The sequence below is a fragment of the Cryptomeria japonica genome, chromosome 10, assembly GCF_030272615.1.
Source record: "Cryptomeria japonica chromosome 10, Sugi_1.0, whole genome shotgun sequence".
Lineage (NCBI taxonomy): Eukaryota > Viridiplantae > Streptophyta > Pinopsida > Cupressales > Cupressaceae > Cryptomeria > Cryptomeria japonica.
This window is the reverse complement of record NC_081414.1, coordinates 393817002-394105359: the sequence shown is the minus strand read 5'-3', so window position 1 is coordinate 394105359 and position 288358 is coordinate 393817002. Positions and strand designations below refer to the sequence as shown.

The 288358-nt window shown below is 37.1% G+C and overlaps 1 protein-coding gene across 1 annotated transcript; it reads left to right on the top strand.

Annotated features, from left to right (window-relative positions):
- Nucleotides 1-95795: 95795 nt before the first annotated feature.
- On the top strand, nucleotides 95796-204207 carry LOC131038565 (uncharacterized). The gene is made up of 5 exons (XM_057971048.2): nucleotides 95796-95988; nucleotides 96065-96135; nucleotides 96335-96415; nucleotides 177604-177647; nucleotides 203849-204207. Exons 1-5 carry the CDS (start codon nucleotides 95913-95915, stop codon nucleotides 203946-203948), a joined length of 372 nt encoding a protein of 123 aa, XP_057827031.1. The 5' UTR covers nucleotides 95796-95912; the 3' UTR covers nucleotides 203949-204207.
- Nucleotides 204208-288358: the final 84151 nt, after the last annotated feature.

The following is a 288358-nucleotide window of genomic DNA, read 5'->3' as shown; positions in this document are numbered from 1 at the left end:
GAGTATCATAATGGTGTTGGATCTCATGGGAGGGCATCTCATCTTGTGTGAATACCATTTGAGCTTTAGGATTTCTTATAGGATCAATCAAAGAAGCTCTATTATTAGGTGTCACTGTGGGTGGGACATCTAAGTTCTTTAAAGAATCTTGTAATGTTCCATGATGATTTGATGAAGTTTGAATCAAATCCCAAAGAGATATGTTGGCAGGAGTAGCTTTAAGTAGATAAATAAGATCATACTCCTTACTAAGAGTTTGTGATATACAAGATGCTTGTGGAAGAATAGGTTGAGAGGGAGGAAGTGAAGAAGAAATAACTGGAGGTAGATAAGGTTGTCTATTGTTTCATGTATTATATGTGTGAGCAACCACATTGTAACTCTCTCGAGTGATTTGTTTAGCATACTCATAAGGGCTCTTAGTAGGATGACCTCCTTGCACAGTAATAACTGGTTTTTTAGGAGTGTGAAAGGAATCATCCCTATAACCATCTTGAACCACCAAGAGATGATTCTTTAGAGGTTGAGAATTTGGAGAAGGACTAGCACCTTGAACTATGGAGAGGGGTTTGTTAGGTGTTTCATAACCATTCACATGTAGCATATTAATCGAAGATGGTTCATAAATATCACCCTTGTGACCTAAGATCATTTTCTTGCTCCAAGGTGTCCTTATGAATTTGAGAAGAAGGATGAAGATCATTCGTATGATAAAGATTATTGAAGGAAGTTTTGATAGTCTCTTCTTGCACCAAAATGCTATCATGGATAAGATCAATTTTGGGAGATAGACTAGAAGTAAGCATTAATGTTTCATCCCTAAAGGTAAAGTTTTGGAAAGAGGGTATAGTGTTAGTAGGAAAGATCATATCATCCTCTATCACAAAAGGATAAATATATGGGAGAGGGACTCTCTAGGAGAAGGATCAACATTACTCTTCAAATTTTAATCCTTGAGAGGAAGATCCTTGAAAGAGATATTAACAATCTATTCTTGAGCTAGAGTATCCTCATGAGTAAAACCAATTTTTGGAGTGGGGAGAGCATTATGTTTTAATTATTCATCCTTGGAGGGAAGGTTATTGAAATGAAAAGAAGGTGAAGTGTTGTTGAGGGATTTTCCAACCATATCATTCCCTCCCACTCGGGTTATAAATGGGGCTGCGGGGTGAATGGATTGATTGATAAATCTCTATAATAATACCCCAAAGAGGGAGAGAGAGGTGTTAAAAATGTCTTTTTGCACTATGATGTCTCCATTTTTTAGTCCAATTTGGGACAGGTAATGACATTATTTAGTAATTCTCCATCCTTAGAAGGGAAATCATCAACACATGTGTTGTTAAATTCATCCTCTTTCCTCAAAATGTATTTAGTAGGATTTTAGGGGAGAGAGCATTAAGTAAATTGCTAATAATTTCATCTTCTTCTTCCAAGGTATCTTTATGGTTAAGACAAATTTTAGGAAAAGGAAAAGAATCACTCATTAATGCTTCATCTTTAGTGGTAATTTTATTGAAACCAAAAGAGGGTATGCTATCACGAGGAAAAGTAGAGCTAATACCATCTTTTTGCACCAAATTGTCCTCATGGGGAAAGTAATTCTTAGGATGAAAATGAACATCACTCTTCAGAGATTCATACTTAGGAAGGAGATCTTTAAAAGAAGTGTTCATCACATCTTATTGTACTAATGTGCCCCTATTGGTAAGACCAAATTTAGGAGAAGATAAGCCAATGTCCATCAATACTTTTTCTCTAAGAGAAGCATCATGTAAGGAAGGTAGGGTGACATAAAGAAAGGTGTTTATGATATCATCCTCTTCCTCTAAGATAGCCTCATGGGAGAGGCACATTTTAAGAGAATTATCAACATCATTCTTCAAATCTTCATCTTCAAAACATGGGAGAGTCTTGAAGAAATTGGTAAGAACTCTTTTTTGCACTAAAATGTCCTTATGGATCGGATGATCTTTAAGAGAGGGGTAAATTGAAACAAGGGAGGCCAACCCATTACCACATCTATGAAATGAATGCATTATGACAACAATTTTCCTTTTCCAACTGATAACATATGCAAAATAGAAAAACAATGTTCAATTTTTACCACTGCAAGCACTAGAAAGTGAGATCTATAAGTGCAAAGTGTTCCCAAATCAAATATGAAATTATTGATCCAAATTAAGTAATCCACAAGTCCAATTTGGAATCTAAAAATTAGGGTTTCGGTGAAATTAGCCTCTAAATTGTAAAATTTGCAAGGAAATCAAACTTGCAAATGAAAATTTGAATTTGAAATATCATAAGCACTTATATATGAGAGCATAAATCATAATTAAAGGTATTCATGTCGGGTTCACCAAAATGTGAAGCATAAAAATGGAATCGGGTGACTAAGACCTAATCTCGCTCTCATGTACACATAGTGGAATATGAAAGAGCCTAGGGAGATAGTTCACATTACTACTTCTTGTGAGAAAGAGAGAGCCAAATAATATCTCTTAGGGTTTCTATTCCTTTTTTGTAAATGAAGAGATGTGCAAAATATGATGATGCAATCAACTATGCTAGGAGATGAACAAGGAAGCAAGTATAAACTGAAAATGCAAAATCTGATTGAACTGAAATTGAGAGACTGAGTACAGAGCAAGGAGGGAAATCCAAATGTGCACCTGTGACTTAAATTTGAAGCTGACTGGGTAGGACCAGGGCACTGGGCACCCTGGTCCTTGATGTTGCAGCTTGTTGTGCTTCTAGGAATCAGGTCCTGAAGGTTTGATCTATTGAACTGCCCTCAGAAACTGAAAAATGAAGGGGACTAGGGTACCATGCCCTGATTCCTAGAAACTAGGATCTGCTTCTAAAGTTGGTTCTGTACTTGTTTCTTCCATCAGTCCCGAAATTCGTGCATTCGTCGAATTCCTATACCTACACCTGCAACTTGAAAAATGGTGTCTAGGTGGCTATATAGGGTTTTTCCTTATTTAATCCCCTTGTTTTGGTGGTTTCCACCTCCACAAATAGTCGATAATATATTGAAAATGTGTGCAATAATCTTGTGTGTATGCAAGATCCTAAATGAACAAGAAAGTAGGTCTAGAGTTCTACCCTACGCTTTGGAGAGTAAACCCTAAATGATTGTAAATGTAAATGTAAATTCTTCAAATCACAAATGCCATAATGGATCTAAAGCATGAATGTAAATCTAAAAATGAGGGTTATGAATCTCATGCAAAGACAAGAAAATAACATGAAACCATACCAAACCCTAAGGGAGAGGTACAAGCCAATCAACAGTGGGTGATCTCCTATTATTCTTCAATCTCTTCAAAGCTCCTAATTGTTGTTGAAAATGATTGATGTAGACTTGGTGAATGCTTTATTTTTTGTTGTAGATTTTGCGTAACCTACACTTTCACTTCACAAGAGGCTCCTTTAGATGCTAGATCTTAGATCCTTCAAATCAGGAAAGGAAGACTTTATGCAGGAGACCCTAACTTTGTTTTGAGTCATAGGCTGACTTAGAAATAATATTTTTCACCAATCTCTTGGATTTGAATATTAAAATGCTACCAAAACATGCTCCTAAAATTTGGGGAGAAAAGGTCGAGACCATGTTGGTACCAACATGGTCCGAACACACAGTCCAACCAACTTTTCACCAAATTTTCAGGGAAGCAAGATATTGTGATTTTAAAGGAAATTCCTGGAGTATGTGGGAATTTGAGATGTCTAGATATGTGAAATCGGGCCTTGAAGGTCAAAATAAGACATAATTAGGGTATTTAATGAAATGATTAATTGGAGAAATAAAATAAAAAGGAGCACACTTAGGGTAAAGGGCCCAATTTTATGATGTGTAGATTGATGAAAGAAGATATTAGATTTAATTTAATTAATTAATTAAATGCTTAAAGGAAATTGAGATGCAAGATGCAAACACACTAAGGCAGGTGCTAACCTAAGAGTGGAATTGTACCACCCAATTAAGGGTGTAAAATTTACGATGCTACAGAAATAAGCTGAAGAAAGCATATGTTCATGTACATCGCCTAGAAGATGTTTGGGCTGATTGTAGGTCTGAGCATGATGTAATAAATATTGACTATTGTCAGTTGACGGTTGAGCAAGTTGAAAACTTTGGTCTTGTTGATGTTCCTAATAATCTTGAGGAAGATGGAGACATCTTAAATCCTATGTACGAGAAGAACAAAGTTTCCTCTTCTCCTTTTCCTCTAATCCAATGGTCGCAAAATGAATGTATTTCCACGAGGGAGTGGTTTCAAAATATTCTTATGAATACCAATATGTGGTTAACCTTGCATGGTGTTCCAATGAAACTCTTCTCTTCTAGTTCTAATGATGACACTGTTGACCCAATGGGAAGAAGATCAAAAATTAGAACCAAAAATAGACAGGATCCCACTACTCCGACCAAAGCTCCCAAATTGAAGTTCATAATTGGAACTAAGAAAGGAAAAGCTCAAGGAGAGCCATCCACCTCTAATGTTCATGAGACATAAGACTCTAAAGTACCCAATGAACAAGTGGAGGGTGAGCATCCTGATGAAGAACCAATTGATGTTGATCAATTGGAGGAAGGGCAAGAAGAAGGTGATCAAGAAGATACAAAGTTTGATAAAGAAGAATTGCCACAAGCATATAATTCCTTACCCCAGCTTCGTCCTTCTTCATTCCCCTCTCTAATTTTGAGTCAAAACTTCTAGTGGTCACTTGTATTTCTCCTTCAAATATTATCCATGTATCTTCCACTATTTCTAGTGAGTCGGCTCTAGATACACCTCATGACAACATTGAGAATATCTTCTCAGCTTTTCCCACATTGTCTGAAGTATCTGCAACCATGCTAGATGATTTTGATAAATTCATGAATGAGTAGGCTCCTATATTCAATAAATCATCCCTTGAAAATCCTTCCCATGTTGTTATAATGACATCTCCTATAGTAACCACCACCATTCAGGATTCTATCAATCCCTCTAAGGATGTGTTAGCAAGTGAGAATGATGATTTGACTTTAACACCTTGGTTATTTTCTAATACGCCAAAGAGGAAGAAGCAATCAGTTCCTCCTAAAGATTTCGATTTCAGTCAACTTGTTCATGTCAAGCCCAAAACTACCAAAAAGGATAAAACTCTATCAAGGGTTAAGGTTGATAAGAATAAGAACATGTATGCAGAGGTTGTTGTTCCTCATTCAAATGCACTTATTGGTCAGGTCCAAGATTCAGATTATGTGATTCATAGAATCGAGTTGGAAAAGAAAACTCATGATTTTGTGGCACAGGATGCTCAGTCGGCTTTGGAAGCCCTAGTTTCTAGGTATGATGAAGATAAGGCTGAGAAAGATCAACTCAAGGCATGAATTGAATAACTCATCACAATTCTGGTCAAGGTAAATAAGTCCTCAGAGGCAGTTGAACCAATAACTTCATCTTTAGATGAACAGGTTTTCAAAAGAGTTGAACAAACATCATCTTGTAGCAGAGTTGTAGGAGAATGGATGGATCGAATGCTGAGTCAAGGCACATGACTCATAAGTTCAACTTCTACTATCATCAACAATCTCGATGCAATAAAGATAGAAGTAGATAGCACCATAAAGGTCTTCTCTTAGGAACATGAAACACAAGAAAAGGATTTTTTAGCTTGGTTGAAGTTTGAAGATTATGATCCTAATGATCTTATCCAAAATAGTGTTATTCCTTCACGACAAATGTATATTGAGTAGCGAGAGTTATTGGAGCATTAGATGAATATCCTAGAACGTCTAGTCAAGGATATGAGGAGGGCCCAAAAAGATTGTGCAGATAAGTTTTAGGAGATCATTGCTAAGATCTCAAAAATTACATGTGTATTCCTCGATGAGGATGAAAAGGTGCTTGATGTGGATGAAATCATCAAAGAATTTAGCTTGCTCATGACTGTTGAAGTTAATAGGGAGGACTTCTCTTTGTCCTCAATTAACAGGTTACTAGATCTTCAGTTCATCTTGGATTTTCTGGATTCACTTATGAAGAAACATAAGAAGTGATGTATCGACTTAGAACATTCCATCACTAGTGTTAAAGTCATCACTGACAATACCCATGGACTCGATGGAGTTCAGATGAAGAACGCTTTGCAGAAGTTTGAGGAATTCCAGAAGTGAGATTTAGCTTAAGAAAAATTACACTTAGTCATTTTCATGTTTTTCCCACTGGCATTTCATTTTATCCATTGACACCTCATGTGTCATTTTTTATTTGCTCATGTGAACTCGTTGAGTGCACAAGTCCTAAGTCAAATTGAACTCTTCTTTTCACTTGGTCTTAGAGTTAGTTATAGTTTCCTATTTTCATGCTACACCCCTCTTCTATATATATGAGGGTTATTATTGTAATAAGGATCTTTTTTCCATTTTTGTTTATACAACAAAACTCTACCAAAGTGAAGAGAAAATTGAGACTTGGTGTTCATTTTGTAAATTTGCAATTTAGTCAAGAAAGAGGAGAGCTTGGCATTCAAACTTTTTTTTGAGTACAATCTTTTATGTTGTATGAATGTCCTTATGTCATTAGTATCATATGTTCTTGAATGATTAATGTTGGATATAGTTATTGGTGTTGAATATTGAAGAGTTTTTGAGTCTTTACAAGTAATCTTTCAATTACTTAGGAAATTCAGAAATTGGAAATTAGTTGAGAGAAGGTTGCTTTAGGTCTTTGAGCTTTTACAATTTATCTCTAGAATTTGTATTGAAAAGGTAAGAAGTAAAGTCTTTGTGCTATACATATTATCTAGTTAGAGTAGAAGATCTTTAAATATATTGTAAGTCTTTGAGATGAAAATATATTTGGGTTACAGTGGTTGATAGGAGTTCAATATATAAAAGAATCTTTGAGTCCTTAAGTGTATGTACTTACTATCCGTAAGTCATTTTCATAAAATGGGAAGTAACGGAAGACTTGTTCTTTCACAGACACTTTACTTCATGGTTAGCTTAGTTTTAAATATTACTGCAAGTTTTGAGTTGTTTGAGTTAAGAGAAAATCTGGTCTTAAAAGATAATCGAATAGAACTTGTTCTGAAGAAAGAGAACTAAGTTGTTATTGTACCTTGGATTAGTGTAAAGTTAGTAGGTAGATATAATAGAAAGTAAAATGCAGTATAAAGGGGGAGCCTTCCCTTATAATTAGGAGGGAGCATATCCTGCCTTCTGAGAGATATTATCCCAAGTGTTGTCATGAAATACACATTTTGTGAACCTTCACCAGTTTACAAAATTTTCACCCAACATGGCACAAAATTCTCCTTCTGGGATATCATGGATCCATGCATGTTGAGTAAACTACTTCTTAGGTATCATGTTCAAAACTATAGTTTACGGAGAACTGGTTGTCATATTGCATTGTAATTGCTCTTCTTTACTTAAGATAATTGAAGATATGCATGTGACTCTTTTTTACTTACTCATTCTTCTTCTTGATGCTCTAGTAGCTTACTAGATAACATTCAATTAAAGTTTGAGGCGGATCTGGGAGATATCCAATCTGAAACTTGGGGACTAATACTTTCTCTTAACTCCTCCATCCTATCTACCAAGCCATCTAGCACTTGAGTTGCTTGGTAAGACTGCAAAATGAGATACACATATATGTCCATCAATATTGTATCAAAATTGACTTCTGAAGAGAGCTTTTCAGCTACGTACTGGTCCCATTTTCTAAGTACCGACTCTTGCATAATCAAGCCATCTTGATTTTTAGTGAGAACACTCTCCCCCAACACCTTGACAACATACTCTTCATACTTCTTCAAATATTCCAAGAAGGTAGGATTCTCTTTTACATTTTGGTCGTGTGTTGATCAATGACATCCCTTTTAAATTATAACATGTCAATGTAATCCTAAAGGGCAGCGGGATCTTCTCCTCCTAGTAAATCTTCTTGCTCGATAAAATTTTCTACAAGTCCTTAATTTTCTTTAATACCTTGATTTTTTTTTTTAAATTGTAGGACTGGGCTTCCCATTGAGTCGAGAGGAAGATCAAAACCTTTTCAAGAAGACAAGCATCCTCATATATCTCCATAGTTTCTTGTAAGAAGAGCTTTACCTTCCTCAACTATTTCTCAACCCAAGTATCTATAGTTGTTGCCTTCTCTTTCATAGTATATAAAGACTTTACTTCTTGTTGAGGGAGTGTTGAGGAGGAGGGTTGTGTATCTACAGGTTGGGAGTTGAGTGGATGTGACAAATCCATAAGCAATTGTTTGTACTATTCTAGTTGAGCCTTGACTTCTTGTTTAGACTTGTGTTCTTTCTCAATTATAGTCTTTATGGTAGCAATGGCTGCATCCAAGGTGGTTATCTCTCCCCATTTAGTTTGTCTACCCAAGTTTACCTAAGAGATTGTAATTAGTTGGAGTCTTCTCTTCACCTTTTTTTTCATGCATCGAGGTGGCTATGCTTGCCATGAGTTCTCTTGATTCACTCCTTGTCAGGTGTTGTATGGTTTTTGCCTTTTTGCTTTTTCTAGGAGTGTCAACCACAACGTCCTGAAGGCTCACCTTAGCCAAGACAATCTTCTTTTTCCTCTCAAAGTTAAAGCTCAACTAGTTTGGTACATTAGAGTCATGTTTTCCACCTTGAGGAGTAACCTGAATAGTCATTGCATAGCTTTGTGTTACTTGTTCTTGTTCCTGCTCTTCTTCCTTTTCTTATACTTCTTGATGTCCTAGTTGTGTTTTCTCCTTAAGTTCCTCATGCTGCAAAGAAGGTGGTTGCTGAGATTCTTCTTCTTCTTGTGCTCTTACATGTCCTTCAAGTTTTTCTCCTAACTCATTCTCAAGCGTTTCTTTCTTGATCTTCTCTTTCTACTTCCTTTCACTTTCCTCAACCTGCCTAAGGAGCTACTCTTGGCCTTGTGGAGTGAGTACTAGGTGACTATCTTAATCATCAATTTCCATAGGTTCATCTTGATTCTCAACCTCCTATTGTTGGGTAACATTATCAGTTTGGTCCTTTGATGTAGTTACCTATGATTGAGTAGGTTGCTCAACATGAGAGATGACATGAACCTAAGAAAGCACATATTCCCCCAATTTTTGACTCAAAGTAGCTTGTTTTTTACTTGATATCTATTTCTTCTTACGAGTTATTACTGATATAGGCTCATTGCTAGAATCTGAATCTATGTCAATATTATGAATTGTGACTTGCTCTTGCACTGGTGGTGGTTGTGTTGTAACAACAAGAGCTTGGAGAGGAGTGGCTTCATGTTCTTGCCTTGGATCCTAAGAGGTCCCTTCTACTGGAGTAAGACTAATATGAGGAATTAAAGGGGCAATCGAGGCTTGAGGAGTGGCAAGAAACCCAAAGGTTACTCCTTGTTCAAACCTTTCCTTCAAAGATTTTGATTCTTTCATTTTCTTGTCCAACTATTTTTGTAATTCTTCTTTTTCAGCTAGAGACATAGGAGTCTCTTCCTCAGATGGAGTTGGCATTCTCGAGTCACTCCTCCTTTTTCTGACATATTCTTGTGTTGCTTTGGACTGAGGATTTCTTGAGGCCTTTCCCTTAATTTTATTTTTAGAGACACTACCATGAAGCCTCAATCCTAGCCATTGCCTACTTCGTTGGACCACACCTTCGGAAACAACATCTATTGCTACTTTCTCAAGCTCTGACCATCTGATAGGAGAAAGAAGTCTCGGATCTACCTTTTGTTCATTATAAAGTGGGTCTAAAATTATCCCATCATCTTTGAAATCCTTAGGGATGTCATCTTCTATTTCAAAAGATTTCATATGAACAACAATGAGGTGACAAAACTTTTTCTTTCTTGCTTCAAATCTATCTTGCATACTTGCCCAAAAGTCTTCTAATGCAAGCTTATGTCCATCATATGAGTTTGGCATCATACCTTTCAGCTTTCCAAAGGGATCAAATTACTCTCGAGCATAGTCAAACTCCTTGATATTCAGGTCTTAAAGTTCATGAACTCTTATTTTAGCAGTTTGTAAATTATGGCACTTGTAATGTTTGAGAGAAAATGGGAAACTCGCCCCTATTTTATACTTTTGTGACATGAAGGTCTACACCCGTGCAATCTTCTTGGAGAACTCAAGAAGTACAATCTTGTTGCTACAATACTGAGGAAGGAGAAAAGGATTACCTATAAATCCACTTAATCTGATGTATGTTGACCTTGAGTTCTAGATGAACCATGTTCCCCAAGTCTCTATCAATTTCATAGCTTTTGAAGACAGACGGTACCCAACATCACCAGTTAATCTACATATAACTACATATATAAAGCATCATTTATGCTTTTGAAATGATCTTTGGTTACATTGAAGGATAATTGAGTATAGTATTTCCACACCCTCTTGTCATTAGCACCCTCTCCTAACTTGCCCTAAGTATTCAATCTTGGATAGACACCACTCCTTGCAACCATCCACACCACATACGAGGTCGTAAAGAACTTTTTAGTATCCATTACATTACAGATTTTTTCATGAATATTGTCAAAAATGAAATGAGCCCAATAAAAGTAATGTTTTGCCTTGAGGATGGTGAACATATAATAGTACATCCATAAGTGATAGTGCCTAGATTCCTCTTTCTTGTCACAACCATTTTAGTTTAATAGTTTTATAAATTATATATTATAATTATGACTCATTGTCATTTTTATATCATATTACACAATTATTTTTTATTAAAATAATAATAATAAGTCTATTTATGTTTCCATGCAATTAACCTCATTTCCGAAATATTATATATATTAATATCTCTATTACTTGTTTAGAAAAAAACAAGTTTTAGAATTTAAATAAATATTAGAAAAATTTAATGCTTCTTTTAAAAATAAAATATAAAAACTACTAAAGTGAAGTATATTATACTATTTAGATCTAAAAGTAAAAGTGATATCTTATAAATAATGTGTGAATGATTTTAGTGATTTTTTTTAAACCGCCCATTTTAAATTAAAACTAAAACTAGTTGTATACACCTAAAAATGGTCTGGAGATAGTTAATTAAATACGCAATTATTTGATTAATCCCCCCTCCCAATTAATTGAATTCACAAGCAATTTGATTAATTTCTCTATTCATCTACTAGTAAATAAATCTACATGATATATTTACATAGTTCATTTCATATCCCCCTTTGATTAATTAATTATAAATTAATTAATTTTCCCCCATATAATTCAATTATTCTAATCCCTAATTAAGATTAACAAACCCAAGTTTGTTGAGATTAATTATCATTTTCCAATTATTTAAATTTCTAAATTCAAATGAGCACATGGCTCCTAACTTTTAACCACCTAACCTAACCCTGGGTTTTCCTAACCCTGTCCTATCTTGCACATTCTAACCTCCTTATCCTAACCTCCTATGGTGTGGATATTCTCCCCTTTAGACACATGGCACTTTTTCCACATGTCTCCTCCCTTGGACACTTTCCCTCTCATGAGCAAGACTCCTTGACACTTGTCACCACAAACATGACAAGTATCCCTTCCTCCAACCTATTCTCCAACTTCCTCAATCTTGCCCTTGATATCTTCAGATCAGATCTGGACCATCAATTCCTGCCACCTTAGCTTTACCTTTGGAATTCCTATAAATATCCCCCATTTTGGACCAATAAGGATCCCTTGCATTCATATTCTTAGCATCATTACTATAGGCAATTTGCATTTCAATTATCTAGTAATTAGCATTTTGGATTAATCATAGCAAGTTAATCTAGTTTCTTAGATCATGCATTTCATATCATTTGCATAATCAATCATCATCAAGTAGCTACTCAACTCTTGAGTTTCCACTTTGGAGGTCATTGCTTCGCTGAGAGCCAATCAATCCAACACCTTCAAGGTCCTCAAGAATAGAAGAAAATGGGAAATTACAAGTAAGGCTTATGGTTTTCATCTTTAAGTTAGTTTTCAATTAAGCTTTCCATTATGTTTTTATTGTCTCATTATATGTATAGGCCTTTCTTATATACCACATTTTTAGCATCACATTAATTGGTGCCCACCGTGGGGCCTAGCCCCTTGAACTTTAGCAATTTTTCTTGTAGGAAATTTCATTGGTAGGTCGATTATCTCTTTCAGAGTGCAGATTAGCCCTCTTGGGCTCCTGAATCATGTTATTGGCCTCTTTTGTAGCGTTTTGACACCTCAAATGGCATTTTTGGGAGATTTCTCAACTCTGTTTTTATGTTTTTCTCTATTTTAGCATTTTCAATCTGTACGTTAGCGTTTTTGGTATGTATTGTGGCATTTTTGGTACATTTGTTAGCATTTTCAGTCTATTTGACAGCATTTTCAGTGTGCAGAACAACGTTTTTGGTGTGTAGAGTAGCGTTTCTGGTGTGCAGAATAGCATTTTGGGTCCATTTGGCAGCGTTCTTGGTCAATTTGATGGCGTTTTCAGTTTTTTATTGATATGGCAAATATTGTATGTTGCATTCCTTATTTCTGCTTCTAGATTGTCATTTTCCCGAACCTAATTTGTAGATTATTGATTTTGCAGGTACTTATTTCATTGTGAAAGACCAGAGTCATAAACTATTTCGTTGTCAAAGAATGCAATATAAACTACTAACTTTGTTTGCAGCCACGGGTTTTTGCACTTATTTTTGTTAAATTAGCCACATAGACTATTTACAATGTAAATGAACAAACATGTCTTATGTGTTTTGATGATAGGCGAGTATGCTCTCACCTTTCTTAGGTGATTAGAAAGCCAGACTCATCTTTTTCTTTCAATGGTGCATATCTTTAGCGAGCCTTCCCTCTTAAGGAGCCTATAAGGCCAAAGCCATTATGGTCGGTGAGAGGGGAACGACCCAAGTGGGAAAGACTAATGCCAAGTACTCCAACCCACTATAAAATAAACATGATTTGATGAAAATCAAGTCAACAATAGTGCTTAGGAATAGCTCTCCTTCGTACCTTCGGGTATATCAAACCTTGGTTTTCAAGGCTGGGAGACCTCTTAATTGAGTTTATACCTCGACGCGCCAAACAGATCGCTCACTAGTTCCAATTAAAATTAGAAGCTACCCGGTTTACCTCCTAACATTATTAAATTCTTAGTGCATGGAGGGGGAAGAATCTCTCCTTAAGATACTCACCATATGTCCCTCTTGAGCGTATGTACGAACTCCCCTTTTGAGACCTTATTGCTAGGCTCATAATGGGACTCCACTAACTCTCGCAAAGGTAAAAACATGGGTGCCCTTTAGGGGGTGACAAGGTTGTGTGAGCTAATAGGGTACCAAGTTGTGGGCTAAGAACTAATAATGAAGCCAATCTCCTTAGGATAGACTGAATGATGTGTTTTCAATTGTTCAAAACCCGTGAAAACTTGGGCTTTTTTTAAAGCTTCTTGAACATACACTTTATGTGTCCTTTGGGACAAAAATACAATCTGAATTCTGTGTTTGTAAGTCAATTCAAGATATCATCCATTGAAATACACCAAAAATTTCAAACTCAAACTTCAAATTGTCAAATTTACAAGTTTCATAGCAAATTAGCTCTTTCAGTCCAAACATTAGCTCTTTTGGTCCAAACATTAGCTCTTTTCGTCCAAACAATCACACCTACGGTCCAAACAGTCGCATTCATAGTCCAAACATTAGCTCTTTTGGTCCAAACGTTAGCTCTTTTGGTCCAAACATTAGCTCTTTTGGTCCAAACAGTCGCACCTACAGTCCAAACAATCGCACTTTCAGTGCAAACAGTAGCTTTATCGGTCCAAAAAATTGCATTCACAGTCCAAACATTAGCTCTTTTGGTCCAAACAATAGCACTTTCGGTCCAAATAGTCACACTTACAGTCCAAATGTCAGCTCTCTTGGTATGAATGTTAACTTTCTCATATTTCAACACTAACTCTCCAAGGTTGAGCACATCAGAGTTTCTGGTCTAAACAACAGAGTTCCTGGTCTAAATAGCAGAGTTCTTAGTCTAAAAGTAGCTCTCTCGGTCTAAAGGTCAGCTCCCTTGGTCTAATCAACAACTCTTTTGAGTTGAATGTCAAATTGCTCATGTTGCAACATTAGATCTCCTAGTTTGTACTTGATAGGTCTAAATATCAGTTCTCTGAGTCTGAAAATCACAAAGTTGGGTCAAAATTGCAATCTCCTAAGTTCAAACACTTAATTTGCTGAGTCTACACATCATCATTTTAACTTTGAAGTCACTGCATTGCAAAATAGCATTTCTGGTAAGTTTGTCAGCATTTTTGGTTAGTATAGCAAAGTTCCTAGTCATTTTGTCAGTGTTTCTGGTAAAATGCACCAAAATCAGAAAACAAAAATAATCCATTTCTCAAACAGTCAAACATAGAGACTAGGTCATCTTCTCGGCATTCAATCAGGTTATCTTCTATCAAAACAGATTCAAGACTAGACACACTAAAGGTTCTCAAGAATTCACCTCAAACAAGTTTAAAAATCTAACACCTTAAAGTTCAACATCACATTTTATTTGATAAATTGATCATTCAAACATAGTTTCTCATCAAGATCTACCATCCTGTATCATGAAAGTACAACGCTTGATCAGAATAACCTCGTTCTTTATCATAGGATATATCATTCCTATTGAACTTGGTTATATCAAAAATCACAAAATTTACACTCCAAAACTAAGATCAAAAAACTTGCAAACAAGCAAATACTTTAAAAGATCATTTCCTCAACAATTGATCACTTATTGCGACACATTATAGAAGATTTAAACCTTGCAAAACATTCAAGTCACGTGTATGGCCGTTTTAACCAGGGCTAAGAGACGAAAGATTACAGAAACAAAAATAGAAACATTTGAAATAACTGAAGATTATAGGAACATGGAACACAAAAATGAAATACAAGAAGAAGGGGAAATAACAGAACAACATCTCAGAGAAATCAAACAAGATCCTAAATTCGATAAATTTATGGAGAAAATATTGGAGGGAGAAAAAAAAAAATACTTCCTAATGTTAGCTAAATCTGGTACTACACTCCCCCAAGATTTTGATGTGAGAAAATTAGGACAAAAGAGAAGTGATTCTTTTCATGATAACGAACGACATGAAGACATTTTCAGTCACAAAAAGGATGACACATTGATTCCTGATAACACAAGAACTAATGAGAAAAATTCCATTCCCAAAAAGGATGACGCAGAAATTCTCAATCATGTCAAATCTAATGAGGACACAAGAAGGAGTCGAGATGATACAAGAAGAGATCAAGATCATACTAGAACGCACACTCATGGTTATACAAGAACAAATCATGTTGATAACCCTATCACAACTCTTACACAACAAATACAAATGCTGCAAACACAAATTCAAGATATGCAGAGAGGAACTATTAGAAGATATTCACTTCAAGAAATTTGTCCTTATCCATTCGACAGAAATATAAACATGATACCATTTCCTACAGGTTGTGAAACTCCTAGATATTAAAAATATAATGGACGCACTGATCCCCAAGATCATATACAAGAATTTTGCACAATGAGTATGGAGTTTTGCACATGGGGATACCTACTTGATGAGATTATTTCCAAAAAGCTTAAGTGCAATAGCTATGGAATGGTTCTCCAAACTTCCACCTGGAATTAGATCATTCGCAGAATTGGTGGATAAGTTCGTTTCACAATACTCTTACAACATTCAACATGAAGTCACAATGCTTGACCTATGTAATACTAAACAAAAGAGTGGAGAATGTTTCATGACCTTTCTATAGAGATGGAGATGGTTGGCTTCACGATATCCTTGTACAGTGCTTATATACGAGAAAATTGATATATTCATCAACAACCTAAATGATCAAATGAGTTATAATCTGAAAATTCAATGTCATCAAAATTTTGAAAAAATGATTGATAATGGAATTAGAATGGAAGAAGCTATGGTAAAGAAAGGTGAGTTGAAGCTATACAAAGAAGGCGTTCATCCTCCTAATAACAATAACAACAATAACAATGATAAGCCAAAATTTTGGAATAGAAATTGAAATGTTGTCAATGATGGGATAGTAGATAACAACAATGTAAAACCAAAGCAACCAGTTTTCAATTTATCCAATCACTCGGCAGTGGCTCAACAAAACAACAATCATCAAAAATCAACTATCAATAATTTATTTCGACGTAAATTTACAAACATTGGTGAGCCACTTGGGTCAACATTAAAAAACACTTCTCGCAAACAAGTTAATTACCTTTCCAAAAGCAAGAAACTTTGAACCCAAGGTAAAACCTGCTTGGTGGAATGATAACCATTATTGTGATTTTCATCGAAACAAAGGACACCAAACAAATGCTTGTCAATGATTAAAACATGTCATCCAAAATTTGATTGATAATGGAGTGATAATTGTGGATGGACATACAACAAACGAATCTCACACCACTTTCAAAACTCTGCTTCCTAACTATGAGAAGGGTGAATCATCAATAGAGCAAAATGGTAAAGGTAAAGCAAAGTTGAACTATGCTCATGCATATGACAATATGGTAAATTTGATCATGGTTAAAGAGAAACAACATCAAGAACCTGCTCATGCTATCACACGAAGCAAAGCCAAAGTTGTTTTGTTGGGTCCTACAACTAACACGTCATCCACTACAAAGCAATACAATCTAGTGGATCAACTACATAAGACCCCCGCACAAATATCCATCTTAGAACTTTTAAATCTTTCACCTACACACAAAGAAATTCTAGAAAGAGCATTGGTAGATACAACAGTGTTCAAAGATCTTGATATAAATCAATTCCAAACCATGGTGGGACACCTCACAACCCCTCACTGCTTGTCATTTACCGAAGAAGATGACATGTCCTTGAAACATCCCCATAATTCTCCCTTGCATATTGAAATCCTCATTCACAAGACGTGCGGTAAACGTGTCCTAATAGATGGTGGAGTTGGATTAAACATTTTCTCATTGAATCTTGTCTATGCTCTGGGTTATTCAGAAGATGCAGTTGATCCCTGAAAAAAGATCACCATTAAAGCATATGATGAAGAAGAGCGTTCCTCTAAAGGAATTGTAATATTACCCATCAGAGTGGGACCTTTTCAGAAAGACACAGCATGCTAAGTTCTAGACTTGGAATTATCATACAAAATACTCTTGGGAAGACCCTGGATACATGACATACAAGATATTCCATCAACATATCATCAGTGCCTAAAATTTCCCTACAATGGGCAAGAAATCTTGATCTCAACAGATTCAAATCCATTTCAATATTGTAGTAATCCCAAACTAGCTCAAGAAGTCATTATTCCTCATAATAGGGAGGCGTCATCTTCAAACACACAAACCAAAGAAAAATAATTTGCCTCAATTTTGTCAAGTATGGAAAGACAAATGCAACTAAGAGATCGAGGGAATGAAGAATATTCACTATCCCAATTACCACTTTCTCCTAAATCCTTTGGAAAACCATCAAACTCTAAACAACAACCAATTGTGAAACATCTTCCAATATTTGATGGAGCATTTTTTAGTGCTGGGACCTTATAAGAGGAAACAAAAGACAAAGATGTGCTACAGTGGCTATACAAGAATGAAGAAGTCCAACAATAGATCAACAATGTTAGAATACCCACTGAAAAGTATGGAAAAGGATTTAACATTCTTCAAAAAAATGGGATACACTAGAACAAGTCCTATAGGAAAAAGAAAAGAAGGTATCTCAGAACCTGTCCAACCTTATACTCAGCAGGCTACACACAAAGTAGGCTTAGGGTATGGACAAGTTACTCTACCAAAAGACACATCGTCTAGCCAACAACAAGAAGAATATGAAAACAGACAAGAACAACTTGCAATTAAAAGGGAAGAAGCATCTGCCAAGAAACAAGCACAAGAAAACATGAAATGGCAAAAGAAGCAAGCCTCAAATCAACAGGAAAAACAAACTAATGTTACCTCCCAAGGAACCTTAAATCTCAATCAAAACAAGCACGAACCTAGTACTAATCAAGGAGAGATCATAGCAAGTTTGACATAACTCAATCTCAGTCCAGAAGAAGTTGAATATGAAAGAAGAAAAGATATAGCAACAAAAATAGAAGAAACAAATCAAACGCTATATGAACAAATATGTAGATTGCAAGCTACAAGTGAGACAAATTCTAATGAATGGGAATGGGATTCATATCATTCTGAAGAAAATTGCTTTGAAGAAGATGTAGGAGTCGATGTAGTTCACATGTATCTAGGGAAAACGTTAAGAACTAGCCCAACTGAATTAGAATCACATTCGGCTGACTTGGACTTAATCGAGGACAATTCAGAACTCCTTGTGCAAGGTCATTTTGATGAGGGTGCCATTCTAGACATTGACATACATATCAAAAAATTTGACATATCTATCATGACCCTTGATACCCTCAAAACATCTCAACCTAAGGACCCCTTATCTCTAATCCACCCTGAACTTATTGATTGGGAAAATGAAGGACATATTGCCATTGATACCTTTCCAAATGACCATGCCATATCTGTATAGCTTAATGCAATCAAGCCCACAACAACTTTCACTAGGAATTTCAACAACACATCTTCCAGTCAAGTGGGTGCCAAATCTCCCAGTCGCAACAAGAAAAATAAAGAAAACAATATCAGGTCTAATGTTGAAAACCATTTCTTGACAACATTAGATCAGGAAAAAGTAAAAAGAAAGGACGCATCTAACGGTGAAAACCTCCTCGAGGCACTGAAAGATGGGAGATTTGACACTTTACCTGAGTACTATTAAGAAAGGTCATCAATTTTGATTGAACCAACAAAGGCAGTTAACATTGGGACAACAGAGCAACCAAAGATCCTACATCCAACAACTTCTTTATCAGAACAAGAAAAGCAACAATATATGAAATTCTTCAAACGACGACAAATCAATTTCACCTGGTCATATGCAGACATGCCAGGATTGGATCTAGAGATTATTATGCACCACTTAAATGTTATCCCAGGAGCCAAACCAGTTAAACAAAAATTAAGGAAGATGCATTCACATATCGCTCTCCTGGTCAAAGCAGAACTAAAGAAATTACTGGATGTAGGATTCATTAGACTTGTAGCATATCCTCAATGGGTATCAAACATTGTTCCTGTTTCAAAACCAAACAAAAGTATCAGAGTATGCACAGACTTCAGAGATCTTAATAATGCATGTCCAAAGGATGACTTTCCTTTTCCTAACATTGACATCATTATATATTTAACGGTTGGACACTCCATGTTTTCTCTAATGGATGGTTTCTTCGGATACAATCAAATTAAAATAGCACTTGAAGATCAAGAAACGACATCTTTCACATGTCTGTGGGGTACTTTTTGCTAGAACGTCATGCCTTTTGGACTAAAGAGCACAGGTGCCACATATCAGAGAGCTATGACAACAATATTCCATGACATGATGCATACATTCATGGAAGACTATGTGGATGACATCTTGGCCAAATCATACAACAAAGAAGAACATATAGAGATACTGGAAAATATCTTTGACCGATTAGAATAGTACACGCTACGGCTAAATCCTAAGAAATGTGCCTTTGGTGTCACTTCAGCCAAGCTATTGGGATACATTGTTTCAGCTAGAGGTATCGAAGTAGATCCAGCTAAGGTCAAGGAAATCATGGAAATGGCATCTTCCAAGAATATTGGTCAACTCAGATCACTCCAAGGAAGACTCCAATCAATCAGAAAATTTGTTGCTCAACTAGCAGATAAATGTCAACCATTTACTCATCTATTGCACAAAAATGTTCATTTCAAGTGGGACCATCAATGTGAGGACGCATTCAACAAGATCAAGGCATATCTCATGCAACCACCTGTCCTAATGTCACCAATTCTAGGAAAGTCGTTGTTACTCTATGTAGCGACCACTGAAGTATCATTAGGAGTTCTGCTCGCACAACAAGATAATGAAGGAAAAGAAAGGGCCATCTACTACATCAGCAGAACACTAGTGGGATACGAGCTCAACTATTCTCCAACAGAAAAAGCATGCTTGGCGGTAGTTTTTGCTTCTCAAAAATTGAGACACTATCTACTATCTCTCTCCATCAAGTTGATAGCTAAAATCGATCCATTGAAGTATTTGTTCAACAAGGCAACATTAATAGGATGAATAGCAAAATGGATCATGAACCTGAGTGAGTTTTATATTGAGTATGTAGACAGAAAAGCTATCAAGGGGCAAGTCATTGTAGACCAACTAGCCGAGGCATCGCTTCAAGATGATTGTCCTTTACACATTGAGTTTATCGATGTTGATATCCTAACAGTCACCACCAAAACATGGCAATTATACTTTGATGTTTCATATACACAACATGGATCAGGAGTAGGTATTATATTCATCACACCACAAGGTCATACAATTCCGAAAGCATACAAATTAAGCTTTCCATGCACCAAGAAGATAGCAAAATATGAAGCTTTGGTTATAGGTATCAAAATGGCTATAGAATGGAACATTACATAACTCCAAGTCTTTGGAGACTCTCAGCTCGTCATCAATCAAATTAATGATGATTACCAAACAAAGGATGACAAATTAATGCCTTGCAAAAAGGTGGTAGATGGTTTCAAGAAGTATCTTGTCGAAATAACTTTTGAACAAATTCCAAGGAATGATAACAAAGCAGGAAATGTCATGGCAACACTTGCTTCTCTACTTCAGACATAGGAAAATCAAGAGCATTATGAATTCCTGGTGGAAGAGTTGTTTTACCCTACTCATAATTGTCCTAATTCCCAAACTATCTATCACCTTATTGGACATGATTCCTCTCACTATGGCCAAACTTATACATACCTGAAAGATAAAATCCTACCTCTCGATTTGTCGAAAAATCAAAAGAGAAACTTTATTCGCCAATCCTCCCATTATACTCTTTTCACGGATACCCTATTTAAACGAGGTCTAGACGGTACTCTTTTAAGATGTCTCAAACAAAAGAATTTGGGAAGGCCTCATATTAAGTCCATAATGACATTTGTGGCACTCATTCAAGTGGTCTTACCCTTTCAAAAAAACTCATACGCTTGGGCTATTATTGGCCAACTATAGAACAAGATTCTTTTCAGATAGCTAAAACATGCAAACAATGTCAAATCCATGGGAATTTGATTCATGCACCAACACAAGAACTTCATGCTTTGGCAACATCTTGGCCTTTCTGCCAAGGGGGTTTTGATCTAGTAGGAAAGATAAATCCTTCTTCATCCAATGGTCACAAATTCATCCTTGTAGCTACAAAATATTTCACAAAATGGATTGAGGCAGTATCTCTCACAAATATCATAGGAAAACAAATTGTTGCATTTATTTTGAACTACATCATCTGTCGCTATAGAATACCCATGACCATTATCACTGATAATGGATGACCGTTCAAGAATCAGGATGTCCAAGAACTATGTGAGAAATTCAAGATCCAACACAGATTTTCTACACCCTACTATCCACAAGGGAATGGGCAAGTAGAGGCATCAAACAAAACCATTTTGAAAATCCTCAAAAAGACAGTGAATGATGCTGGCAAATATTGGCATATTCAATTGAACCCTTCTCTATGGGCCTACCGTACTAGTATCTGCACACCAATAGGTGTCACACCTTCCTCTCTTGTTTATGGATCAGAAGCAATACTGCCAATAGAAGTAGAGATGCCTTCTCTATGAGTATCATTAAAAGTTCTTATCCCAGATGAAGAACAATGAGTATCTAGATTGTAGGAGTTAGAATTGATTTATGAACAAAGACAAAATGCCTTTGATCATTTAAAGGTATATCAGCAAAGAATGTACCGAAGTTACAATCACAAGGTCAAACCATGAGTCTTTCAAATTGAGGAACTAGTACTAAAGGAAAATCCACGAAACCAGTCAGATCAAGAAAAGAAAAGAAAGTTTGAACCAAACTGGTTAGGTCTGTTTGTGGTCACAATAGTATTTGGGTCAGGAGCATATCAACTATCAACACAGGATGAGGATTAGCTCGAGGAACCCATCAATAGCATGCATCTGAAGAAGTTTTATGTATGAAAAAGCAAAAAAATCCAAAAACTGTGAAAAAGCAGATAAATCCAAAAATAGTGAAAAAGCAGAAAAATCCAAAAACAGTGAAAAAGCAGAAAAATCCAAAAACAGTGAAAAAGCAGAAAAATCCAAAAACAGTGAAAAAACAAAAAAAATACAAAAACAGTGAAAAAACAAAAAAATACAAAAAAAAAAAATCAAATCAAATATGAGAAAAAGTGCAATAAAAACAGATGGTGAAAACCTGGCAAACAGGCGCTATCTATCAGCTAGCTCTTCCATCTATTGGTTCATGCATCCTTCAGCTTGCATTCATTTATGTCGGCGTTGTTCATATCCATCATAAAGCCTTTGTACATATGCAGGCATCCTAGGTGATTTCTCGTCATGGTTTAGATCATTGTATATATCATAATAAGGTTTGTTTCTAAGTTGGGGGCAAAAATTTTCATCATTTTGAGCTTAATCAAACAGGTAGAACAACAGTTAGACAACGCTTGTCAAGCAAAAACCTAAGACACATCCAACATTGAACATAAGATCACATTTTCAACCATCAACAATCACATATCGGTCTAAACATGACAAAAACATATGAATGGACGATATATCTTGACTCGTGATTTTAACACTTTGACAATAATGGTTCAACTATTTTATTTTGATTTTTCGCTATCATGATTTCTGAGTGACTCCAGGATATCTTTGACTAGAGGAACAAGGAAGGAACATGAGATTTTTCTTGTCTACTATCTGTAAATTAATCGTTAATATGTGCAAAGTTGTCTCAGGACATGATCATCGGAGTATCATACAAGACATTTCGGACTTGCATATAGAAATGGTTAATACTACCTGTTTTACGCAAGCAACACTCGGGTCATCTTGGTTCAATTATACCTCAATGCTTGTGCTAACTTTCAATATCAAAACCTAGGAAAGTAGTGCTTAGGTCATCATGGTTCAATTATACCATTGATGTTTGCACTCACTTCCCACATTTTAAAGGCTCAATGATGAAACAAAGCAATGACTCCATGATCGGTCTGATTGTCGCATTGCATTTCATTTTGCATTTGCATTTTTAAAGTAGATTTATATTTCATTTTGCATGGGATCACAACACTCATCTTTTCCAAGGCTAAAGACTTCAACATGGAGTTATCTCTCTTATTACGTGATTGAGTACATTGGACAATAACAAAAATAATTAATTAATTCATCCTACATGATAAGTTAGTTCATCTCATATAACCATTGCATACTAAGACATCATTCATATAAAGCATCCAATCATTCATTCATTTAGTTAGATTATTGCATTAGATCCATTTTATCTTAGATCATATAAAGTAACATCATTGCATTGCATTGCATCCATCTCATATTAACATACATGAGAAAAACATAAAAATATCATAATCATAAAGCATTGCATTGCACATACATCACATAATGCTTATAAGCATCACCATACATATTCTCATTTGCATAACGTCATGTAAATTCCGCATCATCATATAAAAAGTACACATCCATCATCTAGAATCCATAAGCATATAGAAAATAAAGCATACATCATGAAGGTAATTGCACAACATAATCATATATCAAATAGTATGCATCCATCATCTCATAAGTCATGTAGAGAGAATAGGATCATCAAAAAGATCAATGTCCAAGGTACAATGATATCACAAAAATCTATGAGATACATCACACATATACATTACAGGAATCATCAATATCTCATCGCAAAAGGTGTGTACACGAATGGATCAATGTCCCATATCAATGTGACCACTAGGACGCGGAGCAGAACTCTATCCTTATGCGGCAGGTATAGTAGCACCAGCTGATACCCCTGTAGTTGGGTCCCCACCTGGGGTATCTCTCTGAAGTGGCCATGTCACTCCTCGACTCTCAGTATGGCTCTATCTCGATCTCCTGCTCAGCTGTGAAAATCTTGGATCCCTTCGATTAGCAAGAACAGTAGTAAAGTATAAGGTCCTATAATACTCAGCCTCTCGAATCCCCTGACGCATCATCTTCAGGGCAGTCTTCCCTGAACTAGACTCTCCTGACAAATGTACCTATGCCTCGACCTGTCGGCACCTATCCCTAGCTGCATCTCTCTCGACCATGAGAGAACCCATCTGAACCTCTAGTTGTGCCATCTGAGAGTCCCTCTTTGCTAGTAGACTCTCTAGTTGTTGAACCTGAGCCTGTAAGTTTGTAATTTGAGCCTACTGCTGGTGAGACAACATCCTAATAAGGATCCATCAAGGTGCCTCTTCATGTGGCTGCTCAACCTGTGATACTGTCATAGGTACCTACTCAACCTAGGGAACCTCCTGCTCTGGGACCTGATGCCTCTGATCTCCTCCGTCTGACCACCTGGGTCATCCAATCTGTATATACATCTCTAGCAAATCTAGAACTACTGGCTCCCGATGTGCCTGCTCCTGCCACTGCCACTGCTCGACCATCTCCCCCATCATCATCTCCTCCATCATCATATCCAACACCATGATCTCTTGCATCTCCTCCATATCCATCTCTATCGTCCCTTCCATCTCCGCCATCATCTCCATCCCCACCTCCTCTCTCCCCACCATCCCTTGATCGTCTAGGAGCTCTACGTCGTAGCCTCTCGTCATCCTCATCTAAAACTGGCTCTAGCTCATCCGAACATGTCAACCTTGAAAAACCTATGTATAGTACAATGCACAGCATACTCATTTGTCATCCTGCTATCCATCACACATGGAAGATAATCCCAATTCAGTGGCCCCAATGATCGATCCTTTGCACACACCTGGTCATATGAAATTGCGGGCCCCCAAGTAGCCACATCCAGTCTCTGGCGAGCATAATGCACTGTACCTTGTGGTATCCCCTGTATCCTGCCATAATGTCTCAATACCCTCATACAAAGGAATCACTCGATAACATAAGGTGTCGATCCAATCAAATATCGCATCACAAATACATACGACATCTCCAATGCATCCTCAAGCTAGCTCTCACAATCTTTGTATGGTCTCCATATCACAATATCCAGTGTCCATTGCCAATACTCTAATTTGCCCAGCTTTCACTGGACAATGATGCCTAGATACCCGTCAGCATAAGGCCTGCCTACAAGTGTATCTTTGCCAACCAATGGTTGTGTGATAGGCAGGTGCTCCCAAGCCCATATTTGAAGAACGGTCACCCCTGCTGATAATGCAGCCGATCTCTGGTACATAACTCGATGCAGGTCACGATACAAGTGCACCAGCATGCATGACCCCCATGCAAATCGGGTCCCTTGTGTCACCATCTGCTCAAGAAGATGACCCCATCCAACTGATAATCCCTTTAACCTGTGATCAAGACAAAGGAAACCTCCAATGAATCCGGCAAGAACAGTGGGTAATGTGGCATAACCTAGCTCTAGCATCTTCTGCCACACAAGGTCATATCCACCTATCTCATCATCCTCGAACACTCAGCAAAGTGCATCTGTCCCACCCCACTTGCTAAGATCATAGTACACTAGCTCGCCCATCATAGGGATGCGCAGTATTCGGTATACATCTTTAGGTGTCACCGTCATCTCACCCGTTGGTAAGTGAAAAGTGTTGTGCTTGTTATGCCAATGCTCTGCTAAGGCTGTCAATAATCCCCCATTTATCAAGGGTCAGGGCATGTCGAGAAGGGAAGATAAACCACACCTGTCAAATGTGGTCTCACTCTGCTTGGCTAAGGTGGGGTATCAATATCCATGTCTTTGAGAAGCACTCCCGAGACTGGAGAACACTAAAGTGCTCCTGCAATCAAATCATCCCGTCATATCAGTCTCTTGAATTATCTATCTATCAAATCAATCTATCTATCAGTTTATCTTGCTCAATTGAGATTTTTATCAAATCTCATTGGGCCCCTATAAATGACGCTCATCTATCATGAGGTCATTATCAATGCTATCTTATCTTGCGCGTACATCAAGATAATCAGAATTGATCATCAAATTTCATCAATCAGGAGTGTCTAATTTTATCAATTAGATAGCTAATCAAATCTTACCCTATCAAAATCAGAAATCAAATCAAATCGACAGCAATCCAACCTCTTTATCACACATCAATAAACGCAAAATTCAATAAATCGTCAAATAATCGAAAAATCATCAAATATCGAAAAAACGCGAAAAAATTAAAAAAAAAACGCAAAAAACATCAAAAAATCATCAAATACATAAAAAAATCGCGAAAAATCATCAAACAATCAAAAACTCAAAAAAAAAATCAAAAAAATCGAAAAGTAAAAAATAAATTAAAAAATGAAAAAAAATAAAAATAAAAAATTTAATGTCGAGCTCGGGCCCCCACACCCACGGCGCCTGCGGTGGCACCAGTGGTGGCACCAGCGACGCCGCCTGTGGCGTCCACAATGGCGCCGATGGTGCCACCCGTGGCACTTGCGGTGGTGGCCACCGCCCTTGTGGTGGCGCCACCGCTCCCTCAAAAAGACATTTAAAAAAAAAAAATGTTAAATTGTTTTTTTTCCAAAAACACACGATAAATGAATAAATAAATTTTTTTTTGGCATGCGACTTAATTTTTTTTTAAAATTCCAAACAAACCCATTTTGTAAATAAAAAAACCCATCTCGAATATGTAATTTTTTTACAAACCCACATGGCGAAAATCTTTAAAAATGATTTTTTATACAAATAGCTAATTTTTTTAAGATCAACTAAAAATTGACAAAGTTGGGTTTTCTCGAAGTACGTATCAATGGAGAGTAGGCCGGAGGACACTCATGTCGCCAAACTCGCTCAAACCTATGCTGGTGGTACGGGATCGCCATTGCCATTTCTTCCTCCAAATCAATTTTCCCAAACAACTGAAGTGCACAAATGAAGAGTGGTAAAAGGAATTCACCTTTTTAAACTCACAATGGGGCATTTAAGTGGGATTTTTATTCCACTCATTTTTAATCAACTAATCAATCTGGTAGGGCAACGTTTTCAAATTTCATATAGGGAAATGAATCAGATCGACTCTGAAAATTTCTATATATCAAACAATCATTAAAAATCGTAAAAATCGTAAAAATTTCAAAAATTTCAAAAAAATCAAAAAATCGCGAAAAATTCAAAAACATTGCAAAAAGTATCTGATTCATCTCTCAAGGGGGCATCCTCGCATCAATATCTATCAGTCAGCGTCTGGGGCATCATATCGAGATTTATCATCTCAAAAATTGAAAATGCATCGAAACCACATCATATCGAGATTTATCATCTCAAAATCGAATTAGTATCATATCGAAACCAAATCCGCATCAAAATCAAGATCAAATCTGTATCCTATCAAAATCAATATCAGCAACATCATCAATCGAGTTTTCTTTGAACCAACGCATCGTCACCCATCGCTTCAAAGAGGGGCAAAATGTATATTTGTGTGTGAAAAAGTGGTCTGTAAGCTGCACAACACTTCAATTAAGTCATTATATGCATGGTTAGTAATCAATAATCAATAAGTAATAAACCATAACAAAGCGACTAATTGCCTTCTAAAAGATGTGAGTATAAGATTGTTCTCAGATTGTTATAAGCAATATCAGTGACTAGACTACACCAAGACGAAGGATTTAATCTATATGATATTAACTATATGGATGCAAGATGGATGAATAATTCAAGCAAATAATCAATTCAAGCAATAATGGATGTAAAATGGAAATCTTCAATGACTCTAGAGTGAAATTAGCATGATAATAATCTCCAAGCGTGTTCTCAAAAATCTCTGAGGTAAATTGGAATGAGAGCTGAAGACTGAATTTATAGATAATTACCAAGAGAAAAGCTCAATTTAGAATTAATTGAAAATAATTGAGAAATCAAGTTAAGTTAACCTTGAGATAGATTCTGATTATAGTTTAATTGAAATGCATTCAAATTAGAAGTCCAAGTTGCATTGGAAATAATAATAAATTGATTCCATGCATTTGTGATAAAAATAGATAATTCTTTTATTTATTCAAGAAAAGAGTCTTTTTAATGCAACTGAACTTCTTTTTCTGAAAAGCTTTGAGTTCCAATTTTAGAGAATAATTCAATAATTCAATTTAATTGCTTTTCTGATTTCAAGTTCTAAATTTAGAAAAAGAAGTAATATCTCAAGTTTAATTTCTCTTTCAATTCAATTCTTTTTGTTTAATTTCAATCTAACTCTTGCTTTCTAATTAATTCCTCTTTTGTAATAAATTAATTCCTTTTGCATGATTAAATGGCAATTTTATTAATTAATTAAATATGCAAGGATATTTAATAAATTAAAATAGGATAATTGATCAAAATGATATTCTTGGAAATGATTCAATTAATTAAATAAATATTTAATTAATATTGAGTAATTGATTTGCCATGTGATATTTGATGATTAAAGAATTAATAATGTGCTCAAGATTGATTTAATTGCCTTTGGTTAGGACCTTGGTGATGTTTGTCGAGATTAGGGGCCCATGGTTTAGATGACCATTTTTAGGGTATTACATTTGCCCCTCTTTGAATTAATGTGCGAGCAACGCGTTGGTTCAAAGAATGTGTGATATCTAGGAGATGTCAGTTATGAACTTGAATGATCACGAACTAGATGAAGAGCAAGGTGTTTAGCTTGATTCGAAGTGACAAAGCTGAATGAAGTTTGATTAAAGTGATACAGTTCCCGAACTTGATTGAACTGAGGAACGATAGAAACAAAAGATACCAAACTTGAACTTGATTGATCAAGAAGCGGATCTTACTGATCTAGAACTTGATTGATCTAGACACAGTGAGTGATGATAAAAATTGATCTTGAACTTGATTGATCAAGATACGATGAAGATAAACTATCCAGCTTGATCAAGAAATGAATACTGAACACCTGCTTAGATTGAGTGTGATCAAAGATACTCTTTAAACTTTTGATTGAGTTTAAATGAATAATCAGCTTGATTTGAAGCACTGAAACTGATTAACGTTAAGAGATTGATTCAAATAAAAGACAAATATCAGCTTGATTTGAAGCGATGAAACTGATATGCCCCTAGCGATTGATTCGATTCAGATAATCTAGAGATCTCAACTTGATGTGAAGCAATGAAGCTGAGATGCCCCTTAGCAATGAGAATTGATTTTCTTTAGTTGAAAAAGATTTTGCTCGACTTTTGATGAAGATTTGAACAAATTTCTCAATATTGAAGATATGAGGTCATAAGGTCATGAGTATACCTCCTCGGGAGCGAAATCGAAAGATAGCAAGGGTACATGATAGGCAATTGTTGACAATAATAAGTTATTTGAGCACAAATTGATTCTGAGGAATATTTGAAAAATTTGGCATTGATTGATGAGATTGAGCGCAGAGTTGACTGTAAAGTTGATGTGTAGAATTGAAATTGATATTCAGTGTTGAAATTGAGTGGAATTGGAAGAAAGAATGAGCATTTGATGAAAAGAGCACTAAGCGGTCCAAATTGTGAAATTGACTAGAAAAATGATCTCGAATTTTGATTTTGATCCCGAAAATGGAATCAGAACGGTCAAATTAGCTAAGGGTACAATTTTCATGTCCATCAGAGCAAGTTGAAAAATTAGGTTTTTGGCTATATATGGGACAAAAGTGTCATTTTCAAAACATTTTAACCCTCCAAGTTTGAAAATTCAAAAAGCCTTCTACGAAGAAAATGGTGGTCCCTACTCATTAGCATCGATTTGAATGCCAAAGATGTCATAATCGACCCCGAAACTATGAGCCAGCAGTAAGTGATCGATCTTAAGCCTCTTTATGTTTTCAATTTTGAATTCTTTTGCTCATTTTTCAAGTTTTTCGCATGTGTGGGGTCAGGTTTCACGTTTTATCGTGCGAGACAGGATTCTGTCTCGTACGAGTAACTGGTAAAATTTCTTTTATCATTTGAAGTCATTTAAATTATCATTCAAGATACACCCTTGTATCGTACGATGGGTCTGTAAAAAGACCATTTTGTCGTGCGAAACCCAATAGTTTGTCATTTGGGGTTGTTTTGTCATGCGAGAGCTATTCCTGACTCGTACGAGATTTTGTCCCTCTGTGTTTTGTCATTTGGGAGACGGTGAGCATTTTTGAAGGTTTAAACGTGATAATTTGATTTTGCATTTGACTTAGTTGGATTTGCTTGATGTTTTACTTCTCTTGTAGGCTCATTGGGAATGTTTTCTGATGCTTCATTGTTGGGTTTTTGCATTTTAGATTACCTCCTGTGCTCTTTAGATGCATTTATCCTCCTACTATGGCATTAGTTCGACATTTATCTGAGGTTGAGCAGGCTCATATTGATGTATGTGGTTTGACTCATCTTCTTGGTTTGCTAGATATCCGTGTGAATCATGGAATGCTCATGGCATTGATAGAGCATTTCCATTCAAAGCATAACACTTTTCATCTGCCAGTGGGGGAGTTGACTATCACTCCCGAGAATGTATATAGGATCCTTTGTATCCCTTTTGCTGGGGATAAGGTGGATTATGATTCAGGGTAGCTTCCAGGATTACAGGCAGTGAGGCATGTCTTCAGAGATCCTGACATTTTGACTCATTCCAATAGTTGTGACATATTGATGAGCAAATAGAGCGAGGAGTTTCCTCTGGCATGTATTCTAGCAAGCTTCATAGGTTGTTTTCTAATGCCAGATAGAGGGCAGTAGGGTTTCCAGTGTGGTTGGTGCAGGATGTTGATGAGATTGATGGAGTCCCCTCAGAGGCTTGGCTGGGGTTCTTGCTTGTTGGCTCACATTTATCACGAGATGCATGAGATCGTGTATAGAGATGGTCGGAGCATGGCCGCAGGTGTATATATTTTACAGGTTTAGGCTTGGGAGCATCTTTCCGTTTGTCGGTCGGTGGTAGATGATAGTAGAGAGCTCAGGCAGCCAATTATATATAGGTATGTCGATTATATTACGCAGCCCCATCTAGGCAAGACAGATTTTCAGCGGTGACAGTTAGACGATTTGATAGCCGTAGTGTGGAGACCTTATAGCAGGGAAAACTTTAAGAAACCCCCCCCTTGGACAAGGTGTAAAAACCTGGCAAAAGTTGTATAATTCCCAAGGAAAATTTTAATTTTATGGGCGAATTTTTGCGGTTTACGGAGAAAAATAATAATCTCCATTGGCAAATTAGTCGTGATCGCTCAAAGTTTATGAAAAAATCCTGGCGAATTGTAATGTTTTTAAAACCCCAAAAATATTTGCATGGGCTAATTGTAATGTTTTTAAAACTAGAAAAATATTTGCATTGGCAATTTCAACCTATTTTCAAACCATTAAAAAAAAATATTGGCGATTTCAACCTATTTTCAAACCATAAAAATAAAAATATTGGCGATTTCAAGCTATTTTCAAACCATAAAAATAAACATATTGGCGATTTCAAGATATTAACATTAAGTCATTAAAACACATGGCACATAGTCGTCATCTCTCTTCCTGGAAGACTGTCCATTAGGGCATCTCGTGACCTAGTGACAAGCCCTTACGACTCTCTCTATCTCCAACTCGCAAGCTGAAAATGCTAAGCCTTCATAACCTCGAGATCTAGCGACTGAGGGAAACTGAACTGCCACTCGCCAATTCTCGACCACAAAATGTTAAGTCCTCGTCACCGCAACGACTTGGAGATAGTGGTAACTTTAACCCTTATCGCATACTCGCCAACATAAAACTGTTTATCTCTTAACCGCTAGCACTTCACTCGCAAGCTCGCGGCTTGATCAGGTCTTCAGACATTTAACTTCATGAGCTGGCGATAACCATTAAACCTAACCACAAACTGTCTAGTCACTATCTCGTGACCTAAAAATGCTAACATTAAACAAACATGAGAGCTAGCAACAACTGTATGAAATGAGTTACTCGCTAACTCTCACAGCTATAATGTATGACATCAGACCAACTCGAGACCTCATGACCAAAGAAATTTCACTAACAATCTCTAGCTCGGTAACATAAAACGCTAACACCCAAAAAGCCTGAGACCTCGCGATGTAAACCCAGACCAACTTGTCGCCAGCTCGTGGCTTGATCATGTCTTCAGACATTTTACCTCGTGAGCTAGCGATAACCATAAAACTTAACCACAAACTATCTGGTCGCTAGCTCGCAACCTAAAATTTTTAAGGCTTGGATGCTGACTCATTCCTGAGGGACTAGTTTGAAGGTTTCTCTTGAGTCAAGGTTGATTAGACAAGCGAGGATGATGGTTTCAGAGGCATAAAAGGATTTGATAGTTTCTGAGTTAGAGATGGGAGATCACAGATTTCTCTGAGAAATAAGAGCTCAAGTTGCTTGTTGTCAGGGATTTTGAAGCAGAATTTGTCCAATCAAGGAGGAATAAAATTAGAACAAAATCATTCACAATAGATGAGCCTTAGCAGGATACAGTGGATTTGATAGGCATGATGATGACTTCTAGAGTCTACAGTCATGTTGGAAACCACCAAAATGATAATTTTTCACGTGAATGCAGAATGAGCATCACCAAATGAAGTGTGAAAATATTATAAATACAATGGAGTGGTGACTTAATTGGTAGAAGAGAAAATAAACCTTTTTCATTTTCTGAGAGTGGTTTTTTTCCTCAAAAAGGAAGATGATGTTTGAGCAGGATCGTGCATGGAGTTGTACTTGTTGTGTGCTCTGTGATACCGGATGGGTGTTTTTTTGTTTTCTTCTGTGTGAGTTTGTTTATTGTCAGAGGGGTTGTGAAAGTGAGAAGGATTGTCAGAGGGGGTGTGAAAGCCTTTTCTTGTCAAGAAGGGCCAAGCATGGCACATCCTCTGCTTCTACTCTTCCATAAGATGGCAAGGGGTTTGAAGAAGGAGCCCGCAGAGGAATGAAGAAAGGATTTGTTTGGATGGGGAGTGGCAGCCAGTCATCTTTGTGATGACATGGAAGCTGCAACCCCTCCCCAATAGATTACATTTACCCTAAAGCTCTTGTTTCCACTTTCCCTGATCGTGGGCATGAAGGCTCAAGTTCCTCTTTCCATTGTCTCTATTCCTAGGCATGAAGGCTTCCTCCTCTATTTGTAAATGATTTGTTGGACAAAACATAACATCTCACATTCCATCCAAAGGCATCAGGGTGATAATGGCATGGCTCAAGCAATTTTGCAAGTTGTATAGTCATTGGGGTTCCTTTTCTGGTTCCAGTAGTGATTCTTCATTCTAGACTCTAGGTGAAGGGAGAAAGTTGTATACTGTATAGTCATTTATATAGCAAATGAAAAGCATTTAGTGTCAAGATTTGTGCAGGTTCTTGAAGGAGTTATATATAAATTATTAAATTTATTGTGTATAATTGTATCTCTTTCGAATGATCAGAATCATGAGATTTAACTTTTTTCAATTGTTGCATTGTTATGGTGTATGTAGTTTTTCATTTAAATTTTTTGTTAGTCTGGAATCATAATACATATTAAGGATTCACCTCATTGTAATTGGTGGGCGGATTATAGACAGTCATAGAACACCTCCATATATATTACATAAACATCCATAGCATATAAAATCATAAGACTCAAGAGTATTAAGAATGAAAGTATTACTATTAAACACCACAATAGATAGGAATACATTATACAACATAATTAGTAAAACATCAAGACAACAGACCGGTGCCTTATCCTAGGGCATAGACTCTAGAGTCACTTTAAACTTACAATTCAAGACAACCTGATAATAAACTTCAATAATGAATAATGCCATTACATACACAACCCAGATTCATATGTAAACTGAAAAACCCTTGACCATTCAATTCACAGTGAAAACATAAATTCAACACAAAGACAATTATGTGAAGATCTCAAACTGCAAATGACATTGATATTATATTCATAATGATATTAGAAAGTAAATTCACAATGCGATTCAAGTTTTCAACTATGCACTTATCAAATTCTTGAACAGTTGAGCTATTATAAATTTATAACTATATAAGAGTTTTCAAGTTCAACATCAATAAAAGTGGCCAACTGGCCATCCCTCTCTACCGATCAAAAAGAAAAAGATTACTGTGAGGAATCTTGGGTAGCAACCTCAACCTGAGATTTCTTCTTTGGCTTTAGCATGGCTTGCCACCTGTCCACCTCTTTGTCTGTTGGCCAACTGAATTCCTTTACCTCTTCCAACTTTGCAACTGAATCTATCCATCTAGCATCTGTAACTGCCCTGGACTCAACAATAAATTTTGCATGGTCAACCTCAACCTTGAACAGTGAATCAAGCATACCGTTAAGGAAATCAGCATCAACTTGTTCATTTACATGCTTGATTATTTCTTCTTGCTCCAGAATCAAATCAAATTTGCTGGTCCAATCAGAAACTGATTTCAACTGTCCATTACTACCATAAATTGAAGGCACCAATTTACTATAACCTTCCCCAAATGTCTGCAATTTTTCATTTATAAGCACATCCTTCCCTATGAAAAATGCATAGGCTGCATTCATTACCTCCACCATGTCTTTGGTGTCACTAATCTTGGGAGGGAACTCATCACTATACATCATTGCAGTATCTATCTTATCCATTAATCTACTTCTTCCTGACCAGACATTGAACAAAGGTCCAAGAAAAGCAACAGCCTCAGAGGATGTTTTACTTGCCTCTGTCAAAAGAAATGTGCAAATCATGCACTACCATCAATTTTCCTTTCAATACATTAATCCTGTGTTTCAGAATTCCTGACACAACAGAGATAGCCTTGACATTTTGTTCCTTTTCAAGCTTTTCAATTTTCCTTGTGTATTCCTCCATTTTTGTTGTCACATCAGCTGGTGTTTCTTGTACTTGTTCTATAATCTGTATTGGAGGGGGCTCATTTGTAATTTTTTCTTTCAAATCCACTAACTCTTCCTCTAGAGTGCCCTTCTTCATCAGTGTCTCTTCATATTTCTTATTCAATGTAATCAATTGGGTATATGTTTCTGTGTATCTTCTTGACAAATCCTCTATTTTTGATAAATTCATGAAAGAAACTTGAGTCAAAAAAGAGGCAATTTCCGTGTCAGTTGTGTTTTGCAAGTTCCAGATCATTATATCAGCTTTCTTTTCTACTTGGATATTTAGAAGGTGGGGCTTTTGAGTGGAAGGGGCCAAAGACTAAGCAGCAAGTATCTTTGACTTAGGATTAAATCCTGATCCTCTTATTACATCTCCAATTTCAAATTCAGTTTTTAACATTGGGTCCTCTTGCTTCCTAATCTGATCAATAATAAAAGTAGACTGGATATCCCAGTCAGGCATCATAATCATACCAGTACTCTTAATCAATTGTCTTGCCTGTTCCACAGATATTTGCTCCCTGTCAGGATCATATTGTTGCATTGCCTCAATGATCTCCTGTTTCTTTTCTTCATTTGCTTCCTCTATGATCAGATTTTGTGTAATGCCCCGCCAGGAAACCCCTAAGGGTTTAAGTTAAAAACACTCAATTAGAGTGTAAATATTTTTTTATTTTTTTAAATGATAATTAAGAGCGTTAATGAAAAGTTACAACATTAAGATAGTTTGAAGTTATCTCAAAGTTATCTCTAACTAGATAACACAGCGGAAGGCTAAAACGATCCTAAGGAGTTTCCCAATGCGATTACATAACCTTACACCTAACTCATCTTGCATCATTAGATTCATTAAACTGGATATCATAATTACGAGATAATGCATAGATCTTGATTATATATGAGTTCAATGGTTTGACATCTTATAATTTTAGGAAGCGTTCATTTACTTTGGGTGGTTAGGAGGCCATTGAGAGGTTATATTTTTCATTGCACTTTAATTCATAATTACATTAAGAGGCCTCCAAAAGGTTCATGCGTTTAAAATAATGAAGTTCGTTCATTTGGGTTTAAGGTAACCACCCGCAATTGATATCTTTCTTAAATATTAAAAGTATGGTTAATCAGACGAGATTCATTCATTAAGGATTAACTACAATTAATAGAGTGAGGTCCCTTCATTTGATTTCATGCATAGCCAACTGATGAGTTGTAGTTCTTTTATGAAAGGTGAAATGTGAGTAGCCATAGAATTCATTTGAAGTTTTGATAATGCAAATAAATGGACTAATTTCATTAAGGTGGATATGCGTTTGGACACACGAGAGCATCCTTTAAATTAAAATATCGTTAGCTAGATGGCATTCATCATTTCAAGATTAGAATAATTAAGATCATAATGACATTCTTCTATTAGGATTAAAATACAATTATCTTATTGCATATCGTTTTGTTTTGTTTTTTGGGTTAAATGAAGTTAAATATGAGAGAGATACTTTTACTAAGATTTAATGTATAACAACTAATCAATTATTTCCCATTTTAGTTCAATTTTAGCAATCATAAGGGATTCTTTTTATAAGGATTAAAATATGGATATCTAGTTGAGTTCACCCGATTATAAAATTAATCTGGTGAGGATTATTGATTATAATTACAACATAATTAACTAAAAATATTCATCCAATTTAGTGGAATATAATTAACATGGCGTAGCTCATTTAAGAAGATAAAATTAATTACCTATATGTTGGTCATTCTTTAGATTCCAACTTAGAAATTATAACATTAATTCTATCTTTGTTTTCCCCTACTCATTTGTTCAATTTACATGCTTAATAACAAGTTAATCCAATGATGTAATCTAGCAAGATTCTTTCCACTATTACAACTTTTAAACCACATTATCATAATATTCTTCCATAATCATAATTACAATGTTTTGTGAACCTAATAACTACATTTATCAAGATAAATAATGTTAAGCACTTAGATTTAAATTCATTAAATCTCCACCATATACTTATACAAGAATACAACCATCCATGATAATTTAAAGCATAAAACAAAGTAAGCTAACAACATCGCATAACACAGATATGATCTCGGAGTTCACCCCTAAAGGGCTACATCTCCGAGTCTGCTCAACTGCAAGACCCCTTTGGTATTATATCGTTAGGAATACAAAATTTATAAGTCTTTTACATCTTGCCACTTAGGCGAATACAATCAATATACAACAGACACCCCGGTCGGAATTCACATAATGATCCCTTTTGAAGCGGATCCTATCCAATACATCAAGCAAAAGCAACAAAGGATTTCTTAACTGGTGGTACCCTAAATGGAGACTTGACCGACGTTGGTCAGACAAAAGCAATCAGATGACGGGGACCCAACATACCTATCTAGGCCGTGCAATTATAATAGACGCATCAAATTTCCAAAATAATAAGCCATGCTCAAGCGTTAACGGGTAATTACAACATTTTCTCAAGTTGGCATAAACGTCTAAACAGATTTATTAACCCTTAGATAAGCACTAATGACAAATTTGTTTACAACAATAGTCTAGCCCCTTTTCTAACGACACAAAAAACAACCCTTTCTTCTACAAGAACAAGATACATTAAGAGTAAATGAAGAAATGAAAAAAAATCATTTCCGGGCTAAATTAAGTCTCTATTGCCTACATTTAAAAATTAAAGACCATTACCTCCAATCAATTTACTTATTATCATATAACCAAATATCTTTCGATTTAAAATCACAGTGAAAGTCATTGCTATATTAAAGCCCAAAAATACATATATGTAATTGATGATATTGGTTAAATAGATGCTATCTATTTTAGCGTGTATTACAATATAAGCATTTATTCTCTTTTTTTTTGTTTAAAGAAAACATTATATTTCTAAAATAAAATCCCAACTCCCTTTTTTTTTTAATAACACAATTATTACTTGAAATAAATCTATTTTAATAAGCATCTCTTTTTTTTTTCCGTAAATACCATGAAAACCCCAAACCCGAGTTTTAATCATTCTTAAAAAACACCAAGTGAAAATAATAATAAAAAAAACATTTTAAAAATTAAAAAAAAAGGGCGGCCAAACCCTAGGCGGCAAAACCCTAGGGCGGCCGTGTTCGAGCCGAAGGGAGCTGCGGCCACCATGACGGGCGCAGCCCCTCGGCCTCCACACAGTGGAGTCGAGGGATACTGCGTCCGCCATGGGGAACGCAGTCCCTTCGGCTCCCACTGTGTGTGGGCACCGATAGGTATACTGCGAGCGGCGCGCGGGGAGAGGCGGGTTGAGCTTCGGCTCCCCCCCCCGAAAACCCCCAAATTTTGTATTATATTTTTTTTTTGTTTAATTTTTTTTTTTATTTGATTCACAATCCGAAATAAACCATATATTTTTTTTTGCATAAAATTTTAACAAGAATGAAATCCTTCGTTTTTGCATCGTCATTTTTATTTCTATATTTTTGTTTTGTGTTTTCACAGACCTGTTCATTTTCCAGATTCACCCAAAACTCCATTATGGGACAAATATCTCCACATCAAGTTTAAAGCCACAAAATTTATTAAGAACAAACATTTGATTCAAGAACAACCAAATTTTTAAGGAAAAACTGAAACTAATCTTCAAGAACCTTCATGGTTAAAAAAAAACATTTCTTTCTTTTCTTTTCTTCACATTTCATGGAGAACATAACAATAAACAAACGGGTAGATTGGAATCCTACCTCCAAATGCATTCCGGGGAGAGATTTCTTTGACGAAGAGCTCCACCTGCGACTTCCAGCAAGAGAACTCCATTTTCTTTCCACCTTCTTTTTTTTTTTTTCCCACCTCCATTTCCCCCAAAAAAAACCCCAAAAGAGAGAACCCCCAAAATGTTTCCCAAGCTAGGTTAAAATGAGAAACCCTAATTTTGCCCTAATTTTCAATTTCGAATTTAGGCATTTTTTTTTTTTTTTAAATAAAATAAATGAAAATCAAAATGGAACCCACTATTCAATCCTTCTTATTCATTTTTCTTTTAAAATTAAAAAGCTTCCATTTCTTATTTAACTCTAATTTTAAATTTCTTCATATCACTTTAGCCAACACTTTACATTTTGATTAATTTAATTTTCTAAAAACCAAACTTTTATACTATATCCACTTTACAAGTAAAAAGGAAATAATTTCTTTTTAAATAATAATAATTTACCCCTTTTTCTTCCATAATGCGAAAATGAGTAATTTATTTCTATCTCCCAAATGACTTTAAATTTTTTTTTTCCTTTCCAGAACGCATAACTCATTAAATTCATTATTATCGAATTTAACTATTAAATTGACTTGTTATAACATAGTAAAGCGACCTTTTTAAATAAATGACTAATCAAATGCAAGAGTCTTATTTATTCTAATTTCTCAACTACAAATGCGTAAATGTTACAAATGCATAAATGAGCACACTAACCCAAGTTAAATACCTTAAGCTTGCTACAATAATAATTAAAGCAATCCCTTTAAATTAACGATTACTCGTATAGAAGAAACTACCTATTTACATTTCTATATCACTAATGTGTACGTTTACTCATTAAATTGAATTTAATACTTAGGATAACAAACTCCACTTACCTCGCGCAAGGCACGCAAAATGAGGAAGTCCTCCAAATCTCTCGACACGCATCCCAATGAAAAGCAAGCCCCACGAATCCACACACGATGCTCACCTAACCATGGCTAAGGCAAGACGAGAGTTATATGACCACCAAATCCGAATTCTAAAGATGAAGGAGGCATACTCAACCTTGCAAATCCCAAAGGGGATGAACCTTGCCCTAAGCTGTGTTGTACCTGCAATCTGCTGCACCCATGAATTCATACAAGCATGCATATACATATACATATTCAATGAAGGAATTAGCTCAAGATTTATCACAAGGGTTAGGAACAATTACATTTACACGAGAATCGATGCAAAAGCACAATAATAAGTATGCACAGTTATTTATATTATCTAAACTACACATTTCACCATGGTTAACCTACCATTCAAGAATGCCACATAGGAAGTCAATCAAGGTCAAACGGTTTTTACAAGTCCGACTAGGGTAGGGGCATTACATTCTCCCCCCCTAGGGTCTGACTTACTCCTGGAAGTCGCAAGGCTAAACGGAAGTCCTACAACACTTATTAGCCCTTAAACTCAATTAACAATTATCAATTTGTACAAATAAATATTTTGTCAACAATTTAAAACATTATTCATAACTCCTCTATGAGTGTCATTATCCATCAATAAAATGCATCTAACATCATTCACATCTTCAAATATTCTATAATTTACACACAATCATAGTAGAGAAACGAGACATTTTCCCTTTTTATTACACCAAATTTAAGCAAATTTAAAATATATAGACACAGTTATCATACTCATTTATCAAACATGACAAGAAAATGTGCTCTCAATGTCAATTTCTTTCACCAATTCATCTCTTTCACAAAACTTTAGCGCATAGAACTAGCTTCAAATATCAATTTTTTTATTTATTTTTTTACAACCAAGTTACTTTCAACAAATAAGAGCAATGTACGAACTCAATTGTTTACACTTTTCAGACATACAAGAACCTTTCCAAAGACTATGCCCCATAACATAGTGACAAGTTAATACCATTTAATCCATGATTACACATAATATCCATCCACAAGACTGGTTTGCACAACACAATAGGCCACATGTGAGCATGTCTAATGCTCGGTCAAAGGTAACATATATGATCCACATCTCTATGCCTGCTTTCAGAATAAATACATGATCAACAAATGTCCAACATCTCACTCGAGGGCTTGATGGTGCTAGGGTACACCATAGCGGTGCTACCTTCCATACAAGTCCCTCGTGAATATCCCTTGTTGTGTAAGGTGTTTAGCCTCCAAGAGATAGTCACCACTCATAGGTAGGTAGTGGATCCTAGCTGTTTTCACAGCCTCACATACCTCCATCCTCAAGGTTCCCTGTGTCTACTTCCTCGTATACACTCATCCAAGCCCATCTCCTACGTTCTTGGAGAGGAATTCACATTGCAACACAAAACCAGCATACGAAAACAACAAGGATAAACCGGTTTAGCCACCAAAGTACAAAAGATTAAAGATAATAATTGTCAATTCCAACAATAAGACAAGAAAATAATTTCCGGATTTGCAACATCAAATCAAGTAAGATCAAAATTGCAAGATCGTGGCTAAACTGTCAAGGTCAAAGTAAAATAAATTGCTGGCCCACAAAGAAATAAATAAATAATTAAAAGAAAATCATAATTGCACATTACATCACTATGTAACTAGTAGCTAGCCACCAACGAGGAAGGAAGGAACAATCGTCTAACTATCCTAGTAGCTCATCATGTGGTGTGGCCAAGTCACACATCCACATGGCATGGCAGTGTGCACCTCGACATCACCCCGCATCATGTCGTCACGTGGCATGGCTCTACCCTATACCTAGCGGTAGGTCGCATGGAAATGTCTACTACATCCTGCATCGTGTCTCAGCACGGCATGGCAATACTCCAAGCGGACAAAGCACGCAATGGACATATCCCGCATGGCAGTGTACCCCGCAGATAAGGCACGCACTGCTCACACTCCGCATAGCGATGTTCCTCTCAGGATACTCGCCGTAAGCCAGAGGTATACATGGCTGAGGTCTACCCACAAGTCTACCAACACTAGTCAGTTGGCAACTTATGCAAGAAAATAACATGCCTCTCATGAAGACAAGGCAACAGATGCTCCAATAGAATCCAACAATATGCTCAAAAACTGTCATCTATATGCTCAAAATAAAGGATAGGAATAAGGCTGGCACACATGAACCTCGTAAATCGGTTCATCACAAGGGGAAGTATTGAGTACACCTATGTTATAGCTTCATTACAAAACTATATTTTTCCTCAAAATAGGGAAGCTAAAGTCGCTTCGCGTCGACATTACTCGTACGCTGCTCATACTATTCAAGGAATGGTGACTTCTACTACTACCCCTTCACATACTGACTTATCAACAACCCGTGGGTTGGCACTCAGTAAGGAAACAAATAAGCAACATCACATAGATAGGTATGGTTTCCCATACTCATAAGCAAACATATCCCCCATGGTTGATTACTTCACCATCCCATGGGCACACAAAACAAGTATGGGTTTTCTCACAACACACACAGAGTAGCACCATTACTGGTTTAGTCACATTTATGGGGAGTACTTTACATTATGCTAACATATACTTAAGGGAAGTTTTAATTATGCTTTACACATGAATCACCAAACAAAGTTTACTCTAGATCCACGTTCTGAAATTTTCATCAATTCAAATTTACACAAAGAAATAACATCATTCTGATATCTTTCTCAATCTTCCCTAAGCATTTTCATTCACATTACTAACTATGCAATCTCCCTTTCCAAGATGAAAAATGTTCCCCTTTCAATTAGAAGCCCAAAGCAACATAAAATTTCATATGCGTTATAACAAAATTTCTTCTTAAATCACTGCATTCTAAATAGTGTTTCAAAAACAACAATTCCTATATTTTAGACAAGAGGAGGAAGAGAGTAGGAAAATCAACTATTTCCTACGAATACACAAGAATTTCAAAATCACACCATATGCTCGGGTATAAGTTTATCAATGAAGTTGCACGGTTTTCATTTGCTATCTTTTAGGAAGGTGTCGAAGCATCCTAACATGACATTTCTAATCATTATTGTTGCACTATAATGTTCTAGTTTTCCGAACAAGAATTCAAAACAACCAAATTTTCTTTTGTAATACAAGTCTTCTTGAGAACAATCGCTATTCGCAATACAATACAATACAATAATACATCAAATTTAACATTGAAAATTTATAATACCACAAGGAGGTAAATGAAGGGCTATCTACTAGATTTTACACATTTAATGCATACAAATCAACAAGTCTTTTACTTACTCCTTTCGAAACATAATAAGACAATTACCCATATCCAAAGCAAGTTAAAAAGTGCGTCACTTAATAGGTCCTAAATCACACTAGTTGAATAAGCACATAAAACAATCTTTTGAGGAGCACATTACTTCACTCTTGAAGCTACTACAACATGCCCTCTTTTGGTATTCTTTTTCACATCAAGCAATTTTCACAAAATCACTATGCGCATTTTAATGCGCCTTACTTAAAATGAAATTTAACTATACTGCTCCTACCAAGCACATGGAGAGTCCTTAATGCAAACATACCATTTTCTATCATTAACCAAAAATTAACTCCCAAGTCATTCCCTTTCACAATCTAAAACACAAAAACATTATGAGGCTCACACAAGGGCTCAAGATATATCATCCTTTCTCTTGCAATAAGAAAACTTAAATAAGCGATAACTACACATGTCAATTCCTTTTAATTTACTTAGAGAGAGAAAAGAAGATGAGTCATAATCACTCAATGTACTACATGATAAGCATTAACATTTGCCATTCTAGTCTTTCAAGTGGACAATCATTAAGATAGATCAAACCAAAAACAAGCACATACCGTACTTCTAGATCCAAGATATTAACAACCAACCCAGATGGATTAGTCAAAAGAGTAAAATAAATCGAAAATGAAGGTACATACGACTCCCTTTTAAAGTAAGAGAAATTGTAGACCAAGACCTCGTTAAGCAGACAAAACACCTATAATTATTTCCAAAACACCCACATCAAGAAGGTGAAAATAAAGTGTGAACACACACGTTACACACAAGTAGGGGTTGTCAAATCACACCCTCACATCAAGGTGGGCAAGCATACAACATAAGGTAGACACACACACACCAACTAAGGGCACAAGCGAAACCAGAGATCCCAGTGTTGCAACATGGGCTCTGATACCAAGTGTAATGCCCCGCCAGGAAACCCCTAAGGGTTTAAGTTAAAAACACTCAATTAGAGTGTAAATATTTTTTTGTCCATGTCATCGTCAAATTAGAAGTAGAACGGATACTTCTAATTGACAAATTCAAGGAATACAATATCAAAAATTGTCAATGACAACTATAGTATTGCAATTTTGCAAATTGAAATTGTAATATGACTCAAGAACAGTAGTATAATTATAAATACCTATAAACTGACTGCTAATTCACTTTAGTGACTCAATCCGACTGTTCGAGGTTTCTATATCCCAAATGGACTCAAGATCTGGAAACTGACTAGTACTAATAGGTTCATCTTCATTCTGAGTCGGGTATTCAAAAATGTCTTCATCTTCATGCTGACTCTGAGTTTGCGATCCATCATATTCATTTGTCTCAGCACTAGCACTAGCAGTAACACCACCAGCTTTCAAAGTGTTGCACACCCCTCATCTTTCACGCATGGAATTCCAGATTGCTAGTGCCCTATCATATGGAAAATCTCTAACATTATACTGGGTTACAAACAACCTCAAGCAAGTTTCCAAATTCTTGTCTAATTTGTTTCTGATCTTTGATTTCAAAATCCCTAATGCACTAAAAACTCTCTCATCTTCCACCGACCCCAATATCATTGTTTGACATAAATCAGCAAGTTTCAAATATTCTGGTATTGCAATACGCAATGCTTCACTTTGATCTATCCTTTTCCAAAGCCTTGTGATTGATCCAGGTTCAAATGGATTCTCCAAGTTAACCAACTATTGTTTCATAACCAATGCAAATTGTTTACATTATTTTCTAAGATGATCTAAATTTAAAATTCCTTCTATTGGTTGTCCATTGCAATATGCATCTTTTGAAAATGTCAATATCAATTCCTCTAGTTTTTTATGATACATCTTTGCATCATTTGGATTATCTCCAATTGAATGCCAAAATTGAGGATACACACAACCCATGGCTTCAATTATTTCTTCTCGAGGGAATCTTTCACAAATCTCAGTTGAAAGTTCATATGCAATAGACTTCAAATTATCACTAACAGATTTAACAATCCTGTCAAAATCTTCCTTTTTAACTGGTAGAGCTCTGCCTCGCTTGCCCATCTTAGATTGGTGAATTGGTATATGAAATCCTTTTACAAAGACACATAGCTCATTTTTGGTATTGAAATGAAAAAAATTTCAGCATGATTCAAATCTGTAATTATCTGCCACCTAAAAAAACTTGGGCTTCGCCCTGTTAGATCTGAATATAGACCATCTAGGCTCAAGCATGTCATTTTATGTAGAGTGCTATACTCATTGATATACATAGTTCTATCTTGGGCTTTCTTAACAAGTTTTTTCATTGAATCCAGCATGGGGAGAAGACTAGCTAAAGTTAACAGAGTCTCTATATCACTTAACTTATGTAAGAGATCAGGAGCTTTGTCTACTGTGAGGCATTTCTCATACATTAGACTGATCAAGGATTGATATTCTGTTAGAACTCGTTCCACTAGTCCATGCAAGGAGATCCATCTGGTCTCAACATCCTTGAGAAGCTTGTTTCCTCTTGTTACTCCCTCAGCAAAAATCTGAAATTCTACAAAATGTTTAGGACTTCAGCAAAAGTATGAGTGGATCTCGTGGACCAGATCTTCAACTTTTGACACTGTACAGAAATTGCTTACAATTCTATATGCTAAATTCATTTGATGGACCATGTAGTGAATGCCAACCATGTATGGTGCAATACTAGTTTGTAATATTGCGCAAATACCGGTCCTTTGACCTTGCATTACTGCAGCTCCATCAGCTCCAACACACACCAACTTCTTGGCAATTGTCAAGTCATCCATACCAGCAATTTCATTCAAAGCTTTCTTAACTTCCAAATATAAATTTTCTGTTGTTGAATTGCCCCTCATTTTACAAACACAGAGTAGATGAGCTCGGCGAACGTGTTCTTTTACAGTATACACATGCATACAAACCCAAGCAGTGTTATCTACCAAAGTAACTTCATCTATGGATAATGAAATGAAATTTGACTCTTTTACACTCTCTTGTAAATTTTGTTTTTCCACCTCAGTGAGACAGTTTGCCATTTCCCATCCAGCATTTATTGACCAATGTGACATAGGATAGTGAGGAACATTCAAAAAAGATAATAAATTACTAAATTATGGGAAATCTTTCATAGGACGCCCTCTCAACATAATATGAAAAACAACACTCATCTGAATAGTCTTTGCCAGGTTTGCATCTTTCGCAGTATGTTCAAGCCCAGCCTTGATTGTATTTCCAAATCCACTATTACCAATCACTGTCGTTTTGTGGTTATGCTCTTCATATTCTATGGCATACTTAACATGAAGACATTCTTCCTTTGATTTCCATCTTACTACTCGTGTTTCCTTTCCATCTATGATCTGTTTTTCATAAACCTTACCAATATGGTTTTCTATGGTGTCAAGCTTTAGCTGCATCTTCTTCTCTCTTTTTGTTTTCTAGCTACAAATCTTACACCTGCATTCTCTTGGTTGATCATCATTGTTTGGGACTGGTTCAATGAATGGGTACTTTGATACCCAATCAATCTTAAAACTCCTTGTCATGTCTCACTCTTGCCCCAGTTTTACTTTCCTTTTTCTTTTCTTCCTACCAACATCATCTTCAGTACTAGCATTTGCATCCGAGTGAATTATCTCATTGTGTGTATCCCTTACAACATATTCTATCATGTCAGTATTGCCATCCTCATTTGATGCATTTAACTCAATGACAATCCCACCTTGTGGTGGTGGTGAGCTACTATGAATGGCTTCTGCAACTACAGAAGTTGATGGACCAGAAACTTTGCCAATTCCAAAGAAAGACTTTATGGTAGTATCTTTAAGTTTAAGTTTTGGGCATTTTGATGGCCTCTCAATCCCTTCAGTTTCACCGCCCTAAGGATTCTTACCCTTTTCTGACATCTCAATCCCTTCACCACCCTGAGGAGTCTCACCCATGTCTAACTATGACATCTTGAGTCTTGACCTCTCACTACAAATTAAAAGGTAAAACTAATACTATTAAGTATGAAGAAATGATTACTCACCTTTATGCCTTCTCAATTTTCTGAATCGGGAATCAGGAATGCCTGGGCCTATGTTGCAGGATTGTAACTCTGGCCCTCCACCCTACAATGTGAATGAACTTCAACTTTCCAACTCAATTTGCGGAATGCGAATCAAGACTCGAGAGCTCCAAATTTACTAATCAGACACAAACAAATTGTAAGAAAGAGTGTAAGAAAGAGTGTATCTATAGCAATCCATGATTGCATTTTTGGTGAATTGCGTGGGGCCCAGGTGTCGCAATTGCCAATAAACATTTAATTTAATTGCATTTTTAGCAAATTGCGTGGGTGTGCAATGAAAATTTAATTTAAGTGGGGCAAAATGGGTCCTCAAATGCTTATAATGTTTTAATTGATATTGGCGAATTTGGCCGACGCGTGCAATGAACATTTAATTTACCATTGGCGAATTAGGTCCTAGGTACGTGGTCATTTTACTATTGCTAGCGAATAACGGAGGTGATCTAATACCCATGTCCGAGTGATTTCAGGCAAATATTATGGGCATGCATGTCGGTGATGTGTGGTCAATGGCGAAGCCAGATTCTACAGTGCACCATTAACCCCAAAATTTCAGGCGATTTGACCACGATTTTGCCCCAGACAATTCACATGAAATTTGCCAATTGGCGAAGAATCGCCACTAAAAAACTCTCTACATTATAGAGGTTTGGAGCCTTGGGATGACTAGCAGCTAGTCCGCAGAGACCCTTTTGTCACGCGTCCTCTTATTGAGAGATCGCAGACCATTGTGGAGCGGTTCGTTGTATCATGGGTGATGAGACAGTATGGCCAGCCTCAGGGGATCTTGCAGGAGTATACAGCGTATGCACGTTACATGGATGAGGAGAGATAGGGATGGTCTCCTCGATTATCTTATGCCTTGGCCATGCAGGAGCTGACTGGTCTACATCGCCTCGGATGGGATTATATGGATGATGTTGCGGATGCAGGGGTATTGCCCCAGTACAGAGAGTGGTTCCAACAGCATCTTTTTCCTAGGTTTACTTATCCGGGTAAGCAGGTACCGCGCATTGAGGATGTTGAGGAGGATGCCCCTGCATAGGTACAGGGACAAGGTCTGAGACAGGGCCAAAGACAGGGATAGCAACAGAGATTCGAGGCTCCGAGGTGGACAGGTGGTGATCCTGATGCTAGTAGCAGCAGGGTTCCAGCTGAGGGTGGACAGTAGAGGGGTGAGGGCGAATCTCTTGGGAGAGTAGGAGTGAGATTGGGTGGAGCTGAGGAGGAGCAAGCAGCTCCGAGACAGGTCTGACAGTGGAGGGAGGAGCAGGGTGGTACTAGAGGTGAAGATGGGGGTGGAGAGTCAGCGAGAGAGCAGGGGACCAACACAGGATAGTCGATGAGAGCACGTCTTGCAAAGTTACAGTCATAGTTGACAGTGGCTCAAACTTAGCTGGCAGAGTGAGACCCATAGCTTGTAGAGGTGAGGGCTGAGTGAGATCGGCAATTGGCTGAGCTGAGAGCAGAGCATGATCATCAACTTGCGGTGATGAGAGCAGAGCGAGACACCCTCCAGCAGGAGGTTTTGCATCAAAACAACAGGGCAGCCTACTATGTCGCAACATATAGCGTGGCAGTTCCAGTAGTGCAGTAGGTGATTCTTTATTCTCAGTATATGGCACATTCTGAGGGAGCTCGGGCACCTCGACAGGATCCTGATCATCAAGCTCCTCCTCCTCCAACAGGCAATGAGGGAGAGGCTCAAAGCTAGATATTCTTCTTGTAGCTCGGATATATTTTTTATGTAGACACACCCATTTTTTTGTAGCCTATACGATTCTTGCTCTGATGGGAGTTTGTATATGTCATTCGACATCATTTTGTACCTTTAGACTTGACATGATATATATATATATATATATATATATATGAGATCTAATTTGACTTCATCGTACTTGTGTTGATTCGTTTATGAGATGTCTTTTATATGCTTTATTCTATATGTATGCATTTCTTTTCACTATGAATGTATGTAATGCAAATGATTATGGATGTCTATTTTTGGTTCTTTTCATATGCAAATAAATGAATGAGCAATGAGTAATATGAGTAATGCAATGTGTTCATTTTTCTATGCAATAAGATGAATGCAGATAAGTGAATAATGAAATGTATGAAGCTATATTAAATGTTATGTATGCAGTTAACATCTCAAAACACAAGTACTTGATCGAAGAAATGATGATAAATAGACCACTTAGCGTAAGAAATGATGATGCTTTCAGCTCTCATTCAGAACATAAAGAGATTATTATCATACCAAAATCACTCTAAATTCACAAAAGTGCAGAATGATATGCAAACTGCATCCTAAACCTAGTCACTGGATTTAAAATACTTAAGATTCATCACTGAGCATTATGAACACCACAAGTAGGTTAGAGTTCCTTTCTTTTTCAATGTGCAATATTAATTATCTTGTCTGCAATGACCCTTTTTTCGTTCATATCCTTGGATAGATTTCGCAGGGACCCGAATTGCATCATAAAGAAATTCCCTCAAAATAGACAAAGAAATGATATGGACCTCCTTGTAGCATACAAATAAGCAGAGTCGAGGTATGTGAGGCAATTTCACCTTGTTGTGAAGGCTCTTATCATAGACACCCAACTAATTTATATGTTTCCAAATCATTGGGATCATTCTTACAAGCAGAAAACAAAGAAAATATTATGTCCCCAATCCTTGCTCCTTTTAGTCACAATAGACTTCCTCGAGTTACTTAGAGGGATAATAATTGAAAACCAATATAAAAGACAGCACACAAAGAAAATTTTCATTCATAGCTCAAACTATTTAGTGATTGTTTTCCATTATGTTGTTTTGCTTGTTTACTCAGTGATAAAAACTCTTTGATAGTTAGGAGACAGGTGACTGACTTAGAGTGGACGACCACGATTCACTGATGGAAAGATGACTTGGTTGACACTGCTTAGGATATGTAATGTGCTCTGTCAATTAACCTAAGATTAGGATGTTGATCAGTTTCAAGTCATGAGGGTTCCAACGAACCAGGATGTCACGAAAGTGACTGAAAAATATGTACAAGTGAAAGCAAAGATGCATGAAAGCGAGAAATGTCAACATTGCATTGATAGATGGAGCGCTTGAGTACAAGAGGCGCCTGTTTGCCAGATTTTCACCTGCTTGGCAAAGATTCAAATTTTCTTTTACCAAGGTGTCTGTTTACCAGGTTTTCACCTGGGCATTTTCTTCCTTTTTATTTCTTTTTCTTTTTTCTTTTGATGATTTTTCTTTTTTTTTTGTATTTTATGATTTTTCTATTTTTTTAATTTTTTTCAGGACTTTTTCTAGCTGTACAAGTTGGTGGCACAGAGAATGCTAAGCGAAGAATTTCTTCAAGTGGATGATGTTAATCGGTTCACGGAGTTGTTCCCCTTCTTATTTTGAGAGTTGATAGGCACCAGAGCCAAATACTATAGTAACAATGTAGGGACCCAGCCAGTTGGGTTCAAACTTCCCTTTATTGTCATGAAACTGTTGATTTTTTGGATTTTCTCTTAGAACTAGGTCACCAACCTGAAATTCTCTTTGTCTAACTTTCTTGTTATATCCTCTGGACATTCTCTTCTGATATACTCTGAGATGATCAAATGCCACTTGTTGACGCTCATCCAGCAATTCGAGTTCTTGCAATCTAGATATTCTATGATCTTCATCAGTAACAAGACCTTGCAAAGAAACTCTTAGAGATGGTATTTCTACTTCAATAGGTAGTACTACTTCGGACCCATACACCAAAGAGAAAGGTGTAGCCCTAGTAGGTGTTCTGATACTTGTTCTGTAAGCCCATAGTGCAAGATTGAGCTACAGATGCCAATCCTTCCCGGATTTGTTCATTGTTCTATGCAAAATAGTTAGTAGGTTTTTGTTAGATGCCTCAGCTTGTCCATTACCTTGAGGGTAATATACCGATGACTAGTTTTGCTTTATTTTTTATTTCTCACAAAGCTCGTCTAGATCTTTATTCTTAAACTGTCCTCCATTATCAGTCACAATGGATGAAGGTATCCCATACCTGTAGATGATATAGTTCAAGATGAACAAGGCGACTTGTTTACCGGTTGCTTTAATGAGCGGAACTGCTTCTACCCACTTGGTGAAATACTCAGTGGCAGTTATGATGAATTTATGTCCATTGGATGAAGCAGGATATATCTTACCAATGAGATCAAAGGCCCATTGCTAAAAAGGCCAGTGTATTATAAATGGTATGAGGTCCCTTGTCGAGGCATGTATGAGATTTCCATGAAGCTTACATTTCTCACAAGTCTTAGCAAATTGGATGGCATCTTTTTCCATGTCTTGCTAGTAGTAGCCAGCTCGTAGTAGTTTTTGAGCTAAAGTAAGGCCATTCAAATGAGATCCACAAATACCTTCATGGACTTCCGATAATGCACGTTTAGATTCTTCAGTTTCTAGACATCTAAGCAATGTACCATCCAAACCTCGTCTAAATAAATCATTAGCTATGATAACATACCACGAAGCATTTCGAGTTAGGTTTCTTTTCTCATTTCGTGTAAGATTTCTAGGGATAATTTGGTCGCATAGATAGGAATAGATGTGGCTGTATAGGGATGAGTCATGTACAATAATAGAATAGACTATTTGGGTCTCGAGAGAATCATAAGCAGGGTAATATAACTCTTCCACCAGGAAATCAAAGCGAAAATTGGACTCTTGTAACTCAAGTATAGATGTCAAGGTAGCCATAGCATTTGCTGCTCTATTTGCGGACCTAGGAATCTGTTGGAATGATACAAAAGAAAAATACTTCTTAAGATCATCAACCATTCTCTTGTAAGGCATCAATTTCTCATCTTGAGTCTGATATGTATCATTGATTTGATTAACCACCAGCTGAGAATCTCCATAGATATACAATTCTTCAACCTTCCATTCAATAGCTAGTTTTATCCCATTCACCAAAGCTTCATATTCTGCAATGTTGTTTGTGCAAGGGAATAAAATCTTATAAGACTTTGGGATTGAATACTTCTGAGGAGTAATGAGTAATATGCCAGCACCTGAACCATTTTGAGTAAAGGACCCATCAAAGAACATTTTCCAAGGTTGTTGAGTAAGGTGCATTAAAGATTCATCTAGAAACTCTATGTGTAGTGGTTGAGTGTCCTCAAGTGGAGCTTCAACAAGTTGATGAGCAATTAACTATCCATTTATGGCTTTGTGTTCCACATATTCAATGTCAAAGTCTGTAAGGATCATGACCCATTTCGCTAATCTTCCTGTAAGTGTTGCCTTATTGAGAAGATACTTGAGTGGATCAATTTTGGCCACTAGCTTGACTAAATATGCTAGCATGTAGTGTCTCAGTTTTTGTGATGCAAAGACTAACACCAAGCATGCTTTTTCTATTATAGTGTAGTTCATTTCATAAGACACCAATGTCCTATTGATGTAATAAATAGCTCGTTCCTTTTTATTGTCATCCTGTTGCGCCAGAAGTGCCCCGAGTGATGAATCAGTTGCTGATATATATAAGATTAGTGGTTTACCCTGAATCAGTGGCATAAATATCGATGGATTTGATAGGTACTCTTTGATTTGCTGAAGATGTTGTTCACACTGCTGATCCCAGTTGTATATTATTCCTTTTCCCAATACCTTTGTGAAAGGTTGAGCTTTGTCTGCTAGCTAAGAAATGAATCGTCTGATGGATTGGAGACGTCCCTATAGACTTCTCATTTGACTGATATTCTTCGGAGGTGGCATTTTCATTATAGCTTGAACCTTCTCAGGATCAACCTCGATTCCCTTCTTTGAAATGATGTAGCCAAGTAGTTTACCAGATGTCACTCTGAATGCACACTTCTTTGGATTTAACCGGAGTTTGAACTTTTCCATTCTATCGAGTATAGGACCTAACTCTTGAATATGCGTTTATCTTTTCATAGCCTTCACTAAGGTGTCATCAACATAATCTTCCATATTCTTATGCATCATGTCATGAAAAATAGTTGTAACTGCTCTTTGATAGGTTGCTCCTGCGTTCTTTAGCCCAAATGGCATGACGTTCCAGCAAAAGGTTCCCCATGCATAGGTGAAAGCTGTCTTTTCTTAATCTCCAGGAGCTATTTTGATTTGATTGTATTTAGAGAATCCATCCATTAGTGAGTACATCTCATATCTGGTAGTCATGTCAACTATCATATCAATATTTGGTAATGGAAAGTCATCATTCGAACAAGCTTTGTTAAGATCTCTGAAGTCAGTACAAACTCTGATAGACTTGTCTACCTTTGACATAGGTACTACGTTTGAAATCCATTCGGCATAATCTATAGCTCTAATGAATCCATCTTTGAGCAGTTTTTCTAGTTCAACCTTGACTAATAGTGCTACATGCGGGTGCATCTTACATAGTTTTTGCTTAACTGGTTTTACTCCTGGTGTAATTGAAAGATGGTGCATAATGAGATCAAGATCCAAGCCTGGCATATCAGAGTACGTCCATGCAAAGTTTATTTTCTTTTCTAAGAATAGCTGAGTGAACTCCTTCAATTCTTCTATTGATAGTGATTGAGCTACATGAATGATGTGTGGTGTCTCTTAACTCCCAATGTTCACTGGCTGAGTTGGCTCGATCAATATGGAGGACCTTTCTTGGAAATGACTTGGCAGTATATCAAGTATCTCACCTTCAGGCACCTTAGAGAGGTTTTCACCTTTAGGTATGTCCTTTATTTTCTCTTTTTTAGATTCTAACACCACTACAATGTGGTTTTCGCCATCAGATCTTTTATTTTTATTTTTCTTATTTTTACGACTAAGATACTTGATATCCGCTTTAGTCATGCTTTCACTCTGTTCACTGGTGGAAGAGTCTATAGGTTCGACTGCATTGAGATAATAGGCTAATGTATAGTCATTGGCAAAAGTAGGTATATTCATGGGCTGGTTTTATAAAGTACAGTCAATCAATTCGGGATGTACTAAGGATAAATCTTGGATAGGTTCAAGAGCGTTCACGGTATTGTTATCACAGCAACGGATCAAAAAGTCGAGTTCAAGAAGAATACCTTGCGTAAGTGTCTCGAGACCAGGAAGAGTCAAATCATGATTATTAAAGTTCACATTAATATTTAGTTGATCTAATCTGATAGACATACTTGAAACGTCATTCACTACACCAGACTAGACGTCATATCGTGGTTTAACAACAATAAGATCAGTAGACAGATTTTCATTATTTGTATTAGCTGATTCAAGATTTGAGGCTGAGTAGATATTGTCCTGAATAGGACTATCATCAGAGTCATCAGGTGAAGTTTCTGAGTCTTCTTCAAGTGATTTAATAAGTGTATGTATGGTATCAACACCAACATTTTTAATACTGCAAGTTCCTTCATGTTGTGGTTCATTTGTCACTGACACACCTGTTGACATGATCTTGATGTTTTTGTGATTTGTTATCATCTACTCCATTCAGCTTCTTTTGGACTGATAACTGGTTCTTGTTCTGTAGCTTCCAACTCTTCTTGTGTAGTGTTATACCTGATTTGTTTTGTTTTAGGATAGGGGTACATAGATGAGAAACTTTCTGGTATTCTTCCTTCTTTCAATCCTTGTTCATAATTTGCTTGTCTCTTTTGTCTAATTTCTTGTATTTCTTTTTCTAGTTTTATGCGCATCAGCTCTTGAGCATCATTTATGACATTGCTAGGCTCTTCTGGAGTTTTTGTAGTGGATGTGTCTGAGAGATGGTCAGGACCCCATTCATACTCATTTGAATCGGTCTTTGAATCATCTACTTGCTGCCTACCAATATATGTGACTAGAACTTTTAGTGGTGCGAACAATTCTCTGATTCTTACTACTTCATCTCTTATATCCTCAGGGACCTCAACTTCTTGTATTATTGTAGCTTATACCATCTGTAAAGCGGAAAATCGCGATCGAACCCTAGTTGCTCTCCCCTCTTCCAACTCCAAGGAGAGAGAAGGGAGATTCACTAGGGTTGATGGTTTTCACTTAGGGGAGAGACTTTACATTCAAAAGAGGGGTTGAAACCCACAAGATCCAATCCCACACAATGCAAGATTGGATGCTAAATGTGTTTCAAGGGTTAAGAAAGCAAGGCTACCCTCTTTTGTAAAGAATGTGAATAGGAGAATTAAGCTAGGAATGCATAGAAAGTGACAAAGATTCGCTTATAAACTGAGATATGGGTATAGGATGAAGCTGCGGACCTGGAATTAGCAGTGAAATGTCGATACGGCACTGTCCTGCAAATTTGAGCAAAAGTTGTCGGGACGATGGCGCCCGGCGCCACGGTCCTCCGAAAAATCCGCGAAACGAAGGGGGATCTGTTCGTCTCTGCACAAGGATTCCAGATCTTCAATTTCAGCCACGTACCTACAACCTACACACAGAAAAGGGAAGACAATTGGGGGGTTAGGGATTAGGGGTTTGCCTTTAGGTCAAACCCCGGTTTTGGAATTAACCAAGAAATGAGCAAGAGCTGTAAATGTAAATGACTGTAAAACAAGTACTAATACCTTGTTCTAAGGATGTTTGTATCCTTATGTGCGAAGGTTTAGATGTTGTATGTTGTATGTTGTAGTAGTATGTTGTATGTAGCATGTAGTATGTGATCTCCTCTTCAATGGTTGAATCCTTGTCTTGAATGCAACACTTAGCCTTGAATGGAGATTTGAAATGATCAATTGCTTGAAGGAATGCTTGAATGCTTGAGTATAGTTTCCACGCTTTGTACACATATCCTCCTCATGCCCAATGAGAGAGAAAAATGTAGTTTATATACTTGTCAATTAGGGTTGATAGACTGATTTTCCCGACCTTAGGCCGACCAGGAAAGTTTATTTCCAAATTGCAAACAAAAAGACCCGAGACCCCTTAGGAGACCGGGCCCAAAATAGGACCCAGGGACCAGGGCGCTGGGCGCCATGGTCCTGGGGACCAGGGCGCTGGGTGCCCTGGTCCTGAGGGACCAGGGTGCTGGGCGCTCTGGTCCCACCTCCCGGGACAGCAGGGTGCAAGGAGGTTCAGGCCAGGGTACTTGAAAAATGCAGTTTTTGGTGTCGTGAGCAAGTTTCGGGGTCTCCATTCAGGTTGCGTGTTGCGTCGCCATCGTGAAGACTGAAATGCAGTCGAAATTGCAAGTGTCGCAATTTTAGGACGCTTCATTTAGCCCCCACTTTAGCGGGAGTATGTATGCTCATACTTCCGGTAAAGTACAAGGAAACAACATTGAAAGACTTTCACCACGTCAAGGAGGCAAGATACACCAAGCCCCCAGTGGACAAAGTAAAAGGGAAGATCACGAGGGAGAACCATGACTGTCAGTAGTAAGGTTCCCTCACTATGAGTCATGCAAGAAAGATATCAAAAAATTTCAAGGCAAGGTTAAATTTGTCAAGAAATTTTCAAGTATCTTGAAAAGATATGAACGGGATGTATGCCCCCCTACGTTAAAGCGATCGCACACGCCTCACTGGGGGTGATTGCTTTAAGGTAGTGATACATATAAGAATGAGAAGGGAAAGGAGCACGTTATCGCAAGGATTTAGCCCCCAAGTGTGAGATAAACCCAAGGATAATAGACACAAAACACAAAGCACGAGGTGACTTCGCTTTCCTTGGGGTCAGTATGTTGTATGATTATTCATGTATATCATATGTATGTATGCATAATTGTTCTTCATTCCCCAATCAAGGAAGGTCACCTAGAAGAAGGGAACACATGTGTCTTTTGAGTCAACATGAGAGAGATCGAGAGATCTCAATGCTTTGCATCATCCTCAAGTAGACAACACTAAGGACAACAAATAGAAGAATGAGAATAACATATAGAAGAAGTAACACAAGAAAGGAGGAGAGAATCTGCTATGCTAATGTAACTAGTCTAGCACGTCATCTACCCCCCGATCTTGCTGATCAATGTTTCGGGAAGGCAGGGAACATGCTAGAGGAAGAACATCCAACACAGCAGATGGAGCTATCACTAGATCCAAACAAGGGCTATGTTCATATCCCAAGCCGCGGTGTTCTTGTCTAGGAGCTAGGATAAGTGCTTTAGAAAATTCATTAGATAAATGGTTATCAATATCAACAAGTTCATACTCACTATCAGAATGAACAAGAGAAGTAGCATTTTCATCATGAATAACATTTTCATCTATATCATCATCAAGATTTATAAAAATAGGATCTTTAACTCGCACAAGATCAAAACCATCATGCATCTTATGTTTAGGAGATTTAGGCTCAATTTCCAGCTGAGGAGAAAATGGAATAATGCTTGTTGAAGGTGTTTTTGGAGATTGTAAAGTTTGAGAAGCAGCTGCTTGAGCCCTAAGACGACGCTGTCGTCGGCGTTCACATGCAGAACGATTTTGTCTAGTCTTAGTAGGAATATTAGGAGATTGAGGAGGAGGGATGTTCTCATCCTTATCACTTGGGTGTTTAGGTTGTGGTCTCTTAGGCTGGATAATAGGAGAAGAGGAGGGTCTCTTCTCTCTATAAAAGGAAGGAGGAGGAACTGCTCCATATATGGGAGGAATATTTGGTTTAGGAAGGAGACCAAGCCCATCATGACGAGGAGGTATAGGTCTACTCCTAGGAGGTTTATTAGATATAGACATAGTCACATCCATAGGAATAGGTTGGGAATCTTCTTGAGGAAAGACATTAGTTTTATCTTTCAAAGGAAGAACTTCCTTCTCAAGAATGATAGGAATGTCAAGTTTGGGTGTTCTAGGTTCACTTAGAGATAGGATCATATCTGTTTTCCACTTTTGATAAGATTTGAAAAGATGATCACTTCGCGGAGGAAGAGATTGGAATTGTTTAGGCCAAAAGTAATCAATAGGAACGCTAGAGGTTCTTTCAGCTGGTTTAAAGAGACTATGATTGACAGTAACAACTTCACCATTATGGGGAAATTTCAAACACTTATGAATAGGAGAAGCAATAGCCTTCATGGAAGATAGCCAAGGATAGCCAAGCTTCACACGAAATTGTTCGGATGAAGGAATAATAGCAAAGTTCACATCAAGAGATTTGTTATGGACCTCAATAGGCAATGTAATAGAACCAATTGTAGGAGAAGAAAATGCATCAAATAGTTTCACAATCACATATGTTTTGTCATAGATCACTTGATTCAATTGCAAAGTAAAAAGAAATTCTTCAGTAATAACATTAACCGTGCACAAAGGATCAATAAGCACTCCACGGCAAGGTATATTCTTGACTTTTGCAACTATGTATAAAGGACCATCAGGTGCCCTAATGGTTTCACTGGAATCAAATGTGATGGAAGGTTCTTTAGGGATTTCTTGTTGCTCTACAAAGTTAATCACATTCGGAGTCATAGACACAAGACCATCAGATGAGAGAGAGGAATCATTAGCCTCGATCGCATTAGAGGTATGAGAAGGTAATGGATCAGTGAAAATTTGAAGGTTTTGATAAGGAGGAGCTACAGATGTATTGCCTTTATCATTCACTCCAGAAACAGAAATAGTATTATTATCAATCAAATCTTGAATTTTACCCTTTAAAGAAAAACATTTTTCAGTATCATGCCCAGGCTGACGATGAAATTAACAAAAAGATTTGTTATCAAAATAAGGTGAAGTAATCTTTGCAGGATCAATTTGCCTTATAGGAGGAAGAGTAAGCACATTTTGTTCCAATAATTTATTCATAATACTATGCAATGATTCATTCAAAGGAGTATACTTTCTTTCTTTCTTGAAAAATTTAGAAATAGGAGGCACACCTGATGCTGCATTCACATTGTTGTTGATGATGTTTTCATTGAATTTGATGGAATCTTTGTTCGGTTTAAACTTCCCAAATGGTTGTTGACTGCTATCACCCTTATCACTCGGAGCCATAGGATGTGATTGTTCCATTTGACTCACAGTCAGTTGATAATTGTGAAGAGTTGCACACAACTATTGGAAAGAAGTAAACTCAGAAAATAGAAGTTTGTCTCGAATATCTTTTTGTAAATTAGAAATAAAGATTCTTTGAATATCATGGTCAGGCACTGGAAAAGAAATTTGAGCATACAAATGCTTATATCTACCAATAAAATCAGTCACTTTTTCTTTAACACCTTGTTTACAATGCATTAAATCAATCAAAGTAACTTTAGGACTTATATTGTTTTGAAATTGTTGAATGAAAGCATTTGCAAGTTGTTCAAAAGAAGTAATAGAATAGGAAGGCAACGAGCAATACCATTGTAGGGCTTTGTCTCTTAATGTTCTAGTGAACAGTTTTGCAAGCAACCTTTGGTCATAAGCAAAATCAGTACATATTGTTTGAAAAGTCTTAACATGTGTTAGAGGATCTCCTTTACCATTATAAAGCTCCAAATGCGGGATTTCAACATGTTTAGGGGGAATAGCTCGAACAATGTCAAGAGAAAGTGGGCTCTCAACATCAAATGTGGGCACACTAAACTTAGATTGATTCATAGAGGCAATTTGTTGCTGTAAAGAAGAGACAGTTTGTGCAAGATTGTTAATGGTCGCTTCAGTCGAAGAGTTCATATTAGACGTGTTAGATTGTGATGGAGGTGTTATGTTATTGAAAGAAGGTAGAGAGTAAGGTGGTGGGACTCTATGATAATTAGTCATGGGAGATGATTGGACAGGAGGAACACTACAAGGAGGAATGGAATGGTTAAATGAATTGCCCCCTTGCATCATGTTCATTTGTGGAGATATAATAGGGACATTCATTGAAGGAATGAATGAAGAAATCGGATTAAATGAAGGAAGAGGGTTAAATGAAGAAGAAGGGTTGCTCCCATGACTGGTGATCACAGGAGGAATGTCTTGTGTAGAAGTAGCCATTATGTTTGATGTAAAGGTAGGTATGCTAGCAATAGAAGTCATCAAAGGAATAGAATGATTGACTTGAGTAGGAGGTTGTGTATAACCTAAGGTTTCGGCACAACTTTTCATAGGCATCACATTCGAATCCACAATGTGTGCAATACCACGCAAAATATCAATTACATTCTTATCACTTTGAAGCATACGTTTTAGACCCTCAATTAAAGGAAGAGCTTGACTATCAGGGTATTCTTGAGACATCCACTGTCGAAAATCGTCAAATTGGCTATCCAATTTCGAAAGTTGTTCTTCAGAAACCTCATGGAGAGCTTCTTCATCATTAGGAGGATTAGAGGAATTACCCATGTCCTCGTTAAAAAGGCTATTCAAATTAGGTTCCATCTCCTCAGTAATTAAACCTTGGAAGGATTTAATTCTACGGCTTCGTCTAACGGGAATAGTGTAGGTAGGGCTTATTGTTGTAAAACTCATGCACTAGAAAGAGAGAGAAAAATTTTGAATTTAGAGGTAGCGATTTTCAGTAAAATCAGCCAATCTTCCAGATTTAAGCTGTTAAATGCAATCACGACAGTCTCCCGAAATTTCGGAAAAAAATGTCCGGGACCGTGGCGCTCGGAGTGCAACACGGTCCTTGCAACTTTTTCCGAAATTTGCAGGGATGAAAGGTATGATGATTTTAGAGCTAATCTGAAAAAATTGAGTGATTTTACGATCTGTAGATAGGCCAAATTAAAGTTGCAATCTCGAAATTGAACCCTACCAAGATTGTCGAAAAATGCAAAAATTTGAATTTTGAAAAAAAGAGAGGGAAACTGAAATTTTGAATGTTATGATTTTAGAGGGAATGCCAAGAGCAATGCAAACTTTGAAATTTAAAAATTGACTCAATTTCACGCAAAATTTAATTTTGAAAGCGGAAATTAAAGTTGTTGTAATTAAGCACTTAATTTCAAAAGTCACAAATTGTAAGAATTTGAATAAAGCACTAAAATTTCGAATGAATGCAAACACACTTTTCAGATTTAGGACAGTAAGAACACAATTTTGACACAAAATTTCAATTTCGATGATTTTTGAATGTTTAGAAGCCTTAATCCAAGCAATCACAAGACCAACTTTGACTGTAATTTTGAAAGTGTTAGATTTGATAAAATCAGCCAAAATTCTGGATTTTAGCAGGAAAATACAGTAAGATCTAGCTCCCGAAATTTCGAAAAAAATGTCGGGGACGATGGTGCTCGGAGTGCACACGGTCCTCGCAACTTTTTTCCAAATTTTCAGGGATGAAAGATATTGTGATTTTATTGTGGAATCCAAAGTTACAGCTGATTTGGAGATGTTTTGATCAGTGAAATTGTCGGACAAAGGTTGAATCAAGAGGGTTTCAAAAATTAGGGTTTTGACTTTTAACCACTTAATTTTCAAAATTAAAGCACAAATATGAATTGATAATTTGTAATAGAAGGGCAGATCTGAAACAAGCATTAATAATTAAACACTTCACAAGTTTAATTACTTAAAAAGAAAATTTAGGGTTTTTATGCCATTAACCTCTAAAATTTTGCAAAAGATCCAACATGGAAATGTAATCAAGGAATCCAATTTTCAGATCTAATCATGAATAATCAGAAAGGATGTTCACGTCGGGTTCACCAAAATGTAAAGCGGAAAATCACGATCGAACCCTAGTTGCTCTCCCCTCTTCCAACTCCAAGGAGAGAGAAGGAAGATTCACTAGGGTTGATGGTTTTCACTTAGGGGAGAGACTTTACATTCAAAAGAGGGGTTGAAACCCACAAGATCCAATCCCACACAATGCAAGATTGGATGCTAAATGTGTTTCAAGGGTTAAGAAAGCAAGGCTACCCTCTTTTGTAAAGAATGTGCATAGGAGAATTAAGCTAGGAATGCATAGAAAGTGACAAAGATTTGCTTATAAACTGAGATATGGATATAGGATGAAGCTGCGGACCTGGAATTAGCAGTGAAATGTCGATACGGCGTTGTCCTGCAAATTTGAGCAAAAGTTGTCGGGACGATGGCGCCCGGCGCCACGGTCCTCCAAAAAATCCGCGAAACGAAGGGGGATCTGTTCGTCTCTGCACAAGGATTCCAGATCTTCAATTTCAGCCGCGTACCTGCAACCTACACACATAAAAGCGAAGACGATTGGGGGGTTAGGGATTAGGGGTTTGCCTTTAGGTCAAACCCCGGTTTTGGAATTAACCAAGAAATGAGCAAGAGCTGTAAATGTAAATGACTGTAAAACAAGTACTAATACCTTGTTCTAAGGATGTTTGTATCCTTATGTGCGAAGGTTTAGATGTTGTATGTTGTATGTTGTAGTAGTATGTTGTATGTAGCATGTAGTATGTGATCTCCTCTTCAATGGTTGAATCCTTGTCTTGAATGCAACACTTAGCCTTGAATGGAGACTTGAAATGATCAATTGCTTGAAGGAATGCTTGAATGCTTGAATGCTTGAGTATAGTTTCCACGCTTTGTACACATATCCTCCTCATGCCCAATGAGAGAGAAAAATGTAGTTTATATACTTGTCAATTAGGGCTGATAGACTTATTTTCTCGACCTTAGGCCGACCAGGAAAGTTTATTTCCAAATTGCAAACAAAAAGACCCGAGACCCCTTAGGAGACCGGGCCCAAAATAGGACCCAGGGACCAGGGCGCTGGGCGCTCTAGTCCCACCTCCCGGGACAGCAGGGTGCAAGGAGGTTCAGGCCAGGGTACTTGAAAAATGCAGTTTTTGGTGTCGTGAGCAAGTTTTGGGGTCTCCATTCAGGTTGCGTGTTGCGTCGCCATCGTGAAGACCGAAATGCAGTTGAAATTGCAAGTGTCGCAATTTTAGGACGCTACACCATCGAAGCTTGAACACTAACTGTTTCTTCTTTCTTGACTGCTAATTCCTCTTTCTCTTTTCTACACTCTACTTTTGTTTGTTGAGTGTCTACTTCCTATAATGTTAAAGGCAATATTGTTTTCTGCCACTTAGACTTAGAAACATGTTTTTGATCTGATGTCTTTTTTGGATTGTAACCTAGTCCAGCCTTATCATTTGTGGATTTGGTTTGTAGCTGAATTGGTTCAGTAATACCTTCCTTTTGTTTGCCCAGAGGACCAGTACCTAAGTACCCCATGCGTTGAATCATTTTGTAGCCAAGACCATATTGGTTTGAAGAAATCTCACAATGTCGTACCTCCCCATTTTGACTATCTTCCTTAAAGAGCCAGTTAAGAACAACATATTCCTCTATTTCATCCACCAAGGAAGTAGAAGATTGTACAAAGAGACCATCATATATGGTACTCAAAGCTGAAGTTTGTGTTCTCATAGCCTCTGATGGCTTGCCCAACTATTTTGGTGATGGAGGGAGAGAAACTAATGAAAGTACCGGTTCTATCTTGTAGCCATCCATGTCGGTATTTGTAATCTTCAATCTCTTTTCTAAGTCTTTCATTAGTGCTTCTAGATCTGCATTTGGAGAGGCTGTCCTATTATGAGGCACAAAAGTATCTGCACCTTTTGTCAATGCATTACAGATGACATTTGTATCAACAGGAATACTGACTTCATCTCTGTTATAAGGAAACTTTAAGCATTGATGGTATGTTGACGGTACTGCCTTCATTTCATGAATCCATGGCCTGCCCAGTAATATATTGTATGAAAATGGAATATCAAGAACCTAGAAAAGGACATCTCTCTCTACCAGTCGCACTCTAATAGGTAATGACACCAGACCTTTAGAAGTCCTTTCTTCTTCATCATAGGCTTTTATTGTTATTATCTTGCCAGGATCAATGACATGTTCAGAGAATCCTAGTCATGTAAGCAAACTGTAAGTACAAATATTCAACCCCGCGCCTCCATCTATCAAAACACGTTTGACTCTGTGTTTATGGATCATGGCTTCAATATGCAATGGCTGGTTATGTGGATGATTTAGTGAGTTGTCATCTTCTTCAGAGAAGGTTAGATAGTGAGGTGAGGTCAGATGACCCACCATAGACTGAAACCGATCAATGTCTAAATTTTTTGGAATGTTAGTGGTGAACAATGCTTTGTCTAGGATCTCTTTGTGGGTAGATGAGAGTTTTAGCAATTCAAAGATTGAGATTTGAGCATTTGTCCTTTTTAACTATTCAATGACACTATATCCAAAAGATGATGATGAAGTTAACCTTTTAAATTTGTCCAAGGTTGATTCTTTTTGTTTGTTTGGCAAGGTTGATGGGTTTGATGTTCCTTGAGCAGGGTCGAAAGAACTAGCTCCTTGGAGGGTGAATTTCTTTTGAGAATGGGTGAGAGCTCTTGCATAGCATGATTCATTTGGTTTATCTTGGACTATAATCACATTGCAATATTCTGAGTGGGAAGGCTCAATCATGTTGATAACATTGTCCTGACTGGCATAAGTATAATTTACTTTAGCACCTCCTTTGGTCTTTGAAGAATCACCTTGTTCGTAAGCAGGCAAAGGGTCTTTAAATGCTTTATGATCTACATTAGTCGGATGATTCCCAACAACAACTTTACCAGCGTCTATGAGATCTTGAATCTCATGTTTTAGCTTCATGCAATTGTTTATGTTATGACCTTTATTCTAATGGAAGTCACAGTATTCATTTTCTCTCCACCATCTTGGTTTAACTTGTGGATCATATGGTTTGGAGTTATCTGGTAGGGTTATCAAGTTGTTTGCCAACAGAGTTTTGAAAGCGGATTCATACGATTCTTTGAGAGGAGTAAAATCACGCTTAGGTTTGGAAAGCCAAGGCTTTTCTTTGAACCATTCCTTTGTTTTCTTTGGTGGATTTTCTGCTGCAGCCTCAGCGGCTTTAAGTGCTTTTGTACCACTAGCCAAGTTGAATATTGTGGATTTTGAGTTGGCTTTGATAGTGTCTACTACTCCATCATTAACAACATTCTTGTTATTGTCTTTGCCAAACTTTCAATACTTGTTCTTCTCTTTAGAGCTAGATCCTGGTTGTGTTTCTTTCCAAGGTGTGATATCCCCCTTGTTTATGAGCACATCTTCCATTCAAATGGCATTATCTACCATTTTGTTAAATGATGGGTGTACTTGCATTTGTATACTATATTTCAGTTCAGGGACCAAGTTATTGACAAATATATCCATTTTCTCAGAGTCTGGGATAGGTCGAGAATACCTAGAAAACATCTTTCTCCAGTGTTGGAGAAAAGTAAGAAGAAGCTCCCCTGTTTTTTGTTTAGTATTGCAAAGCTCGATCATTGTCATAGGATGTTGAATGTTGTATGAGTACTGTTATAAAAATAGTTGGATTAGTTCTTCAAACGTTTTTATTCCTTTGGGTAGACTTGAGAACCATTCCATTGGTTGACCCCCTAAACTCCTTGGAAAAAGGCGCATGGGGTATGTTTGATCATGCATGAACTCCATATAGGTGGCACAAAACTCTTTAACATCATCGAGGATCTGAGGTACCATCATATTTGTCAAATTTTGGGATCTCCACTCGTGAGGGAAATGGAGGCATGTATAGATTCTTGTCAAATGGAAAGGGACATATTGTTTCCAGAGAATATTGTTTTGGGGACTTGTCCTTATTCTTTAGTTTTGTGACCTCCATTTGTAAGGCTAGTAATTATTTGTGTACCATGAGTATAGGTGATTCTTTCTTTTTAGTAACAAGCGTTTGAACATCATATCCAGTAGGAAGTTTAGCACCTTATTTTGCTAGTTCTAAGAAATAGTCTTCCTTCTCTCGAGTCATGATAGCTTTCATCATTTTTCTAAAGTCTTTGTCCTTTTGACAATCAAGGATTTCTTTTTCTGGAGGTTCAGCGTCTTCGTCAACCTCACTTGATGATGAGGAATCATTATCATTTTCAGGAATGTTATTATCGTCCTTGTTTCCGTCATTGTGTTCCGTCTCATATATAGTGGGAGATTTAGGCTCATCAAAAATTGGTTTGCCTGATGACGACGGTATGTCAGTAAGTGGATCCTTTTCATAAAATGGATTGTCGATGTATGAAAAGGGTATTCCTTTGCCTTTGGCCTCTTTCTTATGAGAACTCCTAGTTTGAGTAGGTATTTTTATGGATTAGTGCAACCTAAAGTTATTTGTGATGCAGAGGTCAAGATCAATTTTAGAGCTAGTTGTTCAGTTAATGTATTGTTTGGGAGAAACAACTGAGATTTAGTCTGGTTTTAGGAACGATCTATCCTGTATAAGACATTTATCTAAGTTGATTCTAAGCATAGTGTAAGATTCAGTTTGGTTTTAGGAAAGATCTATCCTGTATAAGACGTTATCTAAGTGACTAAAATTTGATAGGTAGTTGATTGAACTAGCTGAAAGATGACCAACCAAATCGTGCAACGCAAATGGTAGAGGTACATTGTCTTGATCTGTTTATGCTCAGGAAAATTGATAACCAGTATTATGTTCGCTATAAGTTGTTTTTAGGCAAGTTTGACTATTCTATTCTGACAAAACCAGAGACTCGCATGACAAGATTTTCTGAACCGAACGACAATTTACTAGTTACAGGACGGCAAAAGTTATGTTTTGTATGAGTTGTTGCCTTGTACTGTATGACAGATGGGTATGTGCAGGATGACAAAAGACTCAGACCAGTTATGTTTCGTACGACACGGGATACAGAACCAGATGATAGATTAAAATGACTCATACGACACAGGATCAGGTCTAGGACGATAAATCAGAAGACTCATACGAGATAGGATCAGGTGCAACATGATAAATTATCAGACTCGTACGACTGTTCACAGGACAGAGCCTAGAAATTCTGAGTTTTTTTTATTGTTGAGTATGATAACTAAGTATGACCAATTCTAAGATGGACTGATTTTGGACTAGGATACAGAATTTTGACTTAAGATGGACAAGTTTCTAACATGGACAAAGTTTCAACTTAGGATGGACTAATTTCTGACACGGACAGAGTTACGACTTAAGATGGACTAGTTTCTGACACAGAGAAAGTTTCAACTTAGGATAGACTAGTTTCTGACACGGATAGAATTTCGACTTGGGATGGACTAGTTTCTGACACGGACAGAGTTTTGACTTAGGATGGACTAGTTTCTGACACGGACAGAGTTTCGACTTAAGATGGACAAGTTTCTGACATGGACAGAGTTTCCACTTAGGATGGACTAGTTTCTGACACAGACAGAGTTTCAAATCACTGAGTTGTTTCTTGTCTTCTCCAATTTTGGTATTTCAATTTTTGTTTCAGGGATGAAAACACAGAAAACAAGTAGTATGTATAGTGACTCAAATCACAACATGCAAACCCTAAGGAATTTGGTGAGGAAACAAAACCTTTTCTTGTAGACTCAGGTACACACCCAATAGCTAATCAGAATACGGCCGCTGAGTCTCACACAATGGATTCTCAACGCCATATTATTCGACTCCAAATGCTAATGGGGGCATGAAATGACAAGTATCTTGGGAGAGTTACTATCTCTCTTGCACAAAGATTATCCCCCTTTCGGAGATGAACCGGGTAGCTTCTAATTTTAATTGGAACTAGTCAGGGATCCATTCGACATGTTGAGGTATAAAATCAATTAAGAGGTCTCCCAGCCTTGAAAACCAAGTTTTAATATACCCGAAGGTACGAAGGAGAGCTATTCCCGAGCACTGTCGTTGACTTGATTTTCATCAAATCATGTTTATTTTATAGTGGGTTGGAGTACTTGGCATCTAGTCGTTCCCACTTAGGTCGTTCCCCTCACACCGATCGTAACAACTTTAAGAGTTTTTCAACCCCTCGGGAGGGTAGGCCTGCTAAAGATGTATAAATCTCAAACAAAGAAAAAGCCTCAAGGGTCTGGATTTCAGATTGTCTAGAAAAAGACAAGAGCATACTCTCCTACCTCTCAAAATCTTCTAAAAACACAAAAGACAGATTTGTTCTTTAACCAGATAGCAAGTTAGGTTCCTAAAAAATGAATTTAAAGAATACACGATGTTTAGTCGATTCTCCTTAGGCAACCTACAAAGATAATGAATCAATAGTCATATTGTCTTTGTGTGACAAGCATATTCTTTGACAAGCGTTCTGCAAAAACTGATTAGGCTGTGAAAAATTCTGAGATAGACAGATAAACAATCAGGGTTAGTCGTCGAAATAATCAAAAACTCATGAAAATTTGCCTCTTTTTTTAAAAAAATTTCACCAGAAAATACAGAGTCGTACGACAGTACGAAAACTCGTACGATATAGGATCCCAACTCGTACGAGACAGGATTTCAGTTCGTACGACACCTGCAGTTTGTCGTTTCAGCCTGTGGGAATTGGCATACGAGATGTATGGACGAAAAATCAAAAAATCTGAAATCTGGAAAATAACAAAAAAGACAAAGCAGTCAGCCTTAGAGGCTGAAAAATGTAGTCTTCGGCCCCACGGTGGGTGCCAGAGATGTGTGTGTGAAAAAGTGGTATGTAAGCTGCAAGCACAACACTTCAATTAAGTCATTATATGCATGGTTAGTAATCAATAATCAATAAGTAATAAACCATAACAAAGCGACTAATTGCCTTCTAAAAGATGCGAGTATAAGATTTCTCTCAGATTGTTATAAACAATACCAGTGACTAGACTACACCAAGACGAAGGATTTAATCTATATGATATTAACTATATGGATGCAAGATGGATGAATAATTCAAGCAATAATGGATGTAAAATGGATGCAAATAATCTAAAAAAGCACAATAATCTTCAATGACTCCAGAGCGAAATTAGCGTGATAATAATCTCCAAGTGTGTTCTCAAAAATCTCTGGGGTAAATTGGAATGAGAGCTGAAGACTGAATTTATAGAGAATTACCAAGAGAAAAGCTCAATTTAGAATTAATTGAAAATAATTGAGAAATCAGGTTAAGTTAACCTTGAGATAGATTCCAATTATAGTTTAATTGAAATGCATTCAAATTAGAAGTCCAAGTTGCATTGGAAATAATAATAAATTAATTCCATGCATTTGTGATAAAAATAGACAATTCTTTTATTTATTCAAGAAAAGAGTCTTTTCAATGCAACTAAACTTCTTTTTCTGAAAAGCTTTGAGTTCCAATTTTAGAGAATAATTCAATAATTCAATTTAATCGTTTTTCTAATTTCATGTTCTAAATTTAGAAAAAGAAATAATATCTCAAGTTTAATTTTTCTTTCAATTCAATTCTTTTTGTTTAATTTCAATCCAACTCTTGTTTTGTAATTAATTCCTCTTTTGTAATAAATTAATTCCTTTTGCATGATTAAATGGCAATTTTATTAATTAATTAAATATGCAAGGATATTTAATAAATTAAAATAAGATAATTGATCAAAATGATATTCTTGGAAATGATTCAATTAATTAAATTAATATTTAATTAATATTGAGTAATTGATTTGCCATGTGATATTTGATGATTAAAGAATTAATAATGTGCTCAAGATTGATTTAATTGCCTTTGGTTAGGATCTTAGTGATGTTTATCGAGATTAGGGGCTCATGGTTTAGATGACCATTTTTAGGGTATTACAGTATACACCTAAAAATGGTCTAAAGATAGTTAATTAAATACGCAGTTATTTGATTAATCCCCCCTCCCAATTAATTGAATTCTCAAGCAATTTAACTAATTTCTCTATTCATCTACTAGTAAATAAATTTACATGATATATTTACATAGTTCATTTCATATCCCCCTTTGATTAATTAATTCTAAATTAATTAATTTCCTCCCATATAATTCAATTCTTCTCATCCCTAATTAAGATTAACAAACCCAAGTTTGTTGAGATTAATTATCATTTTCCAATTATTTGAATTTCTAAATTCAAATGAGCACATGGCTCCTAACTTTTAGCCACCTAACCTAACCATGGGTTTGCCTAACCCTATCCTATTTTGCACATTCTAACCTCCTTATCCTAACCTCCTATGGTGTGGATATTCTCCCCTTGAGACACATGGCACTTTTGCCACATGTCTCCTCCCTTGGACACTTGCCCTCTCATGAGCAAGGCTCCTTGACACTTGTCACCACAGAGATGACAAGTGTCCCTTCCTCCAACCTCTTCTCCAACTTCCTCAATCTTGGCCCTTGATATCTTCAAATCAGATCTAGATCGTCGATTCCTGCCACCTTAGCTTTGGCCTTGGAATTCCTATAAATATCTCCCATTTTGGAGCAATAAGGATCCCTTGCATTCATATTCTTAGCATAATTACTATTGGAAATTTGCATTTCAATTATCTAGTAATTAGCATTTTGGATTAATCATAGCATGTTAATCTAGTTTCCTAGATCATGCATTTCATATCATTTGCATAATCAATCATGATCAAGTAGCTACTCAACTCTTGAGTTGCCACTTTGGAGGTCATTGCTCTACTGAGAGCCAATCAATCCAACACCTTCAAGGTCCTCAAGAATAGAGGAAAATGAGACATTTCAAGGAAGGCTTATGGTTTGCATCTTTAATTTAGTTTTCAATTAAGTTTTCCATTATGTTTTTATTGTCTCATTATATGTGTATGCCTTTCTTATATACCAAATTTTTAGCATCACACTAGCAATTTCACCTTGATGTGTAATTGGTACGCCGAAGAGATATGAAAGTTCAATTGGGAAAAAATTGGTCTATTTTATGTGTAGATTTATGCAGTACATGATGCCAATTGGTAGATCATTTGGCAAATGTTGTTGTTTGTGCAACAACTTCCTTAATGGAGTAGTGATAGCTTCAAATCTTCTATGCATACAATTACATGTATTTGAATATGACTAAAAGAAAACCTTTGAATCAAGAAGATAATCAGGGTCCATTACCAATAGGATAGAATTGTGTGTGTGTGTGTGTGTGTGTGTGTGTGTGTGTGTGTGTGTGTGTGTGTGTGTGTGTGTGTGTGAGAGAGAGAGAGAGAGAGAGAGAGAGAGAGAGAGAGAGAGAGAGAGAGAGAGAGTAGATATATAGTGAGGGAAGAATGAGAGAGAGGGGTAAGGAGATATAGATAGGATCAAGATGGAGGAATGTAGAGAGAGGGGAGATAGGATAGATAGAGATGGGAGAGAAATATATAGACAGGGAGACATGGGAAGTGATGTAGAGAGAGATAGAGAGAAGGAGGCATGTAGGAGTAGAGAGAGATGTAGAGGTAATGAGATAGAGACGGAGAGATATGGAAGAGGGAATATGGAGATATAGAGATAGATATACAAAGAGATGTAGATATAGAGGTATTGGAAGAGGGAGAGAGAGAAAGGCAGATCACATAAAGAATATGTTCATGGATCTATGCTTCTTCGTTATCCTTCCCATACCCATGAGATTTGCCTAGAATATCTCTTATATTTTATTATAAATATTTATAACTCAGTATATGACAATGTCTAATTGATCAAAAGGACAACAATTATTCAAATGGCAATATTATGGTTTAAGTGTTGGTGAAAAACTAGGTCATTAGTTTAAGAATGGTTTTCATTGACTTGTTATATAAAACTCCTATAAAACTTTAGACTTTGTATGGTTAACATTGTACCATTCAAATAATATATATATTTTTTAAAGTGACAGTTGGTGCTAATTTAGTTGAGGTTGTTTTCTTTAACATCTATAGTGCAATCAGTATGTTTTATCCTCTCACCTTTATTGAAACACTTCAAATTAAAAATTAAATCTGTCAGTATGGAAGACTTCATATAACTATAAACTTAGGGATTAAACAAATTGAATTACAAAAACTTAATTATATAGAGAATACTTTATTAAGTCACTTAATCTTTAGCAAAAGAATTAAACATGACAATCACAACACTAGCCAATAAATTTTAACCAATAGGTTAGTTCAAGGGTGGGCCATTTCTTTACTACTACAAATATTACTCAATATAGATGCTTTCTTTACACAACGATATCTTATTTTTAATATTCAAATTCATACGATGTTTGTCTTTGGTTGAATTCCTTATAAAATTATATATGAGACACAACACTAATATGTCATCTTTTGAGATATATTTATAGGAAATGGGATGAATAAATTCTAGCTCACACACATTATAGGGGATAAAAAAGATGGTAGCCGCAAGGCTTAAGCTTTCTAGAGGTGCTTTATACAATTTTGTAGATTAAATTTATTCAATTTTAGAGAGGAAGATAGAGGTAAACATGAAGATAGAGCAATAGAGAAAGAAGGAGACAAATAGATGGAGAGCTATAGAGAGATAAATAGGGGAATAGGGACAGAGAGAGAGAGAGGGAGGGGGGGGAGGGGGGGTAGATGGAGATATAATAAGATAGAGAAGGGTAATGTTTAGGGTTTAGGTTTCATATTATTACATGATGAAAATCGATGTATGCGCTTCTCACTAAAACATATTCTACAAATAGAATTATTATTTGATGAGTGGATAAATATGTTAGGTAGCATTCTTTGCATATAGTGCATGTTTGTAAATTCCAAAGCGCATTTATTCTATGTAGAAATTTATTAGATGTGTGTTGTTTGATTATGTTGGATTTTATGAGCCATGTTACATTGTTTTACATCTATGATTTGCATAATAGCTCCTAGTCGGTTGTAATTTTTTTATTCCATTTCAAAATATCTTTCTTGAGTAATTAATATTATGAAATCAAAATTTGAAAAAAAATAATAAAAATGGTATTAAATAATTAAGAAACTAAATAAAACAAAAATCTTTCTATTAATGATTAATAAATAACAACTAATTTTATATTATAATTTAAAACTAAAATTAATATTTAAAAAAAAAAGATTTTTTCATAAACTATAATAACATTTTGAAATACTTTTCTTGATTAATTAATGAAAAACAAAAAAATAAAATTTAAAACTTTATAAATAAAACAAAAATCTTACTCTTTATGATTAATAAATAAAAAGTTTATATTACAATTTAAAACTAATACTAAAATCTACAATTAAAACAAAATTGAAAAAATCTACAATTAAGACAAAAATTTAAAAAGTTGTGTTTTTTCTTAAAAAGTTGTTAAATAAAATGATATATAGCAGAGTCAACATAAATTTATTAAAATATCATAAATTATCTAGATTTAGGACAGTTAACTACTGCCATTCTATTACCACATTAGGTGATTTCCATGTGTAAAGATGCATGTCTCCCAAGTATGGTCTATTTCGTAAACAAAGAGGATCAGACCTGGATCATGAGCACTGCATGAGAAATTCATGTATCTTATTTTCTAGGACCTTCTATGCTTGTCAATCATGAAGCAACACAATAACACAGAATCTATAAGTCTATCTTGCTATGGTTTTCATAGTCTTGATTAAATTGCTTGGTTGAATTGTGTTTCAAAACTCGAATGTTGCAGTAGATGTCATGTTGGGGGAAGAGCGTTGCAATTTCAGTTGCATTTGTGGTGGAGGTCTTTCATTTTATGAGGAGTTATGGTGTTAGACTGGACAAAGGTATGCTTAATTTATGTTGTGTTTTGCTACTAGTTGTTAATCTAATATATCATTGCTTCAGTTACCATGTCAAGCGATTATATAAATGACTGGTAAAGTTGTGAGAACCTCTCAGAGAAATGGAGATTGTAGAAAAGAAGCTTGAAGTTCAAGATTTTATTGTTGTTCAAAAACTTTAAGTCAATGGACAAACTTGTGGTAAATAAGATGAATATGATGCTAACAACGTTTCTATTGTTGCAGATCATGACTATAGCAAAATGCGATAGGCATGATGGTTAACAAATCCTTGCATCATGGAATCCTACAAGTGCTATCGGGAACACACTCAGACTATAGAAAGTTAGGGGTTCGATACCCATGCACTTTGAATGGATTTTAGAAGAATGAAAATGGAGGAGGACCCATGGATGCAGTTTCCAAGGTAGAGTGAGTGGTTTTGCTGTCCCATCGCATACACGGGATAAATGACGCAGCAAGAAGTAAATCGACGATTGTAGGCAGTGCAATCATCTTGCATTGTCTATCTAGGTATAGCCCTGGATCGTTGATGGACAAAATGAGCTCGTTCATCTCATATAAGATACGCCTTCAGCGTAACAATTTTAAAGAAACTTATTTCATGTGAGTTAAAGAAAAGGATGAATGTTTTAAGTGCATATTAAAATTGAAAATTCTAATAAAGAGGGGAATGGACTCTTTCTTGAGTTTGACTAACCAAGGCTTATTTTAAAATTAGTATAAAACTAACACAAACTCCTCTTTCCACGTAAGGAAAGTCTGATAAGAAATTCATGCAAGGAAAGCATTAAAACATGGTAAATAGAAACTTAAGTTGGCAAAAAAAAGTCATACCATGCAAGGCCCAGGGCAAGAAGTAAATGCAGTGGATTTTAGAGAAGTCGGCTTCGTCTCACGTGGTTCTTTGCCAACACATCATGTACAGCTAAATCATTTACTAATTTCCACTTCAAGAAAATTTTGAACGGTGGGTGGCGATAAATTTAGAAGTGATGAAAATTAATAGTGGGGGGATTCATTCTTTTGATAATATTCTTCATGCTATCAGGATGGGTGTTGTAAAAAGAGAACAATCAAAATTTTGGGAGGAATGCATCATAGAAAACACAGTGAATTATGGTCATAAGGAGGATGATGGAGAAATAAAAACCTTCAAAAGAAAATCTCACAAGAGTAATCAGAATAGGAAGAGCAGATCACAACTAGAGGGAGGCGTGAGATTGGAACTGGTGAATCTAGGGGGTCTTCGAAGAGGCTATAAATATAGAAGAGAGAATTTAAAAGCCCAAGACAAGGGAGAAGTCAACCATGTAGATTTAGAGACTCTGAACAATTTTGCAGAATTAATCTTTGTATCAATCCACTACAATTTGAGAGATAAGTATTTGATCTTTAGTTCTATTTATATATGTGGAATATTTTTCTGTTGGGTATGGAAAATAAGCTTGAAATTTGAATATATGAAGATTAAAATCGGAGTAGCTCGAACTTTATTGTGGATTGAAAAATTATATTTATTTTTATTTTATTTTTCTATTATTCGAAGGATGTCATTGTAGTATTATTCTGTATAAAATAGATAGGAGCGATCTAGGAGTATATTATACTATTGAAAAATAGGGAGAATAGAAGTTACTACTATTTCAGAGATAGAGAATTGAGAATTATTCTCAATATCTAATAAATGTTTTAAAATGGTATTATTCTAGTTGAAACATTATACATTATTTATAGATTACTTGAATTGTAAGCCTTATAGAAGATTAGTAAGATTGGGAATATAGCACAGAGAATGCATAACCACCTTGATGTCTACTTTCATTACCCATCTCTTGTTTTTAGAAAGTTAGATATATCATATTAAATTTTTGTAGGTAAATGATTGGGATAGATTAATTCAACCCAATGGGATAACATGATATACGTATTAGTGGTATGATTTCATTAATATGTAAATGATAAGTATTAAGATACAAAGTATAATTATATAGTCTAATTTGAACCTATTATATAAACCAATTAATATGTTTCCCACTAGCAATGTTAAATCAATTATCCTTCATTCTTAAGTAAATGATTTAATCATTTTTTGTGTATGCAAGGACTGTTCTTGAATATTATATAGTTAGTTAAGGAGTTGATATTTATACCAAGTGTTGGTCTATAATAATCTTTGTATAACATAGACCCAAAAGTCAATTACCTTAGGGTTCAACATTTGAGTATATACAATCCTCTTTGAACATGAGCTTATAATAATATTGTAGATAGGTTAAAATGCTTATGCATAGAAGTGGATAGATTCTTTAGAATTAATTGTCAAAGGTATTTTTTGCCTTATCCTCTTATAGTGGAAGAAGAATTTTTCTAAATTCAAGTTGTTAGATGAGATGTTGAAAAATGTTTCATTTCTTAAAAACCCTTGAAATAGATATTGTGAAAAGCATTTTTATAACAATAGAAGATGATTTACATTTTAATTTCTAAATGACTCATGTCTTATCAGTATGAAGTAGTTTATGAACATTGTGTGTTGACTTGGACTTGTCTTTCAATGGATGTGTATGATATATGCGTGTGTGTGAGCTTATATGTGTGCAAAAGATGCACCCCATATAGAATTGGTTATCATATATGAATGTTATTGAAATATTGGTTGGTTTATATGGGTACCTCAAAATAATTATGATTGAAGTTACATTCAAAACTTGGATATGCCTAAACTATTGCACTTGTATGCACTTATATGCTCCTATATTGCATGTATGCTTTTACAAGAATATGTGCTTCTTTGTGCTCTTGTATGCATGTTTACAAAGGTTTATTCTTGTGTTTTTCTTGGCATCTAAGATAATTTTGTGTTATGTTCACCTCTTGAAATAAATTATATGAAATTGAGATCTTGGAATGATTTTAGATAGTCAAGCAAGGCTAGTTGCTTCTATCTTTACATGTATGTTATATGCTCCTTGTATGACCTTGATATCATGACATTAGTGTTGGAATGTTCATATTTTATGTCACACTTGAATTCCATTACTCTTTCCAGTATCACATTGCTAGTCTTCCTTGTGCTAGGCTGGGTATCTTTTGTGTCATGAAAGATTTCGTGGAAGTGTAACTGCTTCATGATAAGGTGGAAATGCACTCTAACAATGTTCTCACCCATGGTGTGTGTTCAACCCAATAATAAGAATAATAACTCTAATTTAAGTCTCAACCTAAAGTTTAGACATTCATTTGGTAAAGTCACTATTTCCATAGCTAGTGTTCATTTGATTGTCAACCCAAGGATGTAATACTTGAAATGGGTCTGCACTATATATGCACTAAGTTCCTACGACAACTATTATGCATTACTGCAGCAACTAACATTATGTGGAAAAGATAAGCAAGAATTGAAACTATAAAAAAGCTACAAGAAAAGTTCTGCATAAATTTATAAAAGCAATACTGGATAAATTCAATGTTGATAAACAAAAATTACTTTGTTCTAGTTTGGCTACAGGAATAGTCAGTGGATCTGTTTCCAGTGGCTGCAGGAACAGTCAATGCAAGAACGTCTACTGTGGCTAAGGAAAGAAAACTAATCTTAACAAATGCACAAGAACACTCACCAAGTGGGCCCCCTTGGATGAGTGATACCATGCTTCCCAAAAATAGCTCTAAAAGCTCAGAATAACATATTTTTATTCATCGTTCTTAGGAAGTCATTACATGATTCAATATGAAAAGAAAACTCAAAAATACTTAGGAAAAATCCTCTGCTCTATTTCTCTTCTCTTTCTATCTAACCTCCGAGAAGATAAAGAGCTTATTATTAAAAATAAATCATCTACAATAGACAACACAAATCACACCGAAAAGAAGAGGCGGATGATTGACCGAGAAAGGAGATAGTTGGAGTTATGCTGCAGGAAACGCGGATCTAAACCAAACCATAGTCATAACATACTATGGCGGTATTTACCACTTCAATGTCCACCTAAGTTGGAAATCGGTAGTATCGCTTGATTTCTCCTCTTATGTTGTTCCTTGCGCTTCTCAGCTTTTCTGTTGTTCGATCTTTAGTCATCTTCTTGAGTATTCTTTACTTCAACTGGTGTGATAGGCGAACATCCACCGCAACATCACTTATTCCCTACACTACAAAAGAAATAACATATAAGAACATACATACGCATTTTATTTAATCAAGACATCTATTAATTTCACATATGATATTGCCCTAAACAATCTGCATGGCAACACGAATAAATCACATGGTTGCAGGAATAAATGGCATGGCTGCAGGATTAAACTAGCAAAGATAAAATATGATTTAATAGGTTCAGGATAACATATGGAATACGTATAGTAAACTTCCAATACATCACTACTACTATGCAAACCAAAAGATGACAAAAACTCAAGAGTTCTGAGGATAGAAATATGACAATGTCTCAACTCATCATGTCCCCCAACTTAAGGAGCTTGTTGATCCTATAGTAAAAGGAAAATTTATGATTCTTGCACTAATTCTTAGATCACCAATGGTTCCTTGACCTGTTCCTTCTGAAGCTAAATTCCAGTAAAATCCTTTCATCTTTTCCAGCCTGGACCATCTGGCTGATTCTTTTGTAACTGCTTCATAGGGCTGATCCGTAGTCTTACATCCCAATAGTGGCCACATAAGAATAGGAGGTTGAAAGATCAGTGGTAACCAGTTATTGGTCTTCTCTCTGCCCAGTTGTATATATTTGGGGGCTCTTTGCATAACTGCCTAAAAATTTTGCAGTGAATGAGGTTCTCCCTACTTCAATTCTTCTGGTAAGTTATTCCAGCGTTGAGTTAACCCATCTATTATAGCTACATTGTTAGTCTGAACTAAATGCTCATATTCCTGGTATATTTCCTCCCTCATTGGAAGCACTAGTTTCCTAACATCATCTCTTACCAATAATTTATGTCATTCATAATAAAGAACTCTTGGCTCTTTTGCTTCCTTCCTTAATGGTAATGGACAATCAAATTCAAACTCTTTGTATGCTCTGGCTCGTGCCCCCATGTTGATCTCATTTTGAATCCATGACATTAAAGCTTTTATATGAATATCACCAATATATAACAAAGGATTCCACTCACTATCTGAGGGTACAACATAGTTATGTAAATAAAATTCACATAACAAATTTTTCACAGCTACTGGAGAAGTCTAGTAAGCATCATAAAATTCCTCAGGGGTTTCTAAAGAGGGGCTAAGGTCCCTAACAATGCGGTTTAATTTGAAATTTAAATACCGCTCCCTTAAATGCAGAGCATAAACCCTTGGAGGTGCCCTCCATTGCATCAATTCATGGACCATACTAGTGATTGTTTCAACCTTAGCCTCTAATTCTTCAATTTTGTTATCCCTCTTATCAATTTCTCTTTGATGTTTGTCAATAACCCCTTGCAATCTAGCCCTCTCTATTTCCCATTGTCTATAAAATATTAACGCAATAGATAAACTACTTAGGGATGATGGAGGTCTAATAGGTGTTACCTTAGGCTATGGAATCTCTTCAACAAGTTCCTCAAGCTTCTCTGCTACATAAGCAAGATTTGACAGTTTATCTACATCACCTTTTTCCTGGATTTCAACATCTGCAGGGCTCCCTTCTTCTGATGTTTCCACTGAAATAACCTCTACTGGATCACCTACTGGACGAGCCTCTGGTTCCTACTCTATGTTCTTCTCACATAAACCTTTGGAGTGGCTACAGGAATGGTTTCTACCTATGACTCTGTTGTAGGAGTTTTTCTTTTTGACCTACGCCTCTTGGCTGCAGGAGAAATTTGAGTTGCATGCGGCTGGACCATAGGTTCTTCATCTGTTTCATTTATTTCCAATTCCTTCCCTTTTCTCTTAGCAAATGGTGAATCTCTTTGAAGAGAAGTGGAGGGTTGCTCCACATTTTCCTCAACCATCTCTTCTTCCATAATAACTGCAACATCTTTGGCAACGAGCAAATCATTCTCTGCAGAAACTGTAGGAGAAGAAGGTTGTGCAATATTTTCTTCTTCAACTGGTGGATCATCTACAACAGGAGCATCTTCAACCCCAAATTGCAATATGTCCTCAAATACCCCCCATTCCATCTGTGAAACATCTCTAAGAGAACGTTCTACAAGCAATTTAATCAAACCATGATGGCTGACAGAATGACTTCCATTCTTCCATGTTTCTTTGGCACTAGTAGAAATGAGGTGGTATAGAAAATTAGGGACATTCACCCTCCGGCCATGTCATAAATGACTAAGTAATTTAAAATGTGGTGAATGTAGATTTGAATACCTCCCTTTGCAAGTAATGTATTTCATGACATATAAAGCTACATGAGGCCACTCTACTGGTAGGGAAACCCTCTTAGTTCCTTGCTTGTCCACCACTAGAGGTCCATCTATGGGAAGTGTAAACTCTGCCTTGGCGCTCCTTGCGTCTTTTAATTCTGGAAATAATTCTCCTTCCTGCGGCAACCCTGTAACTTTAGCTATCCACTGCTTCATAGCAATAACCCTTAAATCTTTAACCATAGCTTCTCCTTCGTTGAAGGAATGCATGAACTCTGTAGCAATTTCTTCATTAAAATCCCTAATTTTCAAAAAGTAATCAATCCAGCCATGGTGTCTAAAATAATGCTTACAAAGAGCATCCTGCAGCAACGCATCATGGACTATTGGTTCATGGCGGATCGGATCTCCACCCATTTCTTACTCTGTTAGTATATCACATTCTGAAGCTGAGAAACAGAGAACCAAAATATCCTACAAACTTGAAAATTGAAAATTCCATACATATCTCCAAATTTGGCGGCAGAATTTATTACTTCCCTGCGTGAAAGAATATCTTGTTAAAAACAATGATGGCAAGCAATCAATTCTAAGTACCGAAAAGGATGAATAGTTACTAACTTTGGAAATCGAACCATAAAACACCCCCCCCCCCAACTTAACTTAGCACGTGTCCAGACAAGATGACGAGATTTAGGGGAGTGTACGCGGATTTAGGAAGGCAGTAATCAGAATGAAATCATAAATGCGTAATTAAAATAAAATAAAATATGCACATACCTGCAATCGTACGAAAATGAAGGCAAAATGAAATGAAATGACAGATAAGAAAATGAGATGGGATGACGTGGATGGAATTTTATTTATGGAGAAGAATATTCCCATAAGATATGGAAATATCATTGTGAAATGATACGAGAATAATTATGAAGCAGCAAGCATGTTCACTGTAGTGGCTGCAGGAACCTTACCTTTATTACTTTGCTCAATTGCAGCAAGAACCTGCTCAGTTGCTGCTGAAACCTTATCAGTTGTTGTAGGAACCCGTGTTTCATCCTTTTGGGTAAATTGCTGCAAGAACTCCTCTTTAGTGGCGGCTTATGATAAAGACGCAATCTGTGACCATTTACCAAAAGCTTAAACTAAACAGGGTCAATTGTGGTCAAACGAACAACTCCATTATTGAAAACATCTTCTATCTCATATGGTCCTAACCATCTGGTTTGCAGCTTTCCCATAGTATCTTTATATCTGGAGTCATACAATATTGCCCAGTCACCAGCTTTGAACTTTTTCTCTTTGATATATTTATCATGCCACTTTGCTCTTTGATTTTGGATCAATTTTGTCTGTTGGACAACCATTTTCCTCCATTCGTCCAAAGCATTCAATTGTTGAATACATTCTTTTTGTGCTTCAAATAGTGTCATATTTAATTGCAAAGCTGTCCTCAGAGTTTTATGCTCAAATTCAATAGGCATCATTGTTGCTTTGCCATAAACTATTTCAAAAGGTGTGAAACCAATTGGTATTTTCCAAGTTGTTTTGTATGCCCAAATTGCTTATGAAATCCTATGAGACCAGTCTTTTTTATGAACAGATACTATTTTGGTAAGAATAGCCTCAAGCTCTCTATTTGTAACCTCTACCTGTCCATTAGCTTGTGGATGATATGGAGTAGATTTTCTGTGTCTTATATTGTATTCATTTACCAAAGCTGCAATAAATGTTGAAGTAAATTGTGGGCCCTAGTTTGATACAATTTCTCTTGGTACTCCATATCTTGTAAATATCTCCTCATAAATAATCTTAGTCACCTTATTATCTCTTACATGTGTCATGGCACGAGCTTCCACCCATTTTGTTACATAATCTGTACATACCAAAACATAGGATTTGCCATTAGAAGGTGGATCAATTGGGCCAACAAAATCTAATCCCCATTTATCAAATGGTGCAACTAATATTTGTGGATATAATGGTATCTCATCAGATTTAGTAGGTCTTCCCATACGCTGGCATTTTTCACATTTTCTTGTATATTGTGTTGCATCCTTGTGTAATGTGGGTCAATAGTATCATGTATTTAGTATTTTGAGTGTTGTTCTTTTAGTAGCAAAATGTCCTCCACATGGCTCATCATGACACGTATGTAGGATATCATATGTTTCATCTTCCCTTACATATATTCTCATGAATTGGTCAGGCTAGTATAAAACAAACAATCAACAATCCATGAGAAGTTAAAACTTTTTTCTACTAACAACCTTCTTTCCTTAGGAGAGAAATAAATTGGCATTTTAGCAGCAACTAAATAGTTGGCAATATCAGCATACTAGGGAGTGTGAGGTTGTATAAGGAATAAATGTTCATCTGGAAAAGCATCATCTATTACTGTAAAATCTTCTTGTAACTGAAGTCTTGAAATATAGTCTGCAACCACATTAGACTTCCCTAGTTTATCAACAACTGTGATATCAAATTCTTGCATCAACAATAACCAGCGAGCTAATCTACTAGTAATTGAAGGCTTATTCATGAGATATCTGATTGTAGTATGATATGTATGCACAAATATGGGATATCCTATGATTTAGTGCCTAAATTTGTTGAGTGTATATATAATAGCTAACATTTCCTTTTCAGTGACTGTGTAATTCAACTCAGGTCCCTGTAAGTTCTTGCTAATATAATATATTGCACTTTCCAAGTTATCAATCTTCTGTCCTAATACTACTCCTATTGCATAATCAGATGCATCTGTATGAATTTGAAATGGTAAAGACCAATTGGGACCTTTAAGAATTGGTGCTTGGGTCAAGGCATGCTTAAGCTTCAAGAAAGCTTCATTACATGCAGAGGTCCATTTAAATTTTATATCCTTGGTAAGCAGTGAATATAAGGGACTTGCAATTTTGCTGAAATCTTTGATAAATCTTCTATAGTATCCAGCATGACCAAGGAAACTTCTTACATCTTTTTGCTTCACAGAAGCATTGATATGCTGAATGACTTCAATTTTTGTTGCGTCCACCTATATTCCTTTTATAGAGATATGATGACCAAGGACTATTCCTTCCTGCATCATGATGAAACATTTCTCACTATTTAATGACAAACTATATTCCTCACATCGCTGCAAAATTTTTTTCAAGTTCCCCGATGCTTGTTCAAATTCAGAACCATAAGTTGTAAAGTCATCCATATAGATTTCCATGATGTCTTGAGAAATATCAAAGAAGATACTGATCACTGCTCTTTGAAAAGTGGCTGGAGCATTGCACAACACAAAAGGAAGAATAGAATATGCATATGTGCCCCAAGGACAAGTAAATGTTATATTTTATTGATCCTCTGGGGCTATCTAATCTGATTGTAACCACTGAATCCATCAAGAAATAAAAAAATATCTTTTACCAGCCAAAGAATCCAATGCTTGATCCACAAATGGTAATGGAAAATGATCTTTTCTTGTTGCTAAGTTCAAGGCTCTATAATCAACACATACCCTCCATTTTCCTCCTTTCTTAAGAACTATTACCAAAAGTGATACCCATTGGCTATTAGAGATAGGATAGATAAACCCAACCTTTAACAACTTCTGCAATTCTTCTTTAACTATTTCTTTTAATGCAGGATTGATTCTTCTTTGTGGTTGTCTGAGTGGGCAACATTCTTCTTTTATATAGATATAGTGGGTGCAAACTGTTGGATCTATTCCATACATATCCTTGTAATCCCATGCAAAAGCATTTTTATGACATTTCAGCAAGTCCACGAGGGATCCCTTTTGAGTATTTGAAAGATCTCTATTGATATTCAAACATTTATTCAAATCAACTTCTATCTTGGTAGTAAGATCAATCTGGGACATATCAGAAAAATGAGAAGTACGGACTTCCTTCGACAACAAAGTATGTAATACATCAGTGGCTACAGGAAAGTCTAAATCTGCAATATTCGGTACCAACTCCTGCAATTGTTGTTCTTGTATCAACTCATTTATCAGAATTTTATAAAGAATTGAGTCTTCATCATGTAATTGCATGAATGGCCCTCGATTAATCATCATAAGGTGATTAATAGAGTCGACTCCCTCAAATTATTCTCCTAAAATAGGCCAAATGACTTGTTGTTGATCCAACTTGGGTTGTGCAGGATAATACAATGCTAATGTTTTTCTAGAGTTCCCATCTAAAATAGTCATATCCCCTAATCTACATCCAATATATGCATCAGTCATGGCAAGCCAAGGTCTTCCCAAAATCATCAGATATCCTCCTAGTGTTGCCTTTGGAGATAGAATCATAAAGTTTGCTGGGTATTCCCAGGAATCCAAAATAACCACCACGTCTTCAATCACCATCGGGTCTCATTGTAGAGCTATCAGCAAGTTGTAGAAATGTGGGTGTAGGCCATAGACTATTGATTCCAAGCTGTTTCATTACTTCTCTTGTCACCACATTAATGGCTACCCCTAAATCAATTAAAACATTTCTTATCTGGCTGCCATTAATGACTATACTTACAACAGAACTACCTAGATCAGAATATTTTGGAATTGCAACCTTGCCTAACATAATATCTGCCAGTTGAACCATAACATGCACTATGTATGGATCCTTCTTCTTCCTACCAGGCTTTTTTAAACATGCTTCTCTCAGTGCCTTACAATATATAGGAACATTTTTTATTGCTTGCAACAATGGAATTTTAACACAAACATGTTTGAGTTGATCTATAATATCAAAACCTTGCTCTTGTTCTGTGAGAACTTCCTTTTCTTGCAATCTCTAAGGAAATGGCGGTAATATCTACTTCTGAGGTATTGTATCTGTTGGATTAGAGATTTGTTGTTCTTCTTGTACCTTAGTGATAACTGGAGGAGATAGATTAGGCAGAGTTATCTTAGATCGGAGGTGAATATCACTTAGGGATAGAGAATAGGCTAGGTATTGAATAAGATCAGTTGAATAAGCTTGTTGTTGTTGCTGAGATTTGATATTAGGATTTGGCATTGGTTGAGTGGGAAACTGCTTAGGTGGGACAACAATGGTTGCAAGAGGAGGCATTATTGCAAGCAATTGTGGCTGCTGAATAGGCTGTTGATAACCAGAAGATTGGGCAGTCCATGGCTGACTCCCCCTCCATTAAGGAGTAGGTTGCCAACTCCCTTGACACTGACTTCCTTGGCCCTAAGGTGGATACCAATTCCCTTGTGGCTGCTGCCACTATGGCATTTGATTAGCAAAATGTTGCCCTTGGCCTTGAGAACCATACCAGTTTTGATAATTACCAAAATTTTGAGCATATGGTGATTGCCATTGGTTATTTGGTACATAAGAATTTCCACTATAACTAGAAAAAGAAAGTGGATCCGGAGGCATACCTTGTCTTTGGAAATTTGGCCTTCTTTGAGCAACATAGAAAACTTGCTCATCCTCACCTTGTATTGGCTTGAAGTCAGGAACCTCAACATTTGCAACTATTTTACATCGGCAATCCTTCTTTTGCTGTCTACAATGAGGGCAAAATTCTGCAAGAAATGCATCAACTTCTTCATGCTTCTTCTTAGCTGAAAGTGTATCCAACTGAGTAGCCATATTATTTATGATGTCCTCCATAAAGTCCTTCAATAAATGGCTAAGTTCCATTATAGAAACTCCAGTACCAGATGCTGATGAAGGTGCTCCTGGCTTGAAACGCCTGTTCTTTTTAGAAGCAGATCTGGAATACTTCTTACAAATTTGTCCTATTTCAGCCCACGTGGACTGCGTAATGTCACCTCCTCCCATAAGATCCAAAGAATCAGTGCATTCATCACTGATTCCCCTCAAAAATATCAACTTGAGGGAATCTTCATTTAGAGTACCATGTTTGGACTTTTTGACACTAAACAGAAACCTCTCCAGATAATCTTCAAGACTCTCATCTTCTTTATGTGTCATTCTAAAGATATCATCCCCATGACGATCAATGCCTCTACAATAATCTTTATATTTTGCAAGAAACAATCGTTTCATCTCATCCCATGTATTGATTGTGCTACTACCCAATCTCATAAACCATCTTAAAGACGATTCCTTCAAGGTGGCAGGAAATATTTTGAGTCTATGAGCATCTGTAGTATAGTCAAAACTCCTACAGAGAACATCAAACTCAAACATAAATGTGTCTGGATCCTCTGTCACAAAAAAAAGAATTTAGGGAGGGAAGAAGCTGAAATGTTCTTGAGATTAGTATTATCATACTGATTAGATATGGGGAACTTAAACATTGGGTCAAAAGGTAGTGGTGGTGGATTATTTCCACTAGGAGGTGGATTTCCTTGCATTGGACTTGTGGGGGTAGTTACTATATGAAATCATTCTTCTTGAGGTCCAAAGAGGAACTGAAGACTACTTTCTGCAAATTCAGATTCAGGATGGTTCAAATTCTCCGGGGTTTGATAAAGTTCAGCAAAATGATTTATATCTAGGGAATTATTTTCTGCATGATTAGGATGATTGGGCAAAAATCTACCTAGAACATCTCTTCTTCACTTATGCATACAGATTCATGAATTTTTTTCGAACAATCAGGTATGCCAAAAAAAACAATTAACTGAAAACTGAAAAGACAATAACCATAACAGGTTCTTAGTTTGACACCATCCCCGACAATGGTGCCAAAAATGTTCAACCCAACAATAAGAATAATAACTCTAATTGAAGTCTCAACCCGAAGTTTGGACATTCATTTGGTAAAGTCACTATTTCCATAGCTAGTCTTCATTTGATTGTCAACCCAGGGATGTAATACTTGAAATGGGTCTGCACTATATATGCACTAAGTTCCTACGACAGCTATTCTGCATTACTGCAACAACTAACATTATGCAGAAAAGATAAGCAAGAATTGAAACTATAGAAAGGCTACAGGAAAACTTCTGCATAAATTCATAAAAGCAATACTGGATAAATTCAATGCTGATAAATAGAAATTACTCTGTTTTGGTTTGGCTGCAGGAACAGTCAATGGATCTGTTTCCAGTGGTTGCAGGAACAGTCAATGCAAGAATGTCTACTGCAGCTAAGGAAAGAAAACTAATCTTAAAAAATGCATAGGAACACTCACCAAGTGGGCCCCCTTGGATGAATGATACCATACTTCCCAAAAACAACTCTAAAATCTCAGAATAACATATTTTTATTCATCGTTCTTTGGAAGTCATTACATGATTCAATATGAAAAGAAAACTCAAAAATACTTAGGAAAAATCCTTTGCTCTATTTCTCCTCTTTCTATCTAACCTCCGAGAAGATAAAGAGCTTATTATTAAAAAGAAATCATCTACAACAGACAACACAAATCACGCCAAAAAGAAGAGGCGAATGATTGATTGAGAAAGGAGATAGTTGGAGTTATGCTACAGGAAATGCCGATCTAAACCAAACCACAGTCATAACATACTGTGGCGGTATTTACAACTTCAATGTCCACCTAAGTTGGACATCGGTAGTATCGCTTGATTTCTCCTCTTATGTCATTCCTTACGTTTCTCAACTTTTCTGTTGTTCAATCTTTAGTCATCTTCTTGAGTATCCTTTACTTCAACTGGTGTGATAGGCGAACATCCACCGCAACATCATTTATTCCCTGCACTACAAAAGAAATAACATACAAGAACATACATACACATTTTATTTAATCAAGACATCTATTAATTTCACATATGATATTGCCCTAAACAATCCACATGGCAACAAGAATAAATCACATGGCTGCAGGAATAAATGGCATGGCTACAGGAATAAATTGGCAAAGATAAAATATGATTTAATAGGTTCAGGCTAACATATGGAATACATATAGTAAACTTCCAATACATCACCACTACTATGCAAACCTAAAGATGACAAAAACTCAAGATTTCTGAGGATAGAAATATGACAATGTCTCAACTCATCAGTGTGTTCGAGGGAGACAGATTTCAAGAGTTCCCATCAGATTGGTCATCATGATTAGTTGCTTATGCATTTATTTTATTAATCTTATGGTCTAGTGTAAAGGTTTATATTTCCTTATGTTTATCTTGTTGTTAGCTTATGTAATTTGACTTCATATGTTGAAATGTAATTTCTTGTCTCTAACCTTGTATATTTAGACACATGGCAATGATTTATTCTTGATTTTGTGTATTTTGTTAATTAAGTTGTTTTAAAATTTTGGTGGTCCTTACTGTTGGTGTAAATAATTATTCATCATGATTATTATTAAACCTTTCTTAAGCTTACTTACGAAATGCATTACATAGTAGTTTGGGTATGAGACATTTGGGTGTTTGTGCCACACTGGGATAGTGTGTGTAGGAGAATTTCCACCTTTTATGGTGTGATCTTGTTACTACTCTATCATATCCACTTATTGTGGAGTGATAATTCCACCTTCAGTGGGTGATCCACATCATGTGAAATATTTTATTGTTTCTCTTACCTACCACACCTATTTCCTACCTACCCTTGTTTCTTATTGAGTCACATGTCATGTTGTGTGCTCACATATCCATATTGCCTTGCCTATATATCCAGACTCATTTCATTGTATGAACAACTATTGATCTTTTGATCATCTATCTATTGATGAGAATATAGTTTATTCTTGTCCTATATTTTGTCTCTCTATTTTGTACTTTTCATTGAGCTCCTGATCTTGGCAAAATCTCACACTTACATTTCCCAAGGCTTTGTTTAACATGATGATCAATGTTGGTATTTTGCATAGAGATTGCATTAATGATATGTTGTCATTGATGTCAATTGAACCGGTAATGGTATTTATGTTATTGCTGATATTGTTGTTTTTTGATATTGGCTAGTAACCGGTAAAGAGAGCTTTGTGGAAGATGTTGTAAACCGTATGTTAAGTTTGTGAGATAAACTGGTGAACTAGTGTAAAGGGTTAAACCTTTCTATGTAATGTAACCAGTAAAAACCTGTCAGTTGTTAAATCCTAACCGACCAAGTTTGATGGTTTATTATCTGATGAGCGGTAATGATGGAGACACGTGTGATCATTTGATTAAGGATATATTCAAATTGTTTTGGCACATTTGTTCTTGTCTAGGGAAGGAGCAAAGTGGATTGCATCTAATGCACAACATGTGATGAGTTACAAAGTCCAATAGAGTGCTGATCTTGGAGCGGTTGAAATTGTCTTGAACAATGTGAAGAGATTGTCATGATTTCTAATGATCAAGATTGTACCGACTTGTTTGTAATCTCGATGATGAGAATTAGGTTTTTGTTGTGTTATCGACCTAATTGATTTCTATTTAAGGTCGATGAAGTTGTTTGTTAAGGTTGTTGGCAAGGTTGGTAGAAAACCTATTGAGTGTGTAGTTGCCAAACTGGTGAATGGATCTGCACTTTGAGTGAAGGCAGATTGAAGGTTATAGAAGGATCTGATCAAGCAAAAGTAGTGCTATTCAGACAGATCAACAAAACTGTTGTTTTCTAACAATTACAGCAGAAGTTAAATCCCTTAATCGAGTAAGCTCTAACAAGCTTGGTTACTCATTAAATCCTCTAACAAGGTGGTCCATTAGCTTGGATTCTTAAATTCTCCAGCGAGGTTACTCCTAATAGGGTATTGTGCTTTTAATCAAGGCATATTTGTAAAATCCCTTAATCGGGTGATTCCTAACTGGAGTTAGTTCTTAACAGGACTTATTGTAAAGCTCTAATAGGCTTTGGCTCATAACGGGGCGAACTTCAAGAGAGTTCAGATAGCTATCCTTGTGAGTCTCATCTCACCGTGGTTTTTACCTATTTGGGTTTTTCACGTATAAACATTTGTGTCAAGTGGTGAATGCTTTTGTGGTTGTGACTTTATTTGTTGATATGGTTAATTTATGATAAGGCATGTTATGTAGAAGCATTGAGAGATGAATATGTTGAGTTATGATTAAGCATTGTTGATTTACATAAATGTTGAAGTTGTTTACTATTAAAGATGTCATAACAGTTAAACTTGTTGTTGTCAAGTATTCTTATGAATATTGATCTTGACTGAGATATGATTACTTTGTTTGACTGAGTTTGAGTTTGGGAACTTTGTATCAGTTTTTCAGTATACTGATTCACCCCCCCCTCACAGTATTCTATCAGATACTTATTCTTTCATCATACAATCAATCAAATCACAAGGGGCATCCTTGAATTCTATCTTATGGATGTTATCTATTGCCTTCAGACCTATTTTTCTAGGCTCCTTGAGCCAAGTGTTGTTCACAATCTCTATTTTTACCCACATCACTATTGAACTCCTTTACAGCTTCCTCTTCCATGGTTTGCAAAAATTCTTCGAACTATGGGATCCTGAAGGTTAGATCCAACATCTCTAGAGACAAATCAACAACCACATTGCCCTTGGTATCCATGCATTTCCTTGTGTCTCTGTTATAATGTTGTGCAATGGCTAGAATCAACTCAGGTGTTTGAATTTCTTGAGGGAAGACAATACTTTAAACCAATCTTGATCTCTAGATTATCCTTGAAACACTATTAGGATTCTCAATATATACTTCTCGTTTAATTGCCTTTAGCTCAATATGCCCAATCTCGGTGTTTGTAATCCATTGTACTTTGTTCTCAAATTTAGAGGCATTTGTTTGTCCTTGGTATTGGTACTTCATTGTAATTGGGACCTTTTCAAGCTTAATATTAGTCTTTGTCTTTCTCCTTGAGCTCCCTGGGGCATCTGGTGCTTCCATATGATTGTTCTAAATCTGCAAAAGAAAAATCAACTTATCAACATTTCTCAATAAAACAAAACTTACTCTTTATTAAATTTTCAATAAAACACTAGACTTCAGAAACCCAAGTTTCGGGCCCAGAAAGGGTTTCCACAAAGAACAAAAGGTTTGAATCCAGAAACTTGTGGTTTTGGGTTTAAGAACTCAAATTACTCAAGAACTCGGGATTTTGAGATCTCGAGGTCTTTGAGGTGCAATGAACAAAAGAAGTTTGGAACTCCGAGACTTTGGGGTTCCGAGTGATTCAAAAGTTAATGTTAGAAAATCTAGGGTTTTGGGATGAAAATCCAAGAATTAAAGATCATACCTCAGGATCCCGGGATCTCAAGATTTCAAAGTTATTCAAAGAATGCTTTTCAGAATTATGGGGTTCTGAGTTTCTAAAGTTCAATAACCAAACCAACTTCAAGACCTTGGGCGTCCAAGGTTCTGAAGACTAGGAAAGACTTCACTCTGGAACTCCGGGGATCCGGGGTTCCGAAGCCAAAAAAAGGTAATCTTTCTAACTCTTACGGGCTTGGGATTTCAGGACTCCAAAATTACACATATACCAGGGAAATGACAAAACCTAGGGTACATACACGAAATCAAACCACAAACCCTACAATCTGAAGGACATGAAAATTTATTTAGGGGCCACTGCTACGGATCAAAAAATGATTTTAGAGACCAAAAATGTTAAATCGACTTATTCACTAAACTAAGAAAAATAAAACCCTAACCTAACAGACACATAGAAACAAAAGAAAATAAAAGAAACCAAAACAAAACAAAACAAGAAAAACATGAAGGAAGCAAAGAGCCTACCTCAATAAAGAACAAGAAGGAAGACAAGACACCAACACTTCAGAAGCCATGACCTCAACCTCGCCAAGATCATCAAATGCACAAATCTCGGATGCAAAAGATTGAATGCACAATTGAGAAGAATAAACTGCACAAGAGTATTTATAATCCTATTGTGGTTACAAAAATCGAGGCATCACACAACCAAACTCAAGGTTTCAGGATCCCGAGATCTCGAGGTCTCGAGTTCACACAACCAAAGGTCACGATAAACTTCGGGAACCTGAGGTTCCGAAACTCCGAAGAAAACAAACAAAACAAGGAGAACTCGGGATCCCGAGATTCTGGGGTTCCGAGGCTCCAAAGAGAACAAACAAAACATGGAGAACTCGAGATTCTTGGGATTTCGAGGTTTTGAGGCTCTAAACAAACAAGTAACAATGAACTTGGGAACTAGAAATCCTTGGGTCCCGAGGACCAAAGAAAACAGAGAAATGAAGGCTTCAAGATTTCAGAGTTTTGGGGTCCCGAGGTCTCAAGAACTTAAATTCTAATGAAGACCCAAAAACTCGAAGGTCTGAAACTCTGAAGACCAAACCAAAACAAAACAAAACCAATAACCCAGGGTTCTGAGGTCGGGAAGAAAGAAAACTCTTGAACCCGAGAATTTGAAATCCTGAAGAAAAGACAAACAAAAGAAAATAAAGAGAAATAAAGGCAAGACTAAGGAAACAAAACACAAAAAAGGGGGACCCACATTTTACCAACTAAAATGAAGGGGTGAGTATGCAAGGCACAACAATATCCTTTAAATCTACTTACACTATGTTGATGCTAACCAAATAATCATGATAGAATGATAATGCCTTCCCAAGGTTGTACCTAGATTCACTAATGTCAACTCCTATGTAAAGAACATTCTTTGGAGATGTGACAATATAATAGGTAGGAGAATTTTTTTAGAGACCTCTAGGAAAAATTGTCAAATTATAATGAATGAATAAGTAATCCTAGGGTTTGCAAGCCTTTTGAATGAAAGGGTAGGATTATATTTGGCTCAAATTGTTTTGGATGATAAGGGATCATAGATGCCTAATAAAAATTTGTATCTTTAAACCCTCTCAAATCTCACCTTTAAAGCATGATCCAAATGAAATGAAACACAAAACTAGTAATAATAAATCATTTGGACATAATAGTATGCTCTATGAGATACCTTACCATTCACCATGTTTTCCTACAAAATGATGCCACAAATAAGAAGTCCACAATCTTAATCTCTCTCTGACTATTCTAATTATCTAGATCATGTAAAGATGCAAGATAATAGTATACTATGTCTATAAGGAAGATCCATTATTTCCAACCATTCTAATACCATATAATAACTCCTACCAAATGGTTTGATATCATCTAAGATTTGTAGATGGAACAAACCTCCCAAAAATTGATGACATAAACAAGACATGGTAATAAAACCACAATTATAGATTTTATTCCAATATAAGTGTGAATGCATTTATAATGGTATTCTTATAAAAGCAAGATGTATGTATGTATAAAATACACTGCCAAGAGATGCAAATATACAACCAATGTGAGACAGTAATAAATATAACACTCATGTGTAATACATCTCTACCAAATTACAAAAGTGCAAGTCTGATAGTTCTGATACTTAATATAAGTACAGATCCAATAGCCAACAAGATGAGAGGGGGGTGTGAATCATACAAACTTAATCATCCATAAAAACATCCGATTCAACCTTAGTAACATATATTTCAGTAATAAAACCAAAACTGTTAAACATGCAAACTCAAAAGCATATAAACATTATAAACCTCATAACACTAGATTTAACGTGGAAACCCAAATAGGGAAAAACTACTGTGGGATTTTGGACCCACTAAGAAATATACTCTTCTAGAGTATGCTCGGTTAAAAGCAAATCCTTTTAAAGATTACAAACACATTGCTAGATGTGACCTGGTTAAGGGATTTCCCTCAGATTTGTTAGGATCTTCACTTTGTTAGAAGTGACCTTGTCAAAGGATTTCAAACACTCAATCAGAATGTCACCTTACTAGAGGGTTTTACAAATAAGACTGTTAAGTCCACTCAGTTAAGAGATTTTCTATCACTTTCACAAAATAACAGTAATAAAAATCTATCTGCAACTTCACATCTAAAATGCTAAAGCAGATTCCTATTTGTTCAATACAATCTAGACATAGAACTAATCTTGTCTATCTGCTGGGCTTCTATACTCTGTTATTCAAACAGATCTTCAAGCTTCTGTGCTCGGTAATCACTATGTAGCATCCCTATGCATACACTTGCCCACATACATTGTTTATCAATAGTTTCCTATTTATAAACAATTAGGTAACCATTTAATCTCCTTGATCACATTTCCCATGATCAATCATAGCCATTAGATCTTCGATCTTGTCCAAGTTCAATGCATCTTTCAATCTGAAAATATTTTACCCCACCTTGGAACTTGTGCCAGGGTATTGCGGTTCAATCTGAGCTGTAGATCTTCATGCCAACTTTCCATTGCCTTAGATTCGTTAACAAACTTCATTCACGGCTCACCAATCATTTAATCAGTTCCAGCTCATCAGCTTCCTTCATTAAATACCGCATGTAAACATTTAATGCATTTTGTTATAGCTCGGTTACAACTCGGTAACAACTCGGTGAATACTAAACTTCACTCGGTAGAAATTCCGCCTTTATTATCTGATAGCGATAATCTTAGGGTTTACCGACTAGGTTCCTTAGGGTTTACTGACTAGATTCTTTGCTTGATAACATAGTATAGTATTAACCTTTATATTTTACAACATATGTATGATGTTAAAACAATCTAAAACATCATGATCTCATAATTGTCTGACTCGGTACTAGTTGCCCATTGAATACCTTATTCATCCCCTTATTCATCAGATTCTTTCCTGTGTCTTTTACTGACATCTTTATAATCTTCATATCATACTTCTCAAGATATGGCAACATCATACTGAATTAGAAAATCAATTTCTTGACATCAATGACAAAATAATAATATCAAGACAATAAACATATTTAATCAGTTTTATCCATAATCATCAACAACCTTCTCAATATCCTTATGAAATGCCAACAATCTTTCATTGTCTGTTATAATGCTATATTGCCAACACAAGTCACATGTACAACCTACCTAAGTAAGCTTATTTTATCCTTGGTGCATATAATGCAATAACATAATAAATTAAATGGATGAAAAATAAATATACACCAATACTTATTTTACTATGTATAAAAATAACACATTTGTTTTGGGCATTTTTTATATCCCTTTTTATTTCTACCTCTTTTGTACTCTTGACATTTTTATATCCATTTTCTATTATGTATCTAAAGCACTTATTTTGAAATTAATCTCAAAATATTATTAGCGGTTATTTAGATATGTGAAATGCTAATCTCATTGCTATGCAATAATTCCTTTTCACCCATTCCTATAAGATAAAAATTAGTAGTTCACTATTATATCAATGCGATTCACCCTTTACCATCCATGAGGAATATCCTAAACATTAAAACTTATGTCTTAAAATAAATAATTTCTTTTGTTTCTTGTTAGAAAATATTAAACACCTTAGATTTTAAGATTACTAAATCTCCTTTGTGAACGAGGATGGTATGGTACCCATTAGGGAGTGAATTTCTCTTGTAATCCCTAGGTCATTTTATAGAACACATCATCACAAAGCATTATTCAAAAACTAGGACAACACACTTACATATTTGTCTCTAACATTTTGTAAGTTCATAGTGACCTCTCTATCACATGTCAATATTCCCATCCACTTTCATTGGTACTCTTACTTTTTACTATTAACTCAAATTTGAAGCTTGACTAAGGTTCAAGGAAGCCCTAAACTTTAACCCTTGCATATCAAGACCCATGATACTCTTTAGCACCACTCCTATTTTCCTTGCTTACTGAACACATATTATAAGTAATGAAGACCTCCTTGTGCTTTAGATATGATCATAGAAATCATACCATTAGAAAGTCAATATTCTTATCTCAATTTTGTCCTAAATACATAGACTCTCTAGACTTAATTGCCTTTACTTAAGAATTTATGACCTACAATGATTTCTTACATATCCCTCTATTATCACATTATATAATAGGATAAAATTCACATCACAAATCACATAAATCCTCTCTCACATTTCAATTTACCACCTTTTTAATTACTATATTTATTAACATTGATAAATCATATTGTTGAACTCAATTCACATAAAAAAAACCTAATAATTTTTTAAAATATAATAATAATATTATTAAAAAAATTACTAATTTTTACGTAATGTATTCTAATTATTTCGATTAAAAAAAGTTCAGAGGCACTGTCCTAGTCTCATTCGAGAGAATCGAGTGGTGATGGGCCCAAGATCCGAAAATTGGCCTTACTCTCTTCCTACTCCTAAAATTGAACGTTTTCCCAGAGTCAGCGATTACGGAGTTGGAAGCATTTGGAATGGGCCTGAGACATTTGTTGAGACGAGTGAATGAAATGGATCCTGTAGTGTGGCACAGGGTCGCCGGTATTTCTGGTGTGCGAAATTTATCCTTTTCCTTCATTCACATTCATTTGCTTTGTCCGTGTCATCATTCTTCTTTGTTGCACAGGCATGGCGGCTCTAGCTTTGGGAACATACGGATCACATATTTATAAACCTAAAGATGTTGCTTATAAACAAGTAACTCTTTCTATTCCAGACACCCCTAATTCCTTTTCCTAATTGATTAATGTCTATTATTATTATTAAAAATGCAATTCGGATCGCCCAGTCTCTTGCAAGAGTAATTTTTCAAGATGGAATTCGGAAGAAAATTCTTTAAGAATCTACCAGTCTCGTCCTTAATTCTTTGAAAAAATTGTGAATTGAAATTGGTCAGGTTTGGCAAACTGCAAGTTTGTACCATCTGGTTCACACAGCAGCATTGCTGGCGTCCCCAGCCACCAAATATCCGCATATTGTAAGTTTCTGACTTTTTCACCTCATTTGTTTTATTTGCCAAGTAGTGGTCGTAATTTTGATCCCTATAGCGTAATTGACATATTCTAAACAGTGACCCCAAAACCTAACTCGAACTCTGTTTAATGGAATTAAATTTCTTTTACAAAATTTAATTTAATTTTGAGGCTGGTGAGGCTCAGGACACAAACACTAACTCAAAGTTTTATTTAATTTTGAAGCAATTGTATTGTTCAATAACGAATATACACTTAAAGAGCGAATATACATTTCAAGAGGGGATCTCTATAACTCCAATTCTACAACCCGTTAAGGCCTTGTAGTGGCACCTCTACCCAAAAAGAGGATTTTCCCTATCTGATTGGGTGTCAGCATTAAAGATCACCTAGGAACTGGGTTTAACATGATCACCTTGTACACCTTGCTTGCTTGGCTGGTTCCGATGACACTTAATGTAGATATTGTCTCTCAGGAGCATATTGACATGTCCATGCTAATCATGCATACCACCCGACTTTCTGGCAATATTTATCAAGGCGACTGAACTATCACAAATGCATTGGAATTTGACAAAATACTGCCTGTTGCATATACCTGATTTATATTGATAAAAGTGTTTACGCCACATTTCCATATCGGTAATCTAGTTAACATGAATGGAAGTGGCGAGGCCGCACATCGCATATAAGCACATTTAGATGGCCAGATTCCACTTATATGTTTCATATTAGCTTACTCGATGATCATTGTCTAGCTTCTTATCCGTAAACTTTTCTCTATATTATACATGCTCATTATATGATAATAGAATATCATACGCCCTTAACAATTTCCAATATAAGCACAATTTTCTGCTTACCAGACATTGATGCGCAGAAAAATTCAATGATAAAATGTGCTTCAAACCAACCAAGATGAAAGGATTAAACTTGTAACAGATATACAAATTTGAATTTGTGCTGCAATCTGTTGAGAGTTTTTTTTAATAAAAAACTATCTATATCAACCTTTGTTTTGGATAAACCTGAAGTAGGTCTCAACCTGCTTCAATTAGCAGATATTTTGAATATAGGGTCAATCTGGATCAAATATGCTGCAGAATATTTAAAGAGAAGTCAGATCAACCTTTTGCCAATCTGTGATTTCCGTTTAATTTATTTTCCTTTATGCTCAATGAAAATTAAATCTATTTCGACTCTATTCTAGCATATTAATCTGTGTAGGAAAAATCTTTATTTCAACTCTTTTCTTGTATATCAATCTGTATAACTATAGAAAAAGCTCTATTTTAACTCTTCTCTAGTATATTAACCTCTGGAAAAAAACTATATTTCAAGTCTATCGTAGATATCAACCTAACTCTATTTCAGCTCTCTTCTAGTATATCAACCTGTTTAAAGTGGCCTTTACCCAGGGAAGCCTGATTGTTCTATACTTCTATTCATAGGTTATTGAGGCAAAGGATCTATCCACCAAATTACAATGCAAGTAAGCTAGATGATTCTGTTCACAGGTCACTGAGGCAAAGGATCTATCCAACAAGTGACTAGAGAAAAAAATTAAGTTCTGATGTAGCACTTATGGATAAATTGTGTAAATGGCACATTTTTTCTGTCTTAGGGAGTGAACTTGTTTTCTTTCTTTTTTCGCAATGAGAATTTAGGATAATTATTTATAAGATGGAGGGATAAGTTTCGGGATTGAAGATAGCTTAGACAATTTTATGATTAAAGATGACTTCTCAATTTGGATATAATTGTTCTGTTGTGGTCCAGTAGACCCGACTATTAAAAAGAAAGATAAAAAACTGGTTGGATTGTGAGAGAAAGGCACAAGGAAATCCAAAAGATCGGTGATAATATTTGTTTTGGTCAGCAGAAGAGGTTAAATTTATTGATGGTTGAAGCCTTAATTTTTTAAATCTAGCAAAAGGTGCAAAAACAATTTGTTATTGTGAAAAACTGTGGCAAAATGAAAAATTCCACATATGCCATGTGTATTTTCTGAATAATTTATGCCTGAAAATATAAAGGCAGCACTATGTTGTACATTGCACAAAATTTGATTTTGTAGACATTACCACTGAAGTGGCAGTCAAGAACATATGATGGTTTATGTAATAATAATATATACTGGAAATAAACAAAATTTATCAGATTCAACTTGTCATTACTCTTTCATGAGCTTCAGCAGTGAGTCCAAAATTTCTGCATTGACATTCACCAGTTAAAGCAGGACCTTATACTTGTATTTGTCACTGACTCACCGTCCTTATTGAAAGCAGGACCTTATACTTGCATCTCTCTCCTATTCCAGCCAGAATCTCTTTTTCCGTGTGCAATAGTTTTTCCATCTCTTCCTATAATCCAACTTATGAGGATAGAAGGATTTGCCCTTTTTGGGTGTGCCTTGGTTTTGGTACAGCCTGGGTTGAAATATCCTTGTTATGGATTTTTACTAATGACAGATATAATGAACAGCCAAACCAAAAGATAATTCATTCCATGAAATTTTCACAAAATTACAGGCAGATTGATGATGTATTTGTTAACATGCAACAAGGTTTTTTAATAATAAGACTATCAAACAAGCTCTAACCAGAGCCAGCATTAAATATCCAGTGTTGAATACAAAGCGTACCAAACATAGCACCAGGATCAGGTTACAAACTTTGACAAAGGCTGATATGAACCAGACGCTGTAAATGGCTTTCACTGTTCGATCTTCTCCTGTTGATAATGGCTGGTCTGAAATAGAGCAATGAGAGCCTTTGTATTGAGAGTTGTAGGTCTTTCTACCAGGCTGAGGCAATGATACCAATCAGACTGTCAATGATGCTTCTAACTGCCCAAAATAACAGATTCAGCTCTATCAATAGAATCCTTGAATTGACTTATTGTTTCCAGATTAAATCAGATTGCTGTTGCAGACCTGGGGCTATGTCCAGAGCTGCTGATAACAAGGGTTTCGTCCTTCTTGAATACCAAATTGCAGAGAACTCAAATTGATAAAAGAAGACCATAAAGAATCATTTCTTTGGTGAATCGATCCCTTAAAGAATAACTCCAGCCACTCCAAAAAAGCCATCGATTGCCGCTAGAAGATTCCTCATTAGTGACTTAGGCAAATTTTATAATTTATATTAATTATTAAATGACCCTCAAGTGTGGTCGCCTAGGAAAGATAACATTATAACTTAAAAATGGCCACAACTTAAGTCATCATGAATAATTAAAATATTTATGAACAATACTTAAGCTTTTTGGCTTTATTTTAATTATTCACTCATTCCCTTAATATTCAATTAATTTCCTAGCCTCAGGGAATGGTAAACACATTACAGTCCTCCCTTCCTGGAATTGCTGGTCCTCCAACAATTGCAAATTGGGATGCTGCAGGATTTCCTCTCCTTCCCAAGGTACATCTTCAATTGGTAAATGTTAAGTTCTTTCAAAATTCTGTGATCAAAATAGAAGAGATGGAGATATGATCTGAAAGTTGCATTTTATCTGCTATAGTGCGTTGTAAAGATGCACCACACTTATCAATTTCGGTGTGTACATCCTCCTCAATGTAAGCATGCTATATAAGTGGATGAGGGGTTACGTAGTGAAGAGATATGTCTTCTCACGTGGGAAGACACATCTCTTCCCTGCGTACCTCTCACCACAGTATATAAACTAGTAACCGTTTACTTACCCGATCGGAAGGAGTGCGACTTGTTTTACCACCTGATACCATGAACAGTGTAACCGTTGGTCAAACGCGATAAGTTAATTTTGGTTTTATTTATCATTAGTTAACGTTAACATATTAGTATATGTAATCAAATTAATATATATATATATATCAGAAGCATGAAATAGTACGACCAACGTTACAAAATTAACACTCCCTCTTAACTAGGGAGGACACATTTCATGTTAGAGAAAACATCACAATTCATCCATTGATTGTGAAGAGAGGAGATATCACACCATAGTGATATTCAGAGATATGGTTCAACAATGAATATCAAGTCTCATGATACTCACCATAACTCATAGTTATCAAGTAAGGTATGTGCACTGGCATCAAGTCACATGATGCCTACCATACTGATAATGATTTCATGGCATGTCCACGAATGTTATGTTCATAAAATTCACCATGACGATCTCTATCATAATTATGGTTTATTTAATGATATCAACCAACAGATATCTACCATAATGTCTCAGAGATATATATACTATCATGACATGTCCACAGATATCAAGTCACATGATATCCATCAAGATAGTTAAACTGATAATTGTAAAATCGTCACCTTACAATATCAATTTGAAACAAGTGTTCATTATTGAAAAGTCGCCACCCTTCAATAATGTTCACAAAAGGCCCATGCAGTCATGGAGTCACACACATGACAAATAAAAGAGTTTACACACTAAACATCTTTAAATATATTAGTATATCAGAATAAATGGGACTCTATCTCAAAATTAAATAACGTTTTCAACCATACCAAGTTTATCTCTAAAATGTTCAATCTTGATCTTGGAGAGAGGCTTGGTAAGAATGTCTACAATCTGATCACCTGTACTAATATAATTCAGTCGGATCACATTCTTTTCCACCATATCTCGAACATAGTGATAAGGAATCTCAATGTGTTTAGACCTGTCATGAAATACTGGATTCATTGAAAGCTTGATGCAACTTTGATTGTCACAGTAGATGACAGTAGGATTCAAGGGCTGACAAAACAGTCCTACAAGCAATTTCCGGAGCCATACAACTTCTCTTGCTCCCATGGAGGCTGCAATGTATTCAGCTTCTGTAGAACTCTGAGCAATTGAAGATTGTTTTCTACATATCCAGGAGATCATTCCTGATCCTAAATTGAAGCAACATCTTGATGTGCTTTTCCTGTCAACTATGCTTCCAGCCCAATCAGAATCAGTGAATCCATGTAGGTCAAGTTCTACATGTTTATATTTCAAACCAAAACCAATCCAATAGTTCCTCGTTGAGCTGCATGTTGAACATTGCTGGGTGTTACAGTGCATGAACAATGACGTGAACAATGTTGCTACAGTGACACATCAGTTTGTTGTCCACAAGATTTTGATGATCTACTTGGCACTTCATTGACACATCTTGCATCTATCCACAAGATTTTGATGATCTACTTGGCACTTCATTGACACATCTTGCATCTAGGGTTTCAGTGCCCTATTCCTAGGCTTGGACACATATCTTTGGAGGAGTTTGGGATTATTTTTACCTTTCATAATCTTCAGACAAAGGGCAGAAAATATCAGACCTACATAAAGAGTTTCAGACATTATCTTCAGCCATTCATGTCATCAAATTGTGCTTAAAGGACACATTGAACTTCAGGTTTGTTGATGATCCATCTATGTAATGTATTTGCATGTTCTTGACACATTTCTATAGGTTTTATATGTCTGAAAATTACCGTAACAGACCTGATAAACATTGTACTCAGATTTGATATGATGATAATAAAGTGAAGTTGATAGTGATAAATTGTTGTTTTGGTTTATGCACTCTGTGTTATCAATTCTGTATGTTCTTTTATATTTGGCATTGTAAACATACATCAAATACAATCAAAACTCAAAAATCAATCCTAAGAAGAATACATGCCAAGTGTTTGACAAAATGTCAAACCACACAAACTGAAAAAATAAGTGCAAAAAGGACGGGTTCTTACAGTTGAATAGATGGTTTGAACAATTGAAACTCTTCCATCCATAATGTTTGTGAAAAACAATAGCTTATCAAAGGGAATGTTCCTTCAAGAGGCAATGTGCAACAAAAGATGGGAGGATTTTCAGATTTGATTCTCTGGTTACCAACTTACTCATCAATGATTAATAGCTGTCCTATGAAGTTGATTGTGAAATTTCCAGACTCTGCAGTGACATTAACAGCAGATTGTATGAATTTGTTTGCATGGGGTAGTCTCTATAGCAATCAAGACTTGGGTGTGGATGATAAATTATCAGTCCATGACAACAAAGGCACTCTTGAGGTAATTAACAATCAGATTTCCAGAATTAGTATTGCTACTATAATTTGTCCCAACAACCTTGAGGAAAAGGAGAATGCAGATTTTGGAGATGACAAAATGAGCTTTGCTTTGATAATTAAGTTGATGCAGCCACATAATCAACACGACCTTTTGGTGTTGAAAGCTTTAGTGGATGATACATCAGAGATGGCAATGGTTGTAGGTGGACATAATGAGGTTGCATAGGCAGCCCATCTTCATGAGTTTCTTCAATTTCCTTCCTTAGAGGTTATGTTAACTCAAGGAATTGATGTTGGTAAGTTGCTTACACCAGGTATGTCTTTGAGTAATGAAGTTGATATTCTTGATTTCATGAAGGCATATCTTTGTGACAACTTGGATTTGGTAAGATGTTTGGATTGGCAAAGGTGTATGAATGGATTACTTCATGAGGGTAAATTTTCAGTTTGGGAATATCATTTTCCAGCATTTGCATTGTTAAATGTAGTTGAGTATGTGGTTTGGTGTCAAGAGGATTATACTTTCAGTTTTTACCGTTGGAGCAATGACGAGACACCAAAAATTGGGGTTTGGAAGAGAGATACTCATTTCATCTTGCAGGTGTATAACAACCTTATGGTTTGGATTCCATGGAGAAGTTAGTTGCTTCACAGGATGTTGCAGTATATTGGTTGTATCAGAGTGGCGCAACGTCAGGATGGTGGTTCCCTTTTGAGATTGATTTGGAACCCTGGGATCACTTGGGTTTGTAGTTCAATAGTTGAGGATGAGGAAGCCAATATTGGCTTACTGGTGTTTACTCCCATGGTGTTCTAGTTTAGTTTTTTCGGAGAGCAGTTTCCTAAGGAGTTGACAGAGATGGTGCAGTATTTGATTGCTCTACTTACTAGTTGTTATCAGGAGGTCTCTTGTGGTGGCATCCAATAGGGCAGTGCTTTCGGCAGTTGGTGCTATAGATGTCCTAGGTTGACTTGGGACCCTAGGATCATGCTTAGTTTTAGTTTGGTTTAGCATAGTGATCTTGGGGTTGCATTAAAATTGCTTGAGGACAAGCAATTTTGGGAAGGGCGGACTGTAATGTCCCCTTTCTAGCACATGTTGTATAAGGTTGTCGTTATCCTATTTCTCCATGGTTCAGTAGACTAACCAGGAAATTTAAGGAATCTTGAGGATATTTGGCCTAGATAGTTTCACTTGCAGGCAATTTTGAGATGTTTTGATGTGTTTTTGGGATACTTACTATTCATAGTAGGTCAGTTAGGCTAGGTCAAGATCATCAATGGCTCATGAATAATATCCTCTCAATGGTTATTGATGATATTGAGTTGAGATTTTAATAATCATTTGCGATTATTAATTAATTTATCAATGAAGTTAAGTTATAAAGTTAAATTAAAATATCTAACTTTATTGATGCGGGAACTTAAGTTAAAAGGGGAAGTAATTTAAATATTAAAAGTTCCCCTTTTTAAGTATGTGGAGACATGAATGTTAAAGGGAAAAAGTATATCTTTTATCCCACATTGGCTGGAAAGTGTGTGAACTCTCCTGGGAAAGTTATAAAAGGTTCTTAAGAGCTCATTTATGGATATGCTTGGTTTATTATTTTCTCTTGGAGAATTTGGGAGCTTCAGCTTTCAGCAAGTTTGAGGACGGAAACCCTTGAGCTTGGAGGTAGTGGACGGAAACCCATTGTTAGTTGGAGATATCATTTAGGTATCTCACTTGTGTTTCACATTTCTGGAAATGAAGGTACTGCTGTTGTAAGGTACCTTTTCTGTTTCTATTATTCATGTTGCTAGGGTTTGAATATTGTGAAGGAGTTTGGATGCCAGACTTGTTGAGCTACATGTTGGACATTGCTGCGTGCTTCAGTGCATGAACAGTGATGTGAACAATGTTGCTACAGTGACACATCAGTCAGTTGTCCACAAGATTTTGATGATCTACTTGGCACTTCATTGACACATCTTGCATCTAGGGTTTCAAAGTCCTATTCCTAGGCTTGGACACATATCTTTGGAGGAGTTTGGGATTATTTTTAGCTTTCATAATCTTCAGACAAAGGGCAGAAAATATCAGACCTACATAAGGAGTTTCAGACATTATCTTCAGCCATTCATGTCATCAAATTGTGCTTAAAGGACACATTGAACTTCGGGTATGTTGATGATCCGTCCATGTAATGCATTTGCATGTTCTTGACACATTTCTATAGGTTTTATATGTCTGAAAATTACTGTAATAGACCTGATAAACATTGTACTCAGATTTGATATGATGATAATAAAGTGAAGTTGATAGTGATAAATTGTTGTTTTGGTTTATGCACTCGGTGTTATCAATTCTGTATGTTCTTTTATATTTGGCATTGTAAACATACATCAAATACAATCAAAACCGAGAAATCAGTCCTAAGAAGATACATGCCAAGTGTTTGATAAAATGTCAAACCACACAAACTGAAAAAGTAAGTGCAGAAAGAACAGGGGTTCTTACAGTTGAATAGATGGTTCGAACAATTGAAACTCTTCCATCCATAATGTTTGTGAAAAACAATAGATTTCATTTGCACGGTTTTAGATGAACAAACATGCTCTAACTTGAGGAGAGATCTCATTGCATGGCTTTTGGTTGAAGGAGTAGCTATCAATTATGAAATGAGAAACTTCAAAGGATTTGTCAATAAGGTATCATTATTGTATATTTGTAAATATTGTACATGGTGATAAGACATTATTATTGCATATTCTTAAATGTTATATACTTAATCATTTGGGCTGCTGTATATCTTGAAATATTGTACATGCTTTCCTCTTTAAAGCTTTCTCTTCAAGAAGCATCCTTCTATATCATTTGTAATCTTTATAATTACATAATACAAATGAGTGTATAGCATGTGCAATTGTAGAAATCTTGTGTTCTCTCTTTGTTACAAATGTTCATATCATTTCTTATTAGATACTAGCAGACACAACCTCTAGGTCTAGCTACCTCAAATGTTACCATCTTTCAGCTGTATTACCTTTAGATCTAACTATCTCAAAAGTTTCTATATTTTGTCCTTACTATCTCTAGATCTAGCCACCTAAAGGGTTTCCATCTTCTATCCTTACTACCTCTAGATCTACCTGCTTCAAGGATTTCCATCCTTTAGTTCTACTAGATACAATAACACTAGAATTGTTTCAATGAAAACACTACTTATAGTCTCCTTGAAGATGTACCTTCCATTAAATCTATTCCCTTCCACAACTTTTAGCCTTTGGGAATATTTCAGCATCAAACTTCTTCAAATTGGCACAACCTCTTAGCAGTAATAGCTATACAATGCATAATGGCCTCTTTGTTATCTTTGTCATTGTTGCAATATCATTGGACAACTCTTGAAGTACTAAAGCACATTCTTAGCAACCTTTATTTGCTAATGTGAGGGTTAAGGGTTGGCAAGTGTCATGTATCTGGGCATGTGATACAATGATGTAAATGGGGTTCTCGAGTAGTTGATCCATGGTAGTTATATTGGGTAAAATGAGTAACTTGTGGAAGTGTGATTATTAATTAGTTGGACTAACATGTATGTGTGGGTTAAGGGTTTATCAGGCCATAACCCTAGGATTATTTGATGAAGTTATATAGAGAGACCCATTCATTCTAACGAATTATGGTAAGATATTGTAATGTAATTTTCATACCAAGAAATTTTAAACACACTTGCAATTTTTGGAATTTTAGCTCACAAGCATTTCATCAAACAATTGGTGGAACATGAAAATCATTCAACATGTCTGAGTCTTATAATGTGGAACAGCTGCACTATGTTTTATCATCAAAGGCGTTTTGGCAAATAGTTGTCATGCATTAACAAATTAACAATTTCACAAATATTTGATTAACACAACCTTTGCTGGTATAGAATTTCTAATACAAGTTTCTTTTCAAGGAATACTGCTATATGCTAATATATAAAATAAAAAATACATACAATACTAAAAACTTATTTCCTGACCTCAAAATGAAGCTTTGTTTGACTGTAGATGATGCCGGTCTAAGTACAAAGTTTAATACTCTTGAGGGTGCAGGTACAGTTGTAGTAATTATTTATGCCTTGAAATTCTTAACAGCAGTAATGCATTTAGATTTATGCTTTCTATTATGCCTGCTACAGCAATAATAACTCCTTACATTTTCCACATTGCAACCCACAAACAAGTTGCTAATGTAGAGGACTTCACAATCTCTAAATATGGAATCGCTTTCTTCCGAATATCCCATCATCTCAACAAATTTCCTTACTCCTTTTTACATGGCATGACTAGCTTTGGAAACCTCCATAAATAACAACAAATATTTGTATGCAATGACCTCCTCAAATTCCAGTCTCGTATTTCAAATTGAGATCTTCAATTGCAGTTTACCTGAATATCAAATTTAAAAATTACCACAAAAATCAAACAAACACCAATGAATCTTGAATGAATCCACCAAGAATTGTCTAGGCTGGTTTTCGTCTACAAAACCAATTTCGTCATAGAGTTTTTGTCCTATGGAAAAATATGAATAGTTACCTCTCCATAGGTTTGTAAAATGAAAAATATAAAAAATGAATCCTTTTCTCAAAAATCCTTATATAGGCGATTTTAGGGCAGCTAAAATAATTTCTCTTTTATTTCATGTTTCCCCTGCATAATAAAAATAAAGAGTAATGTCCCCTTCTTCTCAGTAATTCCACTGGAGCTTGGTTAGCCTATTTCCTCATCCCGATAGGCTAAAAATTTATTAGAAGGGACGCTTTTTCCAGTCACTACTTTATTTGTGGAGAAATGGAGGAAATAACATATTATTTAATGGGTTTATAAGGTTAAAGTTACTTTATGTTATAAACTAACATATAAAATTAAAGCGACTTTATAATGTGGCTTTATAAAATGAAAGTGACTTTTTATCCCACATTGCTCAACGGAGGTGTATCTACCACCTAAAGAGGCTTAATAAACAGAGTTGTACTCTCATTTTTTGGGTTATGTTATGTGATTATATGATTGAAGCTATTTCTCCATTGTTGCTGAAATAACAGTGACTGGTTTTCCAAGAATGAAACCCCTTGGGAACTCGAAGGTAGGACGCAACCCCAACTTTCCAAGAGAGGTGAACTCATCTTCGGAGTTCTCTATTGAGCCTAATGGTGGAAGTTTTGGTTCGAATAAGAAGTCGTGTTGCAGATTGAGGGTGACATGAACAGTGGTCGTGAACAATGTCGCAGCTACATTGATCGTGAACAATGTTGCAGCTACAGTGGTCGTGAACAGTAATGCAGCTACAGTATTTGGTCTTAGTTTAGGGGTTATTGCCTTCATTTTGGTCATAATCAGCCTCCTAGAAGACAACTTTTGAGGATGTATGCCGGAAGAATTGTGATTGATGATTTCTCATGGTGCTGGTCGATCTAGGGCAGTGTTGTGACGTATTCACACATCGCCCCATTGCAAATGGGGACCCCCACTCTTTTTCGCTTTTTAGGTTAGGTCATCTCAGCTTGGTAAGTTTAGTAGCTATTAGCCCTTAACTATGAGGAGTGAATATGTCTTGTCAAGTCAGGATTGAGGTTGTGTTGTCAACCTTGTCAAGGTGGTTGATGTTGCGGAAGGTTGTCAAGTTGCAAATTAGAGGGCATTAGGGGTTTGAGATGGCATGAACTAGGGTTTTGATGTGAAACTTGACAAAGGAATGAGTTTACTCAAAAGATCGATCTTGATAAATGTTAAGCTTAACAATTTCAAGTTTGTAAAGCTATCTAATTTGGCCGATCAAGTCTCAAACTGTAAAGCAAGTCAGTTTCACCACTCAAGCTTTTCATTGCCAAGGCCTTCGACTGCAAAGGTGTCTCCAAAATCTGCCTTGAAGACAAGTTGCAAAGGTCACCTGATTGGTCGACTAAAGAAGTGAATTGCAAAGTTAGTTAAGATTGGTTGATCAAGTGATTGACTTGTAAAGGTTCCTCTGAAATCCAACTTGATGTTCAACTTGCAATGACCTAAAATGCTGCCTTGATATGAAGTTGCAAAGGTGTCTCAAAATGGTCACCTCAAACAAATATTGCAAGGGTGTTGTCAAATGCCTCCATGATGATCAACATGCAAAGGTCCCTCAAATTGCTGCCTAGGTGAAGAATTGCAATGCTCACTCAAGAGCAAATCTTGCAATGCTACTCCAATTTGCCATCCAAGAGATGTAATGCAAAGGTAAATCATAAACTTGACTAAGTATTGGAGTTGTGTTGTGACGTATTCACACATCGCCCCATTGCAAATGGGGACCCCTGCTTTTTTGGCTTTCTAGGTTTTAGAGTTTTGTCTATTAGCCTTTGCTTTTCGAGTGTCGCCAGGGGGATCACTAGGATGGCAGGCTCTGCTTGAGCCGAGGTGAGTCTTTGGGGCCCCAGAATTAGGGTTTGTTTGAGAGTCTTCCTTAGGGCCTGGTTTTGCTCTTGTTGCTAATTGTGTCTTGCTTTGTGAGTGGGTATCATTCTTGAAGGTCCGAGCTAGGTCGAGTTGGTGAGTGATGAAGTCTGGAATGTCGTCCTGATCTTCAAATGCCCTGAAATTTGGCTAAGTCTGGAATGTCCTGATCCTGAAATTTGGCTAAGTCTGGAATGTCCTGATCCTGAAATTTGACTAAGTATGGAAAATTGAAGAATCCTCCAAAAACTAGATTTTGCAATATAACTCCTGGAGGTCCGAAACCACTCTCAAACATCCTGAATGTATATATGGAATATAACTTAAAGTATAAGAATGTCACTTATACTTAAATGTTATATTCCATAAAATGATCCTGACGGAGAGTCCAAAATGTCAAATTTCACTCCTGACCCTTCCAAAGGGTCCAAAGCGAATTTCGCTCCAGACCCTTCCAAAGGGTCCAGAGCGAAATTCTCCATAAGACATTCTACTTTGACCAAAACCTAGAACTAACGCATTCCCAGGCTTGAATGAAGGCAAAAGCACTTGTTTGAATGAAGAAATGCAAAAAAATGAAGTCAGGATCATGGCCTAAGGTGAATTTCGCTCCTGACCCTTCCAAAGGGTCCAGAGCGAAATTCATATTTCCTCTATTTTTCCCCTTAGCTTGACCAAGTTTGTAGACTTTTGAGGCATAATTGAGAAGGTTTGATGCAACTTTGCCTTGGAGAGGAGATTTTAGACCTTGGGATGATGGATTCTAGCCTGGGAGAGAAATTTCGCTCCTGACCCTTCCAAAGGGTCTAGAGCGAAAATCCTTATAACCCTCATTTTCCTTCCTTGTTTTGGATGGGCGTTGGTTTATTAGGCATTGTGTGTGGGTCTTGATGTGTTCTTGCCTTGAGAAGTGTTTTGAAAAGTGAGGATCTTGTCCAAAATAGGAATTTCGCTCTTGACCCTTCCAAAGGGTCCAAAGCGAAATTCTTCATAAGCCTCATTTGCTCCCTTGTTTTGGATACCAACCTTGTTCCATGGGCGAATTTGGGAAGGAAATAACATGTCTCTGCCTTTTGAGATTATGGAACGTAGAAATGTGAAGGATTTTGGCCAAGATTAGGAATTTCCAGAGTTACCTGGGGACACGTCCCCGACCTGAAAACCCCCGTCCCCGTCCCGGGGACGTTTCAAGGACTTGGGGACGGCCAAGGGACGTTTCCCCCCGTCTCCAAATTGCCCTGTTTTTTGAGGGGACGTCCCCGAAACGGGGGGACGCCTGCCCTAGCTCTGGGGGACGTCCGTACGTCCCAGGGACGGCTGGGACGTCCCCAATCTGTCTCGGGGACGGCCAGACGTCCCCCATTCTAAGGCCCTTAAAAAAGATTTAAAAAATTTAAAAAGTTGTATTTTTAATTTTTTATTTAAATTTTCTAATAGAGGCCCCTTATTAATTCAAATTGTTATTAAAAGTAAAAAAAATTAAAAGATAACATTAATTAAATTTTAAATTTATTAATTTAATTCATAATTTTGACAATGAAACTATATGGCAGCAGTGTAGCCTTTGGGCATTTTGACACAGAGATTAGAAAATCTCCAAACTCGGCGAGTCAATAGAAAAATAACACCCAACGCCTTTATTAAAAAATAAGTTTTTTTGGCCTCGCGGGGCGCTGCCCCTCGATCCCACCCTGTATCGCGACAGGGAGCACAGAAGGGGCGCTGCCCCTTGACCCCGCAAGGGGCGATGCCCCTTGACCCCAGCTTGGGGGCGCTGCCCCCAAACCTCCGTTGAAAAATATGGGGGGAAACTGCATCGATAGAAGTAGGGAAAATTTAACCTCCGAGTCTATTGATATGCATATTGACAATGTGAATGAATTGAAATTCTGATTTATGAATGCATAATTGCATAGATATGCATATTGACAATGTGAATGAATTGAAATTCTGATTTATGAATGCATAATTGCATATTGTCTATTGAATGTTATCAATGTTGTATGTTCAGAATTTACATTCTAAAATGTTTTCAACTTTTCATAGTATCATACACATGCTATATCCATGTTTTATTGTTTTCATATGAATATAATGTATGTATGCATGCTTTATCCATGTTTTCATATGAACATTTAGAATTTTGAAATTTTCCTATATATTTTAAATTTTTCCTATATTTTATATAGCCGTCCCCTTTGCCATCCCCCGTCGTCCCCAAATTTGGCAAAAAATTTTGCCGTCCCGGAAACGCATCCTGCCGTCCCCTACTGTCCCAGTCCCAGAAACTCGAGGTAACTTTGGGAATTTTGCTCCTGACCCTTCCAAAGGGTCCAGAGCAAAAATCCTTATGCACCTCAATTTATCACTTGTCAAGACCAATTTCATAGTTCCTTAGGCATGTTTGAGGGATTTTTGACATGTTCTGACCTTAGGAGGTGAGTAAAGGTGGATGAGATGAAGATTTTAGCCAAGAATAGTAATTTCGCTCCTGACCCTTCCAAAGGGTCCAGAGCGAAATTCACTATAATCCTCAGTTGCTACCTTGAATGGGCTTAAAACCTGGTTCCTCAAGTGGAAAACAATCTATATGCCTCCAGGAGAAGATTGAAGTTTGAAAAATGAGCAATTAAAGCCTAAATCAAGATTTTCGCTCCTGACCCTTCGAAAGGGTCTAGAGCGAAAATCAACCTAAGACTCATTTCTTGCCTTATTTGACCAAATTTTGATTTGCAAGGCATTTTGAAGGGAAGAGTAGACATGTTTGGACGTTGGAAATGTTTGAAAGCTTTGAAAAAATGAAGGATTCTAGCCAAGAAGGTGAATTTCGCTCCTGACCCTTCCAAAGGGTCTAGAGCGAAATTCCTTTTAAGCCTATTCTTTTGACCTTGTTTTGGCTTAAGACCTTATCCCTTGGGTGAAGGATGATGTTTAGTTACCTCTTGAGGTGATTTTGAGTTGGAAAAAGGAAGAATCAAGCCCAAATCATGATTTTCACTCCTGACCCTTCCAAAGGGTCCAGAGCGAAAATCCTCCTAGACCTCATTTCCTTCCCTATTTGACCAAATTGTGATGTCCAAAGCATGTTGAAAGGGGAAATGGACATGATCTTGCCTTTGAGAGTGTTTGGAAGTAGTGAAAATGAAGGATTTTAGCCAGGAAAGGAAATTTCGCTCCTGACCCTTCCAAAGGGTCCAGAGCGAAATTCCTTATAAGCCTACTTTTTGACCTTTCTTGGACATGAAACCTTGTTCCTAGGGCAATGAAGGATGAGATTCTACCTTGCAAAGAAGTTTCCAGTTGAAAGAATGATGATTTTGGGTCAAGAATGAGATTTTCGCTCTTGACCCTTCCAAAGGGTCCAGAGCGAATTTTCTCAAAACCTCTCTTTGCTATCAATTTTTTGCTAGATCAAGTGTGGGCTAAGGTAAAATCAAGGAGAAGTTGCCCCTGAGAGTGACTTTAAGTTGCTAGAAACCATGAAAGATGAAGGAATTGAGCCTAAAAATGATTTTCGCTCCTGACCCTTCCAAAGGGTCTAGAGCGAAAATCCTAAAAACCATCTTTTCTTCCAAAATTTGAGCAAAGTCAAACCTGGACAAGGGTGAGAGAAGTCATTTGGTTTGCCTTAGAGTGAATTTTGGTCGCCAAGAATGCAAATTTTGAAGCCAAATGAGAATTTCGCTCCCGACCCTTCCAAAGGGTCTAGAGCGAAATTCTTAAGATCACCCTTTTTCCTTGCAAATCAAGACAAGATTTTAGTTTTTATACCCCGGAGAGGAGTGAGACAAGATGTTCTATGCCTTGGAGGTGATTTGAAGTTGAAAGGATGGCAAAATAGCCCTAAAACAAGATTTTCGCTCCTGACCCTTCCAAAGGGTCCAGAGCGAAAATCCTAAAACCTACTTTTCCTTTCAAATTTATGCTAAGACAAGACTAGACTAAGGTAAAAAATGCCCTTGAGCTTGCCTTTGAGTTGATGTTTGTTTCCAAAAGTGATGATTTTAGGCCAAAGGAGGAAATTCGCTCCTGACCCTTCCAAAGGGTCCAGAGTGAAAATCCTAAAATCTCCTATTTTGCCTTGCAAAAACAAATCAAACTTGGATTGGGTGAAAGAAGAGAACTATTTCCTAGCCTTGCGAGGTGGATTGAAGTTGGAATGATGAAAAATGAGCTACAAGCAAAGAAATTCGCTCCTGACCCTTCCAAAGGGTCCAGAGTGAAAAACACTAAAACCATCCTTTTCTCCAAATTTTGTGCTAAGTCAGGCCTGGACTAGGGTGAGAAAAGCTATTTGGAATGCCTTGGAAAGATGTTTGACCTTCAAAAATGTGAATTTTGAGCTAAAGTTGGAATTTCGCTCCTGACCCTTCCAAAGGGTCCAGGGCGAAATTCTTATAGGGTCTGTTCCTGGAGAAAATCTTGGGCAAGTTTCATATTAATATCTTTTTGTTGATGATTTAAGTTGAAAATGCTATGTTGAAATGAATTCATCATGTGTCCTTAATCATCTTTTGGTTTGTTTTGGCAGATGAAAGAAGACCAGGCCAGGACAAGGACGACCTTCTCCAGCCCAGCATCAACAAGGACGACCTTCTCCAGCCCAGCCTCATCAAGGATGACCTCTTCCAGTCCAACATTTGAAGGAAAGACAAGGTGGCATCCCAGTCATCACTCACTCCTCCAGTCGGGTTGGTCCACTTCAGCATGTCCAGATTCAATGTACCTGACTCATCAAAGATGGCACTAACTTCGATGTACCTACCCCGGCTATCCATTGGTCGAATATTCCAGAGAAGACATGTGTCCAAATAATGCAATTATTTCATTGGTCAGAATTAAGTTTGTTGTAACAAACCCTAATTAGGGTTTCATTGTAAAATCTTGGCCATTGATCTCAAATTGATCTAAGCCATTGAATTGTATTGTGGGCACTATATAAGCCCTGGCTCCTCATTTGTAAAGGCTAATAGTTAGTCAATAGTTGATAGTAGGTGAATAGTTAGCTAATAGTGAATAGTCAGTTGATAGAATAGCAATTAGAGTAGAATAGCAAGAGAAGGCAAAGATTGTTGCCAAGATGTTGTTGTAAAATACTTGTAAAACTTAATTGAAGAAATGGTGAAATCTATGGGTCGATTCAACAATTTCCATGGTCTTTATACTTCTCAGTTTTGATTTCATGTTATTAGATGAGTGGAAGAAATGTGTTTGATTGATGGTGAAGTTTGTATATCCATACTACTAGCAGTTTGTTGATTGCAGACTTGTCTTGTGTAGTCAACTGGAATCATTCAGCTTAAGCTTAACTTCAATTGTCGCTTCTTCATTGATATGCATTAGCCTGATGGTGTCTATGCCTGTAGCGATGATCTGAACATCATAAAGCTTTCCTCCGAAGATCGCACTAACCTTGTGGAGATGGTCCTGGGATGTCAAGACAAGACTTAGTTAGAATTTCATCAAAGATCATTCATTGCTCCTACATTCTTAGTGTCAGAATTAGATCCTTTCCTCGCCCTCATCCTTTCCTTTTTTTCAAAAAATCTAGGCTAGTGAGATCTTGTGATTCCAGCAAATCAGACATTCAGGTCATCGAGTGTAAGTCCCCTTGTGATTCTAGCAAAATCACATCATACCACAAAGAGCTTATCCACGAGTAGAGAACCTACATACAAGAACCTTGGAGTTGCCTCGACTGATCCTTCGGCGAGATCTTCAGCAGTCGGGAAACTTTGCTCAAGAGAGGATAAGGTACCTTTAGGTATTTTATTCTGTGTTTGGTCATGTACAAAATACACATCAACAAGTTGCAAAGGTGTTAGTAAAACATCGCTAAGGTCAACACTTGCAAACGGGAGTCAAAATTCCGACTTGATGGCAAACTTGCAATGACCCCCCTAAAATCCGATTTGATGTCTACTTGCAAAGGGAAGTAAAAAATCCGATCTAATGGCTAAATTGCAATGATCTCTCAATAAGTCGCCATGAGCGTTACATGCAATGGTGGTCTATAAGTCCGACTTGAAGATCAAGTGCAATGACCCTCTCAAAAGCTGCCAAGACCATTGCATGTAATGGTGCTTTGAAAAGCCGCCTTAGGTAGGGAGATGCAATGCCCTTTCAAATTTCTGCCAAGACCTTTGCATGCAATGCCATTTCAAATTTTTGCCAAGACCTTTGCATGCAATGCCTCTTCAAATTGCCGCTATGATCTTAACATGCAATGCTACTCAAAATTTCCGCCATGGTGAATAACTTGCAATGCCTCCTTTATTTTCTGCCTTGACCATTGCATGTAATGCCCCCTTAATTTTCCGCCTTGACCATTACATGTAATGCCTCCTTTATTTTCCGCCTTGACCATTGCATGCAATGATGCCTTGAAATGCCGCCTCAAGTATAAAGTTGCAATGACCATCCAGATTTCCACCTTGAGCAAAGCTTGCAATGACCCCTTGAATTTCCGAGTTGGTTGCAATGATTGATTAAAAATCCGATTTGTGAATATGTTGCAATGAAATCTTAGAAAGCTGCCAAAGTTGAAAGATCAAAAAAAAATTAAAAGTTTTTAGTAATGCAAAGTCGGCCTTCAAAGAGCAATAAATTTTTTCTTTTTGATAAGATGAAAAGTCGGCTTAGGAAGGTTTGAAATGAAGAGACACATAACCTTTAGCCTCTAGCACCTATATAAGAAGACATTCATCTACATTCTAAGGCATCAATTAAAGACAGCTCTGCAAATTGAGGGGATCAGTGAACTATTTAAGGCGAATTTTCTGATTTGTGTCATCTCCAAATAGCATCAAGAAAGGCAACCTATCTTTACAACAGCGATTGTGATAAGGAAAGAGACATCAATTTGAAAATCAACATTCAGATTTCCATTTTGAAGGCAAATTTATCCACAGTCAGCGATTTTGATAGCAGCTTTGATCATTACATTGATCAAAACAGATTTGTAAGAGTGGTGAATTCACCTATATTGGTGATTTTGGAGAGCAGATTTGATTACCCCGTTGATCAAACACACAAGGAGAATGGAATCAATTTGAAGATCATTATTCTGATTTTAAAAAGCATTTTCAGATCAAAATCTGTGTATAATCAACCCTACATCTGCATATAAAGGGTGGAATGAGATCTCCAAACATGTGAGTCAGACCTTGGAGCACTTCAAAATCAGATATGGAAATGAAAGATATAATCACCATCTCATCATCGTTTTGAGGGTATACCAAATTGTAGGTTTGTGAAACCTATCCATGTGTGTTTAATACTATCTTTGTTTATTTTGCGGGTAACAAAGGATGAAGATACAGACTGCAAACAATATCAAGATCAAGCTCGAGTCATGAAATCAAGGTCAAGGCATTAGTCAGAAGGGAAGATAACTTACATGATGGAAGAATGTTTTACAATCTTGAATTCCCTTCGGGAATCCAAGAATCAAAGCCAGTACATTGAGGAGTCTAATCCCACCAAGTGTATCATGAGCAAGGAAGATCAATCAAAGTCATCACACAGTCTACATCAAACATGATCAAGGAAGCAAATAGTTTTAGAAGAGTTAATCAAAGTTTGCTTCTCATCATCATCACATCAAGCTTTGAGTAAGTGACTAATGTTGAGCATCAAGAGATATTGCAATACTCATTCATGATGATGAATCAAGTCTACAAACAAGTCGAGTCATCATCCCAGCCATTACTCCAATCAGAGGACTTCCACCTCAACATGTCCGGATTCAATGAACCAAGCTCACCCATGGGGGCACAAACTCCAATGTACCTACCCCCACTATTTATTGGTCGAATAATCTAAAGAGGACATGTGTCAAAGCATTGTAATTATTTCATTGGCCGGAATAAGGTTTGTTGTAACAAACCCTAATTAGGGTTTCATTGTAAAATCTGGGCCAATGATCTCAAATCGATCTGAGCCTTTGAATTGTAACGAGCTCTCTATATAAGACTCAATTTTCTCATTTGTAAAGGTTAATAATAGCAGGTTAATAGTGAATAGTCAATAGATAATAGCTAGTTAGCAATTAGAATAGAAGTTAGATTAGGAGAAAGCAAAGATTGTTGCCAAAGCTTTGTTGTAAAGAGCATTTGATTCTATTGAAGCTGTGGTGAATTAATGTGTCTTCTCAACAAGTTGCATGGTCTCTACTTCTCAATTCATTTGCTTTCATGTTGATTAGATTGAATGGAGGAATTTGTTGAATGCATTTGCATGAAATCCGTTTAGTCCATACCACTAGCCTCTTGCTGATTGTAATAGTGCCTTGTGTGGTCAACTGGAATGATATGAGCTTAACTTCAAATTATTATATATCCATTGTTTATGCATTAACTTGGATGATAATCAATGTTTGATGATAATGATTTGAACATCTTTGAATTGCACCTTAGAAGATTGCACTGAGCTTGTGTCAAATTGTTTAGTTTGATGGTGAAACCTTGCTCGGTAGGATTCCATCGAATCAGTCACTCTTCTCTTGCATTCTTAAGAGTAGCGTAGACTTCCTAAACCCCATGCGTTTTGCTCTTTCTTTATTCTCCCAACGAATGGTTAGAATCTAAGTTCCAGCGATTCTAGCATTCGACAATTCAACGTAAGTCCCTTTGTGATTCCAGCATAATCACATCAAACCAACGAGGTTATCCACACATCATGATCTGACATACAAGAACCTTGAAGTTGTCTCAAGTGATCCTTAAGCCAATCTTCAGCATTTGAGTAACTTTGTTCAAGAGAGGATAAGATAATTTTGAGTATTTTATTCTGTGTTCGCATGTGCATGAAAAACACATCAACATGCAACAGACCCATGACAAAGTTCTGTAATCATCAGGTGCACACGAACAAGGACTTGAAGCATGCTACAAACAAGGCAAGATACAAGGCCTAAAACTCAAAGCAAGGACTTGAAGCATGCTACGAACAAGTTGTCACTTCCTACATATGATGGTACTGGTAAGACAGCTGCACGAGCTTGGATACATAAGTTGGATACCTTCTTGATACTCAAGCCTATGAAGGGAACAAAAGCAATTAAATTTGCTACTATGCACTTAGATGGAGCAGCCTATGATTGGTGGCATCATGGACTTGTGACTTAGGACCATGGATTGATTAATTCATATGAGGAGTTCAGTAATAAGTTAATTGCCCATTTTGATAGGAAGGATATAGAAGTATACTATAGGGAGTTTGCACAACTGAAATAGAGTGGTTCCTTGGATTCTTTTATCAATGAGTTTCAAAGAATTTCAGTGATGGTTCCAGATATGTCAGAGAAAAGGAAGGTCATGCTATTTAGTGAAGGATTGAGTGACAAGATCAAGGGTTTTGTGAAAGTCCTTAAACCTAACTCTCTACAGGATGCTATTAAGATGGCACTTGATTTAGACACCTCATCTACTACCATTCAGCCACCCAAAATGAACTTTAAGGGGTCAAAGTCTAATCTAAGATCCTATAATCAGACTAAAAATATGCCCCTCAGGATGGGTACTGAGACTAGAAGTGAATTGAGAAGAAAGAACTTTGTTTTACATGTAAGGAACCTTAGACCCCCGAACACAGGTGCCTTGGAAAAGGCAAAGTTCATTACATTGAGGTTGTTTCAGAGGGTGAAGAAGAGCAGATGGAGGACAGCAGGTTTGAGGGCAGCGATAATTTGGAGAGTAATGAGCAGCCCACAGTAGAAAAGAGTGAAGAACAGGCAGCTGATCAGCCCAACATTACAATTGCCACACTTTTAGGAGTGCCTACATGCCATCCTTTCCGCTTGAAAGGAGTTATTAAGGGGCAGCGAGCTATTTGCTTATTGGACGTAAGTGTTACGCATAACTTTATTGATGAGTGTTCATTGGAAAAGCGGGGATTACAAGTTGAGGAGTTTTCAGGATTTGATGTGAGAGTTGTAGGTGGTATTATTTTGAGTTGCGCTGGGAGGATACCTCAGCTTAGAATACAATTGGGTGATTACACTTTGGTGGATGACTTCTATGTCATCAAGTTAGAGGATCTGGATGTGATCTTGGGTATGCAATGGTTGCAGTTTGTTGGCAGGTACACCATTGACCATCATAAGAAATAGTTGGAATTTATTAGTTGTGAGTGAAAGGTAGAGTTGAAGGCTTTACCGGATGGTGGGCCTAGAGTTGTTTCAGCACATCGAATGGAGGCCATACTTAGACATGATGACATTGAGTGTGCAGCCTAGTGTTTTGTGTCCACCAAGTCCTCATCAAGAGGGAATCAACAACATCATGTAGACATAGAGTCAGTGCTTGATAAGTACAAGGGGTTTTTTGGAGATATTCCTCCAAGTAAACCACCTAATTGTGGGTTTGAGCATGTGATAGAATTGGAGGGCGCAAAACTCGTTATCACTACATACCACCATCCGAGACATTTCAAGAAGGAAATTGAGAAAACAATTAATGAATTACTTGCTATGGGACATATTAGACCCAACTCCACTCCATTTGCTTCTTGAGTAGTTCTGGCGAAGAAGGATGGTACCTTATGGATGTGCATTGACTACCATGCTTTGAATAAGAGGACCGTCAAGAACATGTATCCCATTCCTCGTATAGATGAGTTGCATGGGGTTGTTTACTTTTCGAAGATAGATCTGTGATCGGGATACCATCAGATATGTGTCTGTGAGGAGGATGTTCACAAGACAACATTTAGATGTCATTACGGACATTATGAGTTCCTAGTGATGCCATTTGGTCTCACTAATGCACATGCTACGTTCCAATCATGTATGAATCACATTTTTAATAAGCAGTTGCAGAAGTTTGTTTTGGTGTTCTTCGATGATATCTTGACATTTAGTAAATCTTGGGAGGAGCACCTTCAACATTTGGATGAGATACTGAGAATCATGGAGGAGCAGTCTTTGTTTGCTAAAGCATCCAAATGTGAGTTTGGATTGATAGAGATCTTATATCTGGGATGTGATAGGGGCTAATGGTGTCAAGGTGCATTAGGAAAAGATACGGTGATTTTGGATTGGCCACCACCAAGAAATGTTTCAGACTTGAGAGGATTCCTTGGCCTTTGTTCTTATTATAGGAGGTTTGTCAAGGGGTTTTCTTAGCTTGCAGCTCCACTCACATATCTTACATGGAAGGGAGCTTTTAGACTGTCAGATGATGCACAAGAGAGTTTTGACAGGCTTAAGAAGGTTATGAGCACCTGTCCGGTATTGGCTCTTCCAGATTTCTCTTAGCCATTTGTATACGAATGTGATGCTTCAGGTGAGGGCATTGGTGCAGTGCTTATGCAAAATATACATCCTATCACATACGAGAGTAGGAATTTGAGGGATAATGAGAAATTGTACTCCATGTATGATATGAAGATGCTTGCCATCATGTATGCGTTGGCAAAGTTCAAACAATACCTGGTGGGTGGGAAGTTCATGGTGAGAACTGATCATAACAGCTTGAGATATTTCTTGGAACATAAGGAGTTGAATGAGTGGCAACAGAAGTGGTTCAGCAAGGTACAGACATATGATTTTGACATTGAGTATGTCAAAGGTAAGAAAAACATTGTGGTTGATGCACATTCCAGGAGACCAGCTACTGCTACATTATGTTCCATATCTAAGATTTCAGCCGATTGGAAGTCACAACTCTTAGTTGAGTATTCCAAATTTTTTTTTGCTAGTGAGCTTATGGATGGCAAGATTCAGGATGATAGGTATAGAGTGGTTGATGATGTGATTTACTATAAGAGTAGGATTTATCCGGTACCTGAATCTAGACTTAAGGATAAGATTATGAGGGTTGTTCATTATATGCCCTTAGCAAGACATCCAGGATATTTTAAGACCTATGGGAGTGTTTGACTTGTCAGCAGAACAAGTCAGAACATGTGTTTCCTGTTGGACTATTGCAGCCCTTACCCATTCCTGAGCAAAAATGGGAGAGTGTGTCTATGGATTTCATCACAGGTCTACCAAGAGTATAGGGTAAGGACAGTATATTTGTTGTGGTGGATTAGTTGACTAAATTTCCTCACTTCTATTCCATTGCAGCTGATTGGACAACCTCTCAAGTGGTAGAGTTATTTTTCAGAGAGGTATTTAGATTGTATGGTCTACCCAAGACCATTATCAGTGATATGGACAGTAAGTTTCTCAACATTTTCTGGCGGGAGTTGTTCAGATTGGCAGGCACGGAGTTAACACCAGGCACTAGTTACCATCCTCAAACGGATGGTCAGACAGAGATCATGAACAAATGGGTGGAGGGTTATCTCTGCAATTATGTTGTAGGCCAGTAGAGGGCATGGGTCAAGTGGTTATATCTTGGAGAGCATTGTTATAATACTACATATCACATGACTATTGGCATGTCACCCTTTCAGGCATTTTATCATTATGATCCTCTGTCTTTTATTGATTTGGTTTTTGATGATAGCAGGGCACCCCGAGCCAAGGATTGGTTACAGGATCATCAGGATATTCTTAGGGCTCTTAGGGATTATATCCAGCATGCTCAGAATCAGCAAAAATTGTATGCAGATCGCCACATGACAAAGAGGACTTTTGAGATTGATGATTTGGTAGTCTTCAGCCATATAGACAGAGTTCATTGAAGAGGAGTGGCGCTGAAAAGATCAAGCCAAGGTTCTATGGCCCATACTGGATATTGAGGAGGATAGGAGAAGTGGCATATGAACTTGAGTTGCCACTGGATAGCTGGTTCATAATGTTTTTCATGTTTCATGCCTCAAGAAAGCAATTGGATAGCATGTTGTGCCTACTCCTGGTCTACCACCCTTGGATGAGGAAGGGAAATTGATTTTGGAACCTGCAGAGGCATTGGAGGTGAGAGAGAAGAGGCTGAGAAATAAGGTGATCAGAGAGTATTTGGTGCGATGGAAAGATTTGCCACTGGAGGATGTGATTGGGAAGGTGAAGATATCTTACAACATCCAACTTTGCGATTGCTTGAGGGCAAGCAATCCCAAGAAGGGAGGATTGTAATGTCCCCTTCTTCCCAGTAATTCCACAGGAGCTTGGTTAGCCTATTTCTTCATCCCGATAGGCTAAAAATTTATTAAAAGGAATGCTTTTTCTAGTCACTACTTTATTTGTGGAGAAACGGAGGAAATAACATATTATTTAATGGGTTTATAAGGTTAAAGTTACTTTATGTTATAAAATAACATTATAAAATTTAAGTGACTTTATAAAGTGGCTTTATAAAATGAAAGTGACTTTTTATCCCGCATTGCTTAACGAAGGTGTATCTACGTCCTAAAGAGGCTTAATAAACAGAGTTGTACTCTCATTTTTGGGGTTATGTTATCTGATTATATGATTGAAGCTATTTCTCCATTGTTGCTGAAATAACAGTGATTGGTTTTCCAAGGATGAAACCCCTTGGGAAGTCGAAGGTTGGACGCAACCCCAACTTTCCAAGAGAGGTGAACTCATCTTCAGAGTTTGCTATTGAGCCTAATGGTGGAATTTTTGGTTCAAATAAGAAGCTGTGTTGCAGATTGAGGGTGACATGAACAGTGGTCGTGAATAGTGTCGTAGCTACAGTGGTCATGAATAGTAATGCGGCTACAGTTTTTGGTCTTAGTTTAGGGGTTATTGCCTTCATTTTGGTCATAATCAGCCTCGTAGAAGACAACTTTTGAGGATGTATGCCGAAAGAATTGTGATTGATGATTTCTCATGGTGCTGGTCGATCTAGGGTAGTGTTGATGTGTTTTTTATGCACATAACAATACAAAATAAATTACTAAAGTAATTTACCCTCTCTTGAACAAAATCACCTCAGATGCTAAGAATGAGATCAACTAAAATGATTCCAAGGTTTCTACATGTCAGGTCTTGAAGAGTGGATAAGTTCAGTGGTTGATGTGAATTGCTGTGTTTCACTTGGGGACTTACGCAAATGTTTGGATTATCATGAATGATGCGGAATAGGTGTGCTAACAACTTAAGATTTATCAATATGGCTCTGGATTTACTTCTTACTAAAAAAGGGGGAAAAAGAATAGGGTTTAGGAAATCTATTCTAATCCTAGGAATGTAGGAAATGATGAATGGATCTAGTGGAATCAAACCAGGCAAGGTCTCACAATCAGGTATTGACACAAGCTTAGTGCAATCATCTAAGGTATACTTAATGATTTTCAGACTATTACCATCAAACGTAGACACCATCCAAGTTGATGCTTGTCAACGGACGAGTAATAGTTGAAGTTATGCTTACTCAAACTCCAGTTGACCACACAAGGCGCACTTACCAGCGGCAAGAGGCTAGTGGTATGGATTAAGGATTCCACACAAATGAATTCAACAAATCTTCCACTCAATCTAACATACATGAAAATAAATTCTAATCTAACTTGGAGGAATTGAGAACCATGAATGCAAATACAACACTTGAAGAGCAAAATCACCAACAATTGAACAATGATTAGGATTCAAATAGCTGTAGCATATACCAACAATTCTACAAAAACTCTCACTTACAAATGAGAGACAAGGAGGCATATATAGAGTCTCTTACAAAAATGGATGGCCTAGATTGATCTAAGATCAACGACCGAGATCATGCCAACAAAACCCTAGAATTGCCCTAATTAGGGTTACATCAAAAATGGCGCCACCAACATATGGCCCAATGAAAAGATACCTAGTCATCATATAGGGAATCTTCTAGAAGATTCCTCCCCGCATCTCTCTCTCTCCTAGCATACTCCAAGAATCTAGCCAATACTGAATCTAACTCCTCCATGGAAATGCTAGGCAAGGTATCCTGCTGTAAATCAATCACATCCAATGAATCCGAGCAAGCATTCAAAGTGTTCTCCCATTCTGGCATGAGCTTCTGCGAATTATGAACATGAATCAACAAAGAGACCAAGTCATCTATCTGACTCTTCTTCAAAGAGTCCAACTGGCAAAAATACATAAATTTTATCTTGTCTCTTAATTCGGCTAAGTGTAAACCACTAGCATCACTAACATCAACACCCAATAATTCCTCAATCGAGGCAAGGATCTTCATCTAAATGTCCTGAATTAATCCTTCCATCTCCATACAACTCGATTGGGCGTTCTCATAAGTTGATTTCTTCAAGGCTAATGCACAATACCAGCCATGGAAATCATATATGTCTCCACTGTGCACAATGTTCTCGCTGACCAAGGTGGAATTAGGAAACTTCTTCAATGCCAGGAGGCGTGGAATAGTCTTGTCTTGAATAAGCCAGAATTCTTCCCAAACTCCCTCCAAATATTGGATTCTGAATACAAGCGTTGTTGTCTTATCAAATGCATGGACAAACTGAGTAAGGAAATCATTTGCCTGCTTTCTTGTGCTCTCAATCCACTTTTCTACCTCTGAGTGTGTACCTCTTGCTACCTCGCAGTGTGAATGTATTCCATGGTCAACCACAATAGGGGAAATAAGGGTGGGATCTCCACGCCTTGTCCTTGCAATATACTTTCCGAGTCTAATATTTTCTTCTCTGTACCTTTAATTTTCTACAATCGCTCCGTCTAACCTTGCATTGATTGCCTGGAGGTTGTCACCAATCTCCTGGAATTCCTGCCCTGGGGTTGTACGACCAAGGACAACTGAAGTGATTTGGAAATCCATAGGAGTAGCAATGTCCGCTGTCACGCCTGCAATAGGAACAACAATCTGTGCAATCTGCATTCTTGTCTCATCTCTAGCTATGTGCGACAAAATCTTCGCTCTCTTGGGCTCCTTCTTAGCACTCCTAGCTAGGTAGTCATCAATATCATCAATAGGCTGTACCTCTATCATTTGTTTACTTTTCTCCATACTTCTCCTCAGCCATTCAGGAATAGCGGCCATTTCCATACCATCATCAAGACATACTTCTCGATCAAGTCCTTTCAATGCTGAAATAACATCATCATTATCATCAGGATTACTCCTGGTCTAATCATATACTTCATTTCCCAAGCTAACTTCCAAAAGGACAATAGGGGATTCCGGCTGATCATTATTCTCATCAGGAGGTGCAGATGTCGCTGTGGCATGGAATTCCTGAATATTCTCTGGTAGTATCACTGTGCTGGAACACTGCTAAGTCTCCTTATTCTGTTCTGTTACTTAAATCACTTCGATTGATGAGACGCTGGGAGGGGGTGAAGGAATGATAAGTGGAGTGATAGTCTTTTGTTTCTTCTTCACCTCTTCAATCTTCTTCCCTCTGGCCTTGACTTCTCCAGGCATGTTCTTCCTTCTCTTGGGAGCTTGACTCTCTTCGTCTGCATGAATCCTGACATCACTGACAGTCCTCTGATCATCCTCGGAAGTAGACTCTTTCGGCTTCATCCTTTCATAAGTGAAGGGAACACCCATGTCAACCAACTTATTCATCTGCATATCTACCCATGTGCGGGAGAAATTCAAGACCTCTCTCATCAATACATTCAGGTCAATCTCTTCTGACTCTGACCAATTTGGCAATAGGATTGCCTTCTTCATTTCATTCTCATAATGTGGGTGTGTATGATCTCTATCATCTAATACTTGATCAGGGATGAGGAAAAGTCCACACTTCCTCATGAAATCCACTGACATTCTGGACCACATTCTTCTCTTCACTGCTTGTTCGTCCATCAAGTTAGCCCAATAATCCTCTATGTCAACCTTATGAGTGAACTTCTCTCCCCTGATCCTTCCGACCTTCTTCTCTGGATCGAATCTTTCTCTCTTCTTATAGGTAGCAAATCTGTAGAATGCAAGCTCCTCACCTGCAGTGTTGGCAGCTATGGTGGATTGGCAAACCTCTGATATCTTCCTAACTGAAATAGGGAATGTCATTCCTGTCCTGTGCTTCTCTCTTTGGATAACATCGAACTCTAGAAGCTGTCTCACCACTTCCAACAATATCATTCTGTCGGTAGGATACCTAGGAAGTCTGTAGGGTTCAGATTGAAACCCATGAATCCTGAGGTATGTGAAAGTGGGAAACTGTATATACCATGATCCATACTTTTCTATTAACTCGGTTGCCTCCTTGGACAATCTTCTGTGGATTCCGCCTTGCAGCATCCGTGTGATGTACATAGTGAATGCATCATTCACTCTCTTGTAGTCTTCAATTCTGTGCATGCTCAGCTGGGGGTAGCATTCATAACTCTTGAATTGTCCTTGCCCATTCCCGACTTCACCTTTGCATATTAATCCTCTGTATGAAACAAATCGTGCAAGCAGGTACACCAGGTAGGAAGTCATGGCAAATGACTTGGACCGCTCTACATTTCTCAGCTGGAAATCTAGATTGTCACTTATAATCTTGGACCAATTCACTAGTGTTCCTCTAAGACAATCCTGGATGAGGTAGAACATCCATCCATGAAATATTGCTCCCTGCAGCATCCCCAACACTATGTTGAGTAGGAATATCAAATCACTATATTCCTCCTTAAAATCTATGCACATAAGTGTCTTGGGAGCCTTGGAATGATGAGACCTAGGCTCAATCATCCACTCTTTATTAATCAAATTCTTACATACACCCATCTTCTTCGTGTATCTGTCTGCATAATCCTCCTTGGTCACATCCTTCATCTCTGTTTCACGTGGAATTCCGAACACCTCGGCAATGGCATCCTCAGCAAGGTAGGCGATGACAACGCCCTTAGGACTCTTAATCATTCTTGTGAGCGGATCGTAACATCGTGCGCACTCCAGGATCAACTCACTGCACTGTATGGATTGTGGAAACCCAGCGGCATGGAAAATGCCACTTTTCATAATATTCGCATATGCTGGGGAACGAACCTGATCTCTGACTTCGAACATTCGATGCTGCATCTGGTCGAAGTCCAGGAAATGCACGTTTGTATCAGCGATCTCCTTCCATCTGGATGAAATCTTAAACTCTGGATAAAATCCAATCTCCAACGTCTTCAGCAGCTCTTTCCTTTCCTTGTATCTTGACTTTGACATTGTACCTGTACGAAGCTCGAAGTTAGACTTAGGAAAATATTCGTAATAAAATTCCTGACTTTCTAAAGATTTAGCTAATTTAGAGCATGGAGTCAGGAAAATAATCCATACACTTGGTAAATTTTAGCAATTAAGTTCAATGTGTGACAACACTAAGGCATGGAAGCCTTCCATAAAATTCATTTATACCTCCTTACGCTTAGAAAATATGCAAGCAAAGAATGCAAAGGAGTATATCGGATTGATGATGACTAAGGAAAAGTGTGAAAGGTTGTGTTTTCACACAATGAATGTCTGAAGACACCTTCCGCAGTCAACAATGGAGGTCAAAATCTGAAGACAACCTAAAAATCAGACTTTTAAAACATGTTGTAATCTTTAGAAATGTGCATAAAATCAATAAAAATCAGTTTTATTGATGAAAACAATCATTTTCTGTAATGTAAGTATGGCTGGTAAAAATTAGTTTTCTGAGGACAAGTCTAAAAATCGAATACTTCAGACTTACCAGCACCTTGCAAAGTGGTTTAAATCCCTGAAAATGATGAAAAATTGCTAAGGAAAACAGCTCCAAGCAAATTCGCCAAATTTGGTTAGGTGGCTAGAAATGAAAATTTCTGAGGACAAGCGCCTAACAATGGAGTTTCAGACCTGCAACAGCGATAAAATGGTCTGAAAAGTGCATAGAAAACTCCATAAAACACCTCCAAATGCTAAATGTTTAAGTTGGAATTGGCTGGGCAATAAAAACTTAAGTTTGAAAATTAATGGCAGCCATTAATGGAGGTCAAAATCTGAAGCAAACCTCAGATCTAAAGCGAATCAGCAAGCTGGAAATGGTGGCAGCCACCAAACTTGCATGAAAATCATCAAAAAATGGCACCAAAACACCTCCCAAGCAAAATCGAAATTTTCCCAAGTCTAGTGCCAAAATGGAATTCTGAAATTTTTTGTCAATGGCAGCTTTGATCTGCAGCAATGAAGGATGGCAACAATTTGGAAAAATCGCCCAAGTTGGGGTTGGATATCCCAAACACAAAAATTTGCCTTCCTTAGCAAAAAATCGAAATTTTCAGAATTCTGAAAAATGTTGTTAATGGCGGCAATCTGCAGCAATGAAGGTTTGAACAGCAAGCACAAATGGTGGAGGAAAAAATCGCCCAAGTCTCCAATCATGAAATCGCCAACTTTCACCAAAAAATGCTAAATTTGGAAAAAATCGCCAAACTTAGCAAAATCGAAATTCTGAAACTGGTCTTTAATGGCAGCCAAGAGGAATAGATCAACAAGCTGGAAAAAATGGAGGAAAATAAATTCTCATCCCACACTTCACAAAAATGCCTTGCTAAAATATTTGCCCAACTTGGAGAAAAAATTGCTTTCATGGAGACACTTGGCAGAAATAATAATAAAATAATGCTGAAATTCCTCTCATATACTTGCTTTCATCTTTCACTTTCACCACACAAGCAATGTGGGATAAAACACTTGTATAAATATTTGCTTGGTGAAACCCTAACTTGCTTCTAGAAGGTTCAAACATTTAATAATTATTGCAAGTTATTAAATTTGCTTTTAAATTTTAAATAATCATTTAATAATTATTTAAAAGCAATTAAATGGGGCTTATTTATTAAAATATTGCAATTTAAATCCAAAATAAAGCCTCCAGGGGAAAATTTCTATAGGTTGGGATTGAAAAATCCCTTTAAAAATCACTTAAGTGTCAAAATTTACCCCATAAGGGAAATTCGACCCATGCTTGGATAAAAATCCATGCTCAATTTTGTCAAAATGCACATAAAAACCCTCCCAAGGGAAATTCGATGTGAGTTTGGACAAAAATCTAGACAAAAATGCACTCAATTTGCAAAAAATCACCCCTAGGGGAAATTCGATATGTGTCTGGATAGAAATCCACACTCAAATCTCACTTAGCTTGGAAAAATATCTCCTTGGTGGAATTTCGACTTTAGTCTGGATGAAAATCCGGACTTAAAACTCTTCATAATGCTCAGGGGAAAATCGACCTCTGTCTGGATGAAAATCTGGACAAAAATCCTCACTTAGTTGTCACAAAAATCCTGGTGGAAAATCGACCCAGGCATGGAATTATCCTTGCACTCCAGTCCGCACTCCCAGAGGAAATTCGATGGCAGTCTGGATAAATCCTGACACTTAGCCAAATTTTAGCATTTCCAGGGGAAATTCGACCCAGGTGTGGATAAACAGTGGGGGAAATTAGTAGCCAGTATGGATTCCAGGGGAAACCCATGTGTAGTATGGATTTTGAGTGGGGGAATGGGTTGGGTAGTCTAGAATGTGAGGGGAAAATCACCTCTAGCATGGATTTTGACCCTTTAACCCTTGGAATATGAATTTCCCTTAGGATTTTGTCCTTTTAACCACTCAAAATCACTCAGCGACTTTAAATTTGATTGGACTTATACTAATTTTCCAAAAATATGAGCGAAACGCTTAGGAAAATATTGGAATAAAGTGCGAAACCAACTTAAATAATACCTTAGGAGCGAGAAAACAACTCCAAAGGGTCTGTGAATATCTTGGCACTTTAAAATCATTGATGCGCGTGTTTAAAAACACGTTAACGTTCAAATGGTCAAACACTTAGCAAACTTAGGATCATTAAAAATATCATTTTTTGCAACTTGATCCTAACACTTCAAAAACCCTAGACGGCACTAGGCATGATCAAAACTCCGAGACTTGGGCACGGGAAACGCAAAATTGCCCACTAAACAGCCAAAACCCTAACCTAACAACGTAGAAAGCTGGCAAAGAGGGGGTCCCCGTTAGCAATGGGGCGATGTGTGAAAAGGTCACAACAGGTAGCAAACCCAAGACAAAGTTCTGTAATCATCAGGTGCACACACCATTACAAATCGTTTACTATTCTGTACATATTGATTATGTGGAAAGAATTATGTATTTGGTGAAGCTCTAACTGAAGAATTCCATTTGAAGTTGATAGCTATTATAACTCTGCTTATCATTTGTTTTGTTCGCTGAAGTTTATTTGCTCAAACCCATACATGAACTCTGAAACCATTCAAATTAGCCTTATGAATGCATAGTTGGAAATCTGGAAGTCTCTATTTGTATGCGCTCTTGTGTTTCACTTCAAATTGTAGCAGCAAAGCATACATTTATGTTGGACAGCGAATTATTTGTTGTCTTATGACAGCATGCAAAGTATTTGATGAAATGTCTCTGTTACAATAAGACATAGTTGCTGTATGTTATGTAAGCCAAGTGTTTGAAGAAATGAACGTCCAGCATAATCTTGTGTTTGCATCAGAAGTTTGAGGTCAGAATCTGCAATTTAGTCAATACTCCAGATTTGACAGCCATTCAAGTGTTTGTTTAAATGCTGGTATTTGAAGTATTGATTGTTATCTCTGGCTTTTGGGACTGTGCAAAGTATTTCTTATAATGAGAGGATTATTTACAGAAAATTCTAATTGATTGGTTAAGTAGATACAACTGCAAAGTGTTTGTCTTAATGTGCATTGGTGAACCTGAAGGTTTACATGAAGTTTTGAACCAAAACGCAATTTCAAATCAGACTCGGCATACCAACTGTTTGACGAAATGTTTATGATTCAAACTGAAGTTTTAAGGACAGAATAGGAAGGGGTTCTTACATAAAGTGACTTTTCAAACTCTTAATTTAATATTTGTTTTAATCTTTATTTTCTAAGTCACTTTTAATATTCTTTTTAAAACAACCTTTTAAATCACCACTTTGTACCCTATGCCTAGTATTATCATTTTTGGCCCTCTTTTAAAAACACTTTATGATGTTGGCCACCCTTTGAAGCAAGGTCACCAGGAGACAGGGGTACTTAGAGACTCCAGAGACTAGTACCGGTACCGATAAAGCTAATTTTGAAAAATAGGGGATGGAGGTACTTGGAGACGTCAATTTTTTTTATATAATTTAATAATTTTCAAAAAATATCATTACATAGAACTTTGAAAACAAGAACAGGGGTAAATTTTAACATTAACTTTAAAGTTTAAATACACAAATCAAAATGTCAAATGTCATTGTGTCAAAGAGTTCAAAACTCACACTGCATATTTCATATTAGATTATCATTACATATTGAAAGTCAAAAATATTGATAGTTTGATTTTGATACGCAAACAAAAAACAAAAATCAGAAATCTATCGTCTACTCTTCAACATTTTGATCATCCTTATCAAGGTCGTCAACTATGATGCTTTCTAGATAATCATCACTCTCAAACTTAGGTTCCTCTGATGATAGTAGAATCGAGGGTAATTCATTAAGGTCATCTAGTTCAACTGCTTCATTTACCATGGCTGCAGCTTCTCCATCAGGTGCAATTTGGTCCCATTTTGCTGAAGGACCTGTTGATGGGTGTTTTGTCACCACACCAACACAGAATAAAATACCAAGGCATCTTATCCTCTCTTGAGCAAAATCCCGTGTATGCTAAGATTGCGAAAGATCATGCAGTTGATTCCAAGGTTCTTCTTTGTCAGGTCCTGATGTGTGGATAAGATCAATGGTCGTTGTGATATCATGGTAACACAAAGGGACTTACATTTGGATTGTTCTTCACTTCTTTTGCAATGCTGGTTGGAACTTCTTCATCGGATATTGCAATCTAGTGATGCTTCTTCGAACGGACACAACTAAAATGAGCTTAAATTAAAGGTGAAAGGGTTAGAAGGATCTAAATCTACTCCTAAGGACAATGATACCAATGGATAGTGCTCTAATGGACGAGTTCCAAATAAATCAAGTTTTGCTTCGCCAAGCTCAGTTACAACTTTGTTTAAATAATCGATGATGTATTAAACAAAGGAGACGAAGGCTCCTTAAATAGGTGTACAAAGATGATGCTTCTAAATCAAACAATCGCGAACTGAAGACAGAAAAGGAAACTTCCTAAAGCAACTAAGATGACCATTAAGAAATATTACAATATTTTAATACCCTCCCTTAATGGTCATCATTCTAACTACCCTACAAAAGACATTGTAGGTCTTTTGACTACAAATGCAAAGAAGGCTGCCCCTTCTCTTCAAAACACTCTGTTGCTGCTGAGACCCTCCTTGGATCTGCAAAATGTTAATGATCAAGATAACCAAAATCCTTCCAACTTAATGTTGGGAAACAAAAAAAAATTGTCCCTCTTTGTAGCTAGAGACACCAAGAACGGCTTCTCAAATTAAAACCACGATTTTGAGGAAAAATCGACAAACCCTTGTGCAGATCGAGGTGTGATCCAAAACAGCTGCAAGAAACTAGACGATTTTTTAGGAGAAAAATAGATCAAAACCAGACATGATTTTTGAGGAAAAACTCGATCAAAACCCACAGACAATTTTTTAGGTAAAAATTCAAACACTGAAACATCAGTGAGCAGTTGGCACAAAAACCGAGACATAGATCAGCATACAAAACTTTGTTTTTGAGGAAAAATGGTAAAAATCCTTCCATAATTTTTCAAGAAAACCCAAAAAATAAAAACCACCAGCAATTTTTTTTGTGGGAAAAAAATTAAAAAAACCAACACTAATTTTTTATGGACAAAAATTAGAAAACCCAGACAAAATTTTGTTTTTTTTAAGGAAACAAATATAAAACCCAAAATAATTTTTGAAGGAGAAATTTTTTATAAAAATCCATCACTAATATTTTATGGACAAAAATTAGAAAATCCATCAGTAATCCATGAAACCCTAACTCACGCGGGTCTGAGATCACCAAAAAAGAGCAGAAACCCATGACCAAAAACGTGGTGCCAACACAAAATGCAGCATCTCCAACTTGTGTAGGCTAGAAACACTACAAAAACACACAAATCGCCAAAAACAACGACGCCCAAAACAAAGAAAAACCAGTGGCTAGAGACAAATTGCAGGTAGAACACAGGCTTGAAGAGGCCAGAGGCAAATCACGGGCAGAACATAGAGCTTTCGAGCCTCGTGAGACAAAATGGCACGATTTTGAGTTACGACCTGCATAAAACCTCGAATGAGCAGATCCTCAAGAATGACGCTCAAAGGTGTACAAAAAACCCAAACATGTGCACATAAAAAACTAGAGGTTGCACAAAAAAACAATTGCACCCCTCCCGCAAAAATAAAATCAAACTATCGCATAGAGAAAAAAGAGGTTGTGAGCAAAAACGTGACCTTAGAAGTAGCGAAAACAATGAAGGAGGCGTGGGATTTTAGAGCAAACCCTCGCATCAGAAATCTCTGCCCAGTTAAAAGAAAAATGACCAAAAGACTTTCGTGTGGGCAGAAAGCAATGAAAACCCTAGTTGCGGCTGCAAACATAAATCTACCAATCGAAAGGAAAGACCAAGAAGATGCAATTTTGAAAACAAAAACAAACCACGAACACACAATTTTCAAAAACCCTCAAATCTGAAAAAAAACTCCCAAAATCTTGAGCCCTCCTGTGAAGGAGTCAGACCCAAACCAACTCCCGCTCTGATACCATGTTCAAATAATCGATGATGTATTAAACAAAGGAGACGAAGGCTCCTTAACTAGATTTACAAAGACGATGTTTCTAAATGAAACAATCGTGAACTAAAGACAAAAAAGGAAACTTCCTAAAGCAACTAAGATGACCATTAAATAAATATTGCAATATTTTAATAAACTCCACAAGACCGGTGCAATCTTCCAAGGGTTATGCAAAGAATTTTCATATCATAATGAACACCATCATAACAAACAATGTTCATTCAATGATCGAAGTTAAGTATCCATATAAAAGAGGCTCGGGCTAACTTTACACTGCAAATAGAAATCATCTAAGTGCAAAAAGTATGAACCATTGAAATTCATCAAACATTGTCACATTCTCCATTAACACCAATGCACTTCTAACAATTTGAGAAATCGAAGGAACACCATGCAACAAGTTGAAATAGACAAGAATCCACCATTACTTCTATGTAATCAAGTTTTTATTTTGCCAAGTCATATGCAACAATGTCTTCTCCTCCTCCTACTCTACTTCTACTCTAAGGAGCAAGAGTTCTCTGCTTCTAATGAGCTAATTATGAATTACAAATGAGAAGGCATAGGCCTTTTATAGAGATCCTCCCACAAATGAACGACCAAGATTGATTTGAAATCAAGGGCCAATATTACAAGATAGAACCCTAATTAGGGGTTTACTAACAATAGCTTATGTGGCACAAAAAAGTGGGGCCAAGTTGACCAATGAGAAAATTACATTTGGGGACAATTGTCCTTTCGAATATAACCAATAATAAAATAGAAGGTTGTTTCATTGTGAAATGTGCCTTCTAGAAGCTTTCTTGGATAGGTCAGGTTCATTGAATTCGAACATGTCGACTGGGAGACATTTGATTGGCCGGAGAAGGTAATGGGGCGCCACCTCAGCATGTTGGACACCATGTGGACCCAGTAACTCATCACGAAGAATATTCCATTTTGACTAATTGTGATGGAGTATATTCCCAAATTGCATCATCTGGACGAAGGTTCTAACTTTGATTAACTCTTCTGAAATTATCCTTGATCATTTTCTTCTTTCCACGTTCTTGGGTTTGGGAATTCACCTTCTTGGAATATCTTTCCTTGTTGACGACTGTCATTCCTTGAGTCTTTTCCTTTTGACTTTTGATCTTGGATTTTAGGAGGAAATTCAAGATGTTGTAAATTCTTCTTCTCTCTTGCAATTGAACTTTGGATCCTTGAAGTCTAGAACTAGATTGCCTTGAAGCCTGAATTTTTGGAGTTTGAATGTCCTCCTCGACATTTGGAATTGGAATTCTTCCTCCATGAACTTCCCGAGACTAGATTTCTCCTTGAACTTGGATGTCATAAACTGGATCTGCTCATCTTGGACTTCCATGGCTCCTGACGTTATGATGTTGTCTTTGGATTGCATAGATGAATCATTTTCTAACTTGTCAAGAATGCCATGTTTTATCAAATTATCTCCTTAGGAACTTCAATTTTATGTTTCCAGGCACCTCTCTTTCATGGGCGCATCCTAGACATGGGGAGGGATTCTTGTTTTTTGACATTTATCCTTGGCAAAGGAGAGAATTTATGCCAGAGAGCGTGTTGGTGTTTCCAACTGATTGCTCAAACTCACCTAAAAATTAGCCATGTTCTATCAACGGAAATTTGGATCAGTGGCCAACAAACAGAAATTGATCAGGGATGATCAAATTCCTCTGCACTTTAGGCTCTGTAAAACCTAGGTGGGTAAACCTTTACAATGTCCACAAATTTACAACAAGACTACACTGACATTGTACGTAACAGATGGTTCTCAATGACAATATACCAAGGAAAGCATTTAGACCATGAATTTGGCTCTAATCCTGGTTCAATATGTATTCACACTCGATTGAGAATAAAATCCTAAACTAAAACTAACTCTAAGAACAGAAAAGGAAACGGATCATAAGATTGGTTAAATGGTTTCTGAAAATAGAACACACTTAAAGGCCGGTGCTTGAATCCTTGGGCAACGATATCGAATTACGAAGTTAACTTATCCAACGAATCTATAAAGATCACATCATTAGATCTAAACATTTATGCCTTACACAAATGTATATCTGTATCAAGCTTCAAATCATTCTTAACATATCACTACTACATCTCTATGTCACTGCAATTCATGTACATAATTTAATTTCTTCCTTGAAGAAAACCTGCAAATGTATTACACATTCATAACAATTTTACAAAGACAAATCAGACTATCCTTTATAGACCAATTCATATGACAAAAGAGACACAAAGTAGGAGACAATCTGGACAGATATTTCATTAATTCTTTCAAAATATGATAGATACAATTCATTACTTGAACTATGTGAATTCTTTTATTACTCGCAGACTCAAAAAACTATTACTGCCCCAACAACAAAATTTTCGGAACCCTTACAATGAATAGAAGAAGAGAAAATAAAGAGAAGAAGCCGCCTCCAGATTGAATCTGGTGCTGACACCTGTCTATTTTCCCAAATCTGATTCTGGAATCTTTATTCTATTTCCCTCTCTTTTCTTTCCCACTCATAATCCTTGTGTTTTGACCACCTTGTGAAAACAAATTTCACATAATATTCACTTGCAACAAACTTTTTCCTCAAATGCATCTACTTCACTTTTCACATGCCTATGTGGAACCATTTTAATTTGGGTGAAAACAATTTATTTACATTCATTTGCAATCCCCACTTACCCTACACCTTTTGCTGAAGCACTTCACTTTTAAGTAAAAAAATTTACTTAATTCTTGCACCTCATCCTCTGAGAAACGAATTCACTTGTGTGTATTTGTCTTTTTTGTAAAGTGCAACTAATTTTCATTTTAATTCCTTGGTTTTTTTCTTCCGTAAAGTCATTTGCCTTCACATGAAAATATCCTTATTTTGCAACAAATACTTAATTGTATTTTACACTCCAATGCTGGTAAAGATAATTAACATAAAAAATCTCTTCTATGCTTTGGTGTCTTGAGTAAAAACCATGTAAAAACATTTTCACCCCTTTCACATTTAAATGAAAACATTTCGTTTAAATCACAAACTGGATTGCAAATGCATTTCACGTCTTAGTTATCCCTTTTCATTCACTTAGCTTTATCCCTTTGTTTAAACAATCACGTGCTCTCCATATGTATGCTTTTATACTTTTATCTTATTGTATATTTTGAACCAATTTTCACCTTAAATATTTCACACGTGTTGACAAATCTACATTATTTTTAATTGATCACCCATTCCATTTGTTTCACCTCCTGCCTGCCAATAAAACCTTTCTACTCGAGGTCACATGGCAGGAGGTGAAACAAATGGAATGGGTGATCAATTAAAAATAATGTAGATTTGTCAACACTAGTGAAATATTTAAGGTGAAAACTGGTTCAAAATAGAGTCTTTTATCATTCTGCTGAAGCACTTGAATGAAACACTGAGAGAGCATGTGCAAACTCCTCAAATCCCAACAAGCCACTGTGCTTTGTTCAAGCTCGTTAATAGACTGAACTTGTTACCAGTACCATATCTCCCACCAAGCGATCATGCCTTTGCATTCCAAAATTTGGATGCCATCTTCAATCAGAGGTTGCCCAGCTTAGAGACCATGCCGAATGCAATACCAAATGAACCAGTTTTGTTTTTTGCTTCAAATCTCTCCCACTTTTGTGTGACATTATTCTGAAACACTTTGTAGCTCTATTGTTCAAGTAGAAAAGGCTGTGGAATTTGGCTTTACTTCTGCCATTCACTATTTCAAGTTTCAACAGATCCATTTTGAGTATATTCTACAATCCTTGAAGGCATCTGTTGTCCTGCGCATCACAAATGCCTTAGGATCTACCCGCAGGAAGGTAAGAGGGGCATGTATTCAAGAAAGCCACTTTAAATCAAGACGAGGATTTGCAATTATATTGAGAGACCCAAAGCCTCTCGTCCATGTCTGTTGCACTGTATAAGGTTTTTATTTTGAAAGCACCCCTGCTCTGAATGCGTGAAAGAAGATACACAAAGTAGGGATTGGCAATAATCGCTGATCTTCCCGTCACTGTTTAGATCTGCTCCACATCAAAGCCTGAAGCTTGAAAGTGCTCTTGCATGGGAGGGAAGAAAGAGAGGGCAACACTTGACAAATCTCTATATGGATTTCGCTCCAACCTGCAGATATATCACCCTTTAGATTACTACTAAAAATGCCATTTGCCCAAATCGTGGCTGGAAGCAATACCTTATGTCTTTGCTATCCTTTTCAAACCCTTATAAAATCCAAGAACAAGCTACAGCTCAAGTTTGCAAGGATATTATTTCTCCTTTATTGCAGCGCACAAATTCTTTTTGCTCGAGATGCATACAGGAATCATAGTTTCTTCTATTTAAGATTCTGCATCCAGGATGAATTGTGCCCTTGGGCCTTCTGATGAACCTGCAACCTTCCAATGATTCAAACCACTGCTTACTTCCCATAATGCAAGAAAAGCCTCTATGCCTCCATATTTTCAGAGGATTTTGGATATAATTTTTGTATCAATACTACACAAGTGAGAGAGGAAAACACAAAATAAAACCAAACACCCCCAAACCTTAACATGCCGCCCACAAAGTAATTTAGGGCATAACTTTTTCTTCGTAATTGGAAATATCGAAGTCGCTAGAGCCATTTCTTATTATCACTGATCCAACAATGTGAGGCCTTGACACGTTACCTTTTCCTTGGTCAATTATCTTTGGCCTGTTCTTAAATGGCCATCGCTGAGAACATAACTATTGGTGGAGGCTTAAAATGCTTCCACTAATCCACCGATGACTATGTCTCTAATTGCCACATGAAATTAAAACAAGGGCCCATGCAACCATTAATTACAATAAGATTTAAATCATTAAAGTAATTTCAATTATTTCAACTTTGGCCTTTCAACTAACAAATAGTGTTATATATTTAAATCAAAATGATTTAAATAATTTCTTTTCGCTAATCTTAGGGAAGCCAAATAAGATACCAATGAACCTTTGCTTCTGAAATGCTCAAAAAAATTATCAATTAAATCATGAAACGACTTAATCAATAAAACCCTTTGATATCAATCCTGCACCAACCCCACATTGCCATTGTCTATGCCGGGTCCCCTAGTGGGCCCGGCTTTAAAAAAATTCATTCTTAAACATTTGGACTCTGGAGATGCTCAAAACCACAGTTTTACACTTTTTGGACCCAAGAAGCGGAGTGGGATGTCATTCAAAATTGACACCTGACATCTTTGCTCAATGTTCAAAATAGCCTTGGTAGCCTCCGGAAATGACTTCAAAAACTGATCAAACACTCTTCCCGAGTCCTGAAACCTGGCACACATGTTGAATGTTATCATGCGAATCAAACTACCAAGTGGATCCGCATGACGGTGCTTGAGGTGAACAATATTAATGCTCGAAGTTGCCTACTTGAGCATTTTCTGAAACTGCACAGTTAGAACTTGTCGGAACCTCACCAAATCACTGCCTTGAAAAAATTACCAAACCTTGCTCTAGAAACCACCACTGAGGGAATTGATTCATTTAGGTACAAAGAAGATGTGTGCCAAGGGGTTTGTCCTAATTCCATCAGATACGCAAAATATTAATGGTCAAAGTTGACCTCTCTAAAGTTATCTGGAAGATGCTGATATCAAACCTCTGCAAAGTCAGTTTGCTTTTGGCCTCGAAAAAATATCAAACAAAATGCTGGGGTGTTGCAACCAAGCGAAGGAGTACATGAATATACAAAGAATCACAAGAACCAATCCATTTGACATGAAGGTCATTTGGTTATGAAATATTAATCAAGATGCAGGGTCACTTTGGCAGATTTAACACTGTTCTAACAACAAATCTCAGTAATCTGCATTTGCTTGTAGTTTGGAAAAAATACCAAATGAAGGCGGGGCTCTAAAATCTGACACAAGGGTACATTAAGATGTGGACAGTTGCTAACACCAATCCTTTTTCCATTACAATCAATTGGTAGCAAAATATCACCCTCTAAAAATGCTGCTTTGGCAAACTTAGCAGTGTGCAATGTGCATACAACAAACTTTCTCAGAACTCTCAAACTAGGTACTTCAAAAACCCATCAAATCTAATTTTGGAAAGCTACAAACAAACATGGACACTCTCTAATAAGAGGTAAACAATATCCCAAAGTGAGTACTTATTATTAGCAAAGGGCATCAAGTTATTCATCCTCAAAGTGGGCTACTTGAGAAGAATTTGTAGGTGTACTTTTTTAAGTGTCGCAATCAATTTTCTCATCATGGGCCCTTCAACTTTTTTGAAATTTTGAAGGTCCCAACAAAGCGCACTTGGGCACTAGAGGAGGATTTGTCCTTGTGAGCGCATGGTGGATTTGTGCTCATGAGCGCACCTGAGCTTGGGAGAAGGGGTTTCCCCACACTTATCAAAATTTTGATCATTTCATGCTATTTGAGAGGTGGGCACATTTTGGAGGGGGTCAAGGAACTTTCTTTGCCTTAGCCAAATTTTGGTGTCTTGAGTCACTTTGTGAAGTTGAGCTCATTTTAGCAGTGGAGGAGGAATGTTCCTTGAGCATGAAATCCTTCTCTCCTAGTGATTTGCTCTCCAAGAGACTTCCTTGGCGCACATTTGGGGGGGGGGAGGATTTTTGAATTGAGGAAGAATCCTTCCCTCGTAATTTGCGCTCCAGGAGGCTTCTTGGGGTGCACTTTGAGGGTGGAGGATTTTTCCATGCCTTAATCAAAATTTCGTTGCCTTGGACCCTTTATTCATTCCACAAGACTTGGATCTGGATGTTCTTGTTTTACTTGCAGTTAACGTTCATCTATTGCCAAAAATAGACTTACTAAAACTAGAAATTGCTAAAAATAGTAAGTTTGTCCAAACTCAAAATTAGGCCAAACATAGACACAGTGAAATTTACTAAAAATAGTGTCCAAACTCCAAACTGGCCAAAACTAAGACATGCTGAAAATTACAAAAAATAGAAAGTGCTCAAATAGACACTGCTAAAAAAAGAAACTTCTTCCATAAGCATCAAAAAACACCACCACCAAGCCGCATGAAGGATTTTTCCTTGCTTTGGAAGAAATTCTTGCTTCCTACCTTGCACTGTCTCTTAGAGCGCAATTAAGACCCCGAGGAGGATTTTGTCCTGGACAAAATCCTTTTGATATACTGAACTGCTTCCTTGGGCGCAATTTAGGGGTGGAGGAGGAATTTCTATCATGAGCACAATTCCACCTCTGTGAAGGATTTTTTCCTATACTCAGCCAAATTTTGGCTTTCCTTGGGTGCAATTTAGGGATGGAGGAGGAATTTGTGGTGAGGGATTCCCACTCTTGGGTGCAAATTCATGGGTAAGGAGGAATTTTCCTTGCCTTAGCCCAAATTTGTCTCTTCATTTTGATTTATCCTCTGCCCTAACGATTTCTATCTTGGAAATATTTTGCGTTGCAACACTGAATTCTTCCATATTGACTCCATTTGGATAGACTTTGTCCAAGCTCTCCTTTTATCATTTTTCATCATTCCAAGTCATTATATCATCAAACACTGAATTCCTTGATTTGGAGTGCATTTTCACCCCTGGGGAGGAATTTTTCCAGACTTAGCGAAAATTTGGCTATTTCTCTTTCATTTCTTCATAATAGTTCTCAGGATTATCTTGACACTTAGCCAAATACCCATCATTCCATTCCTCTACCTATGCATTCTTTGTTCTATCATTGCAATCTCTTCCTTGGATGATGATATCATCCACTCAATGATGTCCTCTTCTTAGCTTCCAAAGTCTTGCTCCCCACAATGTACCTAAAAAAGACAAGGAAACATTGTGAAGTACAAGTATCAATCAAGTTTATAGTTAGCAAAATGCAAAGATCTGAAGGATAAATCAATAAGCACAATGCATTTCTCAATACATCAAAACCCTAATTCTCGACTTGATGACAATATTAAGACTATATCCTGTCTAGGTTGTATATTCCTTAAGAATCCATTCCCTACTTAGTTATTTCATCATTTCCAAAGGCCAGAATCTAGACCATCAAGACCTTATAATTCATTCCTTAGGGTTAGGAGATGACATTGACCACAAAAGACTTGGTTTATTTGGCAAAAAGAGGGGGTCCTGTTGTGACTGTTTCACATATCGCCCCATTGCTAACGGGGACCCCCTCTTTTCCTGCTTTCTGTGTTGTTAGGTTAGGGTTTTGGCTGCTTAGTGGGGAATTTTGTGTTTCTTGTGCCCAAGTCTCAGAGTTTTGATCATGCCTAGTGCCGTTTAGGGTTTTGAAGTTATAGGATCAAGCACGTAAAATTGAGATTTTAATGCTCTTAGTTTTGTCTAAGTGTTGACCCTTTTGGAGCGTTAACGTGTTTTTTAAATGTCCTCATCGGTGATTTTAAGTGCTAAGGTGTTTTCAGACCTTTTGGAGTTGTTTTCTTGCTCCTAGAGAAATATTCAAGTTGATTTTGCACTTTATCCTGATAATTTTTCTTGTGTTACACTCCAATTTTTGATAAATTTGCCTAAGTCCAGATGAGTTTTATTGAAATTTGAAGTTTCCTAGTGATTCTGAGTGGAATAATTATCATTTTCCGAATGAAAATCCATATTCTAAGGGTTAAAAGGTCAAAATTCCATACTAGAGGTGCTTTTCCCCTCATATTCCTGACTACCCATGGTTTTCCCCTCTAAGAATCCAGACTGGACATGGATTTCCCCTGAAATCCATACTTGCTCCATTTTTCCACCATTGTGAATCCATACTAGGGTCGTTTTTCCCCTGGAAGCAATAAAATTTGACTGTGTCAGGATTTATCCTGACTACCCATGTTTTTCCACCAGGGAGGTATGGATAGGATTGCAGATGACATTCACCTGGGTCGATTTTCCACCAAGTCTTTTGTGACAAGTTTTTGAGGATTTTTGTGTGGATGTCCATTCGAACTCAAGGCGATTTTCCACTGAGAGCATATTTAATGATTTTGAGTCCGGATTTTCATCCAAACTAAGATCAATTTTCCACTAGAGGGGTATTTTTGTGTGATGACTTAATTTTAAGTGGAATTTTTCATTCCACACTTAAATTGATTTTCCCCTAGCCCCATTTTTATGCACGTTTGATGATTCTAAGTCCGGATTTTCATCCAGACTGGGATCGATTTTCCCCTAAGGGGATATTTGATGATTTTTCAAGTGATTTTTTGTAAGGATTTTTAATCCTTACTAGGATCGATTTTCCCCAATTGGCCCATTTTGGATTTAAATTGAAATATTTTAATAAATGAGCCCCATTTAATTGTTTTTTAATAAAAGGCAATGATTATTTAAAAAATAAAAAACAATTAATAAATGATTTGCAATAAGCATTTAATGTTTTCAACCTTCTAGAAGCAAATCAGTTTTGCCTAAGCAAGTATAAGAACAAGTGTTTTATCCCACATTGCTTGTGTGGTAAAGTTGGTGATGAAAGCAAGTCTAAAGGAAGGAGTCCAACATTATTTTATTATTGAGTTTTACCAAGTGTGTCTATGCAAGGGCGATTTTATCCATAGTTGGTGATTTCGGAGCAAGTGTTCAAGTAAAGTGATAGATTGAAGACTCTTCTTGCTGCCATTTTTTCCCATTGCCATTCCATTTTCTAGCTAGGCGACATGATTGGTAGCTGCCATTGTTGATTGAGTGCCACGATTTTGGTGAAGAGAGCGATTTTGTGCAAGGGCGATTTTTGTGTTTGGAGCTTCTACCTCCAACTTGGACGATTTTCATTGATGCCGCCATCCTTTGCTTGCTGTTCTTAGACCTAAGTTGGCAGGTTTGAATGCCATTGATGACATTTTCAGACTTGTGTGAGGTGACGCCATAGCTGGAAAATTTCGATTTTAGTTTGGTGCCATATTTTGGCGGATCCCTTCATGCTGGGTGGCTGGCATTGTTCCTACTTGCTGTGGTTACTGCAGATCTAAATTTTGACGCCATTGCTTCAGCTACTTCGACCTCCATTGTTGGCTGATCATCAATTTTCAGACCTAACTTTTATTGCCCAGCCAACCACAACTATAGCAATTTGCATTTGGAGACATTTTGGGGGCATTTTGGGATCATTTTCAGACCATTGGAGGGCTGTCTCAGGTCTGCAACTTTGTTATTGGCTGCTTGTCCTCATAAAACTTATCTTTTACCAGCCATACCTATGCTCCCAAGTTTAATTGTTTCCGTCATCAAGACTCATTTTTATCAAGTTTGTGCATATTTTTGAATGATTGCAACTTGTTTTGAGAGGTTAATTTATTAGTTACAGGTTGTCTTCAGATTTGTGACCTCCATTGTTGACTGCGGAAGGTGTCTTCGGACATAAATTTTTGTGAAAACACAACCTTTCACACCTCTCCCTAGTCACTCTCGATCCGGTATGCTCCTTTGCACTATAATTTACACGAAATTTCTAAGTATAAGGAGGTGTTGATTCCATGAGGGTTTCATACCCTAATCTTGTCACATTTTGTATTTATAACTGTTAAGATCTACCTAGAGTGTGGACTATTTTCCTGATTTCATACCCTAATTAGCCTAAATCATCAAGAAGTCAGGAATTCTATTAAGAATATTATATTTTTCCTAAGTTCTAACTTCAAGCTTTGTATAGGTGCGATGTCGAAGTCCAAATTTAAGGAAGGAAGAGAACAACAGAAGATACTGGAAATTGGATTCTCTCCAAAATCCAAGATGTCATCCAGATGGAAGGAGATTACGGATACAAGCATGTATTTCCTGAGCATGAATCTGATGCGACAGCGGATGTTCGGAGTCGGAAATCAGATTGCTTCCCTAGTGTATGCAAACATTATGAAGAGTGGTATTTTTCAAGCCGCTGGATTCCCACAGTCCATACAATGCAGTGAGCTTATCCTGGAGTGTGCACGATGTTATGATCCTCGCTTGCGAATGATCAAGACTCCTAAGGGCGTTGTCATTGCCTACCTTGCTGAGGTGTTTGGAATTCCACGTGGAGCAGATATGAAGAATGCAACTAAGGATGAATATGAAGATTGGTACACGAAGAAGATGGATGCATGTAAGAATATAATAAACAAAGAGTGGATGATCGAGCCTAGGCTTCATCATTCCAAGGCTCCCAAGACACTCATGTGCATAGACTTCAAAGAGGAATATAGTGACTTAGTATTCCTGCTTAACAAAGTGATGAGGATGTCGTAGGGTGCAATATACGATGGATGGATGTTCTACTTCATCCAGGATTGTCTTAGAAGGACATTGATAAATTTGTCTAGAATCACAAGTGACAATCTGGACTTTCAGCTGAGGAATGTAGAGCGGTCCAAGTCATTCGCCATGGCTTCCTACTTGGTATACCTGCTTGCACGGTTTGTTACATACAAAGGATTGATATGTAGAGGTGAAGTCGAGAATGGGCAAGGACAATTCAGGAGTCATGAGTGCTATCCCTAGCTGAACATGTATAGAATTGAAGACTATCGTATTCACAATGTACATCACGCGGATGCTGCAAGGCGAAATCCACAGGAGGTTGTCCAAGGAGGCAACAGAGTTAATAGAGATATATGGATTGTGGTATATTTAGTTTCCAACTTTCACGTACCTTAGGATTCATGGGTATCAATCTGAACCCTACAGGCTTCCTAGCTATCCTTCCGACAGAATGATCTTGTTGGAAGTGCTGAGACAACTTCTAGAGTTTGATTCCATTCAGAGAGAGAAGCATAGGACAGGCATGACATTCCCTATTTCAGTTGGGAAGACGTTGGAGGTTTGCCAGTCTGCCTTAGCTGCCAGCACTGCGAGTGAGGAGCTTGCATTCTATCTATTTGCAACCTTTAAGAAAAGAGAAAGATTTGATCCAGATAAGAAAGTTGGAAGGATCAGGGGAGAGAAGTTCATCCACAAGACAAACATAGAAGATTATTAGGCCAACCTGATGGACGAGCAGGCAGTGAAGAGACGAATGTGGTCCAGAATGTCAGTGGATTTCATGAGGAAGTGTGGACTTTTCCTCATTCCTGACTAGGTGTTAGATGATAGGGATCATACGCATCCACAGTATGAAAATGAAATGAAGAAGGCAATCTTATCGCCTAATTGGTCAGAATCAGAAGAGATTGATTTGAATGTATTGATGAGAGAGGTCTTGAGTTTCTCCCGTACATGGGTGGATATTCAGATGAATAAGTTAGTTGATATGGGTGTTTCCTTCACTTATGAAAAGATGAAGCCGAAAGAATCTATTTCCGAAGATGATCAGAGGACTATTAGTGATGTCACGATTCATGCAGATGAAGAGAGTCAAGCTCCCAAGAGAAGGAAAAACACGCCGGGAGGAGTCAAGGCCAGAGGGAAGAAGATTGAGGAGGTCAAGAAGAAGAAACAAAAGACTATCATTCCTTCACCTATCATTCCTTCACCACCTCTTAGTGTCTCATCAATTAAGGAAATTGAAATAACATAACAGAAAAAGGAGACCCAACAATGTTCTAACACAGTGATACTACCAGAGAATATTCAGGAGTTACATGCCACAGCGACATCTGCTCCACCAAATGAGAATGATGATCAGCCGAGATCCCCTACTGTCCTCTTGGAGGTTAGTTTGGGAAATGAGAAATATGATTTGACCTGGAGTAATCCTGATGATGATGACGAAGTTATCTCGGCATTGAGAGGGCTTGATTGAGATATGTGTCTCGATGATGGTATGGAGATATCCGCTATTCCTGATTGGCTGATGAAAAGTATGGAAAAAAGTAAGAAAATAATAGAGGTACAGCCTATTGATAACATTGATAACTACCTAGCTAGGAGCAATAAGGAAAAAGAATCCAAGAGAGATGAGATTTTGTCACACATAGCTAGAGATGAGATAGGAATGCGGATTGCGCAGGTGGCTGTTCCTATTGGAGGTGTGACGGCGGACATTGCTACTCTTATGGATTTCCAGATTACTTCAGTTGCTCTTGGCCGTACTACAAGAGATCAAGAGTTTCAGGAGGTTGGTGATAACCTTTAGGCGATCAACGCAAGGTTAGATAGAGAAATTGAAGAGAAGGAGAAGTACAAAGAAGAGAATATCAAACTTAGAGAGTATATTGCGGGGATAAGGCATGAGAATCCCACCCTTATTTCCCCTATTGCGGTTGATCATGGACTACATTCACACTATGAGGTAGCAAGAGATACGCTCTCAGAGGTAGAGAAGTGGATTGAGAGTGCAAGAAAACAGGCGGATGATTTCCTTACTCATTGTTTAGTCCTAAATGTATAGTTGGTGAATAATCAGATAACATAGTGTTTCCTGCACGTACCAAGTCTTCATGGAACAGAACAATTGTACATCATAACATAAATGACAAATGATAATAATTAGACCAGAAAGTTATATCTTTATTCCAATGTCCAAAATTGTCCATACATAATCTCCCTGCCGAGGTTCCAACCAAACAATATATTGATCGGACAAGTGGTCAAGATGCCAACCGTCACCAACTCCCAACTACCCGACAGGAACCTCTCGGCAACAACATAAACATAACATAGCACACTTATAACTATTATTCTTACTAACATACGCTTTTACTCCTAACATTAGCCCCCCCCAAAACGTAGTCGTCTTCTAGACGACTCAGACAAGAAAAACTGAATTATATAAAAAACATAGCTAAGACCGAGAAGAGGGAGGAGGCGTCCCTATAGTGGCCGCGGTAGGAGGCTGCTGTCTGGCCTGAAGTTTTAGGTTCTTTTCTGCCATCGATTGCCGTTCTCGTGCGTTCTTTACCATGTGAGCAACTTCCAATAGCTTTTTATCTTTCTGTTCCAGTTGTAAGGTGAGCTCTGCCACTTGGGCTGCCAATGCCTGTGCCCCCTTCTCCTGCAAGCTACAACGGGCCTCATAGGTAGTCATCTTCATTTCCATCTGCTTCCTTCCACCTGGTGCTGCCACATCTGTAAGTACACCTCCTGAAAGGCCCTCTCCATGCTGCGGAAGGTGGTGCCCAGGGTGCCTTTGCCTCCTATCACGTGCTTGTGGGTCCAGTTTTGAATCATCTCAGGCGTACTACGGTTCGGCCACCCTTGCTGCTCAAAGTGGTGAGTGAACTCCTCCCTACACCCCTCGGCCATGAAGTGACACAGCTGTGTAGCGTCGGCTGAATTGCCTGCCTCCATTTGTCCCGTAAGCTGGGCCATGCTGCGTGCAACATCAGAGAGCCCCTGTAGCTCCTCTAGGAATCGTCCGAGTGAACCTGCTGGGTCATTTGGATCGGGTGGTGTGATGTGGAGCCCTGCGAGATCTCCCTCCGGTCCATTGCTCTGCTTGTCCTTTCCCTGTTGTTCTTGATCCGCGGATCTCTCTCTGTCCAGGTCTGGGATAGTGATATCTCTATCTGTGGTCATACCTGGCCCATTGGCCATGTTATGTGGTGCAGGGGAGGGGGGAAGGTGTGGCGTGACTGCGAACTGCCCTAGCCATCCATCCAGCGAGGCGTCTATATCTTCATCTGTTAGAGTATCCAAGGCTGCCGCTGTCTCCAAGTCAACCGTACTAGTTTCTGCTACTGGAATCGTACCGGTACATGCTGGTACCGTACTAGTTCTTGTTGGCACCGTACCAGTTCCTACTGGCACCGTACTAGTTCCTGCTGGCACCGTACCAGTTCTTGCAGGCACCGTACCGGTTTCTGTTGGTACTGTACTAGTTTCTGCTGCAAATACGACCAAGCTGATCTGCGGCAGGGATACCTGTCGTTGTGTCGGCGGTTCCCCTTCTCCAATTTTTTGGAATAGTACCCCAACTGGTCGTACATCTCCCACTGGGCTGGCTACTGCAAGCGCCTCCTGAGGTACCGGGTGTGCCGAGGATAGTTTCGAGGGTGTGAATTTTACCTTCGTACTTTTCCATTGAGCCCACAATCCTCCCCGTTGCTCCTCGTCTTCCTCTTCTTCCTGCTGCCATGACTCTGTTTCCTCTTCCTCCTCTACAGCTGTGTGTCTTGACAGATGGAACCCCTCATCACCGCTTTCCTGTTCTTCCGTTTCTTCCACCTCCTCTGACTCCTCTGCACTGCTAACCTCTTCAATCTCCACGGATGTATCCAGTTTCCTCCTTTTCCTTGTTGGCTGCACTATGTCACCTAGGTGGATATAGTAGTACATGGTGGGTTTATTTGGTTCTACCCTTTCGCGTGGCTCAAATGTCCCCCATACTTTTGGCGGTACCTGGAGGCGTACGACATCCAGGAACAAGCTGATAGCATAGTGGCACATGTAGAACGTTTTGTGTTCCAATCTCAGAAAATTGTGGATTCGTTCCGCCAGGAGTTGTCCCCAATTGTACACTTTCCCGCATCTGATCCCGTTCATTAATCCTATCATCCATATAGCTATGTCAGAGGCGCGATAGGCACCCGTGAGGCGGCTTTTGACCAGGTCCATTAACATCCTCCATTCACTAGGTGCGATAAACGCATGCTTCATTCCTCTGTCGGCCCAGGCACTTTTCCACTGCTCCTCCGTGAGGTCGTCTCTGCACACCAAATCCATCAACCACTTCTTTTCTCTGGTGAGTTTTTTGGTTGGTTTGGCTGCAGATGCTCCTCTCTCTGGTATGCCAAATACCCGCCTAAAATCCTTGGGTTTGAACGAGACTCGCACTGTGCACCCTTGGAACTGAATGACTGAAGCTCGTTCTTGTGGATTATAGCCTGATACCATGATTCGCAGGACTGGATCGAACTCTTTAATGTTGAATGTGGGCATTTGGACGACGTGGTCGACCTGTGCCCTCCTGAGAGATTCCTTTGTCACATGGTCTGGAGGGTTTTCCTCCCACCAGGTATGAAATTCACTGCCAGTCACACTCTCAAATGCTACATTTGTCGCCGTGAGTCCCTCTGAGTCCTTCGGTGTCTTCAGTCTTATCTTGGTTTTCTTGCTGCTGGCGGGCTCTGTGGCAGTCATGGCTGCACTGCAACTGCCTTTCTCTGTTCTTCTTCCCATACCCCTTCCTGAGTCATTATTATAACTGTCCGACAGATTGTCTCGCCAGTTTGTATGGCCCATTGTATCACTCTTAGTTTCCCTACCGTATGGCTTTTTCCTCGTGTTCTACCAAACAGGCCCTTTGCCTCTTATACCTGCGTGCTGCCTCCTTAATTGGCCTATCAAATACCTGCCGTACGGATATCTCTACCTGCCTTCCTGATACCGTATGCCGTACGGATGTCTCTGCCTGCCTTCCTAATACCGTACGCCTTATGGATGTCTTTGCCTGCCTTCCTGATACCGTACAGATTTTGCCTTGTGCAAATTCAACTGCATGTGCCCGTACGTGTTCGTACAGTAATACCCGTCTGTACGACAATGCCTCAGTTGGTGTGCGAGCCCGTACGGTAATGCTGTACGCCGTACGACTACGGCGATCTCCTTCCTCTGTAATCCGTACGTGCTCTGTACGGAACTTGCTTTTCCTAATCCGTACGCTGTATGGTGATTTTTGTCGACAATCCGTACTCAGTACGATGTGGCTTCCAGGCAAATCGTATAGTCCCCCTTGATGACGCCTCTCTGCAATCTGTACGTCGTACGACAAGATTTCTTGGCCCTCGTGTTCTCTCATCTGCACAATCCGTACACCGTACGAAATTTTCAACACATCGCCCGTACAATCGTTCCGTACGGTGTATTGTGTCCGTACAGTCGGCACATGCAACTGGTTCGTATGGTATGTGACTTCCTTCCCTTCGCTCAGTTCTGATTGGCTGCCATCGCTCAGTTCTGATTGGCTGCCAGGTTCGTCTTCCTACGCTGTGTCTAATGGGGTCTCGTGGGGGTTTTATAATTACTTTCTTTTGCCAGGGTTAGGGTTAGGTAAAAATGTTTTATTAACTTAACATAAAATAATTGTCTCTTCAGCAGTCTTACTTTTTCTCTACTGTTTTTACTTGTACTTGCCTGATTTTTCAGTTTTTTCATACCTGTCGACTTGGACTTATTTGCTTTTTTCCAATATTTCTCCTCCTCGCCCTTTAAGACCCCTTGTTTTTTCAGTTGTCTTACTTCTTTTATCTGACACTGTTTTTTCAATATTAGCTTCCTTGCCTTTAATCTACCCAGGTACCCCTTGGCCTGATTGTGTCTTCTAGTTGGCCTTTTGTAAGCCACTGGCCAGTTTGTTGTGTTCGTTTTTGCGGCCGAGGCGTTTCCCTATCTCCTTTGTTTCCTTCCTGCTGGTCCCCTGCCTTGCTTTTTTTTCCATTTCTTCCCTGGTTCTTTGTTCCTCGCCTTGTCTTCCTTCCCTTTCTTGTTTGGTTCCTGTTCGGAGTCTCCATCCCCATTGTTCCTCCTTTTTACCCTTGAGGCATTGTTGGGTGTTCTCATTCTTATTTCTGAGTCATGTAACAATGTACACACATGTGGTAGTCTTCTGTAGCATTCTTGTACACAACACGTCCCTACATATTCTAGGTCCCATATCTTGTCCACCAGTGGGGCGGGTCCCACACCCTTGTAGCGACCGTCAATGTACTGATCCCCGTACTAGTGGTACCATTTTACTCTCTCTCCGTCAATCTCCGGTGGCCCAGCCGGGTTAGGGATCACCCGGTACAACGAGTTAGGTCCGACCTCTACCTCGCCTGCTTCGGAAGCGATGACGAATAGGTTCTCTGTTTTCAGTACCATTTTTAAACATGGGCCTAGGGTTGCCCCATATTCTTCCAGGTTGAGCTCTTCCTCCAGGTCCACCGACTCCACCTCTTTAATTATGTTTTCAGCTTTCCTCCGGGCTTTTGCTTCTTCATCAATGTCATATGCTACGTATCCCTCCCGAGCTCCTTCGTATGGGGCCCGTTTTCTCCAATATCTTGAAACTCACACCCACACAGCTGGGTCTCCGAAATACGCATTCGTGAGATGTTTGTGGATCTTGGGAACCGCCACACCTTCCACCCTTTTTGGTACAAGTCGTTCTTCCATGGCCGCCAAGGGCTTCGCCTAGTTGTCATCCCTCCGATAGGGTTCTCCCTTTACCATCGGGTCCTCTTCAACCTCCTTGCTTCGACCAATGGTCCAATGCCCTCTTGTGGCATATCCTAGCATGTTGATCCCAATCACAGGTTTATTTCTTTCCCTGTAAATTTTTAATTTGGAACCGTTCACCGGGTCTCTGATCGGATTGTTATCCAGAGTCGCGAGCTTTACTGCTTCATTCCTACCGACCTCTGATTTTATAGGGTCCGAGCCAATGGACCTTGAACTTCCCTGGTCGAAGTTCGTTCCGAACGTTATACTTCAAAACTAATTGCCCCGCCCGGAAGTTGGCCTTCCACAGATGCTAGTCGTGCCAATGCTTCCGCCGGCGTTGTGCCACCTCAGTTGCCCATTGTGCCATCAGTCTTTGTTCATCCAGCTTTATCAAACCATCAAGCCTTGCATTCAAGCTTTCTGTGTCCCCAAGTCGATTTTCCACCGCCACCCAAAGGCTCGGCACGTTGTACTCGGCTGGTACCACTGCCTCTTGCCCGTACATGAGCTGAAACGGGGTATGCCCAGTAGTGACTTTGTATGTTGTACGATAGGCCCATAGTACGGCTGGTAGTCTTTCCTCCCAGTCTTCTTGTTCCACTCCACACGATTTGTAGATTATTGATACTAACACCTTGTTGGTTGCTTCTGCCTGACCATTAGCGCGGGGATAGTACGAGCTGGATAGGTTATGGAATATTTTAAATTCCACGGTCATGGTACGGATTACTTGATTGACAAAGTGCACTCCTCTGTCACTGGTGGTTTGAAGTGGTATCCAGTACCTGGTGACAATCTGCTCGTACAAGAACCGTGCCGTACTCAGAGCCGTGTTATCCGGCAAAGCCCTAGCTTCTCCCCACTTGGTGAGATTTTCAGTGGCAACTACAATATATTTACACCGGTGTAGGTTACTTGGCTTCAGAGGTCCCACAAAGTCCAAACCCCATCGTTCGAATAGTTCTTGCGGCTGCGAAGGGAAGGGAGGCATGAAGTCCCTCTCGATCTTGAGAGGTTTTCTCGCTCGTTGACAAGTGTCGCATCCGATTACCCACTCTCGGTCGTGGGTGTGTAGAGTTGGCCACCATAGATCTGCGAGAAGCACTTTCTTGGCGGTTGCATCTGGTCCCATATGTCCACCTACCAATCCGTTGTGTGCCTCCTTTAATACACCACGAATTTCCTCCTCCATGACACACCTCCTCAAGATTTGGTTGGGACCCATCTTATATAGAAGCCCATTAATTAGTTGGAAGGTTTTTCTCTTCAGTGCCAATTTCCTTCGTTCCCCTGAAGGCATCTCACTTGGAAATGTGGAGGTAGATAGGTACTGGCCTATCTTTTCATACCAGGTGGTAGTATTGCAATTTGGAACAAGTGTGCATCTGGAAAGTCTTCGTTTACCCCCTTGGTCGGTTCCCCTGATCTGATCCTTGATAGTTGGTCGGCTATTACATAGGACTTTCTTGGCCGTACAACAATGGTGAAGGTGAATTCCTGTAAGAGTAGTAGCCACCGACTTACCCTCCCTTGGATGATTGGTTTATTCACTAGGTACATTTGTGCCTGGTGGTCCACATAAAATGTGAACGGTGTAGCCAACAAGTAGTGTCGGAACTTCTGTACTGCGTACACCATCCCTAGTGCCTCTCGCTTCGTTGTGCTATAGTTCCGTTCGGCCTTTGACAGAAGTCGACTTGCAAAGAAGACGGAATGGTCTAGTCCTTGCGCCCCTACCTGGGTGAGGTTAGCACCAATTGCAAAGTTGGAGGCGTCGACGTGCACGTGAAATTCTTTGTTCCAGTCTGGGTATACCAATATCAGTGCACTCACCAGCCGGTCTTTCAATTCTTTGAAGGCTTCTTCTTGCTCCGTACCCCACACAAACGGCCCTCCCTTCCTTGTCAACTTATCTAATGGCCAAGACACCTGTGCAAAGCTTTTGATGAATCTCCGGTAGTAGCTGACATGGCCGAGGAATGATTTCACCCCTGTTACGTTCGTTGGGCTTTCCATGTTGACAATTACTCCTATCTTGTCTGGGTTTGTCTTCAATCCTTCCTTACAGACGAATGTGGCCCAGGAGTTTCCCTTGTGGTACCATAAACCTGGACTTCTTTGGATTCAGGGCTAACCTAGCCTTCCGACATCTTTCCATGCATTCCCCCAAAGCCTTCAAATGGGTGTCCTGATCACTAAAAATTGACCAGTCATCCAGAAATGCTTTGAAATTCCCTACTGACATCTTGTCAAAAACGTGCAAAATTATTCGCTGGAAGGTCGCAGGCGCATTGCATAGCCCGAAGGGCATGCAATTACAGACATACACTCCTTCCTCCACCATGAATGTGGTCTTCAGCTTATCTTCTTCCGCAATACTTATCTGATTGTACCCAGAGAATCCATCCAAAAATGTGTATATTTCGTGCTCGGCGACTTCTTCCAGGATATTGTCAGTGAATGGGATCGGAAATGGATCCTTGATGGTTACTGCATTTAGGTACCTGAAATCCACACATATCCTTATCTGATTAGCCTCTTTTTTAAGGGAGATGACTATTGGAGAAACCCAGTCACTTGCTTCCACTTTGAATATAATCCCCGCTTCTAACATTTTATTGATCACCTCATTTACTTTGGCTGCGTAGTTTTTGTTCATCCTGTACGGCCTCTTTCGTACCGGTTGGGCTCCTGGTACGAGGGTTATGCGATGCATGCATAGCTCCGGCGGTACCCGTTTCAAGTCTTTGTAGGTCCAGGCAAAGACGTCTTTATATTCCAGAAATATCTTGAAGGCTGCTGCCTTTAGCACGGGGTTCCAGTCATCTCCTACTAGTATCACCTGTGGTTCTGCCTCATTGCCCAAATTAACCTTCTCCACACCCCATTCCTCGTACTTGATGGGTTTATCTCGTTCAAACTGGTGGGCTGGCGTGTCGTCCATTCTTGCCATTCCCTCTTGGTATCTATCGTACTTCGGGGGAAAGGACTGTTCTTCCGTCTCGCCGCTTGATTCTCCTATCTCACATAATTGCAGCATGTGATATTCTGGGTGGAAGACCTCATAGTTCTCCATTTGCCAATGAAAAAGTCCCGCCAGTGAACTGGTTCCATCCTCGGAACACCCGTCTAATTCCAACACTCCTTCCTCGTCGGGCTCTTTCCCTCCTCTGTCTCCGTCAGAACCCCACTCCTATCGATTTGAATCTTCTGAGTCGGAGTCCGATGACGCGAGCTCTTCGCTAACGAACTGGTTCCTTAGATCAATTACATACTTATGGCCGTCATTCTCGATTTTGAGTGTATTCCTTTTCCAGTTGTGGTTAGCTTTGGCCATGATCAGCCACCCCCTTCCTAGAAGAGCGTCGTACGCTTTCCTTTCCAGTGGAATGACTACAAAATCCAGAAGGAATTGTTGCTTCCCAATTACCACCTTTTGTGCCATGAGGGTACCAAGGGGTTTGATGCCGTGTTGATCCGCACCGACCAGGTGGAAGGTTGGTGGCCAGAGTGTCGGCTTGCTGAGGCTTCGCCAAGTTCCCTCCGGCAGTACGTTGACTTCGGACCCACCGTCAACAATGGTGTTTGTAAGCTTTTGTCCCAATATATCCATCTCTACCACTGCTGGTTTCCGTCCGACGCCCACCGTGAGTAGCATAGGGTTCATGGCATCCGTACCAGATTCCTTCACCGGGTTCGTACCAGGTTTTGCCATCATTTGGTGTTCCTGACCAAGGGTAGTGTCCCCGGTTACATTTGTCAGAGCCATCCTTAACTGTGGCATGGTCTGTAGAAGGTCAGACACCCGTATGGGTATTGTGGTTTGTAACATCTGCTTGATGATAGTTTTCTCTGGTTCCGACCGGACTGGTGTATCGACAGCCAGGGGCGAGGCCCTCCGTTCTCCAGCCATCGCCCGCTCGATATCCGCCCTTGCCTCCTGGAGCCTTTCTTTTTCTGTGCGAGGGTCCGGGTACATGGCTTTCTTGTTCTGCAACCTTGTGATTGCTAGTACGTCTTCTCTCGATCCCTCCACATCAAGCATGTTCAGACCTTTTTGTTTTGGACAATCTATGTCCTCATGATTTCCTAGACTGCACCATCTGCACAACAAACTTCCTTTATCACCTCCGTTTTGGCATTCTCGGGCAAAGTGACCCCATTCGTTGCACTTCCTGCATTGAATCATGAGTCGCCCCTTCCCATCGTATTGAATTCTGCTCCTTGGTGTTATTATTGGATCTGTTGTTACCTCGCCAATTATTTCTGTACCCTCCAGGTGAGGCGTTAGAGTTTGCTGTTGGCTTTGGCGGTGTTGTCGACGGTGTGGTTTGGTCGGGTTGGGCGTAGAGCACTTGTGTGCTCTGTGCTTTCAAGTTGTACGGGCATTCCTTAGTGGAATGTCCCATTACTTGGCAAATGTCACAGAAAACTTTACGGGGACAACTTCCTTTAGTGTGTCCTTTAGTCTTGTAGTCAGTACACCATAGTTCTTTTCCTTCCCTACCACTTTCTTTGTCACCTTTTAACTCCTTGATCATCCTCGTCATATCCTTCCGGAGTGCTTGCACGGTTTTAGATCCCCCGTCGCTGTCGTCATCCGTGCTGTCACCATCGCTGGTCCGTCGCTTCCCCCGGGATGTCTTGTTTTCACTTTCAATATCCATGGCGCTGTTGTATGCTTCATTGTACGATGGCGGAGGGACCACTTTCATCGTCCTTCTCAGGGATGGTACCAATCCTTCCATGAACCACCGCTTCTTGAGGCCATCTGCCGGCGGGTTCTCCATTTTGTTAAGTAGTTCCCTCAGCCTTCTGTTATATGCGTGCACACTTTCGTTTTTTCCTTGTTTGGTGTTATAAATTTCTGCCACAATTTCGTTGTCATCCCGTAGGAGTTTGAATTCTTCCTCGAAGGCCTTCCTCAGATTGCTCCAGGATGTTTTATGCTGAGCATCGAGGTCTGTGTACCAGTCAATAGCTATTCCTCGCAGAGTGGCCGAAATTGCCTTCACCTAGTAGTCCCGGTTGTCCTGGCCATTTGCTTCCCAAATGGTGACGCATGTCTTGCAATGCCGTACTGGGTCCTCTGACCTGTCACACATGAATTTTGGAAGTTTCTGCTTCTCCGGGGTGTGTGCCATCGTTCTATTCTGTACGGTTTTATGCAGTGCTTGGAAATGGCTATATGCCGGAAAGGTACTGTGTGTCCAGGAGGTACCGTACGCTTCTGGTTTGGTTGGGCCCCTGCCAACCGGGCTTTGGTCACCTTCGCTTCTATAGTCCTTCCTTCTCGGGGTTTCCGGATCTGATCTTCCTATTTTGATGCCCTCTGACAAGGACATTTTTAATGCCATACAACGTTGCTTCAAAAATAGTGGCGATTTCCTCGTGCAGGTCTCGTACCGCCTCCTCTCCTTGTTCAGAAAATTCCGATTGGGTGCTTTGTGATTCGGCTCTGGAGTCTTCTTCACTTGATGTCGAGTGTGGGGCTTGGTCGGCGAGATCTTCCTCCGCTACGTCTGGAAGTGGCAGGTTTGTGGCGACCTCGGCCAACTCCTTCCACGTACACAGTTTTTGTCTCTCCTGACTACGACTCCGACTTCTGCTGTGTTCCTCCGGACTCCTCGAGTCGGCGACCTCCCTTAGTCGCCGTCTCCTGTCGGCCTGTTCTTTTATGTGAAGAGATCTCCGTACAGTTCCCTCGTTTACTCCTTTGGTAGCAGTGGTATGTCTGTCTTTGTTCGGCCGTAGGGGCATCAAGTGCCAGAGGTACAGCGTTGACTAGCCTTCCTCTCCTCTTCCTCCCTACGACTCCGTTCCTCGTACTGCGGACAACTTGTTGCCACCAAAGTTCCTTTGCCATTTCCTCCCTTTGGTTTTGGAGTGCAATCAAATTTCTGGCGAGTAACCTTGGAATACTCTCGAGTAGGTCAAAGACGGGGGTGTTGACGATGAGTTCACCACGTACCGTGCCTTTCGAGACGGCTCTCTCCTGAGCCTCTTGCTGCAAGTACTGCGTGACCTACACGTATCACAACTCTACCAAGTCTGCCGTCAACTGATCCTCTCGTTCCTCTTCTGCGGTACTCTCTTCGTGCGTGTCGCTGTCCACGACAATTAATTGCTGGTTAAACGGTCGGCCCATTAATTGCTTTCACCTGCCACCATAGTTATCTCCAGGTTCGTTTAGGCAACAACGCCAAAATGTTTAGTCCTAAATGTATAGTTGGTGAATAATCAGATAACACAGTGTTTCCTACACGTACCAAGTATTCATGGAACAGAACAATTGTACATCATAACATAAATGACAAATGATAATAATTAGACCAGAAAGTTATTCCAATGTCCAGAATTGTCCATACATAATCTCCCTGTCGAGGTTCCAATCAAACAATATATAGACCCGACGGTTGGTCAAGATGCCAACCGTCACCAACTCCCAACTACCCGACGAGAACCTCTCGGCAACAACATAAACATAACATAACACACTTATAACTATTATTCTTACTAACATATGCTTTTACCCCTAACACTTATTTTGTCCAGGCATATGATATTTGGAGGGAGATTGGGAAGAATTCCGGCCTATTCAGGAGAAGACTATTCCACGCCTCAGAGCTTTGAAGAAGATTCCTAAGTCTACGTTGATCAGCGTGAGCATTGTGCACAGTGGAGATAGGTACAATTTCCATGGCTAGTATTGTTCATTATCTGTGAAGAAATCAACTTATGAGAATGCCCAGTTGAGTTGTACAGAGATGGAAGGATTGATTCAGGACATTCAGTTGAAGATCCTTGCCTCAATTGAGGAATTATTGGGTGTTGATGTTAGTGATGCTAGTGGTTTACACTTAGCCGAATTAAGAGACAAGATGAAACTTATGTATTTTTGTCAGTTGGACTCTTTGAAGAAGAGTCAGATAGATGATTTGGTCTCTTTGTTGATTCATGTTCATAGTTTGCAAAAGCTCATGCTAGATTGGGAGAACACTTTGGACGCTTGCTCGGATTCATTGGATGTGATTGACTTGCAACAAGATACCTTGCCTAGCATTTCCATGGAGGAGTTAGATTCTGTATTGGCTAGATTCTTGGAGTATGCTAAGAGAGAGAGAGATGTAGGGAGAAATCTTCTCCCTATTTGATGACTAGGTATCTTTTTATTGGGCCATATGTTGGTGGCGCCATTTTTGATGTAAACCCTAATTAGGGCAATTCTAGGGTTTTGTTGGCATGATCTTGGCCCTTGATTTAGTTTTAATCTTGGCCATCCATTTTGTAAGAGACTCTATATATACCTCCTTGTCTCTCATTTGTAAGAGAGAGTTTTTGTAGAATTGCTGGTATATGCTGCAGCTATTTGAATGTAAATCATTGTTCAATTGTTGGTGATTTTGCTCTTCAAATGTTGTCTTTGCATTCATGGTTCTCAATTCCTCCAAGTTAGATTAGAAAGTTAAATTAGAAAGTTAGATTAGAATTTATTTTTATGTTTATTAGATTGAGTGAAAGATTTGTTGAATATATTTGTGTGGAATCCTTAATCCATACCACTAGCCTCTTGCCGCTGGTAAGTGCGCCTTGTGTGATCGACTGGAAATTTGAGTAAGCTTAACTTCAACTATTACTCGTCCCTTGACAAGCATCAACTTGGATGGTGTCAACGGTTGATAGTGATAGTCTGAAAATCCTTGAGTATACCTTAGACGATTGCACTAAGCTTGTGTCAATACTTGTTTGTGAGACCTTGCCTAGTTTGATTTCACTAAACTTGTTCATCATTTCCTACATTCTTAGGCCTAGAATAGATTTCTTGAACCCTATTCCTTTTGCCCATTTTTTAGTAAGAATTAAGTCCAGAACTACATTGCTAAATCCTAAGTTGTCAGCACACTTATTCTGCATATTTCATGATCGAAAAAGACAATCCTAACATTTGTGTAAGTCCCCAAGTGAACATAGCAATTCACATCGACTATTGAGTTACCCACTCGTCAATACCTGACATGTAGAAACCTTGGAATCATTTTAGTTGATCTTACCCTTAGCATCTGAGGTGATTTTGGTCAAGAGAGGGTAAATTACTTTGGTATTTTATTTTGAAATGTTATGTGCATAAAACACACATCAACAGATCCCCATTTGCAATGGGGCGATGCGTGAAAACGTCATAACATGACCATGTATGCAGGATTAACACAAGAGAGAAGACAAAGTAAGCTATGAATGTACACCAGGTTCTCTACTTTCTTTTACCCTAATTGGTTCCTCTTTAGTGAATGAATAAAACCATAAGTACTTCAATTTATCTCACAAGATGAAGAGCTAGCTACTTGTAAGAGCAATCTTATTGCAAAGGATTGCAATTTAGGGTTTCACCTCTATGGTTCCGTTACCACTCTATAGGGTCTTTCTTTGCTTGAATATCATATAAAGCTTCCACTGAAGAAAAATCACCATGCGCATGTGAAAACTTATTCAATTGACTCCTCATAATTGAAGCATCCTCACCTCAACCATAAATCTTTTTTATTGCAGCCCAAAATCCTTTCATTACCTCTCTATCCTCATATGGAGCTCTCATATTGGTCTCTTGTGTATTATGCCATTTAGGATATAAGGCATAGACAACATAATGAAGGGATGTGTTAAGTTTGTTCATTATTCCATGTAACTTTTCTTATATCAAAGGATATAAAGAAAGATCTTTTGCATCTATTATTTTCCTGGCTATTTCACACATGAAATCTATTTCTTCATAAACTTCTCCCAAACATGGCTTGTCTGAGTCTGCAAATTTAATCACCTCACAAATGGGCCTGATAAAGTCCACAACAAATCTAATATCAGCCCAAAAACGATCATCAAGGACCAAACCTCTCACCTCAATTGCAAAATCTGATGTAGATTGTCTCCAAGTTACCCATGCATCATTAAATACTGTGGAACACAAAGCTCCTTTGACTTCAAAAAGGCGGTCAAGAAGAATGAAATAAGATGCAAACCATGTATCAACAAGTTTTAGAAGTTCCACCTTGGCAAATTTTCGATGAATGGCTTGTGTGGTGATAATTACATGTGAACATCTATATTTTTTTGCCCTTTTCTATGAAATTTGAAATCCACTAGAACTTCCCAATATCTTTGAGTGCATTATTCAATGAATGCACACAACATGGTATCCAAAATATATGCATGTACTTTTTTTGCACCATCATACATGCTGCTTTACAAATAGGGGTAACATCGGTAACAACTTGGACTACATGTGATCCCCCACCTCCTCAATGTTGTCACATGGTTATGAAGAAATATTGCATTTTTTTCTGGCCCTATATAGTCTATTGCCTTCAAAAAATAAGGCCCTTTGTTGCATGTTACCATGACATTAAATAGTGGACGATTTCTAGTATCTGTCCACCCATCCATCACAATATTGCATCCTTCTATAGCCCAGACTCTTTTCATTGGTTTAGTTTGTTGCTTTAATCGAATTTTTTCTTTTTCAATTAGAGTAGTGTGAAATTTTTCAGACCTAGGTGGCTTATACCCAGCTGATCCATTATTGATAGCTTGGACCATCTCTTCAAAGAAAGGTGAGCGAGCAACATTAAACAATATTCCATTTGCATAGAAGAAGCGTGCAATCGTTGCATCAATTGCTTCTTGACCTTACACAACAAAATGTCTTTCAATGGAGTTTGAGTTGCCAATGTGTGGTCTCTTGTGAGAATGTTGTCTTGCTACATCTCTAGAAGACAAATCTGCCTTTGTTATTCTACTTTGATTATAAGTTGCAACAGTTGCCCCTGTTGTTGAAGCATGAAAAGAGCTTATATTATAAAGTTTCCCATCAACCCTTTCTTGATCCCTCATAGCATCATGATGTTCTACCTCATTTGGACAAAGATCAACACTTTTAACAGGTTGGTGAAGGAAATGAGCCCTCATCCTCATGTAAGTACCTTGCCTTACTATTGTGCAAAGCTTACATTTGATCATGGTTGTTCTACTTGTACCTTTTTTCCTTGGAACACACTCACAATACTTCCAAAAGGAATACAATACTTGTTTTTATCCACGTGACATTCCACACGAAAAAAATAAATATCAGAACTGTTTGATAGATCAAAATCATAGTTTCAGGCTCAGCCATTTTATTTTTATCGTTTTTTAATTTTTGCAGTCTTACTCTAAGCCAGGGGAAAAAAATAGAAATATCCCTGCCCTGGTAGACACATATGCAAATTTGCAAAAAGGATAGAGGAAATTTGTTAGACTTAGTTTCAACTGCCCTAGGAGACATGTATGCAAATTTGCAAAATGTGAAAGCATAAACAAGGCACGTGAACTATTTCAGTTTGACAAGGCACACAAACTATTTCAGTTTACAGTTTGCACAAAATGGATTTGTTGAAAAAAATAGCAATCATGGCATTTGATGTGACCACATTTTTTTGACGTATTTGGTTAAAGTTTAAACAGTTCACATGCCTTGTGAATGCTTCCACATTTTGCATACATGTCTACCAATGTAGTTGCCTTGAACTATTTCAATTTGCACTTGCAGTTTGCACAAAATGGATTTGTTGAAACAACCTGCAATCATGGCATTCGATGAAACCAACAACTCATGCAAAATGTGGAAGCATTCACAAGGCATGTGAACTGTTTAACGGTTAACCAGATGCCTCAAAAATACGTGGTCTCATCAAATGCCATGATTGCAGAGTTTAAAATTTTGAAAAAAAATGTAACAAAATGATTGCCATGATTTGCAAACCTAGCGTTGGGCAACTTTTGCAGTCTTCTATGTGCCTTTCAGTCTTTTAAGGTGGCTTTGATGCTTCCAGTGGGGGATCAATGATTGAAATAGCATTTTTGTTTTGTTTTTAACCTTTTTACTTGCCTTTTCTCAAAGGAGATGTGTGAGAGAATTAGAAACCTGGTGGGCGATGGGGGACTACGGGAGACTCAAAAGTGAAGATTCCGGCTTAAAACAAAATTTCTAGATGCGCGAAAAGAACTTTAGATGCATCTCCATCTCTGAGATGCATCTTAGAGGGGGGAGATGTGTCTTCCGGTTACATTGCTTTAACATAAATAAATATACATAAGTTGCCTTTTAATTTCCCATCTAAAGTGGCCTTTTGATTCAACTTTATTTTTGGGTTTAGTAATAAGTCACTTTTTCTCTTTCATACCAATTCCCTTTTAAAATAATTAAATATACGTTGTCTTCTAATTTTCTCTTTACAACAACTTAATTATTTAATTATTTTTCGTGCAAACACCAAAGTTACGAAAAACAATAAAATGGACCAAATATGGATTCAACCACACCAAAATGTTCTTAAACTCTTAGGATATCAAACATTATGAAAATTGGTGCTTTCCAAAAATAGAAAAACTCTTCAAAAAGTGTGGAGGCTCCCAAAATGTTGAAATTGTATCCCGAAAGTACTATTGGAATCATCTTGATTTCTTGAACTCGTTGCCATTGCCAGAATTCCTTTTCGATAAAGTTGGAGTTCTCCAAGAATTTTGGAACTCTCCAAGAATGTTGGAATGGATTGAAAAGGGACATTAATTGGTTTAGATTCTCATAGAAGGGATACTTTAAAGTGATTTCTCAAGAAGCATTATTTGGTGCAACCTACAACCCTACCTTAAGGGTATTCTATAAGGGACAACTTACCCACCATATTTTTGTGTTATATTTACTTGTTATATTTATGCATGTTCTCTATTATCAGATGTTTGGATTTATATGTGTTCTCACACAACAATTTGGGTGAACTGAGAGAAGGTTTTCTTGCTAATTTGGAAAACCTTCTTGAACCTTTTTGAGGAAAGTCACCTCAAGTTGCAGAGCTTCGTTCTCCTAGAGAAAGCCTTTGATCAAAATGTTTCTTGCACCATTAGAAAGGAAAATGCAAGAGAGGGAATGGTATACTAAAAAAATGTGAACAAGATTGAGGTTTTAATGACCTTTGAAAGTTTTCCTTTGAGAATTGCCAGAGTGCTGTTTTTCACTCACAACCCTAGTAGGAATAAAGGGAAGTTGAAAGTTGGAACACTTCGAACTTACAATCCAAGTAAGCAAATCAAGCTTCATTTTTTGTATCAAAAAGGATATTCTCAATCTTTTTTAATATTGGCAAAAAATGTTTTTCGTCCTTTTGCATGAGGGAGACATAAACCATTGATATACATAATTTTTCCTCTTTGGTTGCTAGCTTGTGTTGTATTCAAGTGCTTCCTCCATTTTTCCTACAATGGGGGCATGAGCATGTAACCATGAGGTTCAAGCTAGGGACTTCTCCAATATTTGTATAGTGTGTGACCAGTACATATCAATTGCAAATCCTTGTTACAAAGGATATTTTTAGGCCTACTTATGTATTTTTTTTTTATCATAGCTTTTTTTAATTCAAGCACAATTCATGTATTTACCTATGGCTTTTGAAAATAAATATATTGATCTTAGAGAATAATGGTATAAATTTAAATCTATTTATATTTGATCAAATTGCAACTCCAATGATGCACCTCTATTGTTGGGATTAACATGTCTCAACCATTGCAAATCCTACCATTGATTATTGCATTTATTTGATTTATTTATTGTTTAATTTAATTATTTGGCTACTAATGTCAAGTCACCTAGTGGAACCCATTGGCTTGGTGGCATCCTACTTGGCAGTGACTGTATGACACATGTGTTGTGCATGTGGAAGTAGGTGTCCCACTTTGAGGATCTTGTAATATTGACATGTGATTGCCAAGTGTCAAGTTATTGCAGATTTATGACAAAATCCTATGACATGTATTATGACACACTTACATATGATAGCTTATGTCAGATTCTATGATAGAATGGACAAGTGTCAAGAGACACCTTTGCATGGAGAAGTTGGGTGCTCAAGTTGGGTTATGACAGGCTGTAAGAGAATCAGCTGTTAATAGTCAGTTATGATAGATTCTCTTACAGCTGTAAGTGCTGTCAGTTATGACAAATCTTATGACAGCTATAAGATGTGTAAGAGCATCTACCATACCTAACTATAGAAAATCTTGGGCACCCAACTTTGGAGATATGAATGAGAAACACATGCTTATAGGTGGTTGGAAGATGTGCCAAGTGTTTTTGGATGCCCATCTCTTCTAACTTCCTCTAGAAGTTACCTGTATGCTTGTATTCTCTATATAAGGATGTCTTGAAGAGCGTTATATGTGTGAAGTTTTTTGTAGGTAATGTTATGTTGCTGGAATCAATTCAGAATGTTGGATTGCTTGCTGAAGAAGCAGTGTACTGTTCTTGTATTGTAACAATTGTTTCAGTTAATACAAAGTATTGGATGTTCGGAGTGTGGGGTTTTTCTCCCGAAGGGTTTTCCCCTCGTATATTGTGTGCTCAGTGTAATATTCTTTTGCACATTTTATATCTCTCTTTGTATTTATTTCACTTTCAGTAACAGTTAAGATTTGTATGAAAATTGCACTATCTCCCCCACTATATTGGTGTTTGGAAGTGTTTTCTGCACCTGAGCTTCCTTTCATCTATTATGTCCTTTTGAAGGAAGCACTCAATAGGTGACATTGTATTGAGAGATTGAGTATGAAAGCTCCTTCTTGTAGAGCAATTGAACTATCTTTCTGGGATAATAGGGAAATGGAGGAAAAAGTTTACAAAAGAGAACCCATCAAGGAAGTATGAGTAAACAATGTGAAGAATAGAATCCATTTCCTTGTTAGAACAAATTAAAGAGGAATAAAATGAATATAATAATGAAGAAGAAGAGGAAGCAGAGGAAATCTTACCCTTTGATAACAAGGAAAGGGAAGTAGGCCCAAATGTTTAATTTCCAATCAAAGAAGCTTCAACATTGTAGGTTGATGGATGGCGTATATGTGTAACACATCAACATAGTCTTAAGTGGTTGCATGTTCAAGCAAGGAATATTAAGAGACAAAAGTAAATGGGTAGAAGGTTGAAGTATATGAGGATTTGTAGGTCACCATGTGTAAATATGATTACATTAAGATTTCTATGCTATACTTATGGATGGGTTTGCTGTTATTCTTCCATTCTTGTTAGAAATTGTGAAGCTTTGGTGTAGGAGGAAAAGGATGACACTGTAGAGTATTATAGAGTGTGATATTAGTGACATATTTTCATGATTGAACAAATTTGAAATAATAAACTCTGCAAGCATAAGAAAGAACATTGATATGTGGAAGTGTCAAGAGGCACCAAAAAGCAGAATTTATAATATGAGAATAGAATTGGAATCGATTGGTTGAAATGGTGAGAGGCATAGCATCTATTTGTGCATCAATCAAGTATATGAGATAGGATTAATCTGACCTAGTAAAGCACCAACCCCAATATAATAATAAAATTGAGTTACACAGGCCCATAAACACGTAGTATTACTAACACAGCCCAATGGTTTACTGAATGTATTGGTAATTCATGGGTACCTATAAAGGTAGGTTTTTCAATGTAACACTTCTCTAAAATGCAATGTGGGGCCTAAAGAAGGTGCTTATTCTTCATGTGCAGAGAGAGGCCCTAAACAACTCCCTAATGACAACATCTAGTGGAATGAGCATCTCTCGCATATTTGAAAATTGATCATTTGTCCAGACAAAGCTGAAGTCTGCCATTTTCTGTGTCTTTGGTGTACTCATTCTGATTCTTTATCAAAGAACACAAAGGGACCTTGTAATAGTCTTATTGAATGAAGCAATAGTCTGCAAAAAATCGCGATTATCTTCGATTAATCCTGAATTTTGGAGCTAGCTGATTTATTCCCCGAAAAAATCCCGATTCATGAAAAAATCGTTGACCAAGACCAAGCATTGACCCAATTTTCAAAGATTTTTTGCATTTAAATCACGTTAAAAACCCCAAATATCATTGTAAAAATTTGCAAAACCCTAGAAAAACGCGTGAAATTATTGAATTGCCTAGAAATAGGGTTGGTCTGAGATAAAATCAGAGTCAATGTGGAATCAATGTTGAAAAAGTTTGTTATTTTGTCCATTTTCGGGGGGTTCATCATTCCCCACACTTCACTTGTTCAAACCCACAAGCTCAACGACCCAACAAAGGTAGAAAGCCCACGAGCTCAATGCCCTAGTAGGGGTTTGAACCTTGGTGGCTACCTCACCAATAGAGTTTTTCTACCACAACACTCGAAGACATATTTTATATATGTAGATATAGATATATGATTTTTAATTTATATTTGATATAGTTATTTTTTGCTCAAACAAAGACATACAATTCATTATGTGAGCAATATATCTAAAGTGCTCCACGAAATAAATCTGAATGACAACAAACAAGCTTACATAGTTGTAATAAAAGAGCCTCCAACACACAATCATTAAAATTTCTCTCTACCTAAAATAGTAGTTGCAAGCTAGGTATTGCCAAAAGCAGTGGCTTGCTAATCTTTTACTTGAGCTAAACAAATGCCTTTTGTTGAATTCTACCCCATATAAAAGACTTACCAATTGCCATCAAGGAATATAAAGCTTTGCAACTATGGAATATGATTTGATAAGCTTTCTCAAATATTTAACTACCCCTAGAAAACTCCTTGCTTCAATCACAATGAAAGTCTTGGATCACTTCAAAATGGCTTCCACTTTTACTAAATTCCTAATGATTGTTGGATCTCTGTCTGATAAATTTTGATCTCAACTACTTCATAGACTTAGCTAATCTTTGATCTCAGACTTAGACAACAATTTGGTGTATTTGGTGACTGCCCTTTTAAAAATTTAAAATGAATATTTGCCTATGTAATCAGCAATATGAATATAAACAACAAAAATCTATTTTCTACAATTCATGGGTTAAACTCCTTGTCTCAGTCACAACGAAAGTCTTGGATCACTTCAAAATGGCTTCCACTTTTACTAAATTCCTAACAATTGTTGGATCTCTGTCTGATAAATTTTGATCTCAGCTACTTCATAGACTTAGCTAATACCCCTAGAAAACTCCTTGCCTCAATCACAATGAAAGTCTTGGATCACTTCAAAATGGCTTCCACTTTTACTAAATTCCTAACAATAGCTGGATCTCAGTCTGATAAATTTTGATCTTAGCTACTTCATAGACTTAGCTAATCTTTGATCTCAGACTCAGACAACTATTTGGTGTATTTGGTGACTGCCCTTTTAAAAAGCTAAATGAATATTTGCCTATGTAATTAGCAATATGAATATAAACAACAAAATCTATTTTCTACAATTCATGGGTTAAACTCTATTTTATTTACTCTCTATATCTCTATGCTATGGAAATGCCCTTACTTTAAAAAAAAAAGTAGTTTGTGTCTATTTTTCTAAAAATTTTTACGATTTTTTAAAATCCAATTTCTTACCTATTTTTTCAAAAATCTTATACTTTTGGTTTGCCGATTTTTTCCCCAAATGATTTTTGTTACTATGATATAAAGCATTGCAATTGTGGAATATGATTTGATAAGCTTTCTAAAATATTGAATTAGCCCTACAAAACTCCTTGCCTCAATCACAATGAAATTCTTGGATCACGTCTAAATGGCTTTCACTTTTACTATTTATCTGTTAACTTTTGGTCTCAGTTACTTCATAGACTTAGTTAATATTTGATCTGACTTAGACAACTATTTGGTGTATTTGGTGACTGCCCTCTTAAAATGTTAACTGATTATTTGCCTATGTAATCAGTAATATGATTATAAACAACAAAATATTATTTTCGACAATTCACGGGTTAAACTCTATTTTATTTGCTCTTTATATCTCTATGCTATGGAAATGCCCTGAAGTTATTTAAAAAAATAGTTTCTCTCTTTTTCTACAATTTTTTATGTTTTTTTAAAATCCGATTTTTCCCCCATTTTTTGCTGATTTAAAAAAAAATCTTATACTTTTGGTTTGCCAGTTTTTTCCCTAAACGATTTTTGCTACTATGGTCTTATTCATGGATTGCATACTCACTAAGCACTCACTGGCTCAGCGACTACTTCTGGGAAAAAGACAAACAATTTACTCGAGTGGGAATTCATGACACTGTTTTTTTGAGTTTTCTTTGCTGAATAAATTAACCACTGGACATTGCAATGTGAGATGACTGTACATTGATGTGGTATGACTGTAAATCAACATAGTATGATTATAATGCAGTAACAAATCATGGAAGAAAGCACACAAAAATGATGAAAATACATGGGTTTTTGGTCTTTTAATGGTGTTTTTGAAGGTATATGTTGTTTATATTATTCTATATTTGGGTGCCTAGGGTTTCTACATGCTGAGTGGAGATATTTTTTGTGCTTTTTTCTAAGGAATTTAAGTATTTTATAAGTTGCAGGATTTTTCCCAAGTTTTTTCCTGAGTCTGAGTCAAATTTGGGTCTGCCAAGTCCAAGTTTGCAAACTATGGCCTTATCCTTCCAAAATAGAGATCTACCAACTAGTGCATTGTTAAAGCCTTCTGTGAATCTGAACAATAATTTGATCATTCCAAGCTGCCAACTGGTAGTGACCTAATTTTGAATTGTGCAACAAATGGATTCCTAAGTATCCCATACACGGAGGTGTTATACTTGATTATGGATTGCATGAATTGGTCATTAGATACTCCATACTGAGGTGGTCTTGGACTAGGCTATTGATTGCACAAATCAATCACTGAAGAATCTGGACTGAGGAAGATGGCCAAGGCACTGGGCTCGATTGTGGATCACTCGTCTGATCAATAACTTCTCCTTACCATCATTCATCCATACTAGACTTGTCGCACTATGATCCTCGTTATGTTTCAGAAAGTTGACAAGTCTCAAAACATGAGAGCTATCACAGACCATCGGGGTGAAGTCAGCCTTCTATTTAATCTCCAAAGTCCTCTGGAATCAACACTCACAAGTGAAAATGAAATCTTAGAAGACCTACCACTTGGGAGCAGCCCAGTGCAACCACCCATCCATCGAATGTAGTGGAAAACCCATTGATGATGAGAGCCAAATGTCCCCACATACAACAAGCTTCCAACCAAAATGAGTTCCACATTTGCTTGAATCAATACAACTGAAGACTTTGCAAATGCTGATAAAATGCATGTCATTGTGAAGAGCTCAAAGAGAGCTCTCCAACATTATGGTCTTGTGACCTTTGAATTTAATCTCACAAAATATATTTAGAATTTTAAAACTGGAAAAATAAAATTGATGAGAATGAATGTGATTTCTCTAAGTGTCACTCTCAAATTTGGTGATTGTGTGCTGAATGTGCTACCCTTATTGATTATGCATTAATTTTTTACTGCTAATTGTGCACTGACTAGACTGCCCCTAATGTGTACAGTGGAATTTTGTCAGTTGAGACATATGGATAAATTAGACAGTCACATGATGCCATCATTCTGATCACTGATGTCATCCCATCAATTAGTGGCTCCATTGATAAAATTCTGAAAGACGTGGACAGCTGGCATAATTGACAAAAAATACTCCAAGGGAGTCAATTTCATGATCTCATCCAAGAGCTACAGCCTCAATCGAAGCCAAGCCACCAGATAAGCCGTGTGCGTGCTTAAGTATCAATATGTTGTGTTGTGGCTTCAAACACATTGCACTCAGAATCTGTGCTTAACTCTTGCTGCGCCCCTGGACATGCGTGATCCATAACTTCTTGCTTCACTAAAGTGATTAATCACCAATGTGACTGCCTGCTTAGACCTGGGGAGTTGGAATTTTTGAAAGCCATTTTGAGGGCTCAAGCGGTGATTTATTCTACTAACTATTAATGGACACCTAATGATATTTCATAAGGAATCCAAAAATGTCCCACTTTAAAATAGAATCTAATAATAAATAATAATAGTAAAATTAATATACCAAAGAATAAAAATAAAATCAAAATTAAAATATAAAACAATATAATTAAAATTTAATTAAGTTAATGAATGGTCAAAAGACATGGAATGAAAAGTTGTGACTCCCTTAAACATGAGATATAAAAGGGAGAAGAGAACCTCATTTGAGAGGGGGAGACATGGAGAAAGGAAAGAAATGAATGAACCATGTGAATCAAGGAACAATTAATGGAAGTAGAGAGGAATGGATAGAAATAATAAACGGTTGTAACTCTTTCCAAAGGTCATAATTATTAAAGGTTGTGACCCTCGCAAAGGGCAGATAAGATGAAAAGGTGCGACTCTCCTTCACATGGGAAGATATAAAGGGGAGAAGATTTCATTTGAGAAATACGTCCAAAGGAGATCAACTTGGGGATAGAAAATAAGCATTGTAATGAATAATCAGAAGTGCAGATCTGATTTGAATAATAAGACACCAATGAGGAGACATGACCCGTTTGAATGGATATCTCTTTCCAAAGAGATGTGTCTACTCAATGAGATATGAAGGTATAAAAGAGTAAGCATATAATGGAAGAGGATCATCATCGAATCTCTCAAGAAGAATCAAATTCCAAGCACAGTCAGTAAATAAGTACATTTGTCAAGGAAGATTGAAGCATTCGGCATAACAGCACTTCAGTCCAGGATCAACTCATAGAGGTTGAACAGCATATAAACGAAATTGAATTCATTTTCAGATCAGGCATAATACGACAGACTGATACTATATCAGATCTGCCTTCCTTAGCTCTATCTTTCTTACTATCACTTGTTGCTTATGCATGATGGATAATGCTTAAGTGTATGTTCTTATAGAATATAAGATATGCTTGATTGTCTGAAATCCTTCCTGTGGGTGAAGGCTTGAGGAATAAGATGTGGGTGGCGAGCAGGCTCATAAGGAGACCGTCCTAGTAGGACCATTGTGCCTTATGATTAAGAGGACACTTACAAAGTCAAGTAACCCCCTTACAACCTCCCCTCGATCGTGCAAGAGGGCATGTGTCTTCAGGAAGATGAGACATGAATGGGGAAAGCAGGTACAAGCCGCCAAGCAAGCAAGAGCGCTGTGGTAGACATCCCCTTGGGTTTGGTGTACAAACGGCTTCGAGTGGACTCATCATGTCTCTTCCTCCAAACTCTAATGCGTTTAGTAGTATTATTAGTAATCAGTGATTATGATTGATTTGCCTAATCCTAACAATTAAGTGTATATATATGTATATTTGCATATGTTGTCATGTTATGATTCTAGGATTCAAATTCCGGATTGCATTATTGAAGAAATATTTATTTGATAAGATGTAACCCTACCCCTAATTTGTGGCAATGGTGATTCTAAGGCAAACTCTAGGCCAATTAGGAAGGGGACATTACATTTGTGGAGTTCTATATAATTTCCCTAAGGCTTGCTCTAAGCTCCCATATGCTGGAAGGATATTGGCAAAGGTTGTGTTTGGTTTTATATCTATTATATCCTAGAATATCTCCAAAGGTTTTCATGTGCCTAATGTAGATATCCACATTTTGCATACACGCCAACAAGGGCAATTGCAACAGAAATTATTTATGATTTGATGAATGTCCATGCCCTTCCAAGAGCTCAAAATCAGATGGAGAGATGCCAACAAACGCCAAGACAAACCCAAAGCAAAATTGAGAAAACAAAAACTGAAAAATCTTTTTGGTGGTGCCGATTGCTTCTTTCCCCGGGTGCTCCTGCACTAGAGAGAGATGCATAGTACCTTCTCATGGCTTTTGTTTAGGAGGAAGGTTTGGTTAGAACGTAATGTGCTTTGAATGCCTTTCCTCTGTAGGCTACTTGGTGAGTGATAGTGACATCCACTTTTATAATATTTTTATTCCCTCTGGAGTTTTCATTTCTTTCTTCACTATGTGCAGGTGCGTGAGAATTTGACAAATAACATATTCTTGTTGTGTTGTTTCCTTTGTGCTATGTTCCTTGGGGCAACTTCCTTCCTATTTGAGTAAGCAAGGAAGTGACGCATGTTGCAGTCTTGCTAAATTTTCTTGCTACCATTTTATTTTTGGTCTATTACTGAAGTTAATGATTTCTCTGATTTTTTATTCAAGGGCCTTCTATGTTAAATTATTTTTCTCTGGATATTCAATGTTTTTTCATAATTATTTCGTTTAATCCATAAGCATGTTTGGAAGAAGATTTGATCATAGAAAGAAATAATAATATGACAGGCTAAGAAAGATTTGTTGAATTGCTGCTTGTGAGTTTGAGAGCTCAAAGATGAAGATAGAATCCAGAGAAAACTCCAACAACAAATTAACCTTTAATTAATTTATTGTGCTTTCATAATATAAAAGGATGAAATGACTGAAAAATCAAGATGAAGTTGAATAGACATGGTCACAACCTAAGTCACCAGGTTGAGCCGAATTTCAACCTTGAAGTTCGAAATTCGCCGAACTTGAAATATTCTACAAAAACCTTAAAAAATTCGATTAAATTCGATTAAATTCGAATAAAAATTTAGGGTAACCGAAAACCGTTTTTTTGTCTTGCGTTTTAGGGTTTCGTCGAACGGGTTTCCATTGCTATTGCAGTCACGGGAGTTGCCAATCGTGGGAATTGCCAGTTGCAGGAGTTGGCAGTCGCGGCCCACGGGAGTCACCATTGCTACCCGACGTTGCCGACCGCCATGGAAGTTGCAGTCACGGCCCATGGGAGTCGCCCGACCTGCACGGGTAGGCTTCCGCTTATCCTCTTTTTTAAAAATAATAATTTAGGTTTAATAATTAAATACTATTAAACAATAGTATAATTAATATTTTTTAGGTTTATTGTTATATTATATAATATTATTAAATACACTTAATTGATGATACACATTTATATATTTATAATATTTATTTATAATGTTTGTATTGTTATTGAATATTATTATTATATAATTTATAATTTTATATTAATAGTTTTTAATTTTATATTATATATTTTTTAATTTTTTAAATTTTTTTTAGGTTTAATAATATATTAATATTATTATTATTTTATACAATATGATTTTACAAAATACACATAATACACATTTATTTATTTATAATATTTATTTATAATGTTTATTTATAAATTTATTACATATGGCGAATTTAATTCGAATTTTATACATTTCGAATTTTTTCCACATCGAACTTCATTCGAATTTCAAAGCTGTCGAACTTCAAATTCGAATTCGAACCTGGTGACTTAGGTCACAACCATTTGAGTGAGTTGAAGAGACATAGTTGCAACCATTTGGTTTACATTCCTTATTCCATTTTGTACTTTGGGTTATAAATACACAACGGAGCTTAGGGAGGGGGGAAGAGAGAAAAGAGGCAATGTAGGTGGGATGCAGAATTTGTAAGAAGAAACAGTTTTGGGAAAGGAGATCAAAATAGTTTCAAATTTTAATATCAAAGGAGCTTCATTACTCTGCAAGATTTGGTGATTACTACTTTATGCTTCTTTTTGTTTATTAGCATAGTCTTGAACCTTTGCTGTGGATGTATAAGTACGAGATATTGCATTCCTTTGAGCATTTTGTGTGCTATTCTTGATTATTAGCATAGACAACAATGTTTCCATAATTGGGAATTACATTTAAAATGTTCACCTTATAGCTCTGTCATTGCTGTTTGTAAGGAATTAGTGTGAGCCAATCTCTTTGGTTAGTAAAGTGCTAATCTAGTCAATTTTATATTTGACACAAGATCATAATAAATTTTAACCTATTGTGACGGTTTTTGCCCTTGTTAAAACCTTGAAAAATCTTTGGTTTTGGTTGTTTTTGTCTTGTAATGAGTTTGATCATGTTGCCATTCTTCCCTCTTTCTGGCTTTCTTTTGATTCCAGAGCAAACCTTTGATGACGAATAAGGAAACCCTAGTTAGTTGACCGATCACACACACCTCCAACTACTACTCTCTGTTTGCATCCTACTATAGTTAAAGGCCCCCCACCTAACTAGAGAAACTATAGGAATCAATCTTTAGTATAGGTCATATGGCTGCCCTATAATTCTTTTGGTTGACCCTATGGAATTTAACAACAATAAAGTCAAGGAGTGGAATTTTGATTCTGGCCTCAACTTTGAAGAACTTATCATATTCTGGAATGTTTTCTTGCTTAACATCCACTTTCTCGATGTCACCTTCTTCTTAGTGCACCTTAGCAATGCCTACCTCTTTCCTTTTGCACCCCAAAATGCTAGCCACATTTTCTTCCGACTTTGGAAATCCCACTAGTCCATCATCTTCTTTTGTCATTCTCACTGTTCTTACCCACTTCCTTGTTTCAATTTTGAGCTCAAAAGGCACTAAGATTTCTTTTGCACTTGATCTAGCCTTGGACATCAACCGATAAGGTCACAAAATCTCAAATTTAGGTTTCATGAACATGCTTTGATACCATTTTATTCATAAATAAGGTTGGCTATACCATACTTCGCCTTTAGCAAATGTATATACCTATGACAAGGAACTCAACACAACCACTAACTTGCACTCAATCACTTAACAAGATTTATCTTAACAATATAGACATGCAAATCATTTGAACAAGTTCTAAACAATCATAAATGCAGAAATAAACAACATATGGATACACAAATTGGACACATTCAGATTTTGATTTGGGTAAACTGACTTTTGGGTAAAAAACTCCAGCTTATGGAGCAACAACCCACTGTTCCACTATGTAAAAGCCAATTACAAATGTACTAGAGTGCCTTCATGACTACAACATGCTTCCAAATGAATTTTGGAGCCTTCTACACAACTGCAACTCGCTCCCAAAGTAACTTAACTGAGCTTTCTACGCAACTACAACTCACTCCCAAAGTCACTTAATGTTAACAACAAGCTTACAATAGTAAAAAGAATACTAAACGCTATCATCCAATGAGAGCCAATCCTCAACCAAACATGGTCAAGTAAGATATGGACTCCCTACAACCTCCCAAGCACGAGAAGTTGAAAGATCAAAGTCCAAACTGAATTTGAAAGGCCAAACGTTCCAAATTATAACTCATTACTTGCATAGAGACACTTTATTGCTTTACCAGCATATGGTTTGCTTCTTTCTGATGTGTTTGCTAGGGTGAATGCCAAGGTCGTGAGTGGCAAATGTGTCTTTGCCACTTGTACAATTAGCAAACTTGTCATTTTTGCCTTTTGGGTACTTTTTGGGTTCGCAACATTGAATGGATGCATTGCAAAGATGTCCAATTCCATCACTGTCCTGCACCAATAATTTCCACATCCCAAGATACTAGTTTGATGGCAAATTCATGTGTTGGGCATTTTGACAATGCTCCAATGAACTAGAAACACCAAGACACCATTGCTCTTGCACGCAACGGAACTGACTTATGGATTAGGAATTTCATCATTTATACATCGGTAGTTAGGATCTGTTAATCAAGTTGTTTTATTTTCTTTTGAGATCCTATTTTACAATTTTACGAAGCTAATGTGATGGGTGATTAGTGACAAATTTTGAGTTGTTGTCATGTGTAGGATGTAGCTTATGTCTGCAGTTTGAATTCTTCATTTCTCTTTAACTATCTTGTATAATCTTAGGGAAACCGTCCTTGGTCTTGCAGAACCAAAAGCATAAAAGATTAACTTGCTGTTGTCAATTGGCCCAAATTTGCTTGCAATTTAATCACAATCCTTTCTCTAAAGTCCAACTTGGCATTCCCTAGAGGTTGGTTGTAGGTAAAATCTCTAGAATTTGTAACATGTTATTTGAAGCATCGACAAAAAAATTGTTTTGTTTTTTGGACTACTTCAACAAATTTCTTTCATTAGCTCCTGGATGTTAATGAATCCATTGTTGGTAGTTTGTCCAGCTGAGGCCCCAAATCTAGTTTGAATTTGATTTTGGTTTGCAGTTTGTCCTAGATGAACACAGGTGAACCTATAATGAATTTGACCAATTCCAATTGAATTAGACAAAATCGTAGGTTTTGGATGTTTTATTAAAATTTAAAAACAACTTTGCTTTTTTAAAAACATTTTTTACATTTTGTGCAATTGTAGAAGGTGACAATGGCATTTGCTACATTTGTGCTCTCATGAAACTCCAATTTAGCTTTTAAATTGTGAGGTATCCAACTACATGGTATAAAAACACCACTGCAATTAATTGATCGATTTATTTTCTTTTCAATTTGACTGCATTCAATTTGTTTCCATCTATTATCAAAGTGATTGGAGAAATATGATTAGAAGAACAATGGAAGACAAATATTTGTCCATGTAAAAATTAGGTCAATGCATTGTGTAATTCCAATTTTTGCCATGAAATAAATGCTCAGTGCTGCCTTTTTTTTTCTTTCTTTGATCTATCTTAGTTTGGGAGTCTATCATTTAATAAATGATGGTCTTGGATTTAATATTTAGTAAAATTATTTTTAGTAAATATTTGAAGTCTTTTTAATAAATATTTGATAATGGGGAATATAAATATTTAAAGGAATATTACGGAATAAGTGCTTGTATTTATTTATCAAGAAAGGGATTTTATAATTGATGCTTCAAGATATGATGGGAATTAGGAGAATAATAATATATATAAATTTTAGATGATCTTTGTACAAACCCAAAATGAACGCAACCCCAAATTTTTTTTCTTCTTAATCCAAGAACCCAAACCAGAACTAGCAATATTTAATAAAACTATATATGTTTCGTCTTGAAGAGAAAACTTGTTTCTAATACATTATTGTTTTTGCTCAATGTCATATTATTTAATTTTCAAACACCCCTATTTAGAATAGAATTTCATTTTTAGTTTGTTTAAAAGTTCATGGTGGAAATTGGTAACTGTAACCAATGGATAAGGCATTAAAATGGTAGGTATTTTAACCTTGTATTATGTCCTTGTGAAAACATTGGACAACGAGGTATAGCCTCTATTTTTCAATTATCAATGAAAGGATGGACCCTACTATACGTAAAACTGATTGTGAATACCTTATTGAAGTAATCTGGCATAAGTGGATCTTGTAGTGTGTTGATTTTGCAGTGTAGAGTCCAAATATCCTTTATTAGCTATGTTTGTTTGTTTTTCTAGTTTTCAAGTTTTTGCATTGTAGATTTAATCTTAGCCATTTTTTACATTTTATGCAGTTTGGGGCCTTGCTAACAAGTGGAATAATTGCATTCTCAGGATCGTAAGTATTTTCTCATAAATTCATATCTTCTTGAAGTATCTATTATTTCTGAAGATTCATTTTAGACTTTCCTCATAAAACTAGATTTGGATATGCACCTACATTAAAATGCATCGGTTTGAGAATGATGAGCCAGATGCATTTTAGTTTTTGTTAAATAGCCTTGATGGACTTGAAGATAAAAATGTTCATGACTTCTTACAAAATGAAATGTTTCAGAGTAACAGAAGGAATATACATCATTATACACTTTTGTGTAACCAATTAAAACATTAGCTGTCTATTTGCTTCCTTCGTCGAATTAAAAACTTTTCTTGTTTTCAGATGTACACAGTATAGTGGAGGCAATAATGTTCCTTGCCTTGCCAATTAAATATTACTGTGGGCTTTGCCTGTTCATTTTACTCATTAAGATTTGAATTAAGCTTTTGTTTTCAACCCAGATAGGTGAAGCAAGATAATGTGCTTGTTTTACTAACTAAATATACCTTTGGGCTTTGCTTGTTCATTCTACTTAAGTGCCATTTTATGCAAGCTCTTAAGAAGAGTACTTATTTTAAATTATCTGAATAGACAAAATCTATTTTGTAGTAGCTTTTTAGGTATTATACCACCTGCATGGTGTAATTAAAGTCTGTGAAATTGTACTTTAGAGAAAATTGAAGAGACAACTATACAAAGCTATGGGACAAATTGAAGTAATATGTTAATCAATCGACCTGTGCAAACAAAACTTTAGTATGGGACAAATTAAAATTTAATTGGCTACAAGGACAATTCAAGCAACAAGATAAGCTTATGAAAGCATTTGAGATTCAAGGATGGTTGAGGTTTTTCTAGAGAAAAAAAATTGACACACTAGTGGTGATGGTGTTTTTAATGCTCAAGATTCTGTGTTTGACCCTAGTTTAGTTTTTTTCTATTGAATTTCAAGATTTTGAAACAGGCAATAGTCAGCAAACTCCAGTATTTCAATTGGTAAGTTCCATTTATCTACTACAACCTCAATTGGATCAATCTATTCATGAACCTTTGTCATATGAAGAGATCGAACACAATATGCCACCTTCTACTCTTAGAGCTGTTAATCCAACTACTCATTCCCAATGGTAGTACCCTAATTTTTGTGTTGGTACCACGCTAATTAGGGGTGATCAATAGAAGGTTTTAAGGATTGTAAGATAAATGCTACTATCATACATGAAACATACAATGAATCTCAAAGACAACAAGTAATGGAATTAGAACATAATCAATCCTTTAACTAATTGCTCACTTAGAATCCTTTTTTGGATCACTTTCAAACAATAATTCTTGACAAGGGAAAACGATTGCAAAACCTACTGGTTAAGAAGTTGCTTCAATCAAAATTGTTTAACCTATGCAAATCACCTAAACCTTTCATTACAAAACAATCAACATCTAAGGAGCCAAATGTGGTAGGAATCTTTGAAGCAAGAAACAGAAAAGTTAAAAAAGACTTCACTAGTGTCAACTCATGTTAATTCTACAAAGTTTTATTGCAAAAAGAAAAAACCAAAACATGCAACTGAGCCTTCACCAACAAATTTAAAATCAAGGCCAGCTAATGGGGCTAAAAGGGTTAATCCTTTAGATGATGCAGCAAAACAGATTGTTTGGTCACCTCCAGAGCGGGATTGGATCAAGGTAAACTTTGACGGGGCTGTGCGAGGGAATCCAGGCCCCTCAGGTTTTGGGTGTGTGGCGAGGAATCATAATGGTCTTGTTTTGGCTAGGTGCAATCAAGGTTTAGGAGTGAGTACTAACAATGAAGCTGAAGCTAATGCTGCTCTACTGGCAATCCAATTGGCAAAAAAGATAGGGGTGGTAAACCTGCACTTGGAAGGAGATTCACAAACAATAGTACAAACTATATTGAAAGGGGAAGCCTACTACTAGAAGATTGACAAAACTATTCAGAGTATCAAATGCCAGCTAATAGGTTTTCAAAAATTCAAGATATCCCATGTGCTAAGAGATGGTAACCAAGAAGCAAATGTTCTAGCTAAAGAGGTAGTTGAACTACAAAATGGTGAAATCAAATGGCATATAAATCACCATTTGTTCAAGTAGTGAGGTAAAAATGGAAAGTCGATTTGGCACTAGTGTTTTTAGAAGGTCGAATATGCCTTATCAAGAATGAGGTGGCATTCGCATTAATGAGGATGAGGCGGATTGCAATTCGATGAGATTTGTTTTAAGGCTCGAGACCAATGGGGACAAGTAAAAATCGATATCGCTCGTGTGAACTCTAGATGTGGGATTGGATGTTGTACTGCAAACTATTGTTTGGGGTAGGCATTAATGGTGATGGCAGCGGTGGTGGATGTTTGATGCAAACCTCTTGTGTTTAAAATTCTAATTTTGTCAGGGAAAATAACCAAGTTTCTTATGAGCTTGAATTTGTAGATTCCACCCAAGTTGGCAAGGACAAGGAGGAGAGCCGTTTACGGTTCATAAATGTTTCGTTGTTGGGTAGTTGATAGTGTGGCTTTCGAGAGAAGCTTTAGCAATTGAGGGGGTGTGTGGGTTGGGTGCTTTCCTTCTGCGTCTTGGTGAAGTTTGGCGAACTGAGTGTGCAAAATCCAAAGAGTGAACGGGTATGGAGGCAAACTTTTCTCTGCAATCCTCTTCTGGGGGCATATCTCGAAAGAAAGATTGACACATTTTCTTATTCGAAGATCGGGACTTCCTCAATCGTGTCAAGATTGTCCTAGGCAATGAGTACATCAATGCCTAATTTTGCTACCGCACAAATGTGGACATTGCCTTTGTGGTTTTAGCTTGGTGCCTTGAATTGGATTCGAGGGATACTATGAATTGGATCATGAACAATTGTGTTAGAATGGAGTGGTGTCGGTGGCTGGAAAGAATCATAGGAATGGCAAGAGACGGTGAGGGTTTTGTTTGCCCTGGTGGTGATTGGCTTCACGTGAGCGAGTTTGCTCCTCTGAGGCCTTTCCTCCTTTGGAGTGCCAATAGCAACAAGGAGGTATGTAGGGCTTCAGCCCAGATAGGCATGAATGGTGTCAAGGCTTATCTCCGGTCTCGAGAAGCACAAAGCATTAGAGAGGAGCTTGCCAAATGAGGGCCACGCAGTGAAAATCTAGTGCAGATAGTGGCAAAATCTCCTATGCGGCGTAAGCGAGGTAGACTAATGGGTTCGACGAAAGTAAATAGGGCACGCCGCATGCTGATTGGGGAGTCTTCAAGCTGTAAGGAGGATGCAGAGAAATGGCCATTTTTCTAGCATAGGTCGAGGTGTAGTGCCCCGCTAAGAACCCCAAAGGAAAACCCATAACAAGGGTGAAACAATTTTTTTTAAAAGTATAAACATAATAAGTGCAATTAAACACAACATGCACGATAACACAATCGGAAGACTTACACCAAAATTCCTTAAGGGTTACCAACGAAGAATTAAAACCAAAAGATAAATTCCACAATTAAGGTTAATCCAATAATCCATCATTAACTCAATGATCACAAGAAGCCATATGCAATAACAAATTACACCATTGAAAGATTGAAAGGATACAATATAATTTTTCAATAAGCATGTACACATAACATAAAGGAAACTAATAAATAACATCCCAATCTAGGATTACATTGTTCTTCCAATACGTGGCTTCTCAATATACATATAAAGATACACTTAACCAATTACAAGGTTACAAAAGATCATGATACAATGACCACATAGGTCTCCAAATAACAATAATCTCCAAAACATGAGCCACGATCCACAGAAACACCTGTGAAGCCAATCCTCGCATGAAGGTACGAACAAGGACATCCGATGGGAAGTGGCACTACCACCCGACCATGTAATTCCCAAAATGGAATCACCCCACCGTGCTAGGAGATAGCTGAGGACCCTCAAGCAAGCAAAAGCCTGACATGGTCGACAAAACAATACGACTCCATGACAGCACCATATGACTCCACAATAATCCAGGTGACTCAATATCACAAATACACAAGTGAAACAACTTCACACACACAAGTGAATCGACATCACAAAAATACAAGTGAAACGACTTCACACACAAGTGAATCGATATCACAAAAATACAAGTGACCCTAAAGAGAGAGTGTCATCACATAGCTTATGATGGTTACCATGGTCGGCCTCCATAGGTCCCGGCTCACTGTCCTGGTAACCTTTCCCGAACCTCTAGCTCCAACTAAGTCCCATGTGGACCCTACCAGCCTTTCGTGAAGACAAGGTGGTCGGTTTGCCATTCCAGGCCTTCTCACTACATTATGAGCCTCAGTACAAGCACTCACCTATGCGCGAGGTACAATATCTTTATTAATGTTATGAACTACCCACCTAATCAATTAATTAGATTATCACTTATTATCTTACTTTCGAAGGGTCATCCTCCCAACCTCTTTGGGCGTAGCCCCCATTCGAAAGCCACTCTCTCAAAGGACACTAAACAAACATGGTCACTCCATGAGGACCCTATGGCGAAGCAGACAGCCATAACACCACTATCCAAAACAAGGGGTCAAAACAAGGACACACTGACTCTTGGTTAACCAAAAGGCAAAGACACTACATGGTTAAGACAATGAAGTCATCATATATCACTTGGTCAAAGGTACCAAATACGCCACCATAGGACGACTGAAACACAAACCAAAAATAACACAATATAACTCTTGCAAGGAAAGCTAATTTCGCTAAGTCCGCACTCAGACAATCTTTGAGAAAATCAGCATCATAGCACTTGCAACATTATTGATTGAAAATTAAATAAAACACTCCTTTACGACATTCACATCTATTCAATTTCCAAATCAATATTCCATCAAGAATGAAATTCACATCAAATATTCAACCGAATAAAACATGAATTCCTAACAAGCATTTAATTCATTTCCAGAATATATCCAAATTTACCAATTTGAATCACTAATTCATGCCTTGATTTCCATTGATAAGTTTATTAAATCACATAATAAAAATCATTTGGAAATTACCATTTATATTTAACAATAAAAACCACTTTAAAAATATTTCATTTAATAAAAATTAAATTCATAGCACATAGGAATTTGTACCGCTAAGGGTACAAGGTCACGCGGGGGTCGAGGCCAACCTGCAGTAGTGCTGCTGTTGAGGCCGCAGACACTACCTGCCGGTAGTACTGCTGCCGACCGGTAGCAGGCCTACCGACTGGTAGCGCTACTGCTGACCAAGAGTGCTGCTACCGACCGGTAGTAGCCGCTACCGATCGGTAGCAGTCCTACTGACTGGTAGTACTGCTACCCATCGGTAACAGTCCTACCGACTGGCAGTACTGCTACCTGCGGGCAGCAGACACTAGCGACCTGCATGGTGGGACTAGCTCGCCACGAGGTAAGGTAAAGTCCACGTTAATAAAAATTCATACTTCCCAAACATTTAAAAACCAAAATGAAACTAAATCGTTTAAACATGAAAACGATTCATTTCCAGATCATTTCACGGGCACACACACACAGTGCCAAGATCCAAAATTCAAAGGGATATTTTCCAATAAGGTAATCGGTGAAATAAACACATAGGAACCCAATAGATAACCAAATCTTGGGCAATTAGATAATAGGAAGCACACAACAAACTAAATCCAATTCATTCTATTCCAAATAGAAGAGGTAAACCAAGAAGTTAATTTCCAGAACAAATAACAAACAACAAATAGAGAAATGATCCATTTCTTTCCTATATGCAAACATATGATATGAGCTTCACAAAATTAACAATAACAGGCATTTCTTCTTCCATTCCAATCATTCCACAAGAATTTACAAGGAGATTTGCATCTTTTCAACACAGGAAGCAACTAAAAATTTCAAAATTAAATTTAAAACAAGAAGAGATCATCCAACCTTGAAGCAAACTAGCAAGCAAAATGATGGAGAATCCTAATCCTTGCAAACCAAATTGAATTCCAGCTCCTCGTTCAGAATGGTTTTCCAAATTTCTCTCCAAAAATTCTGACTCTCATTCCTGTGAATTTCCATAATTATATGGGGAAAATAATTTCAACCTAAACTTTCTAGGTTGAAAGTTTTCTCCACCAATCAGATTAATTTATTTAAAAAGTAAAAAGCAATCAGATTTACTCTTTTCCAAAAACAATAAAATACAAAAGTCAAATGGAAAGGTAAAAAAGAAAGCTTTTAATTTTATTTTCTATTTTCCAAAATACTTTCTTTCAACATAAGCATTTAACATTTAAATGGCTAGGCAATAATTTGTTTCCTTCCACAAAATATATTAATGCAACTTTACACAATGAAATAAGCCATTTAACCATTTAATCTAGCAAATCATTAATTTAATTAAATCAATAATCTCAGAGCATAATAATAACTAATTACGCCAACATAAGATAGCATCATCCATTCAATTAAATAACCATTCAGATGAACGAAAGCAAGCAAAACGAAGAATGATCAAATGACTGACTCACAAATGACCAAATCAAAGTACTATGACTCGCATACCGACCAGACGAGAAAGACAACCGACTGACAACACTCACACGAGTGTAACTGTGGGTCAAGTTAGGGTCCAACAACTATCTCCTCCACTCCCATCGGACATATAAGGCACGCTCAGATCTGTGAAACCAGGTGGAGTCGATACCCCGTACCTACTCGGTACTTGTACATGCAATGTCTTGCACCAAAGAACCACACGTGCATATAGACAAATATTTACATACTTACAGACATGGCACGCACACCGATGAAGGAGAACCGTGACGTTCCCTATCTCACTAGAGTGAGTGAAGGAAAATCATCTCCTCGCATCCCATACACATGCAAACACGCAACACATAAATAACACATCGCACATATAAGGTAAGAGTGTCAGTCCATGATAATGATCCATAAAATAACATTAATCATAAGCACTGAGATACTGCATAAAATCATACAACACAAATCCAGATGAATCCTGAAATAACATCGCATAAAATCTGAATCAATATACAATAATGTTCCACTGAAGTCTATCAAAATCATACAAAAAGAGTCTGATCAAGGAGGGGTACTACATGAGGTGGTGAATGTGAAAGGAAAGGTAGTCAAGGTGGCAAGTTAGGATTAAAGCTTTAGTATAAGTTTTGTTATTGATAATTGTAAATATTCAAACATATTTTGTAAGGGGTTACTTGATAGTTCTTAGTAGGTATGCACTATGCACATACATGGGAAGATTTTGGTTGTTATGTTTCACGATATATCTGCAAACTTCGATTGTAAACTTATTTTGAATCTTAATATAAAGGCCTATTAACCGATAAAAAACAAACAAATATAAAATCAAAAGCATCAAGGGCCTCTCGAGAGGGATGAACCCTTGACAATGGGATTAATAGCATATGCAAAGCTAAGAATACTCTTATGCAATGCATAGCATCCAAAAATCCTACAAATTCAAATCAAAATATCAACCTAGATATCTCTATGGAACATTTTAGCAAAAACTGTTGGATATTTTGCCATCGATGTCAAATGTTGACGATCAAGGTTGTGTAAGTGCTTGTCAAGTTGTTGATTATTCATTAGATTTTCATCAATTGTTCAGTTGAGTTACCTGGCTGAGTGCTTGAGCTACTTGCCTACTTGGTTGAGCTACTTGCCTACTTGCTTGAGCCACTTGCTTGCTTGGTTGAAATGCTTGCTTGCTTGGTCAAGCTACCTGTTTTTTGGTTGAGCTACTTGGTTGTGTGTTTGAGCTTCTTAGGTGTCAGCTTGGGCTAGCTGCTTGTCCACTTCACCTGCCAGCTTGTCTACTTCTGTTTGACACATCATTAGTTGAATATTCTAATATGATGGTCTGATTATTAATACTCATTTTGTGGTTTTTGGGAATTTGAAGTAGTTGTGTTGAACAAATCATGAGGGGCAAGGCATATAGCAAATCGTGGAATTATTTATTGGTAGTGGTATGCGAAGGGTGCCAAAGATAGAGGTACCGTTTTTAATTCTGAACTAATTACAGTCCAGGTAGTCTATGTGGCATTACTATTTCAGCATGGCTTTTTGGTTGATATTACTTTTCAATGGTCCAGGCATCTTTTTGTTTGTTTATTTAGTTTATTTAAGGCATGCGTTACTAGGAGTTGGCATGTATGCAGTTACAAGGCACTTGCTTTTTATTTTTTTGTATGATTCGTTTTTAAAAAAAGAAACCATGTGATAAGTGGTGAGTGGCGGTGTGCAGTTTTAGTGGGCTGCAGAAGCAATATCTTAAAAAGGAAGATACGTGTGCTGCATGGTAGGATATAGTTTGTGCATCTTGGTGGTTTTTTTTTTTGGAATTTGATGAATGTCAAGCTCCATTGTAAGAAGCTCAGATGAAGTGTGATGACAATCATATAAACATACATTGAAGTAATATGCAAAAGGAGTGTGCTAGGAAGCTGGAGACATATAAAATTAATTGGGTAGATAGGTTCTGTGTGCATTAGAGTCCAGCCTTTTGAAGCATTTTTCAGTTTGATTTGCAACTGAGTCAAATCTTATTTATAACAGTTTTTTAGCATTTTTGAGTAATATAGGAGCAATTTTCTTCAAATCAGTGAATAGGTTTTGATGGCAAACCTGTGATCAGACTGTGGAGGTTGAGAAAAGAAAGCATTATGCATTTAAAGAAGAGAAATTCAAAAATCCTAGTTTTTGAGGTTGATGCCTCATTTTTGGTGGAGTAGGTTGCTTCATCATTAGAGTTGGTAGTCTCAATGAGTTGGTGCTCACTTGTGTAATTTGGGTTGGTGCCCATTTTTGTTAATGAAAGCTATTGTATGCTGTGGTTTTTTACTCGAAAGGGTTTTCCACTAGAAATCTGGTGGTTGCATCTTGATGGTTGCTCTCTTTAAGTTTTATGTGGCTTCATGCATTTAAAAGTTAAAAAATCTAATTCTAATTCATTATCCAAAAGGGAGACAACTTTCAAAGCCTCAAAGAAAGGAAAAGATAAGGAACATGTGTTGGAAATAAGCCACACTCGGACCGACGATGGACTGGTCCAAGAGGGGCCAATAGCTTAGTGGTAGAGCACTCCAACAGCGTATGGAAGGTCCTAGGTTCAAGTCCTAGCTGGTCCATGTCTCAACATGGTATCAGAGCCAGGTCTAGGCTAGGAGCCCCGAGCACACGAGAAGTGTGGCTTAAGGGGGGGTGTTGGTGTTGGAAATAAGCCACACCCGGATTGACGATGGACTGGTCTAAGAGGGGCCAGTAGCTCAGTGGTAGAGCACTCCAACTAACATATTGCTGATGCAAGTAAAGCAGCTAACAATCTGTACATTCTTGATGATATCAAGAGTGAAAAATGTTGTTTGAGTCAGCTGGATGAAACTTGACTATGGCACAAGAGGTTGGGACACATGAACTTTGATAGTCTTATTTAGATCAGTGGAAAGAAAGCTGTCAAAGATATGCCACAACTTACTAAACCTTTTGACATGGTGTGTAAAAAGTGTCAACTTGGCAAACAAACAAGGAAGAGCTTCAAGTCAAAGGAGTATTCAAGCACAAAACCTCTTGAGCTGATTCATACTGATTTGTGTGGACTTACAAGAACCACAAGCTTGCAAGGTGAAAAGTATTTTATGCTCTTAATTGATGATTTCTCACGTATGACTTGGATTACATTTTGTAAGGAGAAATTAGAGGCACTTGAGAAGTTTAAGGCTTTTAAAGCCTTGTTGAAAATGAGAAAGTTCTAAAAATTAAATGTTTATGTTTAGACAATGGAGGAGAGTTCACATCTAATGAGTTCATAAACTTTTGTGAGAAACATGGTATAAAGAGACAATACTCAGCTGCTAGAACACCTCAACAAAATGGCGTTGTTGAGAATAGATCAATCCAAGAAATGGCTCGTAGCATGATGAATGAATGTAAGGTGAAAGATGCTTTTTGGAGAGAGACAATCCACACTGTTGTTTATATTTAGAATAGAGCATTGATTAGGGCAAAGCATAACAAAACACCATACGAACTGTGGAAAGGTGTTGATGTGTATTTTGTACACGACCAAACACAGAATAAAATACCTAAAGGTACCTTATCCTCTCTTGATTAAAGTCTCCGAATGCTGAAGATGTCGCGAAAAGGATCAATCGGGATGACTTCAAGGTTCTTTGTTGTAGGATCTCTACGTGTGGATAAGCACCAGTGGTCGTTGTATATGCTGTTTCTTCAAGGGGCCTTACGTACTTTCAGAGAAAGCTTGTCCACATTACTTTCTTTCCAAATGCAGGAACAGGATTCTCCTAACACTAACGGATTTTCAAAAAATGTCAAAAGATAAGGGTTTCTAAGAAGGAATACTTGAACTAATCCTAAGAATGACTCAATGAAGACTGGACTTGATAAGATTCTACCAATTTCAGTATCGCTAAGAAATTACAACTCTATTGGAATTGATGCGATCTTCTAAGGGGATTCAATAGTTTTTCAAATCATCTAGGATATAGATACTATTATAGAGATACATATCAATACTTCCAAGAATGATTGAACTCTTAATCAATCTCAATGTTTCCAGTTGACCACACAAGGCGTCCTTACAATCAGTAAGAAGCTAGTGGTTTGGAATATGAATCTTATCAAAGATCAAGCACGACACTTCGTCCTTCAAACTTAGAACTTAAATGCTATTTCAACTGAGAGTGATTCAAGAAGATAAACAATCATGAAGATAGCCACAAGTATTGCAATAAAACACCATAACTTCAATATTTTATTGATCTCATAACCAAATGGACAGCAATTGTTCAAAATTCTTTCTTCACTACTCAATCTTGCTACAACAATAACTTTCTAACTTTCTTCTCTCTAAGCTCTCTCCTTTTTTTTAACTTCTCTCTCTAACTCTTTAAAAATGAAATGAGTGAGGGTATATATAGCATCCTCAAATACAATGAATGGCCTGGATCAAAAGAAGATCAATGGCTGAGATTTTGACACCTAAACCCTAATTAGGGTTTGTTACAAAAAAAAATCCCCATTTAGATAAACATCACTAATCCATAGCCAATAAAGAATTGGCACAAATATCGAGGAGACATAGACCAATAGGAATTAAGTTGCCACATCATCCTATAACAACTTTTCATCTAGAATTTTGTTACCTTTCCTATGCTCTTTCTTAGCATATTCAATGAATCTGGACACAATTCCTTCAATCTCAGCAATGGGAATCTCAGGAAGATTCTTCATTCGTTCTTCCAAGTGAAGGACTTGATCAAAAGCAGTGAGAAGAGTTGTCTCCCATCCAGGTTTGAGTTCTTTGGTCTTCTCAATTAGGAAAATAGTAGTGTACATTTGATCTCGTTGCTTATCTGCGATGATGTTCTCCTCTTTGCAAAAGATGACCTTGATTCTATCCTCCAACTCTTGGATGTCAACATCTGTCTCGATCTCGATCCGCCTGTCAAGAATGGTACACAATACCTCAAACACTTTGTCTTGAATTGGATGAATGATACCTTCAACTCGGCTGCATCTGGTGTTGACGTCTTCAAAAAGGACCTCCTTCATCTGGAGCAGAGCTGACCACTGTAGGAGGTTATGGGTTCCTCCATCCATTATCTTTTCTTGTGCCAGAATCCGTCTTGGTGTTTCTCTTATCACTTGTAAGACTGGAATGATAACATCTCTAGTGTGAGTGAATGTAGCTACAGTTATCATTAGATTATGGATAATCTCAAGGACCTGGATAGCTCGATGAACTGTCTTCATCATTCTTGTTGCAAATTCAACGACTACCTTGTGGGATTTATCAATCCAAGAACTCATAAGTTGAACCAAGCTCTTCACCCTTTCTGCCTCACCTACTGATTCAAGAGGGAGTGCTTGTAAAGGAGATACTGCTAGATCCTGACGTCTCAAGGGCTGATTAAGATGACTAAAATAGTTCCTCCAAGCACTGACCTCCCTCTCAAGCTTCTTATTCTTTTCCATTTCTTCTTTAAGTTTGTCTTTAAGTGCTTCAAATGAATCAGTTGCCTCTTCCATCGCTTGCTCAGAGGTAAGTGGACCAAGCGCAAATGTTTCTAAGTCATATTCTTCTGCAAGAATCTCATCCTCATATTTGTCCACCACTGGTGTAGCTACCTGCACTTTCTTGGATCCTGTCTCATCTCTAATTACCTTAGACATCTTTGTGGCCTTCTTCTTCTCCATTACCTCATGAGAATTTCCTATAAGGCTTTCCAAGTCAAACACATCTTCTTCCTCTTCAACCACAACTACCCTTGTCAGTCTCTCTTTCAGCCAATCGGGAATGGCAGATCTTGTTTCCCTCACTTGTATTTCTTTAGGTAGTGGTCTATCTTCCCAGAAAGGAGATGTTGCTTCATCATCATTCTTTTCTTCGTATTGCTCATTAGCACAAACTTGGGGAGATTGACTTGATGAATGCTGAGGTGTTTGTCCTTTCTCTTGTTTATCATTTTGTACCATGGATTCCATAGACTCATCAGCTTCATATACTATCTGCCTCTGATCTTCCCCTTGACTCGCCTCCTTTTCATGCCTAGAAGATGTGCTTGGTGGGTGATCAGGATTTGTTTTCTGCTTCTTCTTAGAAGGTTCTCTCTTCTCAGGTCCTTCTTTCCTCTTTGAGCCTTTGGAATGAGAAGTATTCTCATTCACACTTGCTTCTCCTTCTTCTGGTCTTGCCTCCAAAGTGAATGTCATTGGTACATTTTGTTCCTTCAACTTTTGATGCTGTATCCACCCATCTGCGAGTGCAGGATAAAACGGGAGCCATCAAAGCTCTCAAGTCTAAAACCTCGGGCTCATTCCAATCTATCTTCACTTCTTTGTCTTCTTTCTTATAGGATGACTGGAGGTATCTACCATTATCCTGGGCTTGATCGGCTACTCTATAAACTTTGCATCTCCTGATGAGATCTAAGGGTAGCCTGGAATGCATCTTTCTTTTGACCTCTAAATCACCTGAGAGATTCATCCAAAAGTCCTCCACCTGAAACTCATGCTTGTACTTCCTACCGACTGTCTGCTCCATATAACCATGAGGATCAAAATTCTCTCGCGAGGCAAAGGATGTGAATGAGTATAAAGATAATTCCTTCTCTGCATCTTCTGCGGCTTGAGTATTAGGACACACCTCAACTGAGTTCCCTAGTATGATGGGCACGAGAATCCCATTTCCATGCTTGTGTCTGGATGCCTTCGCATAAGCTGCCAACTGTCTAGTCACCTCAAGTAGTACTATCCTGTCTGTTGGATATCTTGGCAACATGTAGGGAGGTGAAGGACACCCATGAACTCTGATGTATGTGAACTTTTGAAACTGGATGAACCATGCGCCATACTTCTTCACAAGCTCTTGTGCATCCAGAGACAGTCGATTGTGAATTCCACCTTGCAATATCCTAGTAATGTTCATCGTGAAGGTGTCATTGACTAACTTGTAGTCACTTCTAGGCGGATGATGCAGATGAACATAAGAATCACAAACTCTTATTTCTCCGGGTCCTCTTCCAATCACTCCTCTGTGAGGTAGCCCTGCATGCTCGAAACTCCTGATCAAGGCATATATAACATATGAGCTCATGTGGAATGATTTGGTGGGTCTTAGCCTTGTCAACTGTACGCCCAGACAATTGCTAATGATTTTGGCCCAATGGAGCATTCCTTTTCCTTGGACTATCACTTGTATGAAGAAGAACATCCACTTGTCGAAGAAGAAGGCTTGAGAAGCACCTGTAACTCGATTGAGCAAAGTTATCAAGTCTCTGTATTCCTCCTGGAAGTCAATCCTATGCGATGTATTGGGAATCTTGTTCAGGCAAGGCCCACTTTTGAGCAACCAATTCTTATTGATGAAGTTCAAACAAGACTCAGGATCATCTTCATAGGTCGACCTTGCTCCTTCCAAGCTCTTGTAGATCATGTCTTTATGGTCCGGAAGATGAAGAGCTTCGCCTATAGCTTCCTCTGAAAGGTAGGCTAAGATGTTCCCGTCTTTGGTTACGATCGTCCTTGACTGTGAGTCATAGTGGCGGGCACACTCGATCATCAGCTCATGACACTTGACTGCGGGAGGGAAACCTGCAGCCTTGATGATGCCACTCTCAATTATCCTCCTTGCAACAGGTGATGGCTTGCCAATGTAGGGGACCTCTCGAAACTTCTTCACATTGAAGTTTCCTAAGTTGGTGTCTCCGATATTACTCCACTTGGACACGATCCTGGTCTCCAATTCGTCGCTCCTTTGATCTTCCTTGATGAGAGCCTGCCGACTAGTAGATCCTCAGGCTTTGGGGGTCGTCATTTGATGCCTACACAAAAATTTAAAATTAGTCTTTAAGCATCATACCTTAAAGCATAGAATTTAAGACCCTCCAAGGGAATAATTCAAAACATTAATTTGAAAAGGACATGATTCCTCAAATTAATTATGGAAATTGGATTTTCAAGACTTAGACTTTAAAAAAATGCTATGAAAATCAAAACAAGTCTTGAATAAGAGCTTCAAAAAGGATTCTTCATACCTTCCTCTTGAATGCTTAACTATGAACCTTGGAAAATGGAAGAAAGAAGATCAGATTTTGCTGGACAAAAAATGAATTTCTGGCCCTCCTTGGATGAATTATGTCTTAATTAGCCTTCAAAAGAACTTAACCTTCGCTAGCCTCCAACACTTAGCAAAAATTCGCCTCCAATCTGCTAGAATTTGCTCCTCTAATCTGCTCCTCAAATTCGCATAAGAAGGAATGAATGAATGATTTGAATTCACCACAAAGCATCTCCCTTAAATAAGGCGCTCACCCTAATCCTCATGAGGCTGACCTAGGTTTTTTAGCAATAAAACAAATAAAATTCCCTTTAAAAAAAAGGCCGACTTGCTTGTAAAAACAAATAAATGCATTTTGAGCGCTCACCTATATTTTTTAAATTTTAAAATTGATTTTAAGGCCTCCAAGGTGGATTTTATATTTATATTTAGGCTTAAAGATTAATTAATTGAATGGTAAGGCCTTAATTCATGCGAATTTGATCTAACCTCCCAAATGTCTTGAATTTGGCAAATTTGGTGAAAATTTAAGAAATATGGAGGTTTGATTGAGGCTTAATGAAATTTCCTTTCTCTTTAGGCTTTGAAATATTTAAAGTGATGAAGGTCTAGATTCACTTCAAGACTTGTTTGAACCCTTTATCCATGCTTGTTCCCTTGATGAAATTGAAATTCTCAACCTATATTTGCCAATTTCCATGTCTTTGCCTTTACAATCTCTAAACTTAATCAATCAAGGTTGAATGATAGGTTTTTTAATGATTTCGCCCTAGACCCTTTGGAAGGGTCAGGAGCGATTTTTCCAATTAGGTCCTGAATATCTCATTTCTTGATTCCAAAAATCTCCTGGAAGGTGAGCTCATGTTTGCTTTGACCTAATCAAAGTCTTGCATTTCGAATTTTTATCATTTTTCATGAGGAAATTAGGTGAGAATGTGAATTTCACCCTGGACCCTCTGGAAGGTTCAGGAGCGATTTTTACATTTTAGGCCAAAATTCACTTTAGTTTGATCATTAAACTCCTCCAAGGCAATCTCTAGGGTTCATTTCTCTCCATCACTGGGTTAGCTCATCAAAACTTTGAAGGAAATATTGCATTTTTGGGAATTTCGCTCTGGACCCTCTGGAAGGGTCAGGAGCGAAATTCTCTCCTGAACTCATAATTCTGATTTTTGAAGGTCCAAAACCTCTTCAAGGCATTCCAAATAGGTTCTTTCATTGTAGTCCAGGCTTAGTCTCACTCAAATCTGGAAGAAAAAGGTGAATTTAGGGTTTTTCGCCCTGGACCCTCTGGAAGGGTCAGGAGCGATTTTTCTTGCTTAGGCTTACTCCATCATTTTGTCTTGAATCCTTCACTCAAAGCTAGGCAATGGTCTTCCTCATTCACTCCACCCAAGCTTGGTTTGTTCTTGCAAGGCAAAATAGGGGATTTTGAGATTTTCGCCTTGGACCCTCTGGAAGGGTCAGGAGCGATTTTCCGTCTCTGACCTAGACTCATCAAATTTTGAAACAAACACCTACTCACAAGTGGTCTCAAAGGCCTTTTCTACCTTGGTCTAGTCTTGCCTTAGCACAAACTTGAAAGGAACATGTTGGTTTTAGGATTTTCGCCCTGGACCCTCTGGAAGGGTTAGGAGCGATTTTTAGGTTTTAGGGCAATTCCTTCATCCTTTCAACTTCAAATCATTTCCAAGGGATAGAACATCATGCCTTACTTCTCTTTGAGTCCTGAAAACCAAAATCTAATCTTGAACTGCAAGGAAAATAGGGGAATTTGGAAATTTCGCCCTGGACCCTTTGGAAGGGTCAGGAGCGAATTTCCCTCTTGGCTTCAAAATTTGCATTCTTAGCATTCCAATTCCACTTCAAGGCAATTCAAATGTCTTCTCACACCCATGTCTAAGCTTAACTTCGCCCAAACTTTGGAAGAAAGGATAGTTTTGGAGATTTTCGCTCTGGACCCTCTCGAAGGGTCAAGAGTGAAAATCATGTTCTAAGCTTGATTGCTTCCTCTTGACAATTTCAATCATCTTCAAAAGGCAAAAACACTCTTCCTCACACCCATTCAAGCCATAAAAACTAAAACCTTGCTTTGACCTTGCAAGGAAATAGGTGTTTTTAGGAATTTTGCTCTAGACCCTCTGGAAGGGTCAGGAGCGAAATTCCTAAAAACACCTATTTCCTTGCAAGGTCAAAGCAACTTTTTAGTTTTTATGGCTTGAATCACTATTTGGCTCAATTCCTTCACTTTTTGATGATTTCTTGCAATCTCAATTTACTCCCAGGGACAATTCTTTCTATGTTTGACCTTATCCCATACTTGGCTTAGCAAAATTTGATATCAAAAGGTGATTTTGAGGAAATTCGCTCTGGACCCTCTGGAAAGGTCAGGAGCGAAAATTGCAATCTTGACCAAAAATCTTCATTTTTTCACCTTAAAACTTCTTTGCCAAGTGGGATTTCATGTTTCATCATGCTAGGATTAAGGTTTCATATTCAAGAAATGCTAAAAATGTGTTTATAAGGAATTTCGCTCTGGACCCTTTGGAAGGGTTAGGAGCGAAATTGCCTTTCCTGGCCAGAATCCTTCATTTTCTTCATTTCTAAACATGCCCAAGGTTTTCATCATGTTCATTCTTCCTTTCACCATGCCTTTGACACTTCAATTTGACCAAACTGAGCAAGGAATGTCTCCTATAGAGATTTTTGCCCTGGACCCTTTGGAAGGGTCAGGAGCGATTTTTAGGTTTTAGGCCTATTCCATCATCAGTTCAAGTTGAATTCATCTCTCAAAGGAAGAAAACACTACTCTCCTCTCATCCAAGCCATAAAAACCAAAGAGTGACTTGATTTTGCAAGAAAAATAGGTGATTGAAGAATTTTCACCCTGGACCCTCTGGAAGGGTCAGGAGCGAAAATCATCCTTTTGGGCAAAATCCTTCACTTTCCAAGTTAAAACATCTTTAGGAGGCAAAAGCAAGTTATTCTCATTTCATTCATGCCCAAAACTTGACCTTCTTCACTGCATAATAAGAGCTTTTGGAAATTTCGCTTTGGACCCTCTGGAAGGGTCAGGAGCGAAATTTCCCTTCTTGTCCAAAATCTTTCATTTTGCAAGCTTTCAAATCTTCAAAGGTATCAAATGATGTCCAATCTTCATTCCAAGAGACCCTGCACATCACAATTTAGCCAAAGTTAGTGAAAAATAAGCTCTAATAAGATTTTCGCCCTGGACCCTCTAGAAGGGTCAGGAGCGAAATTTCCATTCCAGGCCAAATTGCTCAGTCTTCAAGTTTCAAACCATCTCACAAAGCAAAGTTAGATCATTTTCTAGGCTAGGAACAGGATTGCAAGTCTATCCAAGGCAAAAAATAGTGTTTAGGATAAAATTCGCTCTGGACCCTTTGGAAGGGTCAGGAGCGAAATTCCTCTTTTAGGCATCATCTTGCTCTTCAAAAATCAATCAAATCCCTCTCCAGGCAAGAACACATCAATTCACCTCCAGACATGCCCTAGAAAGCATCATTCAGTCAAAAATGAGAAGAAAAGGAGGTCTACAAGGATTTTCGCCCTGGACCCTCTGGAAGGGTCAGGAGCGATTTTGGCATTTCCAGGCTATATGTTACCTTGATTCGCTTCATCTTCCATCAAACTTAGTCAAACCACCTCCTTTTCTTCACTGGCTCTACTCAACTGACTTAGATAGGGAAACAAACAGGACCCTGACAAGAAAAACTCTCTTTCATTCTAGACCTGACCTGAGACCTATTCTCCATGTTCCTTGATCTAACCAACTTGACTCTCTTGAAAGGCATGTTTCATTCTAGCAATCTTGAGGCTTCAGGCAGACGACTAACAACTTCCCTAAACAATACTAGACTTAGCTTGAAAAAAACCCTAAAACGAGCTTCCAAGGTTTAGCCCTAATCTAGCCAGCCCAGGCAGACCACTCACTCACTCAAAACCCTAAAAGCAGAGAGAAAAACAAGCAAAGAGAGAGCAAAACCTAAGGCAAAAAGAGGGGGTCCCCATTCTAATGGGGCGATGTGTGAAATGGTCACAATAAAAGGTAAGGCTGCTTTAGTTAAATATTTTAGAGTTTTTGGCAATCCTTGTTACATTAATAGGGATGAAGACAATCTTGGGAAATTTGATCACAAGGCTGATGAAGGTATCTTCTTAGGATACTCTTCCAAAAGTAAAACTTATAGACGTTTTAACAAAAGATTACACAAGATTGTTGAAAGTGCTAATGTAAAAGTACATGAAAACACTAACACGTGGTAAATTGCAAAATGACGATGATAGCTCTCAAGAAGATGAAGAAGAAAGTGTTGTTTAACAATCTTCATCAAATCTACAAGCTGGGACAGCAAATGGAAATTCTTCAAATATATCTGAAAGTGTTCAACATGAGGCAACAAATGTACATCCTAATAATGCTCCTTCAAATATTCAGTTTGGGAAAGCAGGTGTATCAACTGAAAATGCACCTACAATTGATCAAAATAAGACCACATTCAGACATCTTTGAAGAGTTCATCCAAATTTGTTCAAAAGAATCATCTTATCAATCAGATTTTGCAAGAGGACAGACCTAGAGTTACAAGAAGAAATGTGAATTATCTTGAAGATGAAGACATCTCTTTGTTGTCCATGATTGAGTTTAAGAGTTTTGAGGAGGCAGCAAAAGACAAATATTGGGTGGCAGCCATGAAAGAGGAGCTTGATTAGATTCAAAAGAGTGAAACTTGCGAACCTGTCCCAAGGCCCAAAGACAAGAATGTAATAGGTATAAAGTGTGTCTACAGAAACAAGTTGAATGAAGATGGCCAAGTGGTGAGAAACAAGGCAAGACTTGTGTGCAAAGGTTATGCACAGGTAGAAGGTATTGACTTTGATGAAACCTTTGCTCCGGTTGCACGTTTAGAAGCAATTATAATGTTCTTAGCTTTTGCTTCTTTCAAAAGTTTTAAGATTTTTCAAATGGATGTTAAATCTACCTTTCTCAATGGTAATTTGAATGAAGAAGTGTACATAGAGAAGCCTGATGGGTTTATTCTATCAAAAAATCAGAACTATGTTTGTAAGCTGAAAAAGTCTCTTTATAGTCTTAAACAAGCCCCGCGTGCTTGGTATGACACACTTGATAGTTACCTACAACAAGAAGGATTCAAAAGAGGGATAGCGGACAAAAATCTATATATCAAGGAAGAAGGTAATCTTATGCTAATTGTTGTAGTTTATGTTGATGATCTGATTTTTTGTAGTGATTGTGAAGAGATGTGTCAAGTTTTTGCTACCAATATGGAGTTTGAAATGTCTATGTTGGGTGGATCCTTTTTCTTCCTTGGTTTACAAATTCATCAATCAAATAAAGGCATTTTTATTTCTCAAACAAAGTATATTAGAGAATTGTTAAAAAGGTTCAAAATGGAGGATTGCAATCCAGTAAGCACTCCTATGGTGACAAGCTATAAACTTAGTAAAGATGATGAGTTTCCATATGCTAATCAAACATTTTATAGACCTATGATAGGAGGTTTTTTATTATATGTTACAACTACTAGACATGACATTATGCAAGTTGTTGGTTATGTTGCTAGATTTTGGGCAACTCCTAAGGATACTCTTGTTCATGTAGTTAAAAAGATCTTTAAGTATCTTAAGGGTACTATGGATTATGGATTATGGTAACCTAAAGGTAATGATTTTACACTTACAACTTATACGGTGCAGATTGGGGTGGCTCAGTTGATGATAGAGAGAGCACAAGTGGAGGTGCATTCTTTCTAGGTGGGCTGTCTTGTATATTGGTTGCGTAAAAAGCAGGTTTCTACTTCATTATCTATAGTTGAAGCGGAGAATATTGCAGCAGTGTCTCGTTGTACACAAGTTCTTTGGATGAAGCAAATACTGAAGGATAGTAAAGTACAGTATGATCGTCCTATATCTATCCTTTGTGACAACATGAATGCTATTAACATTTTTAAAAATCTAGTTATGCACTCTAGGACTAAGCATATTCCTATTAAGTATCATTTTCTGAGAGAACAAGTTAGCAATCAGCAGGTTAAACTGGAATATGTTTCCACTAAAGAGAAGATTGCAGATTTGTTCACTAAGCCTTTTTTGCCAAGGGATACTATTGAATGTTTGAGGAAGAAGTTGGGAGTTATTTCACTCCATTTTTGAAGTGTTGTTCTAACTCAAGGGGAGTTTTCATTGTCACATTCATTCAGCTCCATTTCAGTTTTTCAAGTTGGTTTCTTTGTTCAAGAGAGGATAGAATACTCAATATTTTATTCTGTGTTTGAGGTGTCATATAAAACACATCAACACATTGCTAATTAGTTGTTACAACTCACTTTGCACATAGAAATCTAATGTCCATGTTGCAACTATGTTGCCCATATGCATAGTATCATTAGCTGGGCCTGGGAAAGACCCATGGTTAATCACTTCCTAGGGCTAGGGCCATGCTCGTTTGAACCCGTTGACTGTTTTTTTCACCAACCTGAAGTTTTTGGAAGTCACCAGTAAAAACCCAACATGTTATTGAAAAACCCACAAATTTTTCAAAATATCTGCCCCTTTTGCCTTTAAACAACAGGTTTTTGAATTGCACCTCATTTTTTCATTTAAATAATGGGTTTTTGAACTTGATTGAGAATTTGAAAGTAATTGGCAACATTGAACAAATTCTTTAATTTATGTCTTATGCTTGTTTCTCTTTCTACACATTATATGTGGCATGAAATAGAAATTACAATTTGTTTCTGTAATTTTACGAATAATACATTATTTTTAATTTGTCAGAATTTTTCATGTGTTTTTCTATTTTAAATCCATTTAATTGAATTCTATTTACACTTCGAGTTCATATCAGTGCCATGTAAGTGGAATGCTACTATGATATCACCATTTTTAACCTCGTCAAATCTCATTGTCTCAAGTTTTGCAGTTTTTTTGAAAAACAAACCACTGAATTGAATTGAATGCTATTGCTGTTTGGTCTCAGTTGAACTTTATTTCCTCCTATCCTACTTATTGGTTACATGGTTTGAGCCTACTTCCGTTGAAGTGCTTTTCCAATTCCTCTTTGTCAATGATGTATGCACACCTTTCATCTTAGTACTCCATTGGGAATTTGGATCAACTTATTTTTTCACATCTCTCCCATGTTTGCCATCATTTCATAACCCCAGTAATGGGAAATTATGTTGATCTTGGGTTCCTAGTCATTGCCAATATTCACCTATTTTGTGCTCAGTTTTGGTGTAGTATCTTTTACCATAGTTTCTCCTTTCATTGGCTATCTACATTCCTGCTAAACTCATGATTTCCAAGTAGTTGGTCTCTCTTGTTTGTAAGTCACCCTCATTTGCCTTATCCTTACAAACAAACTTCCTTCCTTTTGCCATTAGATACATTTTCACTTACCTTTTCCTACCTTTTTTGTATGCAACTTTTCCTTCTTTCTTCTCTCATTGTCAATTCATGATGGTCATCTTCATTTCCTTGTTGTTTTCGGATTTGGTTGACAAATCTTCTAGTTTATTCACCAAAATCAGTCTTCAGCAAATGCGTTGTCAAAATTTGGCTTTTTTTGTTTGTTCACTACTATCTTTGAAGGTCAACCCTTGGCAAAAATCCTCGTCCACTTTTTTCCATTATGTTGTTTCATGCCATCTCCTAATGGATGTACCATACACCAAGCATTAAATAGGACTTATTTATTCACATTTCTTTTGCAATAGTGGTATTGCTATCCTTTCATTGCTCCTCACACTTATATATGTGAGCTCTCTAGTACGTTTACCAATCATACTCTTGCTTCTTGTCCTAGCCTCATTTGAAGAGAATTCTCACTCTGTTCCCAGCTTTGCATATTCTCCCCAAGTGTCACCCACCATCACGATAACATTGCTTTTGACACAAAGATAATCACTTTGCAGCTCTTCTTTAGGCATCACCTCCTTGAACTTATCAACAAACTTTTAGCACTTTACAATGCTGTCATACCTCAACTTGTTATTACCGCCTTTTGTTATTCTCATGATTCTTGTAGCTCACATCATTGTTTCTTGACCCATATCATTATGCCCTGCTATGCTTAGACCATCTATTCCAGCATTGCCTTCCTGGGGTTGTAACTAGCATTCTTTACATTACTAGAGTTAATCTTCCCAAACTATTTTTGATTGTATTACAACTTCTCCAGGTTCTGTTTGTTCATCTTCACTTGTGCTCACATTGCCTTGAATGCCATACTTTATACCTTATTTAGGATTTAGTGGAATGAGAACTTTCTGCTCAGCTTATCAATGATTATGTGTTTATTTTTGAATCATAGATCTATATTATTTGCATAACGCTGCAACCTTTCTATAAGAACAAGTTAATTCTCAATTTCCACAAGCTCAGTGGCTTCAAAATCTGTGACAAGCATTAATGAATAGTTTTTACTTCAGTATTCTCCTGAATTTCCTTTTGCAATACCTTATTCTTATTTGCCATAAATGATGGTGTGGAGAGGGACATACTGGTGGACTTCCATTTTCTCCTACGTATGTATCATTAACACATTTATTTCCACATTGGTATCAATGAGTATATCACAGACCCTAGCACTGTTGATTGACACATTTGCGATCAATTATTTATCCACATTTCTAGTCCAATCTTGATTTGTCTCTTCAATATGCCTTCATAGGTCGCTGTTAGTACTACTTTTCAACTATTACCTCAAGTTAGCCATCAAATCCGCTTTCTTCAGCAAATCTCCTCTAGCATCATCGTTTCTTCTTCAATGACATTCTGTTCATGATTGGCATTGTTTGTCTTCTTTTCTGGTCAGTTTGTAAGATCTCCCCTGAGCTCCTGTAGTACTTAGGTAGTATCCTTAAACATTTCTTTTGACACTCTTCCTTGTTACTACTCTCTCTCTCTCTCTCTCTCTCTCTCTCTTATGCCATTAATTGGTGCTCTCCATACACTTTCCTTGATTGTGTTGCCAATTGAAATCTCAGTACCACATCTTTACTTTTATCTGGTCAACATGCCTACTTCTGCCATGTCAAGGCACATTTCCATTTGATGTGCATTTCTTATAGTGGCCACAGTAGGGAAACTTATCCACACCTTATTTCTGCAACTATAGCATCTTGTTTCTTTCTTTCTTTCTTGGCTCTAACTGGTACCACTCTTGCTGGTCTTTGATTTTGATGTTGGTGTGCAACCTCCTTACTTTCTCCTAGCTTAGGTTTAGCATCCAAGACTCTTTCTGGCCCTAATTTCCTCAAGCATCCTACAGTCCTTAGTGTCACGGGTATTACTTTCATAGATGGTACATCATTCATTCATTGACACTTTCTTTATCTTCTTCAACAATGAACAACTTGCTTTTTGATGTGCATCATTCTGGCAAATGACAATATTTATTTCCTTATACTGACAGTTCTTCAACTTGCATTTGTTTTCCAACAATGTGGTCAGAATTAATGCTGCATTTTGCACAGCTGCCATTATCCCTTTTGCTTGTCAAATAATTTTGCACCTCTGGACCTGCCTCTTTGCATCCTTGGTTTCATAATGTTTTGGCATCTAGAACACATGATCTCCCATTATCCTGCTACTAATGTAGTTGTTTGAACTTAAACTTCTATTTCACCAATCTGCATTACACAAGGTCAGGTGACACTCACTAGTCATAAACCTGATAATTTTTTCAATTGCCTCAGCCTCAATTATCCTTTAGTACTCCTTACTGCTTTCATTTTTACCATGCATCACGGATTCTCAACTTCAATGAGTAGTGATCAATCTTTAAAAATGGGTCTCGACAATGGAACCAAAATACTGGGATTAATTTTTGTGAGTGTCACACTTTGAATCAATAACTCAACAGCAGATATTCATTGCATTGCCCTATCATCCACAAAAGGATGTGGTCCTTTGGTGAAAGTTTTATCTGTATTAGCACATAAAATCCCATCCAAGAAAAGAAAGAATGAATGTTGATGCAGAAGATACTTAGAAAGTCAATTTGAAAGGAGTCAAATTGTGTTAATAGGGTTAGAATATGTATGTTGCTGATGACCAATATTAAATTGGCCCCTTGGGCTCAGAATATTGGCATCATGCAATGTAACATCATTATGCCAATTGGCCATGACCCGTATTTAGTTTATTCTACCCATCCCTTGGTCTTGCAACCAACTATTCCCCCTTGGATCCGTAACTTGTCTGGTTACTCTCCACTGCTCTCTCTTTCTCTCTCTCTCTCTGCCCCTCCTGATTCTCCCCCCAGTTTTCTTTGCTTTGTGTTTTCATCTTTTCATCCTCGTAAATCCCTCCATTAAGGCCATACATTTATTTTTAGGCATCCACTTAGGCAGGATATTTCCACTGCGATGGTAGGATCCTCTCCTGCATAGATACTTGTCTCTCTCAGTCTTCCATGTGGTTGCAGACCTGTGTTCCTTGGCACATTGGTGTCTTGGTCTGCTGAGCAGGGTTCAATTGTACCTCACTATTTTATTGCCCAAGGCAAATCACTGTTCTCTTGCCCCTTGTGGATCACAGCTTGGCTTCTGTTTTGGTCTCCCTTTGGTGATCAGGAAATTGGCAATGATTATGCCCTAAGCATATTGTGGTGCAAAAACATTCCTCTATGGAATCAGCCAGTCATGGTTGCAACTATAGCCACTATGTATAACTAGCTAACCTTCTTTCTACACTTTTTCTATCAATGTTTTTAACATCTAAAAACAGACATAATGAAGGCATCTTGGATGAGATATATAAGGCTTACTTAAGTCACTTGAAGCAAACGATTTATGGTCTCTCCCAAAATTGTAAATAAATTCAGCAAATATCTTACTGTGGAAAGAGTTTCATCTTTATTCTAAACTCCACTAATCTACCTTTTTGCAAGGATTTCATCCAGTTTAGCTCCAAATTTTCTATGATCAACCCTAGGTGGAGATATATGATTACATCTTAAGAAACAGAGATAACATAACTCATTAAAAAGTTTGCATTAAAAGCCACTGCAGATTTTCAAGAACCTTCTCTATGTTCCTTTAGATAGAAAGCGTTTGTTGTCTCCCTTAATCCTTTCATATGGGGCATGATCAATAAATGCAATGGAATGAGTTCCCAAGTTTATCCTATATTCACATTTTTCTTCATTAGTTTTCACAAGTATACGTAATCATAGGAATTCTAATAGAGAGTTCATGAATGGATAAACCTATTTCAAAGTAAATTATGCAAACCTTAAAAATCAGAGAGCCTAAGCTAATACTGATTTCTATTAGATTTTTTAGGTTGTATTATTACTCAAGTGCCCAAAATTCTCAAAGAATGGAACTTTTATTGAATCGGATTACTCATGTTAACTTATTATGAATGGATAATGAAAGTTCAATTTTTATAACATAAAATAACTGACTTCTATATTTCAATGTTTTTGTATCAGATAATTTTATAAAAGATATTGGATCTTTGTGTGAAATTACAAAGGTTTTATCTTGAAATCTTTGTATAATAAGAACAGATGAATACATAGGTTACATTATAAGGCATATTTGATTGGATAACGCAGGTGTTATGTAGCGGCATTACTGGAAGATAAAAAGTATTCTCTACCGGCACCATTTGGTGGCTTTGCTTTCATAAGTGCATGGGCATCTCTATTATTTTGAAATTTGAACTTCTGTTTTAGTATACATATCGAGTATATCCATGTAATTGTGCTCGTTTCACTTTAACCAGTTTGAAATATGAAATAAATTAAAACTTGTGTATAAGAATTAGGACCATTAGTTCCTGATTTTCTTTTTTATTTTTGGTATTTTATATATGTAAGAATAATAAATTCATTAATTTGGGCTGCAAATTAATTTGCATATGGACTTGTAACCACGAAGCCTTCAATAAAAAGAGACATACACTTTAACATCATTTGTTGTTTGCATGCCCTTATTATTTTATTTGTCTCACCTACATTAACCTAGCCTTACATCCATCCCCTTCTAGGCAATAATTAGGGTCAATTAATGCTATTGAATTGAAGTAAATTATGTCCCTTTATAAGCACTTCATATATTATAGAATTCGAGGAACATGATTTAATGTTATAAGAAATGAAAATTTTTGAACTTAGTTTACTCATGTCTTAAACATATGGGGCTGCAATGACGTGTTTTAAATAGAGGTTCATCTAGATTCTGTAATAATCTACTACCTGCATGGTAAATGATCAAACATCCATTTGTATTGAGGTTGCTGGCATTTAAGGATTTGAATACAAAGTTTATTACTAGTAGTCAATTTCTAGTCATCAATTTGTTAGCTATCCAACATCAAGCCATAGTCACGGTATAAATCACTTATAAATATGTTTTTCTCTATGCTTGTTTCTCTTTCTAAATTTGTTGTCTTAATATTCAGTTTTCTGTTGCTGTATTTTTGCTCACATAAAAAGAGGGTGGTTGTTTTACTTTTCTTTTGTTCTTTTCTTTGAGTTCTTTGCGCACCGTGTAACTAACGATTAGATTTGAGAGAAGTGTCTTAGATTGAAGCAATTTGAATCGAACAATAAGGGGAATGATTATCATGAAAGGATTAAAAGTAGACGAGTTCCCTTCCGAAATGCTTACCATGATTGACATAAACTTGACTCCATAATATTTATTTATTTCATTATAACATGGGTTGTAGAAACATTTGATTTACTTAGTATTTTCCTTCAAAATCTCACATGTTATGTTTCAGTGAGATGAATCACATAGTTCAAATCATATTTTTTAATCGATTAAATGTGGGTTATATTGGGGCTCGTCCTTAAGGGAAAATCCAATATAGAAACCCAAAGGGTATACAAAATTAGGATGCTACAACATTTGCAACAACAAATCAAGAAAAAAAAAGAAAAAAGTTAATCATCTATACCATCCAAAAGTAGGAACTAACAAAAAGACCATCCCACACAAACTATAGACAAAAACTAGATCAAGACCTTGGTTTAGACACAAAATTGGGGTTGATTTTATCCCTAGGCTCCAAAAAGGATTGATGTTTAACCCTTTGTTTGCAACAATTGGACAAACAAGGATTAGGGAAGACATTAGATATTTCCAATTCCCATCTTGTAAATGACCCCAAGATTATCAACGTATACTACTAGGTACTAACAAAAAAGGCCATATTTGAAAGCTTCTTTTGTGAATCACTTGGAAACTAAGTTTTACAATCTCTTAGTGTGTTGCGAGAGTAACGAAGTTGAATCCCCATTTGGAGAGCCTAAAGCACAATGAGGCTCAAACATAACTTCCTTCTTGTTGGGGACAATCCCACAAAATCCAATGCAATAATGCAACATTTAGAAGACAAGTGCTCAATTTATGATCAAATTCTTCAACAATTGAACTGTGTGTAGAGTACTAGTGTTAGCTAGACCCTATTCGACTAAAAGAGAATGAAACTCAAGGCCATTAATTTAGGATGCAAAATGCATTGCAAAAATAAAGATTGGAAATAACCCCATCATAAAGGGAACCCCTCCTAGAGGTGTGGTGTTGATTTGAAAACCTTTTGAATTCCATTACCATTTACAACTTGGAAGAAAAGAAAGAGAACATCCAAATTGAGAAGCCAAGAATGCATTGTTGTATAGGAATTGATGAACCAAAAAGGAAGGTGTCTCACACAATTGTCAAATGAGTGCAATAATGTTGGCTATACGATCATATGTGCCAATCCTTGAATGTTAGTGGTGGTTAACAACCATACCACCTAGTGATTACAAAGGATTCCCTTTCTAATTATGCATAGCCCAAAAAAGTTTGGTTTTGCAAAGGGAAGGGAAGTGTAGGGTGAAATTCAGTGGCAATAAGTTAAAATCTCCCATTAATAGGGGGGATTGTTGAATTTCATGCAAGTGGAATTTGCTCAATGACTTAGCGAGGAATTCTATAATACCTCCTTGAAACAATGATTAAAATGCTCATGAAGTGAAGAGTATCAAGAAGTCTACCTTGGGAGTGTTATGTAACTATTAGTAAAGTACCAAAATGTTAATATTTTGAATTGTACACATTGGGTCTCCTTTAAGCTCCAAATTATTGCATGATAGAGAAACCAAAAAGTTAAAGCCTTCTAATATGGCCAATGTCTCCACTCCATTTTTTTGTTTTATTACCTAGGACGAAAGAACCACTTTTGACAAATTGACTTAAGGGGGGATTGAACCACCACTCTAGCCCTTGTTGGGCTAGGGTTGTGTTGTGACGTAATCACTAGTGGTATAAGTTTTCCTCAATCCATGTTGAATTAATAAAGTTTCTTCTAGACTTGTGTATGTTTTTGTTATCGATGTTTTGGATCACACTCAGTGATACATCATCAAGAAGAGGAAAGTTCAATCAAAATTAAATTCTAGGAAACTATATGAAGTGGATTTTTTTAAGAAATTAGGATCTTAGGATACTAATCATTATAAACAAAATATAAAATAAATAAACTGATAATCATAGATGTATAGATTTTACACATTACATAAGATATACTTGGAGAAACCCTTTTCAGACAAAAAAACATAGAAGCATAATTTTATTAAAACACTTACAAAACAAAGTGTATTATAAATAGATAGAACTTGGGGACCTTATTACTTCAACATGGCCAATGATACTTTCTATGCATAATGATATATCTCACTATAAAACTCCAAATTCAATCCTCTCAAATGAGAGATAACCTTCTTAAATATATGAGAAAGGGTGGCAAAGTACTTGAAGGAGTATTAGTCACACCTATTCACTAACCCCCATTCATAAACAATTAGTAGTCTAATTGTTATTAGACTATAATTAACCCAAATGGGGTGAGCTTAATAAAACAAATAATATATAAGGTTTTATAACCTTATATTCAAAACAATATATAAATTTTATAAGGGTATATGAACCCTAATACCATTATGTTGAAATGAATCTACAAACAACATTTTGCTCAGTTAATTTTTCTTACCCTATTAATGGTAGGACAACTAAAATAGTGAATTTGGAAAATTAATATTATGTAACTAAGACAAGAAAATGGATACATGAATTAGCTTTTTTTTTTAATTTACCATGATGAATGAATATCATTATAAGGTATTTGAGTTCAATCTATTAATCATTAGCTCAATCAATTGTTGTTGAAACAAACTTTATTCATGAATTTCATATAATGCTTAGGTTATAAGAATTGTAAGATTGACAATAAGTGAAATAAATCTAGTCTACAAACAATTCAAATTTAAAACAGTTGTACCTAGTTCAAGTAATAAAGATTTAATAGACAAGAAAAGATGAATGAATAGAGTACAATCTTATTCACCAATAATATCTTTGTTTTAATAAATTGCAATGAAGTGTTTTATAGAGGACACCAAGACTTCAAATGAACAACTCAACCTCATGAGTGACAGTTCTCATAAAGCAATTATTAGTGAAATATACATTATTCATGAATTTCATCTCTTTATATGTTTCATCTACACTTAAGACATAAGTATTGTACGATTTATAAGTGAAATAAAACTAGCCTAGAAACAATTCAGGACAAACAAAAAAATAAATGAACAAAGTATGATCTTATTCATCAATAATGTCTTTATAAAATGCAATGAAGTAGTATTTTGTAGAGAACACGAGGGATGAGATGGACAACTCTAACATCCTAAAATAATAAGATTTTTTATTTTAAAAGCAATCTAGATAGAATTCAAAAACATAGTCTAGAATGTTTAAAATATTTTGTGTTAATTTATATAATATTCATCGAAGTAAGACTAATATAACCTAAGGTGTAGTTATTTACACCAACTAGGATATTGAAGACTATTTACATGTACATTTGGATGAATTATTTAGCAACATTATGGTTTAGGCCAGAGAAGAGGTTTTGGGGTTGATATCTAAAATTATTTGTAGTAGAAAGAAAACTTATTAATTTATATAAACAACTAAAAAGTCTAATGGACTTAGAGTAGAACCAATAGGCTAAAATGATGTCCACTAAAGAAAGCAGGTTTACAAAGGAAGGAACAAACCCTAAAAAGTGGAGGATGATTGTGATGCCTAAGCCATTTTGCACTTTGTTGTATATTGTTTATAACATAGACACAACAATAAGAATTTCAACAAATTATTATATACAAGTTTTGCTAGGGTAAGGTTGCCAAAAGATTTCCTCAAGTTGCCTAGAAAATTCATTGTGTTGTTAGAGTAAGAGATTGCTATTATTAGCATTAACATTTATTAGCTAGCCACAATTATTTATTCCAAAAGGATTGCTAGGGATTTTTTTCATGAAAATAAAAAATATATCTAGACATTTTGCAAAGTAGAGAAGCCCCGATGTCAAACTTTTTTGGTCTATATCAAATTTGCAAATCTTGTATATTATTCATGTCTAGGATAAAACCAAATTTAATTTTGTTATTCAAAGCATTTAGAAAGCTTGGTAGTTTTTCAAACATTAATTATAGACATTTGTATATTTGTTTAGGTTTATCCTTTTGACCTTACATATTACGTGCTACTAGATATTATGACGCCCAATGACACTTTCAACCCTAATATTGAAGAACAACAGATGCTCCTTTATTTTGTTCTCTTGATTAATATGAAAATTGGGTCTCTAAGTGAAGTGAACCATTCAAAACATGCGATTCCAACTTGTTAGTGTTTTTAGCGAGGAGGAATTCATCATCGTATTAGTGTAATGGGCTATGATTGCGATTGGGATAGTGTGGAACATATCTCCAAAGATTAAAAAATGACTTGAAAACAAAGTTTGGTGACTGCCGCTTTGTACAAGTGGCAAACGAATGTTCACCTCATCGAATCTACAAACCATGATGATGAATTTGCAAATTGCCACAACAAATAATTTTTTTTCCTCGAAAAACTTCTTAGAAGTAGTGAACTATTCATTAGTGAAACAAGCAAAGTTATCTTGTCATAGACAACCAATGTAATTTGAAAAGTTTGATCATTTATCTATTTTTTCTGCTCTCATGTTTACATAGTTGTAGGAAGGTCTTAAGTTCTCTCTCCATTTTTGGAAAGGGGTTGCCTCTTGATTGAAACTCTCATATTGTATGTGTTTATGATTCATTGAGTTAATTAGGGATTCTGTAGTTGTAAGGACATAATAGAGATGAAGGAGTTAGAAACTTGTTGTAATGGCTATTAGCCATGCTCTCAATGCAACCTTTATGTGTTGATGGTTGAGATAGTGGTCATAGGGATTTTTGAAAGCATACCTTTTTTTAGATTTTATATCCATTTAAGATTTTGGGATTCTTGAAAGCATACCTTTTTTAGATTTTACATTCATTTAAGATTTTTGTAATTATATATGGTGTCTCATATGTTGTGATATGTTTGTCCTCTATTTTATGAGTTCACATGATGCTTAATGCTTTAGAGCATGCAATATTGTTTTTTCCATGTGATTGAAGTGCTAAACAATATTGCTAGGAAAAATGTCTCAATCTTGCTCCTAATGTTAAGTATATATAGAATGTGGTTTTTGGACTATAGAAACTCAAATTTTAATATAGAATCTTTAAGAAAAATAATTTTTTTGAGTTGTTCAACATCGTTGTATCTAATATATAGATATTTTTGAACTCTAGAATTTTAAAAAAGGGACACCAACAAATTCTTTGATCTAAAGTTAATGCCTCTAGAAGTTGGACCTACAAATGTAAATACATATAAGACAAGAAAGAGCTATCAGAGGGAGTTACATTTGCTGACCAACTTACAATGCATGTTATGACATATCATAGGGCATCTTTGCATGAAGATAATAAAGCCAAAATTGAGTGGATTGTGAGAAGTTTATGCCAAGATGAAGGAATATGTCATTTTTAGCTTGTGGATTCATTTTGAGATTTGGGTGCCACTTTAGATGGTTTTATCTCATGGTTTACTTATTTTTTTTGATTAAGGAAAAACAAGTTTTTAAGGGACCAGAAACCCTTTCCAAGACAGGTTTTAGAAGGACCTGCAACCGAACCGAAAGATAAACTTGAAAGACCACTCAAAGAAACATAACACAAAAGAGATTTGGCCCAGCCAATCAAAAGAAAGGGAACAACATTAACCCCCACCAAAAACCTATAGGTTGCAAAAAACCAGCAGCCCTAACCCAACCAGGAAGGATCAAGGATTTGACCTACCCTTATGGGATCGAAGGGTCATATCAAAAGAGGACTGGGACAATTTAGATTTTTTACTTTTAACAGTAATCCATCCCTCCTCAACCCTAGCAGTAGCCTTTTGCCAAGAGGATGGGTCCAGAATAGAGGACCTCCCCTCACCAGGAGGAACAGAGCCAACATCTAGAGAGGCAGAGACAACAGCCACAATCTGAGATGCGGGAGGGTCATCCATCGAAGAGGAAGATCCATCATTTTTCAAACAATCATTCGGGATGCCACCGCAGGCATCCACACATTCCTGAGGCAAGGCAACAGGTTTACTTATTACTATTTGATGGTTTCTCTTATTTGTTGGGTGCTTGAGATGGAGGCATTGATAGAATATTTTGTAGGTATTGCGATGTTGCTAAAATTACTCTAGATCTCTAATTGGTGCTACGTTTGTAAAGAATTTATTTGCAATATATTGTAATCGTTTTTTGGATTATTGAATGATACATTGGGTTGCTTTGAAGTGTGGGTTTTCCCCCAAGTACACTTATGTCATGGTATGATTTTATTTACATTTTATATTCGTTTATTCTGTTGTCACAACCCTCCCTTATCACCTTTGGGTTTAAAATACAAACTCTATTATATTTTTTTTGATAAACTATTTAAATGAATGAATGAATATTATAAAGGGATAAAATAATAAAACACACACACACACATATGGAAAATATACATTTTTCTTAATTATTTATTTAGTTTTCCTCATCCAATTATGGCACATGTTGTAGGAAGAATAAGAAGCTTCTAGAGGATTCTCCACCACCTTGCATGTAACTCCTCCCACTAAGTCTAATCAATTTGCATGAAATCCAAAATTGGGAAAGAATCTCGTTTTTTAATTAAAATTATAGATAGTGGAATATAGGGATTTTTCTTATAAATGATATGCAAGTTTACAAAGATAGGAGTTGGTTAGTCCATAGAGAAATTCTTCTCTCAAGAAATTCTTTTTGTAGTCATATTTCATTCTTTTGAAAATAGTCAAAATTGCTTTGGAGGATTTCTTTCAAGTTTGAAGGATCGAGGAAGGCTAATTGAAGGATTCATAGGGGATTCTACATCAATTGCAAGTATCCAGGTTCTTCTTATTTAGTTTATTTTATTTTGAATCATGCATCTTATTCTTGCTGCGAATTAGATTAGATCAATTTATTCAGTTTTTTTTGTTGTTGAAGAATTAGATTTGATCGATTTATTTCAGTTTCTTGTTGAAGAATTAGATTTGATCAATCTATTTCAGTTCTTGTTGAAGAATTAGATTAGATCAATTTATTTCAATTTCTTGTTGAAAAAAAAATTAGATTAGATCGATTTATTTCAGTTTCTTGTTGAAGAATTAGATTTGATCAATCTATTTCATTTCTTGTTGAAGAATTAGTTTAGATCAATTTATTTCAGTTTCTTGTTGAAAAAAAAATTAGATTAGATCATTTTATTTTAGTTTCTTGTTGAAGAACTAGATTTTCTCCCTCTAATTCATCTCTTTGATTTTCGAATAAAAAAATCTGAATCTCATAGATCTCGCCGTGAATATTTCTCTGTGTTTCTCATTTGATTCTATACATATTTTCCATTATCTTGTATATATATATATATATATTCTCTGTAAAAATTAGTTGAAATGAAAGGATAAGATTTTCGCTGTGATTATTTCCTCTGTGATAATCTCATTTGATTTCATTATCTGGTTATATAAATTCTCTGTGAATAAATTAATATTTCTTTCTCTGTGAATAAATCTCTCTGTGTGTATGAATAAATTAATCTCCCTTCTCTGTGAATAAATCTCCCTGTGTAAAGAACAAATCTCTCTGTGAAAGAATGAATAATCCTTCTTTGGTTATCTTATTTCTCTATTATATTTCGTCCCTGGGTTTAATATGATAATCTCTCTTACATTAATATTAAATTTACATACCTGTTTATGTATTCTCTTTTATACAAATTAATATTTGAAATGAACTATAATATATATATATATATATATATATATATATATATATATATATATATATATATATGCATATGATATTATTGGTATGCGAAGTGTTTAAATGTTCCATCGCACGACATGGTACTGTGCGTACCGGCTTGCAGGTGGAGGACGAAGATAGTACTCCGTAGGGGGAGTGGTACCGTTACGATACCCTCCACTAGCCTGCGGTCACTGCTATGGTAGTGGCCGCAGGGTAGTGGAGGGGACCGTGGGGTCCCACTCCCACCAACCATTATGAATGCCAATCAAACTTAGTTCGATGGCAATGTTACTTTTTTTTGAAATTCTTTTTTTATATATGTTTAAAATTTTAGTTTATTTAAAATTTCTTCTTTTATATATGTAAATAAATTTTAGTTAATAAAATTTTTAAACTTAAGTAATTTTAAAAATTTATAACTAGTTTTAACAAATTTATATTAAATGATATTTAGGTCCTCTCAAGATCCACTTAGCAATTAAATGACTTAAGCTAAACTCTATGTTGGGGTTAGTGATTTTATAAGCGACATTCTCGCATACAACTTACCTTACCTTCGCTTCATGCAAATGTCTTTACGTTGATTCAATTATTGGTGTTCCCATCTTCATGCAAATTATACGTTTAATTGTTAGTATACAAGTTACCTAACTGTCATTATTATGCAAATTATATTCAAGTTTTGAATAAATAAGTCTAGTTATGGTTTTTTTTATTCCATAGTTATTTCAATTAATTTGGCTTTGCAATGTCTAAATTCATAATTATTTTTCAAACATGATGTTATCATAAGTTAGAAAATTAAACAAAGGAAGTTGGAAAACCAAAACCAAGTAGCGTTCGGTATATACAGTGCCTCTGGGTCACGCTTACAGGTAATGCCATCGTGTTGAACTACTGCACTTAACGCCTAATAAAGCTACATCAACGACGTCTGTGGCATCGTCCCTATAAATCGTTGGGGAGTAATAAGGGTCACTTGGAAGATAAAATCCAAGGGGTGGGTAATCCCCCTTGGATCGATAATTTAATAAGATAACTTTAAAACGAACTTTCATCCACTGAGTTAAACTATAGTAAACCCCTATAGGGATGATGAGTGAAATGTTTTTATGGGATTAATTTTCGAAGAGATATTGTTGTCGATTGGCAATTTGGCCAAGGGTGACGCTCATGATAGGTGTTAGGATGTAGTTGTTAGGCCACAAGCAATAGGCCATCTTGAGCCTTTGTTTAAGTGCTACCATCGTGGGTAGCAACCGCAGAGAAACTATCTGGGACATTGACCCTAGAAAGGGTTGCGTACCCACAAATCAGTTTACATCAAACCATAGAATAGAAAATAGAACTACATACTTTACGCCTTGATCCCGTGCCGAAGCGGGTATGTAGGCAGTCTTGGGACGGAGTTGTCCCTCGTACTCAGGCATTCGTGGGTGGGGTCTAGGCTTGGTATAGAAAGGTTGAGTAAGAATCCTATTTTGAAAGATAAGATAATTAAATTGGAAAAAAGTAATTCAATGCATACTCGGAAGGAATCCCGTATGGATTCGCTTGACTTCCCGAGGCTTTAAGCCAAATTCCGAGGTGGAATTCAAGCTTGTATTATGTTATTAATTACTCCTAAGGACGACGACCTCGGTGCACTTCTGTTAAAAGAGTGTAGTACTTAGTGAGTGGCTCAGGACCTGAATGGTCCTGATGAGTCTAAGTCTTTGGCCAGAGCATCTCCTATCCCGTTTGGATAGATGCCTACCCCGTATGGGTAGATGCCTATCCCGTATTGGATAGATGAAATCTTATGTCCCATATGGACAATTGCCTAACCCGTGTGGTTAGATGCTCATCCCGGATGGATGAATGCCTAATCCTAATGGATGGTTGCCCAGAGTATGCAATTGAATAAAACATAATGATTAAATTAAACTCAAAAAAAAAAAAAAGAATACTCAATTTTGTTGAATTAATTATGGTGGGTCGTTTCATCTGTAATCATAAAGATCTCAAATTTCACAATACTATCCTTTAAGATTACTTTAGGAAGTATTGCCATGCACCTTGCTTTCTTTCATTTGGCATTTATCACCTCGAATTATAGGTGTTGGATAGAGGTTTTTTTGTACTAATCTTTTTTCGAGTCAAAGTTTGCATTGAAGGGGCTGATCTTATTGTAACAAGACATAGCAAGCACATTTAGGATAGAAATGGAGTTCTTAAGCTAAACTTTGAGATTTGGAAGCTCAAGATGGAGGATATGCTTATGGATAAAGATATATGGGTTACAATAATTGGATCCAAATCTATGTCTATGTAATTAGAAGATTGAAACAAAATGGACAAGAAAATGAAGGGCCTCATTATAATGATTGGGCGATTTAGTATTACTAAATGTGCACGAAGATACTTTCACATCATATCTTTAGAACAAATTGAGAAATTTGCATCAAATTAAATATATGCTTAATAAACTATTTTTGACCCCAAGATTATCAACATATACTACTAGGAACTAATAAAAAAGACCATATTAGAAAGCTTATTTTGTGAATCACTTGGAAACTAAGTTTTACAACCTCTTAGTGTGTTGCGAGAGTAATGAAGTTGAATCCCCATTTGGAGAGCCTAAAGCACAATGAGACTCAAACATAACTTCCTTCTTGTTGGAGACAACCCCACAAAATCCAATGAAATAATGCAAAATTAAGAAGACAAGTGCTCAATTTAGGATCAAATTCTTCAACAATTGAATTGTGTGTCGAGTACTAGTGTTAGCTAGACCCTATTCGACCAAAAAAGAATGAAACTCAAGGCCATTAATTTAGGATGCAAAATGCATTGCATTAGAAATACCCCATCATAAAGGGAACCCCTCCTAGAGGTGTTGTGTTGATTTGAAAACCTTTTGAATTCCATTACCATTTATAACTTGGAAGAAAAGAAAGAGAACGTCCAAATTGAGAAGCCAATAATGCATAGTTGGATATGAATCGATGAACCAAAAAGGAAGGTGTCTCACACAATTGTCAAATGAGTGCAATAATGTTGGCTATAAGATCATATGTGCTAATCCTTGAATGTTAGTGGTGGTTAACAACCATACCACCTATTGATTACAAAGGATTCCCTTTCTAATTATGCATAGCCCAAAAAAGTTTGGTTTTGCAAAGGGAAGGGGAGTGTAGGGTGAAATCCAGTGGCAATAAGTAATATCCCATTAATAGGGGGGATTGTTAAATTTCATGCAAGTGGAATTTGCTTAATGACTTAGTGAGGAATTCTATAATACCTCCTTGAAACAATGATTAAAATGCTCATGAAGTGAAGAGTGATCAAGGAGACTACCTTGGGAGTGTTATGTAACTATTAGTAAAGTACCAAAATGTTAATACTTTGAATTGTACACATTGGGCCTCCTTTAAGCTCCAAATTATTGCACGATAGAGAAATGAAAAAGCTAAAGCCTTCTAATATGGCCAATGTAGCCACTCCATTTTTTTGTTTTATTACCTAGGACGAAAGGACCACTTTTGACAAATTGACTTAAGGGGGATTGAACCACCACTCTAGCCCTTGTGAGGCTAGGGTTGTGTTGTGACGTAATCACTGGTGGTATAAGTTTTCCTCAGTCCCCGTTAAATTAATAAATTTGCTTCTAGATTTGTTGTGTATGTTTTAATTATCGACGTTTTGGATCAGACTCAGTGATACATCATCAAGAAGAGGAAAGTTCAATCAAAATTAAATTCTAGAAAACTATATGAGGTGGATTTTTTTAAGAGATTAGGATCTTAGGATACTAATCATTATAAACAAAATATAAAATAAATAATTTGATAATCATAAATGTATAGATTTTACACATCACATAATATATACACGGGGAAACCTTTTTCAGATAAAAAGTCACAAAAGCATAATTTTATTAAAACACTTACAAAAAAAGTCTATTATAAATAGATATAACTTTGGGACCTTATTACTTCAACATGGCCAATGATACTTTTTATGCATAGTGATATAACTCACTATAAAACTCCAAATTCAATCCTCTCAAATGAGAGATAACCTTCTTAAATATACGAGAAAGGGTGGCAAGGTACTTGAAGGAGTATTAGTCACACCTATATAATAATCCCCATTCATAAACAATTAATAAGTTAATTGTTATTAGACTATAATTAATCCAAATGGGGTGACCTTAATAAAGCATATAATATATAAGGTTTTATAACCCTATATTTAGAACAATATATAAATGTTATAAAGGTATATGAACCCTAATACCATTATGTTCAAAGAAATATATAAACAACATTTTTCTCAGTTAATTTTACTTACCCTATTAATGGTAGGACAACTAAAATAGTGTAATTGAAAAATTAATATTATGTAACTAAGACAAGAAAATGGATATATGAAATAGCTTTTTTTATATTTACCATGATGAATGAATATCATTATAAGGTTTTTGAGTTCAATATATTAATCATTAGCTTAACAAATTGTTGTTGAAACAAACTTTATTCATGAATTTCATATAATGCTTAGGTCATAAGAATTGTAAGATTGATGACATGTGAAATAAATCTAGTCTACAAACAATTCAAATTTAAAACAGTAAGTACCTAGTTCAAGTAATCAAGACTTAATAGACGAGAAAAGATGAATGAATAGAGTACAATCTTATTCACCAATAATATCTTTTTTTAATAAATTTCAATGAAGTTTTATTTTATAGAGGACACAAAGACTTCAAATGAACAACTCAACCTCACGAGTAGCGGTTCTCATAAAGCAATTATTAGTGAAATATACAACATTCATGAATTTCATCTCTTTATATGTTTCACCTACACTTAGGCATAAGAATTGTATGATTTATAAGTGAAATAAAATTAACCTAGAAACAATTCATATAAAGTAAATGACTATAAAGCGAAAAAAACTTGAAAAAATCACAAACAAAAAAATAAATGAACAAAGTATGATCTTATTCATCAATAACGTCTTTATAAAATGCAATGAAGTATTATTTTGTAGAGAACATGAGGGGATGACATGGACAACTCTAACATCCTAAAATAATAAGATTTTCTATTTTAAAAGCAATCTAGATAGAATTCAAAAATATAGTCTAGAATATCTAAAATATTTAGTGTTAATCTATATAATATTCATTGAAGTAAGACTAATATAATCTAAGGTGTAGTTATTTACACCAACCAAGATATTGAAGACTATAAACATGTACATTTGAATGAATTATTTAGCAACATTATGGTTTGATAGGACCTTAAATTTTGTCTTGCAAAATTTTGGTTGCCTGATAAATCTTTTATGGCTTAAGGTTTAGGGTTTTCCTTCATTTGTCAAACTTTTATTTGTAAGCCCTAAGCATGTTCTTTTCAGTCATTACCTTTTTGGGTTTTAAAATGACTTTGGGTCATCGACTCGTTGGCGGGGCCATGTTATGTCCCTAGGTTTTTGCCTTTGTACCCCGATTCGCTTTTAAGTTTTAATTTTCTTAAGTCTTGGTTCGTGACTTAGGTTTTCATGCGGTCCTTTTTCTTCATGTGTGCCTTGTTTTCTTTGCTAAGTGTCCCCGCAATGTCGTGAAGACTTTTGTTGACCATCTTGTTTATTGCGACATCTCGGTAAGGTACCATCTATCCTAGAGTTGCCACGTGTCACAAAATGGGTGGTTGAAACAAGTTTTTAAAAAGGATTTTCATATTTTATTTTTTCAAACATTGGCTGAAATGAGTTAAAGTTCAGCCAACTAAAGGGTCTATCTTCTTGCACGTGCTAAAAATGGATTGAGATGTTTTAAAGGCTGATTAAATGGCGCTCGAGCATTAGTGGTGTAAGTTGAATGGTTGCCAAGTGGACAAGTTAACGATTGCCTTGATTGGACGGTCCTTGCGATCCCATGATTAGAAGGTGCAGGGGCGTTAACCACCACAACATCGTGGGATGATGCCACTTGTCCATGCAGAGAGGGCAAAACAGAAGGTAGGGCCATAGGGATGAGCTGTAAGGCCGATTGATGCAAAGTTTTCTTATTCGACGAAGGTGGGGTCATATGCCAGTAATGTCAGATTGACTAATGAAGACTGTTTGATTCGCTAGCATGGAGGAAGCTCTACAGTGAATATTCAAACTCATTTCAAAAAATATTTAGAGAGGTTTCATCGCTCGCACGAGCAATAATGGCGGACATGACGTAGGTTTGCCAACACAGGGACATTAAAAGATAAAATTTAGCCAATTTTCAATTACCAGAGGCATTCAAACAAGAGCGAAGAGTGTTTCAAGAGCCAAAGGAAATTATTACAAGATTTCAAAGCGTAGAATTAGGGTTCGTAGTGTGAAAAAACTGTAAGTTAAAGCTATAGCCTTCTCTGGTAAATTTCAAGTTTTCGTGCATAGGGATTGCTTTCAATTTGTAGGGAAAGTGTTCTGATATGAACTAGGGTGAAAAAATTGAAGTAGAATTTGAAAGTCCTAGTTATTCTGTAGTAGCACCCCAAAGACCACACTCTGGTAATGTTGAATATCAAAAGAGGAATCTCTATGATGACTTCTAGGACCAATTGAAGCCATCAACAAATGATAAATACCAAGGGAAAAGGTTTGCACATGGACAAACCTTGGGTGAGGGTTTAGTCAACAACGCAAATAAGATATCAGAGTTGAGGGTGCCTATCTCAAGGCTAAGCATGTTCAAGTTGTGATTTAGTAAGAGGAATTTACCAACTCCATTTTCACAGGCATGACAATATGATTTGGGAAAATTAGCTGTACCTACTATTTTCATGGATGCGGATTTATTGAGAGCAGTGACAGATAAGTATGAACCAATCTCAAGGGTTGTGAGGGGAAGGAAAGGAGAAGTTTTGTTGAGCATCCGGAGGGAGGAGTTTCAAGAAGTTTTTGACTTATATGAAACCTTTGCATCCCTGGAATCTATCGATTTGGAGGAACTGAAGAAAGAATATGAGAAGACAAAGTATTTAGTCAGAGCAAGATTGCTCCCATCTTATTTGGCTAAGGCGGAATATACTCAGTATTATATTGGCCCAAGTGTTGAAGAGCCTTTTCCAATTGATGCCTTTACACATTATTTCAGGGCTACCTTTTTCACATTGTGTCAAATTTTTGGTTTCCACGCAAGCATAGTAATCCCAAAAGCATACGGGCACATGTGGATTTAGATTAAGTACACCAATTTTGTAATGATTTATGACTTTTCTCCATACCTTCCAGATAAGATTCATGAGGGGTTGGTATAGATTAAAAAGGGTGACCTTGATACCTCTTTCTACTGGTATTCTATGCTTATGTACACGATCTTGTACAAAAATGCAGATTTCTTTGCAGAAGAGATGGAATTGAGAAGGGTGGTGGATAGAGAAAACATGCTAGTACAAGTTTGGAGTATGGATATGTCATGGGACAGAAAGGATGCAAGATATGTAAGTTTTGATAATTTCTTCACATCCAGGCTTAGGGCTCGATTGATAGTAAATCCACCAAGGATTCCAGTAGAGTTGCATGATTTTTTGAGGCCAATGGAAAGAAGGTTAGATTTGAAGCTTAGGCATAATTGGGGGGATATCATTCCTTATTCTATTAGCACAGTCATAAGAGTGTATGGTTTTCATCGATAACCAGATGTGTTGCATGTCAATGTTCCAGTCAAACTAGGATTTGCAAAAGTTATCTGGCAATTGGGCTGCATACATGAAGATGAGTTGACAAAGAGAGGTAAACACACCTTTTTCCCTGATTATACTATAGTCCCAAATTTTGTAATTCTTAAAGGAGGATGGGTCCATTTTGGAAAGGTTCTTTCTCCTTATTGCTTGACAGTCAGCATAAAGAGACATAGTGACCTAGAGGGTTTTTATGCAATGTTTAGAAAAAGGATCAAAGGAACCCAAATGCCTCATTATTTTGATTTTCCAGAAGACTTGATCATGAATGAATTTGATTTGGATTAACAAGAGGCCGGAAAAGATATATGGATGGCTTATAAGAAGTTGCTTGATAAAGTCCATAGATTGGATCCAAAGTATTATCCGTTGAGAGAATTCAGACCATTTTATAAGAAAATAGATTATTTGATAGAAAATTTTGATGAAGTCATGTATGACCTAATGGATGAGGTGGAGAAATTGGAGATAACAAGCGACCAAGAAATAAGGGAAAAATATCCAAAATTAGCAGCCCAACAAAGGCCACTATCAAAGCCTCCTCAGCAAAGGCCCAGAATACAAAAATCAACATCACCACTAGAAGGGGAATTGGAGGAGGAGAGACTTGTTCACTTGCCTCCAAGAGGGAGGGTTATTTATGATGAATAATGATGAACAACGGATACCCTAACTGGTATTGAGAGGGAAGGGGGGTGAATCAACACATACAAAAACTTTCTCACAATCTTATCAAGTTAAAGCAATACTAATCGGTTGTCTTGACCATTGAACTTAACCATGGCACTACCGGTTAAATGCAGTAAGAATTCAGACAACATAAAGTGATAAGTCTGAACACTTCAAATACATTCAATACTTGATAATAACTTCACCCATAAACATATGCATGTGGTGTATCACCAATACCATAACCATTAGCTTTGCATGCATAATCACTTAAACAAAGAATCACATGAAAAATGCACAACACATGACACAAATTTTTCACGTGGAAACCCAAATGGGAAAAACCACGGTGGGGATGAATACCCACAAGCTTGTTTTGAATTCTTTTGAAGCTCACTCTATTAGGAGACTAGTCCGGTTAAAGACTTTACAATAAGGTTCTGCTAGGAACTGATCCCGTTAAAGATCACCCGGTTAAGGGATGGCTATATACCTGTTAAAGGTTGAAACCCTGTTAAAGGTTACCCCGCTAGAGGATTTGAAGAACTCAATGATCTTGAGTCACCCGGTTAAAGGATTTACAATAAGCCTGTTAAAGCTACCCGGTAAAGGGATTTTCCAACTGTTAAAATGGTTAGAAGACAACAGGTAAAAACTCTGATATGATAAAACACTACATGCCAAGGCAGATCCTTTTCAGTTCCTCTACTTCTGCAATCACACTCTGTAGTTTTCTCTTACTGGTCTGACAACCATCTCATCACTCGGATACACACACACAACATTTGCCAATAACTTACAATAACAAACATCATCGACCTTATAGACAACAATTAGGTCGGTAGCATAAACCCTAAACCCTAAGCATCTTAGGTTTACAATACAAGTGGTCCAATCCTGACTGTCCAAACACTTTGCATAGAGAAATACAATTTCAAACAGATCACAAGACAAATTGCATCGTCCATTCTTCACCGCACATGGGAATCAATAACCCATCACATTCTCTTCTCATACCGCCAAGAAGAATGTTCATTCCTGAGGTAGACATTTAATGCAGTCGATCTTCTCATGCAAGATCCTAAAGGAAATCCTTCACGTGCACAAAGCTAACGTGGCACCTCGATCTCATCCTCATCTCTTAGCTAACTCATCATTGGTTGCATCGCACAAGCGAGATTGCCAAACCGGAAAGCCTAGAGGTGAGACTACCAACTAGTAGTCACACTCAGTGAAACCCCGACACCGGTTCACTGCATTTCTTCATACCGGTTCACCAACTTTTTTTAATCTGCATACCGGTTCACTTACACTTATTGACATCAATGGCAACATACATTATCATCATATCAACATGCTAGTTCATCATATGCCAACAATCTCCCCTTTTGGCATTGATGGCAATACTCAATGTAACATTGTAACTGTAGACATCATAGACCAATGTATCTTCATCATCAAATATCTTCTCCTTATACATCAGATATCTTATCCCCCTTTGACAACAATGCCAAAGTGGAGGCACAAGCTTCCATTCTCTACTATGCTGCTCCCCTTATGGAGTAGCATCCTTCAACACATCAATCCTGAAAGATTTGACACTATAGTTCCTGACTAATGCGGAGCACAAAACTTTAGTTGACTTCATGAAGGGGTAGAACCCCTAATTCACCTCTTAAATAGGTAAATGTAGTCTTCGGTAAGGGCTTAGTGAATATGTCTGCTAGCTACTCCTTACTAGAAACATGTTGTAGTACAACCTCCTTATTCTGAACTTTCTCTCTCAAGAAGTGATATTTAAGCTCAGTGTGCTTAGTTCTAGCATGCAATACCGGATTCTTGGAAATATTTATTCCACTTGTGTTGTCACAAAATATATTCACCGATTCAGATACAAGTAATTTGAAACCTTCTAATACATGTTTCATCTAGATTGCTTGAGTGCAGTTCATAAATGCTGCCACATATTTTTCTTTAGCTGTAGACTGAGAAATACAACTCTGCTTCTTACTTGTCCACGAGACTAGTCTTCCACCAAGAAAGAACGCTCCATCGGTTGTGCTCTTCCGGTCATCCACATTACTTGCCCAATCGACATTGGTATATACTTTGAGGTTATAGTCACCATTATATGGATACCACAATCCATAGTCAACTGTTCTTTTCAAATATCTAAGAATTTGCTTGACAGCTACCAAGTGGGATTCTCTTGGACTTGTCTGAAAATGGGCTACTATGCCCACTGCATGAGCAATATCTAGTCTATTCTACACCACATAGTGCAACTTATCGATCATTGACCGATACTCCTTTTCATTCACCAATGCTGAATCATCTTCCTTAGTCAGTTTACAGCTGGTCACCATCGGTGTACCAACCAGTTTGCTCTCCTCCATGCCAAAGGTCTTCAATACCTCTTTGACATACTTGGACTGGGTAATAAAGATACCCTCTTTCATTTGCTGAATTTGTAAACCAATGAAGAACTTTATCTCTCCAATCAGAGACATCTCAAACTCTTTCTTCATTTCATCTGCAAAAGCATGACTCATTTTATCATCTCCTCCAAAGATTATGTCATCTACAAATACTTCACAGATCAGAATTTGGTCACCTTCAGATTTTAGATAGATGTCCTCACTTGTTCTCTGAAATCCAATCTTCACAAGATGAGAATGTAACCTTTCATACCATGCCCTAGGTGCTTGTTTCAATCCATACAAGGCTTTGTGTAATCTACACACCATGCTACTATCTTCTGATAAAGAAAACCCTTCCAATTGCTCAATATACACTTCCTCTTCTAAGATTCCATTCAAAAATGCAGAATTCACATCCATCTGATAAAACTTAAATCCCTCAAATGCTGCAAATGCAAGTAGCATTCGGACACCTTCCAGTCTAGCCACATGAGCAAAGGTTTCTCCATAGTCTTCTCCCTCCTCCTGAGCATATCCTTTGAATACAAGTCTTGCCTTGTTCCTTACAACTATGCCTTCTTCATTTAGCTTATTCCTGAAGACCCATTTGGTACCTATGACATTTTTGTGTTCTGTTCTGGGTACCCGAGACCATGTTGCATTCTTTTCTATCTAGTCTAGCTCCTCTTCTATTTCTTTAATCTAGTCTTCATTTGTAAGTGCTTCTCTGGAAGTCTTGGGCTCCAATTTAGAAATCATGCAAGAGTTCTCCTTCACTTTTCTTCTAGTGAGTATCCCTACATCTTTATCTCCTATGATCTACTTCAGATCATGATGTAGTTTCACATATCTAGGAATGAATCTAGCTTGATCTGCTAGTTTTTCTTCTTCTTCTTCACTTACCTCTTCTTCTTCTCCTACTGCAGCTTCTACTGGTATAGGAACACTGAGATCTTTACTTGTTTCTTTCTTAACCGGTTCCTAGAAGGCTATACCTGGTTCATCTTCCACTTCTTCGCTGCAGGTTTTCTCAGGTTCCCTAGGGGATTCATCAACCCTGACATTGATACTCTCAACAATTTTTTGTGTTCTATTGTTGTAGCACTTGAGAGCTTTGCTCTTAGTGGAATATCCCAGAAATATTCCTTCATCACTTTTAGCATCAAAATTGCTCAAATGCTCACCTCTCTTGATGCAACACTTACTACCAAACACTTTAAAATAACTCATAGTGGGAGTTTTCCCGGTCCAATAATCATAAGGGGTTTTAACTCTACCTTTCTTGATGAGTACCCGGTTCATAGTATAGATTGCAGTGCTCATCGCTTCTCTCCAAAAAGTGTGAGCAACCTTTCCTTGGATCAACATTGTTCTAGCCGCTTCAGCTACAGTCTTGTTATTCCTTTCTGCTATCCCATTCTGTTGTGGTGTCCTTAGGGTAGACAACTGCCTCTTGATACTGCTATCTTCATAGTACTTGTTGAATTCATTAGAGGTGAATTCACCTCCTTGATCAATTCTTAGGCATTTTATATTTTGACTACTTTCCTTCTGTAGTAATGCTCTAAAGGCTTTGAACTTTCTAAATGCCTCAGACTTGTCTTTCAAGAATGTGACCCGCATCATTCTTGAGCAGTCATCAGTAAGAATCATGAAATACCTATCTCCCTGAATACTTCTAGTTTTCATAAGACCACACAAACCAGTATGCACAAGGTCAAGTAAGCTTTCTGTTGAAAAAGACTTACCTTTGAAAGTTGAGGAAGACATCTTCCCAAGTTGACATTCTCTGCACAAGGAATTCTCTGGTTTGTTTAGCAAAGACAATCCTCTTACTACCTTGATCTTAGTAGCCTTTACAATATTATCAAAGTTGATATGACAAAGTATCCTATGCCATATCCAACTGTCATCAAAATTCGCCATTAGACATTGACTTATCTTGGCATTCAACTGAAATAAGTTACCTCTGGTCTGCTTACCAGTGGGAATAAGTTCACCACTCTCTCCAATTATACTGCAGACTCCACCTTTGAACTCCAGAACGAGTCCTTTATCATTTAGCTGAGCAACACTCAACAGGTTATGCTTAAGACCTTCTACCCAGTAGACATCATCTACACTTCTCTTTCATCCTTTACCTTTCACCAGGCATGGTGCATCGTTGCCAAATCTGACAACACCTCCATCATATTCTTCTAGAGACAACAACTTTCTCCTATCACCGGTCATGTGGTGATAAAAACCACTATCAATTATCCACGCATTAGAGTTGTCAATGCGAGAGACAAGTGCTTTCTTGTCAGACACTTCTTCCTTTACAACTACATATACTATGTCTTCATTTTCTTCATCCTCAGATTCTTCATCAGTAACACCTTCATCCACTGCAACAAGACAATTTCTTCTATTTCCTCCTTTATACTTTCTAAACCTCTCTGGTTTATCGTTATTCTCATTGTTAGGACAGTTAACAGCTATATGTCCTATCTTATTGCAGGAAAAACATTTCAAAGGAAGCTTACCTCTGTATTTTCCAGTACCTTTTGGAAGTCTCTTGGCAAGAAGAGCTTCAAACTCCATCAGAATTTCTTCATCATCCATACCTATGTTTTGCATGGATTCATAATTGGTACTTTCTTCTTTTCCTTTTCTGGTTGGTGCAACACATGCTCTAAAAGCTGACTCAGTCTTCTGAACACTGCCATCATAGCTATTCAACTCATATACAACTAACTTTGCAATGATAGAGTCTAAGGATACTTGGTTTTGTCAATAGACCTTAGTTCCTGAATAGCAACAACTCTGATTGCATAGATTGGTAACAATGATCCCAAGACTTTACTGAAAACGGTGGCATCATCAATCCTTCCACCAGTGCTCTTGATATCTCCAACAACAGTTTTGATTCTTATGCCATATTGTTGAATGGTCTCACCTTCAACCACCCTCATGTCTTAAAATTTTTCTCTAAGGCTCTCTTTCTTAGCTTTCTTTACATGTTCATCACCACCATAAATAGTTTCCAATGTGTCATACATATTTAGGAGTGTCCTTATCTTGTACATCAATGAACTCAATATCAGACAAATTGCTAATAAGAGCTTCCACGACTTGCCCATTTTCTTGAATCTCTCTTTTCTGATCATTAGTTAAAGTGCCAGTGGGAATTATATAGACATTCTCAACATAGCTCCAATGTTGAGCACCCCAACTCTTGATATAGATCTTCATTTTGTCCTTCCATATTTTAAAGTTATCTCTATTGAACTTAGGACCTTCCCTCTTCATCATTAAGGCAAGATCTTTTATCTCAAGCAGTTAAGCTTATATCACCAAGGAGCTTGAGTCACTCTGATACCAATTAATGAATAATGATGAACAACAGATAACCTAACTAGTACTGAGAGGGAGGGGGGTGAATCAGTACATACAAAAACTTTCTCACAATCTTACCAATTCAAAGCAATACTAACCGGTTGTCTTCATCACTAAACTTAACCATGGCACTACTAGTTAAACACAGTATGACTTTAGAGAACATAAACTGATAAGTCTGAACACTTCAAATACATTCAATACTTGATAACAACTTCACCCATAAACATATGCATGTGGTGTATCACCAATACCATAACCATTAGCTCTGCATGCATAATCACTTAAACAAAAGAATCACATAAAAAATGCACAACACATGACACACAGATTTTTCATGTGGAAACCTAAATGAGAAAAACCACGGTGGGGATGAATACCCACAAGCTTGTTTTGAACTCTTTTGAAGCTCGCTCTGTTAGGAGCCTAGTCTGGTTAAAGACTTTACAATAAGGTTCTGCTAGGAACCGATCCTGTTAAAGGTCACTCGATTAAGGGATGGCTATATACCCTGTTAAAGGTTGAAACCCTGTTAAAGGTTACCCCACTAGAGGATTTGAAGAACTCAATGATCTTGAGTCACCTGGTTAAAGGATTTACAATAAGCCTATTAAAGCTACCCGGTAAAGGGATTTTCCAACTATTGAAATGGTTAGAAGACAACAGGTAAAAACTTTGATATGATAGAAACACTACATGCCAAGGCAGATCCTTTTCAGTTCCTCTACTTCTGCAATCACACTCTGTAGTTTTCTCTTATTAGTCTGGCAAGTATCTCATCACTCGGATACACACACACAACATTTTCCAACAACTTACAATAACAAACATCATCGACCTTATAGACAACAATTAGGTCGGTAACATACACCCTAAACCCTATGCATCTTAGGTTTACAATACAAGCGGTCCAATCCTGACCGTCCAAACACTTTGCATAGAGAAATACAATTTCAAATAGATCACAAGACAATCTGCATCTTCAATTCTTCACCGCACATGGGAATCAATAACCCATCACGGTCTCTTCTCATATCGCCAAGAAGAATGTTCATTCTCGAGGTAGACATTTAATGCAATCGATCTTCTCATGCAAGATCCTCAAGGAAATCCTTCACGTGTACAAAGCTGACGTGGCACCTCGATCTCATCCTCATCTCTTAGCTAACTAATGACAAAATGTCATTGGTTGCATCGCACAAGTGAGATTGCCAAACTGGAAACCCCAGAGCTGAGACTACCAACCGGTAGTCACACTCAGTGAAACCCCGACACTGGTGATAACTCAATGCTAAATAGATAGTACTAACCCGATACTGAGAGGGCGGGGTGAATCAGTACTGACAAAAATACAGTCCTAAATCGGTCTGACAGCTAACACTTCAAATGACTGGAAAATAGTGACACCGGTTTGAAACAGAGTGCAACCGGTAAAGCTAAGAATGACTGAGACAAGCATTAACCAGTTACTCACTTAGTTTTTCACTCAACTCAAGACTACCCTACCATTTCTCCCTTATGCATAAACAGGTAATCTATTATCAGATTATAATAACAACTAGTTCAACATGTTTTATTGACAGGCATAAAACATAGAACCATCATATGCTTGACAGACAATAGCAAAGCATCACAAGATAAAAGCATCACACATGACACACATATTTTTCACGTGGAAACCCAACTGGGAAAAACCACGGTGGGGATGAATACCCACAAGCTGTTTTTGAACTCTTTAGAAGTCCCCTCTGTTAGGAGCCTTGTCCGGTTAGAGACATTACAATAGGTTTTGCTAGGAACCGATCCTGTTAGAGATCACCCGGTTATTAGATGGCTACAATACCCGGTTAAGGGTTAAACCCTATTAAAGGTTACCTTGTTAGAGGATTTCAAGAACTCAATAGCTAAAGGATTTCAAGCTCAATAGCTTTGAATTACTCTGTTAAAGGATTTACAGCAAGCCGGTTAAGGCTACCCTGTTAAGGGATTTTCCAATTGTTGAGGTGGTTAGAGATCAACAGGTATTACAATGATCTGGTAACATCACTCAATGCCAATGCAGATCCTCTTAAGCTCCTCTTCACCTTCTGCACTTACACTCTGTAGGTATCACTTCTCTCCTTTTGGTCTGGTAAGAATCACGTATCCCTTCTCTTGGATACTCACACACAACTTTTGCCAACAACCTCAGAAAGAGACACAACATCGACCTTATAGGAAAACAGATAGGTCGGTAGCATAAACCCTAAACCCTGAACCTGTTAGGTTAAGGAATTCAAACGGTTCAATCCTGACCATTGAGAATGCTGCATTAATTGCAACAGTCTTGATCCAATCTCAAGACATTCTCCATCGTCTATTTTCACCGATTTCATGGCGGTTGATAACCCATCACACGTTATCACCATTTTACAAACTTTGCACATTCCCGAGGTCGATAGGAACAATCTCCTTCATGCAAGATCCTTCACACGCGCAAGGCTGACTTGGCAACATGATCTGTTCTTCATTACAATGCTAACTCATCACACAATGTCACTAGTTGAGCCACACAGGCTTGAAGCACATCAACCGGAAACCCTGAAGTTGAGACTACCAACCGGTAGTCACACAATGCTTCCATGTGTTGGTTCCCATAACCATATGTCGGTTCAACTTGAACAAGCACACCGCTTCACTTTGGCACAAATGCCGGTTCATAGTGTTATACCGGTTCTCTCATATGCTGGTTCTCACCTCTTCAACATATTGACATCAATGACAACATACAATGTCATTATGTCCTCATACTGGTTCACATAATGCCAACAATCTCCCCCTTTGGTATTGATGACAATATACAAAGATATCTCTCCGCTTCACATCTTCTCCCCCAATTTCTGCAGATATCTTGTCCGCTTCACATCTTCTCCCCCTTTGACAACAATGCCAAAGTGGAGGCACAAGCTGCCCTGTTCCATTATGCTGCTCCCCCTGTGGAGTAGCATCTTTCAACACATCAATCCTAAAGAAAAATTTGACTATGTTGTACCTGACTGATGTGGAGCATATACCTTTAGTTCACCTCCTGAAGGGGCAATACCCCTAATTCACCTCTTAAGTACATAAATGTAGTCTTTGGGAGAGGCTTGGTGAATATGTTTGCTAACTGCTCCCTATTGGAAACATGCTCCAATGCAATCTCTTTGTTCTGAACCTTTTCCCTTAAGAAATGATACTTAAGCTCAAAGTGCTTGGTTCTAGAATGTAAAACCAGTTTCTTGGAGATATTAATTGCACTAGGATTGTCACAAAATATACTTACCGGTTCAGATACAAGAACTTTGAATCCATTCAATACATGCTTCATCCAAATTGTCTGAGTGCAGTTCATGAAAGCTGCAACATACTCTGCTTCCGCTGTAGAGTGAGAGATACAACTCTGCTTCTTACTCATCCATGAGACCAGTCTACCACCAAGGAAGAATGTACCACCGGTTGTGCTCTTCCAGTCATCTACATTACCAGCCCAATTAGCATCTATGAATACTTTCAAGTTGAAATCCTTTCTATATGGACACCACAATCCATAGTCAACAGTTCCCTTCAGATACCTAAGAATCCGATTGACTGCAACCAAGTGGGATTCTCTTGGACTTTTCTGGAACCTTGCAGTAATGCCAACTGCATGTGCAATATCTGGTCTGCTATGTACTACATAATACAATTTACCAATCATTGATCGGTATTCCTTCTCATCAACCAATGCTAAGTCATCCTCTTTGGATAGTTTACAACCGGTCACCATCGGTGTTCCAACCGGTTTGCTATTTTCCATGCCAAAGGTCTTCAACACCTCTTTGACATACTTGGACTGAGTGATAAAGATTCCATCCTTCATCTGCTGGATCTGTAGTCCAATGAAGAATTTAATCTCCCCTATGAGTGACATTTCAAATTCTTTCTTCATCTCATCTACAAACTCATGACTCATCTTGTCATCTCCACCAAAGATAATGTCATCAACAAATACCTCATAGATCAGGACCTGATCTCCTTTAGACTTGAAGTAGATATTACTATCTTCACTTGTTCTCTCAAATCCAATCTTCACAAGATGGGAATGCAGATGTTCATACCATGCCCTAGGTGCCTGCTTTTGTCCATATAAGGCTTTGTGTAGCCTACATACCATGTCACTGTCTTCAGATAGGGCAAACCCATCTGGTTGCTCAATATACACCTCCTCTTCAAGTACACCATTTAGGAATGCAGATTTTACATCCATTTGATATGCTTTGAAACCTTTAAAAGCTGCATATGCAAGAAGCATACAGACTCCTTCCAATCTGGCTACAGGAGCAAAGGTTTCTCCATAGTCTTCTCCTTCTTCTTAAGCATATCCTTTGCACACTAATCTGGCTTTGTTCCTAATCACTATGCCATCCTCATTCAGCTTATTTTTGAAAACCCATTTAGTACCAATGACATTTTTGTGCTCTGGTCTGGGTACCAAAGACCATGTACCATTTTTCTCTATCTGGTCAAGTTCCTCTTGCATTGCCTTGATCCAGTCTTCATCTTTATGTGCCTCTTTGAATGATTTAGGCTCAAATTCAGAGATCATACATGAGTTTTCTCTGACCTTTCTTCTTGTAAGGATTCCTGCATCCTTATCTCCTATGATCTACCTAGGATCATGATTCAACTTGACATACTGAGGAATGGTCTTGATAGATTCCTCTTGCTTTTCTTCTTCATCCCCATCTCCATCAGTATCAGCATCTACATCTGCTGGTGTAGGAACACTATTACTGGTACTTGGTTGACTGACAACCGGTTCCCAGAAAGTTGCAACCGGTTCGTTTATCGCTTGCTCACTGTCGGTCTCCTCAGTTTTCTCAGAGGTTTCATCAACTCTTCCATTGATGCTTTCCATAATTCTCTGAGTCCTATTGTTGAAACATTTGAGAGCTTTTCTCTTGGTGGAATATCCTATGAATATTCCCTCATCACATTTCGCATCAAATTTGCTCTATTCACTCCTCTTGATGTAACATTTGCTACCAAACACTCTAAAGTAGCTGACCACAGGTGTCTTACCGGTCCAATACTCATAAGGAGTTCTATCCTTACCTTTCTTGATGAGTACTCGGTTCATTGTGTAGATTGCAGTGCTCACCACTTCTCTCCAAAAGGTGTGAGCTAACTTTCCTTGAATCAACATGGTTCTAGCTGCGTCAACCACAGTCCGGTTATTCCTCTTTGCTAGGCCATTCTGCTGTGGAGTCCGGGGGGCAGACAATTGCCTCTTGATGCCATGTTCTTCATAGTACTTGTTGAATTCACCGGAAGTGAATTCCCCTCCTTGATTAGTTCTCAGGCACTTGATCCTTTTACCGCTTTCCTTTTCCACTAATGCTCTGAAAGCTTTGAACTCTACAAAGGCTTCAGACTTGTCTTTCAAGAATGTGACCCACATCATTCTTGAGCAGTCATCAGTGAGAATCATGAAGTACCTATCACCCTGCACACTTCTAGTTTTCATAGGACCACACAAATTAGTATGCACAAGATCAAACAAGTTGCTAGCAGTGAAAGATTTACCTTTAAAGGTTGAGGAAGACATTTTCCCCAATTGACACTCTCTGCACAAGGTATTGTCTGCTTTGCTTAGCATCGGCAACCCTCTAACTGCCTTGATCTTACTAGCCTTCACAATGTTATCAAAGTTTACATGGAAGAGTCTCCTGTGCCATATCCAGCTATCATCAAATTTAGCCATAAGACATGTACTTATATTTGCATTCAGCTGAAATAGGTTACCTTTGGTCTGCATACCGGTGGCCACCAATTCACCATTCTTTCCTTTGATTTTGCAAACTCTGTTCTTGAATTCCAGAGTGAAGCCACTGTCATTCAGCTAGGCAACACTCAGAAAGTTGTGTCTAAGACCATCAACCCAATACACATTGTCAGCACTACTCTTTCCATTTAGAGAGATGGACCCTCTGCCTTTGACCATGCATGGTGCATCATTGCCAAAGTGAACCACACCACCATCATACTCCTCCAAGGATAGAAACTTGCTCCGGTCACCAGTCATATGGTGAGAACAGCCACTGTCAATGATCCACTCATTGGAATTATCAAACCAGGAGATAAGAGCCTTCTTGTCCAACACATCTTCTTTGACAACAACAAACACAATATCTTCATTTTCTTCATCCTCTGATTCTTCATCTATGACACCTTCATCTACTGCCACAAAACAGTTTCTCCAGTTTCCTCCTTTGAGTTTCTTGAACCCTTCCGGTTTGTCCTTGTTGTCACCATTAGGACAGTTTATAGCAATATGTCCTATCTGATTGCAAGAAAAACATTTCAAAGGTAGCTTACCTTTGTATTTGTTAGTTCCTTTAGGAAGTTTCCTGGCAAGGAGAGCTTCAAATACCATCAAAATCTCCTCATCATCCATTTCTCTGCTCTGTCTTGGTTCACCACTAGTGCTAGCTTCTTTTCCTTTTCTGGATGGTACAACATAAGCTTTAAAAGCTAATTCAGTCTTTTGAACACTGCCATCGAAACTATTTAGCTCATAGGATGTGAACTTTGCTATGATGGAGTCTAGGGATACCTTAGTCTTGTCTATTGATCTCAAGTCCTGAATAGTAGCAACCCTTACTGCATAGACCGGCAATAGGGATCTCAGGACTTTGCTTACCATAGTGGCATCTTCTATTTTATCACCTGCACTCTTGATATCTCCAACAACGATTTTGATTCTTATTCCATACTGTTGAATGGTCTCACCTTCAACCATCCGCATATCTTCAAACTTCCATCTAAGGCTTTCTTCTTTAGCCTGTTTTACATGCTCATCACCGCCATAGATATTTTTAAGAGTATCCCATACCTCTTTGGGATTTATCTTATCCTGAACATCAATAAACTCAATGTCAGATAAACTACTAATTAGGGCTTCCATGACTTGCCCATTCTCCTGCATCTCTCTCTTTTGGTCATCGGTAAGGGTACCGATAGGAGCAACATAGGCAGTCTCAACATAGCTCCAGTGTTGAGCACCCATGCTTTTGATGTATATCTTCATTCTGTCTTTCCATATACTGAAATTTTCTCTGTTAAACTTTGGACCTTCCCTCTTCATCATTAGACTGGAATCTTTACCTCAAGTGGTTAAGCTTATAACACAGAGGACCTGGAGGACGCTCTGATACCAATTGATAACTCAATGATGAACAGATAGTACTAACCCGGTACTGAGAGGTGGGGGATGAATCAGTACAGACAAAAATATAGTCCTAAACCAGTCTGACAGCAGACACTTCAAATGACTAGAAAACAGTGACACCGGTTTGAAACAGAGTGCAACCGATAAAGCTAAGAATGACTGAGACAAGCATTAACCAGTTACTTACTTATTTTTTCACTCAACTCAAGACTACCCTACCATTTCTCCCTTATGCATAAATAGGTAATCTATCATCATATTATAATAACAGCTAGTTCAACATGTTTTATTGACAGGCATAAAACACATAACCATCATATGCTTGACAGACAATAGCAAAGCATCACAAGATAAAAGCATCACACATGACACACATATTTTTCACGTGGAAACCCAACTGGGAAAAACCACGGTGGGGATGAATATCCAAAAGCTGTTTTTGAACTCTTTAGAAGTCCGCTCTGTTAGGAGCCTTGTCCGGTTAGAGACATTACAATAGGTTCTACTAGGAACTAATCCTGTTAGAGATCACCCGGTGAAGGGATGGCTACAATACCCGGTTAAGGGTTAAACCCTGTTAAAGGTTACCTTGTTAGAGGATTTCAAGAACTCAATAGCTAAAGGATTTCAGACTCAATAGCTTTGAATTACCTTGTTAAAGGATTTACAACAAGCTGGTTAAGGCTACCTTGTTAAGGGATTTTCCAACTGTTGAGGTGGTTAGAGATCAAGAGGTATTACAATGATCTGGTAATAGCACTCAATGCCAATGCAGATCCGCTTAAGCTCCTCTTCACCTTCTGCACTTACACTCTGCAGGTATCACTTCTCTCCTTTTGGTCTGGCAAGAATCACGTATCCCTTCTCTTGGATACTCACACACAACTTTTGCCAACAACCTCAGAAAGAGACACAACATCGACCTTATAGGAAAACAGATAGGTCGGTAGCATAAACCCTAAACCCTGAACCTATTAGGTTAAGGAATTCAAACGGTTCAATCCTAACCGTTGAGAATATTGCATTAATTGCAATAGTCTTGATCCAATCTCAAGACATTCTCCATCATCCATTTTCACTGATTTCATGGCGGCTGATAACCCATCACATGTTATCACTGTTTTATAGACTTCACACATTCCTGAGGTAGATAGGAACAATCTCCTTCATGCCAGATCCTTCACGCGCACAAGGCTGACGTGGCAACATGATTTGTCCTTCGTTACAATGCTAACTCATCACACAATGTCACTAGTTGAGCCACACAGGCTTGAAGCACATCAACCGGAAACCCTGAAGTTGAGACTACCAACCGGTAGTCACACAATGCTTCCATGTGTCGGTCCCCATAACCATATGCCGGTTCACCTTGAACAAGCACACCGCTTCACTTTGGCACAAATGCCGGTTCACAGTGTTATACCGGTTCTCTCATATGCCTGTTCTCACCTCTTCAATATATTGACATCAATGACAACATACAATGTCATTATGTCCTCATACTGGTTCACATAATGCCAACAGTTCACTACATTTCTTCATATCGGTTCACCAACTTCTTTCAATCTGCATATTGGTTTCACTTACACTTATTGACATCAATGACAACATACATTATCATCATATCAACATGTCAGTTCATCATATGCCAACAATTTACAAAAGAGTAAGAGATGAAAGTGATTTGAAAAGGAACAAGAGATGAAGAGGAAGGGGATAATGAAACAAGAAAAACCCCTTGAACCTCCAAATGGGCCTCCTAAAGGGGTAATTATTACAGATGTTGAATCGTCACTTGAAAGAAGCCTTACAACTCCTCCTTCACCTCCTCCATCTAAGAGGCAGAAAACTAACAAGCCTGAAGAGCAACTTGCACAAGAACCAGAGGAGAAAAATGTGATCATTCTTACTAATGAAGAGTTGCAGGTTGTAATCCCATCTCCACCAAGGTCATTAGATTGGGACCTTGCTCCACTGGACATACAAGGAAAATCCATCCAAGATATAAGAAAAGAGGCATGTGACAAATTCCTGGAAGATGAAACATTTGTTCATAGCTAGACACTTTTACAGTTGGTCTGGACAACTAAAGTTGAAGAATATAAAAATAGATGTGCTGAGAAGAAGGAAAAAATTCCTGATAGAAGTGATAAGGAAGTTGAAGAGGATGTTGAAACTGAAACGATGAAAGAATTTAAAGCCATCACTTTTGCAGAGGGAAGAAGAATGGTTGACCAAGTAGGGATATTGATTCTTCCAAAATGGGATATTGCAGATGTTGTAGCTTTTGATGCAATAAGGAAATCTCAGTAACTCTTGTACAATTTAAAGGAGGAAGTCAGATTGGCATTGCAAGGGTCAACTTACAACAAAAAATGTGTCGCATTGGCAATATGGTTGTTAACTAAAGGGGATAAAAAGCCTGGCCTAGTAGACATAAACCCCGATTTGAGGAGAAGTCTGATTATAAAAAGAGCTTCAGAGACTTTGGTGGTGGAAGCAACTGACCTAACAGTGAATGTGGCAAGATTGACATAGGAAACATCTAAGAGGGAAAAGGCAGATAGAGAGGAATACTAAAGAAAATATGAGCAAGTATTTGCAGAGTATAGCAAAGTTCAACAAAAGAATATTGAATTGGAAACTATAGTTCAACTGCTGCAAGAAAAGAAATTAGAAGCCCCTCGTGATTTGCCCTCAACATCTAAAACATCTCCAGCCACCCCCACTAATTCAGCTTCTAAGTCTCCAAGTGAAATTGGAACCTTTGCTTCTATATTGGAACCAATTATTGAGTAGCCTACATATTCAATTGACCTGACCAAAGCTCAGATGCTTGAGAAAATAAAGGAATTGGAGCACCAAATAAAAGACATAGAGGAGAGAGATGTCTTGGAAAAGAGGGAGACAGTGAAAACATTTTTGAGCCATTGAAATGAGAATATTGACAATAGGTTATACAATATTCATTCATTATATTCTTTGTTGTTTGAAGCCATAAAGAATATTGACAAGGATCAAGAGGTAGCCGCACCATTATTTGTTAAGTGGATGCATAGAGCTAATGAACTATAAATAATGTTCATGGATTCCAAGTTCCATGTTAATAGACCTCAAGCAATTCAACCAACCTATTTGTTGGTGAAGTCATTACAAGAATTTTAGACTCTTCTAGAGAATCTAGAGAAGAAAATCAGAGAATTGATGAAGAGTTTCAATGAACTGCAAGACATATTGTTTCCTGGGATTATGGAAGAGAGTGGAGATGTTAAACAATTGCAGTCATGGAAAGGACATGCAGAAAAGGTAATTAATTCTCAATTAGAATTAATATGTGATAGTTTTGATATAGATATGCTTGAGGATAGCGCGGATAAGATCATCAATACAAGCACATTTTTTGAAACTTTTGAGAGGGAAGCCAACCAAGTAGCCGTTAAATATACTCCATATAGGATGAAGGTAGATGAGGTTATGAATTTTGAATGACCATCAAAACAAGAGTATAATAATTGGGTAAGAATGTACTTAAATAAAGAATAGGGTAGAAGCAAACAATTAGTTTCTTACTGTCAGGAATAACAACTCGGTTCCCAGTTTTGGCATCTTGCAATGGTTATTACCTCAAGAAGTGAATCTTAAGCATCATTAGCCAACACCCACACCATCTTCGAGGAATACTAAGAACGCCAAGCATAAAGAATATTTTGAAAAAGTAGTTAGGACATTTTTCCACTAAGGAATATTGTTGTAACATGAATCACAAGTGGTCCAATTAGCATTTGACTTGTGTTTTCTCAGGCTCGAAGCTTGTTCGCTCCCTTGTTTTATAAAAGAGAATTCAGGGCCGTGTAGAAAAGTCTTTTTTCTGGTTTCTAAAATTTTGGTTCCAGATGAGTCCTAGTAGAGAGTCATAGATGAAGTTGAGAAAAATTAAGTCCGATACAAAGAAAATAGATAGAAAGTTTAGTGTTATTTTCTGTGAAGTTATTGAATCCCTGGAATGTATATGGTTTTTCTTAGAACTAGTGATTGAATTCAAAAGGACAAAATTCAAATCTATTTCTCTCCAATGTACAATCCTGTCATATTTTGAATGAAATAAATCAAGGGTTTCTTTTCATTCAGCTCACTTTTGTGGTGTGTGTAATTTCTATTTCTATGCTTTAATCTAACAGATTAATTAAAATGCTTGAATATAAAAATAGTTTGATAGGACTTGTGCAAAGATTTTGATAAGAAGTTTTAGGTTTGGTTACAGATGAGATTTATTGTAAGGCAATAATATCTTAGATCTATGTACTAGGGTAACATTTTGTCATATATCAGTATGCACTCTGTGAATCCAATCTCCCAATGGAATAAGGCACTGATCTAGGCTCAATACTGCTCTTGTTATCAGTATTTTGTCTGCGACATCTTTGGCTTGATTTTTCTTGATAAATAGCAAATGTCTTTTCATTTTACGTATGTTTGTTGTCATCTCATGCTCCAATTGGTTGAGGATCACTGAGGAAATAGCCATTCTTGCAACATTCTCCCTTTGTGTTGAGCCTTATTATATGAGACTATCTCCCTTATTGTAGCGTTATTTGGAATTGTGGTGCGAGGTTGTAAATTTGCTAAGGGAATACCCTCCCAGGTTTTGCAGAGCACGAAGTGTAGAAGGATTTGTCAAGATCCTTGTCAGTTGGTCCAAGTTCTGGAGATTATTGAGTATTGGAGTTGGCTCCTCCATAGACAAGTGAAAGAGAAATTTGGTTGTTACATTAGGTAGCGTATATCCTATTTGGAGACCAACATGGTTTAGGCCAGAGAAGAGGTTTTGGGGTTGATATCTAAAATTATTTGTAGTAGAAAGAAAACTTATTAATTTATATAAACAACTAAAAAGTCTAATGGACTTAGAGTATAACCAATAGGCTAAAATGATGTGCACTAAAGAAAGGAGGTTTACAAAGGAAAGAACAAACCCTAAAAAGTGGAGGATGAATGTGATGCCTATGCCATTTTGCACTTTGTTGTATATTATTTATAATATAGACACAACAATAAGAATTTCAACACATAATTATATACAAGTTTTGCTAGGGTAATATTGCCAAAGGATTTCCCCGAGTTGCCTAGAAAATTCATTGTGTTGTTAGAGTAAGAGATTGCTATTATTAGAATTAACATTCATTAGCTAGCTACAGTTATTTATTCCAAGAGGATTGCCAGGGATTTTTTTTCATGAAAATAGAAAACATATTTAGGCATTTTGCAAAGTAGAGAAGCCCCAATATCAAAAAAATTTGGTCTATGTCAAGGTTGCAAATCTTCTGTATCATTCATGTCCAAGATAAAACCAAATTTAATTTTGTTATTCAAATAATTGTTTTCCTCAAAAAACTTCTTAGAATTAGTGAACCATTCATTAGTGAAACAAGAAAAGCTATATTGTCATAGACAACCAATGCAATTTTAAAAGTTTTATCATTTATCTTTTTTTTTTGCTCTCATGTTTACAAAGTTGTAGGAAGGTCTTAAGTTATCTCTCCATTTTTTGAAAGGGGCTAGCTCTTCATTGCAAAGTTCTCATATTGTATGTGTCTATAAGATTCATTGAGTTAATTAGGGAATTCATAGTTGCAAGGACATAGTAGAGATGAAGAAACTATAAAATTGTTGTAATGGTTATTATCCATGCTTGCAATGCAACCTTTATGTGTTGATGGTTGAGATAGTGGTCATAGGGATTGTTCCAAGCATACTCTTCTTAGATTTTACACCCATTTAAGATTTTTGTAGTAATATATGGTGTCTCATATGTTGTGATATGTTTGTGCTCTATTTTATGTGTTCCCATGATGATTAATGCTTGTGGATTCATTTTGAGATTTGGGTGCCACATTTTAGATGGTTTTAGCTCATGGTTTACTTATTACTATTTTATGGTTTCTCTTATTTGTTGGATGCTTGAGATGGAGGCATTGATAGAATATTTTGTAGGTATTGTAATGTTGCTACAATTACTCTAGATCTCTAATTGGTGCTACTTTTGTAAAGAATTTATTTGCAATATATTGTAATCATTTTTGGATTATTGAATGATACATTGGGTTGCTTTGAAGTGTTGGTTTTCCCCAAGTACACTTATGTCATGGTATGATTTTATTTACATTTTATATTTGTTTATCCTTTCTATAATTGTAAAGATCTCAAAATTCATAATACTCTCCTTTAAGATTAGTATAGGAAGTATTGTCATGCACCTTGCTTTCTTTCATTTGGAATCAAAGTTTTATCACCTCAGATTCTAGGTGTTGGATAGAGGTCTTTTTGTACTAATATTTTTTCGAATCAAACATTGCATTGAAGGGGTTTATCTTATAGTAACAAGACATAGCAAGAACATTTAGGATAGAAATAGAATTCTTAAGTTAAACTTTGAGCTTTGGAAGCTCAAGATGGAGGATATGCTTATGGATAGAGATATATGGGTTACAATAATTTGATCCAAATATATTTCTATGTCATTAGAAGATTGAAACAAAATGGACAAGAAAATGAAGGGCTTCATTATAATGATTGGGCGATTTAGTATCACTAAATGTGCATGAAGATACTTTCACATCATATCTTTGGAACAAATTGAGAAATTTGCATCAAATTAAATACATGCTTAACAAACTATTTTTGAGAAAGAAGTTTTATACTCTTAGCATGAAAGATAGTGAATGGTGACTTTATGGACAAATGCTTGGATGCATTTAACATATTTGTTACCAAGTAGCACTTTTCTAGAGTAAAAATGGAGGATAATTGTTGCATGAATTTGTTGTGTCCTTTGCCAAATTTACAAGATCACTTTGTTATGGTTATTGAGAGAACTATTACCAAGTTGAAATGGATGAGGTGGCGACAATATTTTTTTCCAAAAATATGTGAAGAAAGAATTCTGATTTTGCTATGGAGGCCTTAGTTGTTCATGATATATAAAAGGAAAAAGGCAAAAAGAAGGACAAAAAACAAGACAAGTTTAGATATAATCTCATAGGAGATTTAAATATCCTGATAAGACCAAGGCAAAATGTTGAAATTGTGGAAAGACTAACCATTTTAGAAGAAACTATAAGGGGAAAAACAAAATGAAAAAGATTGATTCTGAGATGAGTTTGAGAATTCCTCTTAAGTTGATGGTGATGCCTTTGTCATAGCCTCTTCTACACATGCATCCAATAGTGTGGCGTCGATTGACTCTAATGCATCTTTTCATATCACCTCATATCAAAGGATTTATAACATATGAAGAATATTAAAATTGATAGGTATACCTTAGAGATGATTCTCATATAAATGTCATTGGTCATGGCAGAGTTTTAATTCAATTATTTGATGGATGAGCGAAGGGGGTCAATAATGGATTACATATCACTAGTCTAACATAAGACCTACTTTCGATGTGTAAATTGAATGATTCAAGTGTGTAGTTTTATTTCTCAAGTGGAAGGTACAAGATGGTTAGAGATAATATGATTCTTGTTATGGATGTTTGGATAGACACTCTATTTTAGTTAGATGCATGCACAATTCACTGTAATAGGTTCTTATTTTTAGCTTCACTATTGAAACTAGTAGCAAAAAAAAGTGTTGCATCCACTTCTAATGGTCATTTTTTTTGGGTATTTGAGGTTTCCTATAATTAAAATATTAAGACTCTTATTAGGAACACTATGCTATGACATTAGAGGATGAGTCGCATAAATGTGATGGGTCTAAGAACCTTAAAAAATAAAAAAACTTGTTGAAGGGTTAAATGTTTATAATCTTGAATTTGATTTTTGTGAATTCTATGTATACAAAAAAACAAAACCATGTTCAATTTTCTTTTAGTTCTCATAAATATTTTGGGGTATCAGACTTGATACTTTTTGATATTTTTGGTTCTGATAATGTTTCTTTCATTTCATTTTATCATGTTTTTATTGATTACTATAGTAGAAGGACATGAGTATATTTTCTTTTGAGTAAATTAAACACCTTCAATTGGTTTCAAGAGTTTAAGGCTTTTGTAGAGAATTAGATTATTACAAAGATTAAGATTTTTAGGACTAATAATGGTGATGAATTTTGTTTAGTATATTTCAACAAGTTTTGCAAGGTTAGTGAAATAGAAAGACATAAGACAACTGTATACAACTCTCAACATAATAGAGTCATAGAATGAATGAACATGACTTTGATGGAGAGGAATAGGATTAAGGCTCAAGATTTGCTAAGAAGCCATTATTATGGCATGTTACTTGGTAAATATGTATCCTACTGTAGGCATCTAAAATTGGTCAATGCTTGTGGTGTCATACTCTAACATGTTTGCATGACCTTATTTTAGGTTTTTCGCATCTTATTTACATTTCTTCTATGTCATGCATTTGATATTTGATCATTTATCGACATCATGTCATTCTTCTACATTCTTTTCCCATTCGATTTTAATTCTCTCACTTTTGGTCTTGTGAATGTCAATTTTGATTCTCAAATAGCAGTCATGATCAATATGTCATATCAATTTGTCATCATTTTAATCCTAATTAGTGTTAATTAGAGTTTTGTCCTAAACCTTGTCATATTCAATATCAATTATCAGTTAATTTGGATCATTTTGGATCCCTTCCAATTTTCAATGATTGGTCTCTTTGTCATTTTTGATAGATTTGTCAATCAGATTAAGTTGTCAATCTTTTTGTCATTCAACCTTCATCAATTCAACCTTTTATCAATCCTTGATCGATTTTTCATCAGTCTCAATCAATCATCAATCTTTGTCAATTTTGGATCAATCAATCATTGATCCTTTATCAATTATCTTTTATCAATGCAATCCTTTCGTCATCTTTGACCAATTCATCATTGGTCTTTGTCAATCAATGTCATATCAATATCAAGTCTTCATCATTTATCCTTTTGATCATGATCGACGTTATATATCTATTGCATTAATTGTGTCATACCTAATTTTGACCTATTTCATTTCTAGTCCATCTCCTAGGGTTTTATGACTAATTCATTTGATCCTTTATTGACACTTCCTTTTAGGTTAAATGAATTTATTAATTTATCCTAAGTATCTTTTTGAGTCACAATTAAATTAATTGTTTAATTGGCTAATTGGTCCTTTTTTGTGAGAAATTAATAAATACAGTTTATTAATTCTCCCACCTTTTTTTCTCCTAACATTTTCCACTAATTTCTCCTCTAAATTTGCTCCTCTTTTCATGCTTAATTTTGTCATAAATTTACAAGCTATTTTGAGGCCTAATTTGTCATAATCAAGTGGCTATTTTCCCTCTCAATTTGTCATAATTGATGAGCACAATTTTCTCTCAATTTGTCATTATTTTGACATAGAAGGTTGTCATGAAATTTGTCATTCAATTTGTCATAATCAAGTGGCTATTTTCCCTCTCAATTTGTCATTATTTTGACATAGAAGGTTGTCATGAAATTTGTCATTCAATTTGTCATAATCATGCTAATTGTTGGTCTAATTGCTTTTTCAATTTTAGGGACTTTTGTCCCATAAATTGATCTCTTTTCTTCAATCATTCACAACCATGCTTCGAGTAACCCTATGCTACGAATTTCACTTTGCAATCTACTTGCATTCACTTGCATTTGCACTTGTAGGTGAGATCCATAAAAATCCAATTTGAAGGAGAAAGAAGAACAATGGATAATCATGGAGGAGGCACTTTGTGATGGTTTGTGTTTTGTTTTAGTGCTTCGTCTTCATGTCTTTATTGATTGAATTAGGAGTTCTATTGCTTTTATTCTTATACCTAATTTCTTAGTTACATTTTCTGGTGAACCTGGTGTGAACATGACTAACCTTTTGGTCTCTTGAGTGTTTTATCTGATTGCAGGTCAAAATTTGTTGAAAGAAGGCCTTTTAGGGGTGATTAAAGACTTTTGTGCCCTTTTTAAGAATATTTCTGCCCTTGTGGGCTGGATCAACGCCCTGGTTGCCTAGACTTGTGCCCTTCAAGTGTTATGTGGCATGTTTGTAATAGTTACTCAATTTGTAGATTATATTGCTTTTTGTGATTGCACTATTAGAGTAGGACTTAAAAATATTCAATAAGGCTTAAAATAAATTCACATATATTTAATTAGGCCTTGGTTAATGAACAACAATCCTTCACCATCAATATTTTTTTATGCAAATTGGCTAAAAAGAGCCAATAATCTTTCAATTTAGGCATTAAAATAAACTCAAACTCTACAAATATATTTTAATTTTGTTGCAAACAATCTAATTAGGGTCTAAAGGATAAATGAACTTATATAAGGCTAATTAGGATGGCAAGGAACAACAATTTCTCACACTAGGGTCATTAGGGTTTCCAAGTGAGCTAAGTCTTGCATCTTGTTTGAAAGCATTCATAATTTCTGCATTTTTATCCTTAAAGTTTGGAATCACTTCATTAGGAATGGATTCATCATATGATGTTTGATATTTGATTAATGCATTGCAATCATAGTCAATTTTGAGTTCAAAAAGGGCAGATTTCATCAAAATTGGCCCGTTTATATGATCATACTAGCATTCAATTCTACAAAATTGCTCTTTGTTTCATTGCTTTTCATTCTTTTGCAAGTGCACTGTAAACCTGCGCCCTTGTGAGTTACTTTTATGCCCTTGTGAGCTTCTTGTGCACCCTTGTCACTTGATTATGTACCCTTGTATCCACTATTTTGTGCCCTTGAAGAGATAGAAAGGCAAGTATAGATTTGAAAATCAATTTACAATCATTTCAGATTTAGTCTTTTATCAAGTGTTAGGCTTTCTGTGTTACTAATTATTTGTGCAATGCTTTGGCAAACGTTGGGAGAAGACTTAGAAAACAAACTACTAACACATTTGGTGCAAGACATTGTCAAAGACCATGAGTGTCTTTGATTTTGATAGTTAGAAAACATTTTGATTTGGGATTAAAAATGAACATTTGTTTTTTGTGATTGGGCACACTTGTGCGTGTGAGCAGTCTTACAGTTAACACACACTATCCTCTCCCTTGGCTGTCGTGGTCCTAGGTGCAAGAGAAATGTGTTAGCGATGCTTGAATTTTTATTTTTTTTGTAGAGGGTCTGCCTCCCAAGTGCCACTTTCGTCGGTGAGAGGGAACATCCCAAGTGGTACTTCATCTTTCTATACAAATTAATAATTCACAGGAAAGTTGTGACCTCTTGGTGACATGTATCTACACTGGCAATTTTCTCTCAGTATCCACACTTGTGTGATATACGTTAAAATCATTTGAAGGACTGGGAATGGGTTCTTAAATGAGCCGCCATCACATGAGTAGACACCGGGTTCCGCTAAAGCTCCCCCACTAAGAAATTTTGTTTTTAGCAACCTTTACCTTCTACTTGTTGATGTAGGCATTGTGATATGCGCATGCTGAAGAAACCCCTTATGTACCCTTCAACTTGAGAGAAAATTTCTTGAGATCTTCGAGTCTTTAGAAATTTGAAGCTTGGTATGCCCGAGAAGTGAGTGTCATGGAGGGGAGCCAGTGCTACCAAGCTTCTACCCATCCAATTGAATATGGTATTCTGGGCAAGGGGATTCAACAAGTATTGTCTCATCCAAACCTTAGGATTGTACTTGAATGTGTTTATTTTCATGGAAAAGTCAAATAGACATTTTGTTTTCCATGCTTGTTAAAGATTCACATTACAAATGAAGGTCATAAACAACAAATATCACAAGCAACACAAAAGAAATTATAAACAACCTTGGTTCTCAAAGATCAAACAAAGTTTTCAAAAGTTCAAACTTGTCTTTAAAACATTCTAAGTTTTCATCCAACTATCAAAAGTTCTCAACAAACATGGCTTGTGATACAATTGAATACCTTAGTTTCAAAACAATTCATGTCACTTAGGGTTAGGTTTTTCATAGTCCAAAACTTAGGTCTTAGGAAATTCTCATTACCTTTCATATTTAGTCCATCACATTGTCATTATTCCCCTTTGTACTTAGGTTTAAAATCATTTTCCTAGGTCTTGGTCCCTCATTTTCATTGTATAATCAAGATCATACCAAAGTTAGGTCTTTCTTTAGCTTGCATTTTGCATGTTCAAAGTCATTGGTCCTCATATATCCTTATTGCATTGGCTTTATCATTGCATTGTCACAAACCCTAGTCTTGTCTTAGCTTGATTTTTTCATATCATATCATATCCCTAGATCATATCATATCCTAAGTCATTGTCATTTCCAATTCACACAGTATCAAAATTAGGTTTTTGCCAAACTTGAAAAATCAAAACTTTATATTATACCCTAAGTTGTTGTTAGGGAGTCTTGACCTTGTCCAAAATTTGTCCATTTATCAACACTATCACGTCAAACCTAGCTTAGTATCCATGCGATATAGATGAGACATTGTCATTTATCCTATCATCATTTTGTCCTTTTTCCTTTTGTCAATTAAGGTCTTGACTCCATTTCAATTTCCCAAGGTTGCATCTTTAGGTTTGTATTCCAAATGTCCATCCAAATATTGAAAAGACCAAAAACATAGGTTGCTTTCTTGTCATAGATTGCATCATCATTTTTCTAAGGTTGCATTTAGTTGCATATCATTATCATTCCAAAAATTCAAAAAAGTTCAAAACACAAGTTTCATTGTCATCTTTTAGGTTGCATTTGTCAATTCCATTAGTTGCATTGCATAGAACAACATGCCTATTGGAATGAGATCCCAAGTTTCTTATGAGACCTTGTAATCACAATTGAACAATTGATCATATCAACCCAATTTATACATGTACCAAAACTTGGATCAAAAATTGTATGACTAAAAAAGTGCCCTAATACGAAAAATAGAGGAGAAACTAGCTCGAGAAACAGAGAGCTTAGAACAAAAAGTGAAAAATAGTGAAAAGGCTAGATCCCAAATATCCAAAATGTTAGCAGCAATCAAGAAGGAAGACTGAGAGGGGGGGGGGGGTGAATCAGTCTTCACTGGAATAAAAACTTAATCACCAAAAACAAATCTAATAAACTGCAGCAATAAGACATATAGGCAAATTGAAAGCACGACACACAACACCAATATTTTGACGTGGAAAACCCGGTTAAGGGAAAAACCATGGTGGGAACCTACCCACAATAAGATGATACTCTACAGTAGTATTTGAAAATATTACAGTGGGGAATACACATGCATTCAGGAACACTACCTAGAGCTAACTGCTCAAATATACTAGCCTAGAAGGCTACAACCCTCAAGGAAGTCTCACTTACAATATGATTTGGACTACAATCCAGAAGAAATGAACTAAAAAAATAGCATCTCCAAATGCTTGGTTATCTTTGCGGTTAAGCACAATTGTCTTCTCTGCAACACCAATCTCTCCTCAAACTCAACAACGAAGGATATATCACTTGTTCACACATACACCTCTCTCTGATAATGTAGACACAACATTGACACAAACTACATGAATATATCACCTATATATACAATTCATCAACCTTGATAACAAGGTCGGATAAACCCTAACCCTCAACTCATAATTACAAAATTATATTACATGATACAAAGATATCATCCACTGGATCGATATGATGATTTACATAGCATAGCATGGACCTAAATCAAATTCCCAAATGCACAAATCTATCGGAAATCACGCCAAGATCAAATGCAACATGCTACAACACCAGAAATACTGCATAACATGAAAATCAATACCAATTGATGAAAACCACCAAAAAATTGCACAACGATCATTGCGGATCACCAAAACAAATATGACATGACTAGGAAATTTTATGCCCTATATACCTAGCCCCATGCCCTGCATAGTTAACCCCATGTCCTGCATGCCTAACCCCATTAGTTTCCTTGTCTTGAAAATATGGGTCCCTCTTTTTTTCTTTTTGTAGCTTTGTCTTTTTTCAGTTTCTGCCTTGACAATTCAGAACCCTAGATCCCCGGAGTCCCGAGGTGTCCTTTGCTTGTTTTTGAAGTCCTACCTCGGAACCCCAGAGTCCCGTGGTAGGCACTTGTTTTTGGTTGTGTTTTGACCTCAGAACCCTAGAGCCCCAGAGTTCCGAGGTGGGTTTTTGTTTCTTATGTTTGTCACAACCTCAGAACCCTGGAGTCACAAAGTTGTGTCTTGTCTCTTTTTGTCGTTGAAGCCTCAGAAGTCCGGAGTCACAGAATTCTGAGTTCTTCATGTTTTGTTGGTAGTCATTTCAGAACCCCGGAGTCCTGAAGTTGTGTTGTCTTCGCAACCCCGAAACCTTGGAGTCCTGAAGTTGCATTTCTTTTGTTTCTTTGTCCACCTCAGAACTCTGGAACCCTAGAATCTCAAGGTGCCCCTGTTTTTTTAGACCCCGAAACCTCGGAGTCCTGAGGTATGTTTGCGGTTTTTGTTTTTTTTGGCTTTCTTTGAGTTTCACCTTGGAAGTCCAGAACCCCGGACTCCCAAGGTTGTGTTGAAGTCGATTGTATGGATGGAATTTCGGGGGTATAAATAGAGGAAATGAACTCTTTTGAGCTTATTTGTGCATTCAGGTTTTTTGATTTCCTTGCTCTTCCTCCCGACTTTGTGCCTCCGTATCACCGAGTTTTTGAGGGATTTCTTCCATTAGGTTGGTGGATTTCTTTTCCTTTTGGTGTTTTCTAGTTTAGATATTCTAGTTTTTTTAGCTTAGATTTGTTTTTTTTAGTTTTTCTCATTTTGCATGTTTGTTTTCTTCCCATGTCCCTTAGGATTTTCCAACCCCGGAACCCTGGAATTTTGGGTTCAGTAGTTGTTTTTACCTCGGAACTCTGGAACCCCAAAGTCCTGAGGTTGATCATTTTGGATTGTTCTTTCACCTCGGATCCTCGGAGTTCCAAACCATCCCTTTTGACCAATCAATTATACTCTACCTAACCCCAGAACCCTGGTGTTCCGAAGTCCTTTACTCTTAGGCCATTTTTTTAACTCGGAGCCCCGGAGTCCCGGAGTCCCGCAGTCCTAGAGTTCCAGAACATCTTTTAGGCCATTATTTGGATCACCCCTGGACTTCGGGTCCTTGAAGTCCTGAATGAGCTGTGCACTTAGTCCACCCCGAAACCCTGGAGTTCCGGGTTTTATTTTTTTAGCCTTGTCTTACCTCGGAACCCAGGAGTCCCGTGTTCAACTATTTTGGTCCACCTTGGAACTTCGGAACCTCAAAGTTCTGGGTCATATTTTTATCCCATCCTCACCTCGGAACCTCAGAACCCTAAAGTTCCAAGGTTAGTTGTTTGAGAAAGAGTTTACCCACCCCGGAACCCCGGAGTCCCGAAGCCCCAAAGTGGGTAATTTAATTGATATATTTGATGTGTGATAGGCTAATTTGTCATTCTTTCTTGCAGATTAAAAAAATTAGATGGACCCAACTTCCAACAAGAAAGGCAAGAATTGGATAGACTCCCCACAACCATGAAGTACCATTATTAGGGGCAGGTTTATTATTCAAAATTGGATGATTAGATCAAATGGGTAACTGATACAGAGGTAGGACATGTTGAATTAGAGGACATTGCAACACAATTGGATAAACCAAGACTAGAGGCTCCTTACAGGAGGATCAAGAGACCAGGGCTGGTAGAAGCAACTGTTTTTCCTCAATCCATCAAATCCCCTGAATTCATAATGACCATGGCATACTTCTACAATATAGACACTAGGAAGTGCACTGATACACAAGGAAGGATAGTAATAGATTTATCTGTTGATATGTTGGGATATGTGCTCAATATTCCTTCAAGAGAGGAAGAGATGTTGTTAACAACTAAAGAAGAAGCTGCGAAAGTATGGGATGGGGATGTTACTTTGAGAATAAGGCATATGAATTAAAATTGGCTCGAGGAGGAGAGGAAAACAGGATTAAAGTCCAATGAAATCCTAAGGGCATATTTCAGGGAGCCACAACGTGACCTGATTATTATGCTGAGCAAGGCCTTAGACAAGACAAATTGTTGACACTTCCACCCATGGATGTTTCATTACATGACTACTGTCCTGATTGGAAAGAAGTATTTCAATTAGGCTCAGATCTTATCTGACAATATACACAGGCAGTTGGTAGATGTGCATAAAACAAAGAATTTTTTCTTCAATTCATATGTCATCTGGGTAGCAGCTCGAGAAGGAAATTTTTAGGGTTGCAGATAGAGGGCCAGCTCGAAGATGAGGAAGGACAAAAGAAGGTGTGGGAGTACTACACCCAACTCCCTCTAGGCAACGCAAAGGCACATTACAAAAGAATAAACGATGCCTTTCTTTTCCTTGTCATCATCAAATTCACAGGTGATACAGGTTATAGAATAATCCTAGAAACAATGGCCATAATCAGGGAATGGGCATGTTGGTTCATTCAGAATGAAAGTTCCACGTATATTAGGGTCAGTGGATTCATAGGGAGCCCTATGTTGCTGCCAAGATACTGCAATGATCGTATTATATTTTTAGAATATGTTAGGCAAATGCTTGGGTTGCAATCACTTTTGTCTTCAAAACATAAGACAGGTGTAGATTTTTTCAGTTTCTATTGGTTGTTTTTCCTGTTCTTAGATTCAGGTAGCAAAGATGACAGAGAAAGAGTTGTAGGATCTAAATTTAAAAGAGTTCATTTATGCTAGAGAGTATTACGACCCATATGAAAAACTAAAGCAAATAATGCCAAAGGCATATGAGGGACATAAGTCAAGATTGGAGGATTTTTGGGATAACCTCCAAGACAGTTTTGAGGTTAGAGAGAAAAAGTATTCCAGGCTCTTAGTTCCCAAGGTAAGGAATTTCGAAATAGAGACCAATGTCCCTAAAGAGTTAAGAGATGGTGATTTATTAGACCCTACATATAAGGAACAAGAAATTGATAAGAAGCCCCTCTCTCCAATCAAATGGTCGGGGCATGAAGAGGTGGATATAGATAGAGTAACTCAAATTGTTATAGATAGAACTAGGTAATGGCTAAGTTTGAGGGTTAGGCTGAGTGCTTCAAAGGGGAAGCAAAAGGAATCAACTTTAGGTGTTCCCCAGTCAAGGGGATATAAGGAGTATGCCCGTAAGACAAGGTCCAGCTCTAGAAAGAATACCTCTACAAACCCAAAAGAGGTGGCACAACCAGACGAAAGTACTGATGAACTCCTCAAGAAAGTCAAGGAAAAAATGAGGAAGGCCAAAATTTTGAAGAAGGCTACTGATTTTGGAATCAGAGAAGGGTTAGAAGCTATACCATTGGTAGAGGTATTCCCTATTAGGGAAGCAATTGGACAAAGGCCAGGAGAAGGCATTCAAGAGGAAGATGAACAAGGGAAAACCAATGAATATATACAACCTCCTCTTGATACCACAAGTACATCTACTCAGCCCCTACCAACTGCAACCACACAGGCTCCAATTTTGACATCAGCCACTACAACCCCTTTGCCAACATTATCCGATGTCTTTGCAACAACATCAACAACTCTACCTCAAGTAACTACAGTATTGTTTCCTACTATAGAAAATGTAAGCATTCATAACATTGAATCAAGTTCTGACCAAGAGGATGAGCAACCTATGGAACAACTGCTACTAAGATAGGCTGAAGGGAAGAAAGAAAATAATTTTTCCAAACTCAAGAAACAGGTACCAGCTAACCCCATGAACATTGATGAACATGGTTTACTATCTGAGCAACCACTTGGGGGAGAGAAGGAATGAAATGAGCCTAAAGATTCATAGGATGAAAGGTTGGTCTTAACTCCAAAAGACCAAGAAGATCTACTAAAAGAGATAGCTACTAAGTAAGATATGGAAGAAATGGTTAAAGGTCGTAGAGAGTTTTAGAAACAGACCAATGATAGGTTAGGAGAGTTGCATAAGCATAAATAGCTGAATGTTGATACTGCTCTCCAAGCCAATCTAGCCCGTCAAATTTCTTCACCCCAAGGATTTTCAGACCCTAAGCATATAGAAGAAGAGAAGAAAGATGAAGCAAAGGAGCAGTCAGACGTGCATGTGGTGACTGCTAATATCATGCCACATGAAGGTGAAAAGGATAAATATGTGCCCCAATGGTTAAAATTCACCTTTGAGAAGAAGAATAAAGTGGTGCTACCAAAGGTTACATTACAACAAGCCATCACTAAAGAACCACGAAAAACAAAGAGAGAAAAGACAATGCATCATTTTTTAGGGACAGGTTATGGTGAAGTGATTGCTAATGTAGCAATTCCAGCGTAAGATGAAGGTCAAGACTCCCCAAATTACCAGGTTTCACAAGTCAAATTGGGTAAACAGACCAAGTGGGGAGAGCTAGATACGTTGGAACTTGCTACTAGTGTCGTCAGGGGCCGAATAGAAAATGAGCACATCTCCCATTCAGAGGTCAAGGCACAACTGGAACAATATAAGCAGCTGTTGGTAGAGATGGGTAAGCCCCTGGATACATGTGTAGATGATAACTTACCTTCAACCTCATCACTCCCAGAAGAAGATATAAAAGCGTTGGTTGAGGTAAGACAGGTGGCAGCCACAACAAAGGCATGGGCATGAACATATGTCGCCAAAATTAGATTATTCTTATAAAACACCATGAAAGAATATAAAAAGGCCATGCAGGTTGGAGGAGTGTTAGATTCTTGTTCTCAGTAGTAGGAGTGGAAGCTCGACACTTTTGGAAATAGTTTCGAGTTTTGAATAAAGTTTTGAGTCTTGGGGAAGAGGTTATAGTAAGGGAAAACCTCTTAGGTGGAGACAGTTGTAAAAATTTGCAATCCTACATATACATTTTTGAGTTAAAGATTGAAATGCTTCAACAATATGTGAAGGATATAATAGGTATTTGGTCTCCCCTTCTTAGGATAGTGGAAAAGTATGAGAAGTTTGTAGGGCACTTATTAGGAGCTTTTGGGCTTGGTATAACCAGTGCTAGAGGTATGGAGGAGGACCAGGTGCTCTGCCAATGGGATGCATATGAGGCACAACATCTTTCAGCTCCAACTCAGTTTAATGTTGCATCAATGGAAAGGTATACATATTTGATAACCTAGTGTCAACAGGCTATGAAAATAATAGAGCAGTTGGAAGGTGGAAGAAAGAACGCGGAGGAGATTTTGAGGAAGTACAAGTTCAGAATCAAACATGTTACTGATCCTCCTACCAAAGTAATTGCATGTATCATTATCAATTATAAGTCCTATAAAAAGAAGTGATAGATAAACCTATAGTTGCTAATGATAGCATGATTTTTTGAAGGAGTTTTTGCATGATACCACACTGGGACTTCAACTGCACCTCCAACTTACGCTTTAGTTTTCAAAATTTTTTTGTAATGGTTAACTAGAGTCTAAGACAGAGACTTGCATGTCAACTACGACTCCTTGCCTTTTAGTTCTTGATTTAGATAGGTTTATTTTCTAGAAAGTAGGACAAGAAACTCTATAAATTGAGGAGTTTGATTCATTTGTAAGGGTCCACAAATTGATGATTTGAGGCCCACTTAGAGATTTTAGATTATTTTTATGATACATTCTTTGAAGTTAATACAAGAAACAACTTATAGATTGTCTAATCTATGCATGTGTGCTATTAATTTGTTCTTCGCAGTCTGGTAATGTCTATTGTTTGAAATAAGCAACTTGTTCTGGTCTTATGTTTATTACTTTATGAGTCATACTGCATATGTAAGTGGTGTATGAGAAATACTAGGATAAACGATATTGTGGTGATATTCTTTCCATGAATTTGTGAGGTTGTTGACTTTGCAGGTTTATTGGAGGTTCGTTATTGAATGCTGATTTGGATGATATTGATGATTTTTGGATTGCAGGGTACTTACTAAGTAGCTCATTAAGTTATTATTGAATTAGTTTCATTGTTATTTTTTTGTTTCCCTATCTTGGCAGTTTATTTCAAAAGATAATCTTAAAGAATAAAAAAAGAGAAAAAAGTAGAGTTATTGGAAGTTAATGGGATTCGTTTAACCAGTAGACCCCTTCATAGGTACAACTGCATCAACCATTGAGCTACCCATCGTTGTTAAGACCTGACTATAGAGACCTTGGAGTAGTTAGTTTTTCAGAACTTATTTCTTATTTAGGAGAGGTGGTGAGTGTTTACACAAATTAGCTGACTGTTGGTGAGTGGGTCAAAAACACCCGTCAATGGGAAACACCAACAATCATGTTAGAATCATCAGGAATAGCTACACCAACACCACTTTTCAAATCTTCATTGATCAACATCAAGAACACAACCAATCAACAACTGTCATGAAGAAAGATAACTTGTGGAGAACCAAATCATGAACCATCTAAAATAAAGATACACAAGACCATCCCCAACAATATCCCAAAATGTTAGCACAAGATCTGATCACACCAAAATATACTAGAGGAAATATTGAACTCTACAAAATAGTGATCAACAAAACAACAACAAAACCGGATCATAAGATATTCCCAATCAGAAATCACCGGAGCAATACACAAGAATATGTTGACATCAATGACAACAACATATCCTAGCAGCAACAATGTATGACAATATCCAACAATTTTCCCCTTTGGCATTGATGGCAACATATGAGTGTGAAAAACAGTCAATGCAAAGAAAGAAGATATCCCCAACAAACTCCCCCTAAGATCAATATATATAAAGCAGTTTTCACATGATCTCTCTCCCCCTTTGATAAAAATGCCAAAGATATCAAAAAACAAAACCAATCTCTCTAAAACAGAAACACAAATCTCTCCCCTTGGGATACACAACCAAGCAAATCAGACTACTCCAGCAGAGGAGTAGTACCAACTCACCGATCTAGATAAAAAGATAAAGCTCTGAAACCCACCAGATTGATGCAACTCAATGCATCTAGTTCTCATCAGGAGGGGTGGATACCCCTAACTTAACTCTTAAGTAGACAAATGTATCTGCAGGCAAAGGCTTAGTGAAAATGTTAGCAATTTGTTCCTTTGTAGATACATACTCCAGCTTCACCTTCTCTTCATTGACTTTCTCTCTCAAGTCATGATATTTGATTGATGCATGTTTAGTCTTTGAATGTTGCACCAAATTCTTTGACATGTTAATGGCACTGGAATTGTCATAGTAGATAACAGTAGGCTCATCATGAATAACTTTGATATCTTTCAACATTTTCTTCATCCAAACTACCTGAGTGCAATTACTAGCAACAACAATGTACTCAACTTCAATAGTAGATAATGACATTGAATCTTGTTTCTTGCTAGCCCATGAAACCAATATCTTACCCAAAAAGAATGCTCCACCGATAGTGATCTTTCAGTCATCAACATCACCAGCCCAATTAGCATCAGTGTAAACACATAGCATAAAACCATCATTCTTTGGATACCATAATCCATAGTCCACAACTACCTTCAAGTATCTGAATATCCTCTTAACAATAGTGACACGACTTTCTTTTGGACCGGCTTGATATCTAGCAGCCATACACACAACATGCATAATGTCCGGCCTAGTCTATGTAAGATATAGCATTCCACCAACCATAGATCAGTACAAACTCTGATTAGCTTTCAAAGATTCATCATTTTTAGATAGTTTACAACTAGTCACCATAGGAGTTCCAACCGGTTTGGAGTCATCTAACCCAAAATTCTTCAACAATTCCTTCACATACTTTGTTTGAGATACGAATATACCTTTTCCAGTTTGTGAAAACTGCAAACCTATTAAAAATTTCATCTCACCAATCATAGACATCTCAAATTCTTTTTGCATATCACTGGCAAACTTCATGATCAAGTCATCATCACCACCAAAGTTAATATAATCAACAAAGACTTCAACAATCAGAATGTTATCATTTTCAATCTTAAAATACAAATGACTATTAGCAACACCTTTAGTAAATCCCAATTTCAACAATTTTTTTATCTAATCTAGCATACTAGGCTCTAGGGGCTTGTTTCAATCCATAAAGAGCTTTCTTCAATTTACAAACCATGTCTCCATCATCCGACAATGAAAATCCATCAGGCCATTCAATGTAGACTTCTTCCTCAAGGTCACCATTCAAAAAGGCAGATTTGACATCCATTTGATATACCTTGAAATATTTATAAGCAGCATAAGCAAGAAATAGTCTAATAGCTTCAAGTGTGGAAATCGAGGCAAAAGTCTCCTCATAATCAATTCCTTCTTGTTGTGAATATCCTTTGCAAACCAGTTTTGCTTTATTTTTTACAACTTCACCAGCTTCATTTAGTTTGTTTATGAATACCCATTTAGTACCAATGTATCCTTAGGTCTAGGCAGAAGCTCCCAAGTATTATTCTTTTCAATCTGATCTAGTTCTTCTTCCATAGCTCTCATCCAATTTTTATCTTTACAAGCTTCAACAACATCTTTAGGTTCAACTTTAGAAGTCAAACATACTTCTTTAGCAACTAATTTTCTTCTAGTCACCACACCCTCATTCTTATCACCAATAATTTGATATTAAAAATGATTCAGTCTTACATACCTCAGAGTCTTTTGATTGTTCTGATTTTAGGTTCCTACGCTCGTTCACTAGTAGCAGCAACATCCAGATTAACAATTTCTACCGGGTCATTCTTCTTAGGCTCTTCAGTCTGAATAGGGGCTATAACAATATGTTGACCATCATCATAACCACATGCTCTGATCTTTTTCCCAAGGTTCTCATCCACCTTCACATTTGCACTCTCCACTATCTTTCTCAGTCTCTTACTGTAGCACCAATAGGCCTTGCTCTTTGTAGAATATCCCAAGAAAATTCCTTCATCATTTCTAGCATCAAACTTTCCTATGTCCTCATCTCTCTTGAAATAACAATTTCTACCAAATACACTAAAATATCTCATAGTAGGAACATGAACAAACCATAGCTCATAAGGGGTCTTACTAGTATCACCTTTAATGTGAACTCTGTTGAATGTGTAAACACCAGTGCTAATGGATTCTCTCCAGTAAATATTTAGAACATTTCCTTCAATTAGCATAGTCCTTGCAACATCCAAAATAGTTGTATTCTCCCTCTCAACAACTCCATTCTGCTTAGGGGTTCTAGGAGCAGATAATTGTCTTCTAATTCCATGCATCTCACAGAATAAATTAAATTCACTGGAATATAATTCTCCACCTCTGTCAGATCTCAAACACTTCACCTTCAATCCAGACTCAGTCTCCACCTTAGCTTTGACTATCTTGAATTTGTCCAATGCTTCTGATTTCTCCTTCAAAAAGACAACCCACATCATCCTAGAATAATCATCAATTAGAAGCATAAAATATCTATCACCTTGCACACTTCTAACATTTGTAGGTCCACATAGGTTAAGATCTAGTAGTCCATCAGATGTATACTATTTGCTTTTGAAAGAAATCCTTGTTTACTTACCCAACTAACATTCCTTACATATCGGATTAGTAGGCTTAACAATATTAGGCAGATATCTAACAACATGTGTAGAATAGATGTCAATCATTGAATTAAAATTCACATGACACATTCTCCTATGCCACAACCAACTCTCATCAATTTGAGAAATCAAATAACTTTTCTCACCAGCATTCAAATGAAAAATGTTACCTTCTGTCTTAGTCCTAGATGGAATTTATATACTAGAGGCATTCAAGATCTTGCATTACCATCCTTGAATTGTAGATCATAACCTTTATCAACCATCTGTCCAACACTCAAAAGATTATGCTTCAATCCTTCAACATACATTAGCGTTATTCTTACCATCAAAAGAAACAGAACCTTTCCCATGGATTACACAGGATTTGTCATCTCCAAATATAACTATTCCACCATCATACCTTTCCATGCTCATAAATTTTCTTTTATCACCAATCTTATGATGTGAACAACTGCTATCAATTACCCATTCATCTTTCTCTTCAACCTTAGCAACTAAAGCCTTCTCCTCAATAGTGCAGCAAGTGGAATCAACAGGTAAGGGTCTATCTTCTTTAATAGCAGTAAACAAAACTTCATCTCCTTTTGATTCTTCATCTGTAACACCTTCATCATCAGCATAATAACAGTTCTTCCAGTTCCTAAACTTTCGGTTAGACTTGTAAGGATTATCATACTTTTCATGCTTTTCATATCTATCATTCCTATCATGCTTATCAAACTTATCATGTCTATCATACTAAGCCATTCTCTTCGGACATCTAAAAGAAAAATGTCCTATCTAATTAAAAGAGAAACATTTCAAAGGCAACTTTCCATCATACTTACCAGCTCCATTAGACAATCTCCAGGCAATCAATGCTTCAAGCTGATCTAGCTCTCTTTCTTGCTCTTCCATCTCTTCTCTCTCTCTCTCTCTCTCTCTCTCTCTCTCTCTCTCTCTCTCTCTCTCTCTCTCTCTCCCTCTCTCATACCTGGATATTCTGCATTCATCAGAATCATACTTCTACTTACTCGATACAGATACAAATGCTCTAAATGTTGTCTCAAACTTTCCATGTGATTCTCCAAACTCACTCAGCTCAAATGCAACAAACTTTCCAACCAACACATCTCTTATCACCGTAGTCACACTCTGGATCTCATCAATAGCAGCAAAATTATGTCTATAAGCAAGAAGAAAAGATCTCAACACCTTAGCAACAATTTCATATTCCTCTATGGTTCCACAGGCACATCTGATACCTAGAACAAGACCATTCACCTTAGCCATAAAAGAGTATATGTTCATCTCCCATCTTCAATGTCTCATATTTTCATTTCAAGCTCTGCAACTTAGCAACTTTCACTTGTTTATCACCTTCATACAAGATCTCAAGGTTCTCCTAGATCTCATGTGTGTCCTGAAGTCCCATTACATTTGTCATCTCAGAATCAGTCAAGGCACTAAGCAATGCTTCCTTCGCTCTAATATTATGTTCAACTTCCTTGATCTCATTAGGAGTAGATGGTCCATTCTGAGGAACAACATAGACATTCTTTGTAATCTTCTCCAAGACATTTCAAATGCACTTCTATCTGGTTCTTCCATATAGTATAATTGCTTCCATAAAACCTCAAACTGTCCTTCTTAAAGAGAATATCTTAAGCTACCATCCTAGATCTCCTCAAGCGATCAAGTTTCTACCAAAGGATCTAGCTCTGATACCAATTGTTATCACTAATCAAGAAGGAAGTCTGAGGGGGGGGGGTGAATCATTCTTGACAAAAATAATAAACTTAATCACCAAAAATAGATCTAATAAACTACAACAATAAGACAAATAGGAAAATTGAAATCACAACACACAACACCAAGATTTTTACGTGGAAAAACCGGATAAGGGAAAACCCACAGTGGGAACCTACCCATAATAAGATGATACTTTGTAGTAGTATGTGAAAATATTACAATGGGGAATGCACATGCATTCAAGCACACTGCCTAGAACTCACTGCTCAAATATAATGGACCGAAAGGTTACAACCCTCAAGGAAGTCTCACTTACTTACAATATGATTCAGACTACAGTCTGGAAGAAATGTATTGAAATAATAGCATCTCCAAATGCTTGATTACAGTTCCAGTTAAGCACACTTGTCTGCTCTGCAACACCAATCTCTCCTCAAACTCAACACCGAAGGATAAATTACTTGTTTGCACATACACCTCTCTCTGATAATGCAGACACAACATCAACACAAACTACATGAATATATCACCTATATATACAATTCATCAACCTTGATAACAAGGTCGACTAAACCCTAACCCTCAACTCATAATTATAAAATTACATCACACGATACAAAGATTGTCCACCGGACCAATATAATCATTTACATAGCATAACATGGACCTAAATCAAATTCCCAAATGCACAAATCCACTTGAAATCACACCAAGATCAAACCGCAACATTCCACACTACCAGAAATATCGCATAACATGAAAATCAATACCGGCTGATGAAAACCACCAAAAAATCACACAACGATCAATGCGGATCGCTAAAAAAAAAGGGACATGACTAGGAAACACCAGCAAGCACGTTAGAATCATCAAGAATAGCTACACCAACACCACTTTTCAAATCTTCATTGATCAACATCAAGAACACAACCAATCAACAACTGTCATGAAGAAAGATAACTTGTAGAGCACCAAATCATGAACCATTTGAAATGAAGATACATAAGACCATGACAAAAAATATCCCAAAATCTGAGCACAAGATCTGATCACACCGGAATATATTGGAGCAAATATTGAACTTCGCAAAATAGTGATCAACCAAACAACAACAAAACTGTATCATAAGATCTTCCCAATCAACAATCATCGAAGCAATACATAGGAATATATTGACATAAATGATAATAACATATCCTAGTAGCAACAATGCATGACAATATCCAAGAAAAAATGTTTCTAAAATTTAAAGGTCCAAACCCAAATCTTTATCCAATTGATGTAAAAGCCTCATTGAATGATCAAACATACTAACTCTCATCTCACAAATAGAGATGATGAAACAATTTCATGCAACAAGCACAAATTTTAACAAAATCCCAAATCAAACCTTGTTTGACCAAATCCCAAGTCAAACCTTATTTGATCAAACTCCTCTCAATCAAATGTTGAATCAAAACTTATTCAATCTGATACAACCAATGGTCCAACATATCAAACCAACACACCCCATGATGCAATTTCAACAATATGCTCAACCAAACACATAATGTCAACAATTAGTTCAACCAACTATGTAGTATCAACAACAAACTCAGTCAACAAATCAATATCAAGAACTACAACTAGAAATTCATAAACAAAAGTTGCAACTCACACAGAGCCAAATTTCAAACATTTCAAACCAATTCAACCAAGCCCCAAATCAAATCCCATTCAACCAAAACCCAATCCCAAATTAAAATATAACACCAAACCAAAACCAAATCCCTTTCAAACAAGTCCAAAATCCAAACCCAACCATGTCAAAACCTTGCAAGGACTCACATTCTTCTCCAAAGAAAGTTAGCTCTTTTAGACATTTCCTAAAGAGAATCCTAAGTGATTCTTCTAAGAAAGATAAAAATAATGCACCCATGTCTAGAAATGGCTCATGAGTCCCTCATAAGAAAATTGACTCTCCAGTGGCCTCTATTCATACACCTTTCAAAGCTTCGCAAGAGCCTTTTATATCATCCTCATCAAATGATACACCCAAGGTTGAAATCCCCCAAGGGATATCCATAATAGATCTCCATGCTAATCCAATTCATAATGCATGTCCTTGTCATGCTTCAAAAATGCTAGACCCAATGTCATCGTGTGCTTCATTTCCTTTCAAACCTATTTCAGAGGGTCCCATTTCAATGTCCATCTCCCTCATGTCAAAAAATTGATCCTTTGCTAGAATCCCCCATGTATATATCCAATGTCCAACCCCATATCAAGAGAATGATTTAAATCATGAAGAAATGAGTCCCAAAATAAATCAAGATCAAGATCTAGAAACCTTATCATCCCATCCAATTGTTGGCCAAGATCCCATCATCCCTACCCATCTTATCCAAGAGCACAACACCTTTTCAAGTCCTATTGGTATCCCACTCCTTGAGCAACATCAAGATATCCTTTCCATTATTCCCAATGGTCTCATTGAAAGCCAAGAGAAGATCACCTTTAAGAGGAATGCAATAATTATCCTCTTTGTTAGGATCAAAGTATCCTTTCAGATTCAAGTCCACCGAAAGATGTTATCATCCCTTTAGATCCTTCACAAGATCCTTTTGTTCCTCCATCTGCATGTCCTAATCCTCCAAATACATTCCAAGATTTTATTTATTTTGATGGTCTCATTATTCCTCCCATTCCATCTCATAAAGATCCTATCATTGATTCATGTCCATCACACGATCCTAATCCCCCTTGTCATCCTGATCCCCCTAGTAATCCTAATCCCCCTCATATCCTAATGTGTTGGTGCAATATGTTCATGAATGCTCTCATTCACATTGGGTTCGTCCACTTTGGTCCAACCTGATCCACTTCATGATCCCATCATTCCCATCATATCATGTTCACCTCATAATGGACTCGCGTCTTCTTCCCGAAGTAAAGAGTATCCTTGTTGGTATTTGCATGAAGATTGTATTGATGAACTATTATGTTTTCATTGATGTCAATTATAATCGGTAATGATGTCGTTATGATGTTTTTTTGCAACTGATAGGTGAGCTAGTGAAGGAAACTGATATTACTTGAGAAGCAGTGAGATCAACTGGTAACCCTACCTGTTGATGTGCCAAACCCTAACTGATGGAGCTTGGTGAATCAGTTGTATTGGTTTATGATCAAATGGTGAACAGTAATGATTATGCCACATATGCATGTTATATGTGAAGGGTTTTAAATGGTTTTATCTTGGGAATGAGTGAGTACATTGCATGAAGTGGAAACCGCGTGATGAGTTACATGGATCGATGAAGTGGTGTTCAAGGAGCAGTCAAGGTTGTCTTGAAAAATGTGCAATGATTTCTATGTAATCCAACGATCATACTTGAACCAATTTGTTTGTAATCTCTATGAAATCTTAGGTTTGTGATGTGTTATCAACCTATTGTTTTGCTTATAAGGTAGATGAGTTGTTTTATTGTAGTGTTGGCAATTTTGGTTAAGTGTAAGTGTGATTAGTTTCTAAACGAGAAGGTGTATCTGCAGTATGTGTGAAGGAAAATAGAAGCATGAAAAGGATCTGATCACGTAGAGTAGTACTATTCACCAAATCATAAAATCCCTATTGTTCTCTAACAATTACAACAATCAAATCCCTTAACCAGGTAAGCTCTAACAGGATTAGTGCTTTCTAAATCCTCTAACTAGGTGATCAATTAGCTTGGATTTCAAATCCTCTACCGAGGTTACTCCTAATAGGGTATTTCTTCTGATAGGGCATTATAGTCAATCCCTTAACTGGGTGGTCCCTAACATGATCTATTCTTAACAAGGCTTTTTGTAAAGCTTTAACAAGCTTGGCTCCTAATAGGGAGAACTTGAGAAGAGTTCATAATACTTGTGGGTATTCATGCCCACCGTGGTTTTTCCCATTTGGGTTTCTACGTCAAAATCATTGTGTCAAGTGGTGAATGTTTTTGTGGTTATGTTTGCTATGGTTAATTTGCTTTACTACTAAATCCACTTAGATATGATAAGATGACCGACAATAATTTGAAATGTGCTTTTACTATTGTTAGTAAAGTATTTGAATGTTTTTGTTAAAAGGTTTTGATATTTTCAGAGCTGTTATACTGTTATTCTATTATGACAATCAACCGGTATACTTGATAGTGATGTTGTAATTTGTAGTTTAGTGTTTGAACCAGTTAATTTTGAGTTTGACTTGTGAGATTGTTTTGGAGTTTGGTGAAAGTTTAATCAGTTTTCCATCTGCCGATTCACCCCCCTCTTAGTAGTTTTCCAGATCCTTATTGATTCATCATACCATCAATTGGTATCAAAGCATTTCAGGTCCTCTAGTGTTTGAGCCTAACAACTTGAGGCAAATATCCTGAAGAACATGATGAAGAAAGAAGGTCTGAAGTTTAATAGGGAAAACTAAAGAATATGGAGTGATAGGATGAAAATCTATATCAAGTCTAGGAAGTCAATACTGGGAACAAGTTGTTACTCAATATGTTGCACCTAGTGGGACTATGTCTGATGATCAAAAGAAAGAGCAACAAGAAAATAATCAAGCATTGGAGGCCATTATCAGTTCTTTGTCTAATTCAGAGTATGTTGATGTCCATGGTCTGAAGACTGCTTATGATGTGTGGAAGAAACTTGAAGAAATATATAGTGGTGATGAGGATGTGAAGATTTCCAAAGAAAAGATTCTTAGAGGTAAATTTGATGACATGCGTATGGCTGAAGGTGAGAATATTCAATAATATGGTAAGAGGATCAAGGAGATAGTTGGTGAGATAAAGAGTGCTAGTGGTAAAGTGGAGGATGCCACATTGGTTAGTAAGGTGTTGAGAACCCTTCTACCAGTCTATGCTATTAGAGTTGCGACCATCCAGGAGATAAAGTCTATTTATAAAACTAAGGTAACTCTTGACTCCATCATTGGTAAACTTACTGCATTTGAATTAAATGGTTATGATGGTAGTACTCATAAATCTGAATATGAATTTAGAGCTTCAGTTGCTAATCCACCAATGAGGGAAATCAAAGATGTTAGTCACAGTTATGAGTCTAGATCTAGTAGAGAAGTCAATGATGAAGACTGTCAAATTGAGCTTGAAGCATTGTTGGCCAAGTGGTTGCCCAGAGGTACCGGTAAGTACAAAGGTAAATTACCTTTGAAGTGTTTTTCATGTAACAAGATTGGACCAATTTTAGCTAAGTTTCCTAATGGTGACAATAAGCATAAGCATGAGAAGTACAAGAAGTACAAAGGAAAAGGCAAAAAAGATTGTCTCATTGTAGTTTATGGTGGTATCACTGATGAGGAATCTGAGGGAGATGTTAATGAAGACATTGTCTGTGTTTCCTTTAAAGAGAAGACATCTGATCAGAAGGCATTAGTTTCTCGCATGGATAGTTTTGATGATTGGATCATAGATTGTGGTTGTTCACACCACATGACCAGTGACCGAAGTAAATTTCTTACTTTGAAGGAATTTGATGGAGGAGTTGTGAGATTTGGAAATGACTCACCCTGCATGGTAAAAGGAAAGGGAACCATTTCTCTTAATGGAAAGAGCAGTATAGATGCTGTCTACTGGGGTGAAGGATTAAAGCATAATCTTTTAAGTGTAGCTCAACTCAATTACAAAGGTTGTCCATTGGAATTTAAGAGTGGAATTTGCAAAATATATGGGAGAAAAGGTGAACTAATTGCAACTAGAAAGCAGACAAAAGGTAACCTGTTTCACCTAAATCCTAAAGTCAACAACTGTTTAATTGATAAAGTAGATGATAGTTGGCTCTGGCATTAGAGATTTTATCATATAAATTTTGATAACATTGTCAAAGTCAGTAAGTCCAAGTCGGTAAGAGGTTTGCCTCAGTTGGAAAAATTGGTGAATGCTCTGTGCGAGGAATGTCAGTTAGGAAATATGACATCCTCAACTTTTAAGAGCAAATCTTTCTCAGCAGAACATTTGTTAGATTTGGTTCATACAGATCTCTGTGGACCAATAAGGACTAAAAGTATTCAAGGTGATAGATATTTTATGGTCTTCACTGATGATTTCTCAAGAATGATGTGGGTCACATTTTTGAAGGACAAAACAAAATCCTCTAGTAAGTTCAAGGAATTCAAGGCCTTAGCTGAAAAGGATAGTGGTAAGAAGATAAAGTGTCTGAGGATTGATCAATGTGGTGAATTGACTTCAGAGTAATTCACTACATATTGTGAAGACAATGGAATTAAGAGGTAGCTTTCTGCACCGAGGACATCACAATAGAATGGTATTGTAGAGAGGAACAAATGATCAATTGTTGAAGTTGCTAGAATGATGCTAATACAAGGAGGTGTAGAAAAAAAATTATGGAGAGAAGCTATCAACACAACTGTCTACACTATGAATCAGATATTGGTAAAGAGAGGTAAGGATAAAACTCCTTATGAATACTGGTATGGTAGATCACCTAATGCCAGTTATTTAAGATTTTTGGTAGTAAATGTTTTATCAAGAGAGGTGACTATGTTAGTAAGTTTGAGGCTAAGAGTGATGAAGGCATATTTCTTGGTTACTCCACCAAGAATAAGACATATAAATGTTACAACAACCAAACAAACAGAATCATCGAGAGTGTTGATGTCCGAGTGGATGAGTATCCTAAATTTTTAGGAGAAACTAGTGAGGATAAAAAGGAAGATGAACCTTACATTCTGATTTTGGAACCAAAACTGGTGAAGCTAGAAGCCGGTGAAGTGAATGTTGTAGTACTAGTTCAACCGGAACATGTAGATTCTATAGAAGAAGATGATGATAGTGAGGAAGAAGAACCTGAAGATAATGATCATGTTATTCCAAGGTATATGAGACTCAATCATAATCCTGACCAGATTATTGGAGATAAAGATGCTAGAGTATTAACTATAAGAAGAATTAGAGATAATTCTTGCACGATCTCTACTGTTGAGCCTAGAACTACTAAGGAAGCATTTGGAGATAATCATTGGATCAAAGCTATGGAAGAAGAGCTTGACTAGATTGAAAATAACAATACATGGACCCTAATACCCAGACCGGTGAATAAAAATGTGATAGGCACTAAATGGGTATTCAGGAATAAACTGAACAAAGATGGAGTAGTAGTTAGAAACAAAGCCAGATTGGTATGCAAAGGTTATGCATAGGAAGAAGGAGAAGACTATGGATAGACATTTGCACCAGTTGCAAGGTTGGAAGCTATTAGGACTCTACTTGCATTTACAACATATAAGGGATTCAAAGTATATCAGATGGAGGTGAAGTCAACATTTCTAAATGGAATATTGGAAGAAGAAGTATACATTGAGAAGCCAGATGGTTATGCTTTGACTGATGCAAAGGATATGGTGTGTGAACTTCACAAGGCACTATATGGTTTGAAGAAAGCACCAAGAGCATGGTATGAAAGGCTACATTCACACCTGATGAAGATAGGTTTTTCAGAGAACTAGTGAAGACAACAATATATATCTCAAATCTAAAGGAGATAAGATACTGGTTAGTTAAGTGGGTGTGGATGATATCGTATTTGGAGGCAATGATGAAATGAGTGATGACTTTACAAATGAGATGAAAAGTGAATTTGAAATTTCTCTAGTAGGAGATAAAATTCTTCATAGATTTGCAAATTTAGGAGATGAAGAGTGGTATTTTTATCACACAGTCTAGGTATGTGAAAGAGGTATTGAAGACACTTGGAATGAGTGATTAAAAACCAGTTGGGACACCAATGGTTACAAGTTGTAAACTGTCTAAAGAGGATGATGCCGCATCTGTTGATGAAAAGGAGTACATATCAATGATAGGGAAACTACATTATGTTGTTCATAGCAGACTGGATATTTTTCATGCAGTTGGTTTAGTTGCCAGATTTCAGAAGAATCTAAAGGAGACACAGTTGATGGAAACCAAAAGGATATTCATATATTTGAAAGGTACTATTGACTATGAATTATGGTATCCATATGCAGGTAAATTTGATTTGAAGATTTATACAGATGCAGACTGGGTAGGTAATGTTGATAATAGGAAGGAGCACAACCGGTGGTGCATTCTTTCTTGGAGGAAGACTTGTATCATGGAGCATCAAGAAGTAGAGCTATATGTCACAGTCCACTACTAAAGCTGAATATGTTGCAGTGTATATGAATTGTACCCATGCAGTCTGGATGAAACACATTCTAGAAGGATTCAAGCTGAAGATTATAGATCCAATAAAGATTTAATGTGATAACACCAGTGTAATAAATATTTCAAAGAACCCGGTGCTGCATGCTAGAACCAAGCATATTGAGATGAAATATCATTTCTTGAGAGAGAAAGTGCAGAGTAAAGATGTGTTATTGGCTCATGTATCTACTAAGGAGAAACTAGCAGATATCTTTACTAAACCTCTACCTAAGAGTAATTTTGAGTATCTTAGAGGTCAGCTAGGGGTTGTGCCCCTACATGAGGTCAATTGAGCAGATGTGGAATACATCAGTCCTAGAGCTAATTGAAGAATCTTGAAGCAGGATTGGTGTAGAGTGGAGTTATTCCACAAGGGGAGCATCAATTTGCAGATTGTTGATGCAAAACAGTGAAGTATGACACTGCATGTTTTTACTTTCACTTTGTCATTGTTGTGAAAGGAGGAGAAGAACTATATAATTATAGGGAGAAGAATTGTATGATTGATAGAGAAAAGATCTATAGCTACTTACCAACTGAAGACATGGTGACTCAGTTGAGGGAGAGTACGTGATAAAATGTAAAACAAGATTCCTATACACAATCATCACAATCAAGGGTATTGATACTTGTATTGCCATCAATGCCAAAGGGGGAGATTGTTGCAATTTTCATGAAGATTGCATTGATGAACTATTATGTTGTCATTGATGTCAATTATAACTAGTAATGATGTTGTTATGATATTTTTTTGCAACCGGTAGGTGAGCTAGTGAAGGAAACCGGTATTACTTGAGAAGCAGTGAGATCAACCAGTAACCCTACTTGTTGATGTGCCAAACCCTAACTAATGGAGCTTGGTGAATTGGTTGTATTGGTTTATGATCAAATGATGAATGGTAATGATTATGCCACATATGCATGTTTTATGTGAAGAGTTTCAAATGGTTTTTGGCACATAGAGATAACGATTTTATCTTGGGAATGAGCGAGTACATTGCATGAAGTGGAAACCGCGTGATGAGTTACAAGTGTTGGCATTTTGGATATGTTGATATGGTTTGGTCATTGATGTAAACACCTTTCATCGTTTGTCAACACTTATCAGCACTTGGAGATTTTGGTTATGTTCACCGGCAAGTCAGAGACTTATGCACAGTCATCGGTATTTGGTTCACTGATAGATTATATAATTCACCGACACTTGGAATGACTTGGAGACTACTTGGTTATGTCTAAGACATTATTCAATCACTTGTTTTTGGAGATTTGGTTATTTGTTTATTTGGGTTTGCATATTTGTTGTTACTGACAAATAGGTCCAGGATAAGCACCGACAAGCATATCTATTCCAAATCAGCAAGACACGTTTTGGAGATGATTTATTATTATTGTAAATGCATTGAGCTGACATCATGCATCAGATATTGATTTATTTGTAATTGATTTTATTGTAATATCTTTTAGTGAGATGACCTATTCAATTGGTCTTAGGTTATGGTATAAATGTAAGATCTCATTTGTGAGATTGATATGCGATTAGAAAAAGAAATTGTAATAAGGTATATGCAAAAAAAAGCATAGCTATACACACAGACATCATTTGAAGGTTGAATGAAGGTTTTTGTGAAGGCAATCAGAACTAAACCGGTACTGAATCCAGCATACGAAGATGCTATTTTATGCAGTACATTATCATTGGATTTAACCATCCAATTGTAGTTAGTGTGACTCTCATTTTGTGATTGAGCAGTGAGCTCTAGGCAGCTGGCTTTTCTGCATATGCAGAATCCATATTGTACACACATACTATCTGCACTAGTATCATTTTATTGTGGGTAAGGCTTCCCACCGTGGTTTTTCCCCTTACAGGGTTTCCACATACAAATATTTGTGTTATGTTTTGTGGATCTTATTGTCTTTTTGTTTCATGCATTAATCTCTACCGGTACTACAATTAATTGATATAACTGTCTACCGAAAATAAAGTTTGGTTTATTGATATTAAGCATTAAGTTTTGGTTAAGTTAATTTTGGTTGAATTTATTGGACAACTGATTCACCCCCCCCTCTTAGTTGTCTCTGGGACCTAACAATTGATATCAGAGCCTAGTTCTCTTTTTGTAGAAGTTTAACAACTTGAGGAGATCCAATGTCTTCTAGCTATTTCAGGAAAGGCAATCTGAAACTTGATGGAACTAACTATGGAATATGGAAGATCAGGATGAAGACACATTTGAATTGCATTGGAAAGGACATATGGGATGTTACAAAGAATGGCTATACTGCTCCTACTCAAGGTCAACCTATTCCACCTAACTTGGCTAAAGATGAGGAAAATGATTGCAAAGCAAGAGAAGCACTTTTGAGCACATTATCAGATCAACAAGTCATGGGATTGTCAGACAGATCTACTGCTAAAGCTATTTGGGACAGAATAGAAACATTGAATGAAGGAGATTCCACAGTCAAAATTGCAAAACTTGAATTCTTCCGGGTCAGGTATGAAAGTCTGAAAATGGAAGAAGAAGAAAGAATTTATGCTTTTATGGAAAGAGTGAATGAAATTGTTTTGGGTATACAATGTTGTGGAGGAACCTTAAGTGAAGATGTGATTGCTTCTAAAGTTTTAAGAGATTTGCCACTGGAATATAAAATGAAAGTTACTTCTATAACGGAATTGAGAAAAATGCCCAATGTATCAGTATCTAGAGACACTTTGGTTGGAAAACTTTTAGCTTTTGAACTTGAGGAATTTGGTCTTGTTACTACTATTAAGAGAGATCTATCTTTCAAGGCATCATCATCAACTGCAACATCATCTTCATCATCTGATAAATCTGATTGGAAAGCCTTCTATGTAAGAGAACTTGAAGAAAGAAGGAAAGAAAATGAAGAACTTGAAGAACTCAAAGCACTATTTGCTAGGAAAATGCCTAAAGGTCCAATTGGAAGTAAGTATGAAGGTAAAGCACCCTTTAAATGTTTTAATTGTAATAAGATTGGTCATATGGCTTCTAGATACCCTGATAGACATGCAAGATTAAGAGAAGAAGCTAAAAGAACATATAAGCCTAACCCTAACTATCAGAAATACAAGTTTAAGAAGACAGAGACAAATCTTGTTATTATGCTAATGAAGGAGTTACTGATGATTCTGATGAGGATCCGATAGACAATGGATGGGCTTTTGTTGCTATAACAGAAGATCAACCGACACCTACTGTTTAACCGATAGAGAAGGCCCTGACAACTAAAGTTGAAGATAAGGATGAATGGATTATTGATTCAGGATGTTCACATCATATGACTGGTGATAAGAGTAAATTCTTAACCTTTCAGGAATACAATGGAGGTCTAGTAAGATTTGGAGATGATAAAGCTTGTTTGATCAAAGCAAAAGGCACTATATCTTTTGATGGTAAGCACAATACTGATAATGTTTACTATGTTTAAGGTTTGAAGCATAATCTTTTGAGTGTTGGTCAATCAGTTGAGAAAGGATTTCAGTTACAATTCAAGAATGGTAAATGCAAAATCTTAAACAGAATTGGTTTGGAAATTGCAACCGGTAATCAGGCTAGAGGTAATATCTTTCATTTGAACAACAATGAGAAAGCATGTTTGATTGCACATATTGATGAAAGTTGGTTATGTCATAAGAGACTTTGTCATGTAAATTTTGATTGCATTGTGAAAATCAGTACTACTAAGGCGGTAAGAGATTTACCTAAGATTGTTAAACCTCACAATCTGGTATATAAGGAATGCCAATTTGGAAAGCAAGTTAGAGCAACTTTTAAGAGTATTCCAGAAAAGTCTAACAATGTTCTTGATTTAATTCATACTGATTATGTGGTCCAGAAAGAACTAGAAGTATACAAGGAGATAGGTATTTTATGCTAATCATTGATGACTATTCTAGAATGTGTTGGGTTACTTTTCTCAAGGAGAAATCTGAAGCATTTGGGAAATACAAACTATTCAAGGTGATGGTAGAAAATGAAACTGACAAGAAAATCAAATGTTTGAGATCAAATCAAGGAGGAGAATTCACATCTAAGGAATTTAATACATTCTGTGAAGTGAATGGGATCAGAAGACAATTATTAGCACCCCGGACACCCCAGTAGAATGAAGTTGTGGAAAGGAAAAAACAAAATTATCTTGGATGCAACCGAAAGTATGATATCAGAAGAAAATCTACCTCATATATACTCGAGAGAAGTGGTCAATACTACAGTTTATACATTCAACAGAGTCCACATCAGAGGTGAAATCGGTAAGACCCCTCATGAACTATGGTTTGGTAATACTCCTACTCTTAAATATTTAGAATATTTGGAAGTAAATGCTATATTAGAAGAGATGATTATATTGGAAAATTTGGTCCTAGAAGTGATGAAGGAATATTTCTTGGTTATTCATCTAAGAGCAAGGCATATAGATGTTTTAACAAGAGATTGCAAAAAATTGTTGAGAGTGCAAATGTGAAGATTGATGAACAATTTAGAGGAAATACAAGGTACACAGACTCTGAACCGGCAATAGAGATAATCACAAATGAACCTGCTGTGAATATACCAGTACAGAATGGTGATCCAGTTACACCGGTATCATCTGGAGATTCAACAGTCACTGAAGAACAATAGCAAACAAAAACACCCTGGTATGTAAGATTGAATCATTCTTAAGATCAGATAATTGGAAACAAATTTCAAGGAGTTATGACTAGAGGAAGATTGGCAAATGAAGAGGTATGTCTTATTTCTCAAATTGAACCTACATCAATTAATGAGGCATGTGAAGATAAATATTGGATTAAAGCTATAGAAGATGAATTGGAACAAATTGAAAGGAATAACACTTGGTCATTAGTTCCTTGGCCTAAAGACAAAAATGTAATTGGAACTAAAGGGGTTTTCAAAAATAAACTTAATGAAGATGGTAAAGTAATTAGAAACAAAGCAAGATTGGTGTGTAAGGGATATTGACAGAAATAAGGAATTGATTACAATGAAACCTTTGCACCGGTAGCTAGAATTGAGGCAGTTAGACTTTTCTTGGCTTTTGCAGCACACAAATACTATAAAGTATATCAAATGGATGTTAAATGTGCATTTTTGAATGGAGATCTTAAAGAAGAAGTTTATATTGAACAACCTGATGGATTTTCTTTGACATATAACAAAGACATGGTTTGTAGGTTAAGGAAAGCTTTATATGGATTGAAACAAGCCCCTAGAGCTTGGTATGCTAGATTGGACAAATATCTTTTGAAGCTTGGTTACACTAAAGGTAATGCTGACAACAATCTATACTACAAAGTGACTAATGATGACATCTTGGTTATTGAATTTTTTGTCGATGATATAATCTTTGGAGGAGAAGATGGTTTGTGTAAAGAATTTTCTAACAAAATGCAGCAAGAATGATTGGAGAGATAAAATTCTTTTTAGGATTGCAGATTTCACAAACTGATAAAGGTATATTCCTATGTCAATCTAAGTACTTGAAGGAATTACTAAAGAAATTTGGCATAGAAAACTGTAAACCGGTAAGCACACCTATGACTACAACTGATAAATTATCTTTGAAAGATGAATCAACACTTGTTAATCTGACTAGATACAAGTCTATGATAGAAGGTTTACTATATTTGACACAAATAAGACCTGATATTATGAATGCAGTATGTATTGTTTCAATATTTCAGAGTAATCTTAAAGAAAATCATGAATCAGCAGTAAAAAGGATTTTCCAGTACCTACAAAGCACTACAAATATTGGTTTATGGTATCCTAGAGATGAAAATTTTGACTTATGTGCATACACAGATACTAATTAGGCATGAGATGTGGATGACAGAAAAAGCACCGCCGACGGAGCCTTTTTTCTTTATGGCAGACTAATTTCATGGTTGAGCAAGAAACGGAGTTGTACAAGTCTATCAACAATAGAATTAGAATATGTTGTTGCAGCAACTAACTGTACACAGGTATTATGGATCAAACAAATGTTGAAGGACATAAAGGTAAAATGCAAGGAACCTATAACTATTTACTGTGATAATATGGCAGCAATTGATATATCAAAGAACCCGGTATTCCACTCTAAGACTAATCATGTTTCTATCAAATTCAATTTTTCTAAAAGAGAATGTTGAAGCAAAAGAAGTGAAAGTGGTTTATGTGAATACTAAAGAGCAGATTGCAGATATTTTTACAAAGCCTTTGCCTAAGGAGACTTTTGAATATCTCAGAGAGCAACTTGGAGTCCTACCCCCACTGGTAGAGACTTAGACAGTTGATGTTTGTCATCAACCATCAGAATTAACAGAGAAATGTTTTTCTGGCTTTGATGAGGAGAGCTACTTCTCAGGGGGAGTAGTTTTTGATTAATTAAAAATAGGTTTTAAGGGACCCGAAACCCATATACATAAGAAAGATATTCAATATAGCAACAAAATACAACAACAACAAAACACCAGCAAAAAGACTAGCAACAAAGGAAAGGACAACAAAAGGCCAGCAAGAAATTGGCCTCAAGCCTAGCAAAAGACAACAATTATAAATTCTTCATGGTTTCTTCTGCATCCTGTACCAAAAGCATCATAACTTTTGCTGCTTCCCTCAAATCAGTATTTTCCTAAGCAGTCTGGCTATCTTTCATCTTCATTTCCTTCTCCGCCATAGTCTGCCTAGTTCTGCGCCTAGAGGTCTGGTGTTTTAGGCTGGAAGTAGGAGCATCTTCAATAACCACGAGGTCCTTCTCCTAGTTTTTCTTTTCCAGGTGGTTCACCAGCACATTCATGTTCTGGGAGGAGACTTTTAGAACCTGGAGGCTATGATCCATAAGGCATTTCAGGGCTTTCTCGTTTCTAGCCATCTGGGCATTGACATTGTCCTTATCCTCCTCCACCTGTTCCTTTAGAATTTTGATGACATCCTCCAAGTGTTTTAGGTCGCCTTTAATCAAGTCTTTCTCTTGCTAGTCTTCCATTTCCATTTCTTCCTCTACTTCACTATTCTCCATCTCCTCGTGCTGCTTCCCAAAATCAGACATGTTGATCAACTTGTTGATCTTAACTTCCAATTCCCTCTGTTTATCCTGCATGCTGGTAATGTTTTCCACCACCCACTTCTGAAAGTTGAAGAATTCAAGGGTGCAATTGCGGGCGGTATTCAGTATGGTTTCCGCAGAATCCTTGCTTTGTTTTGTCTCCTCCTCATTAGGGTTTTCACCTTCCTTAGGCTTCAAAGCCTCGTTCTCAATTTCCGAGCCGACAATATTATGTTGACAATTCTCAGAATTGCCCCCTTCCTCTCCTTCCCCATACTCCTCCTTATTGATCTCCTTTTCAGAAATTTCTTCATTATTTTTTCCTTCTTCTTCCTCACAAAGCACATCCATTTCTTCCTGCACATTAATCTTCCTTTTTTTATGGGAAGGGGTTTTGGTCTCCTCAGTCAAACCAGAGTCTATGCTTTTCTCAGAAGTCTGAGCATTGAGAATTAAAGGGTCATCCTTTGTTGCCCTAGTCTTATTCTTCATATATTCATAAATTAGCAGGATGAGACCCTGGTGCGCAAGAGGGTAGGAGCTGGGTTTTTTAATGTGGTCGGCCAAACTCTCATTCAGAGAAGAAGCGAGATAGAAGGGCAAAGAAATTTTCACCCCATGGCGGAAGTGGTTCAGGATGGCAAAGTGATAATTGTAAATTTTTGTAAACCTACCATCCATAGTTAAATATTCCATTAATGCCCTAAGAATTTTTTGCCAGAAAGGTTTTACCTATTGGGGGGTGAAGTAAGAGATATTATCCTTCTTCTCCAGGTTGCTCTTCTTGTCCTCCGTCTTAGGGAAGTTTTTGAAGGCCTTAGCGGCGTACTTTCTATCCCTATAGAATTTGGTCCCCTCCATCTTGAGCCCCATTACCTCCGAGATCAGGCTTTCATCAATGTGCCAGATTTCCCCAAACAAGGTAGCCCTGTTATTGCTCCAACTTTTTGCGAACCCTTGAGAAATAGAGCTTCTACTACCATGGAGCTTCTCCATGTAATCCGTGGACCCGTGTGTGTGGAGCCTTCTCCACACCTTCCTTTCGCTCTTCTAGTGCTCACACCCAAACGGTTCATTCCTGTTAAGGTTGCCTCCCATTCTGCTTCTCAGGTCACAATCACCTCTATTACAGCTCTCGGCCCGCAAGTAAAACTCCGTGTTTCTGGTTTCTCCTTGAAAAGATACTTTCACAATTTTGAAATTGTCTTTCAGGTTCATACGAACCTGGCTATTATTACAATTACCTCTTGCACACATGTGTTCTTGGTAACGATGTCTAGAAGCACTCATCGACTACCAGTTCATCCGCCTCCATACTCTGTCATTGGTATTCATTCCCCAGAATTCAATCATAATATTTGCTTGCTCCATTAAGGCGATCAAAAAATAATTGTTCCTTAATCTCCCACTTAATGTGATATTCCCCTATATATTTGATCCCCTTTTCCAAATTAACCCCTTCATTAGCAAGGATATCCGCTACCTTGTTACCCTCTCTAAAAGTGTGGGTTAAAATAATGCTAACATAGTTATTAAGGATAGTCTTAGCATTTTTAATAATATTAGCAATATTCCAGGAGACTGAACTAATCCGTGTAGATAGGAATTTGGAATTCATCAAAGCAAGTAGCAAATTAGACTAGTTCAATCACGAAAACTCAATTGCAATGACAAATCCTAAAAACATTCAATAGAAAACATGAAGACAAGATATTCAAAATGAAATTAAAGCAAACCAAATGCAGATATCTCCTTCATAATTCTCCATTGTCCTTCTTTCTCCTTCAAATTGCTTTGTTTGTGGATCTCACTTACAAATGCAAAGGTATAGCATGAAAGCAAGATTGACAAGATGGGATGACAACGCAAGGATACTAGAAGCGTGATTGATTGATCGGGATTGATTCAGAAAATGTAATTAATTGGGATCCTTGATTGAAGAAAATCATCCAATTTATAGACAAATTGGAGAGATGACAAGATTAGCATGAAGATATTTGAAAGGAAATTTCAAATCAAGAATGACAAATATGACAAATTATGACAAAATTGACACTTTCTATGCAAGATTGATTGATTGACAAATTATGACAAGGTTGCTATGCAAAATTGATTGATTGACAAATTATGACAAATTATGACAAGATTGAAATGTCATTCCCATGAAATTAGGGGAAATATTAGAAAAATAGGAGAAAATAGAAAATTAGATGAATTGGAAATTAGGAAATTAGAAATTGATGAAATTAGAAAATTAGGTGAATCACTTAATAATTTTTCACTCATTAATTAATTCACAAAAAGAGGGGGAATTAATTAGCCAATTAAATAAATATTTAATTGTGACAAGAAGACTTAGGATAAATAAATAAATTATTTAACCTAGAGGGAAAATGACAAACAAGATTAAATGAATAAATCATAAAACCCTAGAAGATGAATTAGAAATGCAAGGACGACAATTAGGTCTTGACAAAAGATAATTGATGTAGGGTCGATTTGATCATGATTTTGATTGACAGAGGACCAATGTTGATAAATGATTGAGATTGGTTTGACAAAAATCAATGACAAATTGACCAAGATTGACAAGGAGACCAATTGATAAGTGCCAATTGATGATGAACAATGACTAATTGATCCAAATTGACACGATTGAAAAGGACAACGATCGATGACGAATCGATGACAAATAGATCGCAAAATGACGAGATTGAGGAGAGGACAAGGATCGATGACAAATCGATCGCAAAATGACAAGATTGACAAGAGGACAAAACCCTAATTCTATCATCGATTAGGATTGACGATGTCCAAAATGATGATACATGAGCATGCACATTGATAAGATAGGATAAGATCGACCAAAATCATGACTGAAGATTGTTATCGACAAGACCAAATTCGAAAGCGAGAAAAATGAAGAATGCAGAAGGACTCAATGCTCGCAAATGATAAAGACCAAGTGCGCAACATAGAAGAAATGTTAATGCAATGCAAGAACCCTAAAATAAGGCAATGCGCCAATGTTAAAGTATGACTCTGCAAGCATTGACCATTTTTAGATGTCTACAATCCCTTTGAGGGCTTGTATAATATTTAAGGAATCCCCTTCAAGCCAGATTTTTTTAAATTTGAATTCCTGGGCTAACTGGAGGCTCTTAAGCATGGCCATAGCTTCAGCCACATGGTTGTTTTGGATTCCAAAAGGGGAAGCAAAAGCAGCAATACACCTTCCTTGAGCATTTATGATAACTCCACCTCCACCAGCCTTTCCAGGGTTCCCTTTAGCAGCCCCATCAAAATTAACCTTTATCCAGTCATAATCAGGGAACCTCCAAACAATGTTTTCTCTCTTCTTCTTGTTATCCACTCTGTAGACCTTATCAATCAGGTTCCATTCAGTAATAATGCCTTTTTCCATATCATTCAAATTTATAATAGCCCATTTTTGATTATTCTTGTGAGGGATGTTGATGTTCTCCTTTATAGCCCTGCAAATTTTTTCAAAGACAACCTGAGTATTACACTTTTCTTCCCTAAATATCATGTTATTCCTTTCTTTCCAAATGCCCTAGCATATCATGGGGAGGGTCAGGGACCACAGGTTTTTAATAATTTGGCAATTGGTAGGAAAATTCCATTGCCATATTATATCCTTAATGCTTTTGTTCATGACTCAATTAATTTTCCATTTTTCCCATATTTTACACTAGATTTCCCAAGTGTAGGAGCAATGAAAAAATAGGTGATCAACGGATTCCTCCTCCTTCTGACAGAGCTCACATCTGTTAGGGAAATTGAAGCCCCTTCGAATTAAATTATCAATAGTAAGGATGCTATTATAGGAAGCAAGCCAAAAGAACATGTTGACTTTTGGGATCAGGATGTTGTTCCAAACTTTATTCCAGAAAGGATTGCGGATTTGAGAAAAAGTGTTTTTATAAGCAGAAGAAACTGTGAATTCACCTTTAGGGTCACTTTTCCAAAGGAAAACATCATTATAGTTGTTGTTAGGGGAAAAGGACAACAACTCTTTCTGAATAGAGGAAAGACCAGGATGGATGTCCTCAAGATTGACCCATTTATTCTCCTTCCAATAGTCACAAACCATCAGCCCAAACCTCCTTTTACATTCTTCAATGACTTGATTGTTGTTTTGATCAAATAGGGCTTCATTCTTCATCCAGGGGTCTTCCCAAAACCTTATTTTGTCACCTTTTCCAAGGACCCATCCAGCTCCGGCTTTTGCAACTTTTATGGCTTTGGTTACACTATTCCAGATGAAAGATCCAGCCAGGATATCTTCATCATTGAGGATCCCTTGGATAGTCTGATTCTTAATGTATTTATCAAACCAAATTTGGCTCCAGTCTTTCTTAATGTCAAAAGCTCTCCATAATTGATTGGCAAGAAGAGCTTTATTAAAAGTTTTAATAATTTTAATCCCCAACCCTCCTTTGTTCTTTGTTCTACACATCTTGTCCCAAGCAATCAAAGGTATTCTCTTCTTTTCCTCAACTCCTGACCATAAGAATCTCTTCTGAATTCTTTCCATAGTTTCAACAATTTTTGCCGGAATACCAAATAGACCGAGGGCATAAACAGGGAGATTTTAAGAGTAGCTTGGAGGAGCTGCATTTTCCCATCTTGAGATAACATTGAACCTTTCCATCCTACAAGTCTCTTATTAATTTTATCAATGATCATATTCCAGAAAGAGTTTGGGGGAGCCATCCCTAAAGGAAGACCCAGGTAGGTAGAAGGCAACAAGTCCACTTTACAACCAATTATATTGGCTATTCTCTGCTGTCTTATGACTGGAGTATTGAGAAAGTACATAGCTGATTTGTCCCAGTTAACCAGTTGACCAGTTGCCAAAGCATAGGAGTTGAGAGCAGTTTTGAAGGCTTCAGCCTCCTTGACTGAAGAATATCCCATGATGATACTATCATCAACAAACTGTTGATGAGTGCAAAACACATTGGCAGAAGAAGGTTGAAGACCTTTGATAATTTTGCTTTGTTTCAATTTATGAATCATTCTACTCATACTTTCAGCCAGAATGGTAAAAAGGATAGGTGATATGGGGTCTCCTTGTCTTAGCCCTCTAGAGTTTTTAAAAAAATTTGTAGGAGATCCATTAACCAAAATAGAGAACATAAGAGTAGTGATTAGTTCTCTAATTTTTTTGATAACCTTACCATCAAAACCAAAAGCCCCCATGATTTTAAATAGAACATCCCATTCAACTCTATCATAAGCCTTAGCCAAATCCAACTTTATCAAGAAACCTTCTTTTTTTTGCAGCGCTGAGAGAGTGAATGTTCTCATGAACAAGAATGATTGAATCAAGAATCTGTCTACCAGGAACAAATCCTTTTTTCTCTTCAGATATGATGGAGGGAAGCATCGCCAACATTCTTGTCGTCATCACTTTGGATATTATTTTATAGAAAGAGTTGCATAGACTAATAGGCCTAAATTTTCCCATAGAATTTGCCCCAGCAACTTTGGGGATTAAGGCAATAAAAGTGGAGTTCAACTCCTTAAGGATTCTTCTGGACCCAAAAAATTCTTTTACCGCATTAACCGTATCCTTCCCCATAATATTCCAAAATTATTGAAAGAAAAACATAGGGAATCCATCAAGGCCCGGAGCTTTATCCCCTTGAAAGGAGAAGACAACTTTTTTGATTTCTTCAGCAGACGGGATGGCAACAAGGGTCTTATTTTGAAAAGAGTTTATAATATTAGGAATATTGCTGACCAGATTGAGTTGATGGGTTTGATCAAGCTCCTCATTACTAGACAACGGCTGCTTGAAGAATCTAACAGCTTCATCCCTGATTTCATCCTTATTTGTTAGAGTGCTATTCTCAATAGTTAACTTGGTGATTCTATTAGCTGCCTTATGTTTTAGGGAGGTCATGTGGAAAAAATTAGTGTTTCTGTCCCCTGCCTTCAGCCATATAGCCCTGGATCTCTGTCTCCAATATATTTCTTCCCTTGAAATTATGGTATGAATGTTGTCAAGGACCTTATCTTCCATGGCTCTGGAATACTTTGTGTAGCCCTCTTTCTGAATGGATATTTGAATCTGGTTCAGTTCCTCCTTCAACTTTTTCTTTGAATAAAAAATATCACCAAAGACCTTTTTGTTCCAAGTCTTAATGTTGGTTTTGACATGTTTAAGTTTTTTAGCAACTTTATACATGGCAGTTCCATTAATATCAAGATTCCACCATTCAGCAATGGACTTTTCAAGATTGGGGTGGGATATCCACATCTTTTCAAAGCGAAAGGGGAATCTTTGATTTTTCTTAGAGTTCTCAGCAACAAAGGAAATGGGATAATGATTTGATCCAATTCTATCAATGACAGAAAGGGAACAACTATGAGAAAGAATCCAATCATTAGAGAGAAGAGCTCTATCAAGTCTTACCTGGATAAGATCTTCCCCATCTCTTCGGTTTGACCAAGTGTAGGAGGCTCCACTAAGATCCAGATCAATGAGAGCATTGTCATTGATAAAGTCCATCAGGTCGGATCTGCTTTCAGGTTGAGCTTGACTTCCTCCAAATTTTTCTCTATCTTGCAGAGGAGTATTGAAATCTCCCATAACAATCCAACTGTTCATAGAGAAATTTTTCCTCTTTTGCTGAACTTTTTCCCAAAATTTACTTCTAGCATGTTTGGAATTAGGGGCATAGATGTTAGTTATAACAAATTCCTTTTCATCAAAAATATTTCTAGCTTTTAAGGATAGAATATTGCCATCCTCTTCAATCATGTCTCCAGAAGTTGTGCTTTTATTCCAGAATATAGAAACTCCACCAGAGGCGCCATTTGAGCTACTGCCATAGACTCCCCCATTTTTAAAAAACTTAATTTTCTCCACTTTTTCTTTGCTCATTTTAGTTTCCTGAATCAGGATAATATCCAGATTTTGATCTTGAATAAGATTCCTTAATATATCCTGTTTATTGAGACCATTTAGGCCTCTGATGTTCCATGATATTACCTTCATTTTGAGACCTGGGGGCAAGACTCCTTGATAGTTCTCTGCCTTCCATCAGCTATGCTTTGTTTACTCTCCTGGTCCCTATGCCATTTCATGGTTTTGTGTCTTGGTGGGGATATTGATGCCCCAAAATCTACCTTGGATCTGGTTCTGGTTTTTACTCCATTAAGACCTCCTGTCTTCTTGGTCTTAATTTTCTTTTCATTTTCTATCGTGTTTTCTTCTTGTTGTTCTGCCCTGGATTCATCTTGTATGTTACTCCAAAGCTTTTCTCTCTTCCGAGGTGAAGTGGTCATATTTACTTCTATGTTCTGGAATAAGGCATTTAAGTTTGCTTGTGGTGATCCAAACTTGTTGCTCCTTCTCATTTCTATTTCCTGTTCCTAAAACTCTTTCCCTAAACAAGGTTCTTCTTTCTCTGACATGGGTTCATTTCATTCCTCATGATGCGAGTCAGTGATATCCTCAATCTCACCATCCTCAAAGGTCTCTGTACTGATTTCATCCTCCTTTTCTTGCAACTGAAGGGCTTCAAAGGTATTACCTATTTTGATCTCAAACTCCTTAGTTTCATTCTTCTTGTTCCCCTTCAAAGTAGGGTCTTTAGTTAAGTTAGTAGATTCATTTTCCTGATTTTCTGTAAACAGATTTCCACTTTTTTCTTTTGCCTTATTGTAGACTTTGTTGTTATTTTTTTCTTTCCATACCGGTTTATTAATATTTTTGTCTTTAATCATAGGTCTTTTAGGGTTACTGGGACAAGCCTTAGCCTAGTGACCTGCTTTTTTGCAAGAGAAGCACACAAAAGGGAGAGATTCAAATTCAATGGTTTGTTCCCATACCCCAAGTTTGGAATTTATATCAATGGTACTTGGGAGATCCATATTCTATGAAATGTTGACGCAGATGCGTGCATACACAAGTCTCTTGCGAGCTGCAATCATTGGGTCTATCTCAATAAGCTCCCCAAAGGAGTTAGTGATTCCTGAGAAAACATCCTCCACCCAGTATTCCAATGGTAGTCTAGGCAGTCTTAACCACATCGGGGCAGATTCAAAAAAGGAATCATTTAGTTCCATGTTAGGGGTCCATTTTCTTAAAGAAAGAGATGATTTACCAAACATCCAAGGGCCTCCACTTAGAACTGCTTCCAAATCTTCCCCGCATGAAAAAGAAAACACAAAAAAACCCCTTGGCAGGGCAGAAACTTCAACTTGTCCTGTCATTCTCCATTTTCTTTTAACAAAGGATCTAACATCCTCAATATTAGGTCGGGGTCTGACAAATTTTCCCACCAAAGAGAGAGTCATTAAAGAAATGCTATGATCAATAACCAAATCAGGAACCTCTATCGCAAGTTTACCTATTCTATTGTCTGATATATCCTTCAAAAAAGGGGAGAGAGGATTTACTAGTTGGTTTACCAGAGGCATGTCTAGCGAAGAGGCTATTCCATGGTTTAGGTATTCGTCCCTCCTTAGTAGAACCTAAAACAGCCTGCACCGCCTCGGGGCAAGAATCTTGCTTGCTTTTTAACTTTTCAGGATCGGGAGGAGGGTCCCATGTTTGTGGGTCCCCATCCTGTCTTCCATCCTCATCATCAACTGTATGTCCTCGAGCTACAGTGGATACAGACCCAGAGGACCTAGCATTGTTGTTCCCTCCATTTCCTGAATTCAAATTTCCCCTACAAATGCTATTCCCTCCGCTATTCCCTCCATTCTTCGTAAAATTCTCAGAGGGAGTAGTTGATATAATAAGTTGGTATTTTTTATTTGAAATAGGTTTTTGTAACGCTTTGGCATTTGATGTCAAAGGGGGAGAGATTCATATGGAAATCACATTATCTCTTGGGGAGAGATTGTTACTTTGGGAGAGATTGTTGGAGAGATTGATTACTCTCTATATTTGTATTTTCGTTTCTGGTTAATGATCTCTTTGGGAGATTATTGGTTTTTGGTTTTTGGTTTTTGGCATTTTGATGGTTTTTTCATCTTGTGTTGCCATCAATGCCAAAGGGGGAGATTTATGGCATTTTGGATATGTTGATATGGTTTTGTCATTGATGTCAACACCTGTCATCGCTTGTCAACACTTATTAGCACTTAGAGATTTTGGTTATGTTCACCGGCAAGTCATAGACTTATGCACAGTCACCGATATTTGGTTCACCGGCACTTGGAATGACTTGGAGACTACTTGGTTATGTCTAAGACATTATTTGATCACTTGGTTATGGCAATTTGGTTATTTGTTTATTCGGGTTTGCATATTTTTTGTTATCGGCAAATAGGTCCAGGATAAGCACCAATAGGCATATCTATTCCAGATCAACACGGCACGTTATGAAGATGATTTATTATTATTGTAAATACATTGAGCTGACATCATGCATTAGATGTTAATTTATTTGTAATTGATTTTATTGTAATATCTTTTAGTGAGCTGACCTATTCAATTGGTCTTAGGTTATGGTATAAATTTAAGATCTTATTTGTGAGATTGATGTGCAAAAATAAGCAGAGCTATACACACAGACATCATTTGAAGGTTGAAGGAAAGTTTTTGTGAAGGCAATCAGAACTAAACTGACTGAATCTAGCATACGAAGATGCTATTTTATGCAGTACATTATCATTGGATTTAACCATCCAATTATAGTTAGTGTGACTCTCATTTTGTGATTGAGTAGTGAGCTCTAGGTAGCTAGCCTTTCTGCATTTGCATAATCCATATTGTACACACATACTATTTGCAGTAGTATCATTTGATTGTGGGTAAGGCTTCCCACCGTGGTTTTTCCTCTTACAGGGTTTCCACGTACAAATATTTATGTTATGTGTTGTGGATGTTATTGTCTTTCTGTTTCATGCATTAATCTCTACCGGTACTGCAATTAACTGATATAACTGTCTAACGGCAATAAAGTTTGGTTTACCGGTATTAAGCATTAAGTTTTGGTTGAATTTATTGGACAACTAATTAACCCCCCCCCCCCCGCTCTCAGTTGTCTCTGAGACCTAACAACAAGGATCGATGAAGCGGTGATCAAGGAGCAGTCGAGGTTGTCATGAAAAATGTGCAATTATTTCTATGTAATCCAATGATCATACTTGAACCAATTTGTTTGTAATCTCTATGAGATCTTAGGTTTGTGATGTGTTACCGACCTATTGTTTTTCTTATAAGGTCGATGAGTTGTTTTGTTGTAGTTTTGGAAATTTTGGTTAAGTGTAAGTGTGATTGGTTGCCGAACCAGAAGGTGTATCTACAATATGTGTGAAGGTAGATAGAAGTATGAAAAGGATTTGATCAAGAAGAGTAGTGCTATTCACCAGATCAACAAATCCCTGTTGTTCTTTAACAATTACAACAGTCAAATCCCTTAACTGGGTAAGGTATAATAGGCTTAGTGCTATCTAAATCCTCTAACCAGGTGATCCATTAGCTTTGATTTCAAATCCTCTACCGAGGTTACTCCTAACAGGGTATTGCTTCTAATAGGGTATTATAGTCAATCCCTTAACCGGGTGGTCCCTAACATGATCTATTCTTAACAAGACTTTTTGTAAAGCTTTAACAGGCTTGGCTCCTAACAAGGCAAACTTCAGAATATTTTAGAACACTTGTGGGTATTCATCCCCATCGTGGTTTTTCCCATTTGAGTTTCCACATCAAAATCATTGTGTCAAGTGGTGAATGTTTTTGCGGTTATGTTTGCTATGGTTAATTTGCTTAACTACTAAATCCACTTAGATATGATAAGATGACCGACAGTAATCTGAAATGTGCTTTTACCATTGTTAGTAAAGTATTTGAATGTTTTTGTTAAATTCTTTTGAGAGTTTCAGAGTTGTTATACTATTATTTTGTTATGACAGTCAACCGGTATACTTGACAGTGATATTGCAATTTGTAGTTCAATGTTTGAACTAGTTAGCTATGAGTTTGACTTGTAAGATTGTTTTGGAGTTTGGTCAAAGTTTAATCACTTTTCCATCTACTGATTCACCCCCCCCCTCTCAGTAGTTGTCCAGATCCTTATTGATAAATCATACCTTCAATCCCGTGGGTCAAAATATTTATAAAGGAAAAGAGGTAGACCTTCATAAGCAAGAACCCCTCAATGTAAAATAATATCTTAATGGTTGTGGCTACACAACTCACTCTCAAGACGTTGGTATCCATGTAAAACCTAAATCCAAACATACACCTTCCTCTTCATCCCTTCCATCTATTTTAGGTCCTTATATCCCTCCATCCCTTATTCAAGGTCAGAAAAGGCACACATCTTTGAGCACCTTCCATCCATCCAAAATAACTACATTTTATTCCTATCCATCCATGCATTCCTTTCCCCCTCCAAGCAATTTGGGTGCCAAGCATAAAAGTCATAAATCCAATAATCTGCATGTATTCAAGGATCAACATGTCCAGTCTAATTGACATGTCAAAACAAAGAAAAATATAATCCAAAAAGAAAAAGAAAAATCTAAAAGGCCACAGAGTCCCACTGAGAAAAAGAAAGAAAAGTCAAAAGCTATATGGGTTCCTAAGGCACTTGTAGAAGCAATGTGTTCCAAGGAACCAAAAAAACATGGAAAATAAAAACCAATGTGGATTCCCAAGTGGCTCCTTGAAGAACAACAGTCTAAAGAAGAATCCTAAATTGCTATTCATCCATCCAAACCTTTAAAATCTATTCCTCCATCACCTCCTTCATCCATTGTGGGTCCATATGTCCCAAAATCCATAGCCATTCCTCCATCCAAATCTCAGAATTTCAAATCCACTTTTCCTCCATTAGTCCACCACCCCTCAAGGTGTGTGTCAATGTTGATCTTTCCAACATTTTCATCCACTCAATCCCAATTATTTCAATATACCATCCATTATCCAATGCATATTTTATATCCTTACGCTCCTCTAATCCAATCTTTTGCATAAAGCCTTACCTTAGTCCCATTTCATTTCCATGTCATTATCCCACCAACGTATTTAAGCATACTTTTAATATTCATGGTCCATTTTTCAAGGCTACTATCTAAACAACAAGATGCTTGATTTATTCATCCATGCCCTATCATGTGTCCATTTTTTGTTAAAAAGTCAAAAATACAAAAGAAAAAAAGAGAAAAAGAAAAAAAGAAAAAAAATGCAAAAGTAAAAAAAATACAAAAAAAAATTAAAAAAAGTAAAGAGAAATAATTTATCCACTGGTGAAAACCTGGTAAATAGAAACCTTGGCCAAGTACCATTATGAAAACCTGGCAAACACGCGTCATGTGTAATCTTTCATCTTCTTGCATTCCATACTTGAGGGCAGGTTTCATCCATTTTATCCTACCCTATCGTACCCCTATCATACCCTCCATTATCCTATCTATATCCCTACTCCCTTTTCCACCTTTGATCTTGACAAGGCTAAGGATCTTCATGAATGTCATGCATCCTGTTTGCATCTTTTAGTCTATCATAGCTTTTTTGTCTTTATCCATTGGCTTATTACAACCTTTCATCCATATTCCTTGGCTTATTGCAACCTTATGTCACTATCACTTAGCCTATCACAACCTTTAGTCGATATCCCTTATCCATTTTTTGATCTTGCTTATCCTATCCATATTTTATCATCGTCCATACACTCTTTTTCATCCCTTGATCTTGGTCTGACATAAGGATGTAAAATGGAAAACATGGTTTCAAAAACCTCTTTCCATGTCTCTCATACCATGCCATTGCTTTACATTGCCATATCCAGTCCCTTATCCCATCGCATGATAGTCCTTGGAAATTGAATCTACTCTATCTCCATTACAAATGGCCTCTGTCTTCTGCCTATCCAACATTTCAGCAAGATTATTTATCCATTCGTCGTATTCCTTGCCTTGTTAGACACTGGAGGCAAAAACAATAAAGTCCTAAAAAACAACTAAAAAAAAAAAGTCATGAAAAAACAACTAAAAATCGAATAGAGTCCTGAAAAAAAACTAAAAATCAAATAAAGTTATGAAGAAACAACTAAAAATCAAATAAAGTCCCGAAATAACACAAAAGAATCCTAGAGACTATCAGTTTTGGCAGAGGCAAGTCAATGGCATAACAGGTTGAGGATTTGACTAAAACTGTTGCCAGAGCCGAAGAGATCGGAGATTCCTTTAACCCCAGGTTCGATAAAATCGAGAAAGACCCGACTAAGAGGGAAAATAATGATATTGGTATGGATCAAAGAATGGAGGAAACTGATAAAAAAGTCAATAAAATTGAAGAAAGCCTTAAAAGCATTGCAGAACAAAGCTTAAATATTTTGAAGGCCTCAGCTGGCAATACAAAAATCCTCATCAACAAAATGGAGGAGGAGAAGGACTCCTTGGAGATTGAACCTGACGTTGATGGCATGGGAGAAGTGCAAGGACCTAGAACAAGGACTAGATGTAAAAAGTAATGAGAAAAATCCAAACAAGGACATGGAAGAATTCAAAGTTGTCACGGAAAACTATGATCAGCTAGTGAATAAGGCAGAGGAGCTCCTTAAGTCTTTTTAGTTGTGTTGTGTTTTCTCTAGTTTTTTTGCTCTGTTGTTCCTTTCTTTTGTTGTCCTTTCGGTTGACTGGTTTTTGCTAGTCATTTTGTAAGTTGTTCCTAGCAGATCTGGATGCTTTTTGATGAACTATTTTATGCTCCTATGTTAAAGGTTTCGGGTCCTTAAAACCTGTTTTTCTTATTAATCAAAACACAAAAGAATAAAAAAATGTCTTGAAATAACACAAAAAAATTCAAAAAATGTCTTGAAATAATTCAAAAACACCCCAAAAATGTCCTGAAATAATCCAAAAACATTCAAAAAATGTCCTAAAATAATCCGAAAACATTTGAAAAATATCTTGAAAAAAGAACAAAAAAATTCAAAAAGTTCAAAAACCCTAAAAATTTGAAAACATAAAAAGTTCAATAACATTCATT

Bases quoted from the DNA above. Each gene is read 5' to 3' on its own strand.
- LOC131038565 (XM_057971048.2), top strand. From the start codon at position 95,913: ATGGGCCTGAGACATTTGTTGAGACGAGTGAATGAAATGGATCCTGTA. The intron at 95,989-96,064 runs GTGTGCGAAATT...TTTGTTGCACAG, and splicing joins CAGGGTCGCCGGTATTTCTG to GCATGGCGGCTCTAGCTTTG. The intron at 177,648-203,848 runs GTAAGTATTTTC...TGGATAACGCAG, and splicing joins ATAATTGCATTCTCAGGATC to GTGTTATGTAGCGGCATTAC.